The sequence below is a fragment of the Phascolarctos cinereus genome, unplaced genomic scaffold (genome assembly GCF_003287225.1).
Source record: "Phascolarctos cinereus isolate Bilbo 61053 unplaced genomic scaffold, phaCin_HiC Scaffold_1;HRSCAF=81, whole genome shotgun sequence".
Taxonomy (NCBI): domain Eukaryota; kingdom Metazoa; phylum Chordata; class Mammalia; order Diprotodontia; family Phascolarctidae; genus Phascolarctos; species Phascolarctos cinereus.
The window spans coordinates 106403343-106691700 of NW_027555514.1; the positions used below are offsets into that span (position 1 = coordinate 106403343).

Genomic DNA, 288358 nt, shown 5'->3' on the forward strand with positions numbered 1-288358 from the left:
CTTCTCTCAGTTATCAATGGACATGATCCCCTACTCATCATGTGGGCCATCAAAATTTGAATAACTAGAGGGCTGGCTTCAAAGTCAGTAAGATATAGGTCCATGACTCTCTTAGAGAGTCATGAAGACATAGTAGATGGACACAGGGTTTGGAGTTAGCAGAACCAGAGTCCTAGGGAAGGCACTTAACCTCTTTGGCCCTCAGTTTCCTCATCTGTCATTTTTTTCGGGGGAGGGGAAGAATTGGATTCAGTGTCCTGTAATGTCTCTTCCAATTTTTGATCTATGATTCTGTAAGTTCTGACATATATCAGCTGAGTGACCACAGGCAAGGTCCTTAGCCTTTCAGTTGCTCAGACTCAAAAAAGACTATAAATGTCAGATAAGATACCGGTAAAGGGAACCAGAAATTCTCTATAGCTATGAAATTTTAGATCTGGAGGCAAATAAGAATGCCATAGAATAAAAGTTGGGAAGTGTAGTACCCCTTGCACATTTAAAAGGTATAGCATGCAGAACTTAGCACCAGACCTTGCATATAGTGTTTCCCTAATCAAATTAAAGTTAGAAATAGCCTTTAAAGAATGTTTTTATTCTGTTAAACTAAGGTACAAATGTACTTTTTTTTAAAAGCAGTATGCTATTTTTTCTTTTTGATTGATATTTTTTATTCAATTATATTTTATTTGTAGGTCCACATTCTCTCCTTCCCAACTAACCCCCACCCTCATTGAGAAAGCAAGAAAAATGAAATATGTTACAAACATGTGTAATCAAGAAAAGTAAATTCCTTCACTGGTCACATTCCAAAAAAGGTCTCATTCTACAGTCAGAGTCCACAACCTGCCTGTCAGGAAGTGGGTAGGAAGCTGTTTTTTTTTTAAGGTAAATTTAGAGCCAGCTAAGCACTTCGGTTCTCTGTGCGTTTATACAAACCCAAACTGATTCCTATCTACTGGTCAGTCAGATGTCAATAGGGACATTCTATTGCAGAAAGAGGATTCTCATTACCCAGTTTATAGTACATTACGTATCTTGGACCTATGGCAAAAATGCAAGTGGAAAAGGTAAAACTTCAAAATTCCTAGACATTTCTTCTCATTCCATTTTCTCCACACTTTTGGCTGGACCATCATTCCTGTCTCACCAGTCATCAGATTACTCTGCCTTTCTTCTTAATAGTGTTTTATTTAAAAAAAAAATACAAGCGCACGTGCACACAGAGAGAGAGAGAGAGAGAGAGAGAGAGAGAGAGAGAGAGAGAGAGAGATTTTGTTTCTGAGTTGTTTCAGTTGTATCTGATTCTTTGTGACCCCATTTGTTTTTTGGGTAAAGAGACTGAAATGGTTCACCATTTCCTTCTCTAGCTCATTTTATAGAAGAGGAACAGAAGCAAATAGGGTTAAGTAACTTGTCCCAGGGCACATAGCTAGTCTGAGGCTGGATTTGAAGTCAGGAAAATAAGTTTTCCTGTTTCCCAGCCCAGTGTATCAATCATCACCTAGCTGCCCCATAGAAAGAAATATATGCACACATACATATATGTGTGTATGTGTAATAAATGTATATGTGTGTATATATACATCTATACATCTGGTGACACACACATACACTCACACACATGTGTGTATGTATGTATGTATGTAATAGTTATATTGACCTTTCTCTGTTGTAACCAAAGTATGCTAATAGTGCTTGGAACTTGCCAGAAATCTAAGATGAAAGCAAAGGGATAATGGCTTTCTTTTTTTCTTCTCTTTCCTTGTTTTACTCCCTATTTCTTCTTGTTTCTTTTATTCATTAGTGAACATAAGTTCAGAAGCCCTGTCTCTTTCTGTGACTCCAGTTTGCGCCCTGCCCCTCATAGAATTAGATTAGGCAGCTAGGTGTAATAGAAGATAGAGCTCTAGACTTCGAGTCAAGAAAATCTGAGTAAAATCTTCTGTTGGACGACATCTAGCTGTGTGACACTGGGCCAGGTCCTTTAACCTCTCAGAGGTTTAGTTTCTTTGTCGGTCAAATGAGGATAATAATAGCAACTCTCTCGCAGGGATGGTTAGAATGTGGGCTTGTAGTCATGGAGACCTGAGTTAAAATCTCAGATACTTGCTAGTTGTGTGACCTTGGGTGAAACACTTAACCTCTGTTTGCCATAATATCCGCATTTATAAAATGGGAATAATAATAGCACCTGCCTTACAGGGTTGTTATGAGGATCAAATGAGATAATATATATAAAGAGCCTTTTAAAAGTATTACAGAATGTTAGCTGTTATTATTATGTATACAAATGAACACAAATGGTCATTTCAAATACAGGTTCAAAACTGAATCTATCTTCTTCTATCCCAAACCTGCCACCCCTCCCATCATCCCTAGCTCTGTGGCTGGCAATTAGATTCAAAAGTATCAAATGCTCTTTTATTTTTTCCCTCTCCCTCACCCCACCCCATGACTAATAAGCTGACAAATCTTGTCCATTCTACCTCCACAATATCTCGTGTGTGTGTGTGTGTGTGTGTGTGTGTGTGTGTGTGTGTGTGTGTTCATCTCTGCTCTTATGGCCACCATGCTAATTCAGGAGCTCATCACTTCTTCCCTAGATTAACTTGTCTCTGTGCCTCCAGCCTATTCTCTCTCACCCATCATTTACATGGCTGTCCAGATAATGTTCCTGAGGCATGTCTGACCAGTCTCCCCTGGCCATCTTTAGCAGCTATCTAGAATAAACTCTTTAGGTTGTCATTTAATTGCCTCGACAATCTAGTTCCAAAATAGCCTATATTCCTTATTTGCGCTTACTCTCCTTCATGCGTTCTGTGTAGCCAGTCAGCAAACTTTCATTTCATACCTACTGTGTGCCAGGCACTGTGCCAAGTGCTGGGGGTGGGATACAAATATATATAAAGATAGTCTCCACCCTCAAGGAACTCTTCTTTGTACTTTATCATATGCTATCATGTATCATTCATGTTTGCAAACTTATCCTCCTAATTAGATTGTGAGCTTCTTAAAGGCAGAAATGGTTTCATTTTTTCACCTTTCTATTCCCAGTGCCTAGCACAATGCCTCACAGATAATAAGTAGTTTCTTTAAAAGGTATTCATTGAATTGAATTGAAAATATGAGCATGCTCTTAAGGTTTAATTTATTTTTGTTTGGGGGAATACATGCCCAATGCATGCATCACTGTAAGAAACACTCTCTATAGCTAGTGATAGGACATTCCCCTAGTAGAATGTAAGCTCCTTGAGGACAGGGGCTTTTTTTGTGTGCTATCTTTGTATTCCTCAGCTCCTAACACAGTGCCTTGAATGTGATTGGAACTGTATTAGATTATCTTGGAACTACACTGTGAAAGAATGTAAAACCTGACCTACTTTCCATGGCCTAGATATTTACAGGGTGTGTAATTTTTGCATGAGAACATAAGAAATATCATTCTGAGTTAACCTGAGGGCTCAACCAGTCTTGTGTTCTATTTATTCTATTTCCAATAGTGACCTCAGAGGCCAGCACATAGTTGCCTTTTTTTTTTTTTGGTGATGTTGAGCTCAGGGCTATACCACTCTGACTTCCTAACCTAAATATCTTTTGTTTCTTTGTACTAGCCTGGTATGTATGCATCATCAATGAATTTACCCTTTTTATCTTTATTGAAGATGTGAGTATTTGTGTCTGCATCATTTTTAGCCTCTCTAGGTAAATGATTGTGTATGTGTGTTTACTATCTGCTGGGTTAGTCAGTACCTAAAATTCCCTTTTCCAAACTTCAGAGAGGGCTCCCTAATTCTAATAATCTGCCATTTAATGAATGTAAGTTTATTTGCCCTTTCTACATTCTTACTTATTAGATTGTGTGTGGGCACATCCCCACTTAGATTTTCATCTTTCTAAATTGGTAATTCCCATATAATTTTATAGTATTTCTTAAAACTCTATCCTCATACAGAAGTCATTCCATCTGCTGAATAGAGGAAGCCTTCTGTGGGCTATTCTCTCTTATTTTTCTTGGCTATAGCACCAAGAATAGCATCTTGTATTCTAGGTATTGGTGGACAAGGGACACATAATAATACATTCATGTTTGCATATGGCTTCTCATTCATCCCATATGTAGCCAAATAATAATAATAGCTCACATTAATCTACTCCTTTAAGTTTTGCAAATGATTTTATTTTTTTGGTGAGGCAATCAGGGTTAAGTGACTTGCCCAGGTTCACACAGCTAATAAATGTCAAGTGTCTGAGGCTGGATTTGAACTCAGGTCCTCCTGGCTCCAGGGCAGATGCTCTATCTGCTGTGCCACTACCTGCCCCAATGACTTTCATTTTCATTCCTCACAATAACCTTGTGAGATAGGTACTATTATTATACCCATTATTATTATATTCCCATTATTCCCTCAGAGGCAACTGAGGCTCGAGAGATACTTTGTTACTTGCCTAAGTTCACACAGGTATTAACAGGCTGAGGCAGGATATGATAGTCGATCTTCTTGGCCACAGAAAGCAAAGCTCTCTTACATTATCTTGCCTCCAACTAAAACACATTAATATTTAATAACTATTTTGTGAAGGAAATAGTACTGGGCCTGGAATTCGGGAGTTATGAAGACCTGAGTTCAGATCTTGCCACTGCCACAAGTTCTATGACCATGTGTTGACCTCCCTAAGCCTGTTTTCCCTTTAAAATTGGGATGATATTGTCTATAGTCTGTACCTCACAGGGTTGGGAGAATCAACTACAGTAATATCCACAATGCACTTTACAAAAATTGCAATGCTATCTAAATTATTATTTGTATTTCATGCCATGTATGAGAGTCTGCAGAAAGTGAGAACTTTACTTGTGGAGCAACAGCTTAGCTATGGAAATAAACTTAGGCTGTGCTAGTTTCCACTAAGTCCTTTCTCACCTTTTCCCATCCAGAGGAATATTAAACAGAGAGTGGGGCAATAGATTTATGCAGCATGTATGTAAGCACACACGCATAGACACACACACACACACACACACACACACACCAATCCCTCCTGTGGTAGAAAAAAGATAACTATGCCCGTAAAAGAAATAAAGAAAAAGTAACAGTTAGTAGTTTTACTTTGGCTATGTAACAAATATATTTATCTCAGGAGCTGAGTAGGGATGGCTGAGTATTCTGGCTACCTATTTGAGAAATGATGCAACTGAGGAATGTAATTTCTGTTTGTTTAGCTTCTCCTCTCGGTCCTCCAAGGTAGAAAGCATTTATGTTTTGCTGCTTTCACTCTTAGGGATTGCCTCTTCTGCTGTACCACTGGCTGCTTCAGTTCCAAATGCTGCCTGAGTTTCTTTCTGCGTGTCTGTTTTTCAGCTCATAGAATGCTATAAGAATGGCGGCAGTCTACTAATCCAGGGACCGGATCACTGTTCACTTCTTCACTACGCAGCTAAAACTGGGAATGGAGATATTGTGAAATACATCCTTGACCATGGTGAGTAGGCAGAATGAACTAAGAATCACTGCCTGCAGACAGAAATGGTTCTAACAAAGCCAGCTCTGACCCAGGCCACTTTCAGAGTAGGTCTGATTAGTTCTCTACACCTCTTCAATGACCAAACTCATCTTAAAGACTTCTGCTATTTTTTTTAACATTTGTAGAATTTTAAAGCCACCAAACACTTTCCAGATATTGTCTCAACTGAGTCTTGCATCACTCGGAAAATGGTATTTCTAGAGAAATGTTTCTGGAAATAAAATGCCACAGGCTGATGAAGCTTAGCTGTTACTTTTAGCTTTCTATGTCTACATCCAGTTTATGTAGATCACAGAAACCCTCTGAGGGACAATCATAGGTTTGGAGGTTTAGAGCTCCAAGAGATTTTTAAGGTCATCTAAAATGTAAACCATTTATTATGCAGTTGAGAAATGATGAGTAACTTGCCAATATTCACCTAGGTCCTGAGTGGAATGTCAAGTGTTTGTAGTCAAGTTCTCAGTCTCCAAATTTAGCAATCTTTCCACTGTACCATGCTGGCTTCCAGGTTTACCTCACCTCCTATTGCTAAGGGAGGAGAATGTCTCAATACAGATGGGCAGAGAAACATAATCAAATCAGAAATCTCCAAGTTGGAAGGTACCTTACGGGTTCTCTAGTCCAAATATCCCTGACCAGGGCTATCTTCTACACTCTATCATGGGAATTCAGTTGAAGACTTCCAATGATGGGAAACTTATCAACACCTGAAGCAGCATATTACCATTTTCAACAGCTCTAATTATTAGGAAATTTTTTTTCTTAAATCTCTTTGAACTTTGCCTCTGTCATATCCACTTATTTCTCGTAGTTCTGTCATCTGGGACCAAGCATAATAAATCTAAAGAACATGACAGCCCTTGAAATACTTGAACACAGCTATGTTTCCCTCCCTTTTGCCCTAGACATACTCTCCCTTCTTTACCTCTGCAATTTATGTATTTTAATATGTTTTAACATTTCTTTTAAATTCTAAATTCTAACAAAATTCTTTAAAAAATAAAGTTTTGTTCCATCTGGCTTATCATTTTAGCCTTCAAAGGCTAGGAGTGTTGGGATTTTTATTCTGTATCTATTACCTATACCTCCCAAATTCATGTTATCTGACAATGTGTTAAGTATGCTATCAATGCTTTTATTCAAGTGATTGATAAGAGTGTTGAGCAGAAAAATGGTCAGGAATAGAACCTTATAGTATTTCACAGAGACCTGTCTCAAGTCTCACATTAATTCACTAATCACCAGTATTTGAGTCTGGACATTTACTTGGTTCTGAATCTAACTAATTGCCATTATCTAGCTCCCTTCTCTCCATCTTGCCCTCAAGTGAGAAATTTTCCAAATTCCTTGCTAAAATCAAGGTATATCATGACATTCCCTGAATATTTCAGTCTAGTAACTCTGTCACAAAAAGTAAATGAACTTAGTTTGGCATGAGGCATAGCTTGTCCTTTGACAATCTCGTCTCAGCTTGCATTCACTGATCTCTCCTCTAAGTGTGCATGATCCCTTTAATAATTTATTCTAACGTTTTGTCAAGAATCAGAGCTGAGCTTGTTGGGTCTCATTTGAAGAATCTACCTTTCTGTTTTTGAAAATTAGGCCTACATTTGCTTTTCTATAGTCCTGCATAATCGTTCTTCATGATCTTTGGAGATAATGAACAGCAACTGAGCAGCCAAATCCACTCACTCGTTCTTTCCAGATCCTTGGATACCGTTCATCAGGGACTGGTGATTGGAGCTCGTTAGGGCAGCTAAGGGCTTTCTTACTTTCTCCTGTTAACCATCTGGGTTATGTCCTTCTGAGTCTGAAGACTATCTCACTTGGTAGAGAAATCACAAAGGTTTTCCTGCCTTTTACCTACATTTGTTATAATTGTACCATTTGTTGTCCCAAGCAATGATTTTTCTTTTATTAGGCTCATCTTACCCCAACATTGCTTAAAAAACACTGTTGATTTTTTTTCTTTTTCTTCTTTTTTTCCCTCTGGATATGATTCTTACAGGACTTTGCCACACTTTTGTATTCTGTAATTATTTGCCCTTGCTTTCATCTTCTGTGCTTACCTTTTTGTAGTCTGTAGTGAGGGAATTCTCCATACAGCCATATTGTTCTTTTTAGACAGTTCTCCATTTCTTCCTCATGTGAATCCTTTATGTTTGTGTTATAAGAATTTTGTACTTAAGAATACCCTATCCTTCTTCCCCTGGAGAATCTTAAGTCCATAGAAAATGGCCTACCTTTCTTCTGACATCTTGTGTATGCCCAGCGCCTCAAAGTCTTGGTTGGATATTAGGCTAGGCTTGGAATTCACCTCCTTACCTATCACAGCCTCTAAGGTAGAATTGACATTCCTTCAAAAACTCCAGTTATGGGAGCCAAGATGGCAGAGTAAAAAGGTAGTTGCTCTTACCCTCCCCTATCAACCTCTGAAAACCCAGAAAATATCACCCCAGAAAAAAAAAAACCTGAAACAGCTGAACTAGAAGAAAGACAGGGAACAGCAGTGCAGCAGCCCAGCAAACGGGTCTCCCAGTGCCTCAGCAAAAATAAGGGAAGCAGCACTACAAAGGGCCCCAGGCGGATAAGCACCCTGTAGCATTCATCTGAAAGGAGCTGAAGAAAGCAACCTAGAGTCTTCCTAAAGTCTCAGCCTTGCTGATTCCAACCCAACACCAGGTAAGCTGTTAGAACCCTACAGCCTCTAACTGTTAACCAGGAGGAGATCCTGAAGCCCAGGTGGTAGAGCAGGCAAACACCAACACCTGGACCTCTGAGTGCCTCAGTGAGGGTGGGGAACTGGTGGAAACCAGCTCAGAAAACCACCAGGTGCCTTGGCACTCTACCATAAAGGAATCTCCCAGTGCATTAGCAGAAACAAGGGAGGCAGCGTTGCAGGGGGCCCCAGGCAGATAAACATCCTGCAGCACCCATCTAAAAGGAGCTGAAGAAAGCTAAAGGAAAGGAAAAGCAGGCAACCTAGAATTGCCTGAAAGTTCCAGCCTTGCTGATTCCAGCCCAACATGAGGTAAGCTGCCAAAACCCTACAGCCTCCAATTGCCAACATAAGAGGCCCCAGCACACAAAGCCAGTGACCAAGACCTAGGCTCCCAACACAAGAAGCTTGGGTCAGTGCCCTCTGTTCCCCAGCAGGAGAGCTCAATCTCTTTAAAGGCCAGGGAATAAAGAAACACCATGAGTAAAAAGAAACATACCATAGATTCATATTATGAGAAGAGTGACGATCAAGACAGAAATTCTGAAGAGGACAACATTGTCAACAAACCCACATCTGCAACATCAAAAGGGAATATGAACTGGTCTGAAGCCCAAAAAGCCTTCTTAGAAGAGCTCAAGAAGGATTTTAAAAGTCTAATGAGAGAGGTAGAAGAGTCCTTAAAAAATACAATTGGCCAATTGGAAAAAAAGAAAACAAATCCCTAAAAAACACAATTGGCAAACTGGAAAAAAAGTACACTGAAGAAAACAAATCCCTTAAAAATACAATTGGCCAATTGAAGAAGGAAGTACAAAAACTAACAGAAGAAAACAATCTGTTAAAAACTAGAATTGGACAAATGGAAACTAATGACTCTATGAGAGAGCAAGAATCAGTCAAAGAGAAACAAAAAAATGAAAAAATAGATGAAAACATAAAATACCTCATTGGTAAAACAACCAACCTGGAAAATCGATCCAGGAGAGACAATTTAAAAATCATTGGACTACCTGAAAATCATGATGAAAAAAAGAGCCTGGACAGTATCTTTCAGGAAATCATAAAGGAAAACTGCCCTGAAGTCCTAGAACCAGAAGGTAAAATAATGGTAGAAAGAATCCACCACTCACCACCTGAAAGAGATCCCAAATTGAAAACGCCAAGGAATATAATAGCAAAATTCCAAAATTACCAGATGAAAGAGAAGGTGCTGCAAGCAGCCAGAAAGAAACAATTTAAATATCATGGAACCACAGTCAGGATTACACAGGACCTTGCAGCTTCTACATTAAAAGACTGCAGGGCATGGAACATGATATTCCATAAGGCAAAGGAGCTTGCATTGCAGCCAAGGATCAACTACCCTGCTAAAATGAGCATGATTTTTCAAGGGAGGAGATGGATATTCAACAAAATAGGGGACTTCCAAATCTTCCTCACAAAAAGACCAGAGCTCAACAAAAAATTTGATCTTCAAGTATAAGATTCAAGAAAGACATAAAAATCATTTCAATGGTTGTTCTTCATGCCTGGAAAGCTCCACCTCACAGGATCCCTCTTCCTCCAAGACCCAACGTAAACACCATTGTCTACATCAAGTCCATCCTGAACCTCTCAAACTACCTTGTTTCCTCTCCCACCTGCCTCAGTAGAGGGAGTTTCCTCATCCAAGATCTCCTCACAGCAAACCCTCCCATTTGTATATGTCTTCATTGTCTCCCCAGTTAAACTAGAAGCTCCTTTGAGAGTTGGGATCATTTCATTCATTGTCTTTGTATTATTCCCTGTGCCTAGCATAGCTCCTGGCATACAGCAGGTGCTTAGTAAATGCTTGTTGATTAAATGACTGTGTCACCTGCAAATTAGCAGTCACAAGCAACACAAAGCCAAGCACAAAATCCCTGTACACTCAGTCCATTAGAGACCTCCTTCCAAGCTGACCGCAGACCATTTATGATTATTCTTTGGGTTAGGCCAGATTCGGTAGGTTTCGTACAGGTTTTTATTGGTCATGTTTGCTATAAGTGTTTCAACCAATCTGTTATTTTTCTTTTCAAGTTGATGTTTTCTTTTTTGTGTGCAGAAAATTGTTAATTTTAGTTTAATCAAATATACTTATTTTGTCCCTAATCATTCTTATTTAATAAAAAGATATCTTTCCACCAAAAAAAAACCTCCAGTTATTTGTGCTTCTGCATCACATTTTTCCTTATTGGATAGGATTGGGTTAGAAAGATAGCTCCCTTCACTACCTCTTTCATCTTCTTAAGGGTGAAATTATCATCGAAGTAAGTCAATAATTTTTCAATTGCTTTGCCTTTTTCATAGGGAGATTGTTCAGACAGTTGAAGTCCTCAATCATTATTATATCATGTCTTCTTGCCAGTTTTTATAACCTACTCCTAGAATTCATCATGAATGAGGCTCCTTCTGCCTAGGCAGTGTTTAATATATTCCCATCACGATATTACTTCTGTTTCTCTCTGTATTGATCCTTACCCAAATATGTTCCACTGTATTTGCCCTCACTAGTTTTATCTTTACCACCAAGTTTATCTAATCTGTTCATTTCAAGTATGATACACATTTCACACATCCTAGTCTTCTGTCACCTCCCACCAGATTTCAGTAATATTTGGGACACTGAATCTATCTCCTTTACTTTTTCTAGCCAGACCTCCTAGACCCCCAGCTACTGTTCCCTGACAATCTTCATGCCATGTAGCTGGCGTGTCTCTTTCCTCTTCACAATCTACTGTTTTATGGTAGCTCTGGGAACAATAATCAGATCAGCACTGTCATTACTGGATAGAGTAGTTCAATCATTTACTCTATGACTCCACTTACCATCCTTATGACTTCCTTGACCACCACTGTCATTCATGTGGTATATTTCCTTATTAGAACAAGGTCCTTCAGGTCAGGAATCCTCTTGTTTTGTCTATGTTTATTCCCAACACTCAGCACAGTGCCAGGAATATAGTAAGTACTTAATGAATACATCATCAATTAATTCATTCATTCATTGCATTAAGATTTTTAGCTCACTATTTACTATATTGTACATTTGAGTGCATTTATATATGTCTGAGACTGAGTGTTTTTACTACTCTTCTTCTGGATATTGGCTCCTAAGAATGACTGGACACTTCCACTGCTTTTATTCTTTCTACAGCATACCTACTCTTCATTCTTACATTTAGATAGTTTGTTCCCTTCTCCCTCCATTTTTCTCAACCACACTCACAACAGAAAAATATACTTTTTTTTTTGCAAGGCAGTTGGGGTTAAGTGACTTGCCTAGGGTCACATAGCTAGTAACTGTCAAGTGTCTGGTCTGAGATCATATTTGAACTCAGGTCCTTTTTACTCCAGGGCCAGTGCTCTATCACTGTGCCACCTTGCTGTCCCAGAAAAATATACTTTTACCAGTCCTTGTTCAATATTGTTCATCCCTGGCCTGTCATTACTGTGTCTTAATTTACTGTCCAGAAATTCAGATCCATCTTCTGGTACCATCTTGTCAATCGGCTATTGACTTGCCAAATGCTACTTTTTCCTCTAAATTCCCTATCTTCAAATGACACTGGTTATGAAAATATTTCCTGTGCCTCTAAGATCCTCACTTTCCCACATAGGACTTCTTGTTCCCTGTATTACTTCAGTACTTCAATGGATTCGTGTTCTTATCCATTTAGGTACACTCTCAAAATGTACAGATGACAACCCATACATTTCTTTCCATTCTGGACAATTCTTGTTCATGCCTTTCCAAAAATCCTCCATAGACGATTTCTTTAAGTGCTAGAAGCCTTACACTGGGTTTATAAATATTCTGGATGTGTCAGTGAAGCTCTTAGTTTGTGTGCCTGTTACTCCATAGTTGGCATGCCTTTTCTTTCCATCATGCATATTTCCCTGGATGATGGCATATAATCTTCTTTTTTCTTATGTCAGCAAGAGTAACATGCTGCAGCCTATTTATATCACGGGTAACTCTCCATTCCCCTCTGAGTCATGAGAATTTTTGTTTCTTTAGAGATTGATATGTCCCATTATTCACAGCCATTTAGCATTACCAGGAGAATATTGGTGCTATAAAGAAATATTTAATAAAAAAAAGTTTTGTGTCAGGTGATAGTTTGTTGAAGATACTTTGCAGAGTTCTGCTTCCAGGAGCCAAGAGGGCTGAGTAAGAAGTAAGTCTCTCTTACCCTCCTGTATTGACCTCTGAAAGCCCAGAAAATATCACCCCAGGAAAAACCCTGGAACAGCTGAACCAGAAGAAAGATGGGGTACAGCAGTCGGTAGCCTAGGTAGCTTGAGGGATTAATGGGAAAGACCCCTCTTGCCCTGAGGGAAGGGGAGCAGTACTGAATGGGAGGCATCCCAGCAAGCTAGCGGAAAGCCCCACCTCAGCATACCAGGGGGAGATCCTGAAACTCAGGTGGTGGAGCAGGCAAACACCAACACCTGGACCCCTGAGTGCCTCGGTGAGGTCAGGGGAACTGGTGGAAACCAGCATGGAAAACCACCAGGTGCCTCGGCATTCTATAGTAACTGGGTCTCCCAGTGCCTCAGCAAAACTAAGGGAAGCAGCTTGCCAAGGGGCCCCAGGCGGATAAACACCTTGCAGCATCCATCTGAAAGGAGCTGAAGAAAGCCAAAGGAAGGAAAGGCCTCAGGGAACCACAATACCCAATTCTACCCTAGAGTTCCATTGTTGCTGATTCCAGTCCAACACCAGGTAAGCTGCCAGAACCCTACAGCCTCCCACTGCCAACATTGGAGGCCCCAGCACACAAAGCCAGTGACCAGGCCCTAGGCTCCCAACACAAGAAGCTTGTGTCAGTGCCCTCTGCTCCCCAGCAGGAGAGCTCAATCTCTTTAAAGGCCAGAAGGCCAGGAAATAAGCAAACACCATGACCACAGAGAAATGTACGATAGATTCACATTATGGGAACAGTGAAGATCAAGGTAAAAATTCTGAAGAGGACATTGTCAACAAACCCACATCTGGAACCTCAAAAAGGAATATGAACTGATCTGAAGCCCAAAAAGCCTTCTTAGAAAAGCTTAAGAGGGATTTTAAAAGTCAAATGAGAGAGGTAGAAGAAAAAATGGGAAAAGAAATGAGAGGTGTGCAAGAGAGAGTCAATAGCATGGAAAAGGAAGGACAAAAATTAACTGTAGAAAATAAGTCCTTAAAAAATACAATTGGCCAACTGGAAAAAAAGCACCCTGAAGAAAAATGCTTTGCAATTTTACAAGTGTGCTCTAATGCACTTTCATAATCCTTTTCTATTCTAGACCCACCTCATTGTCACTGGCAATAGATATCCAAAATACATGTACTACTAGCTCAATAATCTCCCTATCCAAATTCATGTCATAGTCTGGACAACAGGCCTTATTCATCTGGGATCACTCCCACTTTCTTGTATAGTATATACACACACATCCTGGCATTGCTATATTTTTTTTCACTTAAAATATTGGCATGATTAAAACTCACTTTTTTATTTTATCATGTTTCCCACAAGCTAGGATTTCTATTTGATCCATAGTGATGTCTGGAGCTAAGAAATGGGGGTGAAATGTATTGATGAAGATCCTTCTGCTAAATCTAGAGAGAACACAAAATGAAGCAGAGAGATAAAGACAGAAACAGAAAAAGACAGAGTTAAAATATGTTAAATACATTATATATTTTAATCTAGGTTGGTGAGCCCAGTTAATGTGAGCATAGAATTAATGAGGACAAAATCTTGATTCCCATATGATGTAATTAACACCGTACTAAGAAAAACACTGTTCCCATGACTACCAACCATATCCTCAGCTCCAACCAGCTCTCTCACTGTTAGTCCCATTGGTCACAAGGGGACTTGATAGAATGTGAATGGTACAACATGATTCATCACCACTGTTCAAACAAACCAACTTGATATAGCCTATTGACCAAAGTTAATTAATAAAAAATGAAATGTAACCATTGTTGGACTCAGATCTACACATCCTGGCAAGCTGGCACATAATACCAGTTTCACCTTTAATATCCATTGTACTCTGTCACTTTGTTCATGGAGCTGGATGTGATAAAATCTGAACATGTACAAATTCACACAAGCGCAGATACTCACTTTGGCTCTTCTTCTCTTTCCATTTGGATGAGTCTCTGTAGTCTGTGATGTAAAGTTCCTGTCAGTTGTGGCTTTGGTGGTAAAACTCTTGAGGTCTCCTCCCTCCCATCCCAAGGAAATAATTTTCCCCTCTGGGGAGGGCACAAATTGCCTAGAGCAAAGCTTTCTCTTTATGCAGCAGGCACCCCCTAAATCATTTATGATGAAATTAGCAGTTGTTTTCTAGATTGGATTGTGGACAAAAGCTGTCCAATTTCTTAAGCCCAGCAATGAAAATGGCCTCTCTATTAAATAGCAGTCAGTGAGGCTATAAAATGTGGATAGATATTAAGGGAATAATGACCAAAGCTATCCTTGGACTTGAGAAGAGCTTCCTTTCCCATTTTTTTCAACCATACTCACAACAGTAAAACTATACCTTTACCAACTCTTATTTGATGTACATAGATCCTCAATCATATATTGACACTAATATTGCAACCCAAGATAAATCATGTAAGTACTTAGTGTCTCAGGCCACTCTCTGAGACTAAAGTTTCAGAGGGCATGACAATATGGAGGCAAGTTCCACACTGATAGTTCACCAAAATGATGAGTTTACTGGGTCACATTCCACACACCTCAAAAATTACACTTGTCTGTCACTCATGCAAATTTAATTTTACTTACTTGGAATATGACTAGAAATTTCAAATAGAATCAAATTGGACAAAATAATTCAATGTTTTGCCTAATAGACCTTGGAAAGAAAGAAAGACAGGAAGGAAGGAAGGAAGGAAGGAAGGAAGGAAGGAAGGAAGGAAGGAAGGAAGGAAGGAAGGAAGGAAGAAAAGAAGAAAGAAGGAAAAAAAGGAAGGAAGGAAGGAAGGAAGGAAGGAAGGAAGGAAGGAAGGAAGGAAGGAAGGAAGAAGAAAGAAAATGGCATAGCTGGTACATTTGGATTTAGAGTTAGAGTACATATATTTGAATCTCCACTGTGCTAATTAATGCCTGGGTTTTAAGTGACTTGGAGAAGTCACTTAAAAACTCTATGAGATTCAGTTTCCCCATATGTAAAATTAAAGGGTTAGAATAATGGCCTGCAAGGTCCTTTTCAGCCCTAAATTTATATTCCTAAGATCCTAGACAGTGAACTCTGAATCTTAGGAAGGTTTTCTGATTTGGCTCAAGTCACCATTGTGGCTTAATATGGTCTCTATCCAAAGTACATGATGTGACTGTCTGACTTTGTGCAAAGACACCATTGATTATAGTAACATTAAGAACTCAGCAGGGCCCTTTAGCAGAGTGAATAAGTGCCATGGCATGTGGTTCTAACATCAGCTACTTTTCTTGCCTTTTCTTTCCATCATTACCACCCCAAGCCTACTTGTCTCTCCCACCCCTCAGTTGTGGCATTTGTGGTTGGGGATTGCAGTCCCAATCACGACTTCAGCTCACTAAAATACTACCCTATTTCCAAACGGCAGAAATGAGAGATTAGTGACTCTCACAGACCCAGTAATCAGTGATTAATTTCTCTTCCAAGGGCTCTTTTAAAAACCAGACTTTTGAGCAATGAGGCAAAGGGAGGAGGGCTCTGCGCAGATTCTGACTTGAAGGATGTAGTACATTGTACAGAAGTCTATGAAATGTTGAATCTTTTTTTCTCCCTTCATCTTCTCCCCGACCTCTCTCATAGCCACAACCTGCTGCTTTCCTTTATGAAAAACTCAAGTTTGGATATTTGAAGGGCTGAAAAGGGAATCAAGGGACAAGGAGAGTTAACAATTCCTCACAGACAGTGGTGAGAGACATTAAGGATGGAGAGTCATTCCAGCTGAGTTTACCCCCAGTGGTTCCTGCTTTTCAGCTCCCTTCAACCATATTTTCCACCCCACCCCCCTTTCCTCCTCCCCTGTTTGGCCCCTCTGAGAGACTTTTGTCTTGTTTTATTCTTTTACCTCCCCACACATTTTGTTCTTTTGTTTTTGCTCCCCACTCCTGCCCCCCTGCAGTTTCCCCTGATAGAAATCTCCCTCATGCATTTCCTTTTGGATTTCTATGGGGTTATTCTGTCGTCTTGTGCTGCCTTCAGTCTCTTTTTTCTTTCCCTGCCTCTTGTCCCCAAGAGAAACGGCCACCTTCCCGCTGGGACAGGATGACAGTGCTGTGAGCATTCACAGTGCCAGCTTTCCCCACATCTGTGCAGCTTTTGTCCCGTGGCAGAGGGGGATTTGGAATGGTCGGCTGGCAGCGTCAGGGAGACTAATGGAAAATGAGGGCCAAAGAGGAGAAGGGGGTGGGAAGGTGGGAGGGAAAGCAGAGGGGATTTGGAGGAGTGGGTAGGAGACACAGGAGAAAAACACAAAATTAAAGGGTGAACGCCACAAAGACTCCAAAGGTTCCGGTTTCTCTGTTAGGAATCGAGCAGTCCAGTGAATGCCCTCATATGGGGCCTGTGCAATTGCTACTAGATGGTGAGGATATTTAAGGAGAAAAATTAATGTTTGGAACAATGCACTAAATTGTGCTTTCTTTGTACTGGAGGAAGATTTTCTAGAAAGTCTCGCTTTTTTCCTTAATAATTTCTTACCTAGATGCCAATCTGTTTTTAACCCAGCCCACCTTGACCCCATTACCTTCCTTCCTTCATGGTTCTCCTACTTTCTAGAGATCAGTGTCTTCTGACCTCCTGTTTCAAATATGAACTCACTCTTAAAAAACATATGGGCCATGTAACAAGTGGACTGAATTATGGGATCTCAGAGTGGGAAGCAACCTTAGTCTAACCCCTTCCTGAGCAGTGTTCTGTCTTATAGCTTCTATGACAAAGATTCTTTCAGGCCCCAAAATGAGAACCACCAATGATAGAGAACCCATTACATCCTAGAGTGGTCCACCAGTGACAGGGAACATTACATCCTAGAGTGGTCCATCCCATTCTTGCAAAATCCTAATTGATGGAAAGTATTTCTTTATGTTCAGCTTTCACTTGCCTCTCAGAAACTATCAACCAGTGGTACTAATTTTGTACTCTTTGGCCAGGCAAAAATGAGTCTATTCTTCAAAATGACAGCTCATCACATACTTGAAGACTGCTATCCTATACCTCAAAGGTCTTATGCAAGGGTGGGGAACCTGTGGCCTTAAGGGCACTTGTGGCCCTGTGGTCCTCAAGGGCAGCCCTTTGACGGAATCCGAACTTCGCAGAACAAATCCCCTTAATAAAAGGATTTATTCTGTCAAACTTGGGCTCACTCAAAAGGTCGCACCCAAGGACTCTTATGTCCTCTAAGCTAAACAATGTTTTTTTCTTCACCTGAAGTGCCCGTGGTTTAGTTTTGAATCCTCTCGTCCTCCTTGCCATCATCCTTTCAGATCTTGAGAGATGGGATGTAATATACTAAGTAAAGAGCTAAAATTGAGGTTCAAACTCTGCCTCAGACACTAGCGATGTGACCCTGGGCAAGTCACTTAACTTCCTGTCCTTCAGTTTCTTCATGTATAAAATTAGAGATTTGGACTCTATGGCTTCTAAGGCCCCATTCCAGATGTAAAAATATGTTCCCTAAGGCAACTCAGTTTGTCAGTACTGAAATATGATTCTCAGAAGCGACCCAGTACTCCAGGTGTGGTTTTATCAAGTTAAGTACAGCAGACTATCGCTGTCCTCCTCCTGAAAACAATGGTCCTATTAATATAGTCTGAGATTGTATACACTCAGTTTTTGGTTGCTGTCTTATGCCATTGGCTTAAATTGAACTTGCTGATCTCTTAAACCCCAGCTCTTTTTGAAATAAACTCCTTTTTAACCACTTTTCTCAGACTTGTATAATTAGTTGGTTTTTGGAATACAAATATAGGATTTTGTATTTATTGCTAGTAAATTTAATCTTATTTGTTTAGATCCATCATTCTATCCTATGGAGGTTCAAATGGATTTTTAAAACCATATTACATTCATGCAATTCAGTTTAATTCGATTTACATTTATTAATTTCCTACAATATACATGCTATGGGAATGAACAAACAAAAATAAGACATTCATTCATTTATTCACCAAATATTTATTAAACTCTGAATATAAACAAAAAGCTGAGCTGAGTACTGTGAAGGATTTAATGTAAAAGAGATTATCCCTGGCCTCTAAGGTCTTACAGTTTAGTAGAGGAGATAAAATATTCATTTCCCAGATATCTTCATACCATGCTGTCTCCACTCTGGTCATCATCTTTATGTCTACCAATTGTGATCTTAGACTCTAACAGGTGAGCTTTCATCTTACCTTATTGAAAACCAGGCCTCCACCCGACTTCCAAAAATCTCCATACCATGCCATCTTCCTCACCTGCTTTTCCAGATTCCTTTTATGTATAGTTTTTCCTCATTAGAGTATAATCTCCCCGAGGACAGGAATCTTGCTTGTTTGTAAGGGTATCCTTAGAGCTTAGCATTATTCCTGGCACATAACAAATAACTTAATAAGTGCTCTATCTATCTCTCTATCTATCTAAATAGCTACTCTACAAGATTGTATGTGAAATCTCATGAGTGATACAATAATTATTCTATGGATTCAGAAGGCTGAGATGTCCAGGAAAGATTTCATGGGACAGGTGAGTTTTGTACCTTCAAGGTATTATAAATTAGCCTTTCCCCAAGATGATGCCAAAGATGAAGAAGAAAGCAGTTGTCCCCCCCAAGACAGAAGCCAAGTCCAAGGCCTTGAAGACCAAGAAGGCAGTGTTGAAGGGTGTTCATAGCCACAAGAAGAAGATCCAAACATCTCCCCCCCTTCCAATAACCCAAGACCCTAAGACTTTGAAGGCAGCCCAAATACCCTCAGAAAAACAAGCTTGATCACTATGCCGTTGTTAAGTTTCCCCTGACCACTGAATCCACTACAAAGAAGTTCAAAGACAACAACACCCTCATCTTCATTGTGGACGTCAAGGCCAGCAAGCATCAGATCAAGCAGGCGGTAAAGAAGCTGTATGACATGACGTGGCCAAGGTCAACACTCTGATCTGGCCTGATGGAGAGAAGAAGGCCTATGTCCAACTTGCTGCAGACAATAATGCTTTAGATGTTGCCAGCAAACTGTGTCCAGCTATCCACTCCACCTACAATAAAAAGTTTTCCAATTTAAAAAAAAAAGATATTATAAATTAATCTTTGCCTGATATGCTAGATCATTTAGATAAATCATCACAGGATCCTAGGAGAATATGGAGATTAAGACCATTTTCTATGTGCACATACCAGAAGGGAAGTGACCTTTTTCTAAGCTTTGCTTCTAAATTTCATCCTTGCAGACATCTTCTTGCTCAGAATGTTCCTCATTGATCCATTTTGTCCTTTACAAAGCCCTACTCCTTCTTTCTTCCTTCTCTGCCTCTCTCCTCTCTATTCTTGCTAAGAGAGTCATTTTTCCCTCCTCAAGCAGAATTGTTTTATTTATTTCTTATATTCTCATGGCTGGTTCTCTCTGCTACTGCTGATTGGTCCACTCTTCACTAAACTAAGCAGAACCATCTATATCATCTCTTTCCCATCTCAGGCAGAGAAGTTTCAAGGCTCACTTTCATCTGTGTCCTGTGTCAGAACCTCTAAGATTGGGACCCATAATGAATCCGTGAGCCTTTAATGCCCAGACAGTAATGTAGGAAAAAAGAAAAATGAAAAATAATTCCTCAGACATTAGGGTCCACATTTGCCCAATATATAACCAGAAGACAGGATGGAAGTTCAGAAAATCCTCTTGATTTTGCAATCCAAGCCAAGTTTTTGGCTAGGCCTATTGCCCTCCTGACTCTGATCATTTGATATCTGTCCTACTCCCTTGATGATCTGCCTTCTCTTGCATATTTCTGCAGATAGGGGCATCAGGGTAATTTAAATGAAAGTATGTGTTATCTAGAAACCTTAATCAGCCTTTGGTTTCCATTTCATCCAGCAAAAATTTTACTAGAGATGCTAATCACTTCTACTTTCTCTCATTTCTGTTGGAGATACTAACAATGAAAAGGAGGTACTGGAAAAAAAAAATTAAGCATTGGAGGGGTGGAGCCAAGATGGCAGAGTGAAAGCAGTGGCTTGCTTGAGCTCTCCCCCAAACCCCTCCAAATACTCATAAAAAATGGCTCTAAACAAATTCTGAAGCAGAAGAACCCACAAAAAGACAGAGTGAAACAAATTTCTAGCCCAAGACAGCCTTGATGATTGATCAGAAAGGTGTATCGCACCAGGCTGAGAGCGCAGCACAGCACAGCATGGGCTTGCAGGCCTCAGAGGACTGAATCACAGGCAGCTAGGGTGGTTTCCAGACTCCTCAACCCACGAATGCCAAAGACAGCTTAAAAGGTCAGTGGGAAAAGTCTGTTTCTGCAGTGCTCAGGGAGGAGGGCAGGGTTTCAGCTCCATTCCCCAAGAGTGTGGCCCTGGGGGGGGGGCAGCTGCTTCCCAAGCTTCTGGACCACAGACTGAGGGGGAATCCAGTGGCTGAGCAGAGAGAGATTGCAGGGATCTCTTTGCCAGTGTTGAGGCAGGAATCTCTTGCTTTGCCCCTGTTTGGATCTGGGTCACAGTTCTGGGAGGCGGTGCTGGGGTGAGGAGGAGTGCTGGCCTGGTGGAGCTTGTAGTGGCTGTGGAGAGGAACCCTTCCTCACAGTTACAGAACAGAAAGGAGTACTTGTGGTCTCAGGCCAGGAAAGGAGTAAACACCTCGCCCCTTATCATACCACCTTGGAAGAACTGAAAATTTACAGGTCCCTCCAAGTATCTCTGAAAACAGCTATACAAACCCCTGAAGCTTGGGACAGTACACTCTCCACGTTGGAAGCAGACTCTTACCTTAACAAAGAATTTAAAACTCAAGTAATTGGCAGGGATCATGAGCCAGCAGGGCAAAAGAGTCAGACTATATTATCTTACTTTGGTGAAAAAGAAGATCAAAATATACAACCAGAAGAAGATAACAAAGTCAAAGCTCCTACATCCAAAGCCTCCAAGAAAAATATGAATCAGTCTCAGGCCTTGGAAGAGCTCAAAAGGGATTTTGAGAAGCAAGTAAGGGAAGTAGAGGAAAAACTGGGAAGAGAAATGAGAGTGATGCAAGAAATCATGAAAAACAAGTCAACAGCTTGCTAAAGGAGACCCAAAAAAATACTGAAGAAAATAACACCTTAAAAAATAGCCTAACCCAAATGGCAAAAGAGGTCCAAAAAGCCAATGAGGAGAAAAATGCCCTAAAAAGAAAAATTGGCCAAATGGAAAAGGAAGGCCAAAAGATTACTGAAGAAAATACTTCCTTAAAAATTAGATAGAGCAATTGGAAGCTAGTGACTTTATGAGAAATCAAGACACTGTAAAACAAATCCAAAAGAATGAAAAATTAGAAAGCTTTGTGAAATATCTCATTGGAAAAACAACTGACCTGAAAATAGATCCAGGAGAGAGAATTTAAAAATTATTGGACTATCTGAAAGCCATGATCAAAAAAAGAGCCTAGACATCATCTTTCAAGAAATTATCAAGGAAAACTGCCCTGATATATTAGAACCAGAGGGCAAAATAGAAATTGAAAGAATCCACAGATCTCCTCCTGAAAGAGATCCCCAAAGGAAAACTCCTAGGAATATTATAGCCAAATTCCAGAGTTCCCAGGTCAAGGAGAAAATATTACAAGCTGCCAGAAGGAAACAATTCAAGTACTGTGGAAACACAATCAGGATAACACAAGATTTAGCAGCTTCTACATTAAAGGACCACAGGGCATGGAATATAATATTCCAGAGGGCAAAGGAGATAGGATTACAACCAAGAATCACCTACCCAGCAAAACTGAGTATAATCCTTCAGGGGAAAAAATGGTCATTCAGTGAAATAGAGGACTTTCAAGCATTCCTGATGAAAAGACCAGAGCTGAATAGAAAATTTGACTTTCAAATACAGGACTCAAGTGGAACATGAAGAGGTAAACAGGAAAGAGAAATCATAAGAGACTTATTAAGATTGAACTGTTTACATTCCTGCATGGAAAGATGATATTTGTAACTCATGAGACCTTTGTCAGTATTAGGGTAGTTGAGGAAAAAAATTAATGTATGTATAGATAGATAGATAGATAGATGGATAGATAGATAGATAGATAGATAGAGGACACAGGGTGAGTTGAAGATTAAGGGGTCATATCTGGAGAATAAAATTAAGGGATGAGAGAGGATGATACTCAGAGAAGAAGAAAGGGAGAGGTAGGATGGGGGAAATTATCTCACAAAAAAAACAGAAAAGAAAAGTCTTTTACGGTGGAGGGGAAGCAGGGAATGAGGGAATGAATGAATCGTATTCTCATAGGATTTGGCTTAAGGAGGGAATAACATACACATTCAATATGGAAATCTATCTTACCCTACAGGAAAATAGGGGGAGAAGGGGACAAGAGATCAGGGGGATGATAGAGAGGAGGACATATTGGGAAAGGGGGTAATCGGAAGGAAATACTTCTGAGGAGGGACAGGGTCCAAAGAAAGAATAGAATAAATGGGAGGGCAGGATAGGATTAAGGGAAATAAAGTTAGTTTTTCACAACATGTCTACTATGGAAGTGTTTTGCATAACTGCTCATGTATAACCTATATTGAGTTGTTTGCCTTTTCAGGGAGGGTGGATGGGGAGGGAGGAAGAGAGAAAATTTGAAACCTAAAGTTTTAAAAACATGTTTTAAAAAAATGTTTTCACATGCTACTGGGAAATAAGAAATACAGGAGATGGGGTATAGAAGTCTGTCCTGTCCTACAGGAAAATAGAAGGGGGGAGAGATAGAAGAGAGGACAGACTAGGGGAAGGGATATTGAGAATGCATGCCATCTTGGAGTGGAGGGAGGGGTGAGATGGGGCAAAAATTTGGAACTCAAAAACTTGTGGAAGTGAATGTTGAAAACTAAAAATAAATTTATATTAAAAAAACATTCAAAAATTAATTAATTAAAAAGATAAAAAAATAAAAAATTAAGCATTTTATTATAAAGAATTCTCCCTCACAAATGGCCAGAATGAGCCCTCTCTCTGTTCTCCCTCCCCATTCCTTCCCTGTCTTGCCTTCTCCCCAGCATCAGACTGTTGATACTTTACACTGAGAAAATAATTTTGCAATCTTCTCCCTCTTACTTGCTGGGAGACTTTAAAGTTTGGCCTGTCTGGCTTTGGAGAATCTCTGTTGAAGCAGCCCCCATTGCCCTGAGTGATACAGTCAAATGAAGGAGGAAGCTGCCGCTTCAATGAGACACTGCTTCTGTTGCTCAAATATTTTTGCAATTAGCAGTAATGATGGGGAACAGAAGTACTGGAGAGATTGGATCGCTTGGTTTTTGTGCCTTTCCTTTCAGAGTGAATGGCTCCAGAGGTGAGCAGAGGGCGTCAGTGGCTCTTTAAAAGACTGTTGGGCTTTGGAAACCTTCCTGCTCCTGGGTCTTGTTGAGGCTGCCCTGTCAGGAATGAATAGAACTAAAGTGGCTAGTTCTCAGGGGTTCATAATTTAAGGCACCAAGAGGCTTCATGTGTAGTGGAGAGGAAGGGGGCCTAGTGGGGGGTTGGGGGGAAGCAGAGAGGGCAAGAGGAGGCTTTCAGGCTTCCTCTTCCAGTTGCTTATTACCAGCTGCCAAGATGAGGCCTTCATTATAGGGATGATTTTATTATTTGATGAAGTTCTGTCAGGACTAGCTGAAACATTTCACTTGTGTCCATTCCCTCATCTCTAGTCACATGGGCATCACCCTAGTTAGGTCCTCATGACCTCTCACCTGGACTATTATAATAGCTTTCTAACTTGTCTTCTTGGCTACAGTGTCTCCTGCCTAATATGTCCTTTATGGCAGTCCAAGTAATACTCTTATTGTGGTAGTCAAGTCGCATTATTCCACTGCACAGAAACCTTCATTGGCTCTCTATTGTGGACTGAATAAAATGCTGTAGAAAAATATTTATTTAGGGGCAACTAGGTGGTGCAGAGGATAGAGCTCCGGCCTTGGAGTCAGAAGGACCTAAGTTCAAATCCAGCCTCAGACACATACTAGCTGTGTGACCCTGGGCAAGTCACTTAACCCCGATTGCCTCACCCAAAAAAAAAATCTTTATTTAGCCTGGTATTTAAGACACTACAATCTAACACAGTTCAGTGGAGAGGGAATTGGTTTTGGAGTCTGAAGAACTGGGTGAAAACTGCCACTCAGTATTAGTGTGATTGTGAGGAAATCATGTCACTACTCCAGGCCACAGTCTTGTCATCCATAAAACTAGAGGGTCAAACTAGATAAGTAGTGTTAAAATCAAATTGAAACAGAGGCCATTAATCCATACATGAGGATTCCTGATGGCTGCATATTTAAAATGTGATATTATCTGTGTTTCATTGTATTTTTATTTATTTTTAAAACTATTTCCCAATTACACAGTGCCATTTAGGTGGCATGGTTGTTAGAGTGCCAGGCCTGGAGTCAGGAAGACTCCTCTTCCTGGGTTCATATCTGGACTCAAAAACTTATTAGCCGTGTGACTCTGGGCAAGTCACTTCACCTTGTTTGCCTCAGAAGAAAATGGCAAATCACTCCAGTATTTTTGCCTAGAAAACCTCAAAAGGGGTCATGAAGAGTCAGATAACTGTCAAAAGACTGGAGAAAAATTACATTGTAATCTAATTTGAGCAGCACTCGTTAGTATTATGAGCCACATGTGTGTCTGGAACAGATCATCTCTAAGGCCTCTAAGTCTGTGATTCTACTATTCCAGCATTCTCTCACACAAATCTCCTTTATGTACTCAATACAGCTCATCTTGCCTGGAATCATTTCCTCTCACCCTCATCTGATGCAGGTCAAGGAGCCGCATCCTTCATTAACCTTTTCCTGATCTTCCTAGCTGATAATTACATCTTCTTCCTCCAGTTTATCATAGGATTCTTCATCCCTCCTTTGCATTTAATTCTTCCTCTACATTGTATTGGAGCTATTTATGTAAAAATCATATTTCCATATTAAATTGCAAGCTCCCCAAGGTCTGAGTCTGTTGTTTGTGTGCATGTGTTTAATCTTTGTATCCTCTTACTAGACCAGTTTCTTCCATATAGTAGATTCTTAATAAGTGTTATTAAAATGAACTTAATATTAGATTACCCAATTCCTTTTCAGTTTTAAGAAGATGAAATGCAATATGGTTGAATGGAAAGTCCTACACATAGATTCAAAGCATAAAGTACATGCAGACTGGATGGAGGAGATGTGACTAGAGAGCAGGCAGTTCATGTGAAAAAAGCTTTGGGGGGAGAGGGTTAGGATGCTTGATGCTCCATACTCTTAAGCAGGGTTTTGGTAGCAGTCGTGGTAACTCATGTGACCTCCATTAAAAGATATATAAAATCTTATGCACGTACACTTAGCCAGTACAAGGCAATGGTGAGGTGAGATGAGATGTGCTTTATAAACGAGGAGGCCTACAGAACGTATACAAATAAGGGGCAGTCTTAAATGCCTTGTGCTTTTTTGTCATTATAAAGGAATTAGGCTATTTTTATGAAATGTGCGAGGGGATAGCTTTCACTTCATCATGTACTATCACAGAGATATAGAAAATATGACATAGTCCTAGGTCGTTAAGAGCCTATAACCTATTGGGGAGATAAGAGATACATGTAACAAGATAACAAAAACTACCAGGTATATATAATGAGTGCTAAATGAATGATTCAGAAATCAATGGTACAACATCCACAGGAAGAAAAAAATCGTGGTGGGCTAGGTTGGCTTAAGAATGGATGAGTAAGCTAGGTATCAAAGTGGATAGAGTGGTGGAGTAAGGGAGACCTGAGCTCAAATCTATCCTCAAACAGTTACTAGCTAACTCTGGGTAAGTCACTTAGTTTCTCTCAGCCTTAGTTTCTTCATTTGCAAAATGGGGATAATAATAAGCCCCATGTCTCTGGCTTGTTATATCAAATGAGATATTTGTGAAATGCTTTGCAAACCTTAAAATATTATATAAATGTTAGCTATTTTTATCATTACTGTCTCTAATTATTATTAAATCCTTATTATAATTAATTACAATAAATAAATGGAGAGGAAGAAAAATGTTAGGGAATGGAATAAGCAAATATGCATAGGTGAGAAAGGATCAAGCATGCCTGGGAAATGGTGAGGAGAAGAATTTGACCAGATCCTACATTTCATATAGGAAGATAGGGATGAGAGAATATTGGGAAGGTAAGTTGAAGACAGGTTATGCACATGCCTTAAATGCCACTCTCAAATGTTTGTTGTTTAACCTATGGGTAATGAAGAGCCACTGAAGGATTTTTGAGTGAAAAACAATTTGACTAAAAAGATAATTTTTTAAAAATTTTTTTTAAAAATCAGAAACATTTTATTGAATGTATTTGAGGAGGTAAGAGAAAAAGTTACCATGGCTATTCATTCAATAAATTGAATATGTTTTTAACATATTCAAAAGATAGAACAATTGGTAGGCCATTTCATAGAACAGGCATGAGTTTATAAAACCTTGGATTAGGGTGACTATGGTTGAGTAGAAATGAAGGGATGGAAATGAGGAATTTTACAAAAGAAAAAGCAACATAGTTTGGCAATAGATTGGATATGGATGGCAAGAGAGGAAGGAGTCAAAAGCCACTTTGACGGTTTTAACTTGAGGTCTCTGGGAGAATAATTGGAAGCTAACTTTAGAGACAGGAAGATCTGGGGTCAAGTTCTGCTTCTTGTAGATATGGGTTAGAGGTGGAAGCTCAGAGATATTTTAACTTTTATTATTACTAATTTGAAAGTTTTTTTTAAAAATGGTTCTTGATAGCTTTCATTTCTTCATTTCTGAATTGCTTGTTCATATCCTTTCATAGTTATCTATTAGGGGAATGGTTCTTGAAGATTTTTTTTTCTTTCTGCAAAGTAAGTTAATTTCCTTTTGTTCCAGTGTCCATAAAAATGGAGAGGAAGTGATCATTGGGAGGAAGCATTTGTAGAAAAGATAGGGCTATGCTGTCCTTTCTATGATAAAATATTGCACATTCATGGAGGGCAAGTACTGGAAAGAATTCCTCTTGCTATTAAGGGTAGCAAGTCCTCACATTCTCCAAAGGAAAATCCCACCTACAATATTTTCTATATCACTCTGGACCTTAGTTTACTTATTTGTAAATGAGGGGTTGAGCTATATGATTTCTGGGGTCTTCTAGATCTAATAGTCTATAGTGCTATTGTATTATTCTAGCCAAGTTAGCTACTGGTGAATTCAAAGCTTTCCATATAAGCCATCTAGGTCACAGTGATTCCTCCCATCTTTAGACTCCTATTGCATTTATAATTGAGCCATTCAGTACTGATTCTCTAATTATTTCATGTGTATTAGCTTTGTATTCCCAATTAGATCCTTGGGGGAAGATCCGTATTTTATACTTCTTTTTATACCCCACAGAACCTAAAACCAAACTTGGAATCTAGCAGGAATTCAGTAAATAACTTGTTGATTGAAAGGGAGGGCAGGTTTTGAGTATTCAAACTTTCTAGTCTATTCTCCCTACCACCTTCTAGTTTTCATTTCATTTTCCAAGGAATTGTACACTGGGCATTTCTATAATGTTGCCTGCCTCTTGCCAGTTCTTTTGGCTTCTTCTTTATGGAAATGTTTTGTTTCTTGCACAGGTCCTTCTGAATTATTGGATATGACAGATAGTGAAACGTGAGTACTTGTCCAGCATTCTATGGCTTTTGGGTTTCTCTTTGGAATATGGTTGGGAAAATGAAGGAGAGAACAGTCTGTAGGGTCTGAAAGGGATGCTTAGATACTAAGTGTCCACTGCCTGCTCTTTTTAAATGTCCATGTACAAAGTCTACATTATGTTGTGAGAAGGTAGCATGTGTATCATGGGCTACCTGGGTTTAAATTCTACCCTGATATTTATTAGTAATGTGACCATAGGCAGGCCGTTTAACTTTCCGTGGCTCAGACAGTTCCCTAAAACTTATCCACTAAGTTATGGATGGGTTGGGATATATGTTGGTAGAGACAATTCCCATAAAATCACATATCCAAGACCTATTGTGAATACAGGTCTATTTGTCTATCTATGTTATGTACAGGTTTCCCTGTACATGTACGCAATGATACAATGATACACGCAAAGGTAGTGCAGTTCATTAGACTAGGAATCAGATGTCACTCCTGGCTTAGATGTTAATCTTTTTTGTATCCTGATCTGTCACATAATGCCCAGGACTGAGTTTCAACTAGCTAAGTATCATATACCCAACAGAGACAGAAACTTCTGGGCAGCGGTCTCTGTAGCTGAAATTGGGTCCAGATGGGATGCCCGCATGGAGAAATTAGGCAGAAATCTGAAAAAAGAAAGATGGCCTAAGCTAAACATTATTTCAGGGATAGAAATATAAGACAAGATGGATTTAAAGGGACACATTCATCTCAGCAGTCTCTGGATGCTGTAATTTGGGTTTTCTCTCATAAACCACATCTGTCAGCATACAAGCAGCCCAAAATCGAATCAGTGAATCACAGAATTTTTAGAGCTGGAAAGAACCTCAGAGATATGTTTTAACACCTATATTTTAATAGAGTGAAAATGTGGTATAGTAAGAAAAGGCATTGGTCTTAACCTTGGAATCTGGAGTACTTGGGTTTGAATCCTACCTGGAACATTGATTAATGAAATGATTCTGACAAATCATTCAAGCCCTGTGAGCCGCAGTTGATTTATCTGTAAAATCTGGGTAATAATAGCTCATTTCTGGAGAGTTAGAGCTGGAAGGGACTTAAGAAGCCATATAGTCTAAATCCCTAATTCTACAGATGAAGAAATAGCCCAGAGAGAATATGGGATTTGTCTAAGCTCAGACAGGTACTTAACAGTCAGAGATAGGATTTGAACACTTGTCCTCTGATGCCTGAACCTATGTTCTTTCCACTGGACTAAGCCAAGGTGACTTTTATAGTATCCATTACAACTTTCAAAGTGCTTTCACATGCATTATGTTCTTGGAGCCTCCCAATAACTCTGCTGCTTATTACATGGGCAACCATGGGCAAGTCATTTCTCCCCTTCAAGCTTCTGTTCCTTCATTTATAAAATGAGATCGGACCAGATTTTCCTTAAGATTCCTTCCAGCTCTAAAGCTGTGATTCTCATTTTATAGATGAGAGAGCAGAGGTCCAGAGAAATTAAGTGATTTATCCAGGGCAGCCAAGCGAATAAGTTCTAGACTTGTCAGAGCCAGAACCCTTCAATCCAGTGTCTCTGTACCTAGTCCAGTGGCTTTCTTTTGATACATTGCCTCCCTAGGAAACATGGATATTTGTTATTAATAAGGAAATAATAATAAATTTATGTAATAAACACATAAATTTTCAACCACTGGGCCCAGTTGACTAATACCATTTTGGAAAAAAAAGAGAGAGAGAAAGAGAGAGGCTGATGTTAGATATTGTGCCTGTTTGAGCTAGTCATAAAAGAAACCCTGTGGATTGACCAACTCACATGATTTTCAGCCTTCCCCAACTGTCATTTCACCACTTACAGTGACAGAGGACGGTTGAGAGCAGAATAACTGGAGCAAAGTAAGGTTTTCCCCTCCATGGTTAAAGTTCCTCACTGCAAGTTTCTTCTCTGGTCTTGATTTAGGGGAGAGACAGCATTGCATAAGGCTGCCTGCCAGCGGAACCGGGCTGTCTGCCAACTCCTGGTGGATGCAGGGGCATCTCTGAGAAAGAGAGATTCCAAGGTAACCTGATGAGTGAGTGGAAACATTCTCCTAGTTGGGCATGGCCACTGGCACCATAGCCTTCACTTGTGCACATAGCTAGGGCATCCTTTCTATGCTCATGGCAGTGCCTGTGGCTTTGGGAAAAAAAGGAGGAAAAAATAAAGTGCTTTATTTAGAGAAACTGCAGTTTAAATCTATAACAACAAAGAAAGGGTGTGTGTTTGCATAGGTACATTTATAAATCTCCATGTGTGCCTGGCTTTATTTTGGCTAGTCCTGGCAGCCAGGCTATGGGAGGAGAAGATATCCAATGTCCAAGTATGGAAATCAGGGTCATTCTAGTGGGGTGATGGCATGGGTATGGAGTACTGTTACCCTTCAGGGTTGTAGAAGGGAGCATGGGAAGGAAGGCAGAGGAATGCAACTCATCATTCAACCCAATATTTATGTGCTACAGTGTTCATGGTACCATACAATATGGCAGGGAGTTACAATAAGTGACATGGAATTTAAGTTTATTCAACATGCTCTTATTAAATGGCTGTTATGTGCAATATATTGTACAGTGGGTTGAAAAAGTGATCATCTCTTCCCTGAAGGACTTTATATTCTATTCATGTGTGTGTGTGTGTGTGTGTGTGTGTGGTGTGTGTGTGTGTGTGTGTGTAGAGAGGGATAGATAAAAAATAGACATAGATAAATAAATACAAAGTAAATCTTAGATGGGAACTGGGGGGAGATAAAATTCATTGGCCAAGAGAGTGGCCCAAATAGTGAAGGTCAATACTAAATAATAATCCCTGTGTGGTGATTTAAAAGGTTCAAGAGACTTAACTTCTGGGTAATGCAGTCGTTATATTAATAATGCCAGCATTTTAATCAAAGTTTGTTCATTTGGCTGTCTCTCTTAGACTAATGACAATCATGGAGGCAGGCTCATGGCTTATATGCCCTTTGGAAGAGGGATGTCCCTAGGGTGGCAGTCAACTCTGATTGGTTAACAGTTAATGAGAGAGTGAATATTGCAATGAGGGGCTGGACTTGAACTTTGATTATGTCATTTACTTCTAAGTTAGCCCCAGCCTTGGGCAATCTATTCAGAGAATTTATTCCAACACAAACCTAAGTGGAACTCAATGACTGCCCCATACGGGTGGGGTCTGAATAGAGTAAAAGGTTAGCTCAACGTTCAGAGACTAAGGTCTTGAAATAAGGATAAAAGAAAAAAGGGGAAATCTGAATCTCCCAGATCATTGGTTATTAATAATCGTTTCTCTCACCTTGCAAAAATGAGCAGTTAATTTTTTTTTTCAAAATGTTTGCCCATTTTTTATCCCTTTTGATTTCTATACTAATTCTATGAGCTAGGTGGAGTGTATGTTGTCATCTCTATTTTACAGGTGAGGAAAATGAGACATAGATTGAATTCCCAAAGTCACATGCATAACAGTGGTAGAGGTAGGGCCAGAAGCTAACTTTAGAGATTTCTAGATCCAGCAAAGTTAATATAGGGGAAATAGCACCGGATTTGAGTTCAGAGGACCTAGGTTTAAATCTAGTTGCTGTTTACTACCTGTGTGTGCTTGGGTAAGTCATGGAACCTCTTTGGGCTTCAAGCAACCACCTGTGAGTGTGTGACAACCTTCCAGCTCTAAATCCTTGATCCTCTAAAGCTTTTGAGGGAACAAGTTGAGTTTTTGTTTGCATTGTGGTAGTGAGTGTGGGGAAAATCTGGAATGTTGGGGTATTCATTGGTGGAAAGAAAGACCAGCATTCAGTAGCTCAAGCAGAGCTCTGGTCATCTAATGAGTTGTTAGATAGTTGAGGGAGAGTGCCAACCTGTGAAGGAGTACTGACCCTACCCTAAGTATGAGTGTGGCTATAAAAATGAGGTTGATTTCCTTATGTGGCTCATGACTATACAGTCGCACCTCATATATTGCAAACCCATTTTTTTTATAAGATATTAAAATGTGAGTGTGGACTCTTATTTGTCCTGTTGTGGGTGCAAAATGAAATGACTAAGGAAACAAAGATTTGAGCTTCTGAGCGTTTTGATTTATTAGGCTATACATATCAATTGCCTAAATTGAGACCAGGCCCCTTCCTCATTTAGAACTGGACCCCAAATACAGGAAGAGATGGATTTTTGTACATTAAAGATGATCAAATAAGGCCAGTTAATTAGAGGGAAACAGTTAACCAGGATATACCATTAGCTAATCTGATTTCTTATTGGAAGAAAGATTAGGAACTTTCCCAACTGGGAGAGAGTGAAGAGGTTCAATTCCCTGAAATCAGGAAAAGGTATCCCACTCCCTCCCAAGTGTCTGTGATTGAAGAAACATGGAAATAATAACTAACTGATCAGTATGGGGCCAGTTTTCAGATAAGACATGTGGATTACTTGAGATGTATAATGTGAGAAAACTCCATGCATCAATCTTCAGATCTGACTAGGTTTCTGGTCAGCATAACTTAGGTCCTTAGTTAAAGGTCTCTAACCAATAGGTGGGGGTGGTCTAGCTTCCCAGCCATGCAGGGCTAGGTTCAAACAATGCAATAAAATTTTCTCACTGTTCCCACAATTGAATAAAGTTTTCTCACAGGACAGAAATTGGACTGGACCCATAACTGAATAGAAAGGGAACTGAACTAGCTCCAGAATTGAGTCACATGGTGGAGTCAGTGTGGTTCACTCAATTCCTACTACCACTTGCTGCTCCAATCTCCTCCATTCCCTCAGTCCTTTTCTAGAAATGTGGGTTTTATACATGCTGCTATTTTACTGAAAGGACGACAGGGCTAAGAAATGAAGCTGTGACCTTCATGACATCTTGTGAGTAGGAAGTTATAAAAGACAGGGATGAAGAGCAAAAAAGAGCCATTGTATTAGAGACATGAAATCAGCATATTGGATGAGATAGTTAAGGTTGAGCTGTCATCAGAAAAGAAGAAACTCAGTAGAACCAACCAGGAATTATGTACCCAGAAAAGAGAGACACAAGTTCAGAAAGAAGAGATGCTTGGTCAAAGCTGCCAGCTGAAGCTTAAAGGAAGATAAAACCACTGAGGTGGGGTTCAGATGGTTATAGGGAGAGAAGATTTGGCATAGGACAAATAGGAATCATAAAGGAAACACTGAGTAAGTGCATTTGGGTTTTAGTTGTTAGATGATGAAAAAGAGAGATAGAAACCTAGCAAAACTAAATTGAGTGTAGGTAATGAAGCTGGGTCTTTGCCTTCCTGTAATATATGCAGTTTGCACCTTGAGATCTCTGTGTGTCTATATCGAAGGAACTCTATACTTTGGCAAATGGAGTGTGTCCTGTACTGAGGATATAGTAGAAGGGCACAGAGATAGACACTAAAGGAGAAGTGTCACAGTCCCAAGGATTCAAACAAAAAAGAAAAAAAAATCCCCATTTTTGGTTGTAGTGTAGACCCAGATTACTCATAGTGAAAATATGCAGGGAGCCCTCTGATTCAGGGTTACCTTGGGCCCATTTTGTCAGCGTACCTTTAGCTGTTTAAATTTCCCAATACCCAAAATAAGAGTTGAGAGAGGGGTGGTGCCTGCAAGTACTAAACTGTGTTGAAGGGAAGAAAGTAATAATGAAGAGCTTCAAAGAGGAGATACTACATAAGGCAAGTACATTTCTGAAAGATGTATACTTAGGCAAAGATAGCATTGGGCAATATTAAGGAGTGGGCTGAATTGGTTTCCACTGCTGCTCGTCATCTACTCTGAGTCCTCCTCCTCCTCCGTTTTGGTGCAAGTTTCTGTCGGAGGTGGTATGGTATAGCAGGAAGAGCAATGGCTTTAGAGGCAAAGGAACGAGGTTCAGATCTCTGCTTTGTCCCTCATCACTTGCATCACCATAGGCAAGTCCCTTAATCTTCTTGGGTCTTACTTTTTCCATCTGTAAGTTGAGGGTGGTTGGGCTAGATGGCCATAAAGGTCCCTTCCAGATCTAGATCTATGATTCTATTGCTCTCTCTCCCTATTTCTCCCTTCCAGTACTCACGTGATTAGATAGATGTCCAGTGTTACTTGATTCAGGTATTATACTCTGATCTTTACTAGTAATGCTCTGGATCTTTTCTTCTCCATATGAAGTCATTAAGTCAACTCAAGAAGCATTTATTAAGCACCTGCTATGTACCAGACAATTTGTTCCCTCAGAGCTCTGCTATGTTGCTAGTTGGGTCTGATCCACCAAATTAAGATTAAATTGCTAATGGTAGATAATTCCTCTCAGATAACATTTGTATCCAGGACTCTTCATCCTTTATTATATTTTTATTATGATTAAGGTTAAGAAAAATAAACAAGTAAAAGAGAAAGGATAAATAGCCCCTTGCCAGCTGCTTCCTTTTCCTGTATATTCAAAAACCTCTTGGACAACCCTTGTACTACACTGGGGCTGCCTTCTCTCCCTTTTATAGTTAACAAAGCATAGCAGCAGGTTCTTTTCGGTTGAGGCACCAAATTATCAGTCATGGTCTTATCTTGGCATTGACTAAAGAAAAAAAAAACAAAACTCCAACAACCCGGAGTGTCTGAGTGTGTAAGGAATGTTCTAGAAAACCTTAAAATCAGCAGAGAAAACTCTTATTTATTCGTTCTTCTATGATAGTATTCATCCCCCTTAGTTTTGGCTTGTTCCTTCAGAAAGCTACTAACATTCACTTTGTGAACAGCCACTGTGTGTGAAGTTCTGTTCTTGTGTGTACCTCTGATATCCTACCTTTTGTGCTTGTGTCTTTTTCTTCCCATCTGCAACCCACAGGGCAAGACCCCTCAAGACAGAGCCCAGCAGGCTGGGGACCCAGATCTGGCTTCATATCTAGAGAGTCGTCAAAGCTACAAGATCTTAACCCATGAAGACTTAGAGACTGCAGTTTGACTCAGGTAGAAGGAAGAAGGGAACTCTGGTGAGAATACCGACAATGCCCCTTGGCAATCTGGCTTGCTCCTGCAGAAGAAACTGATGGAATCAATGTGTCTATCTTTATCATGCAAGATATCTATCTGAGGACATGCCACCAGTTTCTAAGGGCTACTGAGATGCACCACAGAATACAATAGCCCCAGGGAATGAGGCAGGATTCATGGAGGTTTGTGGAATACCCGGTCCACAAAATTTGATCCTTATTGCTTCCAGCAAGTAGCATGAACTTCTGTGTTCACCTGTATAATTGATTTTAAAGTCAGAAAGGATGTTCCTATAAATGGCACTGCTCCTCTTCCCCTTCTGCACAGAGTGGCCCCCTACATCCACACAGCCCTACTACTATCCATCGATTGGTTTTAAATGAAAAGGATGTCTGTTCTCTTAACAATTGGGCTTCACAGCTAGTGTGGTTTCTGGAAGGACTTTCAAGGAGCTCTGGATGGCCCACAAAAACATGACTCTGCTTCAGTTTCCTATGACTAAATTCATCTAAAATATTTAGTGACTAGGGAGCGTTTTCCCTTTTTTGCATGGGTTCCTCTCTTTCTTTTCCATCTTATGGGAACTGAGAAGTACCTTATGGAAGATGTCAACGGGTGTCAGAATTGAGTCCTGATAAATCTCTGAGCTATAGTGAGGTAACATGGGAACATGTGGATTTGATTATGTGGTCACTGAGCAGGACTTGAGGTACCTTGCTAAGGCACCCAAAGTGGTAGATTGGGGTTCCTGGTCTCTGCCCATGGCAACAAAAGAATGGTTCAGCTTGGGCTTTTTTAATATCTGAGTACTGCCTATGTGTAGCCATTTTTGCCTTCTGGTGCAATGGAATTGGAGGATGGATGGAACAAAGGCAGTCAGACTGTTGGCACAGCTCCCTACTTCTAAGAGCTATGGCAAAAAAAAAGAATTAAAAAAAAAAGCAGACAATCATGAGTTTGGGCACAGGGAATGGAATATTGTGGCCGAATTTATTTCCAGACATTTCTGAGAGTAGAGAACAGGCCTGTTTCATGGAGAGGCTTGGCATAAAACACTGAATTTCTAAGAAGACCCATTTAAGCAAAATGGCAGCCATTGGCCTTCTAACCAGTGCTACCCTAACCTACCATCTTGAGTACAGCTGTCTTAGGGAGCCTGCTGCTAGGTGTCTCCTCCAGCTTTTAGGTTCTTTTAATCACTCTATTCTGAACATATTGTCCCCAAGATGAGAGAACTACAGCCTCTGCACCTTCTACTTCTGTTTTGCCGCCACAATTTGGCAATATCCAAGTTCCTTTACAATTGACTCTCTACCACACTGATGTCAGGTACCAATGTTACATCTTTAGCTCCCTTGGCTCAGTGTTGGCACCATTAACAACATCATTTAGCAGGGGAAAAGAAGCATTTTGCATCCCCTTTTCTTCTTTCTCTTTCCCACAACCTACCATTGAAGAGATCTTAGAAGGAAGATGCATGACAGTGTTGCTTTCATCAGTGGAGTAGGGCTGTTCCATCTCTACCACCTCAGCTCATACTGCACACACAGGTCTCTGTGAGTTTGTACTGACCAGGATCTTAGTGCTCATTAGAGCTCATAAAAATGCCCCTGGCGTTAGGGCAAACAATCTTGGCTTTGCTTCTGTGCAAGCTGCAGAGATGGAATGTTTATAATTCCTTTACTGGGTGTGCAAAGACTTTGCTATTGCCTAAAGTGACCCTGTCTTAGTCTTCATACCATCCCCTCTCATTGGACATGAATAAAGTGTTTTCCTAGTGTTTCTGCATGTGAACTTAAATGATCGTCTTTCTATTTTTAACTTACAGGTCCAGTGGTGATGCATTGATCCACTGGTTATTTGAATCACATTTTGATTATATATCACAATTTTCAAGTACAGATTAGATACACTATTTAAAATAGGGGTTATCCCAAACTAGTTGGTGATTATAACCTCAATCTCCCCAGTCACTTCAAATTTGCATCATTGACATTATTTCAGCTGTGGAAGAAAAAGGCAGGTGGTGAATGATCTATTTCTACACATCAGCCTTCAGAAATGGACACTGGGGAGAGGTGAATGGAGAAACTATAGTGGATTATTTCCAGAAGCTGGGGAAAAAAAAGTTATACCCCAGAAGAATTTAATCCCTGGTGCTTCTCTGCTGGAAAATTTTCAGTTGGTAAGTCTGTCAGGAAGAAGTAGTGATGAAAAATCCAATCCAATCATAAAACCAGTTTTGAATCTGGCTTTAGAGGATTCACTTGGCAATGCAGTTGCTCCCATAGCTAGCTGTGCTCTGTGTGTGTATGCACGTGTGTGTGTGTGTGTGTGTGTGTGTGTGTGTATGTGTGTTTTCATGGCTGTGGTGAGGGAGAAACTTCATTTCTGAGCACTGAGGGTCTTGAACTTTTCCATGAGTCCCCCCAAACTGCTCCTACAGATGTAAAAGGTACAAGTGACTACAGGCAGCCCCAGTTGTAGGAGGAAAGAAGTTCCTATGGTGAAGACTGGATGATGTATTGACTACTGGGGGACCCTGGGCCGTTTAGAAACTGTTCTCTATGCAAATAAAGGTATGAGGATTCCACCTTACATAGTTGAGGAGTTTTTTTTCTAAAGATATACACTGAGACTTAGGCTTTCCAAGCATGCATGTAAGAAAGCCCCAATCTTAATATGACTGAATCATTAAATTAACCTCCAGTCGCACATTTTGATTTATTTCATTGGTATAGGAAGTTCTGCACTGGGAACTTCCTCTGCCAATGCAAGCTGACCCCTTCTCTACAATATATAGTCTTACATAGATGAATAGAGAACTGAGAAATTACGTTGCTTGTCTAGAGTTGCATAAACAGTATGCATCAGAGTCAGACTTTGAATTCAGTTCTTCCTTGCTCCAAAACCAGCTCTCTGCTTCACCATGCTGTCTCAAACCTTCTGTAGCATTTCTTCATTTGGACAAATGAGTGTGACATAGTACAATCAAACCTAACCATTCAAGAGTTTACTACTCACTGTCTCAGCATCTGCATTCTCTGGGCTAGTATATGTGCCAAATACACAGGCAAAACCAACTTTAAGTGGAAACCCACCTGAAGCTTAATTTAAAAGACACATACCAGGGGGCAGCTAGATGGCACAGTGGATAGAGCACTGGCCCTGAAGTCAGGAGGACCTGAGTTCAAATCCAGCCTCAGACCAAACACTTGACACTTAGTAGCTGTGTGACCCTGGGCAAGTCACTTAACCCCAATTGCCTAAAAATTAAAAAAAAAAAAAAAGAAAAGCACACATCTATGAAAATGATGTTTTCCCAAAAGTGTAGAGACAAGTCTGCCAGATGGTTCCATATGCTAGTGGTATCACTTTGTGGTCTGTGTTCTAAGAGTCTTTCCTGTGGTGGCCTTAGCTCGTAGGTTCCATTTTTAGCTTGCACTGATAGGGAGTTGAAAAATGGGCTGTCCTTATTCAAACACAACTGTGAAGTGATATTAGCTATTCTTGCAGCTTATTGAACATTTAAGAAATAGAACCCAAGGACGCTGTGCTTTTTCCCGTCTCTAGGGACATGATAAAGGACAGAGCTGAGTGAGCAGGCCTGCAAGGAGGAAGTAGACATAGTAGGCAGAGCATTTTCAATGGAAAGTTCTGTTTACCTACCTAAGTGATGAGAAGCCTGGAACAAAAGCCTGCCTTCAAACTGATAGCTTCTCTGGCCGCATTGAAACAAATTGACAATATCATTGCTCTCAGACCTTGCCTGATAACTTGATTTGCTGCTGAGCCAGATATGTTTGTGTTATGAGAACTTTTGTATATTATTCGGATCTGGAAGGGATGACTTTACCTACAGCATTGCTGAAACTAATTCACTAGAAGCCTTGCAATACCCGTATCTGAGACATGTGGAGTTTCAGCCTGTACTGATTTCGAAAATAAATGAAAAGGCCATAATGAAGTGAAGATGTTACTAGTGGTGGATGGCATTGCCTTGGTTATGGCATCGAAGGCAAACAGCTAAGCTTCTAATATGTGTAGTTGAATTAGAGACTAACATGCTTTTCTATTTAGTTATGACACTTAAAAATATATTAAAATGACTAATTATAACCATCACATAGTGCTACTTTATTTAGAGTATTAAAAATTTACAGCAAGATACAGAGAAATACAAACACCCAAGTACAATTTAATACCTTTCTCACCATGTACTAATTGTTCTGTCTTATAGCTTGATCCAAACTTCATTTTCCTCAGGCCTGAGCACAACTAAATCACCCCAAATCTCTACTTGAATTTAGAAACTCTTAGAGATTGTCCATCGCTCAAGTACCTTTGGCTAACTAACTTTTCTTTGTATCAAACCTCTTTTCAGGTGGCTTCCCTCCAGTGTGTGATCTTCTGTCTATTGGGAGACCCCAAAACAATTGTTTACACCTTAAAACTTAGAGAGTGGTGCCTCTTCATCTCAGTCCAAACTATTCACACTGTTTGGCCTATTAATTAAAGGAGGGACAGGCCTAGCTGACCTTTTTGACATCCCTAGTTATAGAGAAGATGCTTACTGTGCTCTGTTATGTCTTATCTCACCACATAACAAAGCAGAAAGAGAAGTCAAAGTTATATGATCCAGTGATCCCATGATCATTTTTTCCTAATCACTCATTTTCTGGTCACCCAACTCCTGAGTCTAAGCCCCTACTCTCATATCTATCAAAGTGCTTACCAATAAATATGCAGCTGAAGTGTCCCTTGGAATCTATCATTTACAAAGTCAATTTATCTCAGCTCCCTTATGCAGGTTACTTTCTGTTCAAGGACATAAGTTACTAATCAATGCAGAACATAATTTTGAAAACATCTAAGAAGAACATAACTTTCTAGAGATATAATTTTTCCCTTACAGCTTATATCAGTGATAAGCTATACACAAAATGTTTTAATGTCCAATCAGTTGATCAATCAACAAACATTTATTATGTGCTTATATGCCAGGTAAAAGGTCAAGTGCCATATCTACGTATCACCTTCAGTTAAAAGAAAGCAGTTATTTTCAGTATAAAATTAATTTCACTTGCATGCTTAATCTGCATGATTACCTGAGGTATCAGTAATCTCTTATTATAGCTGTGGCTTCCAAAGAAAACTCAGAGGATAAAAAAGACAGTTTCTTCAAGAGAAAACTTCCTATTCTTTTCACTCCCCAAATTAGATGACTTCCTTTGTTTCAAGAGGATGGCTGACTACTAATGTGATGAATGTTTTTGGCTGTAACTTTGCATGAAATAGAAAAAATACAACAGTTCTGTATTTAATGCAGTACCAGGCACATAGTAGGTGCTTACTAGATGTTGATTGAATTGAATTGAATTGAGTCTTCCACAGCTCCAAATTAAATCAAACCCATTTATGAAAGTATGAAACAATCAACAAATGCCTAATATATATTATAGCACTTTACTCAGTGTTTTGGGTGAACCAGAAAAAGTAGAAGACGTGGTCACCGTCCCAGGGAGTTAGTTGGGGAGATTTTTCTACATGAGAAAGTTAGCAGTTATAATTCCTACAGATACAACAGCATAATTCCTACCAAAAGTGAATGATTTTTCCTGTGTCTTGCCTCAAGGTGCATCACTGGGGCATGGTATAGCTAAACCTGGGTGCCATCTGCCGTCACCTCATGACCATGGTGCTGCTCTCCCAGGCAGCAGCCATGCCTGCTTGAAAAGATTGCTTCCTCATTGAGACTACCTTTCCACATCCCTCTAGGCCACAGTGCTCCTTAACCCATATCCTTCTTTGTCCTCTAGTATGTCAGAGGTGAGACTTAAACTCAAGTTTTCCTGGCTCCGAGACTAACTCTTATCCACTATGCCACACTACCTCTCTAAGACTGCCATCTGAACTACAAATGTCAAGAGGAGGGGAAGAACACAAAGGCTGGAGTAGTGAGGGAAGGGACTGGTCATTGTGCTATTTCAGAATAAGTGAGATGGAACTAAATTACTTTATGGTCTTTCATGCTAAACAGAGAATAGATTTGGCAAAGTATGATATAGGGAGCTGTTGAATGTGTCTGTTCAGTTCATCAATATGCAAGCTGAGTGGGAATGGGACATGATTCATACTAGAGAAACCACCTAGAAGTAGTACAAGAATGAGCTAATGAGGTCCTGAACTGAGGTGGTAGCATTGGGAATGGAGAGGAAGAGATGGATATCAGATAGGTTTCAAAGAAGAAATCAGTAGTATTCATTGACTAACCTTAAGAGGATAGAGAAAATAATAGGTTGAAGATGATTCTCCAAGGATTCAATCTTAGGTCCCTGGGATTAAGAGAGAGAGATTTGGAGATCTCAGTTTTGAAAAATGAATGTTTTAGGGGACTTTATAAGTTTAATTGTAAGCATGCTCAGTTTATGATAACAAGATACCCAAGTATAAATGTCTCATAAGCAGCTGAAGATAAGGGATTGGAGTTTGGGTAAGGGGAAAGCCTAGAAATATGGAATTGGTGGGAATCAGCATGAAGGGGTATGAATACATATACATATACACATGTGTGTATGTGTGTGGAGTGGGAGAGAGAGAGAGAGAGAGAGAGAGAGAGAGAGAGAGAGAGAGAGACAGAGAGAGAGACAGAGAGAGAGAAAGAGAGAGAGAGAGAGAGAGAGAGAGAGAGAGAGAGAGAGAGAGAGAGAGAGAGAAGCAAGGAGAAAGCCAAGAACTGAACCTTTGGGAATTGCTATAACAACATGAAAGGAGAAACAAAAGCAAAGCAGGAAATAGAACAGCAATTGGAGAAATAGGAAGAAAGTAAGGGCAGAGTAGAGAAAAAGGAAGATGAAGAATCAAATTCAGCAGAGATGTCAAGGAAAATGAATGTATGTTCTATTCTACTTATATTTTAAAAATCATCCTACCATACCTCAAAACTTGCGTAGCTACCTCCTTCATCAAGCATTCACACAAACTGCAAATAGGTCTTATGCTTTTTGAAACTTTGATGTTGGTGAATCTGTGATTTCAAAAGTATGAACATTCCTCTCAATGGGTAGAAATCACAAGTTTTCCACACCCTTTAATCCAGTGTGATTTTCATCCATTTCTCATGTCCTTCTGTAACTGCTCCAGAGAGAACCCACTTATGCTGGAAGTGTTCCATTGGCTCTTTTACTTCATTATGTTTATCCATATTATGGGAAAGAAGCCCTGAAATTCATTGGAAGATGAAAGAGTTATTAAAATTCTGAACTGTGCTTTTTTTTAAAAAATGGACTAAGAATGGACTAATAAATATTTCTTCTAGAATTGAAAATCAAGTACTTGAAGATCAAATATTGAAAATACAAACAGTTGTAATGCTGAATGCACTCTTCCCTTCTTTCTGCCTTGCTTCACTGCCTAAGAAAGTGGGGACTGCATAAGAATGAAGGCAATTTTTAGTGTCCATTTCATATATTGTTGTGGTCAATAAATTAATTATCTGGTGCCCAACTCTTTGGTCATGAGATACTGCACTCTTAGTGATACTATTCATTAGATGAGGCAGAGGTTGCCATTAGGTTTCCACTTCATGTGACCTGCTAGACCAATGGGGTTACTTACTGCGGGGGTCCAAGTATAGATAGAGATAGCTATACATATTTATATTTATATGTATAGCTATCTTTATACATAGGTATATCTCTATCTCTAACCATATGTAAAGCTATCTCTCTATCCCTGATAGTAGGGCAAGAATGTCCTATCTTCTTGGTGAATGAAACATAAATAAATTGTTTTAAAGATAAAAATCTGAAAGTTTTTCCCCTTCAACATGTTATTTTTTTAATGACCAATAGCTGTTATTACCCTCACTGGGTATAGAATTCTAGAGCCATACTTTCCATAATAAAGAAAAGGAAAATCAAGAAAATCCTCAAACAGTGGAAGTTTGGTGACTACTTGTCAGGGATATTGTATAGGGAATTTCTATAGGACAGAGAAAATGATGAAGACCTCTGAGGACACCTTCCAGCTCTGAGATACAATAATTCTTTAAAAGCAATCCTTATGTAATTAGATTGTCTTTTTCCCCTCAAGACACGGCCCAATTTTCTTACACATTTAAAAGTTCTGTTAATGGGGGAGATATTTAACTTTTCTTCAGAGAAAATTGAATGGGAATAGGGAGCAAGAAATTTTGATGCCAGCCATTCATCTTGATATAGTTTTGCAAGAGCCTGAATGGATTTTAAAGATCATCTAATCCAAACAACTTGTATAGATGAGGAAAGTGAGGCTCATTTACATTTGATGACTCACCTAAAGTCACCATAGCTAACTGGAGAGTTCAAACTTGAACTCTGGTTTCCTAATGCCTAATGCAACACTGCACTGTGTTGATTTGATTGTTTTTTACTTTTCTTCTCAATCTTATGCTGATAAGAATTCATATGAATTTAAGAGGCTATATTTATACTTCAATTACTTTGAGCATATGGAAAGAGGTTAGTAGTACCTTTTAACAATAGTTCACCTTTTTGTATGTACACACAATTAATTGTTCATGGAGAACATTCTGCTTTAACCTTTTAAATCTTCCATATTCCTGAAAATTGCTAATTGTTCTTTTTTTTAATGGTTTGAGAATGTGCTAACTATTGCCATTAGCATTGTCTTATGAGATGTCCACTCTTATACATTTCTTAGCAAAGCCAAAGTAGACACATGCATTGCTGTCTTTCCACAATGGAAACTCTTCACTTTATTTTCATCCTCAGATTTCATTCACATATATATGTATATGTAAATATGTATATGTACATATATACACATATGTATGTATGTATGTATAATGTATGTGTGTGTATATATATATATATACATATATATACGTATGTGTATATGTATGTATATATGTATGTATACACACACACAAATCAAGCACCAGGGGAAAAAATCGATCCTGAAAGGAATTTGGGGGCCCGAAAATGTCAATGGAAGAATAGAAAATGCATTGGAACATACATCAGCCACAATAATTCAATCCATATAAACCATGAGCAACAGGAACCTATCATAAACGGAGATGTTGACATCAATGTATTGGTTCAATACACATTTGATATTCTCTGAAAATAAAAGCGGATGAGGGATAAAGACTGGGCCAGTGATTTCATTGGTTTGAGGATCTAAATGCCCACCATCAAATGTATGACAGCATCTTCTCTGCAATTTCTAGTCCTAGAGGGCTGCCTTTAGCAGTGGTATCAAATTTGAATAGAAACAGGGCCACTAAGCTATACATAAGGATCTCTGTAAGCTGTCTGATGACTTAGAAAACCACATATTAACATAAGATTCTGTTTGGTTTTAAACTTATTTTGTCAGATATTTCCAGTTATATTTTCATCTGGTCCAAGTCACACTTGGCTTGCCCCCATATGATAACTTCTAGCCTAGAACACTGCATGGTTAAGTGATTTACTCAGGGGCACATCTCCAATATGTGCCAGAGGCATGGGTCAAAGGCAGTCTTCCTAACTTCAAGGCCAGTTTTCTAGCCACTAAGCCACATTTCATGCCTGTCACAGATTTGAAATACCTTCTATAATGACTCACATTCTTGGTTCTAGACAGCACCTGTAGCACTGTAAACATGTGCTTGAAGCATTCTCAGGAATTTTTTTAGCTATTGGCTGTAGTGTTACAATGAGATGACCTATTTCCATTTCTGTGATCAAGAAATTGTTGCGTTGAGAAATGACTTGCCCAAGCTGCCACAAGTAGCCAAGGTCAGAGCTGAGCAAGATGGTGGAATCACCTCTGTTGGACCTATGTCACTTATGCTCTGAACATCAGAGATGGAACGAGCAAGTCAGATACAAATTATAAATAACAGTTCAGGTTAAAAGGTGATTCAAATTTTAATTTGAATTCTTGAATCTTTTGCTAGCTTGTTTATTAAAGGTCACAACCTCCAAAGATTTTAGATCTTCCTTCAGTCCTTGTGGTCATTTATATCCTGGTCTGATTGCAGTGACTGAAGCATATGTATTCATATGAATACTCAAGTCACCAGTGTGGAAAGCTACGAAGATGCTTTTCTTTCAGGGTGCTACTCCTAAAACTCTGAAGTTTGTGTTTTCATTCATGCCACTCTTTCTCCTATCTGATGCTTTTGCCAAGAAAGTAAACGCAATTTTAAGCTTCATATAAGGAAAAGCTTTCTGGAAATCATGGCTTTCTGACCATAGAATTGGCTGCCTTTTGTGAGACAATGAGTATCTTTACAATTTCAAACAGAGATTGAATGTCCAACAGAGATGCTATGAAAGTGATTCTTATAATTGTTGGAGGGCTAGGGCAGATGATCCCTGACACTCCTACCAAATAAAAAATTCTATGACTTTTAGAGAGGTTTAGGATTCCAAGATGAATCATTTTTCTTGTTTATACCGTAAGGATGTGCGATTGTATTTGTGTGAGTAATCCCCTCACTAATACAGATTGCTGCCTCAATGCTTTAAAAGACTGTCTCTGTGAGTTCTTGTAGCCAAAAACTTTTATCATCTAGTAACAAAACTTCTCTAGCCATGATGAAACCTTAGAATATAATTCTTACTGGAGGAAATAATGATGGACCCTAGTTTTTAGTGCCTGGAGATTTGAGAAATCATCTTTTCTACCTCTCATTTTATAGATCAGAAATCTGAGGTTCAGAAAGACGAAGACATTTCTCAAAGGTCTGACAGTTACTAACAGAGCTGGAATTAGAATCTAAAGATCCTGAACTCATATAAATTGTGTGGTTGCAATGAATTCAATCTTGCTAAATAATTCCTCAAATATCCAGACAAGCATTTCACAGGATCCACAAAACTTGAATTGACTCTCTCCTCACATATTTACTCACTCCTGAGATACTTGCCAGCACCACTCACTTCTAGCCATTGGTTTAATCCCCTACCCTTTATAACTGGAGTAAATAATCTTACACATCTGCTGTGGGAAAGGTGGTTATTGATGTGCAGCCTGAGGTGGGAAAGAGGGGAATTACACCATCACCAATATTTGAGGTCTGATGCTTTTGGGGTGCTGGAGGAGATGGCAAGAAAGGTTAAAATTAATTAAAGAATACCAGGAGAACAGTAATAGAAGGTACTTTATCTATCCTTTCTTCTTCCCCGCTGCCCCAGCCTTGTCTATGCCATCCACACACACTCACGTATATCTCAACCGTGCCTGATAAACAACATTCTCAGATTCTTATGGAAACTAAGCTCAAAATCACATAGAAAGGAAGGTAAAAGTCTACCAGCTTTCTCACGATCCTTCTGCCTGGTTTTCCCACAAGCAGATGCTTACTTGCTACAGCTAACATTGAGTCATATTACTCAAAGAACTCATCAATACAGCTCTGAGTGTTTTCCTAGGAAAGAGCGGGTCTCTGACAATATATCTCTGACAGTATATGCTCCATGGTGTACTGTCCCAGGGAGACAGAAATTGAATTTTGATCATAATGAGACTGGTGCAAGGTAGAATAGTACAGATAACATAGATTTTTGCAAAAGGTCATATTCTGAATTCAGCTTAGAGAAGGCGCTCTTAGAACTCTTAAATCAGAACACAAAAGCATCAAGGGAAAATTGTGAATCTGAGTAATCCATGAATGAAAGAGAAGGTTCAAAGTAAGCAAAATCCCCTCCCCCCTTTTTTAGCCACTCCTTTCTCTCTCTCTCTCTCTCTCTCTCTCTCTCTCTCTCTCTCTCTCTCTCTCTCTCTCTCTCTCTCTCTCTCTCTCTATCTCCTCTCAGAACTCAGAAAGAAAGATATTGTTCCCTTCAGGGGAGACACATAGAATTTGACTCTGTAGATAATGTTTCATGACCATCCACAGTTCCCATGCTTTTCACATCCTCATTCTCAAAGGCTACATCTGTACCAGGAGTTGCAATGATGTCATAAAGGGCTCTTTCATGCTTTCTGATCCTACTGTCTCACCCCTTTACAGTCATGCTATTACAAAGCTGCCAGCTGGAGGGTGGAATCCAGAAAAAGGTAGCAGGGATGACGTACCTATTAAAAAAAATTTAGATCATCTGGAGGGGAGGGAGGAAATGGGATAAGGCAGGTGAAGGAGAATGGATTTTTTTTTTGTATCGAAGTCACAAAGTATTTTCTTCTCTAATTTTCTTGCATTTCTTCTTTATACAAAGTATCTTGATCACTGTGTTGCTGAACAAAGGTTTTAAATTTGAATCGATTTGGGGACTGAATAATTTCTAAACAAGAAAAACAACTGGTTGCAGTTACTTTTGGAAACTTTGTGTGTTGTGACTTGTGGAGATGTACAGAATAAAAATGAAACACAACTAGAACAGTCTACTTCTGTTAACCGCTGCTGAGTGCCCTAGGTGTGAAAATACTACACAAAATGGTGGTGTCAAGTTGAAACAATCGAAAGCTCTATTGGGACCTGGTGAGTGCATGGGATGATTCGGCGATTTTATCCCATAAGAACATTCCTTTGAAATTTGATTTCAGTCTATAAATGGGTAGAACTAGTCTGCCATTTCTGAAAAACATAGAACGCCATACTTGGATGGCTGCAGATGAGGTATATGATAGTAGCAATTTCTTTTGCGTATAAATTGAACTAAGTGGATACAGAGATGCCTCCTAATTCTCAAATTCTGTGGTCATGGGGACCACAGAGAAACCATGTTGCCTCACTGGCTCTGATTCCTTTTCTGGAAAATGGGTTGGGATTGCACCAGATCATTTCTAAGATCTCTTCTAGCACAAATCCTATGGGCCTGTAATTAGTTTCCTTTTCTGTAGAATGAAAATGAGATTGGGGCAAGGTAGAAAAGTGCGGAGAACCTGTTGTGCACAACTAGTTCACTTGGCTATAGAGCCTACCTAGGGCCTAGGATTTCCTAATCACCTGATGAATCAAGACCAGCTTGATTTTCTATCTCGAAAGTGCATTGATGAGGCAGGAAACAAGATGGAAGCAACTCCGTTTATTTTTAGCAAAGCACTTACTTATATGGTAAAATAACAGGAACTCTTTCTCAAGTTACAATGACATATAGCCCATGCTGTGCTCAAGGACAGTGCATGCATGTCCTGTGCACTTATCTGACTCCAATCCCAGAATAGACTGCTAATGACCATACAATAACTAGGATCCATGCAATGGAGCACCGAACCAGGTGACCTTTGCTCAAAGATCAGCACCTGAGAGGGGCCTTCACCCATCAGTGAGACCTCTTGAACAGCCTGTGGCCCTCTACGTCCTTCTAGATCCCTAACAAGAACCCTGATTTTTTTCAGAGTCTAGTTCCAGATTCATCTTAGAAAAGGCTGTCTTAGAACTCTTAAACAGAACTGACAAGGGTCTTAGGGCCAGCTGTGAATCTGAGCACTCAATGAATGAAAAAGACAATACAAAGTGAAGTTTTTCCTCTTCCCTTCTCTTTCCCCTTTAAAACAAACAAAAAACCAGAAAGACATTGAAATTGAGATCCAGCAGGGTTAAGTGACTTAAATATATTTGGTTTGAGGGCTGCTATTTATTTTTTTTTAACTTATCTAGCCCACTTCAGTAATGGAAGTAGCACTGGATTTAAAGTCAAAGGATCCAGGTTCAAATCTTGTTTTGGGCCTTTACTAGCTATATGATAGCATCTAGGTGATGAGTAGATAGAGTGCCAAGCTTCATATCTGGAAGAATCGTCTTCCTGAGTTCAAATCCGGCTTCAGGCACTTACTAGCTGTGTGAACCTGGGCAAATCACTTCACCATGTTTGAGCTGGAGAAGGAAATGGTGTGAAAAAACCCATTTAAACTCACTGGATCTCATTTTCCCCACATGTAAAATTAAGTTAGTAATTGTACCACCTATCACTGTGTAAATATATGGGGTCATATATTCAGACTGCTATAGTAGAAATAAGTATCAGCTGTCATTACACCCCATAATAGTGCATTTATTTGAAGTCTCCTCAACACCTTTCAGAGTCACAAATCAGATGTTTTTAGAACTTGAGTTGAGGAACCTTGAAGTCCAGCTAGTTAAACCTACAAAGCCACAAAAAAGTACGTCTTCTGCAACATATCTACAAATTGGGCACCCAGCCTTTCCTTAATGACCTTAAGAGATGGAGAATCCATCACTTCCTAAGGCAGCCATTGCACTTTGGGACAGCTTAAATTACTAAGAATTTTTTTGTTTGTTTTCCTTGACATCTAGCCTGAATATTCCTTCTTGAAACTTCCACCCATTGATCCTAATTCTGGACTAAGGAGCCAAAGAGAAAAATATAATCCATCTTCTCCCATGAAAATCCCTCAGATGCTTAAAAACGGCCATTATGTGTCATTTAAGTGTTCTCTTCTTCCAGTTAAATATTTCCATTTCCTTCAACTTATCAGTAAATGCCATGGCATATAGTCACCTGACCACCTGGTTCAGCCTCCTCTGGAAAACCTCCAGCTGGTCAATGTCCTTTCTAACATTTGGCACCCAGAATGAAGCTCTATTTTAATCATTGTTGATACATGAAGTTTTTTTTTTAAGGGATGAGGAAGTAGACGTAGTCTATGAACTTTCCCTCAAAACAAGCCCTTCTCATGTCCTTGTTCATTTAATTGGAATTCTTGATTTGAGAGTTTTGGCTAATTTTACCAACAAGACATCATAAGCCTACAGAGTATATAGGATATATTAGATTAATAATCAATGTTTGTTGAATTGAACTGAATAAAATTTTAGTCTGTACCGGCCTTCTTAAATTTTTTCCACTTGCAACCCCTTCAGCACTTTTTAAACTGTGGGTTATGACCCCATATGCACAATGGCAGCACTACCTTGTTGGAGGTCTGGGATATGGACAGAGACCTACAGGCAACCCTATGTGCAGGAATTCCTTTAATTGGATTATATGCATAGGATAATATAATCATAGACCTAGAATTGGAAGGGGCCTTATAGGCCATGTAATCTTGCAGATGAGGAAATTGAGGCCTAGGAGAAATTAAGTGACATGACAATGGTCACACAGGTACAGAAGTACAGGTCGGATTTGGACCCAGGTCCTCTGCTGCCAGGGACAGTGTTCTTTCTACTTAGGCAGCTGGGTATCCTAGTGGCTAGAGCTCTGTGCTTAGGGTCTGAAGACCTTAGCTCAAATCCTGACTCAGATGCTTACTAGCTGAGTGACCTTGAACAAATCACTGAACTCTATTTACCTCAGTTTCCTCAGCTGTAAAATAAGAATAGTAATAGCATTTATCTAGTAGGGTCATTGTGAGAATCAAATGGATACTATTTGTAAAACACTTAGGTTAGTGCCTGGCACATGATAAGTACTTTCAAAATGTTTCTTTCTTTCTTTTTTATTTTATTATATTGGTATCAAGAGATACCAGATAGTCATTCAGGGAAACCTAAGGGATTAAAAAAAAAAGGCTAGAAATATAGATTAGATTTTGGATATTATAAAAGAACAATGAACCAGGATTCAAGTCCTAGAGTGTAGTCCTGACCTTGGCCCTGACTTACTGTGTGACCTGAAGCAAGTCAAATCACTTCATCTTTCTGGGCCTCTGGAAAATGCAAGGGTTTGACTGAGCCTTATATAGAATATTTTTTAATGAAATATTTTCTGCATCAAACTGAATAGAACCAGATTAAAAGCTAAGTGGCACAGCAGATAGATCACCAGGCCTGGAGTCAGGAAGACCTGAGTTCAAAAGCAGCCTCAGATACTTACTAGCTGTGTAACCTGTGACTAGCTGTGTAACCAGTGACCCTGGGCAAATCACTTAACCTGGGAAAGGTTGCTAAGGACTATTTTCAGTGCTCCATTAGGTGGTGACTAATGTGACTCACCTGTATTCTAGAGTAAAATTCTGGGAACCAAAATATCAGATGGTGGTGCCTTATATTTAGTTAAATGAAAAATTAACACAACTCCAGAGAAGATGTGCATTTTTTTTAAATGTGGCTTCCTAAAATAGATTCTTTTTCTTAAAAAAATTCATAAAATAATATTTTACTAAGTCCTTTGATAAATTGTTCCATTGCTTCACAACTGTCAGGAATTTAACTTTCTAGATGCCCCTACCCCCTCCCTCCCTCTCTGTCTTTCTGTCTCTGTCTCTGTCTCTCTCTCTCTCTCTGTCTCTCTCTGTCTCTGTCTATGTATATATGTATATATATATTAATCCCTTTATCCTTTTATCGTACTGTGTTTTCTCCCTGAGTTGAGAAAATGGTAGAATATGAGCTCCTAGAAGACAGATGCTATGTCCCGTTTCTTTTGTTTTACATCCAGTGTGTACTCTAATGTTTGGTATACAGTGAGCACACAATAAAATTGTGAAATGACTTACAATGTAGCAAAGGTACTAATCTCTTAAGAAACTTAAATATGATGGGAATGAGTCTACCTGGGTCAAAATAGAGTTTTCTTGTGGCAGTAATCATGTCCAATATTCTTTATCCCCACTGCCTAATATTGTGTCCTGTTCAATAATGTTTAAGTACATATTGTGTGTATTATGATAGTGATGAAACATTTTTCTGTTTACTTTGTTCACCTGGGAAGAATAAACCCCCAAAATATTTTTTTACTCTTCAGAATTTTCTCAATCAACTGTTTACCCTGCCCAAATTCATTCATTTAACAACCATCATCACTTGTCAAATGTGTGCTAAACTAGGCACTGTCCTTGGCATTGTGCAGAATGCATTCATTCACTGTTTAGCCAATGCCTACTAAGGTCAGAGCCTTCTACTGAAGTCTTATTCCAATGCCTTCTCATAATGTCGAGATGATGACCTGGGCTTCTCAATATCTATGCCAGGTAACAATAAGCTTTGACATGTGGTCTCAAGTTGTACACACTTTGAATACAGACACAATGATGGATTGGATGTCTGTCATCCAAGGAGCAGCATAGGTAAATTCAGAGAAGCTTGTTATCATTATCAGAAAGTTGGCAGCCAGATGGGGAAAAAATACATCAGCCGCAGCAACTGGTGGCATTTAACTAAAGCATAGAAGGGTAGCACTCCATGGAAATGCTAGCCACACTGATGGTATCATAGATCCTCAAGTCATGTGTTTTTCTAGTTGCTGGGATACAAAAGATAAGTAAATCATGATTTCTGCCTTCAAAGATGTTATAATTTGATAAGAATGAATATGATATGTAGATAGAGGAAGATAAAAAGTAGACTGCGTACGTGCCTGAGAGGAGTACGGAGTGCTTTAAGGTGAGATAAAGGAATCACTTTTGGCCAGAGGGACTAGGGAAGGCTTGGACTAACAGGTGATATTTGATCTAGACTTAATAGGATGTTAACAAATGATGAGGGATAAAGAGGAAGAAAATGTGCATTGTTTCAAGACTGATTAGTCCTGCTTGGTCTTCTGCTATGCTTGAGCTAGGGAGATCTGACCTTTAAGCTGCCTCATTCTTTTCTTCTCTGGCTTCTTGAAATCGTTTCATCATAAACAACTACAGTACCTCAACCTCGACAGTGACGAACGAGATGCTGTTCTGAAAAATGAGGCAGAAACTGACTAGGGGAGACATTTAAAAGAAGTAAACTAACATATACACATAGGCAATAAATTTAAACCATCTAGCTCTATCTAAATCTCTTACCTATATAATCTCATTTCATATTTTGTCAGTCTCTGGTCACTGCTAGTTTAGGAAGGAATCACAATGTTATAATCTTTAGAAATCAACACACCATCATCCCTTTAGGTGAAATATCAAGGACATCATTCTTCTTTAGTGTTTGTCTCCTAGTAAGATATCTTCATTCTTAGAAGAATTATCTGAGTTCAATTTTCAGAGGCAAAATTATGACAGGTTTTAGAACATAGTGTGAGAACTTTTCTAGTCCTAGGTAGTAGAATACAGCTCTGGGCTTGGCATCAAGAAGACCTGAGTTCAGATTTGGCCTCAGATACTTACTAACTTTGTGATTTTGGGCAAGTCACTTAACCTTGGTTTCCTCAACTTTAAAATCGGGATAAGAATAACAACTACTGCATAGATTTGTTGTGAGGATGAAATGTAATCATATTTGTAAAGTGCTTAGTACAATGTCTGGCACATAATAGATGCTATATAAATGCTTATTCCTTTCCTTCCTCCACCCACACCATACATGTGATACTGATGCTCTCCATCCACTTATGAATATGTCATCAGTCCAGCTTCCAACTTTGATGACGATTGCAGTTGCTTGAAGCTTATTTTATAAGAGACAATGGGGATGTGGTGGATAGAGTGCTGCATTTGGAGTAAGGGAGACATGGGTTGAAATCCTGCTTTTGTCACTTATTTTATGGGACCATGGGTGTCATTAAGTTTTCTGAGACTCTCTTTTATCATATAAAAAGTGGAGACAATAATAGCTATGGCACCAATCTCTTATTTAATTTATACTATTTATTCCAAGGTTACTCATTCAACATAATCAATCAATTCTCTAAGACTATCCATGGTAGAGAAGGTGTAGACCTGCATTGCTGGAGGGAGTTTCTTTGTGAAGCCTTCCCTATACCATTGGAAACATAAATCAAGGCCAACCCCCCAGACAGACAAACAAACAAAGAAAATTATCAATACAAACCTCATAAAGACAGCTAGATGTCACAGAGGATAGAGTGCTGAGCCTGGAGTCAAAAAGACTCATCTTTCTGAATTCAAATCTGGCCTCAGACACTTACTAGCTGTGTGACCCTGGACAAGTCACTTAACCCTGGTGGCTTCAAATTTCCTTGTCTGTAAAATGAGCTGGAGAAGGAAATGGCAAACCACTGCAGCATCTTTGCAAAGAAAATCCCAAATGGGGTCATGAAGAGTTGGTCACGACTGGAAAGCTACTGAAAAACAACAACCGACCTCATGATTTTGTCGTGAAGGCCAAAGGAGATAAGAGGATGTAAAATCTGCTTGCCAGGCTTTAAAGCACTATATATGAAGGTCAGTTAGCATCACTCGCTTTACATCCCTTCCATTCTTGGCTCTCCTCTTCAACAATTCCATGCAACAATTTATTAAGCAGCCCTTGTACACAAGGTGCTGAGGACAGAAAGAAAGACAAACACAAAATTGTCCTTTTCCTCAAGGAGCCTTTGTTCTCCTGGGGGATACAACACATAAGCAGATAAACGTATGCAAATACATACAGAGTGAAATATAAATTTTTGCAAGGTACAGAGTACTCACAAGTGATAGTAAGGGTAATAGATAAGAAAGTGATGAAGAGAATGTTATATAAAGCAACAGCAATATTGTTTTATGAACAACCTGGAGAAGATAAGTAATTTTGACTATTATGAATACCTGAATTAACTACAAAGGACGTATGAAGGAAGATGCTATCTGCATCCAGAGAAAGAACTGATAAATAGAAGTACGCATAGAATGATTATGCACATATACATGTACACATAATTTGTATCATATATATGAATATACATATTTGTGTCTAATGGTAGCCGTGGGGGGAAGAGAAAAAAAGAAAATTTACATGATAACTTTATTTCATATTTATATAAAATTTATATTAAATAATTAAACAATAAATAAACATTTAGATTAAAACATATATTTAAAAGAATAGCAAGTTGTACACAATAGATTTGTAGTTTCATGTGTAATCATCTTTTTTATTATACTATGTTATGGAAATGTTTGTTTTATTCTATAAATTAGAAATAAATAAAAATTTTTAAAAAAGAAAGTCATCATATAGGAAGAGGTAAATACTTGACCTGAGTCTTGAAGAAACCCAGGCAATTCAAAAGGCAGAATCAAGGAGGAAAATCATTTCAGGACTATGGGATGCTTTTGCCCAGAAAGTCCTTGTGCTTTTTCCAGAAAAGATAGTATCTCCTTTATCTAAACCCAGGTCTTCCTGTAGGGGCCTTACTAAAGCCACACCTGTTGAGCCTCCTCACTGCCACAGGTGATGGTTATGAGACATGGGCATAAGAGCTGCTTTCAATTATCTGAAAAGAAAAATCAATGGTCTGACTTTATGCTGGCTGAATGGTCTGTGCCAGGCCCCTGTAGGGAGAAGTAACAGCTGCTCCCCCTGCCAATGACAGCTTCATTCTTTGGATGGAGGAGATCAGGAGGGAATTACTCAGCCACTATAGCAACAACCTTCCCCCGGGTCCCTTCTCTCTTCTTCTTCCCCTCCTTCCACCCAAATATATCATTGAGAAAATATAAAACAACTACTGAGCTTATCAGGTGGACTCAGCTCCTAAATTATGAGACTCTGAATGTTTGAGACATCTGGCTATTTGACCTCAAATCCAGCTGAGATAATTAATAATTTAGCCACATTATTTTTCTTGTATTTAAAGAGGAACAGGGGTAAAGTCTGTCAGGAAAAGCTGCCCTGGACATTTAGGTCATGGTGCTGTGGGAATATTATTGGATTTGAACCTAGGGAGCAAGGTTTGAATCCAGGCTCAGATACTTACTGCTTGAATGATTTTAAACAAATCACTTAACCTCTATGGATCCGTTTCCTCATCTGTAGCATTAGCAATTTGGAGTAGATAGTATCAAATGTCCCTATCATCTCAAAAATCTATTATCCTATGATTTGGTGTGGCACTTTCACTGCATAGCAACCCCACATCTACCTATTTGTCATAACATGGAATATATCTCAGGGAGAAGAAGTATGAAAAAAATCACTGGACTATGAGTTTGAAGACTTGAGTTCTTGTCCTGACTCTTCTATTAACTCACAAGTGACCTTAGGACTGTCACTTCATCTTGATCTCCTTCCTCACCTGTAATGTGGGAATGATGTCTACCCTTATCTTACAGTGCAGATGTTAAGAATGAATGAGCTATTTAGTGGGAAAGTGGTTGACAAACTATGAAAAGATACACACACACACACACAATATGAAAAGATACACACACATAAATATATACTTGGTAGATATTATTATAATCACTTTAGTGCTGAGGGTATGTATCTTGGGTCCTCATTGCTACATGAGGTCTTTGTTATGGCATTGAAGAAACATCCCCCAAACCACACATTAGAGGAAGAGTGATTGAATCAGGGCAGTTGAGACATCTGAGCTAAGCCCTTAGACTTGGTCTTTAAGAAAAGAGAGCAGATATAGGCAGGCCTGGAGAGCTGCCGGATAGAGACCCTAAGGACAGAGAGAGATAATGGTACCACACATAGACTGAACTTGGGTCCTGGTATGGTATGGAGGTGGTGTGGGGGGTGGAAATGATGGGGGCAGGGCCCAAGCCAAGATCTTCACCCTTTGCCCCAAAGGGAATCTGACTCACAGGCCCCAGACCCTCATCTCCCTTGAAAGCCCTAGCTTACCGTTAGATCTTATTCAGATGCACCTTCAACCCTTGCCCTGAGTAGAATCTGGCTCCTGTTTGTCTACAGGACCCAGAAAAACCCTTAAACCTTCAAATTTCCTAATCGACTCCCGTCATCTCCCTTTGAAAGCCTTAGGCTCCCTCTTGTCTATAGGCCCCAGAAAGGCCCTCCTTTATCTCCTTTTGAAAGTCCTAGCCCCACCTTGATTTTGTGCAGATGCCTTTCAAACTTCTGCCTTCCTGTTCCCTCTATTATCTATTTCCATTGTCTATTCAATCTAGCTGACCTCCTCAATTAGAATTCTTACCTAGACCCTTTCCCCAACCCCCTTCTCTGGCCACCCAAAGTTACTTTAGTATTTAAGATCCACCTTGGCCCTCATTCAGATGCTGAGCATCTCATGCTCAAAAGGCTGAGAACCTCTCATGCCTGCTCATCTTTACGGGTGTCACCCAGCTGAGAATCTCTCGTGCCCCAAAGGCTGAGCCTTTCTCATGCCCGCCTGTCCTTATGGGCGTCACCTGGCTGATGTGATTTATCACTAATAAACTTTTCCTCTGGCTGAAGAAGATTTGAGTTGAATTCATTCAGCAGGGCCCGGTACCACGATCTTGGGGTCCCAGCCCCCCAAAACCCCTAGACCTCTTCAGAAAGAACACCTAGATATCTTTTCAGGACCTCCTCAGATTCCTGGAGTAGGAAACTCATGAAAAGGAGTTTCTGGACCAAGCCTCCTGGAAGAAAGGGAAGTTCCTGAACAATGCTGAAGTTCCTAGACAATAGAAAGTTCTTGGCCCAGAGCCAGAGCTGAGGTACAGTAAGGGACAGAACTGTGATGTGGAGGAGCAGGCATTGTGCTCTCTGTGGGTGGTCCCTCTAGTCTCTGTCCTTTGTGCCTTTCTCCAGTGGCTCTCCATTTTTGTCACCTTTTTAAAAGCCAAATCTGAGGGCTGAGGTGAAGGATTAGCTGTGATTCAATGTACTCTTGAAGATGTTAATCATTGTCTTTGGATGAATGATTAAAAAACAAACAAATAAAAACAAACTCTAATAATTCTTTATTTCACAGAAGCACAGAAAGCTTTTCAGTGTCCATACATACAAAGAATACACACCATTACATCTCAAGTAGATGCCCAACTTCTGTTTGTCAACCTCTAAGGAGGTAGATCTCTCCATTGGTTGAGGCAGCCCATTTGGCTTTGGGACTGCTCTCATTTTAATAAGTTTTTCCTGACATCAAGAATAAATCAACTGTTTTGCAGTTCCTCATTGTTCCTGCCTCTGACCCCTGGAGCCAAAAAGAATAAATCTAACTCCTCCTCACCATTGTCTCCTGACTTTCCTGGTTATCAAGATTCAGCTCAAATTCTCACCTTCTGCAGAGGCTTTTGTCTCCTCATTGTTAGTACTTTCCCTATGAGATTAATTTTCATTTCCACTGTATGCACATATGGGCACATATATTGTATGTATTTATTACATATTATCTCCACTAGTAGGTTGTGAGCTCCTTAAGAGCAGGGAACATGTTTTTGTCTCTCTTTAAATCCCCCATGCTTAGCACAGTGCCTGGCATACATGGCGAGCTTTTAATAAACACTTATTGATTAACCCACTGACATGAAAGCTCTTTATATACTTAACAAGAGCTATTGTGTCCCCTAACTCCCTTAATTTTCTGTTATCCATGACAAATCTCCTCAGTTCCCTCATCTGATCTTCCCATGACATGGACTCAAGGCCCTTTACTATTCTGGTTTCTCTGAAAAACAATTTGCCTCTTTCAGGAGAACTTAGGAGACATCCTTCCATTTGGGTCCAACTTCTTTCTGACTTTTAGTTTCATTTATATCAATGCCAAGGTTGGTATCATTTACTTCATATAGTAGCGGGTCCACTAATCAGTCCCTGGACAGAGATCCTGAGTTAATGCTTATAGGTAGTCTATCTTTGTGATCTTTAGCATCTTCTGCCCCATTTCTACCACCTTGACACAGTTCGTGTAAAAAAAGGAAGGGTTACAAAGGACTGAGAACCATTTTGGACTTTTCTTTGTTTCATGGGTTATTGTGGCCATTGTCCTGGTGATGAATTTTTCTGTACAAAGTCAGTCGAGTCCTCAGAAAGTGATCACAATTTGTTTCCAGGACTGGATTCAAAGCCTTTCCAGCATGGTAGAATCTGTTAGAGCTGGTGCTGCCCTGTTGTTTTTGTTTGTCTCTTGTTCTTGAAGAGTACCAAGACATTAGGGAGGTGATGCCATGACATGCAAGTGAATTCACCAGCCTCAGTTTCTTGTCTGGATCCATCTGGGTCCAGTGGTGACATATAGATCAGGACAACTGGAGATGATTCAGGATACAGTGGAGGACTTTAGCTTTTTCAAGCTAAGGTCTTGGGTCTCAGTTTGACTGAGGCAACACCCATTCAGTGATTAGGGCTAGGTAAGAAATGAGGCAGAGAATGGCCTCTTTACTTAGTTTAAAAAACATAGATCTGGGAAGGGAAGACCCTCAGGGTTTCTGGCCAAAACAGAAACAATTGTTATTAACATACATTCTGAGCCAATCAGGGCCCAATGACCAAAGGAGGCTTAGCCTGGGACCTGGGATTGTTGGTCAATCAATGACAGCCAGAATGATTTGGGGTTAAGGCTGGTCTTTAAGAAAGAGGAAAGTACAAAAAAAAAAGGTTTCAGAGATTCAAATTTACATTCCCTTTGGGCAGAGCACCAGCAAGTAAGGGTATGATACTCTATGTGAACAGAAGGAAGGGAAAGAGAAAAGGGAGAAAGAGATAAAGAAGGAAAGAGAGAGAGAGAGAGAGAGAAAGAAAAAGAAAGTTGTGTTGCTCCACTGGCTGGTTCCAGTTTGATCCCCAGTGGGCAGCCTCTTTTCCACTCACAGAGGGTGTTGTTTGTGCTTGGTAATCAAAGAGGACCGCTGGCATGGTTTTCAAGGTAGCAGTGTCATCTGCACACCACAATGACATTAAAATATGACTTTGTTGAGACTTTGAGAGAAAAGAATAGGAATGCTTGCCTGAAATACAACGTGATGTTTTCATTCCTACTTGGAAATTTTAAATATAATTAAACATGGCAATTCATCAGTTCAAATTGTCCCACAGGTTTGCTAAAGTGCTAAAAATACTATGAGGAGTGATTAAAGGAAATCACAAGTGTAAACCTTATTTCAGTGGTAAAGTTCCCTAAGCCTATGAGAGAAACAGGGCCTTAACCTGTCTTTGCAAGCTTACTTACATTAATCACTCTAATATACTCTATAGTGAATGAATGAGAAAGTAATATTAATCACTTACTATTTAAGTGCCCAATGCTTTGGTAACTGTTGGGGATACAAATAGAAAAATCAAGAAGGTCCCTGCTTTCAAGTAGCTCGTTCTAACTGGGGAAGGCAACAAACAAAAGAAACTTCATTTACAAGGCAAATGGAAAGGCCTAGGAATCCTAAAGATGCAGTGGGTGGTCCGGCCAAATTGGCCTTCTTGAAGTTCTTTATGTATGGTTTGCCACCTCCCATCTTTGCCCTCCCTGGCTCATCCCTTGCGTCTAGAATGCATTCTCTCCTGTGAATTCCAGGTGCTTACCAGTACCTGGTACATAATAAACCCTTAATAAGTGCTTGATGATGCATTCACTTCTTCCCCACCTTTGTCTCTTGGGATCTCTGATTTTTTTCAAGATTCAGCTCAGGTACCACCTCCATGAGGCTTTTCCTGGCCCCACCAGCTGCTAGTTCTTTCCCCTTCCCTTGCTACTTCCAGATGACCTTGTATCTGTTTTATGTTTGTTTGTTTTTTTAAATATGTGTGAATGTTGTCTCTCTTGTTAGAACGTAATCTTCTTCCGGGGGAAGGACTATTATACTTTTTTCTTTGTATTACTCACTTAGCATAGTGTACTTAGCACAGTGCCTGGCATGCAGTTGTTATTTAATGAATGCTTGTTGATTAATTGCTCAATTGATTATATTTCCCATCTCTTGACCTAAGTTGGATCTTGCTGATCAAGTTAGTCATGTAGACTACTTCTTCTTAGAGTATCTGGGAGACCCTTGCTCTTGGCCCTGGGACTTTATTTATTACTAATTTTAAACCTCACTTATCTGTAACTCAAGGCAATTAGCCCTCTGAACATTTTTGGCCCTTGGGCATGCTTGGCCTAAGAATGGGTGTCTAAAATCTGATCCCAAATTACTTTGTGCTTTGTCTTCCTTATTGCCTAGGCAGTTTTCTGGTGTCCACTGCTTCTTTCCCTTGAATATATTCCAGGCTGGAACTGCATGCTTTCTGGGATTTACTTATAAAAGAAAAGGGGTCTTCAGAAATATCAAGGCTGGAATTGTGATTCCAAAGTCCATGGAATAACGTTATCTTGATTCTATCAGACGGCACCTTAGCCTTGTAATTTATCTGTAGCTAATGTTCCCCAGACTAGCTTGGACCAAGATTTCCTTGGCCTAGCTACAAAATAAGGAAGGCAAATCTTGCCTGGAGCGTCCCAGTCAGTTTGTAATTGGCCCACAAAGATACTTTGGGATGTGTTTATTCTTTGAATTGCAATCCACGTTTACTCTCAGAATATTATAAATGTTCTTAATTTCTGTAAGGCTTTTTTTTTTTTGGGCCACAATGAGATGTAATCACTTGACTGTTCCATTCCATCATGCCCCTAAAGAGGCAGCTAGGTGGCGCAGTGAATAGAGCACCAACCCTGAAGTCAGAAGGACCTGAGTTCAAATGCGGTCTCAGACCAAACACTTGACACTTACTAGCTGTGTGGCCCTGGGCAAGTCACTCAACCCCAATTGCCTAAAAAACAAACAAAAAAACCCAAAACATCATGCCCCTAGAAAAATCATAGGTTGGAGTCTGGTGGGGAGAACTGTGACTGAGTAGGATCCATAGAGTTGATTGTTTCCTCTGTTTGGGAAGTAGGGAAAAGAAGAGGGGGAGTCCTAGTGCAAGAGAAAGTCAGGAATGTGACATCAGCCTTATTAAAAACAATGATTAGGAAAGGGTCAGAGCCAGGAGTGCAGGTCTGAAGTGGAAGAAATACAAAAATGAGCAATCTACAACCATGTCTGAGATATCAGGAAGCAAGGTCCCAGTTTTAAGCTGCTGTTGAAACAGACAAATAGGGATCGAGTTCGTCACATTCTATTTTCTCATGGACATAGGTGATATTTTATTCTAGGCCCTAATCTCTAGCTTCATTGAAACTCACATAACAGCTGAGCTGAAATTTGGAGGATAAGGCAGAGAAAATAATCTAATGAACTAGTATATTAATTAAATTGTTTCCTATCACACAGAAAACAAAGTACATTTATATCTCCCTATTTTCTCCCTTTCTCCTTTGTAGGGAAAGAATCATTGTGGTCTCTAAGTATTTATGGAAGGGAAAGGATGAAATCTGATATCCACTAACATAATTTTGCACACACACATACACACACATACACACACATGCACACACATACACACACACACAGAGAAACCAGGCAAAGGTTAATGGATGTATCTATTAGTAAAGAATTCAGACAATTGTTTAAAGATGGGAAGTGAATAAATGAATGATTTTTTTTAATTGTTAGGTACTTACACTGCTCTAAGCATTTGTAATACAAATAGAAAAGTGGGGCAGTCCTGCTCTTAGGGAGTTCCCTTTTTAATAAGGGAGTTGATATTTATGAAGATTTCATCTGCAAGTCAGATGAAAAGGCCCAGTGGTTCTTAGAGTATAATGGCAAGGCAGGTACTAATAAACTTCTATAGTGGCATTTCCATTTGTCATATTGAATACATTGAACCATTTGATGGTGCCAAGGAATTTGGAGGTGAGAACTTTCTTTTATGGGTCTCAGTACACTTCCTCAGTGCTGGGGAAGTAGAAAATGCAGGACCCACAAAAACAGTTACTAGTTTATACTTCCATAAGCATTTTTCCTCTGGATGATGGCTGTAGGGGTTGGCTGGCAACTGCTATGCCCAGGGCTCTTGGGTGAGGGTCTTAGGCTGTATTCAATGAGGCCTGATGGCTTATCAGAATCAGTGGTCTAAAGCATGAAACCAAGGTCAAATTTGAAAACAGAGAGAGAGAGAGAGAGAGAGAGAGAGAGAGAGACACAGAGAGAGAGAGAGACAGAGACAGAGACAGAGAGACAGAGAGATGGAGAGAAAAAGACAGACAGAAGAGAGAGAGAGAAAGAGATGAGGGAAGAGGGAAGGAGGGAGAGAGAGACACAGAGAGAGACAGAGAGAGGAGAGAGAGAGAAAGAGAGGGAGGAGAAGGAGCAGGAAGGAGGGAGGGAGGGGGAGAGAGAGAGAAAGAGAGAGAGAAAAGAGAGACAGAGACAGAGAGAGAGAGACAGAGACAGAGAGAGAGAGATAAAGGATGGGGATAGGATGGGAGAGAAAAAGAAAGATAAAAGATGTGTTAAAGTCAAGGATCTTATCAGAAACACAGGCTAGAGAGCAAAGACTAGGCCCATAGTTGGACTAGGCAGAGAAAAACAGAGTTAGGATTAGCATGTAGATTCAGAGTATGTTTTAGTCAGGAAAAGTTGAAGAAACAAGATCAAACTGGCAATTCAGAACTATTTTTGACATGCTTGGCTCGTTCTCTAGTAATTGTTATTTTAATGATGGGGAGTGGTCTGTATTTCTTCTTGTAGAGGGCTTCCCCTCATATAAACATGCATTATATACCCTTTAATGTATATATTCCTAGAGACAGAAGAAACATACATTATAATATAGTAGAAAGAATACTCCTTAACCATAAAGCACTATAGAAATATGAATAATTATTATGAATACTCCTCATAGCTATTCACACAAAAATGGTGCATTCACCCAAAGACAGGCAAGTTTATTCAATCGATATGTTGTGTGAATGGGTGGCTTCAATGGTGGAGGATGGAATGGTCTGGTAGGAAAAGGGAAGTAGAATTTCAACTAGTGTTAAAATTGTTTTGCTCCTTTATACAGAAGATTCAAAATGTCAAATTTCCACGTCTCAGGTTTTATCAAGAAAATTATATCCTAACTACGGATCAATTGTTGCTCCCCTAAATGGCACTGGAAGGGACCTTAGCAGTCTAGTTTACCCTTCTCATTTTTCAGGTGAGGAAATTAAGGGCCTGAGAGGTTAAATCACATATCCAAAGCCATGCAGAAAGTAATGGTAAAGATGAGATTGAATCCAAGTACTTTCAACTCCAGATCTCATGCACTTTCCACTTTACTACACGATTTCATTCCCATTTAACTCACAAACACACATAGAAGAGCATGTATCCCCATTCTGGTGTCTTCCTCTTCTGGCCCAATTTTAAAAATCTTTTCCTGGACCAATTCCACATTTTTCTTCTACCAATGCTTTTCAAACATGCATACCCATCTAGGCTGAACATAATATTTGATGGATGTAATCTGAGTGTTAAGAATGTAGCATCCTGAGATTTGCCTTGCCTATTTATTTTCAGTTTTCAAAAGATGAAAATAATATGCTAGAATTGCTTTCTATCAAAAGTTGGAATGGGAAACAAGCTGTAATTTTGCATGGCTTTTATAAATATCTGTTTCTTTAAATTTCCAATGTGCTATATCTCACTTTGCATACTAGACAAGCATGTCTGCCAACCTCATTCTTGGAAAGTAGAGGGGTTTTTTTTCCTTCCTCAAACCATGCAAAATTAAAGCAAACATGTTGCAAATCATATATCCTCTGTCTATGCTCAAAGAAGGCATATGATTCAAGCCCAGCATGAAAAACACTATGAGAAAAAAAAGTGTTGAAAGTAACTGATTTGGGAGTTCAATAACCACTAAATAATTCAGAATCTCTAATGGAAATTCGATCCAATGTTTTTCCTCAGTAGAGAAATAGCCAATCCTGGTTCCTCAATATGAGGGGCGAGGAACTCAATAGCGTTGGAGAACAACAGTGGAAAGAAAGGTAAAAATCTTTAAATGGTGGTCGGCTTCTCTTGAGTGCTTTCCTGGAATTAAGTTCCCAACTTCCTGGCAGCTGTTGCTGTTTGGAGGAGTTAAAGAGAGTGATGGAGGAAAAAAAATCAGTATTCAAATCTGAAGCAAGAAAAAATGGTTCAATGTGAGGTGCCTGTATTAACTTGCCTGACAAAAGCATGCAGGGTCTTTATGAGGACAGAAGGCTTTCTAAGTAAACAACCACACAGGACAAGGTTTAGTAATCTCATCAGAGGCATATTTCATTTAAAGAAGAGGAATATTCATATGGCACCTTTTGTCTGGAAACCTTGATAATGGAATGAGCTGTAGCTGAAAATGACATGTTTTGTTGTGTTTTGTTTAAAGCATAGAAAATTAATTTTCCCCTCTTGGCCACCATTTCTACCACAAACTCACTGTAAGCATTGAGATTAATGAGATTGTGTCTCTAAAATCATGGTGGAGGATTCTCAAGAGAGAACCACTGTATAAGTAAAATAAGCATTATGAGTATCTGGGAGAAGCATTTGAGAGAAAGTTGGAGCCCTTATCAAAGGCTGTTGGTGCCCTGACATTCAGTGTCAGTTCTGAAAAGGTGGCTTTGAAACGCATTGTATCCAACCCGAGTTGGCTCTGGGCCCAGCATACAGTGGGACTTCTGGCCAATGGTCCCCATACAGTGGGGCTGCTGGCTCCTGGCCCAGGGATTAGAGAGCTTTTATTTCTGTTCTCATTGATATTAGTCACAGAATCTCCCTCTTGATGTAAAATCCAATATGGCAGGGATGGCAGGGGCAGAGGTTGCTACAAACTCAGAGCTTTGGGATCCCAGGAGAAAGGGGAATGTCTCCATTCCCAGTAATTTATCCACCATCTATAGCATTACCCATGCATGCAGTTAGCAGGAAATGGTTATTCTAGGTACATTCTTGAAAGTAAAAACTGCTTTATGGCCATCAGACTCTTCCCTGTAGTCTGAGAAAAGCAAGGGTCTGTTTCCTCTGAATATAGTTAGTTCCTTTATCTTCTCAGTGCTCTTCTGCAATAATGATGTGCCTCAGCTATCCATGGTGAGTCTTAGGGAATTCTCCACTCAACATCCAAGGAAAACCTTGGGAACTGCACCAATAATGCTATTTTATTAGGTATTCCTACCCAGAGGACCCTGAAAGCCATTAGGTAGACTGTAATTGAGATGATAAATCACTGAAACCAACTTTTATTAAAATGAGTCCCAGACCTTAGTAGATACAATGTAATGAGGCATTGCATGCCAATACAGCACAGAACCGTGTATCCCTTGGCTGGTTCTAAAAAAACAAAAAGTAGTCCATTGCCTGTTCTTAAGGAAACCACCCTAGAAAGGGGGCATGGAAAAAAAAAATTAAATCTTCGATTGAGCATGAATGTGGACTATGCCAGCAAACTATGTTCAGAGATATAATCCTGGGAGGGTACTCAGAAGTTAGCTAGCCAAACCTCCTCATTTTACAGATGAGGAAACTGAGACCCAGGGAGAATAAGCATTTAGCTGAAGCTCACACAGGATGGGACAAAAATGGGGTTTGAACCCAAGTCCATCGACGGCAAAACCAATGTTCTTCTGGAGAATTGGTTGGGGGAGAGGGAAAGAAAAGCAGGATCTCCACTGATTCCACTGATTCTCCACAGAGAAGGCTCCAATAAAGTCTCTAAAGAGAAATGCTGGCTTAAAAAAAAATTGCTTAGGATATATGTATAAGAAAGGGCAGATGTATAATCAGGGAAATTTCATTGATTCACTTCTGATTTTTATATTTATATTTGTTCAGATTATATATGTGAATTATAAGAAGGAAAATGTTAAAAAATATTTTATGATTCTTCAAATGGTTAATCTTACTTGGAGTGATAGGAATTCAGTTGATTTCTCAAGTCATAGAGCAGGGAGAATAAAAATTCCTTTAAGTTGCTTTTAATTCAATAATTAAATCATATAAATTAAAGGAGTGTTCTGTTCATGAAGCCTGATATGATCACCATCTAATGGAAAGTACACTGGACATGGGATCAACAGAACCTGGTTTTGATCTTTCCTTAGACAATTATCAGCTGTGTAACTATAAGTTACTATATAACTATATAACTACCTATAACTATAGGCATAATTTGATTTCTCAGATCTTCAGTTTCCTAATCTATGAAATGGGGCTAAAAATATTTATACTACTTACCTCACAGGTTGAAGAGAAAAGTAATTTGTGAATTTTAATGTTTCATGGGTGATTTGTCTCAGAATCAGGAAGACTGGGGTTAGGGGTAGGAGTGGGGTCCAAATCCCATTTCTGACTCATATTGGCAACATGACCCTGGGCAAGTTACTCAACCTCTGAATCCTCAACCTACTCTGTTAGACTTGGGAGTTGAAGAACAGATGCTGATCTGCATAGATAGAGGGAATTTCTCACTAAGACCTCTCTATACCAAGGAATCACAGGTCTGGTCCCCAAACCAAATAAAATTCTACATAAATGTGAATTATTATTACCATCAAAGAACACATATTATACAAATTATGTGAATTAGGTATGGTAATGCAAAGTGCTATGAGATCTCTGTCCTCCCAAAACTTATAATCTAGTTGGGGAAACTAGTCATACATTAAAAAATAGGAAAATAGTAATATGTCAGTATATGCTAAGTATCAAATGAGGGGTAACGCAGTTTATAAGAAAAGGCATGAAGTCAGGAGTTAATAGATCTGACTTCTGGTCCATGCTTTGCCACACTCTAGGTATATGACCTTGGGCAAATCTCATTATCTCCTTAGGTCTTAGTTTCTTCACCTATACAATTACTAGCTTGAACTTAATGATCATAATATTCTTCTAGCTATAACATTTTATGGTGTAGACAATGTCTTCTTGAAGTTCAGAGAAGAGGTCATTAAAGCCCAGGGAAGGATTAAGTTGATCTTGTAAGAAAGGGTAGGATGTACAGAAGCAGAAAGGATGGGAAAGTCTATTTCAAGGTGAGAAAAGAATATGATCGAAAGTTCTAAAGCAGAAATCTTCTAGAAATATAATAAACCACTTCACTTAGAGGTAGCTAAATAGGGCAAAGGATGGAGCACAGGACCTGAGTTCAAATCCTCTCTTTCAACACCTATTACTCATGTGAACCTGGGCAACCTTTCTGACCCTCAGTTTTCTTCATCTGAAAAATAAGGGATGAATTTGATGGCTTCTAAGGTCAGCTAGGCGGTGCAGCAGATAGAGCTCTGCGCCTGGAGTCAGGAGGACCTAAGTTCAAATCCAGCCTCAGATACTTACTACCTGTATGACCCTGGGCAAGTCCCTTAACCTTGTTTGCCTTGGTTGCCTCATCTGTAAAATAAGCTGGAGAAAGAAATGGCAAACAACTCTAGTGCCTTTGCCAAGAAAACTCCAAATCAGGTCACAAAGAGTCGAACAGGTCAACAACAACAAGAAAAAAGGTCCCTTAATTTTAAATCTCTGATTCTTGGATCATTATGAGCAGAGGGTTTCCACCTGGGTAGCCTGAGTAATACAAACTGAAAAGGGAAGTTGGAGGTAAATTGTATAGAGCTTTGGAAGACGATAGGCTAAAGAAATATGTATTTCATCCTGTTGTTATTGTGCATCCTTTGTTCTGAAAGAGGACCAATGACTTCACCAGGGTGAAGTCTTAATTTGCAAGTGAATTGGATTAAAGTGAGGCCAGACAGCACAAAGTCTCACTGTCTCCTCCAGAGTCATTGGAGTTCATTGGCAAGACAAGAGTCAAGACTACTAGAGATGGCCCAGGCTGTAATGGGAGACCTTGGCCTTTCTAAATTAAGGTCTTTCCCAGGTCTCAGCTTGTCTGAGGCAATGCCCATTTAATGACTAGGGGCTAGGTAAAATTGAGATAAAAGATAGCTAATTTACCAAAAGAAAAGTATCAGTCTGGGAGGGGAAGACCCTCCGAATTTCTGGCCTGAACAGAAAACAATTGCTATTTACAAACACTCTAAGCCATCCAAACCTAAACACCGAGCAAAAGAGGCTTGTGCTGGGGCCTGTTATTGGCCATTCAATGCAGGCTGGAGTGATTTGGGTTTAAAGGCCTAGTCAAGTAGCTCCATTTGAATCACAATGGACTTTTGAAAAGCCTGGGTTTTTTTGGAGCTATATTTCAGGAAACCATTGTACAAAAAGTAAATGGTTTAAGCTTTTTGAAAAAAAAAAAAAAGAAAAAATTAAAAAATCTAGACCTTAAGCCCCCAAATATCTCACAAAATATAAATGACCAAAAATTACATTCCTCTGGACAGAGCACTCACAAATAGGGGTATAGTGCCCCAAGTGGAGAGAAGGACCACATGTGGTGAGGGAAGAAGAAGAAGAAGAAGAAGAAGAAGAAGAAGAAGAAGAAGAAGAAGAAGAAGAACAACAACAACAACAACAACAACAACAACAACAACAACAACAACAACAAACAACAACAATGAAGGAGAGAAGGAAAGAAGGAAGGAAGGAGACTTCAGACTGTAGGCAATAGAAAAATATCCAAAGGTATTTGATAAGGAATGGAGGAAAAACCCTATCTTTAAATACTATCATCAGTAAAAGAGAGAAAGAACAAATAAATGGATTGGTCATGCAACCAAATAAACAACTAAAAAAATAACAAATTTTGAAAAATGAACACAAAGCCAGAAATTCTAAAAATCAAAGAGAGATTAAATTTAAATTAAAAAAAAACATTGAACTTATAAGAAAACTTAGTGGCTGTTTAAAAAACAACAACCAATGACAGAAAAAAATATTGATCTGATCCAAAAACAGAGAGGAAGGACGAATATTCAATAATAATAATGAAAAAAAGAGTTCACTACAGATGAAGAGAAAATAAAGGAAAATTATTAGGAACTCTTTTGCCCAATTATTTATCAACAGAAATAACTTAAAATACATGAAGATTTTTTTAAAAAGATAATGAGGGATTCAACATGTATTCAAAGTGTTGTTTTAGGGAGATTAATTAGATCCCAATGAGATATATTTGAGAGAGGAGAGACTGAGGGTAAGGAAATCATTGGGGAGACTATTGCTGTAATCTCCTCTACATATTAATGAAGGATTTGTCTAGGATAGTGAAAGTACGAAATGAAGGGAAAGATGTTTATGAAACAATATCATTAAAGAAGAAGTGACAGGATTTGGTGACTGGCTATGAAGGACTGACTTAAAGGATAAATGTTTAACAACTGGCTCTCCAAAAATGTTAATTTATGCACAACACATTTTAAAATTCAAACTACATTATTCAACATTTCCTCTATTACTTTCTTAAGTCTAGACAATTGGCAAGATAAGTCAAGCCCTAATTTGTTGTGATTGTTGGTTTCTGAGGTGTAAGTGTTCACATTGAAAGTTTAATTCAGCTCCTGTGAGTCAGTATAGGCTGATTTCAGCATACTCCTAACTCCCAAACTGGGAGAATAATGGACATTGACAGAAATTTAGAAGCCAAGGTCAGGGGAAAGCTACCAATGACTGATAAATTCTGTTTTAGCAATATTGAATTTGAGATGGTGGCAAGATTACAAGTGAAGATACCTAGCTGGTAGTTAGAGATATGGGACTAATGTAGAGGAAAGAATTAATGAAAAAAAGGTGTAGATTTAAGAGCCATGTGAGTTGGAGCCATGAGAACAGATAAGTTTCTTGAAATTAGAGACTATAAAAAAACCGAGCCAAAAACTAAGCCTTGGAGTATTCCTACAAGTAAGGACTGGATGATGTAAGTGGACCTAGCAAAGGGGACATAGATGGAGTAGTCAGAATTGTAGGAAGAGAACCAAGATGGTGTAACATCATAGAAATCAAGAGAGAAGCAAAAATCCCAGGTGTTAAATGCTGCACAAGTCTGGGAAAATAGATTTAAGAAAAGAACATTTAATTTCAGAATTAGGAGCTCATTTGTGCCAGTAAAGAGAACAATTCCATTAGAGTGGTGGAGATGGGAACCAGATGTCAGAGGGTTAAGGTGTGAACTGGGGATTCTTTTGAGAAAACTAGTTTGTTTGTTTGTTTGTTTTTGGCTAGCAATGGGACTAAGTGACTTACTTAGGGTCATACAGCTAAATAAGTGTTATTTATCTGAGGACAAATTGGAACTCAGACCCTCCTGACTCCAGAGCTGGTACCACTGCACGACCTAGCTGCTCCATGAAAGCTACTTTCGAAAAGAATGAGAAAAAGTGTAGTTAGAGACATGGCCAATGCTTCCACTAGCATTGCCTTTTTCCAGTCTCAGGCGCCAAGCGATTTATTAGATTCTTGAAATTTTGTTTGAGACAGCTGACCCCAGTGGGATAGAATTATGATACCTGGAACCAGGCCTTTGAGGACGGTCAATACTTGGTGGATAATCTGCAGTACGTTGTCCAAGACCTAATAGGATTTTGAATGAAAATATTTGTCCACTTCCCAGTCCCCCAGTTGCTAGGGCCTTATCCTCTACAGTTTCCTTCCATCTACTCTGTATGTATCTTGTAAATACCAATTTATTTATATGTTGTATTCTCCATTAGTATGTGAGTTCCTTGAAGGCATCATTGTATCTCTAACACTTAGTACAATGCCTGGCATGTATTAAGTGCTTAACCATGATGATTAATTAATCGATTATTTAATTGACTAAAACTCCATCAAGACTGGTCATGGGTTTCATTTATTTATTTATTTATTTTGACATTTAACTTGTCACCTATGGCCAAAGATCCAAGAAAGGTAAGGCAAATACTTTGTTTCATAATGATGAACTCTCAAAGAAGGCAGGACCTACAACTGTGTGAATATTCACCGTATTTATGCAAGGTAGTCAATCTGAAGTCAGTCTACAAAGCTGTGTAGTGCCACTGGGGCATTTACTTAAGTAAGTTCCTCTTCTATGACTAATTTGAAGCCCTGTAAGCTTCATAGTCATCACCAGTATATACAACTCAGTGGCAAAATGAGACATGAGGCACCTACCCTATCAAAGCATTTAGGTACAGGCAGCATTGGGTTTTAGCACTCAGGAAGCCCTAACCAAGGCAAACCTGTGACCTTGGTCAGGTTCCTTCATGGGCAGCCAGTTGGCACTGTGGTTAGAGTGCTGGGCCTAGCGTTGGGAGGACCTGAGTTCAAATTGAGCCTCAGATAATTCCTATTTATCTGATCCTGGGCAAGTCACTTAATCTCTCTTTGCCTCAGTTTCCTTGACTATAAAATGGGAACAATAATAGAACCTGCCTTCCAGGGTTGTTGTGAGGATTAAATGAGATAGTATTTGTAAGCACTTAGCACAATGTATATGATGAACATGGTAGATGCTTAATAAATCCTTGTTTCCTTCCTTTTTTTCTTCTGGGCCCTAGTTCTCTCATTTATAAAAATGGAGGAGGGATAGACAAGATGATCTTTAAGTACCTTTACAGGTGTAGACTCTCTAAATCTATAATATAGATCTTATAGATTCCTGTTGCAATGACTTGATATAAAGTTTAACTACAATTCCAAGAATTGTAAAATTGGTTCAGAAATCACCACATTTTCTCAGGATTGTTATCAATGTCCCATGTTGGGTGCAATAGGAGAAGAGGGAGAATAGGTATATAATTGAAAGATTTTTTGGCTAGGCCTTTATTGGGGTTTTAGATTGCAGACATCCCATTTCCTCCTATAAGGAAGTCACTTTAGTTTGCAATGCTCTGATATTAATGTATTGTTGACGGTGAAGCTATGGATTTCTTCAACCCTTCTGGAAAGCAATTTGAAACTATGCCTCCAAGATCACTCAACTGTGCATACCCTTTGACCCAACCACACCATTACTAGCTCTCTGCTCCAAAGGGATCAAAGAATGAGGGAAAGGACCCATATGTACAAAAACATTTTTAGCAACTCCTTTTGTTGTAACAAAGAACTAGAAACCAAAAGTATGCCTACTAATTGGTGAATGATTGGAGAAATGATGGTATACTAATGTAATGAAATATTATTGGGCCATAAGAAATGATAAAAAGAGATCATTCCAGAGGAACCTGGGTAAAATTCTTTGAACTAATACAGAGTTAAATGAGTAGAATCAGGGGAACAATTTATAATAATATCGACATTATAAAGACAAATAGCTTTGAAAGATTTAAGAATTCTAATCAGCACCATGACCAACTATGATTCCAGAGGACCAATGATAAAAAGTGCTACCTACCTTCTGACAGAGAGATGATAGATTAAAAGTGCAGAAGAAGGCATATATACACACATTTTTGGACATGGACAGTGTATGAATTTGTTTTACATAACTGTGCATATTTGTCACAAGTGTTTTATCTTCTTTATTTTCTTTCTCCAGTGGTAGGAGGTGGGACAGATGAAAGGGATAAAAAATTGATTTTTGTTAATTAAAAAATTCAATTTACAAAAATAATTTGCAGCTTTCAGAGTTCAAGAACTCTGAGTCCATTTAGGGCAAGAGGCAGCTGGATGGCACTGTAAATAGGGCACTGGACCAGGAATCTGGGAAAGTGTCTTTTAAACATAGCATCAGGCATTCATTTTGTGTGATTTGGTGTGTCACACCACCTTTGTGACCCTAAGCAAGTCACTTAGCCTTTGCCTGTATCAGTTTCCTCAACTCCAAATGAAGATTTTAATAGCACTTACCTCCTAGGGTTGTTGTGAGGTTCAAGTGAGATATTTGTCAAAGCATTATATAAATTCGCTATTATTATCATTATTGTCAATCCTAAAATATTCCAATAAAATCCTGATAGGTGCCCAAGTTGCTATGAAACCAAGACTATGAACATTGTGGATCCCAGAGAAAGTAAAAGTCAAAGCATTATACTTAAAAATGACAAGATGAGTTCTGGTTTGTGTGTCAGAATGCACAGAATTCATAGGTAAGAAGAGTAAAGAAGTCAGTGGGACAGAGATCAGGCAAGAATATAGAAAAAAACAGACACAAGATGACTAGGGCAAAGAAGCATTGAAATGAAGGCAATTCTGTCTCCTCTAGTTTCTCTCAAATTCTTCCTGCTGGGAGTTGAACCGATCTCCCAGCATACCCAGCCCAGGGTCTTCAAGTACATAAATGTTAGGAGACTAGTGAGTCAACTGGACTGCATTGAAGAATTAAGAGCCAGAGAATCTGTTGATTCTGACACTATAACTCCAAGCTCTCAAATTTTGTTAGCTCTCCTTTAATGAAAGCAGTTGCAAAACATCTCTAAAATTGTAAATCATATATTGCCCACCACGAACGTCCCTTTTCTTTTGCTCTAATTGAACACAAAAATATTGTTTCTTAAGAATTCAATTCAATGGACATATGTTTTGTATGACTTCATATATTTTATTAGTAAAATATTGCTTGCCTTCTCAATGGGTAGGGGAGGGACAGGAAGGGAGAGAGAGAATTGGTAACTCTATTTTTTTTTAAAAGAAATGTTAAAATAAATAAAATATAATTATTAAACAAAAAGTATTAAATTCAGCAGATGCTTTTAAAAAATTGCTTACTGTATGCTTAGACACCATAGGAGCTGTAAAAATATTAGCAAGATCTTTGTACTCAAAGAGCTTGCAATCTTGATGAGAAGAAATAACATGGAAAAACAGAGAGCACATTGCTTTTAATATACTAGATCCTCACTAATCCTCCAATGAATGAATGAACCTTTAAGTGCCAAAATATATATTTGAGATGGAGGATGTTGCTATGCAGGTTGGAGCCTAAAGAACAGTTATCACTTGGGATTTCCAATGCAAAGATCTCTTCCCCATTAAACAAGACAAGATAAAAGATTGCAGCTAGATGTAAGGATAAGCTTCTTTGATGATTAAAGCTAGTATGGGTTACCTTGGGACAAGCTGGTCCCCCATTGCTAGAGGTCATCAGGAAGAGGTTGAATGGAATGAGTACTTGCCAGACATATTGTAGGAGAGATTCTTATTCAGGTGCACATTGGGCACTCCTACTTCCATGGTCCCTTCCCAACTCCAAGATCCTATGATTTTGTGATCTTGGCAATAATGTTCAAACCACAATTTTAACTAAGAAAAAGGAAAGTGAATCTTGCTATGGAAGATCAGAAAAGGGACAGATCAATGTAAGTGGATAATATGAAAAAAAATTAGTGGAGAAAATAGGCATTGGACTTGGTCTAGAAAGGTAGGCAAGATTTGAGTAAGTGTCAAAGAAAAGGGTGGATATTCTAGAAGTGGCATGTGGGATGATACTGCATAGACTAGTCTGGCTAGGGGAGTAGTAGGTGACAACTGGTGTAGGACATGAAAAGCTAGAATATGGAAAATTTTGAATCCTAAATTGAGGAATTTATACTTGATATTATAGGAAATGGGGAATCATTATAGATATTGGAGCACAAGAATGATGATAAAAGTCTCCTTATTTTCTTCTATCTTGTAACTCAACCCTTCATTCTGTCCATACATATCTCCCTTTTTCCTAGTGAGGAACTTTTCTACCACCTACAGAACAATGTACAATCCAATCCAAGTATCTTTTTAGCTCCTTCAATAAAAGACTTCTATTATACTTTGGGGATACTTGTAAACAGATATGTGCATGTGTATAGGTAATATGAACATGTATGTGTATATATCTACATACATATATGTATGTCTATGTGTATGTGTGTACATACAGATACATGCATATCTGTGTATGTATATACACACACACACATATATACATACATATACACACAGTGTAGAAGAGTACTGAATTTAGAGTTAGAAAATGTGAGTTCCAACCCCAGCTGTGCCACTTACTCTATGAGCAAATTTAAGTCAGTCTCTACAGGCTTCAATTTCCCTAACTATAGTATAAGGGAATTGGGTTAGATGACCTCTGAACTCCCTTCTGGCTATTGTTGTTGTTGTTGTTGTTTGTCCTTCATTCTAGAAAAGGACATGCCATCAGGGAGGTGTTGCCATGACATGCAAGTGAATTGGATTGAAGTGAAGTGCAAAGTCACCAGCCTCACCCTCTCCTTTGGGGCCATCTGGGTCCAGTGGCAAGATGTAGTTCAGGACAACTGAAAATGGTCCCAGATGCAGTGGGAGACCTTGGCTTTTTTAAACTAAAGTCTTTCCCAGTCCTCACTTTGACTGAGTCAATGCCCATTCAGTGATTAAGGCTAGGTAAGAAATGAGCCAAGTAATGACCCCTTTCACCTAATCTAAAAAAAAAATCAATATATCCATTGCAATTTGAGCAGGGGAAAAGCACTAACTTCTAGAGAGATTATGAAGCCCCATAGAAGGGGCTCCATGAGCTCAGCTTTCAAGGAATCCAGGGATTCTAGGAATTAAAGATTGATATATAAAAGAGTATATTCAAGGCATCAGGGAAAAGTCTGTGAAAAGGTGAAGATGAGAGAATATGTCTGGAACTTAGGATGTGTGATGAGGAATGATGGGAAGTAATTGAGTCATGTAGGCAATAGGGAGCCACTTCTTGATCCAAGGAGCAGACATGGTAGGACTTATGATTTAAGAAGATTATTTTGGTAGATGTGTTGAGGTCAGATAAGACAGAGGTGAGTTTGGAAACTTGGGAGTCCAATTAAGAGACTATTGTAATAGTTCAGGTGAGAGATGATGAGAGATGAGAACCTGCACTAGGTCAGTGGCTATAAGAATGGAGAGAAGGGGTCAGGTGTGAGATTTTGTAGTTAAAATTGACACGAGTTGGTAACTGATTGGCTGTGGAGGGTGAAGGAGAGGAAAATGGAGTTGTAGAAAACTTTGGATAATTAGAAGATAATTAGAAGGATGGTGGTATTAAGGACGGCTAAGTTTGGGACAAGACAACAAGTTTCTGTCCTAATTAGTGAGTCTTTTATTCAGTATTCTCTTCAATCTATCACCAAGATACTTTGCAAACCTTACCTCCTGATACTGTCCTATATGAACCTCCTATTCCAGATAATTTAATTTGCTTTTTGGCTTCTAGGCTCTTGCTGAAGTCTTATACTCCTTCCCACCTAGACTGCCTTTCCTCTCTTATTCCTTTCTATAGTCTGTCCAAGAAGTGTAACCAAGATAGTAGAATTGCAGGAAGCAGTAAAACCAACCTCCCCTCCACAAAACCCTTTTAAACTGATCAAGAAAATGTATCAGATTGAATCTTGATGGAAAAATCCAGAAAAAGTCATGGTGAGTCACTTGTCCAGAACTCTTTGGATACTGAGCATATTGCATGTGGAGAACTCCAGCACCAGGGCAAGTGGTTTTAGCACCATATTGGGGTGCTACCAGGCTGATATTACTCCCCTTCCTTCTCTCTTTTCTCCACACAAAACACTCCAACTCCCATCCTCACACCTTAGTACTGGTCACTCTCATTCTTGGAATATACTCTGCTCTTACCCTTGGCTTATAGAATCTCTCTCTTCTTTCAAGATCCTACTCAAGTATCATCTTCTACATGAAGACTCATCCATTTACTATAACTGCTAGTGCCTTCTCTGCCTATTTACCTTGTATTTGTTTTGTCTTTATTTTTTCTAGGTTTATAATATACATATACTTATATATGTACTTGCTGCCTCTTCTAATAGAAAGAAAGCTCCTTGGAATTAGGGATTGTTTCATTTTGAGCATTCGTATCCCAGCACCTAGAATAGCGTTTGGCAGGCTTGTTGTTGGATTGACTGAGAAAGAATTTGTCATGATCTTAAAAGATGTATAGATTATATGTTATGTGACTCCTGGTTCTCAAGGACAAAGCTGGAGACCTGAAAGTTTTCAGTGCTTTTAAAATGATCTGATCCAAGGCTGCTAGTGTGAACTCTGAAGAGTTCTGACCTGGGTTTGGGTCTGAGCGGTAGATGCTGCTGGACTCAGCTCTTTTCAACCATTTGGAAAATTCTATCAGTTCACAGTGACAGAACTGTAGGCTCCCCTTTGGTCTGGGATTCTTGCCTTGGTGATTCCTCTGCAGCCTGGGCTGAATGCTGGGACCGAGATCCCACTGTGGTCCTGGGGTCTAAGCCACAATGCTGCTGCTTGCTGCTAAACTTCCACATTCCTCAGTTCATTACCTAGGGCCTCCCTACCTGGGAATGCCACCCATTGTACAGGCCCCCTTCTCAGTCTACCCTGGATCTATGATCCATAACTGGGTAGTGCGCAACAAAGCTGCCAGTTGACACCTGTCCCCATTGTGGAAAAAGCATTATGGAAATGTGAGCTATTATCACTTGCTCGTTATTTAGGTCTTAGAAGGATATTCAGAAGAATCAGTTTTTTTCCTTTACATTCTCAAATTTTCATTTTCTGGTCGAGGTGGATAATATCAGCATCAGAACTGCCCCTCAAAAATTCCTATATGGCAAAGAATACAAGACTAATTATTCCCATTATACAAATAAGCAGAATGAGGCAGCAAGTTGTGTAAGGACATACAGCTAGTAATCGGAGTAAAGACTCAGACTACAGTAGGCCTGCTGAGTGCAAGTCTAGTGGTCTTTCCATGATATAGATATCCTACTCCCTCAGTGCTATATCCTTACAAAAGAGGCAGTCCTATGAATTGTCTGGCCCCTCAAACATTGACATCATTTTTAAATGGAATCTGTCATGTGAGATCTTTATCTTAAGACATTTAGAAAATGCCTCCAATTCAAGACAAAAAAAATCCACTTGATTCAATTCACTTAAATAATAGATGAGTAAAATGATATCTTTGGGACATCCTGAATTGAGAAAAAACCGTCATCACATTTTCAAGTCATGGAGTACCCAATGACATCCCTTCCGAAGAAAAATGTAACAATGGGATAGCGCAAATGACAAGTGCTTTATAAGCAGTACGATGAAAGAGTTCAGATTTGATGCTGCAAGAGTTCAAATGTAGGAGAGAGAAGTTCAGGCTAGAATGGTCAGGGAAAGCTTCCCAGAAGAAGTAGGTGGTCTCCACAGCTCTGCCCTGGGCCTATTTCCCTTCCCTTTCTATTCTTTCTTTCTTTTGGTGACCTCATCAGTTCCCATGAGTTTAATTGTCATTTCTATGCTAATGACTCCCATATTTATATATCCAGACTCCGCTTCTCTCCTGAGCTTCAGACCCACATCAATGAGCGACTACTGGAGATTTAAACAGATGTTCAAAGAAATCTGAAATGCAAATTTTCTGAAATTGTCTCAGAGCAAAGCAATTGTTAGTAAATTACTTTTTGGTAAAGGATAGACATCTTTCATTAGATAAGCAAAAATAGCATTGCAGCCATAATTATCCTCAAGAAGGCTTTTGATCTGAGGCATTCAAGGTGATTATAAAGAAAGGATCTATTCAAGCTTGGCACAAACCTGGGTTGATAAGAGTAAGGATTAGTGAATAAAGGTCATTGCTATTCCATAGTTCTTTTATTCTTCTCTGATTGGATAGAATGCCTTTGTAGATAGAAAGCTTTCCTCAGAGTCAAGAATACCTGCTTCTGCCTTTGACTCATACTGGCTGTTTGACTGTGGGCAAGTCACTTAAGGTCTCAGGGTCCAGATGACTCTAGTGACTTCCCTCTGCTCATTACTATTTCCAATAGGTCTTGTGTGTAGCTGGTTTGTAAACAGTTGTTTTCATGTTGTCTCCTCCATTAGACTGTGAGCTCCTTGAGAGTACGGGCTGCACTTTATATTTCTTTGTGTTCCCAATGGTTAGAATAGTACCTAGCACATAGTAGGGGATTAATATTCCTTAACTGACTGAGTGACGAGGCAACTCTCCAAGATTCCAAGTTATGTGGATACTAGACTGCATGAAGTCACAGATTAAAAAAAAGTTAACTTCCTACCAAATTCTGTTCCAAAAGGTCCCTAATCTCTCACCTTTAGTAGATGACCATTCTTCCTACTATTATGAGGCCTACCCAATGTGACCTTCCTTAATGTCCCTCCTTCTCTACCTCAAAATTTCCTTTTATCTTTGTCCATCCTGTCCTTCTTCCAATAGTCCTAATCTCTCTGGTAAGAATAAAGAAATGCTGGTACTTATTCTTAATAGAGAGGTAGGACTATGTCATGGTCCTAACACCTATTCCTATGCCCAGGACCGTAATAATTTAATATTAAATTAATAATTTTTTCTGTTGCATTTCCATCTTTCCCTCCCTAGTAATGGTTCTCCCTCTGGCAAAGACATGCCCAGGTCTCTGCTGTCCTTAACAAACATACAAAGTTTTTCCCATAACTTAGTTGATATTGCCAACTTGAACTTTACCTTCTCTCTCTCCCTTTCCCTTCCAAATTTTCATCAAGCACATTCCACTTTCTCTGTCCACCCCTGGTAATCTGGTTTCTAATTCCATCATTTTGTGAAAGCTGCTCTCTCCAAAGACACTGGTAACCTCTCACTCCCTAAATCTTACTGTCTTTTCCCAGTCTTCTTTCACTTTGACCTCTAAAGATTTTAACACTTGACTGACTCATGCATAGCAACATATCACCTGTAATATCCTTCTCTTCAGTCTCCGACTGTCAAAATCCTACAAAATCATCCTTTAAGATCCAGTTCAGATGCCACTCCCTTAATGAAATCTTCCCTGCTCCTCCTAGTCATAGCCTCTCACTCCACTGAATGTCCATGGTACCTTTTTACTCTTTTAATAACACTTGTGATATTTTATTTTGTATTATATTTTTTCGTGAACTTCTTAATCCCAGATTATAAACTCATTAACACCAGAAGTCATGCTACCTTATTCTCTGTGTATCACCAAAATTCTCAACATAGTAGCTTGTACTTAACACATTCTCAATAAACATATGTTCAACATGAAGAAATAAATTAATAATTGTTCTTGGATGCTTGCATTCCTTTAAATTTTGCTCTGTGCAACTTACTTGAAATGAAAAAAATAATCATTTGGTGCAATATTTTATACTTATTATGAAAGAAATATGATTGAATGAAAAGAATATCAGCCTCTGTGTCTCTGTTTCTGCCTCTCTTTCTGTCTCTCTGTCTCTTTCTCTCTGATTAAGGCACTCACATCAACATCATTAATAGGTAGATCTGATCAAAAGCCCTAGACCTCAGTAGTTTCTTGCTTAGAGTGTCACTGGGGCTCAGTCTACTATACAAAGATGAATGGGAAATTCTTTAAGAAGGATTGGATAATTGAACCAGTAGGAACTTCAGAAGGAAGGAATGATGGTGGTAATGGCATGAAGATATTTGGTCAGTAGATCCATTTCCCCCCACCCCATATCTGTCCTTTTTCTTTCTACTTTGTTAGGAAATCAGGAGCACAGTGACTGTCACAGAGTAAGCACTAATTAAATGCTTGTTGACTGACTGGCTGACAAACTCCTGGCTCTGACATTTAGTAGCTGTGTGACCATGAACACATCACTTTATGTTGTTTGAGCCTCAGTCTCCACAGCTGTAAAATAGGGGATAATCATACTTGAGCCACAAACCTCACAGGATTGCTGTTAAGAAAGCACTTTGTAAGTGGTAAAGAACTATATAGAAGCAAATTATTTTTGTTTTTTTGTTTGTTTGTCTTAGACCAGACCATCAATCTAGGAAGCTTCCTGTGAGGAAGTTCATCTTCTCTGCAAGTTGTAGCCTGAGGATGCTGAATTTAAGCAACTTGGGCAAGGTCACACAGTCAGAGTATGTATCTGAGGTCTTCAGGACCTCAAGGCCAACTCACAGAGGTGTCAAACATAGGGCCCACAAGTGCAGCCCTAACCAAATTAAATTGTAATTGGGAAATATTCAACAAAATAAAGAAAAATACAATAAAACAGATAACATTAATATGAAGGCAGGTAGGTGAAGAAATGAATAAGAGCACCAGGCCTGGAGTCAAAAAGATTTATCTTCAGCAGTTCAAATCTGGCCTCAGACACTTACTAGCTGTGTGACCCTGGACCAGTCACTTAACCCTGTTTGCCTCAGTTCCCTCATCTGTAAAATGAGATGGAGAAGAAAATGGCAAACCACCCTAGTATCTCTGCCAAGAAACCCCAAACAGGGTCACAAAGAGTGGGACATGACTGAACAACAACAAAAAATATTAATATGTGGTTTTCCAAGTCAATTCTCTGCCAGTAGGAATCTTTATATATGGTTCAGTGACCCCGATTTTATTTTGTTTGGTACCACTGCAAAACTTTTCCTCCCATAGTACTATTACATCATGGTATTAATTGTAATCAGAGTCTCGGAGGCTTATCACTTTGATTCCCTACTTATCTAAACCTGGTTAAAAAGCTCATTCCTCTCAACTGCACAAAGTTTCAGAGAAGAAATGTGATGTCAAGACTTCCTTTTTGAAAAAAAAATTATTAGTCCAGAAGTCCAATTTGCTATCTCATCTCCTTTTCCTGAAACTACTTTTTTTTTTTGCTTCTAATGAGAGAGACTGCCCTTTGAGTGACCTGCTTTTAATAAACTTTCCAATCAGCTCACGAGTTAAAAAGTGCCCTTGCTGGTGCTGGCTTCCTCACTTTGCCCACTTGCCTCCCTCCCTCCTTTCGTTCCCTCCTTCCATTCTCCGTTTGTCAAGGCGTAATTGAGTCCAAGGGAGGATCAGGTTCCCTTGCCTTGGAGTCCAGAAATCTTTCATAGCAAGTCCCAGCGGGCAAGGAAAACCACAGCTGGAAGGGGGGAAAGGAAGAGACAAGTGAGTGATCCTGTCCAGAAAGGAGAGAGAGCAGCTGGAGAAACAGCTTCCTCAGCAGCGGCAGCAGCAGCAGCAGCAACAGCAGCGGAGTCAGCGGGGCTGTTCCTACCCTATCTCCTGCCGCTAGAATCCTAGCAGCCAGCCTCCTCTCTCCATTGACCATCAGCCAGAGCAGGAGAGCGGAGATTCACAACTCCAAGTAAGTAGGAGCAGATCTGGAGGAATGTTGGATTTCCTCACGGTTAGTTAGGAATCATGCGTTTCTACCACCTCGCTTTTCGATTTTCTAACAGCAACCGGGGTATTTGGTGGTGTGGCTCAGCTTGGGGAGGGGGAGATGAGGGAGGTCTTGCACATGATGAGAGGAAACTGAGGCAGTCACGGCTTGTAGCGCTTGCCGGTCCACTAGTTCTCTGGGCTTCATGGATATTAGTGTAGTTTTATGGCCAGAGGCTGAGAACCAAGACGGATTATGCCTCAAGTGACCTCGTTAGTTCTCGAAAAAGGCTGGCGCTTAGCAGGTGGGTGAGAGGTGGTGGATGAAGATAAGGCAGCCAGGACATTAGAAAAGACTTTCTTTTTGCATCCCATGCCCTTGCGTCTCCCCAGTGCCACAGATGCTCCCTAGAAGTTTATCCTGACCATCCTCTCCGACCAGTTTGGGCAGGAGTTGGGGGTTCTCCATCCTCTCAGCCCTGTGATGCTGGCTACTGTTTGTTCACAGAGCAGCCGCTGCGCTTTGGCTGGAGTGAGGGCACTGAGCAAGGTCAGCGAGGACGAGAAAGATACTTTCCTCATGCATAGAGTACTGGATGGGGAGTTCGAAAATCTAGGGGTTCCACTCAGCGCTGTGACCATGGGCAACTGTTGAACCTCTCTAAGCCTCATTTTCCTCATCTGTAAAATGGGGATAACAGCATTTGCCTCTTTCTCAGGTTGTTTGTGGAAAGCCTTAGCCTGAAAATCATAGAGAAATCGTGTATAATTGGTGCTATGATGATGAAGCTTGGAAGCCACAATCTAGAAAGGATTAAGTTCCAAGCTTGGAAAAAAAAAAGATTCCCATTCCCTTTATCTCCTATTTGGATTGTAATTTTCAATGAGTTCCCCAAAGAGGCTCTCGAACTCTTGGTTCTTTCTCAAATACACGTCCTCAAAGACTGGACACTGAGACAAACTCATCATGTCCTTATGGGGGGGATGTGTGTGTGTGTGTGTGTGTGTGTGTGTGTGTGTGTGTGTGTGGAGTTGCTTTTGTTGAATAAGTCTCCAATAAGTCTAAAAGAAATAAAGAAAAAAAACCCCTAATTTTCTCCTTCTTTCATTTGCTCCCTGACCCCAAGAATTTAATACCTGTATTGTTGTTCTCTTTGAGTTAGTGACTGCTTTGAAAGTTTGGGCATACCTGGGGTGGGGGTTTGTGTTCAGGGAGGTTATGGAGGGAAATAAGAGCAGAAGATAAAGGATCTCAAAGTTCCATTGAAAGTTTTCCACCCCTTTGTTGTTGTTTCCACCCCTCACTGGTTTCTTCTTACCATATGAAAGCTGAGGGGATATGGAGATTCTGGAGATATCAAGGAGTTCCTTTGAACTAATAGGATAATGGAGCAATTCCATGATCTCAGCTAAATGTGGATTTGATGAAATGGCAGAATTCTATTTAACCACTTAACATCTTCTGGTCTTAAGGTTAATCAATATGTAGAAATATAAAAGGATGATGAGTGATGAGTCAAAAAAAGGTGAGAATTCTTATAGAAAAAGAAGCCCCTTCTTTTCATTAAAAACAACACAAAACTCGTCTTCTTTTTGTAGAACCATGTGTGCTACCATTACCAAAGTCATGACAACATGTTCAAGCCTAATGGACCCAAAGGAGAATGGGGTAGACATGGTCCCCCTATGTGCTTTGAATTTGCTTCCCTAGGATTTCAGGTTCTTTCAGAAGAGAAAGAAATACATGTAATTTTGCATTTGTTAGGGGCTTGGGGTTGTTGTTTTATTTTAGGATTCATGAATGACTCTTCAAATGTGTTTTGTTTAAAATCTCTAATAGTAATTATATCTATTTACATATAATCACACATATTTATACATGCATATACATATGCATTCAGATGCACGCACATAGATATGTATATATAAGTCCTCACAACATGTGCGTGTATGGTCTGCACACACATGTGCACACAGTATACATATATACATAAAGTAATATTTATAAATACGCATGTGTACATTTATGCATAAATGGGTATATCTATAATACACATGTGTGTATATATCAGAGGTAGAATTTGAACTCTGCCACATATGTGTATATTCATGTAGGTATACACACATGTAGATGCACACACATGCATATATGTGTATATGTGTGTACGTGCATACATGTATGTGTGTGTATATATGTGTGTATAAAGTTCAAATTCTGCCTGTTAATTAAGTACAAGTCATTTAACTTCTGTGTGCCTTAAATATATCCTTAGGATTTATCTATTAAGAGAGTTTCCTGAGTTAATGAAACTGTAGATCCTTCCTATCCACCTCTCTGAGTGTATCCATGTTTGTGTATGTATTTTGGTTTAGATTTTTTTCATTTGCATAGGGAATTCTCAGAGAGGAAAGTCTGTATGCACATGCACATTATTCACTGTTTTGCAGCTTCCGATCTTTGAGAATTGACTGGATAGATAAAGAGACTGGCCCAGGATCACACAGTTAGAATGTATCAGAAGTAGAATTAGATCCCAGTTCTTCCGGAGAGACTTTATCTCTCTGGATCCACAGCACTGACTCTCATCTATGTATTCACAGACATCCTTCCTGTACCCTCACAACCATTAGGGTTTTTTCTCATGAGATCTTATTTCTTTCGTGAGTTTTTCTCCCCATCCTTCACCTGAAATCATAATCTTACTGATTTACTCCAGTTATTTTCTGCTGAGACAAATGAATAAAAAAAAATTAGTCCATTTAGTCTCCTTAAAGTTAATGATTAGCCAAAACGGAGACTCTCTTTTATATGAACTTAAAAATTAAAAAAAAAAAACCCAAACAGCAAAAAAACCCCTTTCACCTTAAAATGGAGTTTTATGGAGCCTGAGAAGACAGAATTTTGTTGTTACTTGGAATTTTCTCTGGAATTACTGTACTTGTACTTTCTAATTTTTAAAAAGCTGCTATTGATTTGGGATAGATATTTGATTCTTCAGGTGGAATCTACTCTGCTGGCTCCCAAGAAATAGTTGAAACTTGAAAGACTTACTAGACATTTCAAGAGTTCTGTAGGGAATAATATCTAAGATGCTTTCAATAGAAGCAGTTCAGTACAATAGAAAGATACCTGGGTTTGGAGCCAGAGCTCTCTGGATCCAATCTTGCTTCTTTTGCTTAAAATCTGGGTGATCTTGGACAAGACACACTTTCTGGCTCTCAGTTTTCTTAATTGTAAGATGAGAGGGTTATACTAAATGATCTCTAAGATCCCCTCCAGATCTAAATCTATCTTCTTATTACCACAATCTTCCTCAAGAAAATCAACCTCAGATATAGATTTTATTCAGGGGCAATTTTTTTTTCTCAGTAACTGAACATGCATGAAACATACACTCTCTTAAATTGGGACCACATCCCTATTGAGAAACGGAACCTACATTATTCCCAAGGGTTTTTCAGAGGAGACAATGGAAGGAAAGACAATTAAATTAACTTTTTAAAAGTCATACAGACTCAAAGGCAGGACCTGGGACAGACTTAGAATCCTAATTTCTAGGGACCTACATACCTTACTCTTATAATAAGTTGATACAGACCCTAAAGAATTAGTGTTGGCCTACTCCCTTTGTTCTGAGGACCATCTTTATCTCAGGGCTCACCTGACAGTTAACCTTTTCTTTCGTTATTGAAGGTTAAACTGGTTCTATTTCCAGGCAAAGCGAACTCTTATGAGTACCTGAATGAGAATTCCCCTGGAACCACCGTCTCCATCTGGGCAGTGGCTTTAGAGGCCTCCTGTTTTCCTAGTTGACTTTTGTTCCTACGTACTTGACCATGAAGCCAAATGGAGATCAACTGTAATAGTAAAAAAATCTCTCTCCTTTGACGGCTATCCCAATGAATCAATCAACAGAAGGTCTGTAGTCTCCAGGTGGGTAGCAGGTCACTGCACACATCCCTGGGTAATAAGAAGGTTCTGAAATGGGCCAATCTAACTCTTTACTCTGGCAGTACAATGCTTTTCCATCTGGAGCTGATTAGTTTGCAAAGAATTTGGGCTGTGACCTCACCTTTTGGAGACCATTCAGCATTCTTGATGTTTCTGGCAGACTCAGGCTTTACCTACAGGCTTATTTTCCACCCATTCAATACCATTGTTGTATATGGCAGATTTTCCATAGATCATGTCACTGTTCTGAGGTGGTAAAATCTGATGGCAAAAAATTTGTTGTTTTTGATATTTAATTAGCTCAAGCATAAAACTGCTAGGGACTTAAATTTAAGTGGTCATTAGATATAATCAGTACACTGTGATACTGTGCATTTTATTGTGTATGTATGGTATCATGGTAGAGTGGCAAGCATCTTGGATTTGAAATCAAACAACTTGGGTTTGAGTCTCAGCTCTGTCTTATATTACTTATGTGACCATCAGCAGTCACTTAAACTCTCTAGGTCTCCATTTCATCTTAATAAAATGAAGGAGTCAGACTAAATGATCTCTACTTCTTCTCAACTTTTAAATCTAAATCCTTTGACCGATCATGCAATAAGGCCTGACCCGTCATTGATTCTTAACCTCATGAGGACAGGCAAAGAATGTAGCAAGCAAACCGAGCTTAATTTCGGAAGAAGCAGGTGTAATTAGGTTACGATTAGCTTCACATTTCATTTTGGCATGGTTTGAGAAATAATGAGGTTGCAGTTGTCTCCACTAGACTTCACTGTAAAAGCTATCTCTTAATAGGTAAGCCTGTTTAGCATTTAGCTAAAGAGAGATCTTAATCATGAATTTCCTAAAAATGGGATTCCTAGAACCACTGGTTTCCCATCCAGAAAGCATTCCATTGTTGAATTACACCAACCCCCAAGGAAATGAGTCAGGACAAATAGAATTCTTATCTATCTTCCAGAAATGTGTCTGAGTAAAAACCCTAATGTACACAGAGAAAATATCATAATGCAACATATTAACATCAATCAACAAAACAAGTATTTTTAAAGTGCCTACTATGTGCCAAACACTGGGCTAGGTATTGGGGATGCAAAGGTTACTGATAGCTTGTTGGTTCCTGACCACTCCTCTTTGTTTTTCTCTACTTGCCCCCTCACACTTACTTTAATTTCCCATACCCTTACCCCTCTTGATCCCCCTTGCTCCATCCTTCCCCATACACAAAGTTACACAATCTTTCATTCGTTATCTATTCCTCTGTCTCAACAGGGTGTCCCAGAAGTCTCAGTGCAGTTTGCAGCTTTGATAGCTTAAAGCTCCACTTAACAGCTTAAAATTGCACTAAGGCTTTTGCGACACCCTAATTATCTGGGAATGTCTGCTGTTTCTGGAGTGTATAGAAATGAGTTATTCTTAGCAGTGCCATATTTTCTTACGCTTGGACATACTGGAAGCTAGTTTAAGAGTTCGTGTTGACTGATCCTAGATTTTCCATCTAAATTAGACATCACTCCTCCTCATGTCTATATTCTGGGCACACTGGTCTTTTTGATGTTTCCTAATACATGCTATCCCATTTCCTACCTTTGTCACCCATTGCTTGAATGCTCACCCTCCTCATCTTTCCCTTCAGTTTACCTGTTGCCTCCTCCATGGGGCCTCACTTAATTCCCTGACTTATTTGAGGCTCCTTCACACCCAAGTCACTGTGAATTTATTTTGTCTATATCCTGTATTTAATTTTTTATGAGTCCATTATGCCCCTCGCCCACACATGTCCCCACCTATTAGACTGTTAACTCTTTAAGGGCAGACTGTTGCACTTTTGCATTTGTACCTCAATGCTTAGTGGAGTGACTGGTAGGTACACAGTAGGTGCTTAATCAATGCTTACTGATGATTGTTTCCCATTTTGACCTAGACATTACTGCAGTCCAAAACATATCATCCATTTTAGCCCTAGATCTCAAACCTAGCTAAACTCAGCATTTGTTTCTATCACCATAAAAAATGTTGGCCCCCATCCTTACTCCTTCAGCTTACCTCAGCAGAATGTGCAACATCCTATTCCACATTCAATCCCCTTCGTACCCCTGTCCTTCACATTTCTGGCCCAACCCAACAGACTTTCCTGTGGTCAACTGAGAAAGCAACATTTGTTAAATGCATAATATATGTGTGGAACTAGATGCTATACTATGAGATAAAAAGAAATAGAATATACACAAAGTCCCCTGCCCTCAAAGAGTTTATAATTCAAGTGATCAACTTTTCCCCCAGATACAAACAAGAAATGCTACTTGCCCAAAAGACATTTTGTGACCATATGTAATTTAGGCCTGTTCTACTGAAACTGCACTCTCAAAGATCACTAATGTTCTAATTATGCAATCCAATGGCCTTTTGTCAATTCTCCTCTTCCTTGATTTCTCAACAACCTTTTACACTCCATCCTTGATTTCTGTATTGGCCTATAAGACATGGTTCTTTGAGGATTTGAGGGAGAGAGAGAGAGAGAGAGAGAGAGAGAGAGAGAGAGAGAGAGAGATCACTCAGAGCCTCCCTCACCCCAGTATTTGCTGTTTAGTAAAAAACAAACAGGAAAAGTTAGACAGGGTGCAAAGACATTCACATTCCCAACCACTTGCTGTTATGTCTGCATCTGCATAGCCTGCTGGCACCTCAGTATTTTTTTTTTTAATAATTTGTTCAATACTGAACTTTTCATCTTATTAACATTCATTCTTTGCCTCCTTCCCCTAATCCCCTCCAGCTCCAAATTAGTTACTCCTTTTTACTCCTCTGTTTATGTTAATGACATCATTATGTATCCAGACTTAAAACCTAGGTATTATCTTAATTGCACATATGACTTTTATGCTATATTCCCAGCAGGAGGTCAACATGTACTGGTGAATAGGCCAATCACCAGCTGAGGGAACTCCTCCCTTTCCTGGGGAAAAAGGGACCAGGTCTAAATCAGCATCCATGTGAGATATTAAACCCAAAGACAAACCACCATGTCAGGAACAGAAATTCAAAAACCTAAGGGATGAGATGGAAGGAGAAAGTTAAGGTCCAGAAGTATGAAACCAAGGAGGTCTGCATGAAAATCTGGAGGCATGATGGATGTCTGCAAAATGGCTCTTTGTCTGATGTAAAATGCCTTTGTATACTGCTTTGTTCTTTTATTGTGTGTTACCCAACCATGCTTTGCTCTGACGTGCCATCATGGTCATGAACTAACAGGTGCACTAAACCCCCTTCTCAGCTACCATAGTGTCTTTCAGGTCCATCTCGGTCATTACACTTCTGCAGCCACCATGTTGATTTGTACCCTTATTATCTCAAGTCTGGACTATTATAATAACTTATTAATCAGTTTTCCCACCTCTAATCTCTCTCCCTTTTGAGCCCATCCTGTTGAACATCACCAGATTACCATTCCTAAAGCACTACTTTGTATTACCCCCTCTCACCCACTTACACTTAAAAATGTCAATGTTGTGTCATTGTACATCAAAAAAAAGTACAGATGCCTTAACTCGGTATTTAAGATCTTCTATAGTATGATACTCTCCTCCATAATCTCATCTTTTGGGCTATTCTCTCATTTCCTTTTCATGAGTATTTTAGGATACAACCAAATTGAACTGTTTGCTATTACTGAAGTTATCTAGTGGTTTTCTGTGCCTTTGCTTCCTGTTTACCTTGTTTCTAGAATGCTCTCTCCCAAAATGTCCACCTGTCAAAATGTTGCCAATTCTTGAGGACCCAGCTCAAATGTTGCCTACTCCATGCAGCTTTCCCTGATCTCATAAGCCTGGCTTTCTATTATTCATAGTTTGAACCATTCTTGTGGAACTTACCCACATGTTCACATTCATCATCTGCGTAATGATGATAACTCCTCAATTATATTACAAATCCTGTGAGTACAGGGACATCGTATCTCACCTAGTTTTGAATGAATGAATAACTGTTTTAAATACAGCCCACTCTGGAGGAGAGAGGGTGCAGTGAGTGACTATTTGAAATCCCTGTCTTTCCCATTCTATGATTCTTTCAAATAGACCAGCCTAGATTTTTATATAGTTTTAGAACTGTTTACTGAAGTCAAATACATTTTGCCTCTCATCATTTCCTTTGACATTTGCCGCAGTCGGAATGCAAATATGAAAAGTAGCATTTAAGATTTAGTCATGGCTCTGTAGGATGTACATTTATTTAAAGGGCTTGTCCTTAACTACTGGGATTCTGGGCACAGTTTACTTCTTGTTAATGCACTCTAATTATGGACTTACTCTTATTTTAAAATGAGACACTAAAGATAAGAAACAAAATTCTCTACCTTTAGTTGTGGATTTGGGGTGAAGTTTATGTACTGCCCAGACACTCAGGGTTTCTAGTGGACTGTTTGCCAAAGTAAAACCACCTACATTTCCCCCCTCGATTCCCCAGCCCCCACCCTCTCAGAGTAGGACGGAATGTCAGAGGCCATCTAATCCAATCCATACCTGAAGGAACACCTCCTCTATGGCATCTCTGCTAAGTGATGAGCAATCCTTGAAGATCTTCATTGATGGGAAACTAAGTACTTGTAATCAGCCAATTAATTATACTTTAGGATAGCCCTGCTTATTTCAGTGTTTTCCTCAGCCTACATTTTCCCCTTCATCTCTCTTAGCCCCCTGTCCACTGAACAAAGTAACCATTATTGATGCTGTGGTTTACATATTCTTATCCCCCTTCCCCTCCAAGTGCTATTATATGAATCTTGCCGGAATTCTCCTTGCCCTGTAATCAGACCTGACTTTACAGCATGGTCAATGGGGCTTGTTCTAGGACATTAAAAGCCAAATATGCCAAAAATTGAGCTCATCTTCTTTCCTCACCAAGGCCATTCCTAAGACTCCTTTGATCTTTTCCAGCTTCTCCATCCTACCACTGAATGTGTCCCTTAATCTTGTAACTTTGATGTTGTATTTGATTTCCTCTTCAGTCTCTTTGAGTGGTTGTTCAGTCGTGTTTGACTTTTTGTGACCCCATTTGGGGTTTTCTTGGCAGAGATACTGGAGTGGTTTGCCATTTCCTTCTCCAGCTCATTGTTTTACAGATGAGGAAACTAAGGGAAACAAGGCTAAATGACTTCCTCAGAGTCACAAAACTAGTAAGTGTCTGAGGCCAGATTTAAACTCAGGAAGATGAATCTTTCTGACTCCAGGCCGAGCACTCTGTCCACTGTGCCACGTAGCTGCCCCTATGAGCTATTCCTACAAAAAGTCACCAACCCTTTCTTATCTTTAGTTATACCCATCATCTTAACACAGATTAGAAGCACATTATTCCTGTAGATGAAACCTTCTCTGAATTCACATAACTTTCCCAGTTCCTATAAACTCATAGCTTTGAGACTATGTATTTTTTTGGGGGGGCAAAATTTTAATAATAGACTTCTGGGCAGGCATAACATTTTACTTTTTAAAATGGTTTCACCTTTATAAAATAATATTTTGTGGATTTCTTTTTTGTATAATCATTTCTAGATATGTTATCTCCTCCTCACACACATAGGATGAGCCCTTTCTTGTAACAAGAACAGTTAAACAAAGCATAGTGGACATATCTTACAGTATATGATAATAATAGCTAGCATTTATGTAGTTCTTTAAGATTTATAAAGCACTCACATATATTACTTCATTTAAACCTCACAGCAACCCTGGGAAGTAGGTACTATTTATTATCCTCATTTTACAGATGGGGAAGCTGAGGTTAATAGAGGTTAATTGACTTGCTCAGGGTCATATAGTAAGTAAGTCTCTATGGTAGGATTTGAACCTAGCTCTTCCTAACTTTAAAGCCAGCTCACTATATACTGAGCAACCCAGCTGCCTGGAGAGTATATGTGATGCATAGTCCCCCATTTCTCTGGTTAAGAGAGTGGGGTGAATTTGCTCAGCTGTTTCTCATTTGATCAGATGAGATAATATATGCAAATCACTGTATAAACCCTAAAGTGCTATAGAAATGGTAGTTATTTTATCATCATCATCATCATCATCATCATCATCATCATCATCATCATCTATTCTCTATGGCCAAGACTGGTCATTACACTTACTCAGAGTCTGGCCTCATTTTAGCATTTATTTCTCATTGACATTTTTGCAGTCACAATGCATATTTTCCTCCAAATTCTGATTACTTCAGAAACTTTTATCAATTGGCATGCCTTCTCATTTTTCTTTGAATTCTTCATATCCATTTCTTTTGGCATACTAATATTCCATAACATTCAACAATTTGTCTGGCCATTCCCCAGTGCATGGACATTGGCTTTGTTTCCAGCTTTCATTTTGTTTTCATATCTTCAAAGTTTTACTGTGAGTCTTTTGGTTCATATTACTAAGTGAGACAATATTTTTAAAGTTCTTAGCACTGTGCCTGGCATATAGTAAGTGCTTAATAAATGCTTGTTCCTTCTCCTTCATGTGGAGTTTTGCTTTCTGGCTTTTTTTTTTAATCTCCTTTGGGTATATGCTTAGTAGTTCAATCTCTGAGAAAAAGAGTTTGAACAGTTTAGTGACTTTTCTCATAATTTCAAATCATTTCCCAGAATTGTTTAATTAAGTTACTATGCTATCAACAGTATATACCAATTTTCCCACAGCCTATCCAGCATTAACTCTCTTCAGCTTTTGTCATTTTTGACAATTTGCTCAGTTTAAGGTATTTATTTTCTCATTTTATGTCATAAGTAGGGTAGATACTGTTAATGTCATTTTACAGACTTGTAAACTGAGGCCTAAACAGGTGAAGTAATTTACCCAAAGTCACATGCCAAGTAAACGGGATTGCTACAATCATAATTCCCTGATTCTCACTCTGGATTATGTCCTTCCACCTCTGCGAAGAAATATGTGGCAAACCTTAACTGGTGCAGAAATCAAATCCAGATGCCTTAGTTTGGCTTCACGGACTTCTAGGGTCTTCACCCTTCATCAGTATCCTCCCACTAATTCACAGTTTGGTTACTCCAATTAAGTCAAGAAAACCTGATAATATTTCCCTCATGTTTCTTCCTGCCTCTGATACTCGATGTATATTCACATGAAATGCCTTCTCCCATTCTCCTTCTTACCTAATTATGGTCATGGCACTCACTCCAAGTTTTATGTAATCATCAAATCTTCTCATAGATTGTAAGCTTCTTGTATTTTTCCCACTTGGTCCATTTTGCACCCACAGTGTGTACTTAATTGATGACATTGACTAATGAGGAGTATTGGTGATCACTCTGCTGCTGAGGTTAGGGGACTAACTCTTTCTGGAACCCTATCTAGAGCCCAGTCAAGCAGCTGCTATGGAGTCTAAAGCCATCATCATAATCTCTCACTGTCCCATCCCTATGGAACTCTATTCCTATTTGTGCTTTCTCAGTGCTTCAATTTACAGAGAAGATAATGCCCAAGGCACTAGCCCCCCATTTTGTCTTGTAGAGGCTGGGTTAGAAGCCTGTGAATGAGATGGAATCAGTCTGAAAAGCCTGGAAACCAAATATAAGAGGATATCAAGAATCTGTCCAGAAGTATCCAGAGAAAAATGAATGGCATTGTGAGATGACAAAAAAAAAAACCACAACAAAAAAACCCCATGTCAAATGAGGATCAGCAAAAGAAGCTTGAGAAGAAAAGGCTTGGAGGTGTGGGGCAGAGCATGATTGTTTCTTTTAAAGGGAGGAGGTGACAAAAAAAAAATAAGGGGTCAGCAAGGTAGCACAGTAGATAGAGCACCGGCCTTGAAGTCAGGAGGACCTGAGTTCAAATTCAGCCTAAGACCAAACACTTGACACTTAGTAGCTGTGTGACCCTGGGCAAGTCACTTAACCCCAACTGCCTAAAACAAAACAAAAAATAAAATAAAATAAAGGGAGGAGGTGTGGCATACTGGCTTGAACATCAGAGGATTTGGATTCTGGTCCTGCCTTTGATGTTTACTTCCTGAATCAGGTTGGGCAAAGTCACTTTCTGGTTTCATCTTCCTCATCTGTACAATGGGAGCATTGGATAAGATAGCCTCTGAGATCACTTCCTGTTCCAAACCTTGTATTTAAAAGGATATTATGTATATTATAGAAGAAGGAATAAGCTTGCCCTGCTTGCCCCATCACAAGAAAAAAAAGAGTTGAAGTTCCAGAGAGGCAATGTAATGCAATATAATTAGAATCCTCCTAATGATTGGAATTGTCTGAAAATTGAATGGACTACCTCTAGAGGCAGTGATGAATCCTTCCAGTGTGTGTGTGTGTGTGTGTGTGTGTGTGTGTGTGTGTGTGTGTGTGTATGTCCATGCATGTGTGTAAATAAATGACTAGTATTTGTAGCTTTAGCTATGGGGCTATTATACATTAGAGAGAAATGTGAAAATTGACAGGCATGTGGAACAATGGATAGAAATGATAACTTAAAGTCAGGAAGACCTGAATTCAAAACCTACTATAGATACTGCTGTGTAACTGTGGACAAGTCACTAAACCTCTTTGAACCTCAGTTTCCTCATCTGTAAAGTGGTGATAATAATAGCCCCAACCAAACAGCTGTTGTGAGGATCAAGTCAGATAGAACATATGAAGTAAGTTGCAAAATTTAAAGTACTACAGACATGCTAGCTATTGTGATAATTGCTATGATTGTTATTACTGTCATTATTATTAAAGTTAATTTGAGAGGCTGTAGGCACCTGGTGGCTGTTTATGCTCTATGTGCAGGGTTTTATTTAAATGAATCTGTGTGTGAATGAGTATATTGGTGATAGATTTTCTCTTTTGTCTCAAAGACAGCCTGAAGTGTCTTGACATTGCTCTTAAATAAGAGGTCCCTGTAGGATTTGTATGAACTGAAGCAAAGCGAAGTGAGCAGAACCAGCATAGTAATTTGTATAGTAGAAACAATTTTGTAAAGACAAACAACTTTGAGAGATTTAGGAACTCTGATCAATACAATGGTCAGCCACAATTTTGGAGGACTCGTGATGAAACATGCTACCTACCTCCAGACAGAGAGGTGAAGGGTTCAGAGTGTAGATTTAGGCATATGTTTTTTTTTTCTTTTTGACATGGCCAGTGGGGGAATTTGCTTTGCTTTACTATATGTTTGTAATGGGAGAAAAAATGAGATCCCTACCAGAGACTTTTTTTCTTTTTCAGTGAAGCAATTGGGGTTAAATGACTTGCCCAAGGTCACACAGCTAGTAAATATCAAATGTCTGAGGTCACATTTGAACTCAGGTCCTCATGACTCCAAGGCTAGAGCTTTATGCATTGCACCACCTAGCTGCTTCTCTACCAGAGACTTTTAAAAGTTCTTTTTCTTCCCTTTACTCCCTATCCTGTGAATGTTAGGCAAGACTGGCTTTAACTTCTTCTCTTCTGCTTCCTTCTGTTGCCTTCTCTACTCATTTGATGTTTTCCTCATTCATCTACTCTGAGTATGAATATGTAGGGACAATATGGCATGTTAGAAGGGGAACTGAATGGAGAATCAGGAAACATGGGTTTCCTGACCCAGAGGGTAAGGGGAAGAGGTTGTAGATTTTAGTTTGTTATAGGGAAAGTTTTTATATTTTTATTTTTAATTTAAGGAATAAAACAAGCATTTCCATAACATAGCACAATAAAAAAAATATTATCGTACATGAAACTGCAAAAGTGTTTTTTTTTTTAAGAATTGCAGCTGAGTAAAGTAGAATGGTCTGCTTCAAGAGGTAGCAAGTTCCCTGTAACTGGAGGTGTCTAAGCATAGACTGGGGGATGACATGGAAGAATATTATAGAGGGAATTCCTGTGCAGAACTAAATGATCTCAGAAGTTCCTTCTGGTCTGGAAGTTCTGTAGATTCAGTTTTACCATTGAATAGCTGTGTGACCTTCTGCAAGTCATCAGATCTCTGTGGACCTCAGTTCTTTCATCTATAGATTGAGGCCAGAGTAATTTCCGACAGCTTAGCTAGAGCACTGGACTTGGAGTCAGGAAAACTTGGATTCAGTCATGCTTCTGATGCTTACTAGTTGTGTGCCAAATTCAGCTAAGTGGCACAGTGGGTAGAGTGCTGGGCTTGGAATCAGGAAGACTTCATCCTGAGTTCAAATCCAGCCTCAGATACTTAGGCAAATGTGTGACCCTAGGCAAGTCACTTAACCCTGTCTGCCTCAGTTTCCTCATCTGTGAAATGAGCTGGAGAAGGAAATGGAAAACCACTCCAGTATCTTTGCAAAGAAAACCCCAAATGTGGTCACTAAGAGTTGAACGTGAGTGAAAAAATAACTGAATAACAACAACATAAGTTGTGTGACAATAGCAAGTCATTTACAATATTTAAGCCTCAATTTCTTCATCTGGCATATGAGGATAATAATAAAATACAGTTTTTATGAGGCTTGAATGTATGCAAAAAACTTTATAAATTTCAAGGCACTATCAGTTATTAGCATTATTTTAATTATGCATTATTTATTAGATAATCTCATAGGTCCTTTCTAGTTCCAGCGTTCTATAAGTTTATAATTCTTGTTCTGGGAACCAAAGAATTGCCTTGGTGATTATTCCTGGACAATAGGAATTCCAAGTATACACAGATGATTTTTATGGAAAGACCAAGTAGATACATGGCATTGGGGGATATGGGAACAGTGAACAACTTGTCTAGGATAATTAGAAGCAATTCAAACTTTTCGCATGTCACCCAGAGCATTTGGCACCTCAGTGAACATTGTGAATGCATTTGCCCATTTCTACATGGTAATCATTAAGAATTTCATTAAAAATAATACTTTTTTTATACATGAGAGGACAAGAGACTACCATATGCAAGGGCCAATTCAAGGAACTCTGGATGTTTAGGCTGGAGAAGAGAAAACTTAAGGGGAATGTGACACATTATTCATGGATTGACAGCAATGGTGGTATATGGAGAAAGCCCTGGAATCTGAGTCAGAAAAACACAACTCTGCTACTTTCTAGTATTTTTGACCCTCAGCAAGTTACTTTTTTAAGTCTTAGTTTATCATCTGTAAAATGGAGATGATAATACATCCACCAGCTAACTCATAGAATTGTTCTGAAGGTCATAAGGTATGATGTGGCATAGAAGAACAGCATGGTGGCATTGATAAAGTCCTAGACTTGAAAGTCAGTTTAGACCTGGGCTCCAATCCCACCTCTGACACTTACTAGCTGTCTGACCACTGGAAAGGAAGTCTTTTGATCTCTTTGAGCACCAGTTTCTTCATCTGTGAAATGATGGGGCTGGATTAGATTGCCTCTGAAGTGTCTTCTGGTTCTAAATCTCTGTTGTTATCTGAAGGGCTCTATAAATGTCAGCTATTATTAAATTGGAAAGGCTGGCATGTGGAAGGAGGATTACAGCTATTTGATGTGTCCTTTCAAGAGGGTGCACGTAGCAGCAATGGGAGAAGTTACCAATAGCGACATACAATTTAGATGGAAAAAAAAATACCTTCCCAAAAATTAGAACTGTCTACAAATGGAATGGAGGTGTAGTAAGTTGCCTGTCCCTCTAGGTCCTCAAGCAGAGACTTCTTGTGTGGGATATTGGAGAGGAGAGTAGAGAAGAAGAGAAGAAAGGAGAAAGGAGAAGAGGAGAGAACAAGAGAGAAGAAGAGAGGAGAGGTGAGAAGAGGAGAGGAGAGGAGAGAAGAGGAGAGAAGAGGAGAAGAGAGGAGAGAAGAGGAAAGGAGAGGAGAGAAGAAGAGAGAAGAGAGGAGAGAAGAGAAGGGGCTTGCCCAGGGCAGAAGGCTAAATGAGATGACTCATGGGCTCTCTTTCAACCCTAGAATTCTATTGCTATAACCATTTTAAGGTTTTCTGAATTTCTATAAATGTTCATGCCTCTTTATTCAGAAACTTTGCACTTGAATTAGATACTCAAGAGTTTTCTGAGTCACTGAGAGAGCCTACAGTCATCTTTAACAGTATGTTAATGGTAGTTGACAGGGTCTTCTGAAATTCCTAGTGTGTGTATGTGTATACAATAATAGCTCTTTAATTTGGTGCTTTCGACTTAATCCAAATAATTTCTTATATATTATCTCACTTGATCCTCACGTAATAGCTATATGTGTTTGACAGCATAATACCATCAGTCACATTTTACCAATGAAGAAACTGAGGTTTGGAGAGTTGAAGCACCTTGACCAGGTTCACAAGGTAATTAGCAAAAGATCTGGAACTAGAACCCAGGTCAATTAATTCTCAGTCTAATGCTCTTTCTCATGCTTTTCACTGACAGCCAAAACAGAAATCGAAGTTTTCAGAAGGGTTCATTTTATTCCTCATAACTCAGAGCTGTCTCCACACATCCATTGGCTTCTTGTTTCAGACACCAGAAGAGTCTCTGGAGTTTTATCAAATCAGACATTTGGTTTTGTCAGCTGAGGAATTTGATCGTGTTTTTCAGTGACTAGACTTCAGCTGGCAAGCCACACAACAAACTGGATTACAAACTTTATTTGAAGTGTTCAGAAGCTTTGAGAGATCTATGGGGCTTTCCCAAGGGTTTTGAATATGAGGGAAAGGAAGTAATTTAAAATTACTTCTTAGAGATTTCAATGTGTATGTAGGGTGTCAAATGTGGAAGACAGGGTAAAGCCATGAAAGACTGCTCAAATAGGAAACATAGTTCTGCCACCTGAATGACCTTGGCCAAGTCACTTATTGTTGGGCTTCAGATTCCTCATCTATAAAATAAGGAATGTTGGATTAGATCACATCTAAGGTCCCTTCCAGCTGTAATTGGTGATCCTATGCAAACTTGGATGATCCAGAACTGATCTTCCCTCCATTTCCTCAGTGGACGCCTGGCTTGGGAAGTTGGTGGGAAAAGGTCCCTGGTCCAGTTATGAACTCTTTGGTCTCTTTTCAGGCCCACTCACCCCTTAGAGTCAGTCTGGAGGTCCCCAGTTGTTCTGGGCTGGGTGAACTGCCCCTCTACTACATGTTCTTTCAGGAACTTGGCCCTGTTAGGCAGTTATTTCTTTGCTATGTCATTGTAGGTGATGAATACAGTACGAAAGTCCAGCCTGTAGGTTTGACACCCATATTCATGATTATAGAGGAAGACTGAAATAAATTTCTATTATCATTTAACTCAGCATTGGAATTTCCACCAACATGAATAACCAACAAGGAAAAAAAAATCAGCCTTAGCTGGAAATGATTTTCAGGTGCAAAGTCCGCCAGTCAATGCTTCCATGCTTAGTGATGCCATACATCAGAGGAACATCTGGAAAAGTTGGCTTTGGCATTTCATGAGCAAATCTCTTCCCCTTTCTGGATCTGTTTCCTCACTTGTCAAATAAGGAGGTTGGGCCTAATAATCTCTAAGTCTCCTTAGAAAGCTAATATTCTATGATTCTAAATAGTCCAAAGGTGATTCACCAATAATAGGTTGAGACCTTGAGTTCTATATAGAGAGGATTTGGGATCAAATAGTAAATCCTGCCACTCACTACAAATGTGATCTCTGAAAAGCCAGTTCATCTCTTTAGACTTCATTTTCTTTATCTGCAAAATGAGATGTCTGGTCTAGACCAGATGGACTCCAAGTCTCCTTCCAACTTTAGAACTATGGTCCTAGAATAAGGACCATGTCATATTTGAACTTTATGTTTTACCCAGTGCCTCACACAATTGTCTGTGATACTGTGTATGTGTATGTATATGTATATATATTTATCTTTATATATGTATATATGCATACATATATATATTTGTGTCTCTATCCATATATGTTCAGTATAATATAGTGGGAAGGGTCTTGGATTGAAAGAGTCTGGATTATCGATTCAAATCCCACCTCTGATAATTACTAACTTTGTGGCCTTGGAAAAGGAAGAAAGAGGATAAGGATCTGGGGGAAGTTGGTTAAATTCATAATGACAATTAAATAGTAAAAATCATAGGTCTCATCTATAAAATTAGAAAGCCCTTCCTTCTCATATGATGCCAATAACCCTGTGAGAGACATCAGTCTCACAGCTGTTCTAAGGAAGAAGTTGAAGTGAACTGACTTGCCAACAAAGCTACTAAGTGTAGGAGTTGAGACAGAAGTTTTCTTGCCTCTGTATTGGGTACTAAAGCTCTTTCTAGGGGGACCCAACCTAAAGAATGAGAAGCCCTCCAGGGGTGGGGAACCTGCAACCTCGTGGTCACATGTGACCCTCTAGGTCCTGAATTCAGCCTACTTTTAAAAAATTTTTTTCCTTCTATTTATTTATTTGCTAGGCAAGGGGGTTAAGTGACTTGCCCAGGGCCACACAGCTAGTGAGTATCTGTGTCTGAGGCCAGATTTGAACTCAGATCCTCCTGACTCCAGGACTGGTGCTCTATCCACTGTGCCACCTAGCTGCCCCTGAATCCAGTCTAATGGCCTCACCTGAGGACCTGGAGGGCCACATGTGGCCTTGAGGCCGAAGGTTCCCCAGCCCTGCCTAGAGGTAAGGGATATTTTACTAATATGGCTGATCCATAGGCCAATGACACTGGCCTTTCAGGCTGTTCTCCCCGAGCAGCAGGCTGATTGAGGCAGTGTTCATTAAGAGATTTCTCCCAAGTGGATTTGTTTTGTTTGTTTTTTAAATCTCCCTTGGCTCCAAATGCCTCTTGGCATAATATTCCTGTGAAGCCAAGCCAGCACTGTGTGCTGCTCCCCTGCCCCCTGCCTTTCTCTTTGCAAAGGAAGTGTTTCAAGACAAATCTTATTCAGCTGTTCTACTGAAATGCTCTTTTTTCCCCAAAAAGAAGTCTGATCTGAGAAATCTCAGGCTCATTGGTAAAAGTTTAGAAATCTGGAGGCCTGAACTGATTTTTCTGGGGAGCCTACTCCTTTGGTCTAGCACTTCCTCAAAATAATTTCCCTTATTATGGAATCTGGGGAGGGTGTCCCTGTGTGTGTGTGTGTGTGTGTTTGTGTGTTTGTGTGTGTGTGTGTGAGAGAGAGAGAGAGAGAGAGAGAGGAACAGCAAGAGACAGAGACAGAGAGAGAAAAAAGAGAGAGAGAGAGAGAGAGAGAGAGAGAGAGAGAGAGAGAGAGAGAGAAGTAAAGTGGCTTATCTTTAGATTGATAGGCAGCTTGAACTAATTTTGTCACTTTACCATGATTATTCCAGTGATTATTCCATTCAGAGTTGTCTCCTTCCATTCCTCCCCCCCCTTCTTGTTACTAAGGATCATAAGAAGGGTCTCAAAAGTCCTTGAGTTCAACCTCCTCATTTTACGAATGAGAAAACTGAGACCCAGGGAGGTTGTATAAGCCCAAGTTTACACGGATTGTATCAAAGGTGAGATCTTCCTTCCCTCTTCTCTCTCTCTCTTCTTCTTCTTCTTCTTCTTCCTCTTCCTCTTCTTCTTCCTTCTCCTTTTCCTCCTACAGTCAGGGCCAGATAGTCTTTGTGAGTTTCTATGGCCACTTCCTAATTTGTTTATTCTACCTTGCTTGCAATTTTCATACATGTGCTATGCAATGCTAAAGTCAAAGTTCAAACTCAGAAGTCATTCTGAGAGTGTAGAGACAATGAGAGAGGACTATGTTAAGCATTAGAAAAGCCTCAGTGTAGTATAATGGAATGATGCGAAGAGGGTCCTATCTCTAACACTTCCTTCCATGACTAGGTCAAGTCAATAACCTTTCCAGGCTTCAATTCCCTCTTAGGCGAATGAGGACATTGGACTAAATGACTTCTAAGGTCTCTTCCAGCTCCAAATCTATGTTCTCATAACTTATAGTTGAGTCCAGACTCTCCATGTAATAGTTACATGACTTTGGATAAGTTGCTTCGTCTCAGCCTCAGTTTCCTCATTTGTAAAATGGAGGTAATGATCTCTCTCCTGCTTTACTCACATAGTTCTCAGAGGATCAAATGAGATAATATGTTTTAAAGTGCTTTGCAAGCTGTAACCTCTAAAATGTAGGCTCTCTTGGATTGAATCCTACTCCAAAGAAAGCCCATCTGAATATTAGAACATGAAGACTGTGGTTTTTTCCAAACCATAACTTATCCTTATTTCACCCACCCTCTCAATCTATTCTTCCATTCATTCCAAGGTAGTTTGGTTCATTATCATCAATTAGAATATGTGTCTATCATTATAAAAATGAGAATAGGCCATATAAAAAGTGTGATCGCTGGTCTTCAGAAATTTTTCTTTGCCTTCCTCTTCACTCCAAACATCATCTTCCTCCTTGGTGACTTTCATGTTGATGTTGACCTCCCTTTTTCTTGACCTCGTCAAAACCCATGACCTCATCTCTATTCTACTTCAGCCATCTGTAAGGCTTGCTTTATCTTAGATTTCACCATCATGCCAAACTGTTCTACTCCCAAGACCTTAAATACTAACATTCTGCTCTCTGAAAAACACTTTTCTACTCTTCCGTGTTTCCCGTAGCTTTCCTCCTCTGAACTGATCTTTGTCTTCAGTAGGAACTCCAGTCCTGCAGCCTCCCACAGTGCTCCCTGTCCATTAGCATTCTTATGGTTTCACTTCACTGCCCTCATAGTCTCTTGTACCAATCACAGTGCCATTTTTTGTGGTAGGCATTTCAGGATTATTTCGTATATTGAATCAAATTGGTTTGTTTCTTTATCTATTTCTCTTTGTTTGCATTATTGTGGGACAGGAAGAGCCCTAGAAAACTTGGGGATTTACAGTTACTTAGATGGCTATGTTAACATGGGGAGATATTGTGAAACCTTGGAATAGTCAAACACAAACTAAGACTTTACAATCTTGTTTCCTAAGAACAGAAATGGTTAGAAGGTCATCGTAGATTTAATTGACCCATCCAGAGTCCCTATGGGATTCTTTGCTCCCATCCAAACAACTGCTCAGGCAGTATTTTGTGTAATATTAGTGTTATACCTTATAATTTCAGAATGTTAAGACATTTGGGTTTATTCTGCCTCAGAACACTAGAGAAAGGTCAAATGTTAACTTTCCAATTATGCAGATAGGAGAACTGAGGTTACCCAAATGTAATTCCAGTTAAAACAAATATTAAATGCTGACTATGTACCAGAAATGATCTGGGTTCTAGGGACAGAAAAGTTTTTGAAAAATAAAATCTGTGACCTCAGAGAATTTTCTGTCTAAGGGGAGAATTATGACATTCACCAATTTGTGTATGTGATAGGAGGAAAGGAGAAATCCAGATCACCTCCTCTAATAAAATTTGAGTAGAGACAGAACAAGCCCTTATTTTACATGGGGTCTCCTTAGCCATGCTGCTTTGAGTAATATCACCTTGTACACATAATAGATACTCAATGAATATTTTTGATTGAATTTGAATAGGAAAAATGTTATCAAATTGTAGTTTTCTAAAGTAGCCTCCTCAATTTCTCTGATGGTAAGAAGTCATCAGAAACTCAGACTTAGGGGCAGCTAGGTGGTACAGTGGATAGAGCGCTAGCCCTGGAGTCAGAAGGACCTGAGTTCAAATCTGGCTTCACATACTTACTAACTGTGTGACCCTGGGCAAGTCACTTAACCCCAATTGCTTAAAAAAAGAAACTCCGACTCATTATCAAAGAAGTTTGTGGAATTCTTTTCCAGGAGAGCTTTGTTAGAGAACCATGTGAGATGGAGGATTTAATTTCTGGCCTAAATATAGATGAATGGAAAGATTGGAAGAAGTGTAAGATTTTTTTCTTTGTACACTTTGATTTAAAAAATGCCACTATATCATGTAACAAACAAAGGGAAAGGCTTCACAAATCTATATGTTACATTTTGACCCCAAGACAGGTTTCGGCTATGTAATGTGAACCTAATGAAAAATGTCATATCTTCAACAGTCATTTGTTGAGCACCTACTTTGTGTAAGATAATGGGTTAGGGATAGACTATGTCATAAATCCTGCTGTCAAGAATCTTGTCATCTCTCTGGGGAGAAATTTAGTGCACAAATAAAAATGACAACAAGAAAAAATGTGATGACTGCAAAGGAGAAATCCATACAAATACAAATGATAAATTTGGAGTGAGGACTGCCATGGAGAGGAGTTAGAAGAGGCTTCTTGGTGAGTAAAGGAAGGGAGAGACTCCAAAATACAGAAATGGGAGGATTCAGTTTAAAGGATGGGAAATCAAGAAAAGCAGTGTTTTCCTATCATTTTACTCAAGTGTACAATTTGCTGGAGTGGTGTCTGGAGATATTAAGTTTGGTGTAGGGGGTGGCTGCATGATAGCTATACTTCACAAAATATTAGTTGAACCAGATGGAAGATGAGTGTGGCCAAAAAAGGGGAGAGCAGTTGGTAAAGTCTAACTTTCCCAGATGCAAAATTAATAATGTTAGTGAATATTTCTAGAACTCTTCATGGTTTTCAATAATTTTATTTTCCTTACCAGAATTCTGGAAGGTATCACAGAAGGTCAGAGTTGGTAGGGACCTTAAGCACCGTCTGGTCCTAAGTAACTCAAAAGAAAATCCCCTAAATAATGTCCCTGAAAAGTAGGCATTCACTTTGTGCTTGAAGGCCTCCAGTACTGGGGAGCTCACTACCTTATGAGGAAGCACATTTAACTTTTAGACAGCTTTAATTACTGCTAAATATTTTTTAAAAATTATATCAACTCTAAATCTATCTCTGCTACTTCCAAGCATTGCTGATAATTTTGTCTTCCAAGGCAAGAAGAAAAATCTAATCTCTAATCCCCAGATGGCCATCATGTCCCCTTTTCTGTATTAAACATCCCCAGTCAAATGATTGCCATAATATGGTATCCAGTTCTTTCATCATCCTAGACATCCAATGGCCATCCTTAAATGTGCCGCCCCTATGTGAACGTGATACTGCTGATGTCGCCTGACCAGAGCAGAGTACAAGACTCTTAATTCCCTCAGTCTGTATACTATTCCTCTAGCAATTAGTCATTCAATAAACATTTATTAAGCACCAACTTTGTGCCATGCAATGTGCTAAGCATTGAGGATACAAAGACAGACCCTGCACCCAAGCACCTCACAGTTTAATGGGGGAGAGAGCATGCAAACAACTATGCACAAATAAGATATATGCAGGATAAACTGGAGATAATCAACAGAGGGAAGGCAAACTAAGGGATGTGTGCAGTGTCAGTCTAAGACTGAACTAACGTTTTGTCTGTAGTGTGATACTATTGACTCACGTTGAGTTTGGCATATGTGGAAATCCCCAGATCTTTTTTGTATGACCTATTGTCTAGCCAGGCCTCCCAACCATATAATTATATAGCTGATTTTTAAAACCCAAGTTGATGTCTTTACATGTATCTCTATGAGATTGTATTTTATTAGATTTGGCTTATTGTTTGAGCCTGAAATATTTTTCAATCCTCACTATATCTTCCAAGAATGTTAACTGTTTCTATCAGCTTTGTCTCACAGGCAAATTTGATAAGCAAGCCATTTATATCTTCTTCCAAATCACTGATGAAAAGGTTGAATATCACAGAGTTGAGGATGGAGCCTACCACTACATACTTACCACCAGGTCAGAATTGATCCATTAATGATTACTTTGGAGGTTTGGTCAACCGGTCTGATTGTACTATAGTCTTGCCAGTACTTTTCCATCATATCCACAAGGAAATGATGAAAGGGTTTGTCAAATATCTGATACTATCGAGGTATATTACGTCTATAGCATTCCTCTTATCTACCAGTCTACCAATCATATCATGAAAGGAAATGAGTTTAATCTGGCTTGTTCTGGATGAAACCACATTGGTTCTTAGTAATCACCACATCTTTTTTTTTTAAGTGCTCATAACCCATGCTTTTTAACAGTACGTTTAAGGATTTTACTAGGAGTTGAACTCAGATTCACAGATCTTTAATCCAAAGGTACCATTCTTTTCATTTTTTTTTGAAAATAAGGACAGTTGTTTATGTCCAATCCTGAGGCATTTTTCGTACTCTCCATGATTTTGCAGAGATCATTGGCAGTCCATTATGTCCACCAATGCTTTCATTATTCTGGGATGTACTTTGACCAGACCTCATAATTTTGAATTTATCAAGAAGAACTAATTGTTCTTATATCATCTACTCATACATCTTTATTTCAATTATGGTAACTTAAATTTGTATAGCACTAAAAGGTTTATAAAGTGTTTTCCTTGCAACAATCCTGTGGAGTAGGCAATGATAGCTAACACTGAGTTCTTCAAAGAACTTTAAGTAAGTTATTTTACTTGTTCTTCACATTTAACTTGGTGATAAAGGTATTATAGGTATTATGATCCTATAAGTGGTAAATATCAAAACCAGGATGTAGCCTATGACTTCTGATCCCAAGATCAATAATCCAGTACCAGGACCCCATTAAGAGGTGAAATAGGACCATTTGGTATGATTTGATAAATAAATATTATTCAAGTTGGCTAAATCAAGAGAAGGGAGCAAAGCAGTAAATGGACAAGATATTTTAATAAGTGACATTGAGGAGAAGAAATATTCCATTAAGAAATATGGGAATTGGAAATATAGATGTGAACTTTGTAGTAAAGAATATCTGATCAGCTTTTTTTAAGCTTGCTAGGAGAAGGTTCTCAGGCTGGCATGTCCCAATCTGCTAGTTCACACACTAGTGCCTCAATTCATTGAATTCTTTGAGAGCTAAGATACTTGATAATGAAATTGACTTTGTTTAAAATGCTCTTTATAAGTCATGTGAAGCAGAGGTGCCCTGACATAAGGATCATAAGAGTTGGGTTACAAAGCTCTCTCTCACCAAGATGTGTACCAGTATGGCTATTGATGTGGGTGTGGGCCAAAACCAGTTCTACTTGTCTAAATGAAGTTGAGGTTAGTAGACATGATCTTGAGCAAAAGTGTGGGATTGGCAAAGCTTTTCTTCAAGCATATCTAGTCTTTTCTTGCTGTTTTTCTCTGATTCGATGGGGACTCTTGTTCTAGCTTAAGGGACTTAGTGCCCTCAATAGAATATTGACTTCACCAATACCAAAACAGGAAAGTCTTTTAGAACGGTCATTTAAATTTCTATCTGGCCTCTTCACCCAACTCTCCTGAGAAGAATGAGCCCGGGACTTGCCCAGATGTAGTTGGTAGAAGGCTACTCTTGGGAAATGCTGGAAGCAGGAGACCTTGTTTCCCATATTATCAGATAGTGGTGTCAAACTCAAATTGGAGGGGCCATTAAACCATACATGAAGATTCTGGCGAGCTGTATATTGCCTTGGAAAACCATATATTAACATTATTTATGCTCTATTGTATTTTTATTTATTTTGTTCAATATGCCCCAATAACATTTTAATCTCTTTTGGGCTTCACTTCAGGAGTGTTACAGGTCGTGTTTGATGCCTCTGGTATGGAGGGAAGATGCATTGATTTGAAATGGACAACCTGAATTCTTGCCCTGAAATCTACTCCGTATAGAACATTGGCCTTTTTCACTGCATGGGCCTCAGAGACAGTTGACATTACTCCCTATATTATAGATGGGGAAACCAGGGTCCTTTTCTAAGTTTAACTCCTATAAACTTCCAAGAGATGGAGTCAACTTGACCATGATATGCATGCACCTAGAAGGTCTCTATCTTCCCCTCATCGCTTCTCTTTCCTGCCAGAGAAGTAGTTGGATCCTCCTTTACCTTTACTTTGCCTTAGAACAAGAACCTCAGGCCCATGTTTTACAGGACCTTTGACATCACGTTGGTTAGTATTTAGTAAGGATGTATTTTTTCATCACAAGATTCCCTCCCTGATATCTGGGAAAATGCCCCATGTCCCTTATACTATTTTTGTGTCTAGGGAAGAACTTTTTGATGAAGTATGGTTGTAGTGCCTTCTCATCATTAATTTTGCTTGTTTCTCTTCTGCGTGCTCAAACACCCTATTTTCTTGTTCTAGTGGCTTCACTTTTCTGTGCTGGGTCAGAGAGGGGAAGGGGTAGAAAGAGCCAGACTCCTCAGAGCAGCAGGAAAGATGCTCTGTTGGCCTCCCCAGCCTGATGTCACCTGACTAAGTTGTTTGTTGGGGCTGTTGTGTTCCAGTCCTGGGGGAGGCCACAATGATGCTTTTGTTTGTGTGTGAGAGTCTCTGGCTTTGATTAGCAGCAGGCTACAGTGCAGCTGAGCATACAATAGCGACCAAAGACTAGAAGGGAAAAAATTCCCCTTACAGTTTCCCATTGGAAGGCGATTGATATCATTTTCAGTGATCCCACAGTGGCGCACAGGGGGAGTCTGTTCAGAACAGTTTGGAGAAGTGCTTGCTCTGACCAGGGACCAGCTCTAAAGGATGACTTCATTTATTTCTATGAAGGGTCAAGAGCAAATCTTCCCTTTGCCCCTCTGCCTGGGTGGATTTTCTGTTTGTAGAGTTGTTGCTTTCTAAGGGACTGAAGAGTTGGTGGGGGGCAGGAGGGGGCAAAGAGAAGTAGGAGAGGAATGTAAAGCAGCAATGATTCCCATGAGATCAGGGGTCAGAGTAGTTGGACCTGTTCATGTGTATTAATGGGCCAGTCTCAGCATGGAAAAAAGCATTGGTCAACTGGCAGAGGTTGAAAGGAAGCATGGATCCAGTTTGGTCCTCAAGATAACCCAACCCAATCACTTATGTATGGGGGAAAGAGAGTTTGCCATTCTTTCATTCAATTGTTGCATGTCCTAGGGACAAAGTCAGTGGCTTGTGAGCAGAAGCAGAAATGCAATGATTTGTTCTTTATCACTATGACTATATCTATTTTTCGTCTGTAGGACAATTGCCCTCTTAGTCTAATAACAAAATGATTGCACCCACATAAGAATCTGCCAAACTGATTCTTCATCTCCCTTCTTTTTTAGAAAGGATCCAGCTTGACCTTGAATTATAATCAATCAGTCTATAAAATATTTATCAAATTCTTTCTAAGTGCAAGGCACTGTGCTAGGTACTGTGGGGATACCCCAAGGCATAGTTCCAAACATCTGAAAAGCTTACAGTCTCATCAGGGAGACAAGACATAGATAGATGAATAAGTTCAGTAACTACTAGGTGGTACTTTGTTAAATGGATGGGGCATACAGTATGCTCTCCAGGAGTTCAGGGGACCCAGTGTTCAGTGTAGATGGGAATGATCAGGGAAACCTTCATGAAAGATGTAGGACTTGATGAAGATAGTGCAGAATGGACAAAGTTTAAATATGTAGAGAGGGGGTTACATTCCAGAAGGGAGACCAACATGAGACCAACATTCCCACAAAGGCGGGAATGATTAAGGCATGTTTGGGCTAATAGCGAGCAGACTGACTTGTCCAGAGTGTAGAAAAGGAGTTTCTCAACTTCTGGTCCATGGACTTCTGGGGATCTTCAAGGTCCTTTCATGGGGTCTGAGGGGTCAAAATCATTTTTCATGATGATACTAAGACATCTTAATTTCAAATATTGATGGATAAAACCCACATACACTGAAGCTCTATCAAGTGAGTCCTTAACAACTTCTATGAGTGTAAAGGGGTCCTAAGACCAAAAAGTTTGAGAACTGTTGCTATAGAGTGTATGCAAGGCAGGGGTAGGGGGTTAGCTAGAGATGATAAATTAGGTACGGACTAAAATTGAGCAGTTTAGGTTTCATTCTGTAGACAATAGGGAATTATGGATAGTTTTAAATGAGTGAGTGACATGATGAAACATATTATTTTTTAGGATAGTTAATTTGATAGCCATGTGTATGTGCTGAAGAGGGCCTAGATTAGGTAGGTGACAAAGGGCATGGAAATAAAAGTATAATTCCAGAGGCATAATAATAACAATGTACTTAAATAGTGCTTTAAGATTTACAAGGCACCTTCCTTCAATATAACCTTGTCAGGTAAGTAGCTCGAGTAGTACAACCATTTTACGGATAAGCATGCTGAGGCTCAGATTATGAAGAAATAACCAATTGAATGCAAGCACTGATTCTGAGGGGGCAAGCAATCAATCATGACTAAAAGTTCAAAACTGAATGACTGAGAGAACTGCCATTGAAAGATGGAGTAGGGAGCCGTTTGAGTGAGAGGCAAAAGGGACCTTAGTTATGTACAAATTTAAAGGACATATAGGAAAATGAAGTGGTTCCCAGGCTCACCAAAAATTTGCCCTCTATCCTTTGGACCACAGACATGAAGGATGGGATTTTCTCAATCCTCTTAGTTTTTCCAAACAAGAACAGAACACTTAAACTGAAGCTGGATTCTAGAGGTTTGGCAAGACCATCTTTACTACTTAACCCTAGGTAAGACATCTCAACTATCTAGGGCCATTTTCCAAATCTATAAAATTAAGGGATTGAAGCAATGGCTATCTAAGGATCCTACCAGCTCTAACGTTGTATTCGATTCTATCAATTATTCTATTCTATCCCATCCTGACCCATCCTATCCCATCCTATCCTATCCAATCCTATCCTATTCTATCCTATGCTATCCTATCCTACCCACCATCCCATCCCATCCCATCCCACCATCCCATCCCATCCCATCCCATCCCATCCCATCCCATCCCATCCCATCCCATCCCATCCCATCCCATTCTATTCTATTCTATTCTATTCTATTCTATTCTATTCTATTCTATTCTATTCTATTCTATTCTATTCTATTCTATTCTATCTATTCTAGTCTAGTCTATTCTAGTCTATTCTAGTCTATTCTAGTCTATATTCTGTTCTGTTCTAGTAATAATTACCTTGAGGTGTCTTGGCTCTTCCTCAGCAGAGAATAGTGGCCAATCTAAACTTTGTAAGCCCTGAGGACACAGAATACAATCTACTTCCCTATAGATTTTCTTACTAGGATGAGCTATGGAAAATTTAAGATTGCGTTAATGATATCATATTCTGGGAGACATTTTATTTCCTGCATAATGAGATCTTTGCTAATGCAAACCTCCCTTCGGCTTTTGAGTTCTTGAGAGCTGACAGGATATATACACTTTCATAAAAATAGCATTTACAGGCTTGACAATTTAACTTGTATGTATAAACTTTTATAAAAATATCATTTACAGGCTTACCAATTTAACTTATATGTAGAAAGTCTTGGGAGCTATATTTTTTGAAAAAAATTTACTAAAATTTGGTTTAGAAACATACTCAACTGTTTTCCTAAAACACTCTCCTTGGTCTCATGTAATTTTAGTAACTGCATGTAGAGTATACAGGTTAGCTCAAATAATTGTTTGATTTGCCTGTAAAAGCACTAATTTTCTCTACTCTAAAACATGTTGCCAAAATTATATATGGAGGCATTCTTTCAGCCACTCAAATTCCACTGGAAAATTTAGCCACTCTTGAAACTCAATACCATAATGTAAGAGACAGCCAGATTGTTACAATTCAATAAATGCCAAGTGATATTGACTAAAATATGTGGAGAAAAACAAAGTTCTGGCCCATGAAAGGAAGAAATAATCCCATGTGGATTCTGCTCAGTAGACTTCCAACTCTGAGAGGATATTTAATAACTCTACTGTCTTCTCCTTATCCACAATCTGCTCCCTTTTCCCAAATATCCTGCCAGAGTTTGAAAAGGCAACCACCACTTACAATACGTACTTTGTCCATCTGAAAAAAATTCATTTCCTACTGAAGATGGTGTTAAGAATAACCCGGGGATCATTTCCATTTTCTGTTTGCAAAAATTATCTTTTTGTCTTGATAAAAGACAAGAAGATACAGGAAGTCAAAGTTGTCTGGCTTCCAATTCCCAAATCAGTTGTGAGATAAAGGAGATAGAAAATGTCCTGGGAATGGATTGTCTACAAGATTTTTTTCCCGAGGAAAGGTTAGGATGCTGATAATATTCAGTGATGGTCCAGTATGGAGTGACCAAAATATCCTAGACCAGAAAAATATGGGTACTGTGTGGTAAGGATTTGGGGCTTCTAGTGTTGATGTCTCTACCTCAAGAAATATCATAGTATAGTAGAATCAACCCTGAACTTAGAATCAGAGGACATGCTTCAAATTCCAGGGATGCTGCTGAATAACTTTGTGACTCTGAACAATTCATTTAGCTTCTTTAGAGTTCAGTTTCCTCCTCTATAAATGAGAGGACTGAATTATAATGATTTAAGGTCCTTTGTTGCTATAGATCTCATGATTTTTCTCTTGAAGTTGTAATTTCTGATGAATCATGAGCCATTGGAAAGATAATCAATTTATCATCTGTTGCAGCCCAAATGAAGGCATACAGGTGACCCTAGTGATGGATTAACAAATCTTTTGATTGGTATATCTTTAAGGAATCCCTAAACCCCCAGTTCTGGTCTATTATATTTCTACGATACCTTTCACATCCATCCATTTCTCTCCCTTTCTCTTGTTCACAAACCTATTATCCTCATCTGGATTGTTCCAGTAACCTCTACTAAATGATTTGTATGACTCCAGTTTTTATTTATCTGATCCATTTTACATACCACTACCATTTTAATCTTCCTATTGCATGATTCTGTTCATCTCACTCAACTGCTCAAAGTCTTTCAATTGCTTAGCCCTCATTACTTAGAAAATACAGTAAACACTCACGGATTGTAGATATAGATCAGGAAGGCACCTGGGAGACCGTGTTGTCCAAACCCTCTCATTTTATACTTGAGGAATCTAAGGCCTAGGAAAATGCAGTGACTTGTCTAAGATCAAAAAGTAAATAGCTAAGGCAGGATTTGATGAGACTCCTAAGCCAATGCTCTTACCACTTTAACATTTAGTTTTTTATCTCTGCAGCCTTATCTCACACTGATTCCTTTCAGCCATACTAGTTCCTTAAACATTTGCATTTGAGTTGGAAGTGCTGGATTTGATTACTAGTAATTACCACCTTCAACTCTCTGAGCCTCAGTTTCTGCATCTTAACAGGTTAGACTACCAGGGGTAGGGACCCTGTGGCCTTGAGGCCACATGTGGCCCCCTAGGTCCTCAGGTGTGGCCCTTTGACTGTATCCAAACTTCACAGAACAAATCCCCTTGATAAAAGGATTTGTTCTGTAAAACTTGGACTCAGTCAAAAGGCCACCCCCGAGGATCTAGAAGGCCACAGTTTCCCTGCCCATGGATTGCTAAGGTATCCTCCAGCTTTTGACCCAAATCGAGCATATGAATTATTATTTTTAAAAATCCTGTAGGTCTGAGGACTAAATATACATATTTTCATGTTTTCAACTTAGCTTCCTCTGAATGCAGAAATTTTTTAAAAAGCATACAAATGTTATGTGAGAATGGGGGGAAATTGTGAACTTATTAATTAGAGGATTCTGTTTGTGTTTCTATTGTGAAGGTATGATCATGCCTTCTGATACCATCTGATGCTGTTTTAACCATCTATATTCCTTAATTATAAGAATAAATACTGATTAAGCCTGAGTGAAATGCAAGATCACATATCATTAAATTAGAATAAGTATTCAGTATTTGTTTAATTGGATTATAGGTCTTCTACTCCAACCTTCCCATTTCTGGAGGAGGAAACTTATATCTTTGAAAATTAAATCGATTTTTGAACAGCAGACACTTTTTCACTTACTTATGATCAAAGCCATGGCAGAATATTTTACGTTAATAATTTAGTTCAGAGAATGGAATTGTAAACAAATGATTAAAAAAGTTTGGTTGATGTCTTTTTGTTCTATATTATTCATCCTCATATTGGTACACCCCTACCCACCTTCAGCATTACATTCTCTCTTGTAACATACAAAAATATTAAACAAAACCAACCAATACAGCAATTGTATTGGACAATTATATGAAGCATTCTTCAGCTACAAGGCCCTGTTTCTGTTGTCTAGAACCAAGATTGATGATTTAAATTATTCTGAATTTAGTTTCCTTTTAGACTTCTTGTTATTTACATTATTGTTATTATGCATATCATTCCCGTACGTCTGCTTACTTCACTTTGCATTGTATCATGGAGTCTACCTATTTTTCTCTGAACTTTTCTTTTATGATTTAATCCTGTACAATAATATTCCATTAATTCATGTACCACATTTTTTTTTCTTTCATTCTTCTACTGATGGGAACTCAATTTGTTTGCTGCTGTAAACAGTGTTGTTATAAATATTTCAAATGAATTCACTAATTTTCTTCCTTACTCCAAGCATTCGGCACTGAGTGTTTGGCTATTACCTGTCACAATATTTACCCTATGATAGACTGTCAGCAAACCCAAAACTCAATAGTGAATTACAACACACATATGTCTGTATGTACTATATGTATATATGCCAGTGATATTTTCTTGTTTCTCAAAATTTTTGGAAAGAAAGAAAATGTCATGTTCTGATGGTAATGGAGAAATATAACAATTCAATTTTAACCTTTATCAGTGCCTAGCTACAATAGCACTATTGTCAATCAATTAGGGGACCCCACATAAAATTATTTGTGAGAGACAAATTTCAGAGAAGAGCTTCCTATCTTAAAGCTTCCAATCTGAGCTAGACTCATTAATTCAATTCCAGTCATCAACTACTTACTGATCACCTATTCTGTGCAAGCACCATGTTGGGCCTTGGCAAATTAACATGGTTAGAACCAGAAGGGGAGAGGCAGAATAAACAGTTGGGGAAAAACTGAGCAAATGCACTAACAAGACATGAATGGTCAGTGGTATGCATTTCAAATGGCAGAATGAAAAAATGATGCATTCTGAATAGGGAAAAAAATGCTCAAAAAGGTGTGTAGTTCATAAAGGAGAAAGCCAGTGCTTCACCAGAAGGTGACAATGAGGGATTCCATTTTTGCAAACTTCTCTGAGTCTTTGCCAAGTTGAGCTGACATAAATCCCATCCTTGGGCTTCTCCTTCTACATTAGATAAATGAGCTTTGTTGAACGTAATAAATAAATAAATACTGCGTCACTCTTTCTGACTAGATATGTGAGAAGACCATGGTGGGTGCAGAGCTTTAGTGCATGTTTAGTGGTATGTAGCATGTGGTCTTCAGAAGCAAGCATGGCACAGATTAATGGTAGAAAGAAAGATAATGGACGGTAGTCTTGGCTTTCAGGATCTGCTGGTGTTGGTCTTCCACTTGGAATTCACTGGAATGCTCTGTTGATGTTACAGCTGTCTGCATAGCATACGTTGGTTGATGTCCCAAGAGTAAAAAAAAAAAATTCTCCTCAATGCTAACATTCTCATTTAGATTCCAGTTTTAAAAAAAGGAGAATAGTCAACTCCGAAGGTTTGCTAAACCCAAATGGCTCTGGAAGATGAATAGCTGTCTCTTCAAGTGGTCTAAAGTGGAATAACCAGATATCCTGTGGGGAAGAAAGACAGTGAGCTGGCACTACCCCGGAAGACAGAGCCCAAGGTTAGATAATGCTTCTAGGGGAGGAGGAAAATTCATCGACATGCTCATGTCTGAGAAATTCAAGGGAAGGAGATGATTAAAATCCTTATAAAATGTAGGAATTAAATGTTAGTTTCCAGTTTTTAGGCAAGAATATGGAGGCAGCCATATTTCTTGGCATAGCTAGTCTTGGATCTTGTAATAACACTCTCTCTCAATCTCCAGCACTAACTTAATTTGAAGGGTAAAGATATCTGTGTGGCTTCAAATGGGGGAGCCTATATCCATATCTATCTATCTATCTATCTATCTATCTATCTATCTATCTATCTATCTATCTATCTACCTATCTATGTATATGTATGTATATACATATATATGTATATATATGGTAGAAGCAGACAAAATACTATCAATACAGTACAGTGTTTATATATATACATGTGTAAGTGGGTGGGTGTATATATATATATGTGTATGTATATATGTATGTACGTACGTATGTTTGTATATACATTTATCTGTTTGAGAAGCAGGTTGACCTAACAAATAAACAGCTAACCACTGATCTCTGACTTATGTTCAAGCTTTTAACACAAACTGTCTCTGTGTTGTTGTGGTGGTGAGGTTGTTTCAGTCATGTCCAACTCTTCATGACCCCATTTTGGGGTTTACTTGGCGAAGGTACTTGAGTGGTTTGCCATTTCCTTCTCTAGCTCATTTTACAGATAAGGAAACTGACACAAACAGGGTTAAGGGACTTACTTGCCAGGGTCACACAGCTCTAGTAAGTGTCTGACACTGGATTTGAACTCAGGTCCTCCTGACTCCAGGGGGCACTCTATCCGTTATGCCACCCCAAGCCAATCAGTTAAGTTCTTAAAATGTGAGACGATGATTTTAAGACTCCAAACTGCAGAACCAAGTGCTGTAGAGATTCACAGTTTCATAGAGAATCATCTGTATTCTGCTTTTTAAAAAAAAAAATTTTAAGTTCAGAACAAAAACAAATAAAACCAGATTGCAAGGTACAGAAGAGTTGTTAATAGGTATTGGAGGGAAGTTCCACATCAGAAGTAACCTATGCAGATGAAATCACAGCTCTAGACCAAACCAAAACAACTGATCTGTTTACATATCGTTTGCACGCCACACGTAGAAAGCAAACTTTTTGAGGATGGCAACTATTTTTCACATTGCTTTTGTATCCCTAGCTCCTAGCATGATGCCTTGTACAAACAAGTTCTTAATAAAGCTTGTCACTTTATATTTTATCTCATGGCCATAAATGCATGCCACCACAACGTCCAGCTAAGGAAAGAATAATAGTCTTACTTTTCTTGGGACAAACAAGGGGGAAAAAAGAGGGGAGGGCTGATAGGAAAATTAGTTGTCATTAAGTTTAATCTTATAAACTGGTATTCTTCAGGAGACAGTTTTGTGGGCCTACACATGATCACCTCCATGCTAAACAATACTCATAGTGACTAACAGCACTAGAAGATGAGAATTACTGGGGAAATGCTCCAGCTATTGATTTAAAAATGCAATAGTTTTGAATGAAAATTTGGAGAGTTCTGTCAATGTATTTTCCTCAATGTGGAACTTCCATTTCTTATCCATCTAAGTCTTTTTTCTCTCCTAATTGTACTTTCCACAATTTTACTCATCTCTTTTCTACCTATCCTCTATTAGACTAAAAGATCAGTAGCGGCAGGAATTGTCTAAATCTTGTATCTTTCTCAGCACTTAGCAAAATGTTCTTCACGCAGTAGGTGCTTAATAATTATTTGTTCTATTGAATTACATTGATAACCATCATGTAAGTCAGTGAAGGTCAGGGTAGGAAAGGAAGAAGGCAGCTGAGTGCTGTAGCAGATACAGCACTGGAGTCAGCAAGATCTGAATTCAAATCTGGCCTTGGATACATACTAGCTGTGTGACCCTGGGCAAATCCTTTAACCTCTAACTCAGTTTCCTCATCTATAAAATGGGGATAATAGTAGCACCTATGTCCCAGGATTGTTATGAGAATAAAATGAGATAATATTTTAAAAGCACTTTGTAAACTTTAGAGTGCTCTATAAATGCTAGCTATTGCAAACAACGATTAATCACTTTATTGGTGCCTTGAGACATGGATAGTAGCTTCAGAGAGATGGGTTAAAAATCCAGGAGTGCAGGAACTCAATCAAAATAAATCAAAGCTCAAGCAAATCTACTTCCCAGCCCCCCTCCCCTCATATTTTCTATGTTTCATAACCTCAGCATTCTTTTAGAACCAATTAAATTATGTGATGCACTCCATAGAAGAGCCTCTACCTCCTCATGGAGGTCGTAGAGTGATGAAAGTGGTTTTCTTTAACCACATGGACAGTAATACATCATGTGGGCATTGCACACAACATTAGATACTTAGATAATGGAAAATAAAACCCAGTAAGGGAGAAAATCTGGGTTTTTAATTTTCGTGACTACAGCAGAATCTGGGTAGCCAAAAGAAGAAATATAAGTAGTGCCATGTAAAGGGGAGTGGAGTAGAATGAAGGTGTAAGGATTTGCTTTTAGCACTTGTGCAATGGTTCAATTCAATGGCAAAATTAATGGAATTTCACCAAAAATGATTCTGTGGACTGAAGCATAAAAATCCCTTCTATTGAAACAAAACTCCCTGGGAATATCCATTTCTACTTAGAGAGGGCATTTGAGAAAGATGGAAACCCTTAAGGTTTGGTGAAAGAGATCATCAGACTGAGCTGAGAGGATGATTGTAATTATTTAATTCAATTCAAAAACCATGCATCAAGTACCAGACACTATTTATTGATTTTTTATTTATATGATATTTGTTGATAAGTGCTAATAAATTTAGTGTCCTCAAGGAGCTTACATTCTGAGGGATGAGTCTGCAGGGGTGGGGAACCTGCAGCCTCAAGGCCACATGTGGGCCTTCTAGGTCCTCAAGTATGGCCAAATTTGTGAAGTTTGGAAGTTTGGCTGCACTTGAGGGCCACATGTGGCTTCGAGGCTGCAGATTCCGCAGCCCTGGCTAGGGGAAACACATGTACACAATTCAGTAAATGAAAAGGATGTACAGAATAAACTTAGAGAAATGTTTCTGATTCCTGTGGGAATGTCTCTCAATATACTGACAATTGGAAGCTTTGGAAGAGTGGCAGTTTTGTGGACCTGCTACCATTGGGCTAATCTTATGGGTAGGGAGAGTAGATGATTGCACACTGGTGGGATCTCGAGGATGCTGAAAAATATTCCCAAAATATATCCCCCCTAATCTCTAAAGATGTTTGAAATACCGTTAGAATCACCCCTTAGTCAATGGTCAATTCTTGCCTCCTAGAATTATAAAAACATTAGTACTGGAGGGGACTTTGGAGATCATTCAGTCTAACCCCTTTTGTTCACTGATGAGGAAAATGTGGCTCAGGGAAGGGAAGGGAAGGATGAGACTGGGGCACAAATCCTGTATCTTTAGGGCAGTGTTTTTTTTTTTCCATCAAACCTCCATGAGGACTAATGCAGTCATTCTAGGTAGCTGTGATCTGTCCTTCTCAAAAGTTATTGGATTTAGGAGGGAAGGGAGCCTAAAGAGCAATTTGCCCAATTCATTCATCTTACAGATGGGCACAGTGCCTGGCACATAGTAAGCACTTAGCACTTGCTTGTTGACTGACTGAATGAGGAAAATGGGAAAAAGACTTTCTCAAGGCCATAAAGCTGGGATTTGAAGACTGTTCTCCTATCTCCAAATCCAGCCTCCTTTCCACTACCCTACCTTACCTCGCAATTGTATATTGTCTTTGAGGTGATAAGGAAAGGAAGAGAGATGGTGTAATAAAGGTGCAGTAACAGTTTTGAGATCAAGAGCACATGTGACTATGCCTTCATCTCTCCCGTCTCCTCTTCTATTTTCCTCATCTAAGTGAGGGAGAATTTGTTATTGGAGAGGGGGGGTGGTTGTGTTGGATTAAAGAGTGGAGAAAGAGAGAGAGAGAAAGACAAAGAGTGAGACAGAGAGACAGAGACAGAGACAGAGATAGACAGACAGAAAGACACAGAAAGACAGACAGACAGAGAGATAGAGATAGACACAGGGAAAGCAACAGAGAGAGATAGACACAGGGAAAGAGACAGAGACAGACAGAGACAGACAGAGACAGAAACAGAGACAGAAACAAAGACAGAGACAGAAAGACAGAGACAAAGACAGAGAGATAGGAAGACAGAGAGATAGAAAAACAGAGACGGAAAGTGAGAAAAGAGACAAAAAAAGATAGAGAGAGAGAATTGGGTGGTGCTACAGGAATTGGAAACATAAGATGGTTGTTTAAGATGTCACACTGGAGAGCAGCTGAGACTGATGCAAAATTTGAAGATATGCAAGTGTGTCTTTGTCATCCACCCACTTCCCTTTCTGAAATCACTATGTCCTCCACTTGTAAATTTCTCCCTCCTTGCTTCCCACATCAATCATAACTCCTATTCCCTTAAAAAAAGTTATTGTTCCTAGTTGGGTGTTGATCCCGTTATCTAAATAAAGTAACACATTAAAGTGTGAAGGGCTGAACTCTCTCAGGGACCATTTGCATTTTTAAAGGGGTTTGAGAGGACCTTCTCTCCAATGACCTTGTTGCCACCAGTATTGTACTTAGAACTTAACTAGGCTTCCAGGCAATAAAATAAGTAAAAACCACCGCCCAAAGTCCTATCACACAATGTTCAATAAGACAGAATTAGGTTTGGAGAGAGAGAGAGAGCTCAGGCTGATATTGGAGAGCAAGACTATTGCTCTGCTGTATTCTGCAGTGTTCGTATCATGTCTAAAATACTGTGTCCAATTTCAGGCATTACGTTTTTGAAAGGACATTGGCCATCTGCATTCCATTTAGAAGAGAGATGACCAAGATGGCAAGGACACTAAAGGCCATTTTGTGTTAGGTTAGGCTGAAGGAACTGGGAATGGATAACATGGAGAAGATACCCACACCATAGTTGTTACCAAATACTTGAAGTGGTCGTGTGTCAGAAAGATTAAACTTGTTTTCCACTAGTGGAAGAGGAAGAGTAGGACAAAATGGCAGAAATTGCAAAGAAGCAGATTTTGATTTAACATGACTACGTGTTGGAGTGTTCTAGGTGGGATCCATGATATGGGTAGGACTTCCTAGAATCTTAGAATGGCAGAGAAATTCTAATGTCATGTAGTATAACATCTGCCTCAACAGGAATGCTTTCTATAATATCTTGACAAGTGGCCACTAGGATTAGAGATCTACCACAAGGCCTATGTTGGAGACCTACAATGATAGGTGACTGAGGATTCTGAGCTAGCCCATTTCACTTTTGGATATGTAAGGGGTTTTTGGTTGGTTTTAAATTCCAAGCTGGCATCTGTCTCTAGGTTTTTACCCACTGTTCTTAACTTATGTTGTCATAAGAAGCCAGTCAAAAAAAAGATCGAATCTCTTTTCTGTGGGGAAACCTTTCAAATGCTTCAAGGCAGCCAGCTTGTCCTTAGATTTTCTTTTTTCTAGGTTAAACATTCTTAGTTCCTCCAAACAATCCTCATACATCACGGTCTCCAGCACCTTCCAACCTTGTCTCAAATGTATCTGTGATCTCACTGATTTGGGTGTGCCTCCCAATAATATAGATCAGAGATGATCCATTCTGTCCCTCCTGTGAAACACTTGTCTAGGTCTTCCCACTAGTCTGGTGCTGGGAATCCCTCCAAAATGCTGGTGGCCTTCCTCATTTTTCCCCGACATTATAAGAATACTTGAATACAAGTTTTCCATTGGTTAGTTATCTTTCCTTCATGCCACATGACTAGCTCTTCTTCTTCTGTTTGACCATAATTTTTTGAAAGTTAAAAATGTCAGCTTTAAAGTTAAAATTCCCTAAATTAAGAATTGAAACTTTTGTTTATAAAGCTCTTTATATACATACTGCAAGTCATGCCCCTCAAGGGAATTGGGCAAAAGTGCTAGGCATTCTGTCTTTTTAGATGTGGAAATTAAAACATAAAGTGGAAATAACAAATCCAGTTTCACTTGGGGAGGGAATGGAAGAGATGAAAATCCATAGAACTAAGGTAATGAGTGAACAAGAATGAGTTCAGAGTCTTTCTTCTCTATGGATTTTTAGTTATGCTCAATGAATTCAATATATTAAATTATTTACTATAAAAGCATTCTAGGAAAAGCAAAAGCTTACTAATTTGCTTTCAGGGGTATTTTGCACTGTGTAAGTGTGTGTGTGTGTGTGTGTGTGTGTGTGTGTGTGTGAAGTAAACCTAACCTTAGGGAAGCACTCTGGGGGAATCCTACCCTAAATCTGGGCAGGCCCAGCTTAGTGACTGACAAAGCGATTCATTGTATGTATTCCCATTAAGGGCCTTGGGAAACTGGAGCACAGAGGAGCTATTGTGACCCATTTGGCAAGGGCAGTGCTGGCTTGCACATTTCAGCATCCTGGATGGTCCAACACCTGGATTACCTCATGAGTGCTGGCCCTGTTCTTGGAGATTTATGATATTTACCAGGCCTGGCAGCTGGTTAATTTGCAGGAAAGGTAATGCTTTGGGGGCCTACTTCTTGAAACCCTATATTCCCCATGAGAGCTTTATTCCCTCTGCCTTATCGTTCTCTTTCTATTACGGGGCTGAATTGTGCTCTCTCTGGAATATCAGTTCTGAAACAAAGAAAGGAGTCCTTTCCCCACCCTTCATTATCCTCTTAATATTGGATGGGCCATTTAAAATATACTTCATAATTGAAAGAAATGAGGCTGCAGTTTGCAATGAGAGATATTTTGGCCCATCTTGTAAAACATCATCCATTGCATCACATCAGCTTATGCAATCATGGAAAATATTTGATAGAATTTCATAGGACTTGTTTATGCTCATGGAAGCTATCTTAGAGGCCTTGTGTACTACCCTTATATTTAGAATATCAAATAATATGATAGGAAGAGAATCTGGTTCCTAGGGCAGTTCTGCCCCTTAGATTCATTTTTCTGGATCTCAGTTTTCTTATTTGTAGAATAATGGAGAAGCCTGAGTGTTCTTTGAGGTCTTTTTCAGCTCTCACAGTCTATGGGTCTGTGTATATGCATATTTATATGTACATTATATATATATATATATTTTCTGCTTGTGTGTATACATGAGTATATTATATATGGGATGTCCTCAAAGTCTTAATGTTAAAGTTTTGAGATGCCATGTGCATGTGTGTGGATGCATGTATATGCACATATACACATAGAAATTGTATATATAAGTGTATACCTTCAGAGTTTGTAATACTTCATTTTGCTTGATTTCTTTAAATATTTAAATCTATCCATGTGAATACTACAGACAAGTTACTGATCTGTATTAGTAGAGGGAATTTTCATCTAGAAGTTCCTCACATTGACAAAATCACAGATCTGGATCAAAATAATGAAAATTTTAGAAAAAAGATCCCTACTAGCTAGTTCAGCATCTTGACCATGGTAAGCATTTGATGAATATTTGTTCAATTTGTTCAGTCATGGATTAGGAGAGCTAGAAGAAAATTTCATGATTATTGAGTCCTTCCACTTAATTTCACAGTTCTTGTTTAGTCACTTCAGCTGTGACCCCATTTGGGGTTTTCTTGGCAAGGATACTGGAGTGGTTTGCCATTTCCTTCTTCAGCTCATTTTACTGAGGCAAACAGAGTTATGTGACTTGCCCAGGATCACACAGCTAATAAGTATCTGAGTTCAGATTTGAACTCAGGAAGATGAAGCCTGGCATTCTATCCACTGAGCCATCTATCTGCCACAACAACAACAACAACAACAACAACAACAACGACAAATAACAACAAGACAGTCTTATGTGTGTGTGTGTGTGTGTGTGTGTGTGTGGTGTGTGTGTATAGAATTAATATTTGGGAAAATACTATATCAAATATATACACAAAATATATAAATGCACATATACACATAGCCATATATGTTTGTATTTACTTACATGTTTCTATAGTTTTCCCCAAAAGAATATAAGTTCCTTGAGGGCAGGCAATATTTCATTTTTGTCTTTGAGTCCCTAGCACTTAGTAGAGTTCCTGGCACATAGCAGGGGCCTAATAAATGCATGTTATTGATTTTTAGATCAGCTTTCATGCTTCATAGAAAAAACAAATGCTAGAGTGAGAAGGACCTCAGCAATCATTTGGCCCAGCGGTTCATTCCCAACTTGTGGGTTACAGGTTCCGGAGGAGCTACAGTTATCCCATAGGCATCTCCAGTCTCCATGGCTTTGCCTTGGCTGTCTCCCATGCCTGGCATGCTCTCTATTATTACTTATACCCTGGCTTCCTTCAAAACTCAGCATGATTGCCACTTTCTACAGTAAGGTGTTAAGGGCTGTTAAGGGATCCCCTGAACTTGTCTTTTTGAATTGCTGTATTTTCCAGAAACACTGGGCCCAGAGCATGCAAAAAACCCAGAATGTATCAAGGATGAAGCTCTCCTGAGCTGAAATGATTTGTTGTTGTACCCCAAATGGACTCCTTGTGTGTCCTTGGGAAGCAAGACAGAAGCCAGCCAGTCTGTGCCAGGTTGGGATAATGCTTGTGCAGCTTGGGTCCTTTGCAGATAAGCAGACCCTCCTATCTTCATGGTCTAGAAGTTCCCAAGGGAAAAGAATGAGGCTTTTGCCATCACCTTGCTCCTCCCCATGAAGAGTGGTCTAGTCTTTTACCCACCTTTGCTGCACAGTTCCTTGTACCATGTCACGCCCCTTCCTGGTATCTCCTCCTCCCTTTGGCCTTCTATAATAAAAATGTAAACTTCTGTAAAGACTGGGAACCCTTTGGATTCCATATGCATGTTAATTTCTCTTGTAAGAAACCAGGTTTTCGCAGAAGTCTGGTGACACCGTGATTGCTTGTTGACGAGGGCAGGGGCTGTTTCTGCCTTTCTTTGTATTCACAGTGCTTAGAACAATGTCTGGTGCCCCTTAAATATTTGGTAAACGTTTGTCGATTGATTCCTCAGTTAATGGGTACTGATGATAACCTTAATGATATAATAAAGTTTCCTAAAATGTGCGGCTCCTTAACGTTAAAGTAGTTCTTCTGTTCTGAAAGGTTGGGAACTATTGAAATAGTCAAACCCTTTCAATTGCACGGGAGGGAACTGAAGCCCAGAGAGGCAAAATCATGTCTTAAAAATCCAAAGAGACTTGAGGGGTCAATTAGTGTAAGTGCTGTGTTACCTGACTGAGCAATTTTCTCTACATTATCTGTGACAAATTCAATTTAATTTAATTAACATTTATTAAACTCTTACTATATGCCAAGAACTTAAGTGAGGGAGATACAAAGGCAAAAATGAAACACTGTGCTGAATCTCGAGGATACAAAAAGAAAAAAAAACACATCTCTGCCCTCAAAGACCTTAAATTAAAATTTGACTGAGAAGGCACAATATCTATTCAGCTAAGTAAAAATAATGTAATTTAAGGAGGAGGAGAACATTAAGGATGAGACCAGGGGGTGGAGGGCATTGCATAACAACTAGTCCACAGTCCCACTTCTTAATCCTCTTCCATTGATGGAAACTCAATCTTTGTTGTCCACCTCCTTGACCAAGGAAACATCCTATTCCTAATTAGCTACAATTATTAAGAATTTATTTATTTTATTGAGCTTGTCCTTGTAATTTCCACTCATTGGCATTAGTTCTGTTGTCTGAAACCATACAGGATAAGGCTAATTCTTCTTCAAGACAGGTTTTAATTATTTGAAGCCTGCAGGTTTAAGAAAAGCAAATTAAATATTATAGAAATCTGCTATCTCATGTATAGTAATATGTTGACTGTTCAACTATGTATAGGGAAATGCCTATTACATTTGGAATTGAAGTTCAGAATAAAAAAATAATATGCACATGTATATACCTACAACCATATACATATTTATAATCTAACTATATATATATGTGTGTGTGTGTGTGTGTGTGTGTATCTATATCTATAAAGATTACAGTCATATTCACCATTATTCTTCTTCAAGGTAAAATCTTTCAGTTTCTTCAAGTGTTCTTTTAAATAATGTCCTTTTGAGGCCCTTCACCATCCAGCTCATCCTCCTGTGGGCACACTCTCATTTGTCAAAAGTCCTTCATTTACATGATTATTTTCTATTTTCATTGTTGCCAGATCATTATTAGAAATCCTGTTTCATGTGAAAGACTAGCTAATTCCTAGTTAATTAATATTATGTACTGTGAGGTAGAAGCAACAAGATGAGTAAACTGAGGCTCAGAAAAGTTAAGTGTCCACAACTGCTACTTGAGATAGTATTTGAAAACTTGAGCTTTTTGACTATCAGGAAAGGGGAGAAGGGAAACCAATCAATTGATCAACAAGCATTTATTAATTGCCTACTAGGTGCCAGGCTACAAAAATCGTCTGGAGATATATGTGCATGTGTGTGTGTGTGTGTGTGTGTATGTGTGTGTGTGTGTGTATGTGTGTATATATGTATATATGTGTTTATACCCCCTATATTTATACATATATATCTATGTCTATCTATCTATTTCTCTCTCTCTCTCTCTCTCTCTCTCTCTCTCTCTCTCTCTCTCTCTCTTCAGTTAACTTCAGTAGGTAGATACTAGCAGCTGGGGGTATAGGTGGGAAGGGATTTGGGGAAAGGCTTAAAGCAGGGAATTGAATTTGAACTGTGTTTTGAAGGACACCAGGAATTCTAGGAGGTGGAGGAAGGGAGGGAATATACTTAAGACACGAGAAAAAAGATAGTTCAAAGGCAAAGAGATGGGAAATGGAATATGTGAGAACCAAGAAGGCCAAGGGATGTACATAACATCATTACTGTATGCAACTGGTGTTATGGTCATTGGCATATGATGAAGAGGGGAAACTAACAATGGGAATGAAAAGGGTGGTGGTAAATGAGCTCTTAACCCACTCCAGAATCCTAGGGAACACTGAAACTTGGGAACTTTTGTTTTCCTGCATCCACATTTTCTTTTTTGACGTTAAAAAAATCATTGGGTAAAACTGTGTAACCATCAGCTCCGGCAAGTTTTCAATAGGCTTTTTTCAGTTTGCAAAGGGTCTCATTTATTCCCAGCTCTCTCTGCTCCCAGGAGGCTGGAGTCTGAGCCAGGGTATCTTATTTATATAATTAGCCTTTGCTGAGTATGGATGACCTTTTGCTCCTGAAGGGAGAGGAGGTGAATTGGGGCGAAAGCACTCTTCTTTTATCTCTCCACCTCCCCTTCTCATTTGTAACCTGATTTCCTAAGGAAATAATGATTCTAAAATCGAATAGCGATTTTTCCATTTAATAGCTTTCAAACAGAAAGACTTAGAACCCATCAATTTCATAATAATGGGTATCTAATAATGAGCCCCCTTGGTGTCACTCTCACCCAAATCCCTATTTAGAGATGTAGATTGGGAGGACAAAGGCTAGTGTTTCAGGAAGGGCAGATTTAGGTTAGACCAGCCATGAAAATAAGCATTGGCTCACATGTTCAGGGCCTAATGAGGATCTGGCTGAGGGCCTGAAAGGAGTTGAATCTACTTTGCCTCTACAATCTCTTCTATTTTTGATTTTTTTTTTCATGGGAATCTGTGAATCTGGGGGGGTGTGAGATGAAGGGGAACCAGTACTCAAGTACATTTATTGCAAACAGATGCTTGTATTTTAGCTTAGTGACATGGGCAGACAGGGTCATTTTGGTTGTATGGGATAGTCATCCATGTTGTTGAATTATTTCTTCTCTGAGCATCATCACAGCCCTATGCTGAAGTCTTCAAATAGGAAGTAGCTGTGTTTTCTTTAGGAATTCACTTATTGGTGAGAACTGAAGTCTGGAAAATCATGATGAATTCATAGCTGGAGGAACTGGGCTCAAATTCTGACATTGGCACTTGTTTTCAGTATAAACCTGGGGAAGTTAAAAATTTTTTTGAGTCTCAGTTTCCTCATTGTTAAAATAGAGTTGGACTCCTGGTCCTATCCACTTCTAAAACTCTGATCTTTCCTTGCTTTTTCTTAGCACACAAGTGAGACCCTAACCTCTGTTCTCACTTCTAAAATCTGGAAACATGGGGCTCAGGAGATGATGAGAGGCACCAATAGATGTAATCAGTGAAGTTTTCTAAGTGAAGGAATGGAAAAGCTTATTCTGGGCTTGACAAGGGTAGGATCTACCCATAACAACCATCCATCTGGAATGTTATAAGGAGGTCGTTTTGATGGTAGGGAATTGAAATAGATGATGTATAAACACCCCAAAGTTAATGATGTTTAGTATAAGAAGTAATAGGGTATAATTATAGAGGTTCTTGTCCAGTTTGGACTAAATAACCACCAGAGATTCTTCTACCTCTAAGATTCTATGTGAACTGGATTTCAAGTCAGAGAACCTGAGTTCAAATTAAGCTATGCAAGGGTCATAGAATCATAGGTTTAAGTGAGGAGCTGCTTGAGAGGTCAATTAGTCCAACCCCCTCATTTTACAGATGAGGAAACTGAGGCCCAGGGAAGTCAAGTGATTTATCCCAAATCAAAAAGGTAGCAAGTGAAAGAACCAAGATGTACACCCAGAGCTGTCCTTTGGCTTCATGCTCAGCTTCATTCCATTAAGGGGAGGCAGCAAAAAATAGAATGAGCTCTGGCTCTGGAGTCAAAGGACCAGGATTCAAACCTAACCTCTGCTGTTTATAACAGAAAACTTAGGCAGCTCCAATGACCTTTCTGGAGCTCAATTTTATCATCTATAAAATGATGGGTTTGGCCTAGCTTGCGTCCGATGCCCATTCTGGCTCAAGGTCCTTTAAATCATGTTTTCTTTCTTTTGAATGAGATGATCTCCAATGTCTCTTTTACCTAGAGAACTATGAATTGTTTAGGGTTCCTTCACCCAAAGGAAAAGTTTCTTGTTTGGGTATTTAGCAGAAGGATATTGTTTGTTGTGATCAACAGATTTTTTTTCTTTTTAAACACGTATGTGTAGAATAGGGGGTCTTTCCATTTGGTAGATTACAAGGATTGCTGAGGAAAGCTCCGTCTTCAGTGCCTAAGAGAAGGGCATATATCATTTGGATGCCAGCAGACAATTGTGATCTGCACATTTCTGATTTCTGCTAAATCTTCAAAATTGGGTCTGTCTTTCCTATTTGATGCATACATTGAATATAGTTATTTCTTCAGGTGCTTCTTTAGACGATGAACAGCTTGGGGGTCTTGTTATCTGATTGATGGCAATGAGGATTCAAGGTTCAGACCACATCCCTTTTGATAATGAGGTACAATACCACGCTAGGTCACTAATGTGTTGAAAAGTACTCGTTGAAAGAATGACTGAGTGGGTGATTATACCTAGACAAAGAACACATTTGTCATAACTTGCTTCTACAAGCTTAAATGGATTTTCCTGAGGTTCTTACCTTTTTGTGATCTCATCCATCCTACATGGACCTTTTGTATCTAAAATAGGAGATGTGTGGGAAAGGAGGTGGCAAAAGAGCAAATGAGACTAATTTTAACTAAAAATTGGCTTTATCTGAAGAGCAAGGAGATGATTTATTGGTAGCCCATATTAACATAATTTTACTCTCTTACTACTCCAGAAAGTTTCTGTCCCATCCCCCAAGCTCCTCTTGTTTTAGATAAAGTCAAGTCAAGCATGGCCGTGTATTTCTGTAATTAATCCCTGCTACAGAGGAGGCTGAGGGTGGTAGATTGCTTGAGCTCAGGAATTCTGAGCTGCAGTGGGCTAAGCTGATGGAGTGACTGCAGCAACATCACATTGGCAGCTTGGGGCCATGAGGCTGGCTCCCTGAAGAGATGGGTAGAGGTAAGGGAATAAGCATTTATATGGCACCTACTGTGTACCAGGCACTGTGCTAAATTCTTTATAAATGTTATCTCATTTGATCTTCACAACAGCCCTGGGAGGTGGGTGCTATTATTATCCCCATTTTATAGTTGATGAAACTAAGACAGAGTGTTAAATGACTTGGCCAGGGTCACTCAGCTAGTAAGTGTCTGAGATAGGATTTGAACTCAAGTCTTCCTGACTCCGGTCCCCTATCCATTGTGCAACCTAGCTGCCTGAAGCTAACCAGCCCAGGTTGGAAGATCCTTTGTCAACCAATAGTGAGATTGAGCTTGAGGGAAGCTGTTGCATTTTCATCCTGGGTGAGACAGAGAGATCAGTTTAAAACAAAACAAAACACAAAGTCCATCCATGAGAGAAGGGGAAGGCACAAAGGGAGATGAACCATTTGTTATGGAACCCAAGCTCAAAGGTAGCCTACAATTTGGCCAGTAAAGTACTATCATTAGGCAATCTGAGGCAAGAACATTTGAGTAGATTCATCAGGCTTATGACTGCCAGGTTATCTTAGTAAGAAGATACACTCATTTTTAATATGAAGGTGCAGGGTTCATGTTCTTGTTCAGTCAGAAGCTGTTTGGAAGGTAGGTAAATGAGAGTCTCTAAGGTCAATGCCAACTCTAAAACTGTGATAACCAATTCTAGAGTTGGAAGGAGCCTAGCTGGTCCAATTGTGACTTTGTAAGAAAGTACAATTTTCCTTAATAATTATTGTATCTGTGTGCTACTTTTTGTACTTACTAGCTGTGTGACCACTTAATACATCATTAAAGTGAAGATAACACCACCTGTGATACCTACCTCATGGAATTGTTTTGACACCCAAGCAAGTTATTGAATATTAAAGCACTACAAATTTTTAAGTTTTAAAAAAATAATTATTGTATCTGCAGAGAAAAAAACTAGAAAGCATTTATTAAATAAAAATAATAAGTTATGTTTCATAATGGTGTGCTCTATTTTATTTAACATATCTTCATTTTCAAAAAATATTATGTACAGGTGACTCATTTTTAGAAGTGGTCTAGGCACCTCTTTTTCTCTAAGAGTCATTGGTTATAGACACCATTGGCTCATACGCTTAGCTGGGATTCTGAATCTATGCATGAGTCTATAAATCTGGTTGCTGAGCTTCCTTTAAAATGAAGACCTTTAAGGTCAATGCCAGCTCTAAAATGATTTTATTTTAATGTATCTTCATTTTCAAAAAATATTATGTACAGGGGACTCAGTTGCTGGAAGTGGAGTCTGAATTTATTCATGAGTCTATAAATCTGGCTGTTGAGCTCCCTTCCTACTCTCAAATTCTGTGATTCTCCAGCCTCGATCACCTTCTAATACCATTTCTGAACTATGGGGCAGCATAGATGAGCTCCTCAATTCCAAATTGTTTCAGGAATTCAGAGTGCCTGGGGCAGCCAGCCATGGCCATCTCTTTGAAGTCCAGCATAGCTTCTGACTCCTATTCAAAATCAATAGGCTGATTGACCTATAGGCAAATAAGTCTGGACAGCTGTCCTATATCCAAGGCTTTGCCTTATTTTCTTTTCCACTCCCCCCCAATCTTCTCGTATGTAGGTGACAGTCTAGGGATGTGAATTCTTTCCTGAGTAGCAGTTTTTCTCCAGATAGCCCACTTTTGGAAACTGGTAATGTGTTTTTAGTTCTCTCTTTCAACTTGAATAACATTTTTTCTCTATCATGTGCTCCCTTCTTGCTATCCTTTTACCCTTCTCTATTTCTCTGGCTTTCGTTCTCTCTCTCCCTCTCTGTTTCTCAGCTTGCTTTGCCGTGAGTAATGCTTTCTCCATCTCCTGCTTGTTGATGAATGAGTTTCATTCATCTTTCTCTCGGGGGGCTCTGTGAATAGCTTTAGACTTCACTTGCTCCCATTTTTCCACTTGGCCATTCATTTCCATGGAGACAGAAAAAGGATGGGAGTGTCGGAGTGGGTGGCGCAGGGTCAGAGGTCAAGAGTAGCCACTTTTTGAATTAAAGTTTCTGATTTCCACTAGGGACAACACATCATAACCTCGAGTAACTCTGTAAGAACTTGGGTGTCAGAGGATGCAAAGCAAAGAGAGAGAGAGAAGAGAAGAGAAGAGAAGGATGGAGATCAGGGAAAGGGGAGAGGATGAAAGTCCTTCTTGTCAGTCAACCACACTTGGAATGTCAAGATAATGTGTAGTGACTTAATACAAGAGTCATTATTTGTGTAAATTGCACGAGGCCTTTCCCAGGCTTTAGGATGAAAACTTCACGTTAATAGAGTGTGTAGTCTATATGGGAATGACTTCAGTTTCTCTCTTTTATTAGGAATTTCCTTGAAAAGTCTTTTCTTTATAGTGCAAAATGCCTTCCTAGTGTTAGGGTATTCTTTTAATGGCATGTGATGCTTGTTTCTACTTTATTGTAGATTTTCACATCAGATTTTCCAGTGCTCTGGAAGATACACACACACACACACACACACACACACACACTCTATGTGTAATGCATGTATACACACAAATACACAATATACATGTATATATACACATGTGCATACATGTACACATACTATATGTGTATGTATAGGTTTATACACATAAATACATATATATGTATTGTGTGCATATATGTGCATACATACACACATATGGGTTTTTTTTTCATTTAAGCAGTTTTTTGTGTAATTACAATCTACTGATGCCACCAGGCAAGTGAGGGAGTTTTGTTTGTGGCCTTATGGTCTACACAGGCAGACTTCCTGAAGATGTAATTAACCACAAGGAACACTAGCTGTTTTTCTACTCGATAGAAAAAGCAAACAAACAACAACAGAAATAGAACTATGTTAAAGCAGCTAAACACAAACATTTAAAAGTGAAGTAGATAGTACTAAAGAATGAGTTTAAAATGAAATATATAAACACCTAGGTACAATTTTGTCCTGTTCTCACTAATCCTCAACTGTTTACAATCTCTGCATAATGTAACTAATTTATGACTTCAGGTTTCAGGAGAAAATTTCTTTCAACTTGATCTGCACCTTTTAACTTCTAGGTAAAATGTCCTTTGAATGTATTGACAACTTAAGTATTATTTCAAGGTGATAAAGCTCCCATACACATGCTCTAATTCCTGGTTATTCAACATCTTTTTTTTCTGTGACAAAGATCCAATGACTATTCTGTTCTCTTCCTAGGCTAGTAGATTTAAATACAGTGATAACCTTGACATTTCTTCTGATTCCTGGAACTTCTGGTTTTGAAATCTCTTTATTTTTGAAAAGCAAGAGATGATAATTACATGTCATCTTCCCTTGTCAACCATGTGAATCTATGAACCAACAACATAGTTTGTCTTTTTTCAGTCAGAAGAATTGCTGCCACATCTTTTTCTCATTATTTGTCCTTTCTGAGGATACTTTATACTTGTTTCATTCTAGGTGTTTACTTTGAACATACATTCAATAGCCTCCATAACAAACAGTTTTAATACACTAATATCAGACACAAACTTTATATTAAAAACTATTTTTGTTGTTCTTTATTTTGCTTTCTCACAGAAGAAATAATTTTAAAGCACATTCAAGCACAGCACACACAAGTACTTTTACTAATCTGAGAATCAGTATGAAGCTGTCTTCCATCAATGCAAATTACAATTCCTTTTTGACTTTTCATCTTGTACTGTTTCCTTTGTATGTCTTTCTATAAGTCCTCCATTGGGAATCCAGTTAATGCACTAAAGGACACCCTCTAGGTCTTTTAGTATCCTGAGGATATGAATGCAACGTGTGTGCAATCTGTTTATTTCTCATAGCTGGTACATCACTGGCCCACTCCCTTAGTCATAGCTGGTAATGCTCTGCTCTGTTTCTACCTACCTGGCATCTTTCTGTTGCCCTCCATTTATAATTTTTATTCCTCTAAGATTATGGTATTCCATGATTCACAGCTCTATAAACATCACTGGGAAAATATTAGTGTTAGAAATGTACATTTATGGCGATGAGCAGCTTGGAATCATTAAACGTGCTTACACATCTTTAAGCAGTTTCCCAAGCATAATCCAGAATAGAGTGAAAGCAAGTGACAAACTTCGTAAGATCATAGAAATAGAGCTGGAAGGGACTTTAGAAGCCATCTAATTTAACCCTTTCATATTTGGTTATTAGGATAGGAAAACTGAGAGAGATTGTGACTTATCCAATGTAGTAAATATCAGACTTAGTACTTGAACCCAAGTCTCTGACTCTTAATGTGGTACCATTTGTACTGTATCATGCTTCCTTAAATTTTTAAAATGAGCTCAGCTTACATAATACTTTACTCTGACTGTAACAGATAATCTGTAAGATAGATATTAACATTTCTCCTGAAATCATAGAATGTTAGAGCTGAAGGGGGCATTATAAGTCATTTCATTATTTCCTCATTTTTAATAAAGAAAATGAGGCACAGGGAAAGTAAAGGTCATACTGAAAATCCATACAGATAACAAGGGTGGGGCAATCAGTGCTTTGCTCCAGGGTGATAAGTTTAGAAGAAACTGATAGCTATCAATTAGTCAACAAATATTTATTATTGAAGAATACCTGATAAAAATCGAGGAGTTGAGAAGATAAACCAACTTGAGGCAAGAAGGAAAGTGATGAATTTAGGCTTCAAAATGTTGTATTTGAGATAGCAGAGACATATCCAACAGACATGTCCTGTGCGTCATTGGAAATAAGGTAATGACATTCAATTGAGATCATAGGTAGGAATGTAATGGCACCCATGAATATAGATAGCACTTTATAGTTGACAAATTATTTTGGTCTGAATAAGCCAGATTAGCTGCCTTCATATTGTTTGTATTCATTAATTCAAGTCAGCAAATATTTGTTGAATGCCTACTCTGAACAGGACATTATGCATGCTTCAATGCTATGGACAAAAAGACAATATAGGATTTTTCTTCATAGAGCTTAAACTGGGACTCAGAGGGTTTAAATGATTTGCTCACTCATAGTCTCAAGGCTAAAGAATAGCAAAGCCAGAATTTCAACTCAAAATTTCTGACTCCAGCTCAGGTTCTTTATCAGTCTTCTTTAGGGTGTAGACGCAGCTATGGCAATGGTTTTGGAAAGAGAGAGAGATACACAATGTCTGAATACTTTAAATCTAGGCTATTTTGGTTCTCATGCTTATCAACTGATCACTAACTGTGTGTTAATCACTAGCCTATACTGTCTTAGGCATTGTGAAGAATACGTTGTAAGGGCTGTTTGATTTTATCTTGATATTTTAACTATGTGAAAATACATGTCATTCATTCATTTATTCAAGAGATCTTAAAGTGGTACATAAAAGTCTTTGAAAGAGTTTTGATGAAGTAAATGATGCCAAAAAAGAGATTTGTTCCATTTTGGCCTTGGGATTTCATTATATCCTCTGGCTCCAATATAAAAATATCCAATTATCTAGAATGGAGTTATTCCAGTAATTGGATCATGTGTGGCTTTCTAGTACAGGACTGAGGAGGAACCACCGTGGGACTGGGGAAGGCAGTAGAATGAGAGGCTTTAGACACTTCTCTTTCTCTGATCCCTAATTTTGACTAGAGTAGCACCTCTTTAAAGGGTTAGAAAGATTAGGGGATTAGCTCATTTATGGTCATGGAGGATACTGGATTTCCCCTCTTCCCACTGGAGTCCAAAGTAGCATCCCCAGATACACTGGCAGCAGTGTGCATTAGAACCTAGAGACAAACTGATTTCAGATTGACTGGACTTAATGGGGTTTTTTTGGGCGTACCCTATGAATAGGAGAAAAGGACTTTAAGCAACCAGGCTCATTGAGTTACCTCTTTGCCATATGAGCTCTCTAAACTTGAATCTACTTCCATCTGGACTCTGCATGTACTCGTGGGAGAAGGTATCACAAATATTTGGGGTGACGTATTGTATCAACTTTGATTTTTTTGCTACTTTAGTAAATATTCCTTTCTAAAATTTCTTAAGGCTGACTGATTTTCCAGTTACCATCTTGTGAGGAAGCACCTGATGGAGACTCAAGCCAAGGCTATTAGAGCATCACATCGGGCCCTCTAGGGAGTACACCTAGAACCCTTCTTTCCTGCCAATGGCACCACTGTAGGACAAGGTAGCATGGACTAGTAGAAAGAACCTGGAGTCAGCAGACCTGGATTCTGGTCTGTGTCCTACTAGAAACTAGTAGGACAAATCACTGAACTTCTCTGAATTTCAGTTTCTGAGGACAAAGTTCATTAGCGGGAGGGGACTTGAGATAAGGAGGCTCAGAGATCATTTGGAATGTACAATAAGCAAAAATTATATGGTCTTTGTCCTAGGGGTATTCATAGACCATGTGGAGAGATGAGGAATGAAAGAACAAAAGAAGGAAAGAAAGAACATAATATGAGGCAAAAAGTACATGTGCAAAGGGAATTTATGGTTACAAAGTGATCAATGCAGGAGTAGGATCAGTCAGAGGAAGCTTCACAGAGCTGAGTCCTGAACCAGATTTTGAAGGGAGTGATAGACAGGCAAACCTGGCAAAGAGGAACTGGGAGTTACACCAATTGGAGGCATGAGTAAATTCAAAGACATGAGGTGGAATTTGTTTATACATGTGTGGGAAGAAATAGAGATAAGTCTCTAGGACAGAAGAGCTTTTTGGAGAGTGTCCAAATTTCCTCAGAAACTGGGAAACTTTCACGAAGATACCATCAGGCCAGTAAGGCATGTAAATCAATATATTTTAATTATGGATATTTTAATTACATGAGGGAAGACTTAAGACCTAATATGACATCTGGGGCAAGAACATGAGAGAATGCAGCCAAGAGAAGAGGGTCCAAAGCAAAGGATTCCACAAATTTTTTTCATTTTTTTTTAAGGAGTGGATAATTTTTAGTATTTATGGGTAGGTCATTTCCACATTGTCATCCTTAAGATGGGATTTTTTTTTTTACCACACTCTACAGGAGTCATTTCTGCATATTACATTATGGTCCAGTAATGAAAGGAACAGAGGTTTTGAAGACTGAGGACTAAAATGTTTATTAATTTGAGTCTTTTATGGGGTAGAAGAATTTTGCTTGCAAGCATCTCAGTATTGGGCAAAGTATCTATTGAAAAGAGTTGATCTCATACATTTTGTAACTATCATATGCCAAATGCATTACAGAAATATTTTCTACCTTAGAGAATGAAAAGCACTACCGCAAAATACATTTTCCATTACAGTACAATTAATACTTTTGATTATGAATAAGGATCCCAGTGCTTGAATAACTCTTTGTTGGCAACATTTTATCCTTTTTTGTTTAAATAAAACTAAGTATATTTCCCTTAATCCTATTCCATCCCCCATTTATTCTATTCTCTCTTTTGACTCTGTCCCTCCTTAGAAGTGTTTGCTTCTGATTACCCCCTCCCCCTATCTGCCCTTCCCTCTATCATTCCCTTGCTCTCTTGCCCTCTTCCCCTACTATTTTCCTGTAGGGTAAGATAGATTTCTGTACTCAATTAAGTGTATATGTTATTCCCTCCTTAAGCCAAATCTGATGAGAATAAGATTGAATAACTCTTTGGAAAACAGAAAAATGAGAAAATGTAGCATTGGAGCATATATCCTTAGAATATTCCCTTTCTTTTAAAAAAATATTTTATTTCATTAAATATTCCCATTATATGGATTTTTTAAACATTTATTTAAAATTCTTTTAGTTCCAAATTCTTTCCCTCCCTCCCACCCTTCTTGAGAAGGCAAGCAAAGAAAACAAAGACCCCCCCAAAAAAAAAGTAAAAAAAAGAAAGCTTCAATCTGCATTCAGAGTTCATTAGTTCTCTCTCTGGAGCTAGATAGAATTTTTCTTCTTGGGTCCTTCAGAATTATCTTAGAATACTGAGTGGCTAAGTCTTTCATAGTTGATCATCCTTATAATATTGCTGTTACTGTGTACAATGTTCTCCTGGTTCTGCTCACTTCATTTTATGTGAGTTCATACATCTTCCCACGTTTTTCTGAAAGCATCCTGCTCATCATTTTCGTATAGCACAATAATATTCCATCATAATCATGTACCATGACTTGTTCGGCCACTTTCCAATTTACTGACATTCCCCCAATTTCACTTTTTTGGCCACCATGAAAAGGGATGATGTAAGTACTTACAGCAGCTATTTTTTGTGGTGGCAAAGATTCTACAAGTTCTTCCTCATTGGAGGAGAAAAGAATACAGCTGGTTCTCAGGCACCCAGGGGTGGGGTGGGTAAAGTCTTGGTTTTAATGATCTTCATGTAGGAGCAGGAATGGAGGGAGAGTGGGAAAGGAATCGCTAATAGTCCTTCAGATTTGACATACCAGCTTTTCCAAGTTTTATATTACTTTTAGTTGGTGTGTGGGATGTTTGGGTTTTTTTTTACCTTCCGAATAGTGCAGTTTACCCCTCCATAATGGTACTGCTTCTTCTAGAGATGAAGAAACAATTTGATCTCCTTCTTTGCCTCTTCCTTTAAAAATCTGAGAGTGCCAGCTACTCATCTCTGACTTTATAGGCAAGGAACAAATTCTAAGAGGCTGATATCTCTTTCTGTAAGGGGTGAGTTCAAAGGTATATTTAAAGTTATTATAAAAGGGTAGAGAGATAAAGAAGGTGGATGTAGGAAAAGGGTGCTAGACATGAGCAGACGGCAAGGCCCAGGAGTCTTTAGCATGCATTGGGATGTCTACCACAAAGCAGTAGTTCAACACCATTGGAAAGGAGGGAGTGGGACTAAGGGGAAGAGTGGAAAGGGAATTCCAGGCTCCCTTGGGTTGGAGTGAGACTAGAGGTTCGTTTTCTATTGAGGGAGAAGGAAAGACTAAGGAGACATTGACAGGACATTAGGAGTAGACTCTGGAATGAGGATAATGGGAATTGGAGCCTTGTTGCATGCTGGTTCCAGTTGAGACCATGCAAGACAGAATTTGTGTGGCCTGCTAAAAGGAGAAGTACATTGGGGAGAGCCCGGTGAAGGATTTATGGAAGGATACGTATGCTGTCCATTATCCTTCCCACTGAACCACAGTACCTTCTCATTTTACTTACGCATCATATCTTTAGATAAGAGTTGGCTTTGATCTCTAACATGGAAAACTTGACATTCAACAGATGTGATTGTACTTTGAACATTTTAAAAATCTAACAACAAATCATTATGTTTTTTTTTTATAATCATCACTGTTATTTTAGGGCAAGGTGATCTGAGACCTGAGAATCCTGGGAGGACTACATGGTTTAGTTGATTCATAAAGTTATTTGGAGATGAATTTCATTGTGAAACATAGTTAAGGGAGGAACAAAAAGTTAGCTATAGAATGAGAAGCCATGTTCAGTTTTAGTCCACACTTCTCTTCTGTTTAAAACTTTGTCACTACTTAGTTAACTATATGTTCAGCACCTCTGTAAGAACTCCCTCCTTTACCAGTCTCCCTCAGAACAGGATTCCCAGGCAGGAAGCAGGTAGCAGCACTTCTCGAGATACTGAATGTTTTTCTTCTCACTTTGTATGTTAATGTCTTATGAGCAAAGACATATGACAGATGTCCGCAGAGGCATATTATTACCCTCTCTCTTGGCTAAGTTGTGCCAAGGAGCTGTACTAAATTCTCATTCAGGAACTATAATAGAAATATTTGTAGAAAGAATAAGTTATTCCCTACTGTTTCCTTTAGGATTCCAGCTTCTGGAATCAACAGGGGTCTCCCTTCGGTAACTTTCTGCCTCCATTTGGTAACTGAGGCTTCATTTCCTCCATAGGACAAGTGAGACGTGGTTCATGACTCATAGGAGGAAAGGGCAACTACTCAGACCTCTGAAGTACTCTGACAAGCAATGCCCTTTGTCACTTTTACCCATGCTAGCCTTGGTGCAGTCCCAGATCTTCAAGGGGTTCCCTCAGCATCCAATTACTTCTAAAAATCAAGGCCACCAATAACCTGACAAAATCCAATAGAATTGCAAACAATTTTGGGGGACAGGAATGGCACACGATCATGAAATCAGGAAGAAGCTAGAATAGAAAAGAAGGAAGAATGGGGCCCATGAGATACTAATCTGAGTGAGGGGAAACCTATCAGAGAGTGGTATAGGATGCTGGATTCAAATTTTGGGTGAATGTAATAAAGAGTAAATAGAGGAAATGAACCCTGGACAGAAATGCCTATACATTATTCATCGTTGGTTATTGAACAAGACTGAAAGATCTCCATTCAATTACGTCTTGTGGAGATCCCCTCTCCCCTACTTGTTGGTGTGAAAGAAAGCTGAGATACGACTAAAGGAACACTAGCAGAGTCCAGTTGCAAAGAGAAATGGAGACCAGAAGGCCCACAAGGGAGATCCATGTATCTAGTCTTCCTGTTGTTACCCTGCCTCATCTAGCTACAATGCCTTTGATGAGAAAGACAAACACTAATTGGAGTATTCTAGTTACTAAGTCCTCTCCATTGTCTAGATATTTATCCTTTAGGAGAGTTTGTCTTGAGTAAGGAAAACCTAGAGAGGATGGATACCTGCTGGGAAGGTATTGAAATCTCAAGGGGTTTTAACTTGTTCAATTTTTTGTTCATTCATTCAATTGTGTGGGACTCTTTGTGACCCTATGGACCATAGCCCACAGATCCTTCACACCCTGCACTATCTCCCAAAGCCTGTCCAAGATCATGTTCATTGCTTCCATAACATTATCTATCTATCCCATCCTCTGCCATCTCCTCCTTTTGCCTTCAATCTTTCCCAACATCAAGGTCTTTTTCAATGAGTCCTATCTTCTCATGTGGCCAAAGTATTTAAGCTTCATCTTCAGTATCTGTCCTTTCAGTGAGTAGTATGAATTAATTTCTTTAAGTATTGACTTAAAAATTGATCTCCTTGTTGTCGCAAGTCTTCTCTAGCACCACAATTTGAAAGTATTGATTCTGTGGTGCTCAGCTTTCCTTATAGTCCACTTCTTTTAGTCATACCTTACTGTTGGAAAAAACATAGCTTTGACTATAAGGACCTTTGCTGGCAAAGTGATATCTCTGCTTTTAGCATGCTGTCCAGATTTGTCAAAGCTTTCCTTCCAAGGAGCAAGTGTTTTTTAATTTCATGGCTGCAGTTGCTGTCTGCAGTGATCTTTGAGCCCAAGAGTATAAAATCTGACATTGCTTCCATTTTTTTGTCCCTCTTTTTGCCAGGAAGTGATGAGACTATTTCCCATGATTTTAGGGTTTTTTAAAATGTTAAGTTTGAAGCCAATTTTTGCATTGTCCTCTTTCACACTCATCAAGAGGCCTCTTAATTCTTCTTCATTTTCTGCCATCAGAGTGGTAGCATCTGTACATAAGATTGTTGTTATTTCTACCCGCAGCCTTAATTCTGGCTTTTGGTTTGTCCCGCCTGTATTTTGCATGATGTACTCTGTATATAAATTAAATAAATAAGGTGACAATATACAGCCTTGTTGTGACCTGCATACAGATTCCTCAGGAGACAAGTAAGATGATCTGGTATTCCCATCTCTGAAGACTTGCCACATTTTGCTGTGATTCACAGGGTCAGAGGCTTTAGTGTAGTCAATGAAGCAGAACTAGATGTTTTTTTCAACTCCCTTGATTTTTCTATAATCCACCAAATATTGGCAATTTGGTCTTTAGTTCCTTTGCATCTTTGAAAAGTAGCCTGCACTTCTGGTAATTCTCACTTCACATATTGCTGAAACCCAGCTCACAGAATCTTAAGCATAACCTTGCTGGTGTGTGAAATGAGCTCAATGTTTGGTAATTTGAACATTCTTTAGCATTGTTCTTTAGGATTGGCTTGTAAATGGATCTTTTCCAAACCAGTGGCCACTGTTGATTTAACCTGCCTACAGATAAAAAAGGGACAATAGAATCTGAGTATCTAATCTGGGTCTTTTTTTTTTTTTTAGCTGTTAGGTTTTAGACTACTTGGTCCAGGAAGGATTCATGGGAGCCCAGCTTTAATGTACTTGAACTTTTAGAATATTATGAATAAAAAACCCTCTCATTTCCGTTGAGAGACAAAGGATTGGATATATGCATTTTAAGTCTTTACACTAATGAGATGATTATTGCCACTCTTAAAAGAGGTAGAACAATGCAGGAGAGATAACCAGCTTCCTGACAGCCAGAAGAGCTTGGTGTTACCCTACTGCACCCTCTGGTGTTGTATGGAATGCATAATCACTGGAATAAGTCTCAGGTTAATGGTACAGTCCTTATTGCTGAATAGGATCAGGCAACTGGCAAGGTTCTACAATGCTGTAATATATGCAGTTTTGTATCCCCTTTTTTCAGTGCATGGTACTCTACATTTTAGTTCATAGAACGGGGGAATAAGTTTACATGGTGCTTATTATGTGCTGGGCAATATACCAAGCACTTTTTACAAATAACTTATTTGAACCCCCATAGCAACTCTGAAAAGTTATAGCTAGGGAAACTGAAGGAAGTAGGTCTTTGAATCCAGGTCTTTTTTGCTCCGAGTCCGATGCCCTTTCCGCTATCCTACACTGCCACAGCCTTTGATGCCAGTTTTGATTAGTCAGATGATTTGGCAAATCCCATAAAATTCTCTAGGGAACTGAACCCTTAGTTCACTCTGGGAAAGGCAGAGGGACAGTGGAGGAGGGAATGAATCTTATCATTGGCTCACTGCTAGTCTTTAGCCTTGAAGCCAAGTTCTCTTTCTAGCTCCCCGTATACTACCACAAATCTTTGTTGTTGGGGTTTTTTTTTTGCCCCCTAGTTTAGTTTTGGTTGAGAGACTCAACTGGAAGGGTCTTAGCTTTTCTGAATTCTTTGCAATGCAAGCCTACCCCCTACAGAGAAGTGGTTCCCAGAATAATGTGGATTAGACCGAGTGGGGATACTTAATGCTATGTCCTGCAGGGATGCAAGCCATTGTGATGCAAACTAGGCCCCTTTAGAAGAACCTAGGGCAAAGGAGTCCAGTGTCGTGTGGAGAGACCTTACTTGGCAATGTGAAGTTCATATTGATTTGTTGAACCATCAGACTGTGTCTACAGTGTATTGCCAGGGGAACTTGGCATTGGGCACTGCATGAGGCACATGGAACTGCATTAGGCCTCACACAAATAGCCACCATGGCTGGGAACTTCCCAGAGCTCTTCCATGTGCAAATGAAGACAATTGCCATTTTCCCTCCTGAAGAGAAGCCTGAGCTTCTCTTTTGACAACCTTCCCAATGAACTGCTGGCAAGAGGAGTTAACACGGCTGGGATCCAGGAATTAGAAATGTTGAAAAAAAACCAATCCCATCCAAGCCTCTGAGGCTTTTGCACACCTGTGATTGCCTTTCCAGGAAATACTTTCTCTTAGGAATGTCAAAGGGACACTGTGATTCTAGGGGAGGGATACCTGTGAATTTATAATGAGTGGATGGAAATTTGACCACCTATGCCTCAGGAGCTTACAATTCGGACTTGGTTACATGCCTTATAGACCAGCCTTGCAAACAACTCATGTTCCTCCAGCCAATTCTCTGAACATTCCCCAACACATATCCCAAGCAGTAGCAACACATGGAGGAATAAGGCTGGGCAGGGGGTGATGAGTCTGGCAGATTACTTTGGGGTCTAAGACATATGGAATTTAATGCTAACATTTCACATCCGTCTAGCATTTTGTTAGTTCCCCTCTAAGACACCATATTCTATTTCATATTAGTTATCTGTTTTCATGGCCTCATCTTCCCAACTTGATTTTAAAGGCTTGGATCTAACCTCCCATTCTAATAATATAATTGATAAATAGTTTTGAAAGACTATAGAGTATTTTAGTTTTTACCTTCCATCAACTCTATTCATGTATACATATATTATTTTATACATAAATAATATTTTATTTTATTAAATTTATTTATTATATATGTACGCCTCCCCACTAGAATATAAAGTCCTTGCAGGCAAGGAATGTTCATAGGATCATGTGGTCATAGATTTTAAGCTGGAATGAAACTACAGAGGCTATCTAGTCTAACCCTCTCATTTTGTAGATGAGGAAAATGAGGCATGAGAAGTGAAATGACCTATCCAACATCATAAAGGTAGTAAGTGACAGACTGGATTTTAACTCAGATCCTTAGATCTAAAACCATTTATATTTTCACTTTGCTATGATTTTCTTTGCAACTCTAGAACTTAGTGCAGAGCCTACTACATAGTAAGCCCATGATAAATGCCTATTAATTGCCTTTTTTTTGATCATTGCTTCCTTTTTACTACTCACCATATTTTTTATGTGTAGGTTTCAACATACACAATCTGCAGATATATATTTTCATCTGAGAAATTCTAGTAGTAGATATGATCAGCCTTGAACTAACTAGTAAAGGCATTTTTGAGATGATTTGTGAAGCAATTGATTTTCAAAGCACTATCCCATCTATTCAGTGGTATGCTGGTAAATATTTAACAAATGGCTCTCAAAAAAAAAGGACCCATGGCACACTTTAAAATTTAATCTGTAATATTCACGTATTTTTTGTTGCTTATTTAAGTCTAGGCAGTAGAAAAAACAATCAAGCAAGCCCTGATTTGTATAATGGCTGATTTCAGAAGTATAAATAGAGTGAGCCCTGAAAATTTAAAAATTGATTGGAGTCAATATGAGCTGACTTTCTTGAAGTGTTATGGTTATGTGAGTCTCACAACAACCTCTTGAGGCAGATCAAACAGGGCAAGGCAGATGCTATTATCCTCCATCTTATGGTTAAAGAAATGAGGTTCTGAAAGACCCGGCTACTTGCCCACTGATTGGTAAGTGATTGTATTCTTGGATTATCTCCCTGGAACTATATACTGGGAGCTTTATATGAGCAGAGGTCATGGCCAATCTCATCTTTGTATCTTGACCAGTACGGGACTTTGCATCTAGTAGATGCTTAATAAATGCTTTTTGAATTGAAAGGAACAAAAGTAACTGCTCAATTCTTTTTAACTGAATTAAAACCTAGGTCTCTGGCTCCCTCCCAGGTAGTGCTCTTTCCATCCGTTTTACATTTGCATTTATGGTTGTCCTAAAATGTTTAGATGATTAGTTAATCAAGATTTTTTTATTTTGCTTTCCTCTTTTGTCCTACATTCCATAAATGAAGAGATAATAATTATATTTGCATCTGGGAAAAGTATGTATATTGTAAGTCCCTACTCCTCCCTGCCCCCCACTCCATATTGATATTTTTCTTTTTCCATGCTACGTAATTCACTCAAAAAAAAATCTTTCCTCTTCCTCATGTTCTCTACCCATTAGTCTAAAATAATATGAAAGTTGCTTTTGGTATAGGACATATATGTTCAAGGCCTTCATTAATTGATTCATTCTGTGAGCAGTATTGTCCACAGTGTCATTGGGCATGAGATTGCTGTCACTGAATGTAGTTTCACAGATTCAACCATGAAAACAAGTTTCTTCATGTTTGAATCAGTAGAGTTACCTTTTAACTTGAGATGTAGGTAGATGAGCTACAACTAAACAATGATAAGTGTTTTTGGTCATGTGATAGAAAGCTCAAAATATGGCGTTTGCCTGAAATTCATGTGATAGGTTTGTGTATAGCTTTCCACAGATTTATAACTAGGGCATTTATACTTTTTAAAATCCAAATATAGTTGTTTATTAAAGCATAGAACTTAAACATTGTAAATCATATTCTGTATTTAAAGATGAACAATTTTTAAAGCAAAGAGTCATAATTTTGTACCATTTTCATTAATTCTTAATGTTTCTTTTACCAATTCTCAAATTCTCAGCCTATAATCAAAATCTAAGATATGTTCTTCAAGTTTTCCTTGGCTCAACATGAAAGCACCCTTGTCTCTCAGAAACTGGGTATCTTGTTAACCCCTCTGTCAGCTGTCAAGAGAATGAACTACTAGCAGTTATTAGAAGGAAACACAGCATTCCTTCTCTGCTATCCTGTTTTTCTTTGTCCTGAATATTTTCTTCCTTGTAAATCAGAAGTAGGAAAAAGAGAAAACCTGTTTCAGCTTATGATGTCCACAAGAAATGTAAAATCTCTCATGATACACTGTGGTGTAGTGAAAAGAATGTTAGATGTAGGGGCTCCACCATTTACTAATTTTGTGACCTTGGATAGGTCATTTAATCAGGATCCAAATTTACTCATTTGTAAAATATAAGTGTCAGACTGGACGTACTCTCAGGCCTCTTCCAGTCCAAATCTATAATCTTCTGACTCTTTCCAATGGCAGATGATTTCTTAGAGCCTCCATTTTGTTTTGAGAAGAATGTGTCCAGATCCTTCTCTTCTGTTTCCTTGTTGAAATACTGTAGGATATTTCATTATCTACCTGTTATTATTGATATTTGTTTCATTAGAAAACATATTGGCCCCTGGTAATATGCTTTGCACGTAGTAGGCTCATAATAAATGGTTGTCAAATAGAATTGAAATTGACCATCCTTACATAGGAAAGAATAATTTTTTTTTACAAAGATTTAGGAATGGTGTTAAGTTAGTTTTATGAGAAGTGTCGGAAGATGTTACTATTGTAAGGATGACATATGGTGTAAGGGCTTGTGCTGCCATTTTCAAACGTTAGAGAACATCCTAAGTACAGCTCTTTATTTGGTGGTAAAGGGAAGGGAAGAGAATGGAAGAGAAGAGAAGGGAATGGAAGGGAAAGAATGAATATTTATGTAGTACCTACTATGGACCAGGTACTGGGCTAAGGACTTTACAAATCTCATTTGATCCTCACAACAACTCTTTGAGGTAGGTGCTATTATTATCCCTATTTTACAGGAAAGGAAACTGAGGTGAATTGTTTAACTGAGGTTAAATGACTTGCCTAGGGTCACATAGCTAGTATCTGAGGCTGGATGTGAAATCAGGTCTTCCTGACTCCAATCGTCTATCCATTGTGCTCCCTAGCTGCCTGATGTAGTGATGAGACTGGTCAAGTTGACATTTCCATCGGGGGATTTAAGAGTATGGCAGGGAGGGGCAGATGTAGGAAAGGTGGTATAGTGGATAGAATATTGGGCCTGGGGTCAGGAAGATTTGAGTTCATATCTGGCCTCAGACACTTATTAACTGTGTGACCCTGGACAAGTGACTCAACCCTATTTGCCTCAGTTTCTTCATCTGTAAAATGAGCTGGAGAAGGAAATGGCAAACTATTCTAGTATCTTTGCCAAGAAAACCCCAAATGAGGCCGTGAAAAGTCAGACATGACTGTAACAATTGAATAACAGTAACAACAACAAACAACAACAACAGCAACCAGGAAAGGTTTGGCAGTTTTAGAGACTGTAGCTGTTATTTGGTGGTATAGAATGTTTGAACCAGAGAGTATGTTTTTTGGCTAGAGCAGATGAGTTAATGAAGCACTCAGAAGTGAAGGGGGATTGAATGGAAGGATCGGGCAGAGCGCAGTAATGGCTGGGAAATGAAAAGAAGCTGTTACAGCAATGCCTACAGTGTCTAACCTTGTAATTCCTCCCTTCCTCATTGGAATATAATCATTAATAATTAGAGAAATGCAAATAAAAGCAACTTGGAGGTTTGACCTCATACCCATCAAATTGGCAAAATAAGTAAAAAAGGAAAATGACAAATGTTGGAGGGGTTACGAGAAAATATGTACATTAATGAACTATGGGTGGAGCTGTCAATTGGTCCAGCCATCTTGGATAGCAATTTAGAACTATGCCCCCAAAGTTATTAACTTGTGCATATTCTAGAAATCTGTAACTAATATTAGGCTTATACACGAAAGAGTTCAAAGATGAGGGAAGAAGACCCATATGTACAAGAATATTAATAGTAACTCTTTAAGGTAGAAAAAAAATTGGAAACTAAGAAAGTACCTATCAACCGCATAAAGGCTGAACAAATTATGTCAATATGTATGTAATGGAATATTATGCCATATGGAGTGATATAGTAAGTAGTTTCAGAAAAACTCAGGGATGAACTGATGTGAAGTGGAGAGAAGAAGAACCAAGAGAATGATTTATATTACACATTGTAAAGATAAACAAATTCAAAATACTTAAAAATTCTGATCAACACAATGACCAGTCATGATTTCAGAGGGATGATGGTGAATTGTGCCGTGTACCTCTTACTAGAGAGATAATGATCTCAAGCTTCAGCATGATGTACATAGTTTTGAACATGGCTAATGTGGGAATTTATTTTACTTGACCTTGCATATTCGTTGCAAGTTTTGTTTTTCTTTTTTTCTTTCTCTGTGAGTGGGGGATAGTGAGAGATAGAGAAAATAACACTCCTAAACTGAAACAAACAAACAAACAAACAAACAAACAAACAAACCCTAAAGCACATATGAAAGAAAAAAAGAATATAAGCACCTTGAGGATCAGGACCATTCTGCTCTTGCTTTTTTTTTTTTTTTAATATTTAGAGCTAATCACAGTTCCTGGGACATAGCCTAATAAATGATTGTTGACTGATTGTGCCATCAATATTGTTTAAGTGTGTGTGTGTGTGTGTGTGTGTGTGTGTGTGAGAGAGAGAGAAAGAGAGAGAGAGAGAGAGAGAGAGAGAGAGAGAGAGAGAGAGAGAGAGAGAGAGAGAATGGAACATGTGTTTAGATGAGCTTGTTCTCAAAAGTAATTGGAAGCCATCCCTTCTTGATCCTAAAAGCCCATTGAAGGGATGGCTCTTCCTCATTCAGATGTCAATCCTCTATAGTACAGGTTCTGGTCACTTGTACCTAAAGCAAAAGGACCAACCCTGCATTGGGTGTCTTTTAGCAAAGGATTAGATGTCAGGCCACATATACTCCATGGGCTGGCTGCCTGAGTTATGGCAATAATGAGGCAATATAGTCAGACTCAGTCTAGCAATGTCTTTATGAACAATGCAAGCTGACTTTCTCTCCGTCTTCTTGTCCCTAGTGAAGGGTGCTGGGGGAAACTCAGCAGCCTAACAATAAAAAGCAAGATTAGCCTTCAAGACCATTGAAATAGTCTTTAAGCTTGGTTAGCTAATTTTAAGAGACACAGTAGTCATTTTCTTCTGCACTGAAATGCATGAACAACTGCTTTGATGACCTCCAAGGAGGTAGGGAGTGAAACACAGGGTCAGACGCTTACCTTTCAGTGGCCACTTGAGCTGTTTTATAAAGAAGCCAGGTGAATATATGGTACATAAAGCCTGTGCACAAATATATTGGCAAATGTTTGTTTAAACCATCTGCATAACCGGTTTGACCCTTGTAGCAATTGCTATTTGATCCTCTAGACCCCTTGCCAGGCCCCTGATTGAGCCAGGACAAATGGTGCTACATAAAATGTCATTCCCAATAGAATGAACTCCGGAGAAACTTACTCCACTACTCTGGGAATTTAGATGTAAATTTAATTTCTTCATCCCTTCTTTAAGTACGACAACTGGAAGTAATACCTCCCCTTTGTTCTCCCCATATACTCAGCCCTTCCTCTTTCCACTCCACAAACTGAGAAAATGCTGCATTCCTTTCAAATATGGCCTCCAATGAGTATTGTTAAGTCTATCAAGGCATTTTTAGTAGCAGGATCATAGAAATGGATATGTTCAATGTTTGTGAAGTTAGATAAGATTTGGCTGGTGTACTTAGCTGCCCATTCTTTTTTGAATTGTCTGTTCTGGAATTTCTCTCTGGTATGCCACAGCTACCTTCTTTGTTTGGCCACTTTTGTTCAGGAGGGCAAAGTCAGGATTCCAAGAAAGGACATGAAGGCCTAGGGAGCATGTAGGCTGGGTATTTGGTGCTCCCAAAACCAAAGAAAATGAAAATGGCTTTTTATCTGTCCTTGCCATTTGCCAGAGCAGTAGACTAGATTCTCTTTTGGGGTCTAAAATGGTTTTAGTGACTGGTAGGGCTTCTTCCTTAAAAAGAAAAAAAACACAAAACCATTAATCTTATTTTGTTGAGTTCTTGCCAAAAAAGTCAAGTAGCACAACCTTAAACTCGAAAAGCAAGTGAGGTGGAGAAATTATCATTCCAGCACATTTATAACAAAGTAGTCCTTACAAATTTGTGACCAGTGGGTTGATTTTCCTTTTCTGGCTTTGAAAATAGGTTAGAATAAACTATGCACTTTTGTAGCTGTTAGCTTAATCATTGGGGCTTGTTTTGGCAGAAACAAGCCTAAAAGCCCAGCTGAGAGGTAGGAGGGGGAAAAAGCTACCAATAGAGAGGTTGTAGCCAGGGTTCAGCACGCCACACTCGTGGGGTGGGGCTAGATGCCAGAGAAACCCTTTCATGCTGACACATCCCCAGAATTCTTCAAGCAATGCAAGTCTTTGCTGAAGATGACAAAGAACAATGCAACAGTGCTAGTCTTTGCAAGTCACTCATCCTTCAGAGAATGAATGTTGCTGGTGTGAAAGACTTTAAATTAATGGGAAACCTGACTGTTCAGGCTACAGGGGGAAAACAGAAAATATCTTCTATTCTTCAGAAAAGCACAGGTAGTACATGGTTCAGCTTGACCCCGCATCATTTGGACGATGCTTAGATTTATTTTACTTATCAATATATTGTCTTATTCTAGTCATGCTGGCAAAAAAAAAAAAGACCTTTGGAGATTATGTTGCTTTGTGGAGAGGGGGGAAAAAAAACCTTGGGATGACTAATTATAGCTTAAATTTGATAGCAAAAGGAACAAAAATCATTTCAAATGGGTGTGTTTGTGGGCTCTGAGGGTATGAGTGTATGTCACAGATAGATATAACATTTATAGAGTCCAGTTGGTTAAAGGTGAAGTACTAATGAGTCCCAGCTTACAAGGTTAACCTTAGAGTTGGTCCATTAGTATTGATGAAAAAGAAAAAAATTGCCTTCTGTCTTTGAGTCAAAGACTAGACTTGCTCAGTTTTTTTGCATATGTGGACCCATAGTCATAATATGCTGATAGTAGTTAGCTCTATCAAATGCATCTCTAGAATGCATTAGAGAAATAAAGTCAAATTTCATGTCCTGCTGATGAGTCAGTTGCTTTATATCTCTCCCCCTACTCCACTATTCCCCCTGGCATTTTTAATCTATCACTCAATTTCCATCCTTTCTAATTAATCATAGTGATAATTATATTGCACATTTTAAGATTCTACACAGTTTATAAAACACTGTAACTTTTCTTTCCCATAACCTGACTTTTTTTTTTCTGTCTGTAAATATGGGCCTGTCTTCCTTAAATTGAAAAACAATGTTCCTTTAACCCCTGATAGTCTCTCAATTTCCTATTTGATTTTTCTCCTTCCAGACTTCTAGAATAATCTATACCCAATGCTTCCATTTTATCATCTCCTCTTTAAACCCCCCCTGAAATCTTGTTTTGACCTCCACTGCATTACCGAAATCGCTCTCTCCAACATCAGGATTAACCTTTTACTGCCAGTTACTGTAGTTTATGCTAAATCCTAGACCTCTCTAGCTACTTGACACTACTAAACATTTTTTTTTTTCACATAACTCTCTCCTCTTTTGGCCTCTATGACAACATACAGTCTTTCTCTTCCTACCCCTCTGATCACCCTTTTTTTTTTTTTGCCTCCTTTGTTATATTCCTTTCCATCTACAACTCGATAAATGTGAATTGACTTTAAGGTTCATCCCCTAGCCCACTGTTATTTACTATGCTCACTCTCCTTTGAGTTTTTCATGTAGTATCACATATTCAACTACCACCACTGTGAGAATGATTCCCAGGCGACATCTGCAGCTCTGGACTCTCTTTCTGAACACCAGTCCAGCATCTCTAAATGTTTGTAGGACATTTCCCTTTGGATGCCCCGATATTGATTTATGCTTGTTGTTCATCATCTTTACCCACAAATATCCCAAATTAGCTCTGCTTCCTTACTTTCCTATTTGTTTAAATGATATCATTTTCTAATGACCTGTTATCAAACTGGGGGGTCATCCATCTAATTATTCCTCTGTATTCTTCTTTCATAATTTCTCTTGCTTCCACTTCATTTTGACCATAGAGCTGCCTTATGCTTCCCCTTCCCTTCCACCATCCTTTATGAACTAGTTCGAGCCCTAGCTTCTCTATAAGACTTTCCCCACCAAGTTGACTTTGTGTGCTATCTTTCCCTATAATACTTGCCACTCATTTAACATATATTGGCCTGTCCTATCCTGGTACCCAGCTTCTCAAATTCCATAAGGACAAATATGATTATATCTCTTTGAATTCCCAATGTTTGATCATAGTCTCTTGTCCTTTTACTTTTCCTTAGTCTGTTTATCTCTCTTTTTAACCCTTATCATCAAACTAAGTTACTCTCTTCTGGCCACTTTTAAGTAAATAATTAAGAATACTAAATTCAAACTAATGTCATATTCAGCAGTATGTCGTAAAATGGGTTCAAAAGTCCCACTCTGTTTCTTAATAGCTTTGTCATCTTGGGCAAGTCAATTAGTCCTTTTCTTGCCTGTCCACTATTGATCTTATGTATAGTCAAATCCATCATGCCTTCTCTTCCAGCTGTAAATTTCTTAGTCCCTTGACATCATCATCATTTCTTGATTGATAACTCTTAACCTAGGGTAATTCTTACCATCTGTCTCCTCTGCCCCTGTTCTCATGTTGCAGAGCAGTGTTAGGAGAAACCACAAAATTGGATTGTCTGGATCCATTATAAACATATTCTACCTAACTACAACTAGGCTTTATTGCATGACAATAATTTTATTAATTTCTTATTGACTTTCTATCCTCTTCTCCCAAATAACTGTTCTAAATCTTCTTTGTACTCCCCAACCCACCAAATCCCTACATTCTTCTTTATTCTTAGTAAATTATCTTAGCTCCTCTTTACTGAGATGGAGGGCATCATTTTGAATGCCCTCTATGGCACTGTCCCATACCTCTCAATATCGCCAACTATTCTTTCTTCCTTTTCTCTAGTCTCAAAAGATGAGATCATCTTTCTCTTTGCTAAAGCTAACTCTTTTACCTACCATTTCCGTGACACCATTCCATCAATAATTCCCCCCCCCTTTCCATACATCTTCAGCATAAATGTTTGATTTCATATTCTTTTTGTTAACTATGAGAACTGTATACTGAAGAAAATCAGAAATTGGGTTGAAATTAAGATTAATAAAGCCAGGGACATACTGAAAATGAATGGATGAATGAATGAATGAATGAATAAAAAAACATTTACCTACTGCATTTTGTGTGCCAGTCACTGGGGGTGCTAGTAATACTAATATCAAAGTAAAGATAAAAGCAAAAGCAAATACTACGGCAAGAAGTTCCTGCCTTCAAGAAGCATGTATTCTAATAGGTATTGAGGATTATCATTTTTAGTCAAGTGGACTTAGTGGATTTTTCTCCCTTCAGGGTCATCTTTACACATATAAACCTGCAGAATTGCTAACTTCCTGTTTATAACCTTCTTTTAAGAACCATCATTTGAAAGTAAGGAATAGCTCCTCCTTTTTGGTTATTTTTCATTATGTTAGTGACCTGCTGGTTTCTTAAAGTTTGGAAGAAAAAGAATTTCCAAAGCTCTGAAATAATTCTTCCTTGACCCAGTATGTTATTCTCTGTATGTGTTTCTGCAGCAATACAGACAGCATTTATTAAGTGCCTATGTGAAGGGCCATGTTGGGGGTTATAAAGATGCAAAAACAGAATGACACAACCCCTATCCTCTAGGGACTTACAATCTAAAATCTTGTTCAGTGGAAAAATTACACTGACTCTGGAGTCAGAGGACCTGAGTTCACATTCCTCCTTTGATACTTACCCATCTGTATGACATTGGGAAAAATCTATTAACCTCCATGGGTCCAAGTTTCCCCTTCTTTAAAATGAGGGGATTGGATTAGATGGACTCTGAATTGTCTTCCACAGGTATAGCTTTGATTCTATGCACATGAAACTAAATCAGAACATTGCTAAGTATGTAGAAGATGTCAAACACGAAGGCATGAATCAGGATCACAGCACTATAGATTTAGAACTTCAAGAAGTGTTAGAGGTTATTTAATCCAACCCTAATTATTTCGCAGATGATGCAACTGAGAACTGGATCCTTAAATGACTTGCCCAAAGTCACACTGGTCAGTGGCACAAAAGAGGGATGACTGGAAGTAAGTCAAAGCTTTCTAGAGAATGTGGGACCTGGACACTTTGAGGAAGAAAAAGAATTTCAATAGATAGATATATGAAAGGATTCTGTTCTTGAGGCAGGAAGATAGCACAGTGGAAAGAGCATTGGGCCTGGAATTAGAAAGACCTGAATTCAAATCTGATTCTTGGTCACTTACTAGTTATGTGACCCTGAGCAGGTCACTCAAGCCTCTGCTTGCCTCAGTTTCCTCAACTGTAAAATGAAGATAATAACAGCACCTATATCGAAGGTTATCAAACAATATCAAACAAACAAAATGTTGTTAGGGTTAAATGAGATAATATGTGTAAAAGCAAGCAAAGTGCCTGACACATCTATATAAATGTTCATTTCCTTCCCTTCCCCTGTTCTAGTCATGAGGGACAGTGTATGTGAGTGCATGGAGTTAAGAGATGCGAGGACTAGATTAGACAGCGGTGATGAATCCAGTTTTCCTAGAATGTGGAGTGTGGGGAAAGGTTAAAAATATAGGTTGGAACCAGTTTATGGGAGTCTTTGAATGGACTACGTATTTTATTTAGGTGATGGTGAGCCATTAAATAATTCCAAGCAGGGAAATGATTTCTTGGGGTCTTACTCCTACTCATAGGAAAATAAAAATAACCCTGGCATTCAACAATGAATAACACTCAGTAATGTACTTGTCCATGCTTTTCTTCATCAGATGTCTCCAGATAGTCTTTGAATGTCCTTTTAGGTGCATTATAGGAATTGCAAAAACCACTTAACACTTAATAAAACTGAGAAGTTCTGATATACTCCTTGTGATGTGGGTACTTAGGGACAGAGCTGGGCCTTAGGCCAAGAGAGGCTGGTGTTTTTACTATCTGCACTTATCAACCCATCAATGAAACAACATTTATTAGGTGCCTGCTATGCTGTGACACCTGTACTTATGTAGGTACAATCCCTAATAACAGCCTGAGTCTGGATCCTCTTTACCTTATAAGGGTGATTATATTTCCTTTCCTCCCATCTTAAGCTAAGTAGGAAAAAGATTTGGATTGCAGGGCTGCCAGTACAGCTAGCATCTCACTAATAGGAGGACTCTGTCAATCATTAGGACTGAGCCAATTGTGGTCCAAGCAAACTAGTGCTACTTAGAGGAGGAACTGAAACCTAGTCCTGCCAACCTCGGCGTTTGTGTGGTATTGGCTTTTAGGATTTAGAGCTCGGAGAATGGATGAGAAAATTGATGTCTAGCAAGGGTTAGTGCTCCTTCTTTGTGTTATAGGTCACCTGTTATAGCCTATGGACCCCTTCTCAGAAAAATGGTAAGAAATGCACAAAATAAAATACATAGGATTACAAAGGAAGCCAATTCCATTGAAATACAGTTCTCAAAACAGCTTTTTATTTTAGAGTTCATAGACCCCAGGTTAAGAACCTTCGTTTAATGCTAAGCAAAAGGTCACCCAACAAGTAGCAAAGGTAGGACTCAAAACCAAATTCTCTTATTCTCTATCAAGTATTTTCCATTGAGGTTCACATTGCCAAATCCCCACCCTCAACGTTTTTTCTTCTCTCTCTCTCTTTTTTTTTTTAGCCACATGAGAAAACTAAGGCTCAGATAGGTAATTAGCTTTCTTAAGGTCACATAGCTTGCAAGCAGAAGAACTTGGACTGAACCCAGGGCTTCTGGATTCGTCATTGCTAGTGTAAATTCTGCTGTGTTATGCCTCAAATCCAGTGATGCCTTGATTTTGGTTTTTAAGATATGTAAGTTGACAGTGCTTTCCCTCCCTCCTTTTATATCTCCAACTTTTGTGTCATATAAACACTGTCTTACCATCACTACTCAAATCTGGAAGAAATTCAGATTGAATATAGTCAATGACTTCTACTATAAACATTTTGAAACCTTAGCAGAAGTTCGGTTTAGCATCAACTCAGTCTGGACCAAAGGTTTTAGTGTAGTTTCATTTTAATCAAACTTTATTATGACCTCTGATTGTTTTTGTTTCTTTGTTTTTGCTTTGCTTCATAAATCCTTCCTTTAGCTTTTTTTTTTTTGAACAACTGTTGTGCAGTAAAAATTCCATGAAAAAACCTGCAGCTAGTTAGACATCATAATCCTACTAGGAAACAGTTGTATACTGTGTTACTGTTAGCGCTTACATACCCCCACCCACATACCATGCCCCTTGCATTCCCTGGATTACTGGGCCAGTCTTCTAACACTGTTAAAAATTAAATTAGTCTGACATGAATTGTTCCTAGGCACTAGGTAGCATAGTGGATATAGTGTTGGGCCTGGTGTCATGAAGACTTTAGACCAAATCTAGACTCTGATGCTTACTAGCTGTGTGACTCTGGGCAAGTCATTTAACCTCTGCTTGTTTCAGTTTCCTCAGCTTCAAAATGAGGACAATAACTAACTTTACAAGGTTTCTGTAAGGGTTGAATGAGATAATATTTGTGAAGGGCGTATTGCACTGCCTGGTACATAGTAGGTGCTATGTAAATGCTTATCCTCTTCTCTGTCTGTTTCTCTATCTTGAGCTCATCCTAGCTCATAGTGACTATTTCTTCCTAAGTGCTTGTCAGTCATCCATTTAATAACATACTCTAGAATTTTTGCCAGGAGTTGAAGTCAAATTCACTGTCTTAACAGTTTGATGGATTATCCTTCCTTCCCTTTTTGAAAATCAGCGTAGTATTTGCTTGTCTTTTATTCTGTATCATACCCCCAAACACCATGATTTTTCAAAGATCATCAGTCTCACAATCCAAGCTCAGAAATCACATACACAGGTTATTTAATTTCTCTTGGGATGAAGCTTTCCTGGTGCTGATCATTTAAATTCAGTGAGGATAGCGAAATACTTTTTTCTATCTTGGGGTTTAATCCCTGGTTAACCATTTTTGTTTTATATTTTCTGGTATGGAAATAATTTTTCCTAGTAAGCAAGCTATTCTTGCCTTCTTTCCAACATCTGATTTGTTATCATTGTCTTACTTATTGCTTCTCAATATTGTATATTTGGCAAACTGTGTTGGTGTCCTAGCCCCTTACTTGGCTATAAACTCTTGAGGGCAGGAACTGTATCTTATCTCAACTTTGTATTTCCTGATTAGTCTAGCATGGTGCTCTGTACCTATTCTTAGGTGCTTGATAAATAGGGACTAAGGACTGGACCTATTTGTTGGTATAGAGGAAACTCCCTATAAAAAAGCAGGTGGGCATCTTCTAGGCGATTTATAGTTTTAGGGAGTTACCTAGAGCATTATGAGGTTAAGTAATTTGCCCAGAGTCAGGCAGCCTGTAGACGTTAGAGATGGGACTTGAATCCAGGTCTTCTAGAGGCTTTGAGGCCAACTCTCTATTCACTATGATATGCTGCATCTCCCAGTGCTTATATTTACACTGGTAACTTGAAGTTACCCTAAATTTAGCTATCATTTGGTTGAGTAAGTGGATAATCTCTATCCTTCTTTCAGTATTACTTTCTGCTGCCATACTTCCATTCTGGTCAAAGTTAATAATTCATCTTCCTGACCGTGTTGGTAGTTGGTATGATCCTTTCTATTCCTACCTTAACCCTTCCTACCCTTACCAAGTCTACCATTCTCCTCCTTCCTCTCCACTCCCAAATACAATTGCATTTAATCTTAGAATTGGAGTACATAATTATCCAATTCACTCATTTGAGAGAGAAAGGGCATTGCCCAAGGTTATACAATGGTCCCAGATACCTGGCAATACAGTGTTCATTCTAACGTTGTGTCCAGGGATTTTTTTTTTTGGTTAGGCAATGGACTTAAGTGACTTGTCCAGGGTCACACAGCTAGTAAATGTTATGTGTCTGAGGCCGGATTTGAACTCAGGCCCTCCCGGATCCAGGGCCAGTGCTCTATCCACTGTGCCACCGATTCATCCAGAGACCGTAAGAGGTGTGTCTTCACTTTAGATAAATGGCTCAGGATCTGAAGTCTTTCTTCCTCTATAGGTGAGGTTCTGCTTTGGTACCTGATATATAAGTTATTCTGGAACAAAATGAAAGGAGAATGTAGTGTGATATAGAGTAAGGAGAGAACCAGTACCTTTTGAAGACCTGTACCCCCTTCCACTGCCCAGTCTTGCTAAAGGAGCCCCAGGCCACTGGCTCCAAGAGCTGAAATTTGCAATCAGCCAGCAGAGGGTGGTGGTGTCACATATTAGCACTGAGTTGAAGCTAAATTTAAGCCACTCTCAGGCTCATAGACTAAAATTTAGAAAGGATCTTAGAGCTCGTCTAGTTCACCCCCTTTCATATGACAGATGGGGAAACTGAGGCCTATGCAGGTTTTGTAACTTCCCCAAGGTCACACAGGTAAGGAGCAAAGCTAAAATTTGAACTCGTCTTCCTGATAACAAATTCAGCAATTTCCCCCCCACCCAGTGAACCAAGCTGGGGCATGTAAAGTGTAACTGTCTCCTGCACGTGCAAATTTTGTTTGCCATACATTGCTTGCTTTACTTTGGGAAATTTTTTTTTTCACTTGGACCTGAAGGCGGGCCTTCCTCCTTCTCAACATCTGGAGGATTAATATGGCAACTCACTGAACTAGTCCTTAGCATCTAGGAAGGACGTGGACAACCCGTCTCTCTCTCAATTTGAACTTTTGTTTTTTACCTGCCCTTTCTTCTTTCTGGCTCCCTATTTCTCATTATTTTATATCTTTGAAGGGTTTAGCTAGGAAGTTTCACTAGGTGAAGAGCTTTGTAACTGATAGCATTCTTCACATAGTAGAGAAATCCCAGATGGGGAGAAAGAGGCATCTGTTCACGTTCAGTGTTTCATTGTAGAGAGGTGTCAGTATAGTCGGTGAAAGATAATTTTGTATCAGACTTAACACAGGGCTACACAAAGGCTATATACTAAAATGCCTGTTAGAGAAGTGTTGGGCCTATGTTCACGTGAGAAAATTCCCTTCAGGGCTCCGACAGGTTACAGGTGGTGGTGGCATACCTTGCTGCCAGTTTAGCCAAGAATTAAAATCTGAATTGAGCAGCTGGACAGAAGGTACTTTTATAGAAATCACGGAATCTTAGATTTAAGAAGGAGCCTCAGATATTGTCTAGGTCATTCTCCTGTCTCTAAGCCAACCTATGCTTGAGCCAACTTAGACAAGTGTCTTTCTGAATTGGCTTCAAGAACTGGGACTTCATTATCTACCTTGCATAACATTCTTCACTGGAATTCGTCTTTCTAACACACCAATATAACTCCGTTGCTGCTATTTAGCTGTGAACCATGAAACACCACAATTTGCCCCCAAAATCAAAATTGTGAAAGGATTCTATGGCCCAAAAGATTGACCAGAAGAGTGACGGAAATATGGATGTTGAGCATAAGTGGTCTGCAATAGATTAAAAATGATAATTTGCATATAAAATTAATTTAGGATCTTAAAACTAGAGATGAAAGGGTCCTCAGAGATCATCTAATTCAAATGTCTGATTCTCCAGGAAAGTGAAAATTAAGGAGATGAAGCAGGAAAGCAGGGACTTGGGTTTGGGGGAAGGACACCATGGGGTACCCTGTGCAGGGGCATCTTGTTCTGTGGAATTCAGAACAAGAAAAACTTGTTCTGACAGAAAGTGGAGATAGTAGTATAGTATGCTAGACATGGAGTCACAAAGACACGGATTAGAATTCTGCCTCATGCTCTCTGTGAGACTCTGGTCAAATCACTTAGCCTCTTTAAGAGTCAGTTTTCTTATCTCTAAAATTGAAGTAATAATAACATTTCCAGCTTGATGTGTCTAGTCCTAAACTCCTCCCAAACCTGTTTTTCCCTGTCCTGGGAGAGGCTTCAAAATCTGATATAAGAGCCTGAAGATTCAGAAAAACTATTACTATATTAAAAATTTCTCTCATTGTTGAGTTCCTCTAACAACCTCCATTTTGATGAAGGGTCAATTCATCTAACCTTTTTTCTTTGGAATTTGTCACCATGTCTTAGTCGCTTTCTACTTCAACCTCTATGCCACCTTCTCTAATTGGATAGTTCCTCCTAGAACCTCCATTTTGAAAGAGCTATAATGTTTCTTTTGTAGTCTCAATGCATCCATTTTCTTGAGTCATTCCTCAGATGATAGTTTTCTAGATCCTTCACAATTTTGGTGGACTTCCTTTCTAATTTGTCAGTGAAGATGTATTACATAGAATGAAACTCCAGATATGTTGTATCTAGTATAGAGAAAAATGAGAGTATAAATTGTTCTGGTTCTGCACATTTTAATCAGCATTAGTCATAGTGAAGTTCAGATGATACTCATTCTTCCACCCCTTCCTTATTTGTATAGACTTCTAACACTGCCTGGCTAGTCACTCAACCTCCTTTGGCATTAGTTTCCTTATCTGTAAAATAAAGGGATTGGATTAGTTGACCTTTGAGATCCCTTCCAGTCCGATGATCTTATGAACTGTCCACCAACCTTCAATCAAATGCTCTTCATCATGCTTCCCACAATGGTTCTTGGATTTCCTTATATTAATATAGCTCCTTATAATTCACTGCTCATTTTTTCTAGTCTGTTCTTTTTAAATAAGGTATACCCTTCCAGAGTCATATTGTAGGAATAAGCCCTATCCCACCAAGTCTCATTGCAACTTATATTGTCAAATTGGCTTCCTTGTTTTGGGATATCTAGTTCATCTTGCTTTGTACATTTATTTGCAAACACTGGAAGCATGGGTTCTCTTACTGTCTGATTCTTTGCATTTTATATCTTTTGATTTACTAGGTGAATCTACAATTTTTTTCTTTCTTGGGTCATAGGGTCATAGGAGTTAGAGCTAAAAGATGCCTTAGAGACATTTTTTATTTTAAATATTTTCCAGCAAGGCTCCTCCATCCTCTTATTTTTTTTTTTGAATCACAATTAATGACTTGGTATCATTTTATCTGCTGAATTTTGTTGACTCTCACCAAGTATTTTTAAAGATTGTCATGGAACCATTAATAATAATTCTTTTGAAATGGATCACAGAATCTTATATTCAAAAGGGATCCTAATTAAAAATAATAGCCATAAAATCCTAAGTATAAAGCATGAAACCTGTTCACACTACCCCAATAGAATGGTCATTCTATCTTTGCTTGTGACTCTAGTATTAAGCAACTTAACTACTTGTTTAGGCAAACTATCCTGTTTTTTCACAGATCTAATTTTGAACAAGCTTCTGTATATATTCAGTTAAAAATATGCCTCCCTGTAACTTCTTATAACTTGCTTTCTAGACCATGCAGAGTAAGTCTAATCTTTCTTCTATGAGATATGGATAGAATAAGAAAGAGAGAATAGGGAAGAGAGGTTTGATTGACCAGCAGTATGACCAAGGTTTATTGTGATTCCCAGCTATAATCAGAATTTAACATTCTAGAATAACTGAGTTCTAACAATTTATCTTTATGTCGGTATTTGATCACACTTGCTCATAATCAAGTTTTTCAATTATAGGCCAAATGGAGTTTAAAAAGTGGATAAGACTTAATGGTTGAACACGAATTCTCTCAGTTCATAATCAGACAAACTTGCCAGGTTTATAACAAGACTTGCTCCTTTCTCAAAGCAACCCTTTGAATAAGCAATCAAGCCTTTTCCTTGATTTTTTCCCCCCAGTCAATGAGCTCAGCCCTAAATAAAAGCTGGAGGTTGTACGAACTTGAATCCCTTGGAAATGGTGGGTGAAAAGCGTGCAAATCAAAATTGGCAAGTTTTACCTCTTCCGCTCCTGATAGAGAGGTTCTCTTTGATCCAAATAGCTTCCTGAGCAATTGTGCACAGATTCCTGGGCTCTTTCCCTAGACAGTCCAAGGCATTAATAACCCAGCCTTTCACCAAAAAAACACTTCTCTATGTCAGGTTTCCTTAGGACCTAAATTGGCCATTTTCTAGTGGTGTGGGAACCATGGGGGAGGGGATCCTGCACCTCCTTGGAGTGGGCAGCAAACATTGGACCCATGAGTCCTTTGTGTTGTGGCTGGACAAATTAACAGACAGTATTATGGGGGAAATATGTGCATCTAATTTTAAGTCACTCTGGCCTTTGCTTGCAGTCCTGTGATAACACTCACTGAAGTATGATAGGTTAAGTAAAACAGGCCATGCAAGAAATTAAGGAACTAATAAAAATAAAGTACATAGTATATCCTGCCCTTTTAAGGTAAGGGTTACCATTTTTGGGAGGAATGGAGTGGAATGGATGTTATAGGAATCTATTAATATAAATACATATACTTTATCTTATAACATAATTATGCATTTTCTTGGTATAATTATGGTGTATATGTGTGTGTGCACATGCATGTGTGTGTGTTTGTATTGGAACTAGATTTATAGAACAATGAGAAATCAGAATGGTTTTGAGGAAGAGTGGTATATATATATATATATAGAGAGAGAGAGAGAGAGAGAAAGATATAGATATAGATATATGGTTATGACCAGTACAGTCTGTGAATGTGAGTGGACTTTAGAAATTATTTACAAAGGTGAATTATATGCAGGTTTTGGAGAATTTTTCATCTTAACTGTAGTATAACTTGCTGTATGTCTTTTTAAAAGTTGCTCCAAGACCCTTGGAGGTTGAGATCACTCTTCCCATCAACTATTTGTCACCATTCTACAGTTAAAATGATCCTAAAGAGAAGATGAAGCGTGAATTGATTAATGACAAAAGCACTTGGAAAACTGTTAAATGCTGTATGATAACGGTTATTGCTTTTCATTCTCTTCAGGCACTAGGCTACAGATGACAAAGTCAAAGATTAATAACAGAGATAGAGAGAAAGTACAGCAGCTGATGAAACAGACACAGGAATATCAATTTTTCACTTTTGAATTTTCATTTTTGGCATTGTTTAAGCCTTTTCTAATGAGGGAATACGAAAGGGAAAGGGAGAGATCAAGGAAGGGACTTTGAGAATGGGAGGGAGAGAGAGAGAGAGAGAGAGAGAGAGAGAGAGAGAGAGAGAGAGAGAGAGAGAGAGAGAGAGAGAGAGAGAGAGGAGAGATGAGAGAATTGAGAAACGGAGACATGCACTTTCCCTCCATGATACTAAATGACTATATCTTTTAGTGTGTAATCCTCTCCTTCTAACTCCACTCTTCTCCAAAGAGAAATAGGATACTGTAATAGTATTTTTAAAATTTCACTTTATAGATCTGGTTTGTGAGACAAACCCTACTGATTTTTTTTTTCTTGTGCAAAGTAGAAAGAACATTGGATCTGGAGTAAAAAGAATTTCATTGAAATCTTGCCTCTTATGATTACTGACTATGGGATGTCAGAGGAATCACTCTCTGGACCTCAGTTTCCTTATCTGTTGAAAGGGAGGAGTTGATCTTCAAGAAGGGGCAGGACAATCACTTGTTGATTACATCATAATTGGAATTGCTTCTATCTATAGCTTGGATGAAATGATTGGTGAAGTCCCTTCCACCTCTCAAATTATGTGATTCAGTAATTAAGTGATGACCCCTGAGGTTCCAGTTCTGGATCTATGCTATATGAGAGTCTTACGCAAATGCTTTATGACAACTGGTGCCCCAGGAGCCCTGAAAAGTGGAAAATATTTCCTCATCAGTCATGTTTCTTTGTGACAATCTAAATATGTGGAGAACCCATTTTTAAAAATATAAATATGAGTGTAATTTAACAAACATTTATTAAGTCCCTAGTATATGTGAAGTGTGAATTTGTTGCTGCTGAGTCACGTCTGACTCTTTGTGACCCTATTTGGGGTTTTCTTGGCAAAGATACTGGAGTCATTTGTCATTTCCTTCTCCAGCTCATTTTACAGATGAGAAACTGAGGTAAAGAGGGTTAAGTGACCAAGGTCACACAACTAGTAAGTGTCTGGTTAGATTTTAATTCACAAATTTGAGTCTTCCTGACTCTGGGAACCTGCACTCTATCCACGGTACCACTTAGCTTCCCCAACAGATAAATAAATGCAAGGTAACCAGAAGAGGGAGGCTATAACTAGAAACTGCATAGAAAAGTGGAAGCTAAACTGTTAAATTTCTTTACCATACCTTCAATTATTACTAGTCACTGTTTAAGTTCTCTTTATTTCTATGCCAAGATTGTTTAAAAAATTAACTTTAAACTTTTCTTAGTGTCAGAAGTCTTTCAGGCAAAGTGAATAATTTTGATTGTATATCTGGGTCTTTGAGGTTTTAGAGTATCTAAATTTAGATATCTATAGGTCAAGGTATTTAAAGCTACTAGAAGAAGCTACCCTCCCCCTGCCCTCTTCCTCCTCTGACCCCCCATGTAGTTAGCCATCCTCACTCTTGCCAGCTCATCACTCAAGGGTTAAGTCCAACTCCCATTCCAGTCCCTTGCTGCTTCTTCTCCTCATGGCAAAAGAAGAAAAGGGAGAGGAAAATTCAAACTATTAACAAAATGGCACAAGAGATTTCCACATCAAAGATCCATGTGAAAAAATGTAATGGTTTAATTTCAATTAAGAGAATACTTTTCTACACTGAAGTCCTTTGCTGTCATTTTGAAGACAGTGGCAGGAGTAAACAATAATTTGATTATGATTTTGTTGTTCTTTCCTTTCCTTTTTCAAGTCAGTACTTTGTCCCTGTGATTAGTTTTGCTTAATCTACTTTGATGCAATTATATTCCCACAGTCTCTTTTCCCCACTTTGTCATCCCTTCTCCTTGTCTTAGAGTTTTATTTAATTTACTGATTCTTCTGTTCTTTGTTTTTAATTATTTGATTTTCCTCTCTTCATTTCCCTTCAATTAACTGATTGGTAACACCCCCCCCCTCCCCTTCCCCTTGAATTTGTTTTGTTTCTTACTTTAAAAAAAATGCACCTTTGTCTTAGGAAAATTTCTTTATCTTTTCATCTTCAAAAATGCTCTTCATTTCAGACTATTCCAAATTTTTTATTATGTGACTCATCATCTTTATGATTACTTATTTTAACAAAAATCTCTGCATTTATCTTGTAGTTCAAGCTTCTGAAGCTCCAATTTTGACCTCCCTTTCTAACTAGTTTCTTTCCTGATTGCTTCTATACATCTTGTCCCATCATCCTTTTTATCTGATGTGTCTCACTCTTAGAAGTATCAATTCATAAGGTAAATATTAAGGATAGAAGCATTATCCCATGACAGCCATTTTCTGTTCCTTTTTTAGCCCCTACTATTTGTATGATCATTCTCTTTCCCATTTGCCATGTAATCTCATTTCTGGGTACATGTCTATCCACCCTTCAGGTCTGAGGATTAGTTGTCCCCAGGAGGTATGATATCCATTCTTAGGATGTAGAACGTTTTTCCTGGAGGAGCAACCCCTCTCAGAGGAAATGGTCTCCCTGTGCATCAACTCCCTACAGGGAAGTTTCATTTTAAGATTCCCCATCTCCCATTACAGATAAGTGATTTTTTTTCCTTGTGGGAGTGCTGTTCAGTGGGTCCCCTTAGCCCTATTTGGTCCCCAACTCTCCCTTTCATTCTTCCTATTTCAATCTCCTTTTTCTGCCATCTTGCCTCTCTTTTATTCTTTTCTGAATGAGAAACTAAAAGAGTTATGTGCCCATCATTGTTCACCGATGGACCTGATTAGGAAACATCACATAATACCCTTTGTCCTCTATCTCCCCTCTCCCCATTTGTACACCCTTCCACTTTGCAATTTTGTTCTACAAAATATATTGGTTCACCAGTAAAAGGGTGTCTTTTTTTTTTTACCTCATAAGTCTTTCTTTTTTCAAAACTGTCTTTAAAGATGGGGGCAATTTATTCCTCTTCTTTGTAATTGTTTTTACTTACCAGGCAGAAAAAAGCCTGAATCTCTCCTCTTTCCTCCCCCCTCTCCTTTCTAGGCAGAATTGATATCTGCTGTTTGTTGCAACAGGGTGAGAGATGAGTAAGGAGTGAGATGTGCTGGCAGGGTGTCTACAGCAGAAAGAAAATCCTTGAGTAGGTTCCAAGCACAAGCCCGTGGTGCATTTGTGCACTCTCCAGGAAAGTGGAAGCTGGTGAGGGAGGATTGCTGAGTGAGTATGTTAAGGCTGTTTGCTACCATGCTGGGCTTCTGGTTTTCTTGTCCTCTGGATTCTGTAGCAATTATTCTACTTCTGGAACATAATTCTTCTGGGGGGGAGGAGTTTAAGAGTGGGCACTGAAAAAAAATGTCTAATCTGACCATCTTTTTGGTCACATAATCCTCTATAACAGCAATTTAAATAAAATATTAGATATTACCTACTAACTATTCATTTAGATTTCTAACTGCTTACACATCTACTTCTATTTTTTAAGCTAGAAGCCAGATTCACTTTCCTTCTAAAAATTACTTTAAAAACTCCTCATATGGATAAAACAACAGACAGTCTTTAAGTAGCAATAACACTAATTGCTTCAAAATCTTGAAATTTACAATAATTTAATCATTCTTTTTTAAAAGCATGTCCCAAGATGATATTTTTAAAGAGACTTAATGGTGTTTTCATTTAGTCCTACAAATAAATTCTTTATATTTATCCTTGATGTGGGTGGGGTTTTTTGTTTTGTTTTGTTTTGTTCTTGGTACTGGGGTGGGGGTGGGGAAAGAAGGAATATCCTCCTAACTCATAAAAAAGATGAACTGCTTTCATAAATAGGAATTGGCATTCATACTATACTCCCTTGATAAGATTATATTTTGTACTGACGACCAAGAACATCTGCACAATATCAGTAAATCCTGAAAATTTTATTCCGCATCAACATATGAACAAGCTTGCAAATATATACAGGTATGGGCAATCTCGGATTTTGTGTCAAAGGATGCCACTCCTTTCTTAATTGCATTTTAATTGATTCAGTTTTTTTCAAAAGGAGTAAAACAGGCAGCTGTAGAAATGCCATAGGAATAATTTTGTTCACTTGCAAAATATTCTGAAATTTTAAGAATAGTTGGAGATGAACTTTCTGTTGAATTCAGTGCCTGGATAACAAATACTAGATGGTCTTGCTTTGAGAAATATATCTGGTCTACAGCCCTTCTGTGTAATCTCTTTGTTATCAAACAAGGAAGGGAGGAAAGAAGGGAAGAAGGAAAAAAGAAAAAAAAAAGAATGAAAGAAAAAAAGAAGGAAAGAAGGAAGGAAGGAAGGAAGGAACAAAGAAAGAAAAGAAAGGGGAGGAAACACCTTCATGTAATATCATTTACTATGGAGTTATGGAATCTCTCTCTCTCTTCCTCTTTTCCCTCCTGTAATTCCATAGTAAAAGGTTCTGTAGGATTGTAAGTTGCTTTGAATATAGCCATCTCTGTGTGCATAGATAGTTTTATGTATAAATACATGTGTGTGTGTGTCTATAAAAAAAAATGAGTCCAGTTGAGCTAATTTGAAGCTCATGTCCTAACCAGAGGACAGGAAGGTCAATACTGAGAAACATTGGAAATACAGTCTGAGGAGGCAACATAGCCAGTTAGAAGTCCATTTCTAAGTCATGTGTAATACAGACCCAAAATGTGAACTATTTACTGGATAAAATAATTCAAGAACTATGATGAGGACTGATGTTATGTCAGTTGAGGTACTAGTGAGGTGGGGTTATTGGGTATGCGCATAAAATGTTGAGGTTAAACGTCCCAGATAGGAGCTAAATGTATATGCATCTGAAACAGACAGTTTGAACTACTTATCTGACCTTTGGTGAGTTCCCTTTTATAGAACATGGGGGAGTAGCTGAACAACAGAAATCTTTTGAAAAGAACAAATAAATGCAAGAACCTCAAAATATCACCAATACACAACGTGGGGAAAGCATCAGGTTTTATTAAGAATGGCAGTGACTAGGGGCAGCTAGGGGGTGCAGTGGATAGATAACTGGTCCTGGAGTCAGGAGGACCTGAGTTCAAATCTGGTCTCAGAAACTTACCAGCTATGTGACCCTGGGCAAGTCCCTTAACCCTGATTGCAAAAAGAAAAAAAAAAGACTGTAGTAACTAGGCCCTAGACCTATCCTTACTAGGAGTATTTTGCAGCATTTTTCAGCTCTAGGACCTTTTATCTGCTACAGTTCTTCTGTTTTTGACTTCATCTCTCCCCCTCTTTTCCATGGCTGGGGGTCTTAATGTCACCTTCCCAAGTTCCAGAATTAGCTTCTATCACTCTTCTCTCCAAAAATTTTACAGTGCCTAGCTGGAATGGGCTACAATACCTCACTTGTCCAGCAGGTGCCCCTGTAGTACAGAATATCCCCTCTCTGCTTCAGCTGAAAAGTTCTTTACATCTGAGTCTTTGGTTTCTGTAGAGTGAATTAGGTGCCCTACTTTACCAATTCTGCAACCTTGAAATTCTGAAAAGAAATTTGCTTAAAAGGAAGGATGTTTGTACATTGTCAAACTTTATTTCTGTACTCCTCTGTCTGATTGTTTAAATGAAGCAGCTACATGACCCCAGCACACTAAAAGAGGATGACTGACTCATTGAGAAATTCCATTTCTAAACAAGGTCTGTTTATATGAGAATCCAGAACCTCCCTCCCCACTTTACCCTCCAATGAATCAAGGGATGAGACAGGCCTTTAAATTGGTAAGAACCTTGTATAATTGAGGAAGAAACAAAAGAAAAGGTTGGGGGGAAAGAATCAGTGTCATTCTGATGAAAGAGATGGAGAAAATGTAATAAGGAAATAAAAAAGAAAGTGTGGATTTGTTGGGTCATTAGTTGCTGTGTGATACTCTGGTTCCTGAGAAAATGACATGTAATTCAGACCCAGAAGGACCCTCTATTTCTTCTGTATGTGAATTGGTTTCAAAATATATTTTCCAAAAAATTAAGTCCTTTTAGCCTAGAGAAATATATTTAAGTAACCACTGACATCTAAACCCTCTTTCCTAACCCATTTACCTTTCTACTCTTTCATCAGAAATATCCCTTCCTTATACCTTCTTATTTCCCCACATGATGCCCTGAGTTTGCTTATCCATTTACCCTTGTATGCCATGATGGTGAGATCACTCATCTGGTTTCAGAGTTTGGGAGATCAGCAGGAGAGTTTAATAAGTGCATATTTAAAATGTATATACACACTGTTTCAAGAAAATCCAAAGCAGTGTGAATTTGTTGAAGTTACTTAGCTATTTAGTTAAATTTGGAAGTTTTTATTGGCATTACAAAAAAGTTCCTTTCATTTACCACACATTTAACGAAGCCCAATAATCATGGGAAAGACATTATTGACTTGTTATAAAACAGGGATGTACCTGGGTAAAAAGTGAGAAATGGATAAATTTCCCATTTTTTTCACTTCCCGATTTCATGCCTACCCTCATTTTTACTTGATAGCTGCTCAAAGTGACCAATGATCCAAAGCCTGTCCTTTAAGACCCTCATATTTTGCACTGCTGCACAAAGTCCCATATCTTATTACATGACAGACTCCTCTGGGCTATCCAATATGCCAATTATCTTGATTTATAAAAGATTCTGTGATAAAAGGAAAAGGTATTGGCAACCTCTTCCAACTCCATCTAAGTAATTGAGGTGCATTTTAACAGACTGTGATCCAACCTATGTTTTCTAACTTTAGTGAGTAACTCCAGCCCTGGCAATTTTAAGATGGTTACAAAGGGAAGCTAGAACCTCAGGGAAGACACTTTGAAGCAGGCAGGGCCTAGTAGCCTCTCAAATTTCATGCTGTGTAATGGAAGGTGTGCCTTGACAATAGTAAAATGCTGGCTCTGCCCTGTGTTCATACTCCACGTTACATCATATAGTCTGTGTTAGACGACTCCCCCTTCCATGTTAGGTGAGTAGTCTGACACATTGTCAAATAACCATAACCAAGGCAGGACAAATTAGGGCTTTGTCCTCATTTACCGAAATGCAGACAAGACCCTGCTAGCGTTTTTAGTACTTCAGGAGCATAGAAACAACCGAGCTTGGCACTTAGTTAAAAAGAAAAAGGAGGGGGCAGCTAGGTGGCACAGTGAATAGAGTGCTAGGCCTGGAGTCAGGAAGATTCATCTTCTTGAATTCAAATCTGGCCTCAGATACTTACTAGGTGTGTGACTCTGGGCAAGTCACTTAACCCAGTTTGCCTCAGTTTCCTCATCTGTAAAATGAGCTGGAGAAGGAACTACCCCTGTATCTCTGCCAAGAAAATGGAGTCACAGAGTAAGACGTGACTGACACATCACCATCACCACCACCAGCACCACCACTGCTACTGTCACCACCACAATGACGACGTATTAGTGAAAACAGAAAGCCCTTGTATGGCTGGTTTCCCTTCCTTTTCTGGCTTCCTAGGTGAGCCCTTCACCAATCCAGTCCTGTCCTGCTACTTGTTTTTGTTGGGTTTTTTTTTTGTGGCAATACTCCCCCTCTGAAAAAGCTTAAAGGTATCCTGGAGTCTCTACAATGCCCTCAATTTCCTCAACTGAATCAAGTCAATCAGTTAGCAAACATTTACTAAGTGCTTCCTATATACTAGGCACTGTGCTAAGTAGTGGGATACAAAGAAAGGCAAAAACAGGGTCCCCTGCCCTCAAGAAGCTGACATTCTAATGAGGAAGAGCAATTGAAAACACATTGTGTGCTCCCCCCCACCCCCCCCCCCCCTAAGAATTGCTAGTGAAGTTTTTGCATTTAATTCCTAGTTTGCTGGTGATATGCAATAAAAGGGGAAATAGTTGCTGCAACCAAGCCCAAGAAGGCAAATCAAAAGCCCAGTCCAATCTATTGATCAGAAAAGTATTTTTTCGAGCATCTTCAAGTGCAGGCCACACAAGGTGCCTTATAGGATACAGAAACAGAAGATAGGATTCCTCTTCTCTAGGAGAATATACTACCTTGTCTCTCCCAGTTAGACAGTAGGAGGCATAAGTGTTTCAGATAGCTATGTATGAAGATAAGTAACAATACTGAGGATCAGGATTTAGAAGGTCATCTATCGTAATAATGAAGTTGCTGAGGTCAAGAGGGGTTAAGTGAGTTGCTCAGAGTCACTCAAATACTACATGGAAGAACCAGGATTCAAATCCAGGTCCTCTGACTCCAGACCCAGAATTCTTTTTACTGCAATACTACCACCAGATCAATGGGAGTGTTTGCAAGTAGGTGCAGATGGTTACAGAATGAATGACAGAGACTTGATAGGAATTCAAATGAGGGAGAGCCAGAGCTAGAGGTAGTGGACAGAGGCTTGAGCTAGCCCTTAAAAGACAAGGAAAAGTTTATGTAAGAGCAGAGATGGTGAGAAGACATTCTCAAAGTCCTCTATTCCTAAAGTTATTCCAGGGCTGCCTTGTCTTTGTAATGAGTCAAAGCAGCAAAGAGACATTCAGTCAAGCTCTCTCCCTTTTAAACTAATTTAGCTTCCAGAAAAGGATTTAATAAACATACCTTCGCATCACAATCATCTCATGGATGGAAAACAAAATCCATTTACATAGTATACTTGTTTCACTCGATTTAATTTTCTCTCTTTCATTTCTTCATTCTTCCCTGGTGCTCAGAGGTTTTCATTTGAAGTAGAGAGGCAATTTCTAAGAAAAATAAACAGAGGCCCACGCATCTTTGCAAAGATTAATAGGGAGCAGAGGTAAAAAGGCCACATGCTTTCAGTCTAAACAGATTTCCCACTAAATTACAAACTCAGATAGCAAAAGGGAACAGAAATGTGGGTTCTGTGACTAAGTGAAATCAAGAGTTGGATTCATTTTTCTTGGAGAAAATCAGACATTTCCTAAAGTTGAAGGTTGTGGGGTTTTTTTCACACTTTGAAGTTAAATGTTAATAATTCTGTGACTATATTTCTGGGTATGTCTAAACCCACTTAAGAGAAAGGTAGTTAGTTCTTAGGTTGAACAATTCAGGTTGCAGATCTTGTATACGAGGATGAACATACAGGGTACTGGGCTGTACACACACTGAGACATGTATTCAGTTGAACAGTCAGAGAAATGAGCACAACCAGAGAACAGAGGATTACTCAGGAGATTGTAGAGAGACATCATTGTACGCTGGCTGGCTGGAATGATGGATGGATGGATGGAATAAACATTTAATAAATGCATACTCTAGGCCAGGTACTGTTCTAAGTGCTTTACAAGTATTGCCTCATTTGATCCTTGCAACAACCCTGTGAAGTAGGCGCTATTATTATCATCCTTATTTCACAGATGAGGAAACTGAGGCAGACAGAGGTTAAGTGACTTACCAAGAGTCACACAGCTATTAAGTGTCTGAGGCCAGCTTTGAGCTCAGGTCTTCTTGACTCTAGGCTCAGTGCTCTATCCATCGTTCTAGGTAGCTAGCTGTACTCTGGAAGGTAGACTGGATTTGGGATTAGAAATCCTTCTTCATACTAGTTATGTGACCCTGGGCAAGTCACTTAATCCCAATTACCTAAAAAAAAAAAAGAAATCCTTCTTCTGTCATTTCTGTCAAGGGCACCTGTGTGATCTGAGGCAAGTTACTTAAACTTTCTGGACCTCACTTTCCTCATCTTTAAAATGAGAGAACTGGCCCCTAAGGTCTCTTTCAGTTCTAAATCTATGATCCTGTGATTTTATGATCAGGGCCAATAATAAACTTCTTTGAGAATGGAAACTGAAGTATCAAAGTATGATTGAACAAGCAAAGTTACTGTAACTGAAGAGATAGAGAGGTGAGGAGAAAGGAAGGAAGGAAAGAAGAAAATGAGGAAAGGAAGGAAAGAGAGAAGGAACAAAGAAAAGATCAAAGGATGGGAGGAAGGGAGGAAGGGAGAAAGGGAAGAAGAGAAAGTCTGAATGAAGAAGAAATCTTCGGGACAAAGTATTCAGGTGATTCAAAATGTCAACTCCAGGATGTTACTGCATATGATATGTGGGATGAACTTTTTAATACAAAGGATATAAAGTGTCAGAGGTTGGGAGAAGAAAAAGTAGCCATGTGATTCTCTGGCTTAATGCCTAAAAAAAAAGATTATCTCACATAGCTGATGACAAGCACTAGATAATAGGTTTGTCAATATTTGATAACCATAGAACTCTCTATAGGAAAGGACAGGGAAAGCCTCATATATTAGTTGGATTCTATTCCTAAATTAAATCAGAACCACAAACGATAAAGGAAATGATATATTTCTTAGATTTAGAAGTAAGTAGATTGTAATGGGTTAGTAAGCCGGGTGCCTTGTATGATTTAAAACTGTCAGCAGCAGCATCAAAAGACATCTATTGATTCCTTACTGATCTCTGTGTTAGGTCTTATTCTCAGTCCATTTACCTCTGTCTATATAGAATTTCTGATACTACTACCATTACTGCTGCTGCTGCTGCTGCTACTACTACTACCTTAACATTTCAAGGACAGCAGGGTCTTTTCCTTCCAACAACCCTGTGCAGTAGGAAGTGTATATATGTCCCAGTTTGTTGCAGCTATCTGTGTATGTGTGTGTGTGTGTGTGTGTGTGTGTGTGTGTGTTAATTTAGAAATTTCTATAGAGGAAACAAACCTATCAATAATGCTAAATAGCCATAAGCCTTTATTATGGACACATTTCATCTCACATAAGGGAGTTACTTAACTTGAGTTACTTAGGATGTCATGAAGAAGGAAGGAAGGTGGGGAGGAAGCAAAGGTTAAAAAATCACACTAAAAGCACAGAGTCCCAGGTTTGGGTGTGATGTTCTTTAGGCCTAGCAGGAAAAGGATAAGGACTGATGATATGACTGTGAGGTCCCTTACTGCCCTAGTGCTCAGGTTTTGCCATGTTTTTAAACCATCCTCCAATTATTCCAGAAAGAATTAGTCCTCCAATTCTTCCTACACAACAGGGCTATGCAGAACTGGCCCAGGTACTTTAGGGAGGGAAGGAGTCTTCTTCAGACATATCTGATTGGTCATCCATCTCTGATATCACAAATACAAAGGGATTTATACTTCCACAAGTATTTGAAAAAATACCATTTTTTTCTGAATACAAATTTCAGAATTTAACATCAGGTATTCAATAGTTCATTATTGAGAGGCTGGTGACTTTGCATAGTCCTCCCTCAGTTAAATTCAATTTACTTGCAATCAAAGATATTTATTGAATGATTGTATACAGACATGACACAATCCTTGGGGTACTATAATTATTGATATTACTACTACTACTACTACTACTACTACTACTACTACTACTACTATTACTTCTTATTCTTCTTCTCCTCCTTCTTCTCCTTTTTCTCCTTCTCCTCCTCCTCCTTCTCTTCCTCTTCCTTCTCCTCCTCCTCCTTTTCCTCCTCCTCCTCCTCCTCTTCTTCTCTCTTCTTCTTCTTCTTCTTCTTCTTCTTCTTCTTCTTCTTCTTCTTCTTTCTTCTTCTCCTCTTTGTCCTCCTCCTCTAATGTAGATTGCTATCTTTTTAGATTTCATCACCTTAGAGAGCTGTCTGGGGCCCCAAGGGTTGTGTCATTCCCAACCCATATAGTCAGTTTATTTTATAGGTAGAATTTATATAGATTTTTTTTTGTTTGCAAAAAGACTTTATGTAGATTATCTCATAGTATAAAAATGTATTATACATGTTTTACAGCTCAAGGAAGGATTTATCATATATTGAGAATGCAATATTTGGTGTCGTGTGTGTATGTGTGTGTGTTTATGTGTGTACATGGCATTTAAAGCATGTCTTTTGAGCCATTACTAAATACCTACTATAATATAAATTCCTGAGTCTGTTTGCTTTTGTATTTCTCACTCCTCTTAGCCTAGTACAGTGCTAGGCACATAACATAATAAATGAATGTTGATTGCCATATGCCTTAGGCATTATGTGCCTAGTGTTTGTATTGATCACAAGTAGATGGTACTTCTGTTAACTGTTGACAACACTGGATCTCTTCTGGACAATGGGATTTGGAGAATTCAGGCATATCAACCATGGTCTTAGGTAATTAAACTGTCTATTGGAAACATTTAGCTTGATATGTGTTATAAGCCAAACTTAGAAGATACTAAAAGAAGAGATAATCAGTTTAAAAGGGCCTTAACCACTCAGCACACTGGACTGGTGCAGAAGAACAAACCAGTGACCTTGATTTCAATAGCAGTGCTATTCTCCCAGAGGTTCCTAAACTTATTTGGCCTGCTGTCTCCTTTTAAAAAAATTACTCAGTGCCCCACTAGAAATCTACTTTCTTTAACCCTTTAATGTTTTTTTTTTGAAATTTGCATCATTTCAAAAAAGAAATACCCTCCCCCCATCGCTCCAAAGCCCTCTCTCCCCCCAGGATGTGATATCACCCACTTTGGGAATCTATTCAAGTCTAACCAATAAAGTAAGATAATTGGTGGGATGATCATTCAGCTTTTTTCAACTGCCAAGATTCAATGATTTCTTGAAAGCATTTTAAAAAATTACAAGTACAATAGATATTGTTAAAATTAATAAATTAACTGGACAAATAAATAATGGTCAACCTTAAACATGTCATTGCTACTTTGGTAGAGGGTGAAATTCTACTTCAAAAGAATTAGCTTTTAATTCTTCTAATTAAAGTCGACCAATTTCTCAATTTTCAAATTTGATAGCCTCAGGGTTGGATAGCTCTGTTTTAGAGTTCAATCTTTCACCTCTTACACTTAGAAACTGGGTGGTTTTCACATATGCCTAATCAAACTTGAGTAAAATGATTTGGTATGCTATTTCTTCAAAATGCACTGAAGGAAGTACATGCCACGGCCTTACAGCATGACTGCAGTGTTGTTGCTTAGAGAATCCTAGGTCAGAAGCATTGTCTTGGTATATAATATTTAGCAATATCTAGCTAGAGAAAGGTTGTCAGCTAGTGAACTAAATGGCCAGAGAAATAGGTCAAGTTCAGAAATGTGAGTGGCTACCTTGATTGATAGAGTTAGAGGAGTGGGAATAAATTCATATGGGGGGGGCTAAACCATACTTAAGAATCTCTGCAGGCCTTATTGACTTAGAAAGAAACACATATTAGCATTATCTATGTTATGCTGTATTTTTACTTTTTTTTTTTTTGCAATTGGGGTTAAGTGACTTGCCCAGGGTCACACAGCTAGTGTCAAGTGTTTGGTCTGAGACTGGATTTGAACTCAGGTCCTCCTGACTTCAGGGCTGGTGCTCTATCCACTGCGCCACCTAGCTGTCCCTATTTTTCTAATTATTGCCTAATTACATTTTAATCTGGTTTCCACTGGTTTCAGACACGTTGCAGCTTGTTTTTGGCATCTCTGGTTTAGAGCAGTAGTGTCAGACTCAAACAGAAATGGGGCCACTAATCCATAATAAAGATCCTTGTGGGCCGCATATTAACTTAGTTTTCAGTGTAATATTATCTCTTATTTTATTGTATTTTTATTTATTTTGTCAAATATTTCACAATTGCATTTTAATCTGGCTCAACAGCACTTGAGATTGTTTTGGTCCACATCAGGCCATGTGTTTGATGCATTTGGCCTCCAGGGCAGTCATCCAATATCAGGACAGTAGAGTAGGATAAAGTCCTACATAAAGCCCAACACAATTCCTAGCACTGAACTTCTCTTTCTCTCTCTCTCCATATTTTGTTGATGCCTTTTCTTTTTGCACCTCTATTATTTCTCAGTCCCCTCCAGATTGAACATTCTCTTATGGCAAAGATAAACATGCAGAAACATCCAATACAGAGCCCATGTCTCCAAGACAGAGACAGCTAGGTGGCACAGTGGATAGAGCTCCGGCCTTGGAGTCAGGAGGACCTGAGTCCAACTCTGGCCTCTGACACTTGACACTAACTACCAGTGTGATCCTGGGCAAACCACTTAACCCCTACTGCCTCATCAAAAAAGAAAAAAAAAAGAATGTCTCTTACATCTCTGATGGACTTCACTAGCAATGTACTTCACTTAACCCTGTTTGCCTCAATTTCTTCATCTATAAAATGAACTGGAGAAGGAAATGGCAAACCATATCTTTGCCAAGAAAACCCAAAATAGGGTTACAAAGAGTCAGACATTAATGACTGAATAACAAGAAGAACAAGAATTCCATTATATTCAGGTACCACAGTAGAATTTCTTGAAAGATTTCTTCATCAAAACCTCTGTAGGCTGAGCCTACAGCATAAGTCTTCCCTATTATAATGATTTGCAAGTGTCTTAAGGGAAAATAATGTTACAAGGGGCACCCAATTCCTTAAGTATGATGTTTACACACAAGCCAAAATAATATGATGATAATAAGGAGATGGACACTCAGGTAAGTTAATGTGACTGGTGCTCCAGTGTTAGTGCAAAATAGTTAGCAAGCATCCAATTTATCAGTCTGGCTAATTCACCAAGTAGAATGAAAGTGAACCTTTGGGATTTTGAAATCTGATTATACTTCTTTGGTGATATTGTGGCATAGCATTGATTAGATTGTGTCATAACCTTTCTAGGCCTCCTTTTTTTCATCTATAAAATAAGGAAATTGGACCAGATGACATCGGAGATCAATTTACATTATAAATTTATGATCTCATAATTTTGGGGCAATGTTTTAGGGGGTGTGACTATAAATACCAAGGAGTCAGTCCCCTATTGGGGACAAATTGTACTACAGTTCTAACTGTTCTATTTCTTAGACTCCATGATGACATCCAGACTTTATGTTTTCTGTTTCCATAATATCAGATTTTTCACAGTGTAATAAATTCTTACAATGCCCTTCATATCAATGGTATAACTTCCTAATCCTATTTTAAACGGGTTTAATCTATAATAGAATATATTCTGATGCTTCAAAACAGAGAGAGTGTGTATATATGTATATACTCTGATTTCTTCTTAGCTGTTATCTAAATGAACAACAGTTAAAGAGACAGAGAGTCCTTTTGGCAATCCTTTCTTTCTTCTGATGTCCATTTTGAAATATTTGAATAATATTTGAAATATTTGAAAATTTTCTTAAAGGAATTTTCTCTTCCATGAGTTAAAAATATTATAAAATAAATAAAAAAAACACTCAATTTGATTTTCCATAATTTTGTCTATTTTTTCTGGGCCTTTAGATTTCTCTCTGGATTAATCCATTTCTCTCAGTGGATTATACAGTAGTTATGTGTTATGCCTGCTTGTTGAGAATACTATCTTTTATTTTTAAAATAAGATATCTCTCTCTCTCTCTCTATATATATATATATATCTGTGTAGATATAGATACAGATATATACACACACATATAATTTTGCTTTAACCTGGAATAATGCTCATCCCTGAAGACTGGGGCTATAGATAAGGATTCAGAGCTGAAAGGGACCTTAGAAACTTTCTAGTCCAACTTCTTCATTTTATGTATGAGAAAACTGAGAGCTAATCAATAAGCAGGTGTTACCAAATGCCAGGCATTGTGCTAGGCAAAGAGAATACAAAAATGAGAAGAAAACAGTCTCTGCCTTAAAGGAGTTTACTCCTTATTATGGTAGAACTGACCACATACTCATACATATGTCTATTTTGTTTACTGGTTTCAGTTGTGTCTCACTCTTTGTGACTCCATTTGGGGTTTTCTTGACAAAGACACTGGAGTATTTTGCCATTTCCTTTTCCAGTTCATTTTACAGATGAGGAAATTGAGGCAAATAGGGGCAAATGACTTGCCCAGGGTCACACAGCTAGTAAGTGTCTGAGACTGGATTTGAATTTAGGAAGATGAGGCTTCTTGACTCTGGGTTTGACTCTATCCAGTGTACCACTTAAATGCCCTAAGTAGGTCATACAAAACAAACATAAAATGGAAACCTTGGAGGGAAAGGCATTAACAGTTGGTGTGTGAGTAAATGAGTATATGTGTGTGTGTGTGTGTGTGTGTGTGTGTGTGTGTGTGTGTGTGTGTGTGTGTGTATGTGTGTGTGTATGTCCGTGTGTGAAGATTTGGAAAAAGCCTTAGAAAGTTGGTACTCAGAATGAGTCTGGAAGGAAACTAGAAAAGTGAGGATGGAGAGCATTCCAGGCACGTAGGACAATGGCCCACGCAAAGGTATGGAGAAGAGAGATGAAGTGTCTTGTGTGAGGAGCAGCAAGGAGGCCACAGTTACTGTATCACAGAGTGTGTAGAAGGGAATCAGGTACAATAAATGTATCAAAGAAAGACTGGCTCAGTTTGTGAGGAGCTTTAAAAGCTAAACAGGGGTCGGTTGAAGAGATGATTGGGAATCACTAGAATTTACTGAATAAAGGGATTGATTTACTGAATAATGGGCATAACATGGATTGTAATCCACCAAAGAAGACCAAGGCATTTTGAGAATAAGGGAACAGAAAATTATGAGGAGAACAAAGAAAGAGCCATGCCATGAAGACCTAGAGAGGACACCCTAACCAGGTGGTGGAAAGGTCCTGAAAGTTATGACTTTCTCAAGGTTGGGTGAACAGTAGGAATGCCAGTTGAATTATGCTGTTCGCATATTTCTGCTGGTTGAAGGTTAATGCCTGCGGCACCAAGTGTCTTCTAGCATCACTTCATTTGGGGAGCAGGAAGGGTTAAGGCATATGCAGTGAGGCTCTTGCCTTCCCTTGCTGCAGGAGACAAACGTGCAATCAACTATGCAAATATCCTAAGCAAGGGGAAGTGTTATCTATAACTAAACTAATTACTCCTTTACTTAGTAGAACAGAGAGGCTTTGGGCCCGTTAATTGGGTATTGTTCTGGCTCACTTGATTTTTAAGAGATTAAAAAAAAATCATCATTCTGTTCTAAACCCCCAAACTCCTTTCTTTCAAACAGGCTTCATTGCATGCATTCATTTTCTTTACCTATAAAATCACAAGGCAGGTTTATCCCAAGAGTGGGATAGCTCAGGGTATAAAAGCTTTTATGATTCTTAAACTTTCACTGCTCACTCTACTGAATAAAGCCCTGGGGTGATGTGGCGTAGCTGGGTGGAGCTAGATAGTATCTTATTCCAGAAAAGCAACTTACAATTCAATTCAATTTTGAAAAAAACCCTGTTCTTTCTGCAAAGCGCTGGACTAGGCACTGGGGTTACAAAAAGAGGGATACAATATAGGCTCGGCTCTCAAGGTAGCTTGCTGTGGTGAACGGAGTGCCAAACTTGGCTTTAGGAAGACCTGGGTTCATATTCTTCCACTGGCTCCTCTTTGTCACTTGAACCCTCCAAGCATAAATGTCTTGTTCTGTAAAATGGAGATAATAATGTCTTTCCCTTAAGGGTACACTTACTTCATGAGGTTGTGGTCATTATACCTATTTAAATGTAAGTGTTACTAGTCAAGGAGTCTGAGACAAACTTACCATTTTATCAGATTCTGAAATGTCCTGAATCAATTCAAGAAGCAAGAGCATTCTTCCATATGACTTGCTTCTCTCCTCCTTACTCCGGCCCCTAGCCTCACCAGGAAAGAAATCCCCACTGTAACATGTACACCAGTTGAGTTGGGTCTCTGGATTCCAGATCTCCAAATTCAGTGAGCTTTAAACAAAGCCATGCTGTCTCCACTTAACCATAGTGCCTCTGATCGGAGCACAGTGAGGCCAAGAATTAGGTCCCTATGCAAGCCATTTGGTTTCACCATGAGGTCACAAATTGCGTACTTCATACTCCAGGCAGTTTTCTTTAAAAGGCACGTTATAATGCTCCAAAGGCAACTAGATGGTGCAGTGGATAGGCCTGGAGTCAGTAGGACCTAAGTTCAAATCCAGCCTTAGACACTAGATGTGTGACCCTGGGCAAGTCACTTATCTCTCAAGTCTGCTTTAGGATCCTCAATTGTAAAATGGGGATAGTAATAACACCGACCTAACAGGGTTGTGAATATCAAATGAGATTATACTTACAAAGCACTTAGTATAGTGTATGCCACACAGTAGGCTCTTATTAAATACTTGTTTCCTTATAATGGGGAGAAGGGAAGAGAGCATGCTCAAACAGGTCATTTGTTTGGCAGGGACCTATGATTTCATTGCTGTTGGGAACTTCAGGTGTGGAAATATAGCAACTTCCTTTGTGATAATAATAATAATAATAACTATTACTATAATAATAAAAGCATTTGTATTTTCTCATTTGATCTTCACCGCAGCACTGTAAGATAGGTGTTATTGTTATCCCCATTTTACACAGTAGTAAACTGAGATTAGGCTAAGTAACACACCCAGGGTCTATAGATGTCTGAGGCAAGATTTGAACTCAGATCTTCTGGACTTTAAGCCCAGCACTCTATTCACTATGCCACCTAGCTGCCATTGCCTTTAATGGTAACACAATTGGTACGTGTCAAAAGTAGTATTTTGAAATCAAGTCTTCCTCGGTCAAAGTTGAATTGTATATTCACTCTGCTAAGATGCCTTTCTAATCTATAAAGACTACAAGTTTGCAATAAAAAAGATTATAAAACGAAGTCCTGGCCTTAGGTGACTAAATTGTGTTATGATTAAAGAACCAGAATGAGACCAAGGAATGATCTAGAGCAGGAGTGGGGAGTATCTGAATAATCAGGCATCTCCAAAGCTGGATGTCAGATGTTCAAAATGTCAAAAAGTGAATAGCTAATTCTCAGCAATACAATGATCCAAGACAATTCTGAAGGATTTATGATGAAAAATGTTATCCACCTCCAGAGAAAGAACTGATGGAGTCTGAATGCAGATCGAAGCATATTTGAACAAAACCAAACCTTTATTTTTCTTGTTTTTTTTTGTTTGTATTTTCTTTCACAATTTCACTTATATGGAAATCTCTTTTGCATGACTGCACTTGCATAACCTATAATAAAGTACTTGTCTTCTCAGAGAGGCGGTAGTGAGGGAGAGAATTTGGAACTCAGAATATAAAAAGTGAATGTTAAAAATTGTTTTTACATGTAATTAGGGGGAAATAAAATATTAAATAAAAATTTTAAAAATTAAAAAAACAACAACCCAGAATAGCTGGAGAGTAGCATGTGACTGCCCATGTGTGTAGGACTTATCAAGTCTGTTGAGACATCAGGTTATTTGACCTAACTTCAAGATGGTTGGAATAAATTCCTTTTTCTTTCCCTCATTTTATAAATAATAGTTGAATTCAAAAGTTTTTGTTAGCTAGTCAGATTAGCAGGGATTGGATTTGGCTTTGACTGAACAGATCTCATATTCGTATGGCAAATAGCAAAATGTCAGTCCTCAGCTGCCACCAATGGTCTCAGCTCTTAGGAGAGGCTTCTGAATGAAGTCACTTTGGGACTTCAGCTCACTGAGATCTGGAACTCTTTCAAATTCTGCACATGTGTGAGAAATCTGCTGTGGGAGCTCAAGGGGTTTAGAGGATTTCTAGTACAGCCAAGTCTTCCAGTGTGTTTGTCTTTGCTACATTGGAGAAAGGCAGTAAAAATGAGTGTAAACTGGGCTTTTCATATGAAGCTCTGGATAACATTTTAAAATGGAATACATTCAAAGTCTACTTCTCTCTTTGGGAAAGGTAAGAGAAAGTACTTAAATATACATAGTAATTTTCTTGTTTCAAAAAAGATTCAAAATATTTCACTTCTTTTACCTCATGAGATCTGTGAAATTGTGGGGGAGAACACAGAATCACAGATGCAGAGCTGTAAGGGGCCTCTAAAGACAGCTTTATTTACAGTTCAGGAAACCGAGGACCAGAGAAGACATGAACAATTGTTCCATCTCACCAGTAGAAAAACTGAGACCAGATAGGTTGTGACTTGTCTGTGGTTCCCATGGTAGTCAGTACTAATGCCAAGGATAGACTCCTAAGTCTCTTAAATTCCTTTCCACAAGTGGGATCACATTTACTTATGGCAGCTTTGTGGCACAGTGAGTGAGGAAGGGTTCAAACCCTGCTGCAGGATTGTACTAGCTGTGTAACTATGGGCAGGTTATCTAAGTTTCTTAGCAGCTGTTTCCTCATCTGTAATTACTGTACCAAGCTCACAGAACTGTTGTGAGGATCCAGTGAGATAACCTAGGCAGATGCTTACAAATCTTAAAGCACTATAGAAATGTTAGCTGTTATGGGTTTGCTACTTTCTCACCTCTTGCCTTCTGTCTTCCACTCTTTGGTTCATCAGAAGTATCGATGATACTCATGATTCTAGAGACTAAAGTTATGTATGTCTCCACATGCAAAATAAATATGATATTGTCAAATGAGCTATATGTTTTATTCTTTAAAGACGCATGTGAATTACTACTCAGTCAACATAAGTGCCATGATTAGCTTGGATCTGTAGAACTGGAAGGCACCATAAAAATAATTTTGTCCAACTATCCCATTTGACAGCCAAGGCCCAGAAATATTAAATAGTTTGTCCAAGGTCATGCAGATAGTAAATGGCAGAACCAGGATTTGAACTTAGTTCCTTTGATTCTTAATTCAATGCACTATATTGACCCTATTCAGCATGAGAAAGGGCGCCTGGTCATACTATTGTCTGAGTTAGTTTATAGAAGGAGGCATACTTTACAAAGAGGTCTGCAAGATGGCAGCCAGAGTGGATGTCATTGAGATCTCCATGTTCCTCCTAGTAGAATAGAAGCTCTTTAAGGGCAGGGAGTATTTCATTTTTTCTCTCTCTGTATTTCTAGTGTCTGGTACATCACCTTGCAAATACAGTCACTGAAACAATGCTTATTAAATTGAATTGATTTCTATGTCAATGAACTAGCTGGATAGCAACTAACTTACAGGGAGGAAGCCGCTGCCATTAGCACCTCTATAGTCTCTGAATGCTATTTAACAAATGGTTGTCTATAGAGTCATGTGTAGGGAGTGCATTGCATTCTGCAAGAGAATACTTAGCTGACTGCAGAAGAGCTTTTGGTTTAGCAGCTCTCATAGAGAAAAAGATGAAAATTGGGCAAATATCATTAATACCAATTTTGCTGGGATCCAATCTTCCAGAAAGGGAGAGTGAAGTTCTTTCATCCGGAATTCCATCAGCTCCCCTGTCTGACTTAACTTGACACGGCTTTCTTCTTGTTTCTCTGTTAATCCCCAGAATGCAGCCGCAACAGCAGCAACAGCAGCGTCGAAAATTTGCAGCTGCCTTCCTGGCCTTCATTTTCATTTTGGCAGCTGTGGACATGGCTGAAGCTGGCAAGAAAGAGAAACCAGGCAAGTAAAAGATCCTCCTGGGTCTAAGGAAGAGTGTGGGAGCTAGCACCACTCTTTATTCCCAACGGCCTTCACGCCACAAAAGGGTGGGCAGCAACAGTCCTTTTCAGTATAATCCTACATCCAGGAGGAGCAAAGATTTAGAACTGGAGGGATTGTAGATGTCTTTTCTACCAACCTTTCCTTTTTACACATGAAGCAGCCAAGGCCCAGCATGGTGATGTGACATATAGACGGGGTTTGAATTCAGGTTCTTCGACTCCAGAGCAAATACTCTTTCTGGGAAATCATGCTATTCTGCAGATAGAACTGAATCCTAGCAAAAGGGAAGTCACTTGATTGTGACAGTTAATCTGACTGCAGGTACTGCTTTCTTATTAAGTGTTAACTGCTTTGGATCGTTAATTCTACATATTGGCCACCTCCCACCCAACACAATTTTTTTATGGCACATTCCAGAAGGTCAGGAGGGTACTTAAGAAGGTTGTATGCTTAAAGAAGCTTGCCTGAGTGCTGTTTATTCCTTTTCCAATTCTTTTAGAAAAAAAGGTGAAGAAATCAGACTGTGGGGAATGGCAGTGGAGCGTGTGTGTCCCGACCAGTGGGGATTGTGGGCTGGGTACCCGGGAGGGCACCCGAACTGGTGCAGAGTGCAAACAAACCATGAAGACTCAAAGATGTAAGATCCCATGCAACTGGAAGAAACAATTTGGAGGTAAATATAAGTATCATCTTTTCATGTTCTATTTTTCTTGAATTAGAGTATTTTCCCCACTCATTTCCTTACATTTTTGATAGTGATTCTTTAATGGTACAGTGATTCATTATATTAATCTAATTTCGAGATACATTTTGTTTTTACATCACAATAATTTCTGAACATACTTCTCTTCCCCCTTCCCTCATAACAATAATTTAGAAAAGAAAACAAAAAGGAGTTTAACAAAACCAACTAACGCATTGATTTTATCTGGTGTTTGCAACATTTTATACTCATAATCCCTCACCTCTTCCATGAAAGGAAGTGTATTTTTTTTAATCGTTTTTTCTCCAGGAACATTATGACTATATAATGTCCATTTTCATTTTTTTTTGTTTTATTTATGTCATCATAGTATTTATGTATATTGCTTACTTCACTGCATGTCATTTCATGTCTTCTCATGTTTTTTTCTGAATTCTTTATCTTCTTCATATCTCATGGCAAGGTAATAATCTTTACAAACATGTAATAATTTTTTTTTAGCCTTTGCCCAATCAATGGGCACTTACTTTGTTTTCAGTTCTTTGCAACAACAAAAATAACAAATAAAGCAATAAAAAAAAATCCAACGCAAGAAAAATTATGATATATTTGGGGCTTTCCGATCTTTGTATTCCTTAGGGGCATATGATAGAAGTGGAATCTTTGCAGTCAAAAGGTGCATTACCCATTGGTCCTCATACTGTCTCTTCCCTTCTTTCTTAGGATGAATTTCCCAATCTTTATACTCCTAAGTTTAATGTTAAACTCCTAGTGAGCACCTCCTCTCTACCTCCAAAATCTTGAGTCCTTCCTAGCCAGGGGCACAAGATTAAACAATTTTTCTCTCTGGGCCTTTCTATAATATATGTCATATCTCATCACTTCAGAATGAGCCCTGTATATAGTTACCCTTTACGGATGGAAATACTGAACAAAATGTGTTATTTATTGGCATTGAGCACAAGGGGGCAAGTATACTCAGTAGAGAAAGGTGAGGCACCTTTGTACTTAAATTCCTTAGGATGGGACCTAAAGACCTATCTGTGGGAAATCTGAAATATTTCTTTACTTTTACTCTGCAGTAGTGAGCTCATCCTGAAATGTATTTTTGCTCCCTTTTTTGTTTTTAGCAGAGTGTAAATACCAGTTCCAGGCCTGGGGAGAGTGTGATGCAAACACTGCCTTGAAGACAAGAACGGGAAACCTGAAGAGAGCTCTTCATAATGCTGAGTGTCAGAAGACAGTCACCATCTCCAAGCCATGTGGGAAAGTTACCAAACCCAAGCCACAAGGTAGATTCTGATGATTGCAGTATAGCCTTCTGGGTTTATTAGAGTTATATAAGATCTGGATCTGTAAAAATCCAGATAATTTAGAGAGAAGTTTTAGGAATTTTCTTAGTTAAAGAAGAACTGGAGGAGTCCCAAATAATAGTGAGATTGTCTGTAGATACTGTTGTCAGATGACAACCTCATGCAGATGAAAACTCCTTCAGGCCTTCTTATTTTTATTATTCTTATCTACATATTTTTAGACACAATAGACAATAGAGATGTATTTATAAATACATTTATACTTATGTATTTATATGAATCCTTTATGAAGAATAGATACATGACATCTTGGAGATCTTTTTTCATTTCTCTCTTTAGTACTTCATGGTTTAATAATATCCCATTTAGGTTGTCCACATATCCTATTGATAGAACATAATTAGTGCACCTGCTTTTCTAATCATACATGCTCAATAATATCTGTCCCATCACTTCTGATATGCAAGTTGTTGATAACAAATGTCAGCCTGCTTATACCCATAGCATGAAATATCATTGGCATTATCTATTATTTTAATTCTTCTGAGATCATACTGCTACTTAACAAGCAATTAAAAAAAATTGTATAGCACTTTGCAATTAAATGTTACAAGAGAAAAAGCAAAAATGTCTCCAAACTGAAAAACAAAACAAAGCAAAACTTATCAATATTGTGGATAGGGGCCACTAAAGGAGTATTTCACACCCCTGAACCAATTTTCTCTAGGTGGGTTTGCCAATTTCATGCCATTTCCCTCCCAATTTCAAGCTGATCATTTCAGACAAGTGAAGGCTTTGCTTGTTTATAGTGGCTGAGGAATTTTGGAATTGAAGATATCTAGAACCTCAAGTCATTCCTGGCAGCTGGTGTGTGTGTGTGTGTGTGTGTGTGTGTTTGTGTGTGTGTATCTGGCAGTGTATGTAAAAACACTACTGCTTATGTCAGCATCCACAGATGGATTATCTAATCAAAGAAAACAAGAATATTCATTGATTAAAACATATAAAAATGTCAGAAACAGATTAAAAAAAAAAAAGGAAAAGTACCAGAGAAATTCAACACATCTTTGCTATGGAAGCAAGAAATATTAACAGAGTTACTTTGTTGCAGTAATAAATTAGATGAAACCAACTGTGATTCACTCAACAAACGTGTTATGTGTATGGTGCTGTGCTAGGCACTGTGTATGTTGTCACTGAGAGGACCAGTGATTGTTTTGGTGGTTGGGGAAGAAACTGTGAGACTTATTAAGTTAGAGAAGATGAGGGTTCAATTAATGGGAGAGAGTGAGTAGATACAAAGAAGACGAGAGAGAGAAAGATTATGATCCAATGGGTTTATGGAAGGGAAAGAGGGGAATTAGTTAGAAAGGGCATTCTAGGGTGTTGACTCAATGAAGTGAGATCTCTACTTTGGTTGGACTGCTGAATATTTCCTACTTTTCTTTTTCTTCTGTAAATTTCAAAGGAAGGACTTTTTGACCAAGTGAAATATATTATTAAAGATACAACGTGAGTTAAGTTTTTGGTTCAGTCTACTCTATTGTAAATAACCATAGGTTAAAATCTTTCCAATGGGCATATTTTGGGTCATTTTCAATGTCTTTTGATGGAATTTGATACAGGATTGCTTAGTTAGAGTATCTGTACTGAGTTAGGCCTAGAGTTTGCAAAGTTACCGGTCATACTTGAAAGAGACAGGAGAGGGTAGTGTAGCATCTCCAAATACACATAACAGAGCAGTTACCAATTTCACAGTCAATCTTCTGAGCTCACAAAGCAACTCTCCTCTTTTTGTCACAGACTCTCGTTAATACCAGACACTCATTTTTCTCCTAATCAATTGAGCTTACTAATGAATTCTGTTACAGCATCGGGCACAAAGCACTGGGAATAATTTATCCAGGAGTAGAGGCAGTGTGGTGTCTCAGATGATTTGCTTCATAGGCATCAAATAGATTTCCCACTGAGCCAGATGTTTTTTAGATTAAATACAAGTCTAACATGAAAGATGGTATAGGTAGATTGTGTGTTTATGATGGTCTCGTATCTATTAATGAAAATGATAATCTTTGCTTTTTTTTCATTTTTACCCTTAGAATTAACTTTAAACTTTCCCAACATATTTTTTTTCTTTGCTCTAATCAATAGTAGAGAAACTTAAATCAACCATAGGCACAAATTCTTTTCCATGTTTTTTTTTTAATGGGGTGAAAATACTTTGCTTGTAATAAACTTGTAGAATTTAAATTCGAAAATTGACCTGGTTGAACCTCCAAGGGTAACCTTAAGGGTAATGGATGTTGAATTGTGGGGAAAATAATTTATTATATCGTTTGGGAAAATTTATTATACTGTTTAAATCTAATCGCATGTGATTAAAGGTTATCCATAGCCAAAATGTAGCTTGACACCAGTAACTCTCTAGGAATGAATGCCAGAGATGGCGGAAGGTATTTCCAATTCCTCCAGGCCCCAGTTCCACCCAAAGCATTCTTCTTTTGGGTTACTATACCCAGGAACTCTTGAGAAGTTCAGCTCAAGCTTCTATTTTGTGTTACTCATATCTATCTTAATCTACCTTGCTTTCAGGCAGCCCTTTTGGCAAAATTGCTTAAGTGCATAACCATGGTACATGGACTTACTGTGTGGGAAACATTTGCCAAAATCCTATATAATGTAAATCTTCCAGAATTTGGGAGTAGAGAGAGCCACTCCTTTTCTGGCTCTCTCTTCTCTACCAAACGGCCTAATACATTTCTCTCTAAAACTGTTTCAGATTTTGGGGTCTGTTCTCACGAACAACAGAATTCCAGTCATGATTCTGCTACTGGGCTTTCACCCGGTGGTTATCTAATATAGGGCAAGTCCTTGAACCACTCTAGGCCTCTGTTTGTCATCTGTTAGTCCTGGCAGTTGGGCTAGATGATCTCTGAGGTTTCTTCCAACTCTATAATTCCATGACCTTCTATGTCAGTCAAAGTACTCCATTTATACCCCCTTTTCTTTACTTGTGCAAGGTAGGACCATGTGAGAAGGATTGATGGCCAGAATTTTCTCCACTTCTGAATTGACATCTCTAGTTGCTAATAAAATCTAACTCCATTCAAACCTGGGGAGAACAGAAAAAGAATTTTTCATTGACATTAAATCTATCATATGAATCGTATAATCTCCTTTCTTTTTTTAAAGAATTGAGAGACTATGGATATGGAACACGTATGTCAAGTAGGACTTGGTGAATATGTTGGTTGACTTTGCTAAACTTGTTTTGTTTTCTTTTTTTTACTCATTGTTGTAAGAGACTCTCTGGTAGCAAAAGGGAGAGGCATATAATGGGACATGCAATTGATGTAAAAACAAAGATAATTAAAAAAAATTAAGTAAAGCACAGTCATAGAGACCGAGCTTTTGGAGTGGCATTGTAAAACAAATTCTCAATAGCTTAATTTCTACTCAAAATGACTGTTTTTAAAAGTGCCACTATTTTTGTTGCTCTTTTTGGAACTTTACCAAGTTCCCTCTTTCATCTGACTTTTTAACTGGAAGGATCAAAGGATTAGCAAGTACTTGAGTTTGGGGACTGTGTCTTTCCAGTTGTTTATAGGGGATTGCATTTGGTGGACACGCTCTTAAATAGCAAGGAGGGATCATAAAAGTGATCATTAATGTTCTTTCTCTGCCATGTGGTGTCTTTTCTTGGGTCTTTGAAAAATAACAGAAGAGTTTTACTGCCTTCCCCTTGGATTGTGTGAGCTTTGATATCCTATAGGAATGTGCACAGTAGCCCAGCCTAGCTAGTGTCTGGCAGCCTGAAAGCACTCAAAGTCTCTTGAATCTATGCTGACAATTTGAAGGAGACAAACATTTTTGCCAGGCTCTGATGGGCAGAAATTCCTGCAAATGAATCCCCATCTGCTACTCCCCACCATGGCCACTGTGGTTGAATTGATGATTATTTCTCTTTCAACTGACAAAAGAGACAGGATGGGACTTTCTTAGAACATTTTGCTCTTCTTTGTCAGAAGGAGAAACTTAATATTGAGCTTGCTTTCAGTATTCTCTTTTTGGTTCTCCTGATGGAAACAACTTATTTGGTATCTCTGTGTTTTTCTGCTCATCTCAGTGCCACAATATACTTTCTTTCCTTCTTTTTTCAACTCTACTTTTGTGTTTTAACAAAGTCCTCATTGTGGTTCCTCCTTTCTCTTCCCACACCAACGTGCTCAGGGAACCTGGATACTATCTACCATATTACTTTCTGTTATTTTCCTGTCTCTTATGCCCTTACTTCTCCCCTCTGTCTTTCCAAATCTGTGAAGTTCTACAGAGTTCATCTTAAGTTTTACCTTCATATAGTTTTCCTTCAAAACTTTAGCCATCACTACTTACCCCCCTTCCAGAAGACCCAAAGACTTAGTGTCAATCCTACACAACTAAGTTGTGTGATTCTACTCCATTTAGCACTTTGCCTATTATATACTATATTTTATGGTCCTGTAAATGTCTCATGCTCATAAGACTCAACTCTCTAGTCAGATAATCTTTTTTGGGGTAGGAATTATCTCTTATTTATACTGTACTCTTCACAACATCTAGCATAATTCTGGCACTCAATGAATCTTTGTTGAGCTAAATGGAATTGAATTGACTAGAACAATGTCCCTACCTCCACTGGGTAGCCTTTAGAGAACCTTGGTCATTTACTCGATGCCCATCCTCCTCTTTTTTCTATTGAAACTTCTTACATTGTCCTTTGGAGTTAGCTTTGAGCAGTTATTCATGGGAAGGAAGACCAAAATCTCCCTTTTTTGCATAATAGATACCTCAAGTTGCCTCCTTCCATTCATACCTTCTCTCTTCCCCCCGAAAAAAAAAAGTACTTACTTTGATTTGCAGAAAACTTCTGAGGTTACAATGATGTACCAAGGTTCCCAAAGTAAGTCCTTCATGGAGAAGCATGTAGGTGGCAGGTGGGATGCTAGATCTGGAGTAAGGAGCTCTGAGTTGAGATCCAAGCTCTGGCACTTACTAGCTAACTAGCAAATTACTTTAATTTTTTTGAGCCTTAGTTTAATTATCTATAAAATAGGAATACTAGAGCTACTTATTATCAAAGAGTTACCTCAAGGGTTGCCTCAGAGAAAGTACCTTGTACATTTTAAGGGCATATTATAGATTTATACCACACATATATAATATGTGGGTCATAGCTTCATCCTTAGCAATGGAGGTAGATTCCAATTGACTCTATTCTAGGCCAATCTAAGATCATTGTCAGGTGAATTTCTACTGTGTGTGTATGTGTATTTGTGTGTGTTTGTATGTGTGTGTGTGTGTGTGTGTGTGCGTGTCTGTCTGTCTGTGTGTATGTGTGTGTGTCTGTGTGTATGTACTGAGGGAGAGGACAGGGAAGTCCAGACCATCAGAGTAAGGATCTTCCAGTGTGGAAATTCCATCCACATATGAAGATCAAAAACTTGCCTGTAACTTTTCCCAATTAGAATTTGAAAGTTAGAAGGGACCTTAGGGGTCATCTAGTCCAACTTATAATCAAGAATGAAGATATACCATGATATAGGTAACAAATATTTATTGAGGCTCTGCTTGAAGAGCTCTGATAAAGGAGATTTCACTGCTTCCTGAGGTAATCCATTCACTTTTTTGATAGTGCTGTTAAGATTTTTTTTAACTTATATCAATCCTAAATTTGCTTCTTTACGACTTTTACCAATTGCCCTTATTTCACCCTATAGTACCAAATAGAACAAGTTGAATCCTTCTTCTGTATGCTAATCCTTCAAATATATATAGTGTTAGAATGACTTGGATCACTGAGAGTTGAATTGACTTCCTCATCATTATAAAGCTCTAGGTATGGTATGGTATGGTATGGTATGGTATGGTATGGTATGGTACAGTATGTATGGTATGGTATGGTATGGGATTTGATCTCAGGCTTTCTGACTCCTCTTTACCCTGCATCCCTTCACTTCTCAATTCTATTGTAGGCAGGGAATAGAGGGATACCATTTTCCTAAATGTAACTAGAGAGTTTTGTGATCTTTGTTTTCTATGCAATTGGATTTATAGACAGAATCTACCATGTTCTTTTGGCTAGGAGACTCTATTAGCCATATGTATTTACATATTAATAATATGGTATCCTTTGTATACAAAAATGATATTACTGACCTGTAGTTGGGCATCTGCCTTTTCTATTAGTTGTAATAATCTATACTAGTTTTTCCACATTCTTTTCTCCCTAGAATTCTTTTGATCAGGGACACATTGGTAAAGTTCTTAGCTACATTTAGAGATGAAATATATGCCCATGGATCAGAGTAAAACAAACTTGTAGAAGAGTATTAAATTTATAACTTTAACCTCAGTAATATTATTTTCAATCAATGGAACAAACAAGTCCCATGAATCACTTCTATTCTTTTGAGAGATTAAGTTATGAGCACCTGGAGATCAGGTCTAAGTCATATCTATCACTATAGTCTATGTCTGACACTAGGTTTGCATATAGGAAGGAAGGAAGGAAGGAAGGAAGGAAGGAAGGAAGGAAGGAAGGAAGGAAGGAAAGCAGGAAGAAGGAAGGAAGGAAGGAAGGAAGGAAAGAAGCATTTCTTAAGTGCCTGCTATAAACCAGGCACTGTGTTAAGTGCTTTACAAATATTATCTCACTAGATTCTCACACAACCCTAGCAAGTAGGGCATTATTATCCTCATCTTACAGCTGAGGAAACTGAGACAAACAGAGGTTAAGTGACTTGCCCAGGGTTGCACAGCTAATAAGTATGTGATGCCAGTTGGAACCTAGTTCTTTCTGACTCCAGACCCAGTGCTCTATCCACTGTACCACCTAGCTTGCTAGGGACTAAGTAAAAGCTTTTAAAATTTATTCAGTTGAATTGAGAGAAGCCTCTCCCCACCAAAAAAAAAACCTTAAAACTACCTACATATGTTACAGTATTTTAAAATTATGCACAATTGCATGTTTAATATATAGATATATCCACATAAAACTATGATATGTCTGTATAGCAATACACATAAATATATATATATATATTATATATATACATACACATATATACATATATACACATGTCATTGACATATGATTTTATATATAGATATATCAATTGATGTATATTATTATCAACTGATGTATACTAATAAGTGGATATATACTCTGCGTGTATATATATGTGTGTGTGTATGTGTGTGTATATATAGGCATGCACACACACACACACACACACACACACACACACATATATATATATATATACAGTCAGGAAGATTTATTTCCCTGAGCTCTAATCTGGCCTCAGACTCTTACTAGCTATGTGACCCTGGGCAAGTCACTTAACTGTTTGCTTCAGTTTTTTCTTCTGTAAAATGGCAAATCACTTTGTTATCTTTGCCAAAAAACAAAACAAACAAAAAATGAACAAACCCAAATGGGGTCACGAAAAGTTAGACATGACTCAACAACAACAACGATGTAAGTATATTTGACTAATCCGTGTGAGAAAAACTTCCATGGTGGAAACTCCTTCTTCAAAAGGAGATCATTAATTTTACAGTGATAAAGAGTTGCTTTAGGGAGGTGGTAGGAATTGAATAATTAGTGATTTGCCCATGATAATTAAGCTTGTTTGTGTCAGAACCCAAACCTGAGCCTGGATCTTGAACCTTGGATTCCAAGACCGACACACTCACTCTCCATTACATACATCACATTCCCTCTACCTCTTACACTATTCTCTAAAATTAAACTTTGATTGGCCAAATAAAACTAGGACCACTAAATTGGACTTCTAGCCTGTGGCCAAACTACACTAATGCACATGGCTAAATACCTGCTGTTTGCTGGAAACTGCAAAGCTCACCTCAAGGAAGCTTCTGGATGTTGTGTCTTCATCCCTATTAAAGAAGTCTTGGTTCTAATTGCTGAAACAGATGCAAGAACTGGGAACTGCCAATATCTGTGGGGCTTAAGTGTCAGTTTCAGGCTCCCTCAGTGTCCCTTGGCAAATTCCAAGCTCTGAGCCTCATTAGTCATACACATACACACAGTTATACAGTAATTAGTATTAAGGAAGGTTGTGTCACAGAACATTGCTCAAACTCATTAGCTGTTGGATTGAGGGAAATTTTTGCTTCAAAAGAATAGAGGGAGAACAATTGTATTTCTTCACTTTTAAGCTAAATCATTCCTCAAAAAAGTCTCCCTTCCTTTGGATAGTGAATTTATGGAAATTTTCTGATTATATATGTGTATGAACTTTATGTTGTTTTATCATCCACATCAGCTAGGTGGTTCAGTGGATAGAGTGCTTAGCCTGAAGTCAGGAAGACCTGAATTTAAATCCCACCTCTGATACTTTACTAACTGTATGACCTTGGGTGTAATAAGCTCTGTCTGCCTCAATTCTCTCAACTGTAAAAGGGGGAAATAATAGAACGTATCTCACAGAGTTGTTGTGAAGATCAAATGAGATAATATTTTAATGTGCTTAGCACAGTGCCTGGCATATAGTAGATACTTGATAAATATTTCCTTCCTATGGCAGCGTGCAATCTCAACCCACCTCCCCACTTGCTTTAATTATATTAAGTCACAATCTGATTCTCTGCGACTTCTAAGCATTATTCAATTTTTACCCTTTGGGATGGAGATTGGACCTGTGATTTCATCGAGGAATAAACTCACTTGTCCAAAGCTCTTCCTCTGCAATTTATAGTCCTGGAGAGTTACTTTCTGTGCAGAGCAGTGGGGATTTCCCCAGAGTCATACAACCATCCTGTGTTTGAGATAGGGCATGAACTCAGCTTTTCCTGATTTTAGGACCAACTCTCCATCTGCTCTAGCACACTGCTCCTCCTTTTTGAGGACCAAGCAGTCTTACTTTCTTTTTATTATTATTATTGTTATTATTATTATTATTATTGGAAGTAATTGAGGTTAAGTGGATTTGAACTTAGGAAGATGGATTCTTCCTGACTCCAGGCCTAGCACTCTATCTTCTCTAACCACCTAGCTGCTTGTCATATTGAAGTCAGCTAAATCTTCAGACCTTTCTGTTTTCATGTGAATTTTAGTCTACCAATTCCTGTCCTTCACATACTCTACAATTCCAATCACATTGTTCCATTGGCTTTTGCCTGGTTTTGGCCTTTTCTCTCACACCTTCATTCATTCAAATTTTAGGCTGCCCATCATGGTTGAAATACTCTGGCTTCACATCTTTGTCTCTTGAAGATCCAGTTCTTGAAGACTCTGAACTTTGTGCTGATTCCTTCACCTGAAATAATTTTTCATTTCTTGCATGATCTTAGAGTAGTTTCTATTTTTTCTTTTTCCTTATCGCAGTCTACCTTGTAGGACAGAATATTTGCTTGTATGCATTTTGATTTACTTCCCTTGTATTGGAAACTTAGGTCAAGGCCTGTGTAATTCTTATACTTCCTGTGTTCCCCAGCGTATAGATCAATGGAAGACACATCTTCCTGAGTTCAACTCCAGCTTCAGACACTTACTAGCTGTGTGACTCTGGGCAAGACACTTAACCCTGTTTACCTCAGTTTCCTTATCTGTAAAATAAGCTACAGAAGGAAATGGTGGGCCACTCCGGTATCTTTGCTAAGAAAACCCCAGATGGAGTCATGAAGAGATGGACACAGTTGAAATGACTGAACAACAGCAAAGTGTTTGATTAATTTAGAATCATAAACTCCTAGAGCTAAAAGTGAATTTAGAGTTCACCTCATCCAATATTTCACTTAAATTATGGGAAGTAAGATAACTGGATAATATATTGGTATAAGGCCATTTAAAACAAAACAAAACAACAAACCCTTCCACATCATTATATTTATGTGTATGTACATGTGTTTATACACATAATAGCTATAGCTATAAATACAAATACATATGCACAACAGATAACTTTTTGCTAATCTTGTTCCACTGGACTCTTCCATCACTTAGCCTTCCTTGTTTGGGTGCTTTATTTAAGCTAGATGACTTCTAATGTCTAATATGTATATGTTATGTCTAGACATCTTAAATATCTATATGCTACATATGCACACATCTAGATTTAAATATAATATTTACATTCAAGGAGTATTATTTATTATAAATTATATATAATTTCACCAAATACTACCTTAGCGACTATTTTTTCCTTCCTTTATTTTTCATAATGTTGGAGAATATAGAGAATTGTGATATAGGAGGACCACAGAGAAATAAGAAGTCTATCTGACAGTCAATATAAGAATTTATTAAGCATTTACCATGTTCTAGGTACTGTTCTAAGTGCTAAGTATGCAAAGAAAGGCAAAAACACAGATATGGGTATGTATATGTGGACGCATATATATGCACCTATATACACGGTTACCTATATACATAGAAATAAATGTAGATTTTATGTGTATGTGTGTGTATATACACACACACACACACACATATATATATATATACACACATATGTATATACATATATATATTTTCCCCCTTTCATTACAGACTTTCCCCATTCTAGAAATTCCCCATTCTAGAAATGTAGAAGTAGATTTGAAGTGACTTCTCCAAGTTGCTCTGTATTTTTTTGAGAACAATCCAGCATAGTAGCTCAGTTTCATGTTCCTATTGGCTAGGTGAAGTTGTGGATATCATATTTTTTCCCTTTTTGATAGAAATTTTCCCCTTTTGGTTAATAAATAATTTATAGGCTCTATGTTATACATTCCTAACATATTTTGTGTCATAAACCCATTAGAGAGTCTAGTGAAGCTTGTGGACCACTTTTTACATTATTTTTAAAAATTCATCATTGAAAGAAATAAAGCTGTAATTTTTTCTTACTGAAATACATGGACCTTCTTAGGTTATAAGAATCCCTGGCTTAGAGAATAGTTTATTAAAGATGCAAATGATCGCATATAGAGTTTGAAAGAATTTTAAATTGGGACCACTAACTCAATTCCATGATTTACAGATAAGGAATTGAGGCCAGAGAAGTATAATGACTTGCCTAAGATCACAAAGTTAAGTGGGACAATTCAGAATTGAACCAGTCTTGCAACTTGAAATCCATTGTTATTTCCATTGTATCATGGTGTAACTAGATGAAAAGAAACAGGAGCAAAAGTCCTCCTCACGTACATCTTCTGCTTTCTATAGGCTAGGAAATTCAAATGAGTTTCAAAAGAGAAGGGAACATGAGTTAAGGCAGTCTCTATACTTCAGTGAGATGGCAACACACACGTACATATATACATGCACATACGTGCACACGCACACACATGCACTCACACACACACACACACACACACCCACCCCTCACCCCACAAAACTCATGTTCCCCTTGACCAAAATATAGCTTGAAAAGTAACCAAGAGTAAATGCCACAAATACACAGGGATGATACAAGGGTGCTAGGTTTAAAATATTTTCACAGAAATTAGCATGCAACTAGGAGCTTTTGTATGAATATACTTTTGCAGAAAAACCCACACCATGATACCAATGCAGATAGGTATAGTCATATACATCTCTCTCTCTCTCTCTCTCTCTCTCTCTCTCTCTCTCTCTCTCTCTCTCTCCTCTCCAGATCCATATGCTAGTGTATTCTAACATGCATATACAAGTATAGCTACATAAAAATAATTACAATAGCTCAGGATCGATAATAACATTTCAATAGCACCTTAAGGCTAAGAATATTCTTTCTTCAAAAAAAAAGCTTTAAGTACCTATATTATTATACTAGCTGGCTTTTACACAGTGCTTTAAAGTTTGCAAAATGCTTTATGAATATTGTCCTTTTTATCTTCACCATTTTTGTAGATGAGAAACTATTACTCTCAAGTTATATATTGTGATAAATTCAGAGGAAGAGCCAGGGCGCAAAGAAGAAAGGGAAGGGAAAGGGAATAAGCATTTATACAGTACCTACTACGTGCCAGGCATTGTACTAAGCACTTTTTTCTTATTTTTTTTAACAAATATTTTTCATTTGATCCTCACAACAACCCTGCAAGGTAGGCGCTATTATTATCCCCATTTACAGTTGAGAAAACTGAGGCAGACAAAGGTCAAATGACTTGCCCAGGGTCACATAGTTTGAACTCAAGTCTTCCTGATTCTAGGTCCAGGCTCTATCCACTGGGCCACCTATCTGCCCAAGTATTACTATCTCTAATTTATTGATAAGGAAGCAAAACCACAGAGAAGTTAAGTGATTTTCCTCTGTTCCCACAGCTAGCAAGAATGGACAAGCTAGAATGCTTGTAGATATACTCAGAGATGCACATAAACATATATACACGTGCACACATGAGATGTACATTCTTGTACATAGATTTACAACTAGATCCACATTCACATTGGCACCTACATTTATACAGACATTGACTTTGACATCCATGTGCATGCCTACACCTATATCTGTACCTACATATACAACTAGTTCCCTGCTCTAGGGTGGTAGGTGGTTGATAAGGTTTATGATTTGTCTGGTCAAAGAGAGAGGGTGAAAAGATTGACAGATGAGAAAAGATGGATCAGGGGAAAGAGTCAGTAACTATATGAGGAGAGTGTATGGAGAAAAGAGAGGGGGAGTAAGCTAAGTGCACAGAAAATGCTAACATTGCAAAACTTAGTTTTTCTGTTGAATAATGCATTCCATTTATTTTTTTACTGTTAGCCAAGATCACAAATGTGAGGGTGAAGTACAGCTGTGAATACATTAACTCAAATAGTAAAAAAAAGCGTATTACTCTCCATGTGCAATGTAATACTTGTAAAGGTCAATGTTTTCTCCCTGTAGTCAAATATTGGGACATTCAGTGAATGGTATCATGTCATGACACATAGCCACGTGATGAGAGTTTGCATCATTCCACGTCTGATTCAATAATTAGCAGGCAATTACCAACCCACAACAGTGTGTACAGCACTGGGCTAATTTGATCGCCCTTGCTAGGTGTGTTGGTCAACTGGATCCAAGAGGAGGAAGAGATTTTTATGGAAGTTCCAGAATTATAAAGTACCACTTAGGGTCTTAGAGAACTAATACATTCAAACTCCAGAGCAAGAGCTCCAAAAACCTACATACCTCCCAAGTGTTTGCATTCCCAGAGTAGCACACTCATTCCAACCATCCATTGATTGAGTCTTAGACTGAGCATCACAGAATCTCATTATTAGAAGGGATCTCAGAAATGATTTATTCCAATCCACATCTAAACATGTACCCTCTAGAAGTGGCTATCCTGACTCTACTTGTGCATCGTTAGTGATAGAAAAATAGTAAGAAACACTATCTCACAAAGTGTGCAACTCTGTTATTTGGAGATAAATTATGGATGGCTTTTGGTTTTACATGGCTGTGATTTCTGGATATACCTTCCCTTTCTCCGCACTCCCACACAACCCAGTTGAAGTCTCTCTTGTAATTAATTATTTAAAACAATTCATCAAAAAAAACCCAATACAGTGATAACATTGTGTGCAATCTTCTGCCACTGTAGTCCCCCACCTCTATGCTGAGAAGAGAGAGGTACGTGCCATGACCTTATCTCTGTGGCCAAGATTCTGCTCCATTACTGGGCCCAGATCTAGAAGCCCTCTAGAGCCTCACAGGATAAATGACTCCTGCAGGGTCACACAAATAGTAAGTATTTGAGGCTGGATTTAAACTCAGTTCCTCCTGACTCCAGGGCCTGTTCTCTACTGTGCCACATGGCTGCCCCTACACAAGATAACTGTTTGAGAAAGCTAGAATGTCCCATCTACATTCTCTTTTTTTCTAGACTTAATATACTCAGGACCTCCAGTGCCTCTTCCCTGAACCTGATTTTCAGTCTCCTCACCAAGCTGGTCATTCTTTGGATGTGATACAGCTTATTTAGATAGTCTCAAAACCGTGATATGCCAGATATTGTCTGATTTATTCAATTAGACACATTAATTGTTCTAATCAAACAATCAGTCAATAATCAATACTTATTGAATATCTACAATGTGCAAGGCACACTATCTGATGGCGATGTGAATAGGTATTTGTGTGTATATGTGACATATTAGATTTCTATTTTTAGGGCTAAATTTTATCATAAATTTAGAGTTGGAAAGGATTCTAGAAGTGATACAGTCCAGCCTTCTTATTTTAAAGATGAAGAAATACCCCCACAATGGCAAAATAATTTTTCAAAAGTTGGACAGATTAAGGGACAGAGATAATTTTTGAACTTGAGTCAGCTGATTCCAAATGCACTTTTCCACCTTGCCTCCCAAGCAGGGTACATGCCCTCCTTGGTTTTTGTCTTAAACATCCATCTGCCTTTTTGTTAGCCTACTAAATTCATGATATTATCTTATTTGAAAGTACAGGCATCATGTGGCTGGTTGTCCAGATGCACATTATAGAAAAATCCAGAACCAAACATTCCATATCTAGTTTTAACTTTCTCATATACATCCCTTAGTAATGCCAACATATTGATTACTTACACAATGTAGAAAGAATGAAGGAAACAAGATACCTATTTTAAATCAAGAATTAACTCAATCTTCATAGATATGTACTTCAGCCCCCCCCCTTTTTTTGAAGGCAATTGGGGTTAAGTGACTTGCCCAGGAGCACACAGCTACCAAGTGTCAAGTGTTTGGTCTGAGGCTGGATTTGAACTCAGCCCCTCCTGACTTCAGGGCCGGTGCTCTATCCACTGTGCCACCTGGCTGCCCCTCTCCTCCTTATTCTTAATGCTAGAAGAGAAATCTGAAAGTTTCCCCCTTCCTGTCCTGAATACTTCTAGTCTGCCAGAAGTCCACCTCTGGTCATGGGTTTTGTTACTTTGTTGTTGTTCAGTCCATTTCAGTTGTGTTGTTTGATCATTTTCAGTCCTGTCTGACTCTTGGTGACCCTGTCTAGGGTTTTCTTGGCAAAGATACTGGAGTGGTTTTCCATTTCCTTCTCCAGCTCATTTTACAGATGGGGAAACTGAGGCAAATAGGGTTTCTCATGGTTCCACAGCTAGTAAGTGTCTGAGACTGGATTTGAATTCAGGTAAGGTTAAAATCACTCAGATGAGGACTTCTTAAGCAGCTGTGGGAGTTAGATTCATCATGGGATCATAGCATTAGAGCTAGAAGAAATCCCAGAGACCATATAGTCCAAAGATCTCTTTTTACAGATGATTAAACCATGGCCATGTGAGGTTCAGTGATTTACCCAAGGTCACACAGGTATTAAATATCCAAGGCAGAAATAGAACCCAGATCCTCTAACTGCCATGTCAATGCTCTTTCTACTGTACTGGGCTGCTTCCTCAATGACTGTTCAACCCTTCCAACATCCATAAAGCAGGACTGGGACCTATCTTCTCTTCGACTGGTCCAGCTGCTAACTTAGGATCAAAGGGAAGAGCATGGTGACCATCTGGCCCACTCAAATTTTTATTACACTTTTTTCTTTAAAGATGATAAGCCTAAGAACCAAACAGGGTTTTTCTGTCCTTTGGCGCATGTACTGTAGGAAGACATAAAGATAACTGCTATTTATATAGTGATTTAAGGTTTGCAAAGTACTTTTATGTTTATTATGTCATTTCAGCCTCACAACAACTCTGTGAGGTAGGCACTGAAGACATTTGCAATTGGATCAATCAGTGGACAAACATTAATAGTTAGCTTATTACTTATAATGTACCCTTTTGGATGTAGAGGGAGGAGAGGAGGGGAGAGGAGAGGACAGGGAACAGCAGAAAGAAGTGGAGAGTGGAGGGGAAGGGAAAAGAGGAGAGGAGAGGAGAAGAGAAGACAGTGAAGGGGAGGGGAGGAGAGGAGAGGAAAGTGGAGGAGAGGACAGTGGTGGAGAGGGGAGGAAAGGACTCTGGGGGCCACCCATGCTAAGGGATTCTGAGACAGACGATGCTTCAGCAAAGGATATTGATAAGGAACAATAGACAGATAGGATTTAGGGTTGCCTCAGCATTTGAATGTCAGAATCCATACCCTCTCCCCCATTTTCTGTACCACATCTTTTTAGAACCTAATAGGAATTGTTGACTACCTAGTAGGCAACCTTGCCTTTCAGTTGTGGACAGCAGTGGTGCCAAACTTGACTTCTTTAAAAGGTATAAAACAAATCAAAGACATTTTAAACACTCTCATCAAGCCTCATTCTATGACTCTTTGTAAAATTAATTTGCAAATCAATTGTTTGGAATTCAGAATATATTTTCTCCTACAAACAATACTATAGCTGGTGGTTAGGCAAACCTGGATGTGTTATAGAAATGTGAGTTTTTATAAGTCTAATTATGTCCCTGGTTATTCTCACCCCTCTCCAAAAAAGCAAATTAAGCAATAAGATACAAGACCGTGAGCCAGACCAGCACGCTCTTCACTATTGATGACATTGATTTCTGTGGGAAGATGTAATCTGACTTCCAACTTGAATCTTGGGAAGCAGTGGGAATGAGAAGGGCAAGTCACCAAGCTTGTTTCTTTATCTGTAAAATGAGGGGGTTGGACTTGATGATGATTCCTCCCAGCTCTAAATCTAAACAAAGAAGACCTTTCCATACCACAGTCAAAGTCACCAAGAGCTACCAGTTGTTGATGAAATATTTCTCAGGCCCACAGTCTAGGGATGAAGAAATGTCCTTCATTAAGCTGAAGCTTTCTCTAGCAAACAGGTAAGAAGAGGCCAAGGCTCCCTTTAGTAACATACTGGGTTGTGGCAAAGACAGGGACAAAAATGAAACAATGCTTGTCCTTGAGGAGCTTATATTCTACTTGATGGGCATGGGGAAAGGCATGGGAAAGATGCAATATTTATGGAAGAAAATATAAGGTTATATGGATTTATCTGCCCAGCATCCCTACTCCCAATAGAATGTAAATTCCTTGAAGGCAGACACATGTTTTCATTTTCTCTTTCTGTTCCTGAGATTAGCACATAGCAGGCTCATAAAAACATGGGATCATTGATTTAGAGTTGGAAGGCAGTATAGAGGCAATCTTGTTTGGTCCTTTCTTTTTATAGATGAGAAAACAAAGAGTCAGAGAAGGTAAGTGACTTCCCTAGAGTCACCCAGCTCATGAACAGAGTTGGGATTGAAGCCTGAATCTTTCTGACCTTAAGACTTATATTTCATCCACTCCATCACACTGCTTGGTGGATGGGATTTCATTGTTGATAGGCATTAGGTTGCTGTGAGTCACCTCTACAGTTTTGTGGTACTGTCCTTATTTTAGATTGCACCATACTCCTGTAGCTCATTTAGCCTTCCTGGTTTGCAGAACGATACACTGGAGAGTATCTTGTAGTGGCTATTATTGCAGGCCTCTATCTTTGCACCTCCCTCATTGGCTATGTGTTTGTATGTCTGTCTGCTTGCATGTACATATGAGCACGTATACATCTTTCTCCCTCAGTGAATTTCTCTATTCCGGTGGATTTAATTTTTATCTCCTTGTTTTCAGCCAATTACCATATTTTTAGTGTGGCAGCATAGGCTCCTCTAGGACATGAACTTTTGTTTGTTTGTTTGTTTTCATGTCCTAGGCACTTAGCAGGCTGGTACAGAGTGAGTGCTTGATGAATATGTGTTGAATGAATGAACGAATGGGTAGTGTCCTAGATATTTGTGCTCTTTCCTTTGGTGTTACCTTTTGTTCTGTATAATCCTCCATCTACATAGTTGAATCCCCCATTAGGATTTGAGCTCTTTGAAGGGCAAGAAGTACTTTTTACTTTTCTTTGTATCTTCCGCATTTTGCTTGGTGCCTGGTACACAGTGAGCACATAATAAATGCTTATTGATTGGCTGGTGGGTTGATTTGGGCCTCTGGCTTTGCAAAGGTGTGCATATTTATTTGGTGATCTCACCATGGTATTAATTTATTTTTTTTTTTCTTTTGGACTTAAATTCTAGAGCTTAAATGCACAATAAGAAAAAGAAACATATTACAAACTTAAATACTGAAACTTAAGTACAAACATGATATTAATTTCTGATGTCTGGTGGACATAGTGAGAACATGTAATGAATATTACTTGGTGATGTTTGTGTGAGTAGGTGAAGAATACTGATGAAATAAAGGTTCTCTCTCTAATAGAGCCTAACCATCATTCATTTCCTCTTGTAAGAGACATAAGTTGTGGCTGGAGCATAGAACCCCAGAATCGTATTGCAGTTCCATGGTTGCACTTTTGTTTTTGTATCCTTAGTGCCTAGCCCATAATAAGTTATCAAGAAATGCTTGCTGATTGACAGCATCCATCTTAACCTAGGCTGACTTACCTAGCATCTCCTATGTGCTACTATGGAGCCTCCGCATACCCATCTTGACTTTGAGTTGGGTGTTTCCTGAGGAGTACCATATTTCATGATCAGAACATAGATCTTTACATTAACATCATCCTTATAAGTGCTTTCCTTAGACAGCTGCAGATGAACCAAATTTGACACATTCTCTTTGCCTCCCCAAAGGTGATCAAACCCCAGGAACTCAAATTCCTAGCTACTGTTAGATATTTTATACAAATGGCCTTTTTATGGGTTTTCAGGCACACAAAGATGCTAACTGAAGCCAGAGAGGAGACAGAAGCTGAAGCTGAGAAGTTTAAGGTCTCAGTCCTCTACTGCCATTCCCTGGAACTGGTCACAGAAAGGCCAATACAGGCAGAACCGCAGGAAAGGGAAGAAGGGGAAGTGGGGTGTGCAGTGCTAGTCTTTAGCTTTCCACTGAGATGTGACCTGGTTTCTCTCCATCGCCTGCTATTTTCCTATTTTATAAACAAGACCTCAAGACAATGCCTTGCATGCCAAGTAGTGGCAGCTGACTGGACAGAAAGAATTCTCTTTCTCACTAAAATATCCTCTTCCGCCTCCACCCTCAGCATGAACATACACATAGCACACACAACACACAACACATACACAGCCCTTAGCCCCCACTTCAGACATTTCCTTTTGCATTCGGGACAGTGAGACACTCCATTCTCCCCCCTGAAATCCTCTCCCTATCCTATTGCCTTTTTTAGGGGTGGGTTAGGTTCTTGTATTTATGTGGTTTGGTATTTTAATGTTGTTTTTTCTTTTCTTTTGGCTACCACAGCAGAATCCAAGAAGAAGAAAAAGGAAGGCAAGAAACAGGAGAAGATGTTGGACTAAAAGACAGCAAGCTGGGCAGTACATGAAAGGGACATCAGCAAACATGCTCAGTTAACAGTTTTATTTACACCAACCGTAGGGGTTCTATCCTAAAGTTATTTATAGCTTAATTATACAATAGGCAGAAAGAAAAAAAAAGAACTTTTTTATAGTAGTATTTTTTCATGTGTAACCATAACACTGTTAGGTGCCTGTATTAAAAGACTGTAATTCCATTTAGAAATTTATTTCTATTATACAATGAACAATTTATGAAAACTTAAAGTCAATTTTTCAAATTTGAGTCATGCACAATTTTAGGTCTAAAATCAACCATCTCTATATATTGTTTTTCTTTTGGTGGGAGTTAAAATTTCATATGACTGAGTAAATACATTCTCAGGTTAGATGCCCTTCCTACCCCCTTTTCAAATTTAAACTTTTTACCAGGCTAAATAAAATTGAATTCCTCTGCCCATTTATTACAGGTACAAATGTCATCTTTTTAACCAATGAACTCTTCTTTGCTTTTAGTCAGTTAAAAGAGGAAAGGTCAGTAATCTTAAACCTTTTCCTATGTTCTGGACCAAATGGTGTTTTTTTTTTAACGCAAAAATATTATTTTGTGTTAGAAATGGTCTCCTATTTTGGCATCAGTGTTTATTTTCTAGACAAAAGAGATTTTCTTTTTCATTTGAAAAATTGCTAGTAAGAAAAATACTCTGTTTTGTGAAACAATTCACTTCCATAACCCTCCCCTACCTCCCACCATACTGCCCCACTCCCACTCCACCCAGTCTACCTATTAGCAATGAGAATTTTTCACTTAGATTTAGTTAAAAGACTTTTGTGCATGAGCAGAAGATTTTTTTTTTTTAGTGATGCTTTTTTCCTTTACATCAATTACTGGAAAGTGTGGTTAGTTTGGTGCTATTGGCCTCAGGCAAGGCCACATATAGGACTGGCTTAGGGGAAGAGGAAAGAATTACATTTTTAATGGAAAGGTTTACAGTTGCAAAGCACATACCAGTCCTAGAGTAACAATGTGAGAAATGGAAGAGTGCGAGCCCTGTGTCTATGCCAGGCTGTTTGGTTCCAATAGATATCATGTGAGTGCCAAAGACCATCTGTGTAGCACCTTCATCTCTTGGCCTTGCAAGGGACTTTTATAAAGGAAACAGAGCTATAATTAGGAATTTAGGGGACCAGGGAAAACAGCACAAACTGTATCCCCCCAATAAACCTTGAAATTCATGATATGCAGATAGTAAAATAAGTAAGCAGGACCAAATCAGTTGAAAAGGGGGAGTTAGTTACCACAGTGGCTCACAGATGGGTGCTATTAACTGCCTGTGAACTTGTAGCCTCCTATCTTTTTTCATGTTAACTAGGTAGTTATAAGTTCCTAGTTAGTAATTTCTTATTTCTAGCTGCAGAAGTGCATGCGTTAAATCTTTGTATTCTCTAAACATTGGTGCCCTGGAGCAAAGCCTCAATCATACCATTCCAGTTATGTCTCTGAATGAAAGATTTCTCTGATTCTATGAGAGATAGAAAGCTGTTTGACATTGGCTAAGTTCAAAGCATCAATCTTTTCTATCAACTATTCCATATCAACTATTTCCATATCAACAATTCCAATCAACTATTCTGCAAGGCAGAAGATTAAAATTATTGCTATGTTTATTTTAAGGAAGGAATATATATACCAGTAATCTTAAAAGGGCACGAGATCCATTCCCAGAATAGTTTCATCTCTTCTACCATTGGTCTGGCCCATCTCATACTAAATTCTTGGCAAAGTCTCACCATTAGGGAGGCTGTGCTCAATTCTGCCTCTGAACTAAATTCCAACCTACCAAATAATTAGGGATAAGGGCTATGCCTTGAGATTGATTCCCATTTAATAAAAACAGAATGCCTTAGAAAATACAAATGATAGCCAGATGCATAAGAAATGATGTCTTTTTTTAAGCCAACTCCAATCAAAGGGGGGAATATGCACAGGGGGTATAGAAGGATGAGGTGAAAGAAATGTATTGCATCCAACTGTCTGTTGGCTATTCAAGATTTCATACAACTAAATGATGGGAGTGATGGAAGGAGGTATGTTACATTTTATTAGCTTGTCATTAGCATTGCTTATCCATTAGCATTTACTACGGGTACTGGTCAAAAAACAACAGCTCATGCATCAGTAATGAGTCAGAGCAAGATCTCTCAAGTGACAGCCTGGTAAATATCCATGCCACACTCCTGTATTGACAGGACATTATGAGAAGCCAAAGAAATGTAGGAGATTTCTGTTGTTTTATCTCCAGCCCTTAACAAACCATATAATTGACCCTCTGATTCTTTTCCTTGTTATGGAAAAAAAAAAGGTCAGTTTGTATAACAAGGCTGTAATCTCAGTTGCATATGTGTGAAATTAGATTTCCTTCCAACTGCCATAACCATTCTACCGAAACTGGCTTTCTCTGACTTGCTAAATCATAATGAGAAACTGAGGAGATGAGGAACAAAAAAGCCCAGGCTCTAAACATGGGTGATTATTGCATTTGGTGGTGGTGGTGAAACAACAGATGATCCCCACAGACCTGGGAGTCTCAGAAAACACCAGGGGAAGCCTTTCTCCAAGCTCTTTTCATTTCATGAGCGTTTAAACCTGCTAAACCTGGAGGAAATGGGTGGTGATACAGAGAGAACTCTACTAGATTTCCCTATGTATTTCAAGGGTTTCCATTCAAGTATTTGCCAGTTACCCAAGCAGAAGAATACAGTTGGCATGAGGCTTTCTTACAAAACCTTCTGGCAAGTTAGAAAGAGAATCTCCATTAAAGGGCTCCCAGTAATCATGTCTTAGTGTTCAGGAGGGGTGCTATCCCTTGACAACTTCTAACACATGTCTACTTTCTTAGTTATTCTCACTTACCATGAAGAGCTATGACTCTGCTTCATCCCTGATTTGTGCAGGTTATGAGGAAGAAGGACAAGAAAGGAGTCGAGGCCCACATGTCAGGGCAGATGGTGGCAAATGAGTTCCCAAAAGCCTAAGAGATTACATATAGAATTCCCAATCTCTCAAGGTCTTTCAGAGGGTGGTTCTTTGAGATAGTTACATCCTTGAAACCATTTCTACCTAGGGTCATATAGGAAGTTGAAAAACTATATATCCCATGATGAAGAATCTGATTACTTAGGAACAAAATTCACTTTCAAGAAGAGCTTTCTCTAGCCTCACTTCTAGGATACCACATTAAGAAATAAGGAGAAGAAAATTCTATCTCATTATCCAAGTTCAGGATAATAGGGATAGAGAGCCATGCTTAGGTTTGTTCTGGGACTGAAAGATTGAAAGATGAACTTGTAGAAAACCTGGGTTGCTTTTAAACTGAGAAAAACTAAAGAAAAGAATGGTAGTGAGTCCTGGATAGCACTTAATTTCTACATGCATTTATTTGAAAGCCATTGAAATTTGGCTCTTACTGCTGTCAATTTTTACCCGCATGTGTTTCAAAGTGACTGGAGGCAATGAATGAAATCCTTAAAATAAAGGCATAGATTTCTTACCCCTCCTTAAGCATTGATTTCTCAGTCACTTCCTATATATTATCTAACCTAAGGAGAGCCAGAATTCAATCAACTTCTGAACTCATAAATGTTTGAGCGACCTGTGAGAAAGGCTACACAATTTTTTCCATAAAAAAAAAGATGATTCAGTTGGCTTCACCTTCTTAAGTGAAGAGTAAAGGAATTAAGGAGACTTTTTGGGGTGTGATCTTTTATGAAGGAAAGAGAAAAGAGTATTTTCCCTCAGATTATATAGTTATAACACTCTTTCCAAGTCTGAAAAATCAAAGCTTTGCTAGAATGTTGTATGTGATTCTAGTCTGCTAAATGGGAAGGAGGCAAAGAATTTCTCCCTTCCTAGTCTTCTTCCACAATGACAAGGGCAGGAAATGAGTCCTGAAAGCAATTTATCAAGGCACTGATTCCAGTTTTAAAAGAACTTATTTTCCAATGAGTTTGCTCAAGAGGGAAGAAGGTCCTGAGTGTGCAGCAAGTAGTGCCTACCTCATACTTGTCTGGAATGCTGGCTTCCAGGGGAAGGACAGTGTGGAGGACACTTCAAAGAGGGTGACTAATGTCCCCTTGCTACAGTAATGGCTCTCTTTTATTGCTCCCAGTCACCCATTATGCCAAGTAGAAACCAAAGTTAAAATATGCCCTCAGGGTGACCTGGCAGTGCCTGGGCAGGGTAGCCAATGAAATATCTCAGTTCGAGAATGTTTTCATGTGAGGAAATGATGGTCTAAATGACTATTCCACTTGAGAAGGGAGGAAAAATCAACAGATCTTCCACTCCCTGCACCCGAAACTTTGCTCTTATAGCTTAAAATAAGAAAATATATTCAAATACAAACTTAACAGGCACAAAAGATTGATGAATCTCATGTATATACCTATTAAACATTATAGTACCAAGTTACTCATGGGGTTGGGTGAAGTTTTTTTTTAATTTTTTTTTTTTGTATATTGATTGTTAGAAGCATATTATCTTTTGGTCTTTAAAATCTGCACGAAAGCCATATATCTGCATAATAGAATAAAAACAAGAATAATCCTGATATAATATCCCTAATGGTTTCCTAGCCTCCTGTGATGGTGGGATGCCTTAGAGAATGTACACATCTATTGATTGTATCTACCTACTTGACTTGCTCTTAGTGGAGATAAAAAATAAAAAAAATAAACTAATCAAAGAGAACTTGGCTGTTGTCTTTTGACTGTCAAAACTATTGGATAGAATACAAATTCTCTTCTAAGAGTTTTCTAAAATCATGAGAGAATTACAGTAATGCTGCAGTCATTTTAAATGGTCATGGGTTTGGCAGTCTGGAAAGGTCAAATTAATGCTTAATTCTTTAAGTGTCAAAATATTTTTATTTTATTCATTTGATAAAAATGGAAGAGTGGCAAGTATTGCCTAGCACCACACTATCCCAAACAGATTATGCTGAACATGATTTAAAACTTTCCTTGATGACTCATTGTCTTGGTGACCATCAGTTATTATATACTAGAAAAGCAGGAGATCTGGATGGTGTGGGAAGTCAATTGAACACTGAATAGATTCAGAAACCATAAGGTACTTTAGAATTTGATTTCTTCTCCAAATTCATACTGTCAATCTCACTCATCAAGGGGACATGAAGACTATGTAGCTAAATCACCTTCCATCCAGTGAAACATGACTGCATTTCTGCAAAATTAATTTGTTAATCAAAGGCTGAGAGGCCTTCTCCTAAGTGGTTTTGTTACCTTCTGTTTGTTTTTGTTGTGCTTTTTGGTGAGGCAATCGAGGTTAAGTGACTTGCCCAGGGTCACACAGCTAGTAAATGGCAAGCATCTGAAGCTGGATTTGAACTCAGACCCTCCTGATTCCAAGTCCAGAGTTCTATCCACTGCGCCACCTAGCTGCCCTTAGTTTTGTCACCTTCTATAAAATAACCTCACTTACCAAAATCATCATCCTTATATATATAAGCACCTTTCACAGTGGTTACACAGGGTAATTGAAAGAATGTGCTTTTGTAGTCAGCAGAGAGACCTATGTTCAATTTCAGCTTTTGACAGTTAGTAGCTATTTGATTATAGGCAAGTCACATCTCCTTTCAGAGGTTGATTCCTTGTTGAAAAAAAAAGTGGAGATGATATCTTTTTGTACTTACCGCAGAGCTGTTGTAAAGAACAAATAAAATAACATGCCATTTTAAAGTTGCATATTGCAAATGCATAGATATATTACATTATGTAAAAACTTGCCCACATAGTCATTAAAACTAATAGTGTACATAGTCATTAAAAGCCTTGTCACCTTGCTTTTCTGACTCACTTGCTTAAACTTATGGATGAAGTACAGAACAAGGATATCTCAGATCAGTTTGAAAACTTGGGGTTGTGTATTTAAGGAGGTGCTATTTTGGAAATGATACATTCTTCCTCCTTCTTATCATTCTTTCTTCCTGCATCATTTGAAAAAAAAAACTTCTGAAAATGTAATACCTAGGTGTGATTTTCTTCTAATCCTTCTTAATATTTGGCTTTTATACGTCCAAGCCACACTGCACCTTTAATGTAATAATGGAATTGAAAAACTTTGCAAGGTGCATGATGAGTAGATCAGCTCTCTGATTCTTATTAAATCTCTTCTGTGATGTTTTTTCATATTTTAAACAGAATCCTGCCTACAGGTTGATTCAATGAAGTAACACTGGCATCTTTCAAACACATGCGCACACACATTCGGAGGGGTTACTTGACTTATCTATAGTTTGTACACCTTGCCTCTGACACATTTTATCTGAGTGACCACTGACAAGTCACTTAACTACTAAGGGCCCTAGGCCATTCTTTAAGGATAAAAGTTATACAAAGCCCAGTGACAAGAGATAGACAGAGAAATTCCATTTAAAGTAAGTGTAGACAATATAAAATATTTGGGGGTCTACCTGCCAAGACAAATCCAGGAATTATATGAACACAATTACAGAACACTTTTCACACAAATAAAGTCAGATCTAAATAATTGGAAAAATTCCAATTGCTCATGGGTAAGCTGAGCTAATATAATAAAAATGACAATTCTACCTAAATTAATTTACTTATTTAGTGCCATACCAAGCAAACTACAAAATTATTTTATAGAGCTAGAAAAAATAATAACAAAATTCATCTGAAAGAACAAAAAGTCCAAAATATCAAGGGGATTAATGAAAAGAAATGCAATGGAAGGTGCCATAGCCGTATCAGATCTGAAACTGCATTATAAGGGAGCAATCAACAAAACTACTTGGTACTGGCTAAGAAATAGAGTGGTGGATCAGTGGAATCAGTTAGGTATACAAGACACAGTAGTCAATGGCTTTAGTAATCTGCTCTTTGATAAACCCAAAGACTCCAGCTTCTGTGGTAAAAACTCACTATTTGACAAAAACTGCTGGGAAAACTGGAAAACAGTATGGCAGAAACTAGGCATAGACCAACTTTTTATACCATACCAAGATAAGAAAATGGGTATATGATTTAGACATAAAGGGTGAAACTATAAGCAAATTAGGAAAGCAAGGAATAGTTTACCGGTCAGATATATGGAAAAAGGAAGAATTTATGACCAAACAAGAGATAGAGAACATTATGAAATGCAAAATGGATAATTTTGATTACATTGAATTAAAAAGTTTTTGCACAAAAAAAGCCAATGCAACCAAGGTTAGAAGGAAAGCAGAAAGCTGGGAAACAATTTTTACAACCAGTATCTCTGATAAATGCCTCATTTCTAAAATATATAGAGAACTGAATCAATTCTATAAGAATACAAGTCATTCCCCAATTGATACACTGTCAAAAGGATATGAACAGCAGTTTTCAGAGGAAGAAATTAAAGCTACCTGTAGTCACATGAAAAAGTGCCCTAAATCACTGTTGATTAGAGAAATGCAAATTAAAACAACTCTGAGGTACGACCTTACACCTATCAGATTGGCTAACATGACAAAACATGAAGATGATAAATGTTGGAGATGTAGGAAAATTGGAGCACTAATGTATTATTGGTGGAGTTGTGAACTGATCCAACCATTCTGGAGAACAAATTGGAACTATGCCCAAAGGGCTATGAAACTGTGCATACCTTTTGACCCAGCAATACCCCTTCTAGGTCTATATCCCAAAGAGATCATAAAAATGGGAAAATGACCCACATGTACAAAAATATTTATAACAGTTCTTTTTGTGTGACAAAGAATTGGAAATTGAGGAGATGCTCATCAACTGGGGAATGGCTGAACAAGTTGTGGTATATGAATGTAATGGAATATTATTGTTCCATAAGAATTGAAGAGCAGGTGGGCTTCAAAAAACCTGGAAAGATTTGCATGAACTGATTCTGAGTGAAGTGAGCAGAACCAGGAGAGCACTGTAAACAGTAACAGCAACATTATGCAATGACCGACTTTGTTAGACTTAGTTCTTCTGAGCAATGCAATGACCTAAGGCAATTCCAAAAGAGTCATGATGTAAAATGTTATTCACATCCAGAGAAAGGACTATGGAATCTGAGTGCAGATTGAAGCATACTATTTTCCCTTTCTTTTGTTGTTTTTTGTTTTTCTCCTCATGGTTTTTCCCTTTTGTTCTGATTCTTCCTTCACAACATGACTAATGTGGAAATATGTTTAATTTGGTCATACATGTATAACCTATATCAGATTGCATGCCATCTTGGGGAGAGGGGAAAATTTAAAACTCAAAATCTTATGTAAGTAAATTCTAAAATCTAAAAATAAATTAGTTAATAAAAAAAAATCAAAGTTATAGATGAATAACCAATAGGGAGTTTCTTTACCAGGAATTCTTGATTCCAATGAAATCCTACATCCTCAACAAAAGCCATCAACTTCACAAGACAGATAACTATTCTCTTGTCGCTCCTGAAAATGCTTGATTTGGTAGCTTTCTAGTTATAGTGCTCTCAAGTTGGTCCATTTTCCCATAAGGGTCAGTTGCAAGTTAAATTGTGAAGGATTTTTATGCATCTTATGCAGAGGTTGTGAATTATCTCTCTAGATTTTTTAGAACACTGGAAAATTCACCTCTTAAATTTCCCTTACTCATGCTGTTTGTCATCTTTTTAGGCCCTATTATTTTGGAATATGTCATCTCCTAGACATCAAATCCAGTAGCTGTCTGGAAACTTCCTTAAGATTGTATATAATAAGCTTTATATTAGATTCCTAGAGTCCAAATAAACTATTTTTAAAAAATTAAGATTATAATTTTATGTACAATCTGTAGTTTTCAAAAACATTGATATGAACAGCATTAGTGCTCATCTTTATCTTTTTAAAATGCATTTTTATTTATTTCATTAAATATTTCAATTATATTTAAAAATATTTTAACATTCATTATTTAAAATTTTGAATTCCAAATTCACTCTCTCCCATCTACCCCTGCCAACCCCTTGAGAAGGCAAGCAATATGATGTTGATATGCATGTCAAGTCATGAAAAAACAAATTCCATATTAGCCATGTTACAAAGGAAAACACACAATGAAAATGAGAAAAATAAAGAAAGTGAAAAAAAGTATGTTTCAATCTGCACTCAGAGTTCATCAGTTCTTCCTCTGGAGATGAATAGCATTTTTCACCATGGGTCCTTTGGAATTGTCTTTAGTAATTGTCTTTAGTAATCAGACTAGCTAAATATTTCAGTTGATCATTGTTACAATATTGTTGTTGCTGTGTACAATGTTATTCCGGTTCTGCTCACTTCACTTTGGATCAGTTCATACAAGACTTCCCAGGTTTTTCTAAAACCATCCTATTCATTATTTCTTATAGCACAATAGTATTCCATCACAATCATATACCACAACTTGTTTGGCCACTCCCCAATTGATGGTCATCCTCTCAATTTCCAAATTTTTGCCTCCACAGAAAAGCTGCTATAAATATTTTTTTTGTACAAATAGATCCTTCCTCCTCTTCTTTGATTTCTTTGGGGTAAAGACCTAGTAGGGGTGCTGCTGCATCAAAGGATATGCTCTGTTTATAGTCCCTTGGGTATAGTTTTGAATTGTCCTCAGGAATGGTTGAACCAGTTTCCAACTTTATCAGCAATACATTAGTGTCCCTATTTTTTCCATATCCTCTCCAGCATTTGTCATTTTACTTTTTCTGGCATGTTAGCCAATCTGATATGTCTGAGGTTAATATCTCAGAGTTGTTTTAGTTTACATTTCTCTAGTCAATATTGATTTAAAGCATTCTTTGATGTGACTATTGATAGCTTTGATTTCTTCTTCTGAAAACTGTCTGTTCATATCCTTTGACCATTTACCAATTGGAGAATGGCTCATATTTTTATAAATTTGGCTCAGTTGTCTAGACATCTGAGAAATGAGGCCTTTATCAGAGAAATTTGCTTTAAATATCCACCCCCTCCAGTTTCTTGCTTTCTTTCTTGTTTTGGCTGCATTAGTTTTGTTTGTCCAAAAAGTTTTTAATTTCATGTAATCAAAAATATTCATTTTACTTCCCATGACTCTCTGTCTCTTGTTCGGTCATAAACTCTTCCATTAACCATGTGTCTGGCAGGTAAAATTTTCCATGCTCCCCTACTTCATTTCTGATATCACCCTTTATGGTTAAATTATTTATCCATTTTGACCTTTATCTTGATATACGTTGCGAGATGTTGGCCTATGCTTAGTTTCTCACAAACTACTTTCTAGTTTTCCCAGAAATTTTTGTCAGATGGTGAGTTTCTGGGTTTACCAAACTCTTGATTACTATGGTCATTTACAACTGTATATGGTGTACCTAACTTATTCCACTGATCTACCACTCCATTTCTTAGCCAGTACCAGATTATTGCTTTACAAATAGTTTGAAATCAGGTGCTGCTAGGATGCCTTCCTTCACATTTTTTCATATCCCTTGATATTCTTGACCTTTAGTTCTTCCAGATGAATTTTGTTTTTGCTTTTCTTAGTCTATAAAACAATTCTTTGGTAGTTTGATTGGTATGGCACTGAATAAGTAAGTTAAGTTACATAAAATTGCCATTTTTATTATATTGACTCAGTCATCCTTATCTTTACTACCTTTTCCTTAAAAGAGCTTCAAGACCACACTTTGCAAGAATGAATGTTAAATGATTCGTCATGATTTGGAGAGAATAGTATTTATTGTTCCATTTAAAGATGTAGAAATTGAGAACTCATGAAAAATTAAAATATGAAAATAATTTTAATATGAATAGAGAAAAAAATGGAATGAATGAACTTTTCTTCTTCCATCTGGTCTATCTCTCCCTTATCCTTCCTTGTCTGATTTGGCTACCACATAGTATTAGCAATGACAGTCAATAAACATTTATTAAGTCTCTACAGTGTATATATGCATAGTTGATAAAATAGCAAGTTATTCATTTAATTTAATATTTTCATAGAGGATAAAGTCTTAATTCTAGCATTAGCTTACATAATACTGTCTTGAAATTTGGTCGCCTCTTTCTTCTTGAAGGAGCACCCCTAATTAACTATGTTCTATCCTCCAAAGTCTAAGGGCAGAAAAAAAAATTTCTCTAATTTTTTTTCTTACTTTAAATGAAAGATTTTTAAAGTGTTAAAGCCCAGCCCTAGCTCTATCCAAGCTGAAAGGCTTGTGAAAGGAGAAAGAAAGAATAAGAAAAGAGGTTCTTTATAAAGCCAATAGAACAGGAAATGGGAATAAAAGAGATATCAAACAATAGAAGCAGGACTGCTTATTAGAAGTGAAAAGAGGGATGCAACTACGGGGAGAAAAGTGTCAGAGACAGGCACATCTGCTTTTCCTTCACCTTCCAACATGCTTCTTTCTTCATTGGTTCATTTGAGAATTACTTCTTGGATGTCTATTTTTTTTTTATCAGTTGTTTGTTGTTTATTCAGTGTTTAGCATTAATATGACACTTGAGGAATTGGTTGCATCATTGTACATACATAGATCTTTTTATATAATATGGAAATTTATGACGATATATATGTGTGTCTGTGTGTATATGTATATATATATATATATATATATATATATGTATATGTATATTTATATACAAAATCGGGTGCTCTGGAAAGGCGATACATGGGGCCATGCTGTAGAGCCCTAATGGAGGGGAGCACAAAAGTAATTAATGCATCAATAAAGCATTACTACTGTATGGTGTTTTGTATCCAGGAATGTTGTCTTCTGAGCCTATAGGTACCTGTGGCACCTACATACAAGGCAGGTAGTTATACACCTGTGGGGTGCTGGATGTGCTTGACACCAACTATTGAGACTGTATGAGTCATATTGGATGTCTATTATGTGTGAGATATTGTTGTAGGCAAATAAAAACAAGACATAATCCCTGACTTCATGGAGCTTCATGGTCAAATGATACACAAATAATGATACGGCCAAAATGTGAAAGTTAAAGAGCAATATCTAGATTCAGCTCAGTTGCCATTTTCTTCCCATCTAATTGCTGTACTTCTCCATCACTGCATTAAATCTTTCACAAGAATCCTCCTAGAGCTTTTCAAAGTCTTTTGTCTGCCCCAGGTTGGGAATACAGCCTTATGAAGGATGTAGTTCAAAGAGAACTAGGTTACTGTCCAGAAATTCCCCCTTCATCTCAGTTACATAACCAGTTGTTACTTACTTTCATCTTAAACTTTTTTTCTCTATCACTTCTTCCATCTTCTTGCACTCAGTGGACCTGGCTCCCTCCTAATGACACAGTCTCCCAGCCTACTCTTTCCAACACTGGCTTCACTTTCACTTAGGCTCCTCCAACTCACTTGTCCTAGTGACAGAGTCTAAATATGCCTTGTTTTCCATTTTTACTTCCAGTCTCTCCCTCTACCACCATTATTTAATAACCTTTCCTCCTGTGAGGTCCATTCGATCCATATTTTTAACCCAGACAAGATTCTGGTAACTGTTATCTACCAACCTCCAGGGCATTCATTTTCCTTCTTTCCTCAGTATGGTCAGTGCCTGATTCACAGTCTTTGTCTCCTCCCCAACTCTTGCCCTCATACTAGGGAACTTCAGCATTGATATTGCTACTCCCTCAAGCAGCCTAACCACCTCAACTTATTCATTTCTCATGCTACCAAAGCTACACATAGATAGTCATATCTTTGATTTGGTCCTCAAGCACAAATTAACAGCTTTCGTTTGATCATCCTACATTTCTCTTTGCATTTCAACCCCAAAACCCTGTTCTTCATTTTCACTATGACTCCCAATTCTTCCACTTCTCAGTCCTTTGCCAGAGTGTCACCCTTGCATTGGCTACAACTTCCTCTCTTCCTCATCTTGAACCCTTTGTGAATCAGTTCCACTCCATACTACCCTCCTCTTTCCACTTCCTTGCCCTCTTGTCCTCTAGGTAATTTTTCCTTTGCAAGCCTCAGCCTTGGATTATGCCTGCTATCAACTGCCTTCACTCCTATCCAGAAGCAGTAGAATGAAATTAGAGAAAATCATGAAACTATACTGATCTGCTCCACTACTATGGACTCCTTTTGAAAAGGGACTGCTTTTCCCCCTTTCTTTGTATCCTCAGCATTTAGCACAGTGCCTGGCATACAATCATCATTAAATAAATGGTAGTTGACTTGACATCATCATCATCATCACATCACCATCATCATCATCATCATCATCATTATCCTTTTTTTCCTCCACTTTTTCTTCAACTTCCTTATTCCTTTCCCCACTCCCACCAATTTCTGCTAGCCTCTTTTCCTCTGCCTCCATATTTGAATATGTCTAATTCTCCTAGGTGGGAGTGGAGGGTGGAGAGAATTAAACCAAACAATACCAAAAATGCAAATAAACTTTCCTTTGATATCTAAGCTAGAATTGCATTTTCCCCTTTATATTACTGTCAAATTTCTCAGATGTGAGACCTGTACTCAATTCTTACATTTCCTTACCACCTCTTTGCTTTTAACCCTATCAGTCTGTTTTCTTCCTCATTATTCTTCCCTGACTATGTTCTCTAATATCATCACTAAAATCTTAATAGTAAAGTTCAATGCCCTGCTGTGTCATCATTTTCTTTGACCTTTCTTCAGCATCTAACACTACTGCCTGTCTCTTATTTCTTCAAATTCCCTCCACACTTAGGCTATATGACACTACTTCCTCTTGATGTTGTTTCTATAGTTTTTACTTCCCCTTTTATGACTCTTTTGCTGTCTTTTCTTCATTTACATGCTCCTCTAGTTATGGGCATTCATGAAGGTATAGCTCTCAGTCCTCTATTCTCTTATTACTCTCTGTACCTCAGAAAATTTATCCTCCATCAAAATGTCACCTGTATGTGAATGAATCCACTTAACCACCCTTTATTTGTTTTGTAGAAATTATATGTCCTTTTCTGCATGTAGTTATTATGCATTTATGCATTTGTAAAATTGTTAAGTAGGGCTGTGGAGGGACCATGCACTATGAGTGAATGTTGTCATTCTGAACTCAAGAAAGTGAGTGCAGTAAATAGTAGGGCTGAGACAAGTGTGAAAATTTAATTTGATCCAACTTGTGTCAATCTTGCCAAGCCTTTCAATGGAGAGAATTAAGGACCCCTAGCATCACTTGCCTCTGGATCTTGATGGAAGTGGTGAAACAAGATTCCATTTTTTAAAAAAGGAAAGAAACAGAGAAGTTGGAGGTGAACACAGGTTCAGTCATAAAAGGAGGCATAAGCCTGGAGGCCAGTTTGATGAGAACTTGAATAGTTTGCTTTATTGATTACCTATTTCTATTTAAAGATATCTTAGAGTAGTGGGAATGTGGAACACACATCACTCCATGGGAGGATGTTGCACTAGCCAGTGAGCAAACGGTGCACTTTGTGCATCAGATTCCCAATACGTTGTCCTCTGGCTGGGGCCAGAATGTACTCATTTCATGAAGAGTTCCAGGTTCTAAAATACATTGATGGTGGTACTTTGTAAGTTTGTTTTCTTTTAAATTTACTTCCTTTAGTCTCAAATAAAATTCGTTTTGATGAACACAGTCTTTGTTTTCATTGAATTGAATCCACAACTGCCAAAGAACAAGCACTTTCTCCCTGTCCTTTAAGTCCAAAGGTTCTTAACATTTTTCTTGTCATGAATCCCATTGATAGTTTGGTAAAATCCATGACACCCTTCTCAGAATATTTGAAATAATTGAGAAACCTGCTAAATTTATTCAGAGGTTATCGAAAGTAAAAATGCAATATTTTTTTCCCATTTAATTTCATGGCACCCTTGAGATCTATCCCTGAAAGCTTACCTGTGCATTCCAGGTTAAGAACTCTTGTTTTAGAGTGAGTTACCAAAGAGAACACTGCCTGTCACATCTACTAATTATCAAGGAGACTCTCCTATGTTCAAACTTTAGAAACGTTTCTACTCGAATGGGGTAAATTATCTCACATGAAACAGACAAGAAAAGGCTTTAACAGTGGAGGGGAAATGGGGGAAGGTGAGAGGGAATGAGTGAATCTTATTCTCATAGGATTTGGCTTAAGGAGGGAATAACATACAAAATGGGATATGGAAATCTATCTTACCCTACAGGAAAATAAGGAGGGAAGAGGACAAGAGAACAGGGGGATGATAGAGGGGAGGGCAGATTGGGGGAGGGGATAATCAGAAGCAAACACTTCTGAGGAGGGACAGGGTAAAAATAGAGAATAGAATAAATGAGGGGTAGGATAGGATGAAGGGAAATATTCTTAGTTTTTCACAACATGACTGCTTTGGAAATGTTTTGCATGACTACACATGCATAACCTGTATGGAGTTGCTTGCCTTTTCAATGAGGGTGGGTGGGGAGGGAGGAAGGGAGAAAATTTGTAACCCAGAGTTTTAAAAACACACGTTAAAAATTTGTTTATAAAAAAATAAAATGCTTAATCCATTAAAAAAATGTATCTACTCAATCAAACCCCCCATACCCCCAAAAAAACCACAACACAGCCAGAAATTGACAGTTTCTAAGCAGAAGAAGCACAGAAGAAGCAGAAGAAGATAATCTCTAGGGCATCTGAGGCTGGTAAGAAAGTAGGGTTTGTTAAATTGATTAGTATTATATGGCTTAATGTAACACGGCCAATATGAGTCAGAACCTAGATCTCCCTGAATCTGAGGCCAGCTTTTCATCCATTACTTCTGATACATTGCCTCTCAGAATATAAATTCTAAATTGTATATAATATGAATATTAATTGCTTATAAGTAATTTAAATAAAATATCACAGAATTTTGGTACCAAAGGTTTTAATAATAGCCTACTTTATACAGCATTTTTAGGTTTAGAATACTTTTCCTACATCAATACTGTAAAATGAAATGGAGGCTCAGGCGGGTTTAGTGACTTGTTCATTATAGCATGGCTAGTATATATTATAACACAGGTTTCCTCACTTCCAGTCCATTTTGTTTTCTACTCTATTATTCTTACAGATGAGGAAACTGAGACCCAGAGATGGGACAGTGTCTTCCCAAGGTCACACAGCAAAATCTGAGCTGCATTATCCTATAAATTAGCGCTTGGAAGTTACCAAAGAATGGTTGCAGGAATGAGGACCAGGTATAAAATAAAAGCTGTAGCAGATTAATAAGTAAGATAACATCATTCAGGTGTCATGCACTTAAGCTACTCCTCAATTATGCCTAAGGATTAGCGAAGGCATTAATAGCAGCTCAGGAATACAGCTCATTATGTTTCCCTTCACTGTGGAAAGATTTCCTACTTTTGTTCTAAATATAAAGGATCATCTTCCTTTCACTGAAAAGAAGGAAAAAATGGTGAAAATCTGGTTAGAATGAGTGTAGGATAGATATTTGGTTCATCAAGCAAATTCAAGAGTGGCACACTAGAAAGGTCAATGAGTAAATGCACCTCTACCAGCACAATCTAAATAATTAAAGAATGGAATATATTCTTTGCTCAGATTTTTAAACATAAAAGTAATTAGAGATGCCCAACTACTGTAATTAACCTCCACCATCATCTCAGAGAAAGGAGGAAACCAGGACATCTTTTCCAAGTTTCTTTTCCTTGTACAGCAGTTTTTTTTTCAAGACATTTCCATCTTTGAGCTATTTTTTTTAATGGTTCACCCACAATGGATGGAAGAAAAACCAAAACCTCAAGTCCTTCCATTAAAAATGTTTAGGGAAAAAAAGAACTAATGAAACCAGGAAAAGGGGTACTACTCTCAAGTGGTTATGTTTGATGAAACTCATTCCTAATATAAAAGCTAGAATTAATTCACTTTCAGATGTTACCATTCTTTTTCCTACATGGATCTTCTCATAAAGTTCTGTTCGGCTGTAGACATTGACTTTCAATTGCCTGATGGCCACCTAAATGTGTCATAGGCATTTAAATTTTAACATGAACAAAATAGAAATTTATTTCCCCCTTAAACACTTCTCTCCTTGTAATTCCTCTGTTTTGGATAAGCATACCACCACCTTCCCATAATCCAGTTTTTCAAACTCAACAGCTGTCTTTGACTCTTCTGCTAGGTTGTTGTTGTGTAGTCATTTTCAGTAGTGTCTGGCTTTTTGGGACCCCATTCTGAGTTTGTTTTTTTTTTGGTAGAGATACTGGAGTGGTTTGCCATTTCCTCCTCCAGCTAATTTTACAGATGAGGTAACTGAGGCAAACAGGGATAAGTGAATTTCCCAGGGTCACACAGCTGGTAAGTGTCTGAGGCTGGATTTGAACTCAGGTAGGTGAGGCTTTCTGACTTCAGGTCCAACACTCTATACACTCTGACACCCAGCAGCTTATTCTGCTAGGTAGCTCAATGGAGAGAGAGTGACCTGTGTTCAGGAAGGTATTAGTTCAGATTGATCCTCAGATATTTTACTCTCTGTAGCAGAGTCTGAATGCTTGGCAGTTTAGCTTAAGAAAGAACCTCCGTATCCAGTACCTTATCTTGCCATATGATCTTCAGAATCTTCCTAAGACAATTCAAATGAAAGCGACTCAGTTTCCTGGCACAGTGCTGGTAGAAAGTCCAGATTTCATAGGCATACAACAATGAAGTCAGCACAACGGCTCTGCGTGCCTTCAGTTTGGTAGGCAGCCTAACACATTGTCATTCTCAAGGTCTCTCTGAAGAACTTTGGGATAGATTGTGAGATATGGGAGACATTGGCAAAGGACCACCGAGCATGGTGTGCCTGCATCAAAGAAGGTGCTGTGCTCTGAGTGAAGTAGAATTGCAGTAGCTCAAAAGAAATTTGAGATGCTCAAATTTAGAGATATCTCCACTCCAAATGTTCGTATGGACTGTTCGTGCTTGACCTTTGGTAGAGCAGTCTGACTTCATATTGGGCTGATCGGCCACAGTCTGATACACTTTACCTTGACTCCAACATAGTGATGTCATTTTGGTCCTCTTTGAAAATGAAGGACAACAACTAGTTACACTATCCAATGCAAAAAGCTACTTAGCCTCTGCTTACCTTAGTTTCTCCATCTATAAATGGGGTTAGTTATAGCATTGTCTTCTCAGGGTTATTGTGAGAATCACATGAGATATTTTAAAAGCACTTTGAATACCTTAAAATGCTATATAAAATATAGTCCAACTATTATTATTAATTACTATTGTTATTCACTCACTCATCCATCATATTCACTCAGTTGCTTAATCTTGCTGACTCTAGATCTACTGAACCTCTTATATCCATCCCCTCATTTCTACTTAGATGATAGCCACTCCATTCTGGGCCCTTTTTGTCTATTACTATTGTAATAAACTATTTACCTCCCCACAGCTGCTACAGTGATATTTTTAAAACCTGGGCCTGATCATGTCACTTCTCTACTGAAGAAGCTTCAATGTTATCTTATTACCAATGCAATGAATTATCATCTGCCATATTTGGGCATTTAAAAACTTACACTTGGACTACTGCCTATCTTTCCAGGCCAATGCACATTACCTCTTCCTCCTCTCCTATGTACTCAATGCCCTGGACAAACTGGGTTACTTGCTGATACTCATTACATCTCCTATCTTCTCCATGTCTTTGTGCAGACTTTCTCTCATGCCTGGAATGCTCTCCCTCTCTTGCATCCCCCGACCTTTTTTAATCCTGAGATTTAGTACTGTCTCTTTCAGAAGGATCCTCCTTGCTGTTAGTGCTACCCCGCCCCAGTCACTTTATATTATTTTCTGTAACCTACTTATTTGTCATGTTGCATCCTTCAGGAAAATGTAAGTGACTGGTACATAATAGGCACCTAATAAATATTTGTTGGTGGATTCATTGATTGACTTACCGTGCTGTTTTATTCTATTTCATTAGGGGGACAGCTGGGTTGTCCAGGGCATAGAGTGCCAGGCCTAGAGTCAGGAAGACAAGTCCAAATCCAGCCTGAAGCACTTAATAATGGCATGACCCTGGGCGAGTTGTTAAATTATATTTGCCTCAGTTTCCTTATCTGTAAAATGAGGGGAATAAGTAGCATTTACCTCTCATAGATCAAATGAGATGATAATTATAAAGTGCTTAGCACAGTATCTGGCATGCAGCTAGTGCTATTGATCAATTAAATTCTGGAATAATATGTTCAGTTTATAGATGCTGTATGTTTAGAAGGACATGGACAAGCAAGACCACATTCAATTTGTTCCATGTGTCAAATTTTCTAGCTATGGCTCTTACTCACATCAGCCCTATGGGACAGATAGATAGATAGATAGATAGATGATAGATAGATAGATAGATAGATAAATAGATAGATAGACAGACAGACACAGAGATAGATTAATGGATAGGGCAGACAGCATTATTGCCAAATTACAGAGGAACTGAATTTTGGAGATGTCAAGTGCATTGCTCAAAGTCACAAAGCTGATATGTGTCACAGCCACAGCTTGAAACCAGTTGCTAATATTCTAGCGTTAGTAAACTCAATATGTTTCCCATAATTTCTAGTACCTAATTTTCAGGCAGAATCTTTCTTCTAAGATGATGTTTCACCATATTTGGTTACCTCTTCTTTATGAATATTTTATGATTCTGTAGGAAAACAAGCATAACATTACTGAGCCCTTAACTTCAGAATTTTGGTTAAACTGCTACTATGGGCAACATATTGTGTAATTAAAGTGTACTGGAACAATAGTCTGATGTTCTTCATTGTTGTCTCTACAGCTGTGTAGTATGTTTCATCAAGTGATAGAATTTAATATGGGAAGGGGCTTGAGAGATCATCTACTTACCTTCTCATTTTACAAATGAGGAAAATGAGCCCAGAGAAAAATAAATGATAGGCCCAAGAGCACAGTAAGTAGCAGAGCTAGGATTCAAACCCAGAGCCTGTGTGATGAGCAAGCTAATTCCCGATTCAGGGTTTCAGTTTTCTCATCTGTAAAATTAAGAGGTTTGATCAGAAGTGTTCTCAGATTTATTTGGCCTATTGGCCCCTTTAAAAAAATTACTTAGTGCCCCCCTGGAAATATATTTTCATTAACTCTAATGATTTTTTGAAATTTGTATCATTTCAAAAAATTAATTTAAAAAATGATGCATCTTAAATTTAATAATTTAGTGTAGATTTATGGTTTTTTCCCTGCATTGAAATTTTAATGATGTAATATTGCATCATGGAACTGTATAGTATCACACTGTAAACAAGTCTTACACACACATATACCTGCCAATGCATACTGGACTTCCCGACAATGTGCTCGCCTGTCAACACTTGCTTAAGACCTGTCTGTGGAATTAATCACTGATCAGTTATAACTTGTATTTTGTGTGTTTACTTGGAAAATAAGATAATCACTATGACTTTAACTCTGTTGCACAACAGATGAAACATGTACAAATGGTTTTTCAAAACTTCCTTCTCTTCTCTTCTTTCCTTATGCTTCCATTGTCCCCTTATTTTTATTCAATGCCTCTCAATTGCACCAGAGGCTACTACCATGGTCCACCTTCACCCCCTCGCCCTGATCATTCAAGTGCCCCCCAGGATGCAGTATTCCCCACTTTTGGAACCTATCAATAATATTCCATGTACTAGGATTCTATGATTAGCTATCATGAGATTTAGCCTCTATTCCCAATTTCACCATTTTAAAGCCATATGACTTGGGGCAGCTAGGTGGCACAGTGGATAGAGCACCGGCCTGAAGTCAGGACATCCTGGGTTCAAATCCGGCCTGAGACCAAACACTTGACACTTACTAGCTGTGTGACCCTGGGCAAGTCACTTGGCCCCCGTTGCCGCCAAATAAAATAATAATAATAATAAAAATTAAAGCCATATGCCTCAAGGAAAGTCACCACCTCCCTAACCTTTATCTTTTCAGTAAAATGGGAGAGATAATAACTACCATATCTTCCTGATGGGGTTGGGAGGATAAGATGGGATTGCAGTGCTTTGAAAACTGTTAAACACTATACAAAGATGAGTTGTTACATTTGTGTTACATATATGAATATTAATATTGATAGCTCATAAAGCCCATCATTATCCCATTAACACTTGAACACATCACCAAACGTGATCCTTCCTTCCTCTTCCATAAGCACTTAATTATCTGCACCATTCCTATAGCCCCTGTTGGCTGGATGTTGCTTAGCTTGTAATTACTGGTGTACATGGCTCATCTTGCTTTCATTCTCTTTCCCCGGTTGTTCTTCTTCCTGTCCTTTGGGCCTCTGCCCCCACATTTTGTTCTGAGCCTTCTTCTACCCCTACTCTTTGTCGCTTAGCCATCCCATGCACTCCTCACAGCTTTGACCTATACAACTCCTCTGAGTAGAGAGACAATAAACCCATTCAGTCAGAGTTGGATTTTAATCAAGCCCCATTCCAATCAGTAACCACCAAAGGAATCCTTATCTAAGGGAGCCACTGAACACACAAAAAGTCAAAACTTTCCAAGTCCAGTGTCTGTTCCAGTGTTATCACCATGCTTCAGCCTGGCTGAAATCCAGACACATGTATTCGAAGGAATAGATCTGTCCACATTCACAATGCCTTTGTATAAGCCATGTATCCAGCAGTACTGCTAGAAACAAGGGGCCTACACCAAAGACTTTTTGCCTTAGGATGCCAGCCTAAGCTCTCTGACAGGCTGAGCTCCCTGTTCCATGTCCCTGTTGGTCACCAGGCCGCTAATCCTTTTAGACACCTTTTCCTTTCAATATGGCTTTGGATGGATCTGTTATGTCTGGGCTTTCAGACATACATTTAGGATAATTGGACAGAGTCATAGAACAAGCACCATAGTAGAAATACAGCCAATGTTATCTCTGGCAGCTTCCCCCCCGAGATTCCATCCTTCCCAGAACACTGAACATTTTGCCACATGGAAATGATACCAAGGGCTTCCATAAGACACCAGGCACCAAGGGAAGAGATATGCAGACACAAAAACACTCCACATTCTGTTTCCCTGGAAGTTAGTGCAAAGAGAATGTCTCCTTCACAGCGTCTCCTGCGTCTGTCCCCTTCTCTCTACTTATACCCTGGTCACTACCTTGTTCAGGTCCTTTTCATCTGTCTCCTAGTCTCTCTCTAATCCATGATGCTATACACAGAGGCTAAAGTGACTTTCCTGACATGCAGGTCTGATGATGTCATTTCCCTCATGCAATAATTTCCAATAGCTATTGCTCGCTTCTAGTATGCAACATAAGTTCCTTCCTTTAACTTATAAAACTCTTCATGACCTGACCCCAACTTGCCTTTCCAACATTCTTATACATTGCACCCATTTCTTCGGCAAACTAGCCTTTTTCCTGTTTCTCAAACATGATGTTCTTCCTCCCATCTCTGCACCTTTGCACTGGCTGTTTTTCATACCTCAGATATGCCTTCACCTTAACACTCTCTCTTAGAATCCTTTTTCCCCTACAAAACTTGGCTCAAATTAAAGGATTCTTAATGAAGACATTCTTGAGACCCTCGGTCCTTTAGTGTCCCCCCTCTAAAATGTCTCACATTCATTTTGATTATATTTTGTATATAGTTATTTATATACGTGGGGCAGCTAGAACAATGGCTAGAGAGCCAAGTCTGGAGGCAGGAAGACTGGAATCCAAATCTGGTTCAGACACTTACTTACTGTGTGACCCTGGCCAAGTCACTTAGCCCTGTTTATCTCTGTTTCTCCATCTGTAAAATGAGCTAACGAAGGAAATGGCAAACCACCTCACTATCTTTGCCAAGAACACCCCAAATGGTCACAAAAAGTCAGACATGACTGAGATGACTGAAAAACAACAATAACAAATTCATACACATGTTGTCCTCAATAGAGTATCTGTCCTTTGAATAGAGGATCTGTTTCATTTTTGTCTTGTATTCCCAGAACCTACTATAGTGCCTGGCACAAGATAAGTATTTGATAAATGCTTTTAGATTGATTGACTGAAGAAAAGACATAAATACTCACTAATTTTGTGGAAGTTTCTTCTCAAAGAACCTAGATATTTCAGTGTTGGCTCTCCCCTTGTCTTCACTTTATGGGCAATACAAGAAGTTTAAAGGTAGAAGGTTAGTTAGTCTAATTAACTCAAGCAATACCCTTTCTTCTTAAATATCCCTGGAAATATCATAATGCAAGAAAATAAAACATAGTTCTGGGACTTATATTATTATTCACCATCTTAGTGCTGAAGGAATTAGTTACTTTGTTCTTCACCTCAGTCACAGGCTGTGGTGCTGACCATTTCTCTTATAGTGATAGCATATACAGAGGGTAGAACACCAGCCCCACCTTGGTGGTCACCTCACAAAAGGGGGCATATTGTGAACTGTCCTAGGAAATACACCAACACTAGACATCAGCCCTGAATCTTTCCTGGGTTAACATTCCTGGGTTGTTGGCTTTGTGGCTAAGGGATCTTCTCCCATGCCCATGTCTCTCAAAACATTGTAGGCAGTCTCAATCTCTTTGTGGGTCCCAGTCCCAATTTTCCAGATGCCTGCTGAATACCAGTCTGAACATGTTCAAGATAAAATTCACAATTCCTTCCTTTCCCCCTCCCCCCCCATACCTGTCCCTGTTCCTAACTATGTGTTAATAATATCATGGATCAAAACTCCAAAGTTGTCTCTGACTGACCTGTCTGCCTTAACTCCCATATCTAATCATTTCCCACATTTTATTGATTCTACTCTGGAATATCTCTAGCATCACCAGCTTTCCACATCCATTGTCACCAGTCTATAGGGTTCTCTGTCTCTAATGATGGCAATGCCAATCCATTGAAGAGAGTTAGTGTGCCATTATTAGGGGGAAAAATCTATCTTGAGCGCATAGGCTGTCAGATAAACCATGATCTCGCAGATAACTACTGCTGCCCACTCCTTGACTCCATACTGAGTTTCCCAGATTTAGATTGCTGCCAAAAACTCTTTTGCTGCATCCTACCTTAATTCTTTGATTAACTTTTGTCTTTGACTAACTTTTTGTAGTCTTCTAATTGGTCCATCTGTCACCAGTCTCTCGCCTTTTCAGTGTATCTTTCCCATTACATTAAAAGTAGTTTTCCTAACAGAGCAATCCAAGCGAGCCACTATCCTGGTCAAAAAGTTCCAGCAATTCTCAGTTTCCTACAGGATAAAATAAAAATTAGTTATTCTGGAATTTAAGGTTCTCTGCCTCAGTTTCTTCAACTGTAAATTGGAGATAATGATAGCACCTACCTCTCAGGGTTATGAGGATCAAATGAGATACTTATAAAGGTGTTAGTTCAGTGCTTAAAACAGAGTAGGCATTTAATAAATGATTCCTTTCTTCCTTTTCTAGCTTTTTAAAATATTAGCTCCTTTTATACCATCTGAATTCCTATTGAACAGAATTAGTAGCTATTTTCTTATTCCCTATTGCTTTTTTCCTGCCTCTGTGTATTACTTGCCCACATAGTACCCTATTTCTGGAATGGACTACTTCTCCACCTCTGCCTATTGATCATCGTCCCTTTCCTTCAAGGCTAAAATCAGGCACCAACGGCTCCATGAAGACTTCCCTGACAATCTTAGCTGGAAAGACCTCCAAATTCATCTGGTTCAACTCTCCATCTTCTAGATAAAGAAACTTAGACCCAGAGAAATTAACTGAGATGCCCAAGGATCAGAAGATTGTACTGCTTTAAAGAGGAAGAGTTGAGATTTGAACGTCTCTTTTTCTTTAATTCCAATGTTCTTTGTACTGTACTGTTTCTCTCTCTTCTCAGTGCCATTGTGTCTCTGTTTGAAGATTTTATGCACTCTACCTTCCTGAATTATACCATGTTTATTTGTGTACATATGAAATGAGGGGGCTGAACTCAGTCACCTTAAGGGTCCTTTCCAGCTCAGAAATCTATGACCCCAGGATCTAGGATCCTGTGGTCCTAACATCTTGTTTCATTCCTTCCCATTTAATTCCTAACCTGTGAGGGCAGGAACTGTATGCTTTTTCATCTCTCTAACTTCTCTGGGGCCTAGCATTATTTCTCGTCGATAAGTGCTTTGCAGGTTCTTATTAAATGTAATTGCATCTTCCCTACTGAACTGTAAGCTACTGGAAGTCAAGGGCTACATCACAGATTTTTTTATTCCCCGTGACATGTAACACCATAGTTTGCACATAGAGTTTGGTTCAGTAATGTTTGTTGAGTGAATTGTATGAATTTTATTTAGCAGATTGCCTAATAATATAACGTATGTGTTTACACGTGTGAAAGGCTAGGTATGGGGGGTAGGAATAGGTAGAATGGGTAGGAATAGAGGAAAAGTTGTCAAAAAGGAAGAAGGGGAATAAAAGGAAACTAATTTCACCCGCTTGCTGTGTCCACCGAGAGTCTTTATACATAGCAGAGATGTCAATATATACTTTCCCCTCATGTCAAGGAGGTGCTGATCAGTGGAGTCATGTGTACAGCATGATAACTAAGTTTGATTAATTGTTGAGGTTGATTGAATGTCTGGGAAGAACAATAACTTTATCTCCAGGTGCCTTGAGCCCAGCTGTGAAATAATGTTTCTCCCTTGGCATGCTTCAAAATTCTGTGCTTTATTCTTTTTGGAAAATGAGAACAGTATTTGATCTTCTTCAGTCCTATGGCTAGCATACTGTCTTGTTCTCCATGATCATTCATAGATCATTGACAATGAGTATCTCACCAATCACATTCACCTTGTTCATTATTCCTCTACTCACTATTCAGGGGTACAGTCCATCAGAATCTGATGACTTAAATTTATCTAAGGAAAACATGCACATGCTTACTATCTTCCTACTTTTCTTTATTTAAATTCTTTATTTGCCATCTTTGCTGAAGTCATCCTTGTACAAAACTAATTTTCTTTAATAGAGAAAACACAAGCAGAATCTGAATTGAGCAGCTTTGCCTTCCTTCCATTTCAATGATGGTTTTGTAGTCATCCTACATCATTTATTTTGGCCTCTATCTTCCATACATGTCTTTCCTTCCTTCCTTCCATTTGTTCTTTCTCCTTATCTTGCCTAGGGTAGAACTGCAGTGGCCACTCAGAGGTCTAATCCTGATGCTGATCAGCCCTGAAGCTTTATCCTACTTTGTTTTTCTGACCTGGGCTGGTTTGTCCCTCCTTTGACATGTTGGTAATTCCCCATTCCCAAGAGTTTACCACACTGGCATTGGCCCTACTGCAGCTCAGACCTCCCTAACTCAAGTGATCTACCAGCCTTAGTGTTCCTGGTAGCAGGGAATATAGGTGTGTACCGCCACACTGCCTGTAAATTGTCTTTTAAAAAATCTTGGTTGATGAATTCCTTGTGCAATCACAAATGCTTATTGCACACTATTAAACAAACTAACTACCCTAGAAGTAATAAAGATCACAATGATGAGTTTAAAGCCAGTATCTGTGGAGTTATGTTGAAGATCTATCAATACTAATTCAAATGGTTATTGCTTTATTTAATTTTATTTTTTATTATGAACTTAATCCTCAATGAACTCAGACATTTCAATATATAAAGAACAAAAAGAGGATTTATACATGTAACTGTGAGCTTCTGTTACATAGTTTATTTTAAATAAGAACACATTAAATTTTACAAGGTAGTAAAAATAGTACTTTCGTGGCCTCTTTTGAGCTTTTTTACAATTGGTTGCTTTTTCTATGTGACTTCTGAAGAACATAATTCACTATTATTTGTGAGCTAATTCATTAATTCAGTCATTCAACAAATTTTGGGGGTCCTTGTTATTTACAAAGTAATTAGGGTATTGTGTAGACAAAGCCATTATGGCACTGAGATCCCAAAGGTCCTGTGGAGTTAAAGACAGTTTTTCAATATCCTAAACTAAGCACAACATTAGTAGGGCCCTTTGACTGAGCAGACAGAATTCTGTGATTCTCATCTTATATTCCTTCACTGTTACTGTGTGTAATTTTGAGTGGGTTTCACCTTTGGGGTGCCTTGATTTCCTCATCGGCTAAACAAGACCAGTGGTATTTTGCCTTTATCTCATTAGCATCTCATGGCATCTTACAAGTTCGTTTGAATCCAATGATGTCAACAATGGAATAAAAATCTCAAAATCTCTGATATCTAATTTTTGAAAAAAAATTGTAATAGTATATCTAGATGGTATCTTTAGTGGCATATAATATTCCAGTACTTTAAGGACTTGTAATTTCATAGGAGTAGGCGCTTCCGTCATTACTGTCAATTGTAAGCCTTTTATAACTTAATATCTAGTCTTTGAGATCATAGATCCAACTTGATGGTGAGCCTCTCTCAACTTAACCTGATTTCCTTTCTTCCTTTGAAAGCTGCTTTGTGCATAAAGAATTGCATTACTAGATACTCCCGCTCCTTGCCAAAGTAAAAATTAGCAAGGAATAGTTAATGCTTGTCATTGTCCCCAAGGGTTAAAATAGTGGCCCTTTAACCTCCCTATCTTCTTCAGGAACAGGAATTTCCCAAGGTCACTTCTATGCCCCAGTGGGCATAAGATTAGGTCTTTAATGGAGGATAGTATCTAGGAATATAGAAAATTATCATCACAATCTTCCTTCAGTTTCTAACTGGGACATTCTTGTTGGTTCATTTTAATTTAACAAGAGATCAGTGACTTGATCAGTCATGGGTGATTTCATTGTCCTAATTCTTTTGAAAAACTGGATTGGAAATATAACTCAGTGATGAGGCTTTTTTTTTTGAAAGAAAAACTAAACACTTTGTGGCTAATATTCAGGAGCCTAAATACATAAAATTTCCTGTGTTCTGTCTCCAAAGAAAAAGCCCCCATCTTTAAACTAAGCCCTTAAATATATTGAAGTTCCACATCTCTTTCCTCCCAACTTATTTTTTCTTTTAATTATAAAAAACAAATAAATTACATGTGAGAGAAACCTAATTGTGGAAAGGAGCCCATATATGAAACACTTTCATAGAATTTCACATTATCTGTTCCTCCCCAGAATGTGGAAATCCCATTGCTAAATTATCTCTATGGTAATCTTTTTCTCCACAACAAATATGTGGGTTTTTTGTTACATTTGTTTTTGCAGACCCTTGTATAATTTCTATTCTTTTTCTATAGTAAATGGAGGTTCATATCATCTTAAATCTCCATACCTTGCCTCTACTCCAACAATGAGATGCAAGGGGGACTAGGCTCTTTATAAGGGCAGGGATAGACATTTAGAGTAGGTCAAGGGAAAATAATAATGTCTTTCTTATGATTAAAAAAAATCTTACTGCCATTGAAAGTACAGATATAGGGATAACTTATTTCAGAATGATAGAATTTTAGATCAGAAGGAACCTTAGGCATCATCTAGTTCAACCTCATTTTACATATGAGGAAGCCAAAGCCTAGAGAGGTCAAGAGACTTACTTAGTGTCAGCGTAGCTCTCTTTCGTCATCATCATCATCATCATCATCATCATCATCACCGTCACCATCACCATCATTATAGCTGACCAAGAGAGCTATGGTGCAGCGGATAGAGCACAAGACCAGGAGTCTGTAAGACCTGAAATGAAATCCGGCTTAAGACACTCGGTTGGTTGGTTATTGTCTTCCACTCTCGAAGAGTGCCAAAATGACATCACTATGTTGGAGTCAAGGTACAAGTCCAACTGTGGCTGATCAGACCAATATAAGCTTGGGAGGCTTTACCACAGGTCAGGCACAAATAGTCCACATGAACATTAGGAGTGGAGATGTCTCTAAATTTGTATATCTTACATTTCTTTTGAGCTACTGCAATTCTGAATCACTCATAGAGCACAACACTTTCTTTGATGCAGGCGTCCCACATGGGGGGGGGGGTCCTGTGCTACTGTCTTCCATGTCATGTAATAGATTCCAAAGTTCTTCAGAGACACCTTGAGAGTGTCCTTGTATTGTTTCTTCTGATCTCCATGTGAGTACCTGCCTTACATGAGTTCTCTGTAAAATAGTCTTTTAGGCAAACATACATTTGGCATTCAAAGCGGCCAGTCCATCAAAGTTGTACTTTCTGCAAGAGTTTGAATTTTTTGCATTTTAGCTTAAGAAAGGACTTGAGAGTGCAGTACTTTATATTGCCAGGTGATCTTCAGAATCTTCCTAAGACAATTTACGTGGTAGCAACTCAGTTTCCTGTCATGGTACTGATATACTGTTCAGGTTTCACAGGCATACAATTATGAGGTTAGTACAATGGCTCTGAAGATGTTTAGTTTGGTAGGTACCTAATACTTCTTCTCTCCCACATTGTCTTTTGGAGCCTCCCAAACACTGAGCAAGCTCTGGCAATGTCTGTGATGACCCCGTCAGCCATAGGTACATCTCTGAAATGTATACTGCCAAGGTAAGTGAACTTATCAAATTTCTCCATTCAAAATTTCTCTATTTTCTGTAACCAATGGTTTCACATTTGGATGGTGTAGTGCTGGCTGGTGGAAAGCCTGTGTTTTCTTGGTGTTAATTGTTAAGCTAAAATTAGCACAAGCAGCAGAGAATCAATCCATACTTTGTTGCATGTCAGCTTCAGAGGCTGCACTGAGTGCACAATCATCTGCAAACAAAAATCACACACCAACTCTCCCTGTACTTTGGTCTTGGCTTGTAGCCTTTTCAGGTTAAATAATTTACTGCTAGTGTGGTAGCTGACCTTGATGGCCTTTTTGTCCTTATTGAGGGTGTCTAGCAACATTGCTGAGGACATTATGCTAAAAAACATGGGAGCAAGCACACAGCCTCATGAAGTTTTATTGCATTTAGGTAAATGGGAGACAGTGCTGGTGATGAGAAGGTAATGAGATGCACAACTCTTCAGTAGTAAGTTACTGTTGCTATTGCTGTTTTCTACTCCATTGCTCACAAGGACTCAGTGCCATGTCTGGTAGTCTGAGCTTACTCTTACATTAAAATCACCCCGGAGCTATAAGCTTGTTGTCTTTCAGCGCATTGATGATGAAGGTCTCCAGATCTTCATAAAATTTTCTTTTGACCTCATTAGGGTTCATCATGGTGGGAACATAGGCATTCACAATGGTGGTGTGGCGCTTTCCTGCAAGAGGCAATGACATTGTCATGAGCCTCTCGTTCACTCTTTTTGGTAAGCACATAAGCTTGTTGACTAGATTAGTTTTGATTGCAAAACCTACACCAGCTTCATGCTGATCACCTTCACTGTGGTCACTTCAGAAAAAAAAAATCTGTACCCAGCTCTGACTTCAGCAAGCTGGCCTTCATTTGCCAGTCTTATTTCATCAGGACTATGTTTGGATGCAATACCTGCTGAGTTTTCTTGCAACAAAAGCTGTTCATCTTTCAGGGCTACTAGAGTTTGTGCTGTCCATGAGCATTCTGTGCATTGATGGTAAATGGAATCATCTTTGCAAAAGTTTTTGTACTTTTTTTTTTTTGTATTTTAATTTCAGGGTGGGAATCCTTCCTGCTGTGGTAAGCAGGCCAGGGTTGGGTGAAACAGAGAATTTTTAGGGTACCTTTTTCTAGCCCTTCCTTACATCAGGTGGTGAGCGGTGTGCTTCTTCAAAAAGGCTGGTCAGACACCCATTGCTGCTTCAATGTGGAGAGAAGACGACCCTATGGCCTGGGCTACCTGTGTGTCAAGGTGTGACTATAATCCCAGGGTATTCATATCTGCTGCTTCATCACTTGCCTGTCACCACAGGATTTTGAGATAGGTAAAAATGGTAAAATGGTATGGTAAAGTTTTGTACATTTGTACCAGTACTTTTGATTTGCATGTAAATTGAATTTAAGTGAGTCAGAGTTGTGTAAAGTTGCCAGCCTTACTCTCTGTGCTAGAGTCATCAGAGTCCAGTGGCAAGCCAAAGTGAAGATGACTGGTGATGGCTCAGAATAACCTTGGTGTCTTCGATGTCTAACAAAGCTCTAAGTGCTCCACAGCAACTGCTTCTTCCTCCTTCGTGGCTGTTGGAACAAATTGTTCTCATACACCCACTCTGCCAGAAAATCTTCCCACGCTTGGAGTGTAGATACCCTGCTAACTCACCAATAGGTTGGAGACCCCTAAGTTCCCTTCCACCTGGTTTTGCCAGTCTGCCAAAATGATTTCCTGGGGTGTGGCCACTGGGCTTGCTACAGCTTCTTGGAACCACAGATGAGAAGGGTGAATCAGGTGGAAACCAAAAGTGGAAAGCAGCCCTCACGACGGGGGTGCTAGTCTTCCCTGAACACACCTTGCACACCTCAGGAACTTACTGGCTGTGTGACTCTGGGCAAGTCACTTAACCTCTGTCTGCCTCAGTTTATCCAGCTTACTTATGTATAAAATGAGAATAATAATAGCACCTCCCTCTCTGGGTTGTTATTAAGTAGGGTGAGTTAGTGTTTATAAAGTGCTATGTATTATTATTATTATTATTAAATAATTTCTCATTGTCCAATAAAATAAATGTGTGTAAACAATTTTCAAAAATACATCCCCTCTTTTATTTTCAGGGCAGTCTCCTCTGATTTGTGATGATTTAATGTTACTTCCTCACAAACTTTAATTGACAATGATGCATAACAAATGTCCAAAACATATTTTGAAGGAATAGACAATTAAAGAAATGGCCACTTTAGCTAAATGTTAGCGGTTAATTAACTCTAAACAAATAACGAAGGGCACTGAAAAAGCTCAATCTGTAAAGGAGTCCTGTGAATCATTTTCTAAATCCCTCTGTGATCTGAGGAATAATGAACTTTTAGAAAATCTGTTTTGCAAAGATTTCCTTTCTCTGTAGATCTGGTCCTCGATAATGTTGACTTATTTATAGAACAAGAATGGGAATAATCGTCACTCATGCCTGATGTCAGTAACTTCTTGGAGAGTCATCATGAAGGTATAGGGGAAAAAAGTCTTTAAGATCACTTTAAGTATTGTCAGACATTTACTGGACTGCTGGATGACAAGGCAATCCTAGGGCAACTATTAGCAACTAGGATCTACTTATTTTTAAAAATATTTTTTATTTTCCCCAGTTACATGTAAAAACAATTTTCAACATTCATTTTTAAAACTTTAAGTTCCAATTTCTCTCCCTCCTTCCCTCCTTTTGCCATTGAGAAAGTAAGCAGATCAACACAGGTTATACATGCGCAGTCATGCAAAACATATACAATCTACTTTTTAGTGAGCCCCAAGGTACATTGCTTTGAAGTTGGACAGAGCTAGGTTAGTTATGAACCCATCACCCGGTGGTTTACTGTAATTTCTCATAATCATAAGAAGGTGAACAATTCTGGTTTCCCCCCTCCCCACTCACTCTCGAGCTTGCTTTTGATCACTACTCTGAGTTAGAAACTATTCCATTGAAAAGACATCAACCACATCATAGCACCTTTAGAAAACACTGTAGTTAATTGTTCCTTAAATCTGACATCATGAGTAGGATCCTCTTTTCCCACACAATAAGGGATCTGATTAATTACTCCCCTACCAGTATTACCTTTATAGCATCTATGGGGAGCAGACATGCTCACAAAGTTACAGAGCATCTACTATTCAAGTAGCCAGTGATATCTTGGGGTCAGGTGGAAGGAAATTCAATTCCAAGGGGAGAATAATGCTTCTATGTGTCAGGATAACCAGAGTGTAACAAAACAAACTCTTTGGGTTTATGCTTCTTCATTGAGCAAATCACTCTAGGCAAAATGACTCCAAAGTATTTCCTTTTAGGAATGTTCCTTCGTTGGGTTGGAGGCTGGACTCAGTGACTTTCAAGGTTGAGTATGCTTCTGAGATTTTATGATTCCAATCAATCATCAAGAAAGCCAAAATGAACTGATTGTGTAGGTCAATCCAGGGACCGCAGAAATACTTAGAGGCCACATAAAATGTGAATTATAACATTGTGTTTGTAGACTGCCAGCTAAAGCCGGAATATCTCAAAATAGAGTAATATTTCCCAAATTTCCCAGTGTAATTACGTCCCTGGTCATGCTGGGGGCCTTGGGGCACAACAGAGTATTTTTTTTAATAATCCTGGGGAATTCCTTTCCTTGAATCAAAAGGAGAAGTGAAGAAGTCACCTTCTTGGTTCTCAGGGACATAGAGAAAAGCAAGAATTTATTTCCTGTTCATTTTTATTTACTTATTTTTATAGGGGTGTGTAGCAGCTGACATAGCTCTCTCTATGCACAGGGAAGCTTTCACAGCAAGAAAGAAAAGTAGAAAGAAAGAAAAACATTTGGCAAGAGGAAAAGACCAGAAGGATTGCAAAACAAAATAAATGCAGAAAGAACCGCATATAAATAGACACTGGTCTGGGTTTAATCAATGCTACTCATTCTCTTATTGGAACATTTCCTTAAATAAGTAAGTGCTCCACTCTATTCAAGGAGGCATACAGGGATTGAGCCCGGAACATGTTAGTGTTGGGTGTTAACCAAAGCATCCCCAGATTTCTGATCCCCAACCAAATATGAATGGTTCTGAAAAAAATGAGAATGATAGGAAACCAATCAAATCTAATTTTCTAGTGCATTGTCAAAGTCTTATATGTTACCTTGATAAGCGCCTTTATAAGGAGGGGGGCATCTCCAATTGTCTTATCTATATTTTGTCACTGGATTCAGATGGAAGTAAGGCTGGTGACTTTGCACAACCATCCCTCACTTAAATCCAATTTATTTGCAAGTCATGGCATCACCTTCCTGATGTCATGGTTCTCTTTGAGAATGAAGGACAAACAATACCTTTATGGAAGGATAGGTTGTTGTTGAATACTGTCTGACTCTTTATGACCCATTGTGAGTTTTCTTGGCAAAGATATTGGAGTGGTTTGCCATTTCCTTCTCTAGCTCATTTTACTGATGAGAAAACTGAGGCAAACAGGGTTAAGTGACTTGCCCAGGGGCACATCACTGGTTAAGTGTCTGAGGTCATATTTGAACTTGGGTCTTCTTGACCCCAGGCCCAGTATCTATCCATTGTGCCACTTAGCTGTTCCCATAGGATAATAGATTTCCCTGTTTCAAAAATGGGGAGAAAACAGGTTTTCAATGTTTTACAATCCCAAGGTAACAAGAAATATAGAACATTGGGTCTGGACTCAGAAGACTTGGATTTGAATTCCAGCATTGCTACTTCCTGTGTGATTCTGGGCAATCAGAAACTCTCCGGACTTCACATTTTTCATCTGTAAAACACAGGGATTGGACCGGTTGATTACTGAGGTACTTTCTCTTCTAAAATCTGTAATATACAGCATGTTTCAAAAGTCTTAGTACAGTCTTTTTTTTTACCTTAAACATTTTGTTTAATTTTAAGCTTTACTTCCTTAAAACTCCACTAAGACGTTTGTGACATCATGTATATACATACATACATATGTCTACATGTCTATGTTGATATATATATATATATATATATATACATATATATGTATATAGACACATATGTTAGATGGATAGGTGATAGTGCTTCTCTCATAATAATATTGTGAGTTAAGGAGTGTAATTATTACCTCCATTTTATTGAGGATCAGACTGAGACTTGGAGTTTAGTAACAATCTGGTTACATATCAATGTCAGAACAAAGCTTCAAATGAGAACTTTCTAACTCTAAGCCCAATGCCCTTCAGCAAAACAAAAAGAAAAATCTTTTTATTAATTCTTTTTTCCCCACTATAGTTATTTCCCACTCTACTCCTCACCCATAAAACTCCCTTATAACAAAGAAAAATAGTTAAACAAAACTACCTTACAAAATGACTCTATCGGATGTTATATAACCATAGTCCCTACCTCTTGACTATGCAGAAAGATTTGGTCCTTGAGACCAAGATTAGTCAACGCGATTAATTAGAATGTGACCGCCTTTTTAATGTTGCTTTCATTTAAATTATTGTGTATACTGTCATTTCTGGATGAAAAAGAAGAGACATCTTGCAACATAGTCATCAGGGCTCAACTCCTTCCATGATTCGATTTGAGAAGCTAGGGGAAGGTCTCTGGCCTCCCAGTTACCTCTCCTCATCTACCACCTGGCACGGATGCCTGAAATTCCACCATGACTGAATCCTTCCTTTGAGGAAAGAGACTAGCCCCTGTAAAAATGCAAATGACCATTAGAGCAGCAAGGAAGCAGCGGAGTGTAGTGGAGAGTAGGTACAGGGACAGCAGATCTGGATTTGAATTCAGTTTCTATCTGGCGGTGTGGTTTTGGGCAAGTTCAGTCATCTCCACAATTCTGTTTCTTTTGTTAAGATACAGGATTGTATTGGATGATCTCTATGGTTCATTTCAGCTCTAAGTGATGCTAGGATAGGTTGAGAAAATGTATGGCTTTGTAATGAGATAAGAGTGAGAGACAAAGGTCAAAGCTGATCTGACTTATGGTAGTCAGCTGTGGAATTTCCAGCAACAAAGGCAAAGGTATATGCTGAGTTGATCTATGGGGTTTGTTAATAGCATACAAACTTTCAAAGTATATACACACACGTAAAAAATAGTACAAGACATAGGCTTTCCATCCATTTCCATTCTCAGGCCCTGCTTCGACGTGGAATATTGAAACTAAATCTCATGTGTAGTTAGCTGAATCCCAGGAAGCTAGCTTGGTCCAGTCAACCTTTTGGTTCTGTATACCCACAGATGTTAAGAGACTATGGGATTCTGTGTGTGGATAGATGAGAAAAGCAGAGCCTTTTACAGGTACATCAACCTAAGGTGAGTGGGTATGGGTATACACAGAGGCTAGCATAATAAGTAGTGCTCAGGGGGTCATCATTAGTTACTCCACCTGCCTCTTTCTATGTATTCTCTCTTCCTCCTGTGAGTGAGCCAAGGATCCTGATCCAGCAAAAGAATACAACTCCTTAACAAGGAGGGCAATCTAAAAATGCCTTGGGCTGTCTACTGGTTGGGAGCTCTCCATCGTTAGACATGTTTAAGTTAATGTTGGACAACCATTTGCCCGCCTGTCACGGATGGTAATTGTCCTTCAAATTTAGACTAGAGCGGGTAACCTTTACAATTCTGAGATCCAATAGCTGTTAGAGATTTATCTATAGTTCTATCCTGTCAGAACTATGCCCTCAACTTATATTCTGTTCTATTGTACACATCGTTGGTTGGCACTCCAAAAAATACCTTTTATAGCAGATAAACCTCTGTCCCTCCTCCAACTCTCCTTAGTCTAACTAGTTCAGAGATTGAATATCTGTTTCAGTTGGGCTTAGTCAGTCTAGAGATAGTTCTTCTCTGTCTTCCCTGTCACTCCACTGATAGACTTGGCAGACAACCTCACTTTCAACCCCCCAAAATAGAATATATATCTATATATACACATACACACACACACACACACACACACACACACATATATACACATACACACATACACACATATATATACACATACACACACACACATATATATATGCATATATATATATTTATATATACACACATACACACACACATACACATACACATACATACATACACACACACATACACCTATATAGGTATATATATAAATACTTATATTCATATATGAATGTATATACATATACACACAAATAGGTACATACATGTATGTATGTATGTATTCCTTTAAAGATACATTTTTCTTTTCTCTATTTCTAATCTGGCAAACTGTCACAAACAAAAGTAATAACAAAAACATTAAGGAGGCAACATTGAACTTCATCACCTAGGCAATATTCCAAGTTCAACTCTCCCAAATCAGCTAGGTTTTGTTCAGATCATGTTATAACCTTTTCAAGCAAGAACAATCAATCTAACAATTGATCCATCAACAAACATTTGTTAAATGTTTATAATGTACCAGGTGCTGCACTAAGGGGTAAAGATCCAAAGAAAAAGCCCAAGCAGTCCCTGTCCTTAAATTCTGATGGAGGAGATGACATTTACATGAATTTTTGTTCAGTCTTTTTCAGTCGTATCCCACTCTTTGTGACTGCATTTGGGGTTTTCTTGGCAAAGTTACTATAGTGGTTTGCCATTTCCTTCTCCAGCTCATTTTATGAGTGAGGAAACTGAGGGAATAGGGTTAAGTGACTTGCCCAGGGTCATACAACTAATGAGTGTCTGAGGCCAGAGCTGAACTTAGGAAGATGAGTCTTCCTGACTCTAGGCCCAGAGCTCTTTCCACTGTGCCTCATTTACATAAATAAGTATATACATAAATGGATATACTCTGTATACACATACAGAGTAGACACAAGGTAACATTAGAGAGGAAGAAATTAGCATCCAGAGGAACTATAGAAAGTGACATTTAAGTTGAGACTTGAAGTGAGCCAGGGAGTGTAAAAGGCAGATGTGGGGAGGGACAACGTTCTAGGCATGGGTGACAGCCAGTGCAAAAACATGGAGCATGACTACAAGGGAGCAGATTAAATATGTAATTCCATAAATAAGTAATTGGTCTTTTTGTAGACTGAAGAAATAATGTCTCAAACAAATACACATTACTATTTTTCAAATGTTTGTGAATATTGTGGTGATTGCTAAAATAAAAGTGTATTTTAAAGTTAAAAAAAAAAGAAACCTGTGGAGTTGGGAGATATAGCAGCATGTATTAACAGCAACAATTAGCCAATGTGGCTAGACAAAAATACAAAGGTGTAAGAAAGGAATATGTAAAAATCTCCTATTCCCTCTGTTTTTCCTCTATCCTAGATGTTTTAAAGGCCCTAGCTACAGATAGTGCAGAGGTGAGACCTTTAGCCAATGACTTACGTACTGGTGAGATGACAATAACTTGACTGAAAAGCTGGAAAGGGGAGAATTCTGACTTCTTATGCACAGTCTGAAGTACCATTCCTGGCGATAAGGCCTCCATCCTGTGGAGCCTAGTGGAATTGCAGTCCAATTCACTTTGCTAAGGTATAGAAGGTGCTAGCGTAGGAACCAAGTCTGCACCCGTAACTAGAACGTCTATTCATTTTGAGGGCCATTTACTTAGAAAAGGTATGTCAGAGCTGGAGACATTGCAGTAAAAAATCACTGAAGTGAAGGAATGGATGGAAGGACTTGTATTTGTGAACAGATTAAAGGATTAACATTCTTTGGTCTGGAAAGATCATAAGATCATCTATGTAGAGTTGGAAGGGGAACTTAGAGGTCATTGAGTGTAGCCTCCTCATAAGGCCAGAAGAAGTTTAGTAACATGTTCAGGTCACATAATGGGTAAGCATGTGAACCAAGCCCAACGCTCTATCCATTACACCACGCTGCCTCGTAAGACAAAGCTTGAGAACGGATATGAACGAAGTCATTGATATCATGGAGTGTCTAGACAGGGTGAGTAGAGACTTCTTCATGGCATATCAGGATGCTAAAGCTAAGGAATATGTGCTGAAACTTACAGGTTTAAGTAGGCTGAGTATAAATTGAAGTGTGCGTGATTTGCCAGGACAGGTAGGAGACTTCTGGAACTCCTCAGAGACGGCACAGGTTTAACATGGAATTGAGTTCTACAGGGTGAGGAGGGAGGTGGTTAATATATTGTACGCATATTTGAGGGAACCCAGTTCATATCTATTTTTAAATGAAAGGAAGACATTGATTAATTGCAAAATAACAGCAGGGATTTTACAGAGCTAAACATGTTTTTCTTAATTTTTAAATTTTCTCTCTCTCTCTGTAATGCCTAAGAAGAAAGCAAGTGCTCCAATCAATTAATAAATCAACAAATGTGTACTAAGTGCTTATTATGTGTCAGACACTGTGTTAATAATTGGGGATACAACAACAAAAGGGAAATAGATGCTATACTTAATGAGCTTATATCATATTAGTAATTTAACTACTATGGGACTCCTTAACAAAATGAACCCATTGGATTGAACAATATCTACAAGATCTTGATGGGTTCCAAAATTTTATGATTATGATGATAAAATATGGGTAGGCCATGGCCAGTGGAAAAATTCCCCCTTTCTTTGGGCATTTCAAGATATGCTGAATAGAAGTCCACCAGCCCTTAATTGTCTTAATTATCTGACCCAGTGTGTTTTTCTAGTTGTTTTAATCTTGTGTTGTTAAGGCAATCCATTTATGTGAATTATTGGTGGATTTCATCATTTGTAGCATGGCATAGTGGGCAGAGAGTAGTAGTTTTGAAGATAGCCAGACCTGAATTCAAGTGTTGCTTCTGAAACATACTGTTTTTGAGACTCCCTAGCCAGTTAGTGACTAACTGCTGGACCTGGAGTCAGAAAGACTCATCTTCCTGAATTAAGATCTAGCCTCAGACACTTACTAGCTGTGTGACCCTGGGCAAGTCACTTAACCCTGTTTTGCTCAGTTTCCTCACCTGTAAAATGAGCAGGAGAAGGAAATGGCAAACCACTCCAGTCTCTTTGGCAAGAAAGCCCAAAATGGGGTCCACAAAGAGTTGAACATGACAGAAGATGACCAAACAACAATAAAGCAAGTTACTTAACCTCTTAGTTATCTAGGCAAATCTCTGACTATAAGTTTCTAATGTGTAGTCTTGAATTGATAAGGATAATTTCCTCACCTGGAAGTTCCTCTGCCCCAATGAAATCACATGTCTAATTCCTATCCTTCTCCCTATCATCTGCCCTTGACACCTTGGTGAAGCAAACATGGGAAATGGAGGAAATATTCTGTTGAGTCATGAAAAATGTGATGACATGACATGCAATTAGTGATCAGGTATTTAGTCGGTTCAGTTGTGATTTGCCAGCACCATAAATGTTCTTTACACATTCTACTCAAGTTTATGACCATACAAAATGAGACAGAAGGTCAAAAACATGACTCCTTCTTATTCATGATCAACAATCCTAATAACTTATGAGTGCTGAAACCATTGCTTCTTGGTATCTGGTTTTTTCAGATCTATTGTGTTTTCTTGTCACCATGAGAGACAGAGATTAAATGATTTACTCCATGACTTGGCTAACGTCCATAACTATAAGCAATACACCCACCACATCCAATGTTTTAGAGAAAGACATGCTCCCAGACTTACCTCATGGTGCACTCAGAACCAGAGGTACGAGTTTGGATTTTGAAACTAAATATATATCAAAGGATCTGCTAATACTATCCATCTTTAGGTGGAAGACAAGAAGATATTCTGTTGTTGCTTTTTAAGCCAGATCCCTGAGAATTAGAGAGGACTAAGCTTGATGCTGATCCCTGAAAAATTAAGGATGAAGTATTAAACAGAAAAATTGAAGAAAAATTAGCAGACTATGTGCTGATACCTAGGAGACAGTAGCACAAAGAAAAAAATCATGTTAAATTAAAGTCATTTCACTTTTTAAAAATACAATTCCAAGGTTGATTTGTAAGCAAAATACAATTAGGTGCATTACATCTTGATTTCAGCAATGCATTCTCTGAAGTATCCAGAATATTCAAGTTGAAAAGATGGTGAAATATGGGCTGCTTGATAGTAGCACTAGATAGCTCTATAAATGGTTGAATGTGGGAAAGACATTAGATAATGGCTCAAAGTCATCATGGAGGCAGCTTTTAGAATATAAGTAAGCTTTTTCAGAACAGAAACTATTTTTTTTTGTATCTCAAGCACTTGCTGTGGTACCTTGCACACAATAGGTGCTTAATAAATGCTTATTGCATTAGTTTGCACTATAACAAGGTTATTCCTTTGTCCTTTTCAATATTTTAGCATCACTAGCAGGAAGATGTGGAAGACAGGCTCATCAAATTTGCAGATGAAATTAAGCATAGAGAACTAGATGACTAAATCAAGATTCAAAATTATCTTGACAAGATGGAAAGCTGGGCTCAATCCAAAATTATGAAGCTTAGCAGGAATAAATGCAAAGTCTTGTTCTTAATTTTTAAAACATACAACAATTACACAAAGTATAGAACAGGGGGAAATTCTGCTCGATATCAATTTATGTAGAGATACATAGGACCTCAAGTTGATCAGTTTAACATAAGTTGTTAAAGTTAATTCTTAAAAAATGTTTTCTTTTTTTACATAAAACAGAAAAAATTACTTAGGATACAGAATATTTAATGAATTTTGCATATCATCTTTGCATAGGGGCCATATTAATCTTTTCTGTATCATCTCAGTTTTAGTATATCTGATGCCAAAGTGAGCATGAGTGAATGCTTTATTAAGGACATGGGTGTGTTGTGAAATGAAATGACTTACCTGTACAGGGTCCCACATTTTGTGTCAGAGGATACACTTGAGTCCAGATTTCCCTTTTTCTTACTCCTCCTCTTCTAATAGTAACCAATCTGCACTGGTAGAGTGAGTTTCTTCACTAGGAGTTCCCTGCCTCAGTGTGACAACTGGTCTGGATCTTCTATCTCCTCCCCCAATGAAACTGTGTTAATACAACTATGGTATCAAGTTCTTGGGAAAATGATGCCTCTCCCTCTTGTTTGCTCTGGACAGGTAGCATGTATTTAATTCAGGTTGACATATTTTAAGTTATTAGTGAACTAGAATTGAGGAAAAAAATGTAAAGAATCCATGTTCTGTAGGAATAGGTGAAGAAACTAGTTACGTAACCTGAAGAAAATAAAACTTGAAGAGCAAGGAGTATGATTGCTGTCTTCTTACATAGGAAAGATTGTCATGTAGAAGACTAAGTACACTTGTTCTGGGATGTTCCAGAAGGCATAACTAAAACCAAAGGGTGAAAATGACAAAATGGTAGCTTTTGGCCAAACCTAAGAACTTTCTGTTAATTAGAGGTTTACAATAATGGAAGAAGCTCTCTTGGGAAATAGAAAATGTCTTATCAATGAAATACTCAAATTGAGGCTGTATGATTATCTTTAAAGGATGCTGCATTGGTTTTCTTATTTGAAACTAGCAGTTAATAGACTTATATTACTCTCAGAGTTGTCTGGAGAAAAGTGAGTTAGTATGAGACGATGGTAAGAGTGCTGGTGATTAGTGGTGATCCCATTTTCAATATATGATAAGAAGAATGACAGAAATAATAAACAACAACTTTCATTTACATAATTCTTTAAGGTTTGACTGCTATTGGATCTTGGACTTAAATCTGGAAAGAAATTTCAAAGTCATGTAGTTTCACTCCCTCATTTTACATATGAGGAGATTGAGGCCTAGAGATTTTCATACAGTGACTTGCCAAAATCACTTGGGGTAATGCCAAAGCCAAGATTTGAGCTCAGGTCTCCAATTTCATTAGTCTTTCCCTGGTACTACACAGCCTTACTTTTGCTCAAATAATTCTATGGAAATGGGGAGTACAAGCATATTATCCAATTTTTTTTTCCAGGAAAGTAAATTGAAGCTCAGAGAAGTTGGATGCCTCACCCAAAGTCTTAGGCAGTAAATGGTGGAACTGAGTCTTGAACCCAGGAGACTCCATCTCTTGACTCCAGTTACAAGCCTTTCCTCTATGGTAGCCTTTTCACAAATACTTGCTGAATATATTGAGTTCAGGGCTGATGTGGTTCTGTTGTCTGTTTCTTCAGTCCTAAAAGAAATGAAGCACCTATCTTGTGGAGCAGGAGTAGCGGAACCAAGAGACCTGTAGGAATGGTAATAAAAGCAGAGCTTACAATGAAATCACATCTTGTCCCAAATAATTTCATTTCTATTATGGTAGCTATCTTCTCTTGCCCATGCTTCCCTTGCTTATTGAATCCAGTCCATGTTCAGTTCACAAATTGATTAGTTAATGAGGGGGTATAATCAATCACTAGTCTGGCAGAAAGACAGGGAAGATGTTCCAGCCAACACTGTCTGATCTTAGTGGAAAGAAGATTTGATGTGACTGATAGCTCGCCAAATATACATTTTCCTCCAGCATTAGACAAGGAACTTAGATGCCTTTTCTTATTTGTGTATTTCAGTTATCCTCAATTCACTTTTAACTCCTTGTAGTAACAGATTTCAAATTCTCAGCTCTCTTCTCCCCAATATGTTTGCTACCCACTTGTATTTGTTTCTTTCCCTGTGCCAGTGAAAAGTCTGGCCAAGAGAGAGATGATCAATCTTTTGAAGTAGGGAAAAGGGAGTCTGTTTAGCACCATTGTGAAAGAGCAGTGAAGATGGAGTAAGAATAGCCAAGTTTGAATTTTGGCTCTGATACACATGTGGCAGGTGGTAAATGACTGCCCCATCTGGGTCTCAGTTTCCACATTTGTAAAATAAAAGTTGTATTAGATGATCTCAATTATCAAATTTTGTAATTCTACTTCCAAGACCTCTCTGTCATACATCCCCTTCTTTCAACTCTTGGTAACCCTTATTTGAGCCCTTATCCCAGAAGGCTATTGAAATAACCCCCTGATGGGCTCTCTACCTCATGTCTTCCTTTTCCAATCCATCCTTCTCATAGCTGGCAAAGTGATACTTCTAAGCCATCACTCACCCACTCAATAAGCTTTAGTACCCCCTATTATTTCAAGGACAAAATATAAGTTTCTTGATTTATCATTTAGAGCTCTTGTCAAACTGATTTTTAGCCTATTTGTCCAGGTGTATCACACACTGCTCCCCTCCACACATTATTCTAGTCAAACAGACCTGTTTGGTATTCCTCTTATAAGGCATTTCATCTCCTGTCTCTCTGATTTTGCATGACTGCTATGCCCCATACCTGCAATGAATTATCTCCTCATTCTGCTTCATAGAATCTCTAGCTTTCTTCAAAACTTAGTTGGAGCATCACCTCCTACATTAGGGCTTTATTAACCTCCCAGATACTAATACCTTCTCCCAATTACTTTGTAGTAACATCACATGTATTTTGTATTTACTTTTATATGGACCTGTCTCCCCAGAGAGGATATAAATTCCATGAAAGCAAGGAATAGTACAACCTTGTCTTTTGCCCCAGCACCTACTACCTGTACTTTAGTACCTAGTACCTGTACACAATAGGCACACAGTAAATGAATGTTGATTGATTAATTAACCTCTAAAGCCTCTCCAAAAGTCAACTCTTTAACAATACAAGTTATGGAGAAGTTGCTGACTTACATTGATGGCAAATCTTTCATAATTTGGGAGTTCTCAGACCCAGGAAATGAAATTCCAGGTCCATTCTCTATCTCTATCCTTAAGTTCCTTACCTATCATTAGTCTTATTGTACAATTTATCTTTCTTCCCTTTTCCTTTTGTTTTCCTGGTTATAGAAGAATGTGTTGAATATCTATCTGCCTGTCCATCCAAACATCCAACTATCTATCTATCTATCTATCTATCTATCTATCTATCTATCTATCTATCTTTCATTTCTCTAGTGTACTATTTCCCCCATCTATTAATTTATTAAACAAGACTTAAGCGCTTACTCTATTTAGGAAACTTTGCTGGGCACTAGGTGGAAACACAAAGATGAGTAAAAGAGACACCTACCTCAACAAGTTTGCAATCTTCATGACCATTTTAGGCAACAGTCTGTTGGGAAGGAATTTCACATCTTCCCAACACAATATACAGGCAAATGCTATTTCACTTTTGTCTTTGAACCCAAAGTATTTAGATTTGGCATGTAATGGATGCTTAAAAATGCATATTAGTTGATGGATTTTGAAGAAAAAAAGCACTGAATTTGAGATGGGAAAAATGAGTATATGATGCATTCCAAACAGGAAAACAGAAGGAAGAAACCTGTCCCCAGGCATGGACATATTCCTTGATAATGGGAATAATCATATGAATTAAAATAGTTCCAAGAGGGAATGGAATACAGATAAATATGCCTTTTCTATACACTGAATATCCACACAAACAATAAATCCTCACATCCAATTTGCACACTCTCTTTTACACATTCTCATATAAAATTCACAGTTGTGTGAATTTCCCTTATTCGTTTAGAGTTTGACATATATTTCACTTTATGGTATAGTTCTATGACTAAGATGCTGGCAGATTAGTGTATCTGTATTCATTGAGTTCTATATTTCAAATGAATGGTCCATGCATGTATTGAACATATATTCTCTGGAGCTAAGTATCTGTTCTTTAGGTACAAAATTAGCCTTGACTTGCCTAGGGAGACTCAACTGAACTGGGGGAAGTTGATGTTTTCAGCTTTCCAAACTAATTTCAATTAACTCAGTCATTGGCAACCAAGAAGAAGCATTGTTCTGGGCACATGAGCTGCTACCACAGACCCAGGCAAAACTGCAAAGCGGATAAAATTTGCTTCTCTTCCCTTCCTGTCTCCTGTCTCTTGATTAATCATTCTCTCTACTGCCTCTTTAACTGTAACTCACAGGTACTAACTCTTGTTGTTCTCTTTCTGACCAAACTTCCTTAATCCAACAAAACCTGCTTTTTCCTTTCAACAAAAACTCTCATTTAAAGTGATTATCAACTGATTATGGGTCTAATTAAAATTAAGCACACTAAGGTGAGGATATAATAACCTTTGTAGGGAACTTCAACATTTTAAAAGAGGAACTTGTGGACTCAAGTGAAGTTTGCATTGTTCAACTGTGTGTGAAAGATACTTTGAGTCAGGCTTTCCTTTTTTTTTTTGTATTGTTGTTGCTTTTTTCCTTTTCTGTTTCTTTCCTGTTCTCGCATCTCAAACTCCCTTAGAAAATTGCTAGCGATAAATGTCAAGTCATAACAAATGTACCAGATGGGGGATATGTGACTAGATAAATAGTTCAGATGAAGAATATATAGGAAACTGCATGTGCAAGCTTTTAGCAATGTGTTATGGCAACCAGAAAAATTGATGTGGTCTTATATTGCATTAATACTATAGTCCAGAAAAGGGAAGTATGTCAAATCACATCTAAAATATTGTGTTCCATTCCAGGCATAACATTTTAAGGACAATGATGAGTTAAGTAAGAGATCCAGAAGAAATCAAGCATGGTGTGGGGGGGACAGGAACTGGTAACAAAGCTATATGATGGCCAGTTGAAAGAACTAGTGATATTTAGACTGGAGAAGAGAAGGTTTTTATGTGAGTTAAAGCAGAAAAGAGAGAATATGTGGGAGATAAGATAGCAATAATAGATATTTTTAAATATCTGAAAGATTGTCATGTGAAGGAGCAATTGAACATGTACATTGCCCCAGCGGGCAGAGATGAGAGCAATAAGGGACAGTTGTAGAATAGATTTTAACTCAATAGAAGCAAAACCTTCCTGACAACTAGAGCTGTCCAAACCCAAAATAGCTGACTTATGACATAGGGAAATTTCCCCCTAGTGGAGATCTTCAAGTGAAGAGTGACAGCTACTTCTTAGAGCTACTAGAGAAGATGTATCTACTCATCTTGGAGGTTGACTATATGTTTTTAAGATCACTTCTAGTTCTGAGACTCTGTGATTTTAATGGAAATAGATGAAATAATTAATGTATAATATATGTGAAAAATTGAGAGGATGGGAAGGCCAATACAAAGTGATGCAGAGTGAAGTGAGAAGGACCAGGAAATATACTGTACAGAAAGATTACACACACACACACACACACACACACACGATAACAATAACAACAACAAAGCCTCAGACTACTTATATTAATTGAACTTGACCCCAGAGAAGCATCAATAAAAAGTTTTCCTCCCTTCAGTGCAGAGGTGGGGTCTCTGGAAGGGAAATACTGCATAACCTATCAGGCACAACACATAGTTCATAGGCTGGTTAGTTTTGATGAACTTTCTTTTTCTTATTTATCGCTTGTTATAATGGATTGCACACTGGGTAGGGAGAGGGTAGGGATATTTTTGGAGCTGTAAAAACAAAAGATATCACTACAAATTAGACAGTATTCTATAAGAAAATGAAATGAAAAAGTAAATACATGATATTAGTATTATATATGTATATCTTTCCTTGTTTGTCCTTGACCTTTGCAAATTTAAACAGATGAAGTGATGGCAAACATCAAACACAACACATCCCTTAAAATCTTTTACAGCAAATCAAGAATTAGACAGTTTCCACAAAATTTTGCTGTGAGAGTGACATCAGTGATATCTCTTCAAGCAAAATTTAGTAGGGATGTGAGTTGAAATGAAAAAAGTTCTGTAATAAGGGGCTTAAAATGTAGGGCCATGATTGCGGCTTCTGTTTTTGCTTCTCAGACAATCTGTAATGCCCTCACCCACTAGATGTTTTCTGTCAGAGAAGAGATGAGTAGGCATGTGAAGCAAAGGAAAAATGGGAAAAGGATACAATTTAGGTATCCAGTCCTAAGAGCAAAGTCAGCCTCCCATTTCACCTCCTGAGCCTTCTCTGAAGCCATTATAAGTTAAAGAAATTCTCTCTAGTTACCATTTTTGAAGCACTGATAGGACTGGCCTGGCCAAGGGACATGGCAGCTTGACAGAGCTAAGATGGCTTTTATTGTTCCACTATCTTTTTCAATTAGGGCTTCTGTCACTCTGGACTATTTTACAACTGGTGGTGGCAGATCTCAGGGGAAGGTTAATGCGATATTTGTTCCTCCAGAAACAGTTGTCATTTGGTTAAGCCTAAGTCTAGGTTCAGAAATGCCAAAAATATAAGTTCTAAGCCAAATTAAAAGGTTAAATGTTTAAGGTCAAGTATCTAGAAATAACGTCCTATGATACTGTCTATTAGTAATACTTAGCAATACTTGTTAAGGCAAGGCATCAATTACTGAATCCTGATGAGTATTGAACAGTTATTACCAGCATTCTTAACATTTACTGGACACAAGAAGCTTTTGAAAGACTGTGCAGAGAATGAAATTAAACATTAACTCTAAGGGTTCTTTAACTTCAGCCATCCTTTTGTTTAGGAATAGAATAAGTGGTTCATTTTGGTAACTCCTTGGTTAACTTTGCTATTTTTTTCTTTTACCACTTTATCACCACTTTTACCACTCTTACCACCATACGTGGTCCCAAAGATTTTATACTTTCTGATTACTGCATTCAATGAAGCTTTCCCCCTAGGTTCAAAGTCTTAAATAGCCTATAAAACTCATCTCTAGACAGTGCCACACATATATTATAATGGAACAAAAACAGAGTATAGGAAGTTCTCTATAGAACAGATTCATAGAATGTTAACTATCTCTAATCTAGAGCCCTCATTTTCACACTGAATCCCAGGCCTCCTGTGTCTTAAGCCAGTGCTTTCTCTACTATACTATGTGAATCAGATTTAGATAGCATCTCAACACTAGAAGAGACATTAAAGATCATTCAGTCGAACATTCTAGAGTAAGAGGCCATAGTTCTGAGACCTAGAGCTGTATGGGACTTCCATGTCCACTTAGTCCAAGCATCTCATTTTACAGATTAAGAAACCAAGACCAAGGGAGTTAAATGACTTGCCCAAGGTCACACAGGTAGGTAGTAAGTAAAATTTCTTGATCGCTATTAATTGAATAACAACTTAAATAAGACAAATATCCTTGGCACATTTTAGATTAACAAATTACTAAGATTACTAAATTAGATTAATTAATTAAATTAAATTTAGATTACTAAATTACTCCTAACATATATTCGAGTACCTGTTTCGAAGTTGAGCAGGGATAATCTGGCCATTTATACTAAGTACGTACATATATCTACAACACATTTCTCCCCATAGGCCAAAGCACATTTCTTAAAAAGGTCACTAGAAGGATTTAAGGTGATGAATTAAGTTAATACAAATGGTGAATACATGGAACTCATTATGTTATGTTTTTAAAACCGTATGTTCTGGTCTGGTTGGTTTATAAAACACTCTTAGATGTTCAAAGAAAGGGGATTGGAAGCAAAAGCAATTAAATGCAGCATTTACCAGAGGCCAACATGCATTAAAATTATATTAACTATAGGAGTGAGTCAAAATAAAAAAAAAATCAAACCTTACATCCTCTCACACCACCCAAAACAAACAAACAAACAAACAACAACAATAACACAACACTGTATGGTATAATAACACTCAGATACATTGAGAAGAATGACTTCTTCCTAACTGGTGGTTGGTGACAACTGAAATAATATTTGTAAAGCACTTAGCACAGTGTCTGGTACATAGTAGGGCCCTTAAGCAATCTTTGTTCTTTGCCCCTTCCCCTGAAGTAGAGAGAAAACAGTTATAAGGATATTAAACATAGTGCAGAGCACTCCATCCTTTTCCTGTCTCTATTGACTACAGGAGACATTAGAACCAGTAGTTTGGAACAGAGAGAATCCATATAGAAGGAAAGTTTTCCTAGTAGGGAAAGTATAGGAATTTTTTTCTCCTTGGAGCATAGGTGCACAAAAAGTCCTAGGTAGAGCAATTAGGCTAATTATACATGCAAGCTTTGTTGTCTGAAACAAGGGAGATTAGTAAATTAGTAAATTGGTGTAATTAGTAAATTAGCAAAATCGGTGCCAAATAATGTTATGTGGCTAAGAGATGGGGTAGGTAGAGAATATTTCTGCTCAGGTATAGATGGTATTAGATGATTAGTGAAACTTCCTCCCGGCTCAGATTCTATTATTATAAATGTCAAAGGTTTATAACTGAGCTGGAACAATTAGAATCTAGAAGAATTTTGACCCAAGAAATATATGTCAATTCTATTTATCCTAAGAAATATAATAGGAGTTATATTAAATTAGGCAGTGATGGATAACTGATTTATGATTTTAAGTTAGTAAGAAGTTACACAACATGAACCTAGGTGTGTGTACAATTTTAGAGAACCCCAAGAAGAATTTTTGGACTAATGCAGAAAGAACTGAGCAGAACCAAGAGAATGATTTTATACAATTAAAAAAGAAACATAAAAAGAACAAACTTGAAACACTCAAGATCTCTGACAAATGTGATTTCAGCTTATCAATGGTGAAGAATGTTACTCATCTCCTAATAGAGAGATGATGGATTCAAGATGCTTAATGAGACGTCCAGTTTTTTATATGGCCAATATGGGAATTTGGTTGCTTGTCTATGCAAATTTGTCATAAGCATTGTTTTTGCCTTTTTCCCACCTTAGGGGTAAGGAGGAGTTGGAGTTGGAATATTGGAAGGAGAAAGAGTAAATATTTCTTAATTAAAAAATAATTAAATCTTACTATATTATATGCACTTATTTATCCTTACCAACTAGCAAATAGCTGCATAATATATCCTATTATGCACAATTTTGGGGCATCTTATGCTTTTCTATTTTTCTCAGTCAGCTATGCCTGAGAAGACAATATCATCATGACTAGACACTTTTCATCTGAGGACAGAAGCCCGAATATTACATGTAATACCAGGGAAGGAACAATCAATCTCTATGGTATTATGACCTGGTATTATTCTTTGGATCTCACAATGACATTACTGACTGCAAAGTGATGGGTGGTTTTAGAGCAACCAAACCCATTTTCCTCACATGACATTAGCTTCAGGATTGATTTATGGAGAGTATAATACTGCCCCCTTTGGTCAAGTGGCAGCTCTTCAGGATTGTGAGGAAAAACCATGATAGGCAGGGGAGGAATAAATGCTTTACAGAGCAAAGGAGGACTATCTTATTTTCAAGGGAGAACATTTAGCAAAGAGGGATATGGTTTCTATAAAGACAACTTTTTATTTTACAGATTATGAGGTCCATTTTTGATCAATAATGACAACTAGATAATCTCACTACTATCATGTAGTTCAGGTTCCTTCAGAAAGAGATTGGTTCTCCGTCCCTGTGGTTTGGATCATAGGATGATGCATTTAAAGCTAGAGTGAACCTCAGAGACTGTCTAGCCCAACCTCTTCATTTTACAAACGAGGAAGCCAGTCTGTCAGTCAAACTGAATATATAAACATTTATTAAATACTTTTTATATGCTAGGCACCGTTCTAAGCATGGAGGATACAAATAAAAATAAAATTAAAAAAACAACAATAAAGACTATCCCTGACCTCAAGGAGCTTATATCTAATATCTATATATCATATATCTAAGGAAGGATGACAACTTACAAATGGAAGCTGAAAAATGTGGGCATGATGAAGAGTTCCAAACATATCCAAAAGTATAGTTTCTGGGAAATGGGGGAAAAAAACTGTTCTCAGCCTCTCTTTAAATAGAAACCCTGGAGCTTATGTCTTGCTCTCCAGTCAAAAGGTCCAGTCATAAGGGCAGAGGGTGATGAGTGGTTAAACTAAGCAAATTCAGTCTTGCAGTATAATGAGATTTTCCACTGATGAGTTTCCTGGTAGAAGGAAGGTGTGATGTAGAGTTCCAAAGAAATACAAAAAGCAGTGTAACTGGTGAGAAATTAGGAGGTCCTGATACTCAGGGAGATTAAATAACTTAATTGTTAAAGGTCACACAGGTATTCAACATCTAAGACAAATTGAATACAGATCCTCCAATCACAGTTCAGATTACATTTAGAAGTTGGATCACTGCCTTGTTGCGGCAAAGGGCCTTGAGTCACTCAAGGAAACTATGAACTATGTTATGCAGGGTTACCTAAGACTGACAGGTCATAGTGTAGAGTTCTGACAAAAGGTGTTGCACTAGAGAAGGAAATGACAAACCACTGCATTATCTTTGCCAAGGAAACCCCATAGACAGCATTAAAAGGATAAAAGATATGACACTGGAAGGTGAGCCCCTAAGGTCAGAAGGTATCCAACATGCTACTAGGGAGGAGTGGAGGACAACTACAAGTATCTCCAGAAAGAATGAAGTGGCTGGGCCAATGCTGAATGGAAGTTTTGCTGTGGATGTATCTGGTGATAAAAGGAAAGTCTGATGCTGTAAAGATCAATGCTGTGTAGGAACTTGGAATGTAAGAACTATGAATCAAGGTAAGCTGGATGTAGTCAAACAGGAGATAGAAAGATTAAACATCAACATCTTGGATGTCAGTGGACAAGAGTGGGTGAATTTAATTCAGGTGACCATTACATAGACTACTGTGGACAAGAATCCCTTAGAAGAAATAGAGTAGATCTCATAGTCAATAAAAGAAAAGCAGTTCTAGGTTATAATCTCAAAAATGACAGAATGATATCTCAAATCCAAGGCAAACCATTCAACATCATAGTAATACAAGTCTATGCTTCAACCGCTGATGCTGAAGAGGCAAAAAAGTCTCATTCATCATAGGGATTGGAATGCTAAAGTAGGAAGTGAAAAGATAATTGGAATAACAGGCAAGTTTGGCCCTCGAGTACAAAATGAAATAGGGCAGACTAAATAGAGTTTTGTCAAACTAACTTGCTGGTTATAGCAAACACTTTTTCAACAACCCAAAATGCAATTCTATGCATGGACATCCCCAGATAGTCAGATTAATAATATACTTTGCAGTCAAAGGCAAAGAACCTCCATATAATCAGTTAAAATGAGACCTGGAGCTGACTGTGATCATAGGCTTCTTATTGCAAAATTAAAACGTAAATTGAAGACAGTAGGGAAAACCATCAGACTATACAGGTATAACCTAAATAACATCCCTTATGAATATGAAATCAAAGTGAAGAATAGATTTAAGGCATTAGATTTGGTAGACAGAGTGCCTGAAAACTATGGACAGAGATTTGCAATATTGTGTAGGAGGCAGCAACAAAAAACACCCCAAAGAAAATGAAAAGCAAAAGAGCTAAATGGCTATCTGATGAGGTTTTATAAATAGCTGAGGAAAAAAAGAGAAAGTGAAAAGTAAAAGACAAAGGGAAAGATATACCCAACTCAATGCAGAATTCTAGTGAATAGAAAGGAGAGATAAGAAGGTTTTCTTGAATGAGCAATGCAAAGGTACGGAAGAAAACGATAGAATGGGAAAGACAAGCAATGTCTTCAAGAAAATTAGAGATATCAAGGGAGTGTTTCATGCAAAAAGTGCATGATAAAAGACAAAAAATTAAAGGGACTCATTAGAAATAGAAGAGATTAAGAAGAGGTGTCAAGAATATATGGAAGAACTATACAAGAAAGATCTTAACATCACTAATAACCACAATGGTATGGATACTGATCTAGAACCTGGTGAATGAAGTCAAGTGTGCTTAGGAAGTGCTAATAATAAGGCTATAGGAGGTGATGGAATTCCAGCTTAACCATTTTAAATCTTAAAAGATGATGGTGTTAAAGGCTGCAGTCAATATGTGAGCAAATTTGGAAAACCCAACAGTAGCCACTTGATTAGAAAAGGTCAATTTATGGGTAATGTCAAAGAATGTGCAAATTAGCAAATAATTGCCCTCATCTCACATGCCTGCAGGTTATGTTTAAGATTCTGCAAGCTAGGCTTCAGCAATATATGAACTGAGAAATATCAGAAGTGTAGGCTGGTTTTCAAAGATGCAGAGGAACTACAGACCAAAATGCCAACATTCACTAGATCACAGAAAAAGCAAAGGAATTCCAGAAAAAAACAAAAAAACCCCATCTACTTCTGCTTCATTGACTACACTAAAGCCTTTGACTGTGTGGATCAAAATGAAATGTGGCAAGTTCTAAAAGAGATGGGAGTACCAGATCATCTTATTTCTCTCTTGAGGAACCTGTATGTGGGTCAAGAAGCAACAGTTAGAATCAAACATGGAACAACTGAATGGGAAAGGAATACTGTAAGGCTATATATTGTCACCTTATTTATTTTAATTATATGCAGAGTGCATCACGTGAAATGCCAGGCTGGACAAGTCAAAAGTCAGGTTGTTGGGAGAAACATCAACAATCTCATTTATGCATATACCATTCTGATGACAGAAAGTGAAGAACCATTAGGAAATCTCTTGATGAAGGTGAAAGAGGAGAGTGTAAAAATCTGCCTCAGGCTTAGCAACAACAACAACAACAAAACCTAAGATCATGGCAAATGGTCCCTTCACTTCTTGGGAAATAGAGGAGAAGAATCGGACAAAATATCAGATTTTATATTTGTGGGCTCAAAGATCACTGCAGATAGCAATTGCAGCCATGAAATTAAAAGACATTTGCTCTTTGGAAGGAAAGCTATGGCAAATTTGGACAGCATACTAAAAAGCAGAAGCATCACCTTGCTGACAAAAGTCTATGTAGTCAAAGCTATGTTTTTTCACGCTAATGCACGACTCTGAGAGTCAGACAATAAGGAAAGCCAAGCAGTACAGAATCAATGCTTTCGAACTGTGGTTCCAGAGGACTTTTGAGAGTGTTAGAATTAGAAGGGCTTCAGTTTCTACAGGTAGAATAATGCAGAGATTTAAAGAACAAAGGTCTCAGGAGGTGGTACACTGTAGGTGGGCTGGGCTTGACCAATAGGAAGTAAGTGGATTGTTCCAAGAAGACCCCAAAATCAAGATAGGGGTCGAGCCAGCTCAGACCAGTTAGGGTCAACCTGAGGACACCTGAAAAATGTTAGTGCACCTGCTTAATGAACTTCATTACTATTATCTGACACACCCCGCATAAAATTAGAACCTCATTAACGAGTCATGGGACGTATGACCAAGGGAGGGGGAACATACTTGAGCATATCAAGGGGAAACATGTAAGGAAAGGTGTAACCTGGGAAGGGTTGGACCAATCCCAGCTTGGGAGGTTTCAAACCGAATTCAACTACATAAAAGCACACTTTCCCTTGCACTCAGGGCCCACCCCTCCTGAAGAGGGGTGGAGCCCGCTTCTGGCCAGAAACGTCTAAATCCTCTGGACTTTCTTTATAATAAATTTTCTTGATACTAAATTTTTGGTGTCAAGTCTATTCCTAACAAGAGTCCTTTGGATAGCAAAATCAGTCAATGCTTAAAGAAATTAACTCAGACTATTCATTGGAAAGACAAATACCGTAGCTGAAGCTTAATTATTTTGGCCACATAATGAGGAGGCATGACTCATTGAAAAAGACTCTGATACTGGGAAATATTGAAGGCAAAAGGACAAGGGGACAGCAGAGGATGAGATGGATAGATAGTGACTTGCAAGCAACAAACAGGAGTTTGGATAGACTTTAGAAGATAGTGGAGGATAGAAGGGCATGGTATGCTATGGTCCATGAGGTCACAAGTTAAGCATGACTGAACAACAACAGCAAATCCTTTTAGAGAGTTCTCGATGTCAAGTAATTCACTGTTATCTTTATTTATAAACCAGTCTCCAATGCCTTTTTACTAGGGTAAACACATCTCTCAGGGTCCAAGAACCTCTTGGTGAATAGCTAAAAAAATAATTAATTACAAATTAATCTACAGAGTTTAAAATGGAATCTGGGACCCATACAATCTAACTGAGGTACAACTAATTTATGAGTCAGTCAGCCTTCCCTGACATAAGCATAGTAGAACAAAAGATGGAATCATCCTTGATAATTAGTACTGATAGACAAAATAACTGAAATGGTGGAATTACCTCCATCATTATTCAGTTTGGTTACTATATAAAGATGAAACTTGCATTATTTTAGGTGCTGATTTATCCCTTTTGAGTTGCTTAAATTAGAAACCTATCTGCCATGCCTATGTCTGATACAAGAAACTGGGGAAACTTGGCCCAAGGAAGAGAATACTTAGTGATTATGTGATTGTTGATTCTAATATTCAAAGGGCTGTCATGTTGAAGAGAGATTAGACATGTCCCACTTAGCTCCAGAGGGCAGATTTAGGAGGAAGTAGAGAAAGTTGCAGAGAAGATCTCACTGGTCTGTAAAACAATGACAACAAGAACAACACAAATCTTTCTAAAAATTAGACTAGTTCAAAGTAGAATTGGAAGCCTGGGTAGATAGTATGGTCCCCATCCTTAGATGCCTTCAGATGGGAGCTGAATGGCTACTTGTTCAATGATGTAAAGAGATTCCTACTTAGATATGAATTGCACTGCATAAACTCTACAGTGATTTCCAAATGCTGAAATTGTATGATTCTGTGATTTTCTATCTCTTTGGCCTTAATTTACCTTTGACCTAGTTCAGTATCTCCCTTCACTCAAGATCTTCTCCCTAAAGAGAGTCCTTCCTGCTCCAGATTTGCTAACAGAAGGAGACCCTGTGGGAACATCTTGGTAATTGAGACATTTTTACTCTAATTACTTATATCACACCCTGCCTCACCTTAGCCCTCCCCTATTTCTTCAAGGAGCATCTGCTAAATGTCAGTAGTTAAGATGTGTCAGACAGAATCCAGAGCTGCATAGCTGGGGTGGTTGGGAAGCAGCCAGAGAGGACAAGGAGAAAAGAAATCATTCCTTTTGGATTCTTCTTCCTGAGATGATTGTTTTACAAGGGAATAAATGATATAATAAAATCCAGAGAGAAGGGGAGTGTATGCATGTCCTCCTGGGAGACAGGCCAAAGGTTCACTAGCAATTAAGGATAAAGCCATATGTGGGAAATCACAGTGACATCCTTGGCAGGGCTCACGACAAACTCCTAAAGCCAGACATACTTATAGAAGCATTATGCTGACATAATGATGACTAGACTTTCACTATTTCTGTATAAAACTAAGGGACAGTTAAATGCCACACAATTAAGTGATCTAAGCTTACAGACTCCAAGACACTCAGAATGGAAAGGGGCCTTAGAGTTCAACTCTTCAAATCTGATGTGGTCATATAACCTCTATTCCAAGTCATCCAGGAATGGAGAACTCTTATTTGACAGCTTGGACAGAGTATTTTCTGTCTTGGACAGTACTGTAGATACATAAATTATTTTCTCCAGCTTTTCCTTCCTTCCTTCCTTCCTTCCTTCCTTCTTCCTTCCTTCCTTCCTTCCTTCCTTCCTTCCTTCCTTCCTTCCTTCCTTCCTTCCTTCCTTCTTTCCTTCCTTCCTCCCTCCCTCCTCTCTCTCTCTCTCTCTCTCTCTTTCTTCTTTCCTTCTTCCTTCCTTCCTTCCTTCCTTCCTTCCTTCCTTCCTTCCTTCCTTCCTTCCTTCCTTCCTTCCTTCTTTCCTTCCTCCCTCCCTCCCTCTCTCTCTCTCTCTCTCTCTCTTCTTTCTTTCCTTCTTCTTCCTTCCTTCCTTCTTTCCTTCTTCCCCTTCCTTCCTTCCTTCCTTCCTTCCTTCCTTCCTTCCTTCCTTCCTTCTTCCTTCCTTCCTCCCTCCCTCTCTCTCTTTCTCTCTCTCTTTTTCTCTTTCTTTCTTTCTTTCTTTCTTTCTTTCTTTCTTTCTTTCTTTTTTCTTCTTTCTTCCTTCCTTCCTTTCTTCCTCCCTCCCTCCTTCATTCCTTCTCTCTCTCTCTCTCTCTCTCTCTCTCTCTCTCTCTCTCTCTCCTTCTTCCTTCCTTCCTTCCTTTCTTTCTTTCATTGATAGCCCTTTAAATAAGTCCTTTTTAATTAGAAACTTTTGTAATTGTAACACGCTTTCATTATGGTCATGGTCCAATCAGATTACATTTTTCTGTTATGTTAGATACAAATTTAACATGGTTTGTTCCTGGTACCTTGATGTCAAGAACAGCTAGGTGGTGCAGTGGATAGAGTGCTGGGCCTGGAGTCAAGAAGACTCATTTTCCTGAGTCCAAATCAAGCCTCAGACACTTAGTAGCTGTGTGACCAGGGCAAGTCACTTAACTCTGTTTGCCTCAGTTTCCTCATCTGTAAAATGAGCTGGAGAAGGAAATAGCAAACCACTCTAATATCTTTGCCCAGAGAACCCCAAATGGGGTCATGAAGAGTTGGACATGACTAAAATGACTGAACAACAAGCTTGAGGTCACAGGTACACTATCTCCACATCATAATGAGGTGGAAGGTATGATAATTTGTGATAATTTCTACCAAAAAGCCCCAGAATTTGGCTTGTTAAGGTCTCCATAATGACTTCTAGCTGCCACCATCTCTCCTCTCTCAGTTTAATTCTCTGCAGCCTTAGCTTTACCTGTGGAATAGGCCACAGACCTTTGTCTTCATCTGCTCCCTGAAAAGAGCACATTCCCCTCCTTTAGATACTTTAAAGGAGTTTTCCACTAAGTACTTTGGTGAGGAAGGAATAATGAGTCAAAAGGTCAAATTACACAATTCTATACATCTTATTGATAAATTCTGGTCCTCAATGAGTACTTAGAAGGACATAGGTTTTTCTCTCTATTGGTTTTTCCTCCTCCTATTCTTCTCACTCCTTACTTCTACTAGATCTTGTACTTAGAATCATCCAGCCCACTGAGTAGTATAGTAGGGAAACTACGGACTTGGAGTCAGACTTCGGGTTGAAACTTGCCTCAGACAGTTACTAGCTATATGAACTTGGACAAGCCCAATTAACTTCTCTGGACCTCAGCTGCCTCATCTGCCAAAGGCAAACAGTTGTCCTTGATGATGGTTATAATGGGAATCACATTAGCAAAGGCCCAGAAGCAATGGAGTTCTGGCTCTAATGCTGTGATCATATGATATCACCTCACCATTTGATTTCAAGTCATCAGATTCAATCTGCCAAAATTGTAGGTGTCTTAGCTACTTCAGATATATTACTTTAATATTTAAGTATAAGCATGGAAACATTTGCACTTGACCAGTTTCAGGCCCCAAGAACCAAGATTTGGTTACCCCTTTTATTATTTTTTTTTAAGATATTGTGGTACTTCTAGTAAAACCTCTCTCCTGCCTTTAATTCCTATTCTTCAACCTATTTGATTTGAAGAGATTCCTCTCTCTGATGGCACAGCTAGAACTGCTTTATTTATTAAGTTGGCTTGTCTACTTTTGGATGTGAGAATCGTACTTTAAACTTCAAATTTCAAAATAATAAAACTATATACTTACAGGAGCTGGTACCTAATGTCATCCAATGCCCTCTACATAAAAAAATCAGTAGAGAGTAAAAATAACAGAGAAGGGTTTCAACGACTCCAGTTCATTGTGTAACAACATTTCTGGGGGTACTTTCCAACTACAACTTCTACTCACAGAGGCATGGTTGTTAGTCTCAGGGATCTGGGGGTAACCACATGAGGCTATTCTAACTCTATTGCTCCTGGGCCTTTGCTAATGTGATTCCCGTTATAACAGTCAATCAGTAGACACAATTTACAATCATCAAAGGCATTTATTCAAATGATATAGCAAGAGCAATAGTTTCAAACTATTCCCTGAGTTCATATTCCTTTCATATCCTACTGTGCTAGGATATATTTTTTCACCCTCTAAATTGTACTTTAAGAAAAAGTCTCTAACAACCTTCTTTTTTTAAAAAAATAATTAATTTATTTTAAGTTTTCAACATTCACTTCCACAAGATTTTGAGTTTCAAATTTTCTCCCCATCTCCTCCCTCCCCCCACTCCAAGATGGTGTGCATTCTGAATACCACTTCCCCTAATCTGCCCTCCCTTCTATCTCTCCCCCATTGTCTTATCCCCTTCCCATTCAATTTTTCTGCAGGGCAGGAAAAAATATATATATATTTCTCTTTTTTTTTTGAGGGAATTGGGGTTAAGTGACTTGCCCAGAGTCACACAGCTAGTGAGGTTGAATTTGAACTCACGTCCTCCTGACTCCAAAGCCAATGCTCTATCCACTGCACCACTTAGCTGCCCCTCTATCAACCTTCTATAGTTATGATGCTTGTCACGATAATAGTTGGAAGAGTAGAATGGTGGGACAATGTGGTGGAGATATGATTTTCTCAAAATCTCTGCCTGTCAAGTTTAGAGTAGGTCTTATTAGTGAGTCATACATATGAAAATACCAACTGAGCCTTCAAACCACCATTTGAACTTCTTTTCTTGGGAGTTTAAATGTACTTCCCCCTTTAAAAGTTCCTTTTAAAATGAAAATACCCTCAATAGTCTCATACCTTAAGTCACCATCAGTTCTTTAGTTTTCAGTTAATATTTCAAGATCCATTAGAATCAAATCATAGCATAGAGGGAACTTTTGATATTATCTTATCTATTCTACTTATTTTATAGATGTGGAAACTGACACCCCAAAAGGTGAAATAGTGTCTGAAGTCATACAACTAGTTGTTTTCTGATCCAGGACTAGGTTCTTGGTCACCCAACTCTTTGTCCCTCTCTCTTTTTTCCTAAACTATGTAGTCTTCCTAGCTACAACACTAAAACTTCTTACCTCATACACCAGATAGGTATGTAGTAGAGGGGGAAAGGAAAACAGAGGGAGCCATATGATAGAAGAAATGGGAGCTGACAGTGGGAGTGGGAGGGTGACAAAGAGCAATTTCACCTTTTTTTCACAGTTTTGCCTCTGGCAACCCTCATATGCCACTCAAAACCAATCCACTGCCATAGATCATCTCCATCTCTTGCTGTATATATATCCACCTACCCCACCCCCTTTTTATAGAAAAAGAAGGTAAATTTAAATTTCAGGCTATCTTGTCATTCCTCAATTGAAGGTGGCCAGTATGTCTTTCTGGACCATAAAATCTTGGTGGGGTGGGAGTGGAGAGGAATTATAAATCCCACTTTCTTTTGTGCTTTAATATTTTTTGTATTATCAGCTTGACAATTATCCACAGAACAAACATTCTAACATTCAACGAAAAAAACATTTGTGTTTGAAATTGTGAACTTCTATTATGTTTGTTTTGATAAGACACCTATATTAAACACAACATAGTGGTAACAAATTTTCCTTATTTGTGCCCTTTCTGAATTTTTTTTGTTCTCTTTTGAGTTTTAATATATCTTATTGATCATTTTTTGTTTGAGTTTTTTCATCTCTGTCATTATCCACTAACTCAACAATTCCCAATTAATAGCTTCCTTTGTAAGAAAGAAGTGTAGTAGATATGACAAAACCAATCCAAGTCTTACTTTAAAGACCTTTGCCACAGCCTATCATAAGTATGGTAAGATTTTTTTTTTTAATATTCTGGAGAAATTGTAGGCAGCTTGTGCAGTGAGGCATGAAACAATGCAAAAAGCATGTGTGGTCAAGGTGGGTGGCCTAGAATGGAATTTTGTTGATGACTGATCCTACTGACAGTATCCTTTTTTGTTGTATGATTGAATGAGCACGCCATTGAGGATTCAGAGAGGTCCAACTCATCTTCTACAAACGAATGACCTACTAGTCATTTGTTAACATGGATCAGTGGGCCACTTCACTTCACCTTCTCCAAGGGGACTAGCTTGCACCACAGGGCTATCGTGCTAAGTAAGTGATATTCTAGTGTCCAATTCTGTAACATATGCCAAAGTGTAGTACAGTGATTGGAGAGTAAAGTCTCATGAAAGAATCCTAGTTCATACAGCCCCCAAAAGTTCTAGCTTATCCTATTTGATATAAGCTGCTTAGTAGGGTGGGACATCCTCACTGGCTGCTGACTTTTATTTAGGTGGTAACAGCATAACAGAAAATCCTAGAACCAAGAGGGATTACTAGAGACTATCAAATTCAATCTTTTGTGTTCAGACAAAAATGGTTTATAAAAAGGCCCCAAATAAAAAAAAAATCTAGCCTCATGTCATTAATATTTTGGACAAAGAGGCCTCAGGAGCTGAAAGGACTACTTGGGGAAAACTAAGGACTGATGTGTGTGAATTACAGATGAATACAGATGTTAAATTAGTAACAGTCTTCACTGATTCTATATGTATAGGCTGACCCTTATTTATAACATGAGCACTGATAGTGGCCATTGAATATAGCCTGCTAATCATGGGATTCATTCTATGGTTATTCTTAGGCACATATGACGTAAAACCAATTTTCAAAATAGCTCCTACAGTCTCTTTCTTCCACATTATGTGAAAATATTAGAATCATGAAACCATAAATTCTTGAAACCAGAATTGTCAGTTGTATCAGATAGTGGTGGGAATTTACAGTGGGAGCCCAAGACTACATCACGGGTCTTTATCCTCTTAGTCAAACTACTCTAAATAAGTGTATGTTTTAAGAACTGGGGGGGAATGGGGGAGACTCGGGAACAATGTGAAAGTCTTAATCTTTCCCTCTTTCCCTTCTTTCTTAGTCCCCTCCTTTGACACTCATAAGACTGTAATCACCAGTCCCCAACCCTGTAGCATTCCCCACTACCACCCGCCCCACAAAAACCCTCCACTTTAAAAATAGACTTCTTTTCTGGTGTGATGATTACATTCCAGTCTGAGAAATCTGAGGCACAAAAAAATCCATTTAGTTTCTCTTGACTGTCTTTTGTCACTGGACTGCCAGAGAATTATTCTTTTAAATATATTTTCCAGTTCACTGTCCCACTGCAAATATTTTTCATCTTTATGGGCAAAGCTGCAAAGATTTCTACAGAGAGGCCGAAGAGGCTCTAGTGACTAACAGCCCATGAATCACCTTGACCGTTTACTGCCCCTACTCTGCTTAGTACTCAAAAGTCGTTTCACATACCGTGCCCTCTATGTTGTCCAGGCTGCACCATTGAGGAGGATGGTGGAAATTTTGTAAGGGAGTTTTTTTTTTTAATTTTTAACATGAAAGAGCAGTCCTCAGACACACTGGCAACAGTGTATAGGTCATTTGTGACTAGAGGTATGAGGTATGCTAGACTGAGGTATGCAAGCGTCCAGGCCCAGGATTTTGGTGCATGACTCTTGCAATTAGCATTTATTTCATTGTTCATCTTCTAGCTGGTTGCTGGTCTTAGTCGAATGACCTTTGTTAAGTGAACAGCTGTGAGAAAATGTATCTCTATATGATGACCTAAGAGATCTAATAGGCCTTGTAGCTTGATAGCCTTAGCAGGTCATAAATTCTGTGATAGAAAGAAGAGCCCAAAGATTCTATAACACAATAACAATTGGAACATTTTATCATCGTGGAAAAGTGAGTAAAAGTTTTAAAGGAGTGAATTTGGATCATGAAGGTAGAATAAGTGCTCACAGAATGAGGTTCCCCAGATTTCACAACCTCTGTGTCACTCCCTTCAGTTAGTGCCTCTCTGCCTTTCCCTATCCCAATTTTTTCTGTTTCTGTATCTCAATTTCAGGCAATTGGGGTGCAGAAAGACCTCGGGTCTCTGGGCCCTGGGTTAAAATCTTGTCTCTTTTACTTCTGAACTGCATGGCTGTGACTGCTTGTCTTCTTCAAGCCTCAATTTCTTTATCTATAAAACAAGGATAATTCTACTTGGGAAATCTTCCTCATGAGAATGTATGAAGAAAATGCTTGAAGTGCTATGTAAATGTGATGCCATCTTGCATATCAAATGATAAATATATTAATATCAACTACCATAACTGTGAAGTGAGGTATATGTATAGATTCAGAACTCCTAAGTTTAGTTTGACAAAGTCAATCACTTCCATAATCACTTATTCTTCTTATTGTTGGTGATGATTGTCTGACATTACTGGATTTTAAAAATATTTCTTCTAGGTTTAATGACAGTGGAAAGGGTACTAGAGGCATAAAACAAATTTAAATCAGGTGTATGAAGGAAACATTTAACAACCAGCTCTCAAAAACATTCACAATACCATTTAAGTTTATCTTCATTATTATCATTTTTTCCTATTAAGTTTAGCCAATCATCAAAACAACAAATCCAGCCCTGATTTGTACTATACATGAATTTCTGAAGTATAACTGATCACACTGAAAATTAGTAATCAACTCCTGTGAGTCAGTTTGAGTCGGCTTCAGCATATCTCTGTTTTGAGTCTTGATTATTATTTTTGCTAGTTATACGATCAGAAAAGTAACTTGACTGATTTGAGCTTTGATTTCCCAATTTTAAGAATAGATACAGGGGCAGCTAGGTGGCTCAGTGGATAGAGCATTGGCCCTGAAGTCAGGAGGATCTAAGTTCAAATCTGGGCTCAGACCAAACACTTGATACTTACTAGCTATGTGACCCTGGGCAAGTCACTTAACCCCAATTGTCTAAAAGCAAAAAAAAAAAAAGCCTTCCCCCGCAAAAAAAGAATAGATACAATAATAATTGTACTAAGAAACAACCCGGCATAGTTACTTGAGAGCAATTCTCAAAATTGTGAAATCCTGCTTTCAAGTTCAGCCTCTGACACATACTGGCTTGTCAGATCCTGAACAAGCCAGTTAACTTTTGAGTTTACCAGGAAATCCTTTAAGAGTATAAGTTTCAGGATAGTTATCTACTTGCATTAACAGAGAGGTACAAGATTCATAGAGATTTTCCTGCACCAATGAAATACATGGATAAAAATAAAATACCTGACTATCCACCTCACAGATTTGTTGCATTTTAACATTCTATATGCATGTAACCTACTTTTTAAAAACTCTTTTCCACAAAATATAAGTAAACATTATTATGCTTCCACAAATTTATTCTTCTAATATTTCCTTTGTGCAAGTATGTGACACAGTGATTGGAGGCTAGAATTAGGGTGTCTACTCTGACAGATTCTGGGACAGTGGCAAAGCTTGTCATTCCATTTGCCATGATGGTCTATGGCCCAAAAAATTATGAAAAACATGGTATTCAAAACAGAGTTGACAGTCCTATTATACAATATTTCAATCAACCTCCATTTGGCATATTCTATTGAGTTCTGGAACTACAATGCAGGAGGGCTGTGATAAATTTGAGATCATTCAGAGAAGAATAGAAAAGAAGATGAAGAGTTTTGAGGTTATGCCATATGAATAATGGTTGAAGAAGTGGAAGGAGCTTTGAGAAGACAAGGTTTAGAGGGAACATGACAACTGGATTCAAGTTTCTTGAGAAGCAGTCATATGAAAGGAGTGCATTTGTTTTTACTATCCCCAAAGAGCAGTGGGTGGAAGTTGAAGAAGAAAAGACAAGCTTGATATTAAAAAGAAAAATTCCCCTAACAACTAGATCTGGCCAAAAGTGGAATGGGTTACTTTTGCCCTCAAATTATTTCTCCTTACTAGGGATCTTCAAATGAAAGCTGGAAGAACATGTTGTAATGTTGTAGAAGGGACTCTTGGGTAGGGATGATTTGAAGAAGAATCTTTGAGGTTTCTTCCAGCTCTCAGTTTTTGTGAGTCATTGAGCAGTTGAGATCAGTCCTTTCTCTTAATTGCCCAGCTAATACTCCCCCTGCATGCTATACCAATAACATAGTATAGTCAGAGTACTGAATCTGTAAGGGACCTCTTTCATATGAACTTACTTGAAAGGAGAAGGAAGAAACTGTAAGGTCAATGAAGTATGGCTTGAAAAAAAGAAAGGGTAGACTTGAGAGGAGGGTGAAGATGTATAAACACCTTCTTTAATTCAAGGTCTTACATCAAAAATGAGATAGTTTCTGGGAAGAAGTTTGCATCTGCATCTTTGCCTGGCTTTAACTCCCTGGAACAAAATGCCCTTTGCTGGGGACCCCCTTGTGTGCCCCCATGTCCTGATGCTTTCTAGCCTCCTTTTGTGTGTTGTCTTTCTCACTTTAGACTGAGAGTAGGGATTGTATTTTTCTTATTTTTGTCCTCAGTGCATAGCACAGTGCCTGACACATAGTAAGTGCTTAATACATATTTATTGAATTAAATTGAAATTGAAAGTCTTCTAGCCTTGGACTTCATTTTAAGTTCATGTATGGATGAAATTTCATAGAGGAGCCTAGATCTCCCATACACACTCCAGAAATGATCTAAAAAGGGAACCCAGTGAAATAATGATCAAGAAATCCAAAGAGAAGCTACTTCCGCCATCCCAGTTCTGCACTAAAAAAGAGCCAGAAGCGATGGACAATTGAGAGTAGCTCTGCTAGGGAATTCAGTATGAGCTTCAGATAACCAGGGCAGAAACCTGTCATAGCTCTTCAATCAGAGATTCTTGTAACTCACAGAAACAACCTGACTAGGGATACACTATGGGGGGCTAGGAGACTGCAAATAACTGAGCAGGAACACTGTAACCTCCCAGAACACCAGAGGAAATAGAAACCATCAGCACAAATAGAGAAACTGAGATCAAGATAACACGAGGGCTGATCACCCCATTTATAAATATGGAAGCAGGCAAAATCTAGCCTGGCAAAAAAAGTTGAAATGTAGGAGTTGTGAAGCTGGATGTATGAGTGCAAAAAGTAAGATAATGAATGCCCTAAAATATTGTTATAGGTCAAGAGATTCACAGATAAACCCAGAGGAAGAGAGCAACTTCACAAAAAAAAAAATATAAGCAGAACCTAAAAGAGTGAAAAGATCTTATTTATAAGACTACAAGAGTGTCTGGAAGAAGCAAAACAAGAGAATTAAAATGCAATTATAAATTGCAGAAGAACTGTGAAGCAAAGACTCTGAAGGAGAACAAATAGTTTAAGATAGATGAGCCGGACTTCTGGGGCAGAACCAAGATGACAGAGTAAAGAAAGTACTTAGCTAAGTCCTCCTAACATTCTCCTTCAAACAATTTTAAAATAATACTGCAAAATTCATTCGGAGTGATAGAGTCAAGAAAAGGTCAGGTTAAGAAATTCTTCCAGCCCAAGACAACTTAGGAGTTGAAAAAAAAGATCTGTGACATGGGGGTGGAGGCTGGCCCAGAGCCCACTGGATGAAATACCAATGGTAGGTCTAGGTGGTGGCAACAGATAGAGCAGCAGATTCAGGCACTCCCAAACCAGAAATGGCAAGGAGACCTGGCAAGTAGTCACAAAGAGAGTATAGGAGAATCTTGCACTGGCACTGGACACAGGACCTGTTTGACAACTCCATTTCCTGTGCCCACTTCTGGGTCATAGTTCGAAGACAAAGAGTAACACTTTTGGCCAAGAGGAAGTGGAAACCCTGAGGGGCAGTATCACTTGTTGTCTCAAGGGATCAATGATCCTGAGGAGTAGTATCAATTGCAATCCCAAAGGATAAGAGATTCATCCTGAGTAAGGTTTGGGGTACAGACAAGAAGACCACAGCTCTCCCTAGATCACAACAACTTGGAAGCACTGAAAAATTCCAGACTCCCAGAACTAACTCTGGAAAGAGCAGTGTGAAAATCCTGAAGGTTGAGACAATGACTCTCTAACCGTATGCCATAAACAGAACCCAACATTAACATAAAGTTACAAATCAAAAGATGGGGTAGAAAAATGAGCAAATAACAAGAAAAGAACCTGACTATTAAAAGCTACTCTGGTGACAGGGAAGATCAAGACACAAACTCAGAGAAATACAATGAAGTCAAAATAGCTATGTGCAAAGTCTCAAAGAAAAATGTGAATTGGACACAAGCCCAACAAGAATTTCTGGGAGAGCAGAACATGATTTTCAAAACAAAATGAGTGTTAAAGGAAAAATTAGGCAAAAAAAAAAAGAAAGGAAAGGAACAAAACTGTGAGAAGGCAGTTAACAGCTTGGTAAAAGATGCCCCAAAATACTGAAGAAAATAACAGAATTGACTAACTAAAAAAAGGTGCAAAAATTCACTGATAAAAATAATCCATTAAAAAGCAAAATTGTTCAAGTGGAAAAGAGGCACAAAAGTTCACTAAGGAAAATAATTCCTCAAAAATTAGAACTGGTCAAATGAAAGTTAACGACTCCTTGAGACATAAAAAAAACCCCACAATAAAATGTCAAAAGAATAAAAAGTAGGAGAAAATCTGAAATAGATCATTGGAAAAACAACTGATCTGGAAAATACATTCAGGAGAAATGATTTAAGAATTATTGGACTACTTGAAAGCTATGATAAAAAAAAAAGAGTCCTGACATCTGATTTCAAGAAATGATGAAGGAAAATTGTACTGATAACTAGAACCAGAGGATAAAATAGAAATCAAAAGAATCCACCAGTCAGTATCCAAAACATAAACCCCTAGGAATATAATAATAAAATTCCAACACTCTCAGGTCAAAGAGAAAATATTTCAAGTGTCCAGAAAGGGATCATTAACATAATGTGGAATCACAGTTAGGATCATAAAAGATTTAGCAGCTACCACATTGAAGGAGTGGAGGGCTTGGAATATGGTATTTTGGAAGGCAAAGGAGATAAGATTACAACCAAGAATAATTTACCTAGCAAAACTGAGCCTAATCCTTCAGGGGAAAATCAATATTTAAGGAAATATATTACTTTGAAACATTCCTGATGAGAAGACCAGAGCTGAATAGAAAATGTGACTTTAAAATAAAAAACTCAAGAGAAGCATAAAAAGATAAACATAAAAGAGAAATCATAAGGGATTTTTAAAAAGTTAGACTGTTATCTTTCTATATGGGAAGATGTTACATGTAACAACTAAGAATTATACTATTATTAGGACAGTTAGAAGGATTCAACATAGAAAGAGAGTACAGGAGTGAGTCCTTTATGTTGAGATGATGTGAAAAAATGAATAGGTATGAAAGAAGGATTCCCCTAGTAGAAGTGGGGTGGAGAGGGGAGGTAGAATGGAGGAATTTATCTCATATAAAAGAATCATGCCCAAGGATGAGCTTTTACAATGAAGAGGGAAATGTATGTGTGTGTGTGTGGGGGGGGGAGCAAGCAATGGTTAAACCACAGTAACACCTAAATTAGTTCAAAAAGGAAAATATATATACATACTAAATAGTTAATAGAAACCTGTCTTACCCAACAGAGAAGTAGGAGGGGAAAGGGAGATGTGATAAAAGAGAAGACAGATAAAAGAAAGCATTGGTTCAGAAGTAAAATAGACTTTTGAGGAGGGACAAGATAAAAAGAGAGGGGGATAGAAGAAAATTGAATGGAAGGAAATGTACAGTTAGTAATCATAGCTATGAATGTGAATGGGATGAACTCGCCCATTAAACAGAAGAGGATAGCAGAATAAATTATAAATCATACTCCAACAACATGTTGTTTACAAGAAACACACTTGAAACAGACATACACAGAGTTAAAATAAGGGATTAGAGCAGAATTAATTATGCTTCAGCTGAACTAAAAATAGATGGGGATAGCAGTCATAATCTCAGACAAAGCAAAAGGAAAAATAGACCTAAATCAAAGGAATAAGCAGGGTAACTATATTTTGCTAAAAGATACCATAGACAATAAAGTAATATCACTACCAAACATATATGTTCCAAATGATGTACCATCTAAATTCATAAAGGAAAAGTTAAATCAATTATAGGAGGAAATAATAAAAATATACTAGTGGGAGAACTCAACTTTCCCTTCTCAGAGTCAGACAAATCTAACCATAAAATAAGAAACAAAAAAGTCAAGGAGATTAATAGAACCTTAGAAAAGTTAGATATGATAGACCTCTGGAGAAAACAGAATGGGAAAAGAAAGGAGTATAGCTTTTTCTCAGATGTATATGGCATCTTCACAAAAATTGATCATGTATGAGGGTATAAACACCTCACAACCAAATGCAGAAAAGCAGAAATCTTAAAAGCATCATGTTCAGATGATAATGCAATAAAACTTATATTCAATAAAGGGTTGTGGAAGCATAGAATACAAGCTAATTGGAAATTAAATAATGTAATTCTAAAGAATGAGTGAGTCAAAGAACATATCATAGAAACAATCAATAATCTTATTAAGGAGAATGACAATAATGAGATGGCATTCCAAAATGTGTGGGATGAAGCCAAAGTAGAACTTAGGGGAAAATTTGTATCTCTTAATGCATACATCAGGATTAACTACTTGGTGCAGTGGATAGAGTGCCAGGACTGGAATCAGGAAGACTCCTCTTTCTGAGTTCAAATGTGGCCTCAGACACTTACTAGCTATGTAACTAGCTATGGGCAAGTCACTTAATTCTGTTTACCTCATCTGTAACTCAGTTTCCTCATCTGTAAAATAAGCTGGAAATGGCAAACCAGTCCAGTATCTTTGTCATGAAAACCCCAAAAAGGGTCACAAAGAGTTGGACATGACTGAAAAATGACTAAAATTCATGCATCAATAAAAAAGAGAAAGAGCAGATAAATGATTTAAGCATGTAACTTAAAAAACTAAAAAAAAACAAATAAAAAGCCCCAATAAAGCACCAAATTGGAAATTCTGAAAACCAAAGGAGAGATTAATAAAATTGAAAGTAAAAGAACTATTGAACTAATCAATAAAACTAGGAGTTGGTTTCGTGATAAACCAATGAAATAGATAAACTATTTTGTTAATTTGATTTTAAAAAAAGAAAGAATAGGGGAGGCAAGATGGCAGAGTAAGCAGTAAATGGCTGTTAATCTCCCACATTTCCTCCAAACAACCATATACACAAACACAAACAACCCCCCAACAAATCCTGGAACAGTAGAACCAGCAAAAAGACAGAGTGAAACAATCTTTTAGTCTGAGAAACTTGGAAGACCTACAAGAAATGTCTGTTTCACTTGGGTAAAAGGGAAGTGCAGTCCAGGACAGGAAATATTCCAGCAAGCCAGCAGCAAGCCCCAAATCAGTGGGAGATCCTGAGCCCCAGTGTGGTGGAATAGACAAACACCAACACCAGAACACCCCACATGCTTTAGCATAGCCAGGGGAACTGGCAGAGTCTATCTCTGACAGCCACCATGTGCTACAGCACAGCCCTAGGCAAACAGGCATCCTCCAGTGGCCAGGCCTCCAAATGCTTCTACACAGCCTTGGGCAAACAGGTTGATGTTGATCCTATAAGTACCTGAGCAAACAGGAAGCCACCAGCTTCAGGCTCCCTCCATGCTTCAGAATAGCTTCAGGCAAACAGGCAGTCTACAGAAGGCCAGCCCCAAGGAAATGCAGAGAAACACACCACTGGCCTCAGCACATGCTAGACACCACACTAGGACCCCAACTCTGTACCAGGTAAGCTGCCAGACCCTTGGGGCACCCAGCAGCATCAGCCTACCCCTCAGCAGAGCACCAGACACAAGGGCAACATTAGTATAGTACCAGGTAAACAGCCAGGGCCTTCAGCCACTGGGACAGGAAGCCTGAGACAGTGCCCCTTCTACCCTTCCACCCTGGGAGCACAGCTCAAATTTAAAAGAAAGGAAAAAGGCAAAAAAAAAAGATGAGCAAAAAATAACAACAACAACAACAACAAAATCTGACCATAGAAAGTTGTTGTGGTGACAGGGAAGACCAAGATACAAACTCAGAAGAGAACAACAATGTCAAAACACTTACAGGCAAAACCCCAAAGAAAAATGGGAAGTGGTCTCAAGCCCAGAAAGTACTCATGAAAGTGCTCAAAAAGGAGCTTAAACATCATATAAGAGAGGTAGAAAAAAAATTGGAAAAGAAATGAGAGTGATGCAAGAGAATTATGAAAAAAGAGTCAACAGCTTGGAAAAAGAAAACAATTCTTGCGTGTGTTTTTTTTAGGCAATTGGGGTTAAGTGACTTGCCCAGGGTCACACAACTAGTAAGTGTCAAGTATTTGGTTGGAGGTTGGATTTGAACTCAGGTCTTCCTGACTTCAGGGTCGGTGCTCTATCCACTGCGCCACCTAGCTGCCCCAAACAAAACAATTCTTAAAAAGTAGAGTTGGCCAAATGGAAAAGAAAGTACAAAAGTTAACTGGGAAAAACAACTCCTTAAAAATTAGAATTGGGCAAGTGAAAGCTAATGACTCCATGAGACATCAAGAATCATTCAAACAAATTGAAAAGAATGAAAAAGTGGAAGAAAATGTAAACTATCTTATGGGAAAAACAACTGACCTGGAAAATAGATTTAGGAGTGACAATGTCAGAATTATTGGACTACCTGAAAGCCATAATCAAAAGGAGGCCCTGGACAATATCTTTCAAGAAATTATCAAGGAAAACTGTTGTGATATCCAAGAACCAGAGAGCAAAATAATCATTGAAAGAATCCACCCAATCACCTCAGAAAAGAGATCGCCAAATGAAAACTCAAAGGAACACTATAGCCAAATTATAGAGCTATCAGGTCAAGGAAAAATACTGTAAATGGCCAGAAAGGAACAATTCAAATATTGAGGAACAACAATCAGATTACACAGGATGTAGCAGCTGCAACATTAAAGGATCAGAGGTCATGGAACATGATATTCCAGAAGGCTAGGGAGCTAGGACTATAACCAAGAATCACCTACCTGGTAAAATTAAGCCTAATATTCTAAGGAAAAAAATGGCTATTCAATGAAATAGAAGGATTTTAATTTTCAGAAGAGAAGACCAGAATTAAATAAAAAATTGATCTCCAATATGAAGACCCAATAGAAGCCTAAAGAAGGTAAAAAGGAAAAAGAGAACAGAAGGGGTTTAATGGAGCTGAACTGTTTACATCCCTATATGGGATGATGACACTTGTAATTCTTAAAAACTGTACCACTAATAGTGCAGCTGTAAGGAATATACATAGACAGATAGTACAGGTATAAGGTGAATTTTAGGGAATGACAAAAAAAATTAACTAAGGGGTGAAAAAGAAGAGTACAATGGGTGTAGAAGGAAGGGAGAGGTAGAATGGGGTAAATTATTTCATGTGAAGAGGCAAAAAAATCCTATTATAGTGGAGGGGAAAACGGGATGGTGGGCAATGACATCACTTGAACTTTGCTCTCATAAGTACTAGCTTAAAGAGGGAATAATATACACAATCAGTTGAATATAGAAATCTATCTTACCCAACAGGGAAGGAGGAGGGTAAGAGATTAAGTAAAAGGGGATGGAGGGCAACTAACAGAAGAGAGGGTCAATCAGGAGAGGTGGTAGAGAGAAGTAAAACACTGTTGAAGAGGGAAAGGTTGAAAGGACAGAGTGTATGAACATGAGGGAATACACAGTTAGTAATCATAACCGTGAATGTGAATGAAATGAAATATCCCATAAAAAAGTATATAGCAGAATGGATCAAAAAGCAGACTCCTACAGCATGTTGTTTACAAAAAACACACTTGAATCAGAGAAACAGACACAGACTAAAGGTAAGGGGGCTGGAGCTGAACCTATTATGCTTCAGCTGAAGTAAGAAAAAAAAGCAAGGGGTCTTAGACAAGGCAAAATAAAAATAAATGAACCTAATTAAAAGAGATAAGGAAGGAAACTACCTCTTGCTGAAAGGTACAATAGACAATGAAGTCATATCAACACTAAACATATATGCACCAAGTGATATAGCGTCCAGATTCTTAAAAAAGAAATTGTGAGTTAAAGGTTCATGACCAAACAAGAGATAGAGAACATCACAGAACGTAAAATAGATAATTTTGATTATATTAAGTTGAAAAGCTTTTGCACAAACAAAAAATGAAACCAAGATTAGAAGGAAAGCAGAAAGCTGGGAAATAATTTTTATAGCAAGTATCTCTGATAAAGTCTTCATTTCTCAAGTATATAGAGAACTGAGTCAAATTTATAAGAATACAAGTGATTTCCCAATTGAGAAATGGTCAAAGGATATGAACAGGCAATTTCAGATGAAGAAATCAAAGCCATCTATAGGCATATGAAGAAATGATCCAAATCACTTTTGATTAGAAAAATGCAAATTAAAACAACTCTGAGTTATGACCTCACACCTATCATATTGGCTAATATGACAAAAAAAAAGGAAAATGATAAATATTGGAGAGGATGTGGGAAAATTGGGAGACTAATGCACTGTTGGTGGGATTGTGAACTGATCCAACCATTCTGAAGACCAGTTTGGAACTTTTCCCAAAGGGCAACCAAACTGCACATACCTTTCTGATCCAGCAATCACTACTAGGCCTGTATCCTAAACAGTTCATAAAAAATGGAAAAGGACCTACATGTGCAAAAAAAAAATTATAGCAGCTCTTTTGGTGGTGGCAAAATATTGGAAATTAAGTGCATGCCCATCAATTGAGGAATGGCTGGACAAGCTGTGGTATATGAATGTAATGGAATACTATTGTGAAATAAGAAATGATGAATAGGCAAATTTCAGGAAAACCTGGGAAGACTTGTATGAACTGATGCAAAGTGAAATGAGCAGAACCAGGAAAACATGTATCCAGTATCAGTAACATTGTGTGATGATCAACTACGAATGATTCAGCTCTTCTTTCAGCACAATGATCCAAGACAAGTATAAGGGACTCATAAGGGAAAATTCTATCCACATCCAGATAAAGAAATGATGGACCCTGAATGCACTTACTTATTACTTATGTTTCTTATTAATTATTAATTAATTCTTATTAATATTTATTCTTCATGGTTTTTTCCCTTTTGATCTATTTCTTCTTTCACAACTGTGATTAATATGGAAATATATTTTACGTGATTGCAAATGCATAACCTACACCTAATTGCCTGCTGTTTTCAGAACAGGGGAAGGGAGGGAGGGGGAAAATTTGGAACTCTAAATCTTGTAAAAATAAATGCTAAAAATTTTCTTGACATATAATTAGGAAAACAATACAACTGCAAAAAGAAATCAAGACATGCTAAAAAAAAAGAAAGAATAAAATCAAATTACTGGCATCAAAAATAAAAAGGGTGAATGTACCACAAATGCAGATGAAATTATATAAATAATTAGGAATTATTTTGCCCAATTACCTGATAGTAAAACTGAAAATCTAAGTGAAAATGATGAATATTTACAAAAATATAAATCACCCAGATTAATAAAAGAGGAAATAGAATACTTAAATAACCTTATCTCAGAAAAAGACTTTGAATAAGCCAAAGTGAGCTCACTAAGAAAAAATCCCCAGGACCGGATAGATTTACAAGTGAATTCTACCAAACATTTAAGGAAGAATTAATCACAATGCTGTATAAACTATTTGAAAGAAAAAGGTAAAGGAGTCATACCAAATTCCTTTTATTACACAAATATGGTTTTGATACTTAAACCAGGGAGAGAAAAAAAACAGAAAGAAAATTGTAGATCAATTTCCTTACTGAATATTGATGCAACAATTTAAAATAAAATGCCACCAAGGATATTATAACAATATATGACAAAGATTGTACACTATGACCAGATGGGATTTATACCAGGAATGAAGGATGGATTCAATATTAGGAAAACATCAGCATAATTGACCATATCAATAACAAAACAACAAAAATCATATGATTATGTTAATAATGCAGAAAAAGATTTTTACAAAATACAAGGCCCATTTTTATTAAAAACCAGTAGAAAGCATAAGAATCAATGGAGCCTTTTTAAGAAATGATGAGCAGTATCAATCTAAAACCATGAGCAAGCATTATTTGTAATGAGGATAAACTTGAAGTTTTCCCAGTAAGCTCAGAAGTAAAACAGGGATGTCCATTATCACCTTGATTGTTCATTGTTGTACTAGAAGTGCTAGCTATAGCAATAAGACAAGAAAGAGAAATTTGGCAATTAGGAAACAAAACTATCACTTTTTGCAGATGATGTGATGGTCTACTTAAAGAACCCCAGGGAATCAACTGAAAAAACTAGTTGAAATAATTAACAACTTCAGCAAAGTTGCAGGATATAAAATAAGCCCATGTAAATCATTAGCATTTCTATATACTATCAACAAAACCCAGCAGCAAGAGGTAGAAAGATAAATTCCATTTAAAATAACTGCAAAAAATATAAAATACTTAGGACACTACCTGCCAAGAAAACACAGGGATTATATGAACACAATTACAAAGCACTTTTTACACAAATAAAAATAGATCTAAATCATTTATCACAAAGAGATCATAAAAAAGGGGAAAAGGACCTACACGTATATAAAAATATTTGTAGCAGCTCTTTCTGCGGTGATAAAGAATTGATAACGAGGGGGTGCCCATTAATCGGGGAATGGCTAAACAAGCTGTGGTATATGAATATAATGGAATGCTATTGTGCTGTAAGAAATGATAAGCAGGCAGATTTCAGAAAAAAAAAGCCTGGAATGACTTGCATGAACTGACACAAAGCGAAGTGAGCAGAACCAAGAGAACATTATACACAGTAACAGCAACATTGTGTGATGATCAGCTATGATTGACTTAGCTCTTCTCAGTAATACAATGACCCAAGAGAATTCCAAAAGACATGATAGAAAATGTTATCTACATCCAGAGAAAGAACTAATGGAGTCTGAATGCAGATTGAAGCATACTATTTTCACTTGATTTTTTCATGTTTTTTTTCCTTTTGCCAACTGTAATTGTTTTGCAAACTGTTTTTTCTTTCACAATATGACTAATGTGGAAATAGGTTTTACATGATTGCACATATATAACCTCTATCAAATTGCTTACCATCTTGGGTGGGGGGCAGGATCAGGAGGGAGGGCAGAAGAAAATTTGGAACTCAAAATTTTACAAAAAATGAATGTTAAAATTGTCTTACATGTAACTGGAAAAACAAAATATTATAAAAATAAAATAAAATTTTAAAAAATGGTACAAGGAATGTATTTAGAAAAAAACTGGAAAGGTTTGTAATAATTGATACAGACTGAACTTTGAATCGAAGAACAATTTCTACAATCACACAATAATATTGTAAAGAAAAATATCTTAAAAGAATCAAGAAAGATCATTTCAAAGACCACCATGACTCCAGAGCATTTGTGATGAAACATGCTTTCTACCTCTTGATAGAGATGTGATGAACTACAGTCCATCTATGTAGACTAGAATCTCTCTCTTTCTGTCCTCCTTCTCCCTTTCTCTCTCCATCCCTCTTCTCTTTTCTCTGTCTCTCTCTATCTCTGCCTCTTTCTCTCTCTGTGCATTAAACACACACACACATACATACACATACACACATACATACATATATAACCAATGTGTAGACTTTTTTTTTTTAGTGGGGCAATTGGGGTTAAGTGACTTGCCCAGAGTCACACAGCTAGGAAGTATTATGTGTCTGAGGCCAGATTTGGACTCACATCCTCCTGACTCAAGGGCTAGTGCTCTATCCACTGCTCCACCTAGCTGCCCCTAGACTTGTTTTTCTTAACTTTGTTATAAAGGAGGATTCTTTCTGGTGGAGAAAGGAAAATGGGTAGTGATAATGATGCTAATGAAAAAAAGAGCTCCAATGAAATATATTTTTAAATTAACAGGAAAGACAAGAAAGGGGCTCAGAGTAAAACACTCACAAATAGGATCACTTTATAATCAACATGTTACATTCATTATGCACTTTTTAAAAAGTGTATAATTCAAAATTGTTGTTCCTGTTTTTCTCTTTGTTGTGTATAAAATGTTCATATTTACTGTTGCTTGTAAAGTTTAAAGTGATAAAAATTAATAAATAAAATGAAACAAAGAAGTCTTGTAACCTTGCCTTCCCAAATTTGCCAAGGGCTAGGAGCCTGAGAACTTGGTCTCTTTTCGAACCTAGACAAGAATGATTCAGGGATGGCTCTGAGACAAGAAATAAAAGAATTATTCATAAAAGGAAGAAGGGAGGCCTAAGGGAGACCATTAGGCCTAACTTAATTTATATTTTTTTTTATGGAAGAAGACATTTCACCAAAGAAAAGGATTATATTTTGAAATTTCTTGTAATATTCTCTTTTGTTCATTATACACTTCTGTCTAAATGCTGGTAATTACATGCAGTTAAACCCTTGAGAATCCTAAAGAAGGATTATATTTTGGCCCGTAGGAATACTAACATACTGTAGAGAGTAGGGAACTTGGCTAGTACATTTCTGCCACAAAAGAATTTTGTCTGAAGTGGAAGATTTTTTTTTGTTTAGTTTTTTGCCAATGCCTACTGCTATCAGTACCATGGCCAAGGATAGAGGGAAAATTGTAGCAGCAACCTTGGTTATCTCTTTTGCTTCATAAAATACTGAAGCCAACCACAGCTGGGGTGCATTGAGTGGTTATTATGGGTATTTTGGGGTGCCATGTAGTGAGAACATTTAAGGGAAGACTTAAGTGGCTATCAGATTGATCACTATTATAGACTCTTTGGCTGATTTAGCTTGCAGAATGTGATTCAGACCCAGCTAAGCCTTTAGAATGTGGGAAGTATATGTCTATATTACTTGGGACCCTCTAGAGTCTTTCTGATGTGGGTATGTTTCTTTCTGTATCTTTTATAGTAGACTATTCCATAAGAAGGGGGGCAGAGGAACTGTGTTATCCCTTCATCTGTCCTTCCTTTGGGAATCCAAGTATATACTTGATATTTCCCTCCATGGCTTTGTAGGATTAGTATTCCATAGCCTGCAAATGTGGGTTGATAGCTATTCCAGACACTGTCCCATCAACGCTGAGGTATATTGGAGAGTTTCAGTTGCAATAAGATTACTACTAGACTTGTGGATTGCATTCCTCCTTTTTTTTCCTGTACCTGTGGTAGGCCTTCTATAAAATGTTTACATGCTCTATGAGTAGCTTGTGTAAGTTCTAAGTGATGATTTTAACAGTAGTGTTAACAATATTGATCCATTTTATTGTGCATGTCTATCCAGTGCCCAATGAATTGTAGCCTCATCATTTTATGAGTTAATGCATCTATTTCCACTCATATTCATAATATGATGAGAGTGACCATTGAAAATTTCAGCCAATGTGAATTACCATTGAAGATAAAGCCTTCCAAATTCATGACACATCAGGCTGGGGAGACATTGGTATTAGGAAAATTCAGAGCTAGTAAGCATTGGGTTCTTCCTCTGGTGGAAGATACTCTTTGTTGGGAAGTGATAGGTGCTTTAAAATTGACTTCTTGGCAATGTTTAAGTATTCCTTTAAGAAACATGATTCAATGACCAAAGTGTTTGGAATATAACACAAGGGATGATAACCAGTCATAAATATTATCCACCTTGCAATAGTATATAAAGGAATAGTATCATGATGCTGACATTCTAGCATCATTGCAATTCTAAGACTATCTGAACACCACTGGACAAAAAGAGACAATAATTATTATGATGATGATGATGCTATTGAGATGAACAATCATAGTAATAACTCATATTTTCTAGAATAGGGTATTTCAAGTACTTTTCAGACTTTATCTCATTTGATGACCTGCGATCTGAGTGCTATTTTCTTTATTCCCATTTTATGAATGAGAAAACTGAGGATCAGAGAGGTGAAGGTACTTGCCCGTGGTCACAAAGGTAGTGACAGAGACAATATTTGAAACTTGATATTCTTTACTTTAATACCCTATCTACTACACCAAGTGATTGGTGAAAATACTCACATAATTGTTGAGGAATGGGATGCCATACAGTCGGAATATCAAGTAAAGGGGAACTGTCATGACTGAATCCATTCAATCATATCCAAAATCACATTGGCCATTCTTCATGGAAACAGATGCTGTCGGCATGGCTGTTGTAACAAAAAGGGAAATCAGGTTGGAGCTCTGGTGTTTAGTGTTAGCCAATTACATAGTACTACATCCTGCTGATATCAGTGGAAAGGAATTTCATCACATTGGTGACCTTCTTTCTCAGGTATTCTTGGCAATATCCCTCCATCTTCCAGCATTTTGGAAAGGGAGGTGGGGAATAGAACCATCCTTACTCACTTGACTCTAATGGGTATAATAAGCCCTTAGAAAGAGTAGATGTGCCAGGCTTACTGACATGCTGATTTTCTTTTATCATAAGATAGGACCTTCTTGAGTAAAAACCAATGCATACTATGGAAAAAGGAGGTTCCCGTCTCCATTGGTCTTTAGATCTGTCAGAGACTGAGCTATGGAAAAATGAACATTACCTTCTAGTGGGGGGGGGGCAGGGCACAAGAGACATTGGATGCAGTTCTGATTCAAAATCTATCAGAAAGGGCAAGTTCTCTTTTAGATGCAAAGTAGAGGATTGGGGAGCAGTCCTGGAATATGGCATGTAATCTAATCACTAAAAGTAGTAGGTGTAGTTTTAACAATTGCTGTTCAGTGATGTAAAAGGTAAAGGAAAGAGGGGAATGCTTAGCTGCTGGAGAAGCAGAGGCACTAGGAATGGAGCTACTCAGTGTCAAAGGCTTCCTGAGATAAGATCTGGGAGGCACAGCAGCCTGGATGGATGGTGCATATGAATGTTGGTCAACCAATATGCCTTTGCCAAGTGCTACATACACTGTGTAAAGCTGCAGGAATGCAAAAGAGGGGAAAAAACCAAACAAACCATGATCCTTGCCTTCAAGGAACTTACATTTCTAATGGGGATTCCAACAAGCAACCTACTGCAAGATATATACTTTGTGAATGGAACATAATCTCAGAGGAAAGTAACTAACAAAGAGACAGGGGAGGAACAAGAAATAACCTGCTGTGGAAGATGGAATATGAGTTGGGATTGGACGATGACAGTGTGTTAGAGTGTGTGTGTGTGTGTGTGTGTATGTGCGTGTGTGTGTGTGTGTGTGTGTGACAAATGTACTTTGAGTGAGACCTTTTAAGGAGAAGCTGGAGTCAGTGAAATCTCAGGCTGAAAGGGGAAACCAATATACCTTTTACCAAAGAACTAATACCTCCATTTTTCTTTTTCTGTTTCAGGAAATTTCCTGGTAGTTTATGAATTTGTTCCTTGTTATTGCACTGGGTCGAGTCACATTTATACCCATTCTTGTTTTATTATATGCATGTAACTTTGCAACTATACACATAGGAAATTCATATATATATACATATATATATATGTATATACACAGATATGTAAATATGTGATACACAAATCCATTTTTTAATTTTTCTCTAACCCATTTGATTTCACTATCCTGAGGCTCCATCTCCCTCTCCTCTGAAGACATGGAAACTCCAACAGGACAGTTTGTGCATTGATTTCTGAATCACTGGGAGAGGTAGTCACAAAGGAACATGAATGGAAGAGATAGTGGTGATAGTGCTATCAAAACCTGAAGGTCATTAAACTGTATTTGAAGTAGAGATTTAAGAAAATTAGGCAAGGGAGTCAAATCCAAGACTGTGAAATCTCTAAGTCTGTAACATCCACGAGAAGTCTTACATGGTACTATTCCTTGCTTCTTGGGAAGAAAAATCCTGATAGAATAACTCTTGGGAAAAAGTTCACTTCAATTTTTACAAACCCCATATTCATTAATTCAATTTTCCCTCTAAATTAATGCCAATGATATTATTATTGTTATAATTATTATTATTTTAATATTCTGTCTTTAGGTAACTGCAAACAATTTTGAGATCCTATTTTATCTATTTTTTGTTAAGCATTAGCGTACATGCATCAATTAGATACATGAATTATAACATGGGATCTCTGAGGCCTTGAGCCACAAGTCTGAAACTTTTAGAGCCAAGAACATTCTGTCTCTAGGTCTTGAATAGTTCTGGACCATGCAGGTTTTCTATAGACAGAGTCATTGGAGGACAAGATATTTCTAATATTTTATTATTCTAGCAATTGCCTTGAGTGCTGTTGTAGCCATCTTCTGGTCAGTCCTGTGTCCTTGGCACCTATAAATATTGATGAGCTAACTCTAATGCTTCTGTGGATACAGAGAACAATTTTGAAACAATTGCTTTATTCCCCTGCATGTTCAATTTGCACATTGAAGTAGTTCATGTTTTGAAGCAGGGCAGAAAACTGAGATTGTTGTCCTTATTAGGGTTGGTAGCTGTCACTCTTAAAGTTCTGTTTTAAACTGCTTCACATAATATGGTGGTAAGGATGATGGATTTGATGTCAGAAGACCTGAGTTCAAATTTCTATTCCAACACTTACTAATTCTTTGAGTCTGGGCAGGTCACTTCATTTCTCTGAGTGTTTGTTCTCTCATCTATAAGAGGACATGATGACACTTATACTACCTGCCTCACCAGGTAATTGGAAAAATACTCTGTTAAATCTTTAGGCCCTATGACAAACTGAGCTGTGATTATATTGAATCTGCCACCTAAAAAAGTGGGTGATCTTGGACACATCATTTCATATCAAAGAACCTCAGGGTTTCTTTTTTTTAATGTGAAAAATAAAGGGGCGGGATTAAATGATTTATAATATTTCTTCCAGATCTGAATTCAATCTGTGTAGGCAAAGAGCAGCTTCCAGATGAATGAAAAAAGATAGGATTTACATAAGACTTTAAGATTTGAAAAGAACTTTACAAATATTATCTCATTTGGGGGAAGCTAAGTGGTGTAGTGGATAGAGCACCAGCCCTGGAGTCAGGAGGACCTGAGTTCAAATCCATCCTCAGACATATAACACTCACTAGCTGTGTGACTCTGGGCAAGTCACTTAACTCCAACTGCCTCACCAACAACAAATAAATGAAAAACAAATATTACCTCATTTGATTTTCACAACAACCCTATGAGGTAGGTGTTATTATTTCCCTCATTTCACAGATGAAGAAACTGAGGCTGCGAAGTTAAACAACTTGCCCTGGGCCATACAACTAAAACATGTCTGAAGCAGGATTTGAATTCAAGTCAGGACTTTTTATCTCCAATTCCACCACTTTATGCACTGTACTACCTAGCTGCCTCATTCAATGAGGGAGAAATTTAAACCTTACCTAATTTCCCTAACCTCACACAGCAAATTAAGAAAGAATCAGAAAGCCCAACACTCTCAATTTTCTATTCCAGGAATTTCATTTCAATTCAAATAATATCTTTGGATTTTCAACCCTGATCTAAAAAACTAATTTTCAATTTTGTATTCTATTGGAGCAGTAGTTGGAAAGCTCTTGGACTGGGAGTCAGAAGACCTAGTTCAATTCCAGTGTTTAGCATTTACTCACTTTATAACTATGGATGTGTCACTAACCCATCAGAACTTGATAAAAACTTTTAGTTTTCTTATCTGCGATGTGGCAATATTAATATTTTTCTCCTTGTAATCTATAATTATTGTAATGAAAGCACATTATAAACCATTAAGCATTATTAAATGAGAGCTATACCCCAGGGCAAGTGCCTCTACTGGCTGAAAGATTCAGATTATTGAATAAATTCTACTACCTTGTCTATCAATCCTGTTGAAGACACAGGATTTCACATTAAAAGCAACTCATGCATCAGTTGGATTTGATCATTCTTGTCAGACTGATATTTCACTGTAACATTAATGACTTGATGACAAAAAGACAGATAAGCACTGTCCAAGTACTGTAGCTTTCATTTTGATCTCTATCTTGGCTTTAATCTCTTCATCATAGCAAAAGTAAATTAGTTTCAGGAAAAGCACAGAAAACGAAATGATTTTGGAACATACTGAAAGCTTCTGAGCCAAAAAGTCTTAGTCATTGTAAGAAGGTCAATGATTATTTCTACCTAGATGAGTCCAAAATCTATAAATTCAGTAATAGTCTCCAGTTAGAACTCAAGTTATTCATTGCTAGCTGCTTGTTGGATATTTGATCATATATGCACTCTCATCAGCTCCAACAGAGAAAGCCCCAAATGAATTCATCATCTTCATGACAGTCTGTCTTCTGGCTCTCTGCTTTGGCCCTTTCCCAGGCCTAGAATATTTTCCTCAGTTTGACCTCTGGAGATTTCTGGTTCATTTAAAGATTCAACTCA

At 38.4% G+C, this 288358-nt stretch overlaps 1 protein-coding gene and 1 non-coding gene across 4 annotated transcripts; one reads left to right on the forward strand and one right to left on the reverse strand.

Moving 5' to 3' along the window:
- Positions 1-81953: 81953 nt before the first annotated feature.
- On the forward strand, positions 81954-209933 carry PTN (pleiotrophin). Of its 3 annotated transcripts, none has more exons than XM_020998081.2 (5): positions 81954-82397; positions 183795-183910; positions 184452-184625; positions 185789-185947; positions 205131-209933. In XM_020998081.2, the coding sequence occupies exons 2-5, from the start codon at positions 183796-183798 to the stop codon at positions 205184-205186; spliced, it is 504 nt and encodes a 167-aa protein (XP_020853740.1). In that variant the 5' UTR covers positions 81954-82397; position 183795; the 3' UTR covers positions 205187-209933. The 3 variants fall into 3 exon arrangements, with proteins under 3 accessions (XP_020853740.1, XP_020853738.1, XP_020853739.1); XM_020998079.2 differs by having other exon boundaries at positions 81956-82397; positions 185786-185947; XM_020998080.2 differs by lacking the exon at positions 81954-82397 and adding an exon at positions 165825-165870 and having other exon boundaries at positions 185786-185947.
- A 36303-nt stretch (positions 209934-246236) lies between these two features.
- On the reverse strand, positions 246237-246341 carry LOC144455174 (U6 spliceosomal RNA). The gene has a single exon (XR_013483880.1). It is a non-coding gene; the product is annotated as a U6 spliceosomal RNA (small nuclear RNA).
- Between the last annotated feature and the right edge of the window lie 42017 nt (positions 246342-288358).

Bases quoted from the DNA above. Each gene is read 5' to 3' on its own strand.
- PTN (XM_020998079.2), top strand. From the start codon at position 183,796: ATGCAGCCGCAACAGCAGCAACAGCAGCGTCGAAAATTTGCAGCTGCC. The intron at 184,626-185,785 runs GTAAATATAAGT...TTTTGTTTTTAG, and splicing joins CTGGAAGAAACAATTTGGAG to CAGAGTGTAAATACCAGTTC. The intron at 185,948-205,130 runs GTAGATTCTGAT...TGGCTACCACAG, and splicing joins TACCAAACCCAAGCCACAAG to CAGAATCCAAGAAGAAGAAA.